Source organism: Pleurodeles waltl, chromosome 4_1 (assembly GCF_031143425.1).
Source record: "Pleurodeles waltl isolate 20211129_DDA chromosome 4_1, aPleWal1.hap1.20221129, whole genome shotgun sequence".
In the NCBI taxonomy this organism is placed as follows: Eukaryota; Metazoa; Chordata; class Amphibia; order Caudata; family Salamandridae; genus Pleurodeles; species Pleurodeles waltl.
Window position 1 is genome coordinate 39,594,905 of NC_090442.1, and position 252,443 is coordinate 39,847,347.

The 252,443-nt window shown below is 41.4% G+C and overlaps 60 non-coding genes across 60 annotated transcripts; all 60 read right to left on the reverse strand.

The window, feature by feature from the left end:
- Positions 1-3,642: 3,642 nt before the first annotated feature.
- On the reverse strand, positions 3,643-3,715 carry TRNAR-UCG (transfer RNA arginine (anticodon UCG)). Its single transcript has one exon. It is a non-coding gene; the product is annotated as a tRNA-Arg (tRNA).
- A 16,331-nt stretch (positions 3,716-20,046) lies between these two features.
- TRNAR-UCG (transfer RNA arginine (anticodon UCG)) lies at positions 20,047-20,119 on the reverse strand. Its single transcript has one exon. It is a non-coding gene; the product is annotated as a tRNA-Arg (tRNA).
- A 3,575-nt stretch (positions 20,120-23,694) lies between these two features.
- On the reverse strand, positions 23,695-23,767 carry TRNAQ-UUG (transfer RNA glutamine (anticodon UUG)). Its single transcript has one exon. It is a non-coding gene; the product is annotated as a tRNA-Gln (tRNA).
- Positions 23,768-25,519: 1,752 nt separating this feature from the next.
- On the reverse strand, positions 25,520-25,592 carry TRNAR-UCG (transfer RNA arginine (anticodon UCG)). Its single transcript has one exon. It is a non-coding gene; the product is annotated as a tRNA-Arg (tRNA).
- Positions 25,593-27,344: 1,752 nt separating this feature from the next.
- On the reverse strand, positions 27,345-27,417 carry TRNAR-UCG (transfer RNA arginine (anticodon UCG)). The gene has a single exon. It is a non-coding gene; the product is annotated as a tRNA-Arg (tRNA).
- An 18,145-nt stretch (positions 27,418-45,562) lies between these two features.
- Positions 45,563-45,635, reverse strand: TRNAR-UCG (transfer RNA arginine (anticodon UCG)). Its single transcript has one exon. It is a non-coding gene; the product is annotated as a tRNA-Arg (tRNA).
- A 3,575-nt stretch (positions 45,636-49,210) lies between these two features.
- TRNAQ-UUG (transfer RNA glutamine (anticodon UUG)) lies at positions 49,211-49,283 on the reverse strand. The gene has a single exon. It is a non-coding gene; the product is annotated as a tRNA-Gln (tRNA).
- Positions 49,284-54,683: 5,400 nt separating this feature from the next.
- On the reverse strand, positions 54,684-54,756 carry TRNAR-UCG (transfer RNA arginine (anticodon UCG)). The gene has a single exon. It is a non-coding gene; the product is annotated as a tRNA-Arg (tRNA).
- Positions 54,757-64,108: 9,352 nt separating this feature from the next.
- Positions 64,109-64,181, reverse strand: TRNAR-UCG (transfer RNA arginine (anticodon UCG)). The gene has a single exon. It is a non-coding gene; the product is annotated as a tRNA-Arg (tRNA).
- Positions 64,182-67,757: 3,576 nt separating this feature from the next.
- Positions 67,758-67,830, reverse strand: TRNAR-UCG (transfer RNA arginine (anticodon UCG)). The gene has a single exon. It is a non-coding gene; the product is annotated as a tRNA-Arg (tRNA).
- Positions 67,831-69,579: 1,749 nt separating this feature from the next.
- On the reverse strand, positions 69,580-69,652 carry TRNAR-UCG (transfer RNA arginine (anticodon UCG)). The gene has a single exon. It is a non-coding gene; the product is annotated as a tRNA-Arg (tRNA).
- A 3,576-nt stretch (positions 69,653-73,228) lies between these two features.
- Positions 73,229-73,301, reverse strand: TRNAR-UCG (transfer RNA arginine (anticodon UCG)). Its single transcript has one exon. It is a non-coding gene; the product is annotated as a tRNA-Arg (tRNA).
- A 1,749-nt stretch (positions 73,302-75,050) lies between these two features.
- On the reverse strand, positions 75,051-75,123 carry TRNAR-UCG (transfer RNA arginine (anticodon UCG)). The gene has a single exon. It is a non-coding gene; the product is annotated as a tRNA-Arg (tRNA).
- A 12,858-nt stretch (positions 75,124-87,981) lies between these two features.
- On the reverse strand, positions 87,982-88,054 carry TRNAR-UCG (transfer RNA arginine (anticodon UCG)). The gene has a single exon. It is a non-coding gene; the product is annotated as a tRNA-Arg (tRNA).
- A 1,751-nt stretch (positions 88,055-89,805) lies between these two features.
- Positions 89,806-89,878, reverse strand: TRNAR-UCG (transfer RNA arginine (anticodon UCG)). The gene has a single exon. It is a non-coding gene; the product is annotated as a tRNA-Arg (tRNA).
- Positions 89,879-95,278: 5,400 nt separating this feature from the next.
- TRNAR-UCG (transfer RNA arginine (anticodon UCG)) lies at positions 95,279-95,351 on the reverse strand. The gene has a single exon. It is a non-coding gene; the product is annotated as a tRNA-Arg (tRNA).
- A 22,695-nt stretch (positions 95,352-118,046) lies between these two features.
- On the reverse strand, positions 118,047-118,119 carry TRNAR-UCG (transfer RNA arginine (anticodon UCG)). The gene has a single exon. It is a non-coding gene; the product is annotated as a tRNA-Arg (tRNA).
- A 1,750-nt stretch (positions 118,120-119,869) lies between these two features.
- TRNAR-UCG (transfer RNA arginine (anticodon UCG)) lies at positions 119,870-119,942 on the reverse strand. Its single transcript has one exon. It is a non-coding gene; the product is annotated as a tRNA-Arg (tRNA).
- Positions 119,943-127,163: 7,221 nt separating this feature from the next.
- On the reverse strand, positions 127,164-127,236 carry TRNAR-UCG (transfer RNA arginine (anticodon UCG)). The gene has a single exon. It is a non-coding gene; the product is annotated as a tRNA-Arg (tRNA).
- A 1,751-nt stretch (positions 127,237-128,987) lies between these two features.
- On the reverse strand, positions 128,988-129,060 carry TRNAR-UCG (transfer RNA arginine (anticodon UCG)). The gene has a single exon. It is a non-coding gene; the product is annotated as a tRNA-Arg (tRNA).
- Positions 129,061-132,636: 3,576 nt separating this feature from the next.
- On the reverse strand, positions 132,637-132,709 carry TRNAR-UCG (transfer RNA arginine (anticodon UCG)). Its single transcript has one exon. It is a non-coding gene; the product is annotated as a tRNA-Arg (tRNA).
- Positions 132,710-136,284: 3,575 nt separating this feature from the next.
- Positions 136,285-136,357, reverse strand: TRNAR-UCG (transfer RNA arginine (anticodon UCG)). The gene has a single exon. It is a non-coding gene; the product is annotated as a tRNA-Arg (tRNA).
- A 1,751-nt stretch (positions 136,358-138,108) lies between these two features.
- Positions 138,109-138,181, reverse strand: TRNAR-UCG (transfer RNA arginine (anticodon UCG)). Its single transcript has one exon. It is a non-coding gene; the product is annotated as a tRNA-Arg (tRNA).
- Positions 138,182-139,932: 1,751 nt separating this feature from the next.
- On the reverse strand, positions 139,933-140,005 carry TRNAR-UCU (transfer RNA arginine (anticodon UCU)). The gene has a single exon. It is a non-coding gene; the product is annotated as a tRNA-Arg (tRNA).
- A 10,237-nt stretch (positions 140,006-150,242) lies between these two features.
- On the reverse strand, positions 150,243-150,315 carry TRNAR-UCG (transfer RNA arginine (anticodon UCG)). The gene has a single exon. It is a non-coding gene; the product is annotated as a tRNA-Arg (tRNA).
- Positions 150,316-152,066: 1,751 nt separating this feature from the next.
- TRNAR-UCU (transfer RNA arginine (anticodon UCU)) lies at positions 152,067-152,139 on the reverse strand. The gene has a single exon. It is a non-coding gene; the product is annotated as a tRNA-Arg (tRNA).
- A 1,751-nt stretch (positions 152,140-153,890) lies between these two features.
- Positions 153,891-153,963, reverse strand: TRNAR-UCG (transfer RNA arginine (anticodon UCG)). Its single transcript has one exon. It is a non-coding gene; the product is annotated as a tRNA-Arg (tRNA).
- Positions 153,964-162,944: 8,981 nt separating this feature from the next.
- Positions 162,945-163,017, reverse strand: TRNAR-UCG (transfer RNA arginine (anticodon UCG)). Its single transcript has one exon. It is a non-coding gene; the product is annotated as a tRNA-Arg (tRNA).
- A 1,751-nt stretch (positions 163,018-164,768) lies between these two features.
- TRNAR-UCG (transfer RNA arginine (anticodon UCG)) lies at positions 164,769-164,841 on the reverse strand. Its single transcript has one exon. It is a non-coding gene; the product is annotated as a tRNA-Arg (tRNA).
- A 3,575-nt stretch (positions 164,842-168,416) lies between these two features.
- On the reverse strand, positions 168,417-168,489 carry TRNAR-UCG (transfer RNA arginine (anticodon UCG)). The gene has a single exon. It is a non-coding gene; the product is annotated as a tRNA-Arg (tRNA).
- Positions 168,490-170,240: 1,751 nt separating this feature from the next.
- Positions 170,241-170,313, reverse strand: TRNAR-UCG (transfer RNA arginine (anticodon UCG)). The gene has a single exon. It is a non-coding gene; the product is annotated as a tRNA-Arg (tRNA).
- Positions 170,314-172,065: 1,752 nt separating this feature from the next.
- On the reverse strand, positions 172,066-172,138 carry TRNAR-UCG (transfer RNA arginine (anticodon UCG)). The gene has a single exon. It is a non-coding gene; the product is annotated as a tRNA-Arg (tRNA).
- A 1,751-nt stretch (positions 172,139-173,889) lies between these two features.
- Positions 173,890-173,962, reverse strand: TRNAR-UCU (transfer RNA arginine (anticodon UCU)). The gene has a single exon. It is a non-coding gene; the product is annotated as a tRNA-Arg (tRNA).
- Positions 173,963-175,713: 1,751 nt separating this feature from the next.
- TRNAR-UCG (transfer RNA arginine (anticodon UCG)) lies at positions 175,714-175,786 on the reverse strand. Its single transcript has one exon. It is a non-coding gene; the product is annotated as a tRNA-Arg (tRNA).
- Positions 175,787-177,537: 1,751 nt separating this feature from the next.
- On the reverse strand, positions 177,538-177,610 carry TRNAR-UCG (transfer RNA arginine (anticodon UCG)). The gene has a single exon. It is a non-coding gene; the product is annotated as a tRNA-Arg (tRNA).
- Positions 177,611-179,361: 1,751 nt separating this feature from the next.
- Positions 179,362-179,434, reverse strand: TRNAR-UCG (transfer RNA arginine (anticodon UCG)). The gene has a single exon. It is a non-coding gene; the product is annotated as a tRNA-Arg (tRNA).
- Positions 179,435-181,185: 1,751 nt separating this feature from the next.
- Positions 181,186-181,258, reverse strand: TRNAR-UCG (transfer RNA arginine (anticodon UCG)). The gene has a single exon. It is a non-coding gene; the product is annotated as a tRNA-Arg (tRNA).
- Positions 181,259-183,009: 1,751 nt separating this feature from the next.
- On the reverse strand, positions 183,010-183,082 carry TRNAR-UCG (transfer RNA arginine (anticodon UCG)). The gene has a single exon. It is a non-coding gene; the product is annotated as a tRNA-Arg (tRNA).
- Positions 183,083-184,833: 1,751 nt separating this feature from the next.
- Positions 184,834-184,906, reverse strand: TRNAR-UCG (transfer RNA arginine (anticodon UCG)). Its single transcript has one exon. It is a non-coding gene; the product is annotated as a tRNA-Arg (tRNA).
- Positions 184,907-186,657: 1,751 nt separating this feature from the next.
- TRNAR-UCG (transfer RNA arginine (anticodon UCG)) lies at positions 186,658-186,730 on the reverse strand. Its single transcript has one exon. It is a non-coding gene; the product is annotated as a tRNA-Arg (tRNA).
- Positions 186,731-188,481: 1,751 nt separating this feature from the next.
- TRNAR-UCG (transfer RNA arginine (anticodon UCG)) lies at positions 188,482-188,554 on the reverse strand. The gene has a single exon. It is a non-coding gene; the product is annotated as a tRNA-Arg (tRNA).
- A 1,751-nt stretch (positions 188,555-190,305) lies between these two features.
- Positions 190,306-190,378, reverse strand: TRNAR-UCG (transfer RNA arginine (anticodon UCG)). Its single transcript has one exon. It is a non-coding gene; the product is annotated as a tRNA-Arg (tRNA).
- Positions 190,379-192,129: 1,751 nt separating this feature from the next.
- On the reverse strand, positions 192,130-192,202 carry TRNAR-UCG (transfer RNA arginine (anticodon UCG)). Its single transcript has one exon. It is a non-coding gene; the product is annotated as a tRNA-Arg (tRNA).
- A 1,751-nt stretch (positions 192,203-193,953) lies between these two features.
- On the reverse strand, positions 193,954-194,026 carry TRNAR-UCG (transfer RNA arginine (anticodon UCG)). Its single transcript has one exon. It is a non-coding gene; the product is annotated as a tRNA-Arg (tRNA).
- A 1,751-nt stretch (positions 194,027-195,777) lies between these two features.
- Positions 195,778-195,850, reverse strand: TRNAR-UCG (transfer RNA arginine (anticodon UCG)). The gene has a single exon. It is a non-coding gene; the product is annotated as a tRNA-Arg (tRNA).
- Positions 195,851-197,601: 1,751 nt separating this feature from the next.
- TRNAR-UCG (transfer RNA arginine (anticodon UCG)) lies at positions 197,602-197,674 on the reverse strand. Its single transcript has one exon. It is a non-coding gene; the product is annotated as a tRNA-Arg (tRNA).
- A 1,751-nt stretch (positions 197,675-199,425) lies between these two features.
- TRNAR-UCG (transfer RNA arginine (anticodon UCG)) lies at positions 199,426-199,498 on the reverse strand. Its single transcript has one exon. It is a non-coding gene; the product is annotated as a tRNA-Arg (tRNA).
- A 1,751-nt stretch (positions 199,499-201,249) lies between these two features.
- On the reverse strand, positions 201,250-201,322 carry TRNAR-UCG (transfer RNA arginine (anticodon UCG)). The gene has a single exon. It is a non-coding gene; the product is annotated as a tRNA-Arg (tRNA).
- Positions 201,323-206,721: 5,399 nt separating this feature from the next.
- TRNAR-UCU (transfer RNA arginine (anticodon UCU)) lies at positions 206,722-206,794 on the reverse strand. The gene has a single exon. It is a non-coding gene; the product is annotated as a tRNA-Arg (tRNA).
- A 3,575-nt stretch (positions 206,795-210,369) lies between these two features.
- TRNAR-UCG (transfer RNA arginine (anticodon UCG)) lies at positions 210,370-210,442 on the reverse strand. The gene has a single exon. It is a non-coding gene; the product is annotated as a tRNA-Arg (tRNA).
- Positions 210,443-212,193: 1,751 nt separating this feature from the next.
- On the reverse strand, positions 212,194-212,266 carry TRNAR-UCG (transfer RNA arginine (anticodon UCG)). The gene has a single exon. It is a non-coding gene; the product is annotated as a tRNA-Arg (tRNA).
- A 1,751-nt stretch (positions 212,267-214,017) lies between these two features.
- Positions 214,018-214,090, reverse strand: TRNAR-UCG (transfer RNA arginine (anticodon UCG)). Its single transcript has one exon. It is a non-coding gene; the product is annotated as a tRNA-Arg (tRNA).
- Positions 214,091-215,841: 1,751 nt separating this feature from the next.
- On the reverse strand, positions 215,842-215,914 carry TRNAR-UCG (transfer RNA arginine (anticodon UCG)). The gene has a single exon. It is a non-coding gene; the product is annotated as a tRNA-Arg (tRNA).
- Positions 215,915-217,665: 1,751 nt separating this feature from the next.
- On the reverse strand, positions 217,666-217,738 carry TRNAR-UCG (transfer RNA arginine (anticodon UCG)). The gene has a single exon. It is a non-coding gene; the product is annotated as a tRNA-Arg (tRNA).
- A 1,751-nt stretch (positions 217,739-219,489) lies between these two features.
- TRNAR-UCG (transfer RNA arginine (anticodon UCG)) lies at positions 219,490-219,562 on the reverse strand. Its single transcript has one exon. It is a non-coding gene; the product is annotated as a tRNA-Arg (tRNA).
- A 9,106-nt stretch (positions 219,563-228,668) lies between these two features.
- On the reverse strand, positions 228,669-228,741 carry TRNAR-UCG (transfer RNA arginine (anticodon UCG)). The gene has a single exon. It is a non-coding gene; the product is annotated as a tRNA-Arg (tRNA).
- A 5,399-nt stretch (positions 228,742-234,140) lies between these two features.
- On the reverse strand, positions 234,141-234,213 carry TRNAR-UCG (transfer RNA arginine (anticodon UCG)). Its single transcript has one exon. It is a non-coding gene; the product is annotated as a tRNA-Arg (tRNA).
- Positions 234,214-239,611: 5,398 nt separating this feature from the next.
- On the reverse strand, positions 239,612-239,684 carry TRNAR-UCG (transfer RNA arginine (anticodon UCG)). The gene has a single exon. It is a non-coding gene; the product is annotated as a tRNA-Arg (tRNA).
- Positions 239,685-241,435: 1,751 nt separating this feature from the next.
- TRNAR-UCG (transfer RNA arginine (anticodon UCG)) lies at positions 241,436-241,508 on the reverse strand. Its single transcript has one exon. It is a non-coding gene; the product is annotated as a tRNA-Arg (tRNA).
- Positions 241,509-243,259: 1,751 nt separating this feature from the next.
- Positions 243,260-243,332, reverse strand: TRNAR-UCG (transfer RNA arginine (anticodon UCG)). The gene has a single exon. It is a non-coding gene; the product is annotated as a tRNA-Arg (tRNA).
- Between the last annotated feature and the right edge of the window lie 9,111 nt (positions 243,333-252,443).

Consider the following 252,443-nt stretch of genomic DNA (forward strand, 5'->3'; position numbering starts at 1 on the left):
CAAAGGGACTCAAACCCTCAATCTTCTGATCCGAAGTCAGACGCCTTATCCATTAGGCCACATGGTCACTGACTGCAATATGTTTGGGTGTTTAGGGTTAGGTGGTATGAATGGATGTGGAACATATCAGTTACAGGTGCGCAGGACAGGATCCCATACCGTTCTTCATCTTCTTTCCATCAAAGGAGTTTTTTCAAACAATATCTAGATAATTTCCAAAGTTTCATATCTTATGCTGTGCTTTTTTGCCGTTAATCCTCCTTTCTTCTTTTATTGAATACTCTGTTTTATGCTGCAATGGTATTTTTGGATTATTTGAAAAGAGAATGAAACTGCTTTGACAGTAGTTCAGACTTCCCATTTCTTGACTTGCTAATTTGCTCCCTGAATTAGCTTATACAAGTGACATGAACAGGGCCTTGACCTAAGCATGTACCTGAAAGCCTGTCACCACCTCTAGAAATAAAATTCACAGCAGCTCAAAACATTCATTTTGAAAGAGAATATTTCAAGTGAGCCCAAGTTTCATTTCAATAAAGAAAGCTGTATAAAATGACACGCTGCACATTTGGGTAACCAGCATGACTCTTTTCAGTGAAGAAGTGGAATGGTTCTGTTGCAATATACTATCACCCTGGGAAGCTGCTACGAGGAAGAGTAAACAATATGATTAGGTTTCAGCAAAAATGTATTAGTTCAGGGTGTGCACCTCAGATAGACTTAAACTTACACACCCTGGTCTGTGAGAGTAGTTCCCTATCCATTGCGGCATTGAGGGTAATCTGCAAGACAGAGTTCCAAAATCATCCTTTCATCTCAGTTCATGGCCACATACAGTATTTCTGCAGTCATTCGTTTCACTTTTCTGTCTTTAATTAAACTGACCATTTTAAACCTCCGGCACCCACCACTTCAATCTTACAGTTTTTGTGCTATCATAGGGCCTTGGAACTTTTGGCAAGTGGACAGAATCAGTCAGAGAACCACATCACAATACATACTCCTTTGCCTGATACCTTTCACAACAAACTGCTCTTGGAAAAAGACGTTAACCGGTCCTTGCTCTCAGACAGACACAGAAAGCCTATCACCACCTCTACGAACATATTTCAATCAAACCAATATATATCATTCAACAATTATGCCTCTGTATCAATATAACTACAACTCGAGACAGAAAGGAATTTAAAAAGCAATCTGCTCATTTGAATAACCAGCATAGTTTTAAGGACGTACAAATTGGAATGTGACAATTTCAGAGTTCCTCATTCATAAGAAGTCTGTGAGATAGTATCTCAGAAAGATCTCAAGATTATAGCAAAAATGGTTGTAAGGGTGATTTATACCACACAATTGCAACTAGGTGCCTCAGTCTGCAAGAGACCAGTCCTTGACAGATTACACAATTGGGGCAACAGCAAAGGCAGCAATTGTGTCAATCCTTTATGATTCTTCTCCAGTACTATATTTTTTCTGAGGGACAATTAGCATTATTCCTGGAGAAAATCATAGAGCTTCTACGCATGCATAGTTTCTGCTTTCTGCACGCACACACTCCCTGCACTGCATCTACCCACAGTTCTGTTAAGAATGATTGTGCTGTGTCATATTGTTGCATACGTATTGCATATCCATGGCATTTATGAAGAGGTACTTTGGTATGGCAGAAAGACAGAAAAGTAGCAATGCTGAAGGCATAACGTGACTGATTGTGCAGTTTGCATTGGGCTTTCTAAATGAGTGAGAGTGAAAGGAGTATTGTAAGAGTGTGCCTCCAGTTTGTATGTAAAGATAAGTTGGGTGCTGTGAGAAAAAGACTCAACCACGAAGAGACTCGTACCCTCCATCTTCAGATCCAAATCAGACGCCTTATCCATTAGGCCACATAGTGACTGACTGTGATATGTTTGGGTGTTTAGGGTTAGGTGTATGATTGGATGTGGAACATATCAATTACAGGTGCGCAGGACAGGATCCCATACCGTTCTTCATCTTCTTTCCATCAAAGGAGTTTTTTCAAACAATATCTAGATAATTTCCAAAGTTTCATATCTTATGCTGTGCTTTTTTGCTGCTAATCCTCCTTTCTTCTTTTATTGAATACTCTGTTTTATGCTCTAATGGTATTTTTGGATTATTTGAAAAGAGAATGAAACTGCTTTGACAGTAGTTCAGACTTCCCATTTCTTGACTTGCTAATTTGCTCCCTGAATTAGCTTATACAAGTGACATGAACAGGGCCTTGACCTAAGCACGTACCTGAAAGCCTGTCACCACCTCTAGAAACAAAATTCACAGCAGCTCAAAACATTCATTTTGAAAGAGAATATTTCAAGTGAGTCCAAGTTTAATTTCAATAAAGAAAGCTGTATAAAATGACACGCTGCACATTTGGGTAACCAGCATGACTCTTTTCAGTGAAGAAGTGGAATGGTTCTGTTGCAATATACTATCATCCTGGCAGGCTGCTACGAGGAAGAGTAAACAATATGATTAGGTTTCAGCAAAAATGTATTAGTTCAGGGTGTGCACCTCAGATAGACTTAAACTTACACACCCTGGTCTGTGAGAGTAGTGCCCTATCCATTGCGGCATTGAGGGTAATCTGCAAGACAGAGTTCCAAAATCATCCTTTCATCTCAGTTCATGGCCACATACAGTATTTCTGCAGTCATTCGTTTCACTTTTCTGTCTTTAATTAAAATGACCATTTTAAACCTCCGGCACCCACCACTTCAATCTTACCGTTTTTGTGCTATCATAGGGCCTTGGAACTTTTGGCAAGTGGACAAAATCAGTCAGAGAACCACATCACAATACATACTCCTTTGCCTGATACCTTTCACAACAAACTGCTCTTGGAAAAAGACGTTAACCGGTCCTTGCTCTCAGACAGACACAGAAAGCCTATCACCACCTCTACGAACATATTTCCGTCAAACCAATATATATCATTCAACAATTATGCCTCTGTATCAATATAACTACAACTCGAGACAGAAAGGAATTTAAAAAACAATCTGCCCATTTGAATAACCAGCAGAGTTTTAAGGACGTACAAATTGGAATGTGACAATTTCAGAGTTCCTCATTCATAAGAAGTCGGTGAGATAGTATCTTAGAAAGATCTCAAGTTTATAGCAAAAATGGTTGTAAGGGTGATTTTTACCACACAATTGCAACTAGGTGCCTCAATCTGCAAGAGACCAGTCCTTGACAGATTACGCAATTGGGGCAACAGCAAAGGCAGCAATTGTGTCAATCCTTTATGATTCTTCTCCAGTACTATATTTTTTCTGAGGGACAATTTTCATTATTCCTGGAGAAAATCATAGAGTTTCTACGCATGCATAGTTTCTGCTTTCTGCACGCACACACTCCCTGCACTGCATCTACCCACAGTTCTGTTAAGAATGATTGTGCCATGTCATATTGATGTATACGTATTGCATATCGGGGCAATTTATGAAGAGGTACTTTGGTATGGCAGAAACACAGAAAAGTAGCAATGCTGAAGGCATAACGTGACTGATTGTGCAGTTTGCATTGGGCTTTCTTAATGAGTGAGAGTGAAAGGAGTATTGTAAGAGTGTGTTTCCAGTTTGTATGTAAAGATAAGTTGGGTGCTGAGAGGAAAAGACTCAACCATGAAGGGACTCGAACCCTCAATCTTCTGATCCGAAGTCAGACGCCTTATCCATTAGGCCACATGATCATTGACTGCAGTATGTTTGGGTGTTTAGGGTTAGGTGGTATGAATGGATGAGGAACATATCAATTACAGGTGCGCAGGACAGGATCCCATTCTTCATCTTCTTTCCATCAAAGGAGTTTTTTCAAACAATATCTAGATAATTTCCAAAGTTTCATATCTTATGATGTGCTTTTTTGCCGTTAATCCTCCTTTCTTCTTTTATTGAATACTCTGTTTTATGCTGCAATGGTATTTTTGGATTATTTGAAAAGAGAATGAAACTGCTTTGACAGTAGTTCAGACTTCCCATTTCTTGACTTGCTAATTTGCTCCCTGCATTAGCTTATACAAGTGACATGAACAGGGCCTTGACCTAAGCACGTACCTGAAAGCCTGTCACCACCTCTAGAAATAAAATTCACAGCAGCTCAAAACATTCATTTTGAAAGAGAATATTTCAAGTGAGTCCAAGTTTAATTTCAATAAAGAAAGCTGTATAAAATGACACGCTGCACATTTGGGTAACCAGCATGACTCTTTTCAGTGAAGAAGTGGAATGGTTCTGTTGCAATATACTATCACCCTGGCAAGCTACTACGAGGAAGAGTAAACAATATGATTAGGTTTCAGCAAAAATGTATTAGTTCAGGGTGTGCACCTCAGATAGACTTAAACTTACACACCCTGGTCTGTGAGAGTAGTGCCCTATCCATTGCGGCATTGAGGGTAATCTGCAAGACAGAGTTCCAAAATCATCCTTTCATCTCAGTTCATGGCCACATACAGTATTTCTGCAGTCATTCGTTTCACTTTTCTGTCTTTAATTAAACTGACCATTTTAAACCTCCGGCACCCACCACTTCAATCTTACCGTTTTTGTGCTATCATAGGGCCTTGGAACTTTTGGCAAGTGGACAGAAGCAGTTAGAGAACCACATCACAATACATACTCCTTTGCCTGATACCTTTCACAACAAATTGCTCTTGGAAAAAGACGTTAACCGGTCCTTGCTCTCAGACAGACACAGAAAGCCTATCACCACCTCTACGAACATATTTCAATCAAACCAATATATATCATTCAACAATTATGCCTCTGTATCAATATAACTACAACTCGAGACAGAAAGGAATTTAAAAAACAATCTGCCCATTTGAATAACCAGCATAGTTTTAAGGACGTACAAATTGGAATGTGACAATTTCAGAGTTCCTCATTCATAAGAAGTCTGTGAGATAGTATCTCAGAAACATCTCAAGTTTATAGCAAAAATGGTTGTAAGTGTGATTTTTACCACACAATTGCAACTAGGTGCCACAATCTGCAAGAGACCAGTCCTTGACAGATTACACAACTGGGGCAACAGCAAAGGCAGCAATTGTGTCAATCCTTTATGATTCTTCTCTAGTACTATACTTTTTCTGAGGGACAATTTGCATTATTCCTGGAGAAAATCATAGAGTTTCTACGCATGCATAGTTTCTGCTTTCTGCACGCACACACTCCCTGCACTGAATCTACCCACAGTTCTGTTAAGAATGATTGTGCCATGTCATATTGTTGTATACCTATTGCATATCCGTGGCATTTATGAAGAGGTACTTTGGTATGGCAGAAAGACAGAAAAGTAGCAATGCTGAAGGCATAACGTGACTGATTGTGCAGTTTGCATTGTTCTTTCTTAATGAGTGAGAGTGAAAGGAGTATTGTAAGAGTGTGTTTCCAGTTTGTATGTAAAGATAAGTTGGGTGCTGTGAGAAAAAGATTCAACCACAAAGGGACTCAAACCCTCAATCTTCTGATATGAAGTCAGATGCTTTATCCATTAGGCCACATGGTCACTGACTGCAATATGTTTGGGTGTTTAGGGTTAGGTGTATGATTGGATGTGGAACATATCAATTACAGTTGCGCAGGTCAGGATCCCACACCGTTCTTCATCTTCTTTCCATCAAAGGAGTTTTTTCAAACAATATCTAGATAATTTCCAAAGTTTCATATCTTATGATGTGCTTTTTTGCCGTTAATCCTCCTTTCTTCTTTTATTGAATACTCTGTTTTATGCTGCAATGGTATTTTTGGATTATTTGAAAAGAGAATGAAACTGCTTTGACAGTATTTCAGACTTCCCATTTCTTGACTTGCTAATTTGCTCCCTGAATTAGCTTATACAAGTGACATGAACAGGGCCTTGACCTAAGCACGTACCTGAAAGCCTGTCACCACCTCTAGAAATAAAATTCACAGCAGCTCAAAACATTCATTGTGAAAGAGAATATTTCAAGTGAGTCCAAGTTTAATTTCAATAAAGAAAGCTGTATAAAATGACACGCTGCACATTTGGGTAACCAGCATGACTCTTTTCAGTGAAGAAGTGGAATGGTTCTGTTGCAATATACTATCACCCTGGCAAGAAGCTACAAGGAAGAGTAAAACAATATGATTAGGTTTCATTAAAAATGTATTAGTTCAGGGTGTGCACCTCAGATAGACTTAAACTTACACACTCTGGTCTGTGAGAGTAGTGCCCTCTCCATTGCGGCATTGAGGGTAATCTGCAAGACAGAATTCCAAAATCATCCTTTCATCTCAGTTCATGGCCACATACAGTACTTCTGCAGTCATTCGTTTCACTTTTCTGTCTTTAATTAAAATGACCATTTTAAACCTCCGGCACCCACCACTTCAATCTTACAGTTTTTGTTCTATCATAGGGCCTTGGAACTTTTGGCATGTGGACAGAAGCAGTCAGAGAACCACATCACAATACATACTCCTTTGCCTGATACCTTTCACAACAAACTGCTCTTGGAAAAAGACGTTAACCGGTCCTTGCTCTCAGACAGACACAGAAAGCCTATCACCACCTCTACGAACATATTTCAATCAAACCAATATATATCATTCAACAATTATGCCACTGTATCAATATAACTACAACTCGAGACAGAAAGGAATTTAAAAAACAATCTGCCCATTTGAATAACCAGCATAGTTTTAAGGACGTACAAATTGGAATGTGACAATTTCAGAGTTCCTCATTCATAAGAAGTCTGTGAGATAGTATCTCAGAAAGATCTCAAGTTTATAGCAAAAATGGTTGTAAGGGTGATTTATACCACACAATTGCAACTAGGTGCCTCAATCTGCAAGAGACCAGTCCTTGACAGATTACACAACTGGGACAACAGCAAAGGCAGCAATTGTGTCAATCCTTTATGATTCTTCTCTAGTACTATACTTTTTCTGAGGGATAATTTGCATTATTCCTGGAGAAAATCATAGAGTTTCTACGCATGCATAGTTTCTGCTTTCTGCACGCACACACTCCCTGCACTGCATCTACCCACAGTTCTGTTAAGAATGATTGTGCCATGTCATATTGTTGTATACGTATTGCATATCCGTGGCATTTATGAAGAGGTACTTTGGTATGGCAGAAAGACAGAAAAGTAGCAATGCTGAAGGCATAACGTGACTGATTGTGCAGTTTGCATTGGGCTTTCTTAATGAGTGAGAGTGAAAGGAGTATTGTAAGAGTGTGTTTCCAGTTTGTATGTAAAGATAAGTTGGGTGCTGTGAGAAAAAGACTCAACCGTGAAGGGACTCGAATCCTCAATCTTCTGATCCGAAGTCAGACGCCTTATCCATTAGGCCTCATGGTCACTGACTGCAATATGTTTGGGTGTTTAGGGTTAGGTGGTATGAATGGATGTGGAACATATCAATTACAGGTGTGCAGGACAGGATCCCATACCGTTCTTCATCTTCTTTCCATCAAAGGAGTTTTTTCAAACAATATCTAGATAATTTCCAAAGTTTCATATCTTATGCTGTGCTTTTTTGCCGTTAATCCTCCTTTCTTCTTTTATTGAATACTCTGTTTTATGCTGCAATGGTATTTTTGGATTATTTGAAAAGAGAATGAAACTGCTTTGACAGTAGTTCAGACTTCCCATTTCTTGACTTGCTAATTTGCTCCCTGAATTAGCTTATACAAGTGACATGAACAGGGCCTTGACCTAAGCACGTACCTGAAAGCCTGTCACCACCTCTAGAAATAAAATTCACAGCAGCTCAAAACATTCATTTTGAAAGAGAATATTTCAAGTGAGTCCAAGTTTAATTTCAATAAAGAAAGCTGTATAAAATGACACGCTGCACATTTGGGTAACCAGCATGACTCTTTTCAGTGAAGAAGTGGAATGGTTCTGTTGCAATATACTATCACCCTGGCAAGAAGCTACAAGGAAGAGTAAAACAATATGATTAGGTTTCATTAAAAATGTATTAGTTCAGGGTGTGCACCTCAGATAGACTTAAACTTACACACTCTGGTCTGTGAGAGTAGTGCCCTCTCCATTGCGGCATTGAGGGTAATCTGCAAGACAGAATTCCAAAATCATCCTTTCATCTCAGTTCATGGCCACATACAGTACTTCTGCAGTCATTCGTTTCACTTTTCTGTCTTTAATTAAAATGACCATTTTAAACCTCCGGCACCCACCACTTCAATCTTACAGTTTTTGTTCTATCATAGGGCCTTGGAACTTTTGGCATGTGGACAGAAGCAGTCAGAGAACCACATCACAATACATACTCCTTTGCCTGATACCTTTCACAACAAACTGCTCTTGGAAAAAGACGTTAACCGGTCCTTGCTCTCAGACAGACACAGAAAGCCTATCACCACCTCTACGAACATATTTCAATCAAACCAATATATATCATTCAACAATTATGCCACTGTATCAATATAACTACAACTCGAGACAGAAAGGAATTTAAAAAACAATCTGCCCATTTGAATAACCAGCATAGTTTTAAGGACGTACAAATTGGAATGTGACAATTTCAGAGTTCCTCATTCATAAGAAGTCTGTGAGATAGTATCTCAGAAAGATCTCAAGTTTATAGCAAAAATGGTTGTAAGGGTGATTTATACCACACAATTGCAACTAGGTGCCTCAATCTGCAAGAGACCAGTCCTTGACAGATTACACAACTGGGACAACAGCAAAGGCAGCAATTGTGTCAATCCTTTATGATTCTTCTCTAGTACTATACTTTTTCTGAGGGATAATTTGCATTATTCCTGGAGAAAATCATAGAGTTTCTACGCATGCATAGTTTCTGCTTTCTGCACGCACACACTCCCTGCACTGCATCTACCCACAGTTCTGTTAAGAATGATTGTGCCATGTCATATTGTTGTATACGTATTGCATATCCGTGGCATTTATGAAGAGGTACTTTGGTATGGCAGAAAGACAGAAAAGTAGCAATGCTGAAGGCATAACGTGACTGATTGTGCAGTTTGCATTGGGCTTTCTTAATGAGTGAGAGTGAAAGGAGTATTGTAAGAGTGTGTTTCCAGTTTGTATGTAAAGATAAGTTGGGTGCTGTGAGAAAAAGATTCAACCACAAAGGGACTCAAACCCTCAATCTTCTGATCTGAAGTCAGATGCCTTATACATTAGGCCACATGGTCACTGACTGCAATATGTTTGGGTGTTTAGGGTTAGGTGGAATGAATGGATGTGGAACATATCAATTACAGGTGTGCAGGACAGGATCCCATACCGTTCTTCATCTTCTTTCCATCAAAGGAGTTTTTTCAAACAATATCTAGATAATTTCCAAAGTTTCATATCTTATGCTGTGCTTTTTTGCCGTTAATCCTCCTTTCTTATTTTATTGAATACTCTGTTTTATGCTGCAATGGTATTTTTGGATTATTTGAAAAGAGAATGAAACTGCTTTGACAGTAGTTCAGACTTCCCATTTCTTGACTTGCTAATTTGCTCCCTGCATTAGCTTATACAAGTGACATGAACAGGGCCTTGACCTAAGCACGTACCTGAAAGCCTGTCACCACCTCTAGAAATAAAATTCACAGCAGCTCAAAACATTCATTTTGAAAGAGAATATTTCAAGTGAGTCCAAGTTTAATTTCAATAAAGAAAGCTGTATAAAATGACACGCTGCACATTTGGGTAACCAGCATGACTCTTTTCAGTGAAGAAGTGGAATGGTTCTGTTGCAATATACTATCACCCTGGCAAGCTGCTACGAGGAAGAGTAAACAATATGATTAGGTTTCAGCAAAAATGTATTAGTTCAGGGTGTGCACCTCAGATAGACTTAAACTTACACACCCTGGTCTGTGAGAGTAGTGCCCTATCCATTGCGGCATTGAGGGTAATCTGCAAGACAGAGTTCCAAAATCATCCTTTCATCTCAGTTCATGGCCACATACAGTATTTCTGCAGTCATTCGTTTCACTTTTCTGTCTTTAATTAAATTGACCATTTTAAACCTCCAGCACCCACCACTTCAATCTTACCGTTTTTGTGCTATCATAGGGCCTTGGAACTTTTGGCAAGTGGACAGAAGCAGTCAGAGAACCACATCATAATACATACTCCTTTGCCTGATACCTTTCACAACAAACTGCTCTTGGAAAAAGACGTTAACCGGTCCTTGCTCTCAGACAGACACAGAAAGCCTATCACCACCTCTACGAACATATTTCAATCAAACCAATATATATCATTCAACAATTATGCCTCTGTATCAATATAACTACAACTCGAGACAGAAAGGATTTTAAAAACAATCTGCCCATTTGAATAACCAGCATAGTTTTAAGGACGTACAAATTGGAATGTGACAATTTCAGAGTTCCTCATTCATAAGAAGTCTGTGAGATAGTATCTCAGAAAGATCTCAAGTTTATAGCACAAATGGTTGTAAGGGTGATTTATACCACACAATTGCAACTAGGTGCCTCAATCTGCAAGAGACCAGTCCTTGACAGATTACACAATTGGGGCAACAGCAAAGGCAGCAATTGTGTCAATCCTTTATGATTCTTCTCCAGTACTATATTTTTTCTGAGGGACAATTTGCATTATTCCTGGAGAAAATCATAGAGTTTCTACGCATGCATAGTTTCTGCTTTCTGCACGCACACACTACCTGCACTGCATCTACCCACAGTTCTGTTAAGAATGATTGTGCCGTGTCATATTGTTGCATACGTATTGCATATCCGTGGCATTTATGAAGAGGTACTTTGGTATGGCAGAAAGACAGAAAAGTAGCAATGCTGAAGGCAAAAACGTGACTGATTGTGCAGTTTTTATTGGGCTTTCTTAATGAGTGAGAGTGAAAGGAGTATTGTAAGAGTGTGCCTCCAGTTTGTATGTAAAGATAAGTTGGGTGCTGTGAGAAAAAGACTCAACCACGAAGTGACTCGTACCCTCAATCTTCAGATCCAAAGTCAGACGCCTTATCCATTAGGCCACATGGTGACTGACTGTAATATGTTTGGGTGTTTAGGGTTAGGTGGTATGAATGGATGTGGAACATATCAATTACAGGTGCGCAGGACAGGATCCCATACCGTTCTTCATCTTCTTTCCATCAAAGGAGTTTTTTCAAACAATATCTACATAATTTCCAAAGTTTCATATCTTATGATGTGCTTTTTTGCCGTTAATCCTCCTTTCTTCTTTTATTGAATACTCTGTTTTATGCTGCAATGGTATTTTTGGATTATTGGAAAATAGAGTGAAACTGCTTTGACAGTAGTTCAGACTTCCCATTTCTTGACTTGCTAATTTGCTCCCTGAATTAGCTTATACAAGTGACATGAACAGGGCCTTGACCTAAGCACGTACCTGAAAGCCTGTCACAACCTCTAGAAATAAAATTCACAGCAGCTGAAAACATTCATTTTGAAAGAGAATATTTCAAGTGAGTCCAAGTTTAATTTCAATAAAGAAAGCTGTATAAAATGACACGCTGCACATTTGGGTAACCAGCATGACACTTTTCAGTGAAGAAGTGGAATGGTTCTGTTGCAATATACTATCACCCTGGCAAGCTGCTACGAGGAAGAGTAAACAATATGACTAGGTTTCAGCAAAAATGTATTAGTTCAGGGTGTGCACCTCAGATAGACTTAAACTTACACACCCTGGTCTGTGAGGGTAGTGCCCTATCCATTGCGGCATTGAGGGTAATCTGCAAGACAGAGTTCCAAAATCATCCTTTCATCTCAGTTCATGGCCACATACAGTATTTCTGCAGTCATTCGTTTCACTTTTCTGTCTTTAATTAAACTGACCATTTTAAACCTCCGGCACCCACCACTTCAATCTTACCGTTTTTGTGCTATCATAGGGCCTTGGAACTTTTGGCAAGTGGACAGAATCAGTCAGAGAACCACATCACAATACATACTCCTTTGCCTGATACCTTTCACAACAAACTGCTCTTGGAAAAAGACGTTAACCGGTCCTCGCTCTCAGGCAGACACAGAAAGCCTATCACCACCTCTACGAACATATTTCAATCAAACCAATATATATCATTCAACAATTATGCCTCTCTATCAATATAACTACAACTCGAGACAGAAAGGAATTTAAAAAACAATCTGCCCATTTGAATAACCAGCAGAGTTTTAAGGACGTACAAATTGGAATGTGACAATTTCAGAGTTCCTCATTCATAAGAAGTCTGTGAGATAGTATCTCAGAAAGATCTCAAGTTTATAGCAAAAATGGTTGTAAGTGTGATTTTTACCACACAATTGCAACTAGGTGCCTCAATCTGCAAGAGACCAGTCCTTGACAGATTACACAACTGGGGCAACAGCAAAGGCAGCATTTGTTTCAATCCTTTATGATTCTTCTCTAGTACTATACTTTTTCTGAGGGACAATTTGCATTATTCCTGGAGAAAATCATAGAGCTTCTACCCATGCATAGTTTCGGCTTTCTGCATGCACACACTCCCTGCACTGAATCTACCCACAGTTCTGTTCAGAATGATTGTGCCATGTCATATTGTTGTATACGTATTGCATATCTGGGCAATTTATGAAGAGGTACTTTGGTATGGCAGAAAGACAGAAAAGTAGCAATGCTGAAGGCATAACGTGACTGATTGTGCAGTTTGCATTGGGCTTTCTTAATGAGTGAGAGTGAAAGGAGTATTGTAAGAGTGTTTTTCCAGTTTGTATGTAAAGATAAGTTGGGTGCTGTGAGAAAAAGACTCAACCATGAAGGGACTCGAATCCTCAATCTTCTGATCCGAAGTCAGACGCCTTATCCATTAGGCCTCATGGTCACTGACTGCAATATGTTTGGGTGTTTAGGGTTAGGTGGTATGAATGGATGTGGAACATATCAATTACAGGTGCGCAGGACAGGATCCCATACCGTTCTTCATCTTCTTTCCATCAAAGGAGTTTTTTCAAACAATATCTAGATAATTTCCAAAGTTTAATATCTTATGCTGTGCTTTTTTGCCGTTAATCCTCCTTTCTTCTTTTATTGAATACTCTGTTTTATGCTGCAATGGTATTTTTGGATTATTTGAAAAGAGAATGAAACTGCTTTGACAGTAGTTCAGACTTCCCATTTCTTGACTTGCTAATTTGCTCCCTGAATTAGCTTATACAAGTGACATGAACAGGGCCTTGACCTAAGCACGTACCTGAAAGCCTGTCACCACCTCTAGAAATAAAATTCACAGCAGCTCAAAACATTCATTTTGAAAGGGAATATTTCAAGTGAGTCCAAGTTTAATTTCAATAAGGAAAGCTGTATAAAATGACACGCTGCACATTTGGGTAACCAGCATGACTCTTTTCAGTGAAGAAGTGGAATGGTTCTGTTGCAATATACTATCACCCTGGCAATCTGCTACGAGGAAGAGTAAACAATATGATTAGGTTTCAGCAAAAATGTATTAGTTCAGGGTGTGCACCTCAGATAGACTTAAACTTACACACCCTGGTCTGTGAGAGTAGTGCCCTATCCATTGCGGCATTGAGGGTAATCTGCAAGACAGAGTTCCAAAATCATCCTTTCATCTCAGTTCATGGCCACATACAGTATTTCTGCAGTCATTCGTTTCACTTTTCTGTCTTTAATTAAACTGACCATTTTAAACCTCCGGCACCCACCACTTCAATCTTACCGTTTTTGTGCTATCATAGGGCCTTGGAACTTTTGGCAAGTGGACAGAAGCAGTCAGACAACCACATCACAATACATTCTCCTTTGCCTGATACCTTTCACAACAAACTGCTCTTGGAAGAAGACGTTAACCGGTCCTTGCTCTCAGACAGACACAGAAAGCCTATCACCACCTCTACGAACATATTTCAATCAAACCAATATATATCATTCAACAATTATGCCTCTGTATCAATATAACTACAACTAGAGACAGAAAGGAATTTAAAAAACAATCTGCCCATTTGAATAACCAGCATAGTTTTAAGGACGAGCAAATTGGAATGTGACAATTTCAGAGTTCCTCATTCATAAGAAGTCTGTGAGATAGTATCTCAGAAAGATCTCAAGTTTTTTGCAAAAATGGTTGTAAGGGTGATTTTTACCACACAATTGCAACTAGGTGCCTCAATCTGCAAGAGACCAGTCCTTGACAGATTACACAACTGGGGCAACAGCAAAGGCAGCAATTGTGTCAATCCTTTATGATTCTTCTCTAGTACTATACTTTTTCTGAGGGACAATTTGCATCATTCCTGGAGAAAATCATAGAGCTTCTACCCATGCATAGTTTCGGCTTTCTGCATGCACACACTCCCTGCACTGAATCTACCCACAGTTCTGTTCAGAATGATTGTGCCATGTCATATTGTTGTATACGTATTGCATATCTGGGCAATTTATGAAGAGGTACTTTGGTATGGCAGAAAGACAGAAAAGTAGCAATGCTGAAGGCATAACGTGACTGATTGTGCAGTTTGCATTGGGCTTTCTTAATGAGTGAGAGTGAAAGGAGTATTGTAAGAGTGTTTTTCCAGTTTGTATGTAAAGATAAGTTGGGTGCTGTGAGAAAAAGACTCAACCCCTCAATCTTCTGATCCGAAGTCAGACGCCTTATCCATTAGGCTACATGGTCACTGACTGCAATATGTTTTGGGTGTTTAGGGTTAGGTGGTATGAATGGATGTGGAACATATCAATAAGAGGTGCGCAGGACAGGATCCCATACCGTCTTCATCTTCTTTCCATCAAAGGAGTTTTTTCAAACAATATCTAGATAATTTCCAAAGTTTCATATCTTATGCTGTGCTTTTTTGCCGTTAATCCTCCTATCTTCTTTTATTGAATACTCTGTTTTATGCTGCAATGGTATTTTTGGATTATTTGAAAAGAGAATGAAACTGCTTTGACAGTAGTTCAGACTTCCCATTTCTTGACTTGCTAATTTGCTCCCTGAATTAGCTTATACAAGTGACATGAACAGGGCCTTGACCTAAGCACGTACCTGAAAGCCTGTCACCACCTCTAGAAATAAAATTCACAGCAGCTCAAAACATTCATTTTGAAAGAGAATATTTCAAGTGAGTCCAAGTTTAATTTCAATAAAGAAAGCTGTATAAAATGACACGATGCACATTTGGGTAACCAGCATGACACTTTTCAGTGAAGAAGTGGAATGGTTCTGTTGCAATATACTATCACCCTGGCAAGCTGCTACGAGGAAGAGTAAACAATATGACTAGGTTTCAGCAAAAATGTATTAGTTCAGGGTGCGCACCTCAGATAGACTTAAACTTACACACCCTGGTCTGTGAGAGTAGTGCCCTATCCATTGCGGCATTGAGGGTAATCTGCAAGACAGAGTTCCAAAATCATCCTTTCATCTCAGTTCATGGCCACATACAGTATTTCTGCAGTCATTCGTTTCACTTTTCTGTCTTTAATTACACTGACCATTTTAAACCTCCGGCACCCACCACTTCAATCTTACCGTTTTTGTGCTATCATAGAGCCTTGGAACTCTTGGCAAGTGGACAGAATCAGTCAGAGAACCACATCACAATACATACTCCTTTGCCTGATACCTTTCACAACAAACTGCTCTTGGAAAAAGACGTTAACCGGTCCTTGCTCTCAGACAGACAGAGAAAGCCTATCACCACCTCTACGAACATATTTCAATCAAACCAATATATATCATTCAACAATTATGCCTCTGTATCAATATAACTACAACTCGAGACAGAAAGGAATTTAAAAAACAATCTGCCCATTTGAATAACCAGCATAGTTTTAAGGACGTACAAATTGGAATGTGACAATTTCAGAGTTCCTCATTCATAAGAAGTCTGTGAGATAGTATCTCAGAAAGATCTCAAGTTTATAGCAAAAATGGTTGTAAGAGTGATTTTTACCACACAATTGCAACTAGGTGCCTCAATCTGCAAGAGACCAGTCCTTGACAGATTACACAACTGGGGCAACAGCAAAGGCAGCAATTGTGTCAATCCTTTATGATTCTTCTCTAGTACTATACTTTTTCTGACGGACAATTTGCATTATTCCTGGAGAAAATCATAGAGTTTCTACGCATGCATAGTTTCTGCTTTCTGCACGCACACACTCCCTGCACTGAATCTACCCACAGTTCTGTTAAGAATGATTGTGCCATGTCATATTGTTGTATACGTTTTGCATATCCGTGGCATTTATGAAGAGGTACTTTGGTATGGCAGAAAGACAGAAAAGTAGCAATGCTGAAGGCATAACGTGACTGATTGTGCAGTTTGCATTGGGCTTTCTTAATGAGTGAGAGTGAAAGGAGTATTGTAAGAGTGTGTTTCCAGTTTGTATGTAAAGATAAGTTGGGTGCTGTGAGAAAAAGGTTCAACCATGAAGGGACTCGAACCCTCAACCTTCTGATCTGAAGTCAGAAGACTTATCCATTATGCCACATGGTCACTGACTGCAATATGTTTGGGTGTTTAGGGTTAGGTGGTATGAATGGATGTGGAACATATCAATTACAGGTGCGCAGGACAGGATCCCATACCGTTCTTCATCTTCTTTCCATCAAAGGAGTTTTTTCAAACAATATCTAGATAATTTCCAAAGTTTCATATCTTATGATGTGCTTTTTTGCCGTTAATCCTCCTTTCTTCTTTTATTGAATACTCTGTTTTATGCTGCTATGGTATTTTTGGATTATTTGAAAAGAGAATGAAACTGCTTTGACAGTAGTTCAGACTTCCCATTTCTTGACTTGCTAATTTGCTCCCTGAATTAGCTTATACAAGTGACATGAACAGGGCCTTGACCTAAGCACGTACCTGAAAGCCTGTCACCACCTCTAGAAATAAAATTCACAGCAGCTCAAAACATTCATTTTGAAAGAGAATATTTCAAGTGAGTCCAAGTTTAATTTCAATAAAGAAAGCTGTATAAAATGACACGCTGCACATTTGGGTAACCAGCATGACTCTTTTCAGTGAAGAAGTGGAATGGTTCTGTTGCAATATACTATCACCCTGGCAAGCTGCTACGAGGAAGAGTAAACAATATGATTAGGTATCAGCAAAAATGTATTAGTTCAGGGTGTGCACCTTAGATAGTCTTAAACTTACACACCCTGGTCTGTGAGAGTAGTGCCCTATCCATTGCGGCATTGAGGGTAATCTGCAAGACAGAGTTCCAAAATCATCCTTTCATCTCAGTTCATGGCCACATACAGTATTTCTGCAGTCATTCGTTTCACTTTTCTGTCTTTAATTAAAATGACCATTTTAAACCTCCGGCACCCACCACTTCAATCTTACAGTTTTTGTGCTATCATAGGGCCTTGGAACTTTTGGCAAGTGGACAGAAGCAGTCAGAGAACCACATCACAATACATACTCCTTTGCCTGATACCTTTCACAACAAACTGCTCTTGGAAGAAGACGTTAACCGGTCCTTGCTCTCAGACAGACACAGAAAGCCTATCACCACCTCTACGAACATATTTTAATCAAACCAATATATATCATTCAACAATTATGCCACTGTATCAATATCACTACAACTAGAGACAGAAAGGAATTTAAAAAACAATCTACCCATTTGAATAACCAGCAGAGTTTTAAGGACGTACAAATTGGAATGTGACAATTTCAGAGTTCCTCATTCATAAGAAGTCTATGAGATAGTATCTCAGAAAGATCTCAAGATTATAGCAAAAATGGTTGTAAGGGTGATTTATACCACACAATTGCAACTAGGTGCCTCAATCTGGAAGAGACCAGTCCTTGACAGATTACACAATTTGGGCAACAGCAAAGGCAGCAATTGTGTCAATCGTTTATGATTCTTCTCCAGTACTATATTTTTTCTGAGGGACAAATAGCATTATTCCTGGAGAAATTCATACAGCTTCTACGCATGCATAGTTTCTGCTTTCTGCACGCACACACTCTCTGAACTGCATCTACCCACAGTTCTGTTAAGAATGATTGTGCCGTGTCATATTGTTGCATACGTATTGCATATCCATGGCATTTATGAAGAGGTACTTTGGTATGGCAGAAAGACAGAAAAGTAGCAATACTGAAGGCATAACGTGACTGATTGTGCAGTTTGCATTGGGCTTTCTTAATGAGTGAGAGTGAAAGGAGTATTGTAAGAGTGTGTTTCCAGTTTGTATGTAAAGATAAGTTGGGTGCTGTGAGAAAGAGACTCAACCATGAATGGACTCGAGCCCTCAATCTTCTGATCCGAAGTCAGACACCTTATCCATTAGGCCACATGGTCACTGACTGCAATATGCTTGGGTGTTTAGGGTTAGGTGGTATGAATGGATGTGGAACATATCAATTACAGGTGCGCAGGACAGGATCCCATACCGTTCTTCATCTTCTTTCCATCAAAGCAGTTTTTTCAAACAATATCTAGATAATTTCCAAAGTTTCATTTCTTATGATGTGTTTTTTTGCCGTTAATCCTCCTTTCTTCTTTTGCTGAATACTCTGTTTTATGCTGCAATGGTATTTTTGGATTATTTGAAAAGAGAATGAAACTGCTTTGACAGTAGTTCAGACTTCCCATTTCTTGACTTGCTAATTTGCTCCCTGAATTAGCTTACACAAGTGACATGAACAGGGCCTTGACCTAAGCACGTACCTGAAAGCCTGTCACCACCTCTAGAAATAAAATTCACAGCAGCTCAAAACATTCATTTTGAAAGAGAATATTTCAAGTGAGTCCAAGTTTAATTTCAATAAAGAAAGCTGTATAAAATGACACGCTGCACATTTGGGTAACCAGCATGACTCTTTTCAGTGAAGAAGTGGAATGGTTCTGTTGCAATATACTATCACCCTGGCAAGCTGCTACGAGGAAGAGTAAACAATATGATTAGGTTTCAGCAAAAATGTATTAGTTCAAGGTGTGCACCTCAGATAGACTTAAACTTACACACCCTGGTCTGTGAGGGTAGTGCCCTATCCATTGCGGCATTGAGGGTAATCTGCAAGACAGAGTTCCAAAATCATCCTTTCATCTCAGTTCATGGCCACATACAGTATTTCTGCAGTCATTCCTTTCACTTTTCTGTCTTTAATTAAATTGACCATTTTAAACCTCCGGCACCCATCACTTCAATCTTACCGTTTTTGTGCTATCATAGGGCCTTGGAACTTTTGGCAAGTGGACAGAAGCAGTCAGAGAACCACATCATAATACATACTCCTTTGCCTGATACCTTTCAGAACAAACTGCTCTTGGAAAAAGACGTTAACCGGTCCTTGCTCTCAGACAGACACAGAAAGCCTATCACCACCTCTACGAACATATTTCAATCAAACCAATATATATCATTCAACAATTATGCCTCTGTATCAATATAACTACAACTCGAGACAGAAAGGATTTTAAAAACAATCTGCCCATTTGAATAACCAGCATAGTTTTAAGGACGTACAAATTGGAATGTGACAATTTCAGAGTTCCTCATTCATAAGAAGTCTGTGAGATAGTATCTCAGAAAGATCTCAAGTTTATAGCAAAAATGGTTGTAAGGGTGATTTTTACCACACAATTGCAACTAGGTGCCTCAATCTGCAAGAGACCAGTCCTTGACAGATTACACAACTGGGGCAACAGCAAAGGCAGCAATTGTTTCAATCCTTTATGATTCTTCTCTAGTACTATACTTTTTCTGAGGGACAATTTGCATTATTCCTGGAGAAAATCATAGAGCTTCTACCCATGCATAATTTCGGCTTTCTGCATGCACACACTCCCTGCACTGAATCTACCCACAGTTCTGTTCAGAATGATTGTGCCATGTCATATTGTTGTATACGTATTGCATATCTGGGCAATTTATGAAGAGGTACTTTGGTATGGCAGAAAGACAGAAAAGTAGCAATGCTGAAGGCATAACGTGACTGATTGTGCAGTTTGCATTGGGCTTTCTTAATGAGTGAGAGTGAAAGGACTATTGTAAGAGTGTGTTTCCAGTTTGTATGTAAAGATAAGTTGGGTGCTGTGAGAAAAAGATTCAACCACGAAGGGACTCGAACCCTCAATCTTCTGATCCGAAGTCAGACACCTTATCCATTAGGCCACATGGTCACTGACTGCAATATGCTTGGGTGTTTAGGGTTAGGTGGTATGAATGGATGTGGAACATATCAATTACAGGTGCGCAGGACAGGATCCCATACCGTTCTTCATCTTCTTTCCATCAAAGCAGTTTTTTCAAACAATATCTAGATAATTTCCAAAGTTTCATTTCTTATGATGTGTTTTTTTGCCGTTAATCCTCCTTTCTTCTTTTGCTGAATACTCTGTTTTATGCTGCAATGGTATTTTTGGATTATTTGAAAAGAGAATGAAACTGCTTTGACAGTAGTTCAGACTTCCCATTTCTTGACTTGCTAATTTGCTCCCTGAATTAGCTTACACAAGTGACATGAACAGGGCCTTGACCTAAGCACGTACCTGAAAGCCTGTCACCACCTCTAGAAATAAAATTCACAGCAGCTCAAAACATTCATTTTGAAAGAGAATATTTCAAGTGAGTCCAAGTTTAATTTCAATAAAGAAAGCTGTATAAAATGACACGCTGCACATTTGGGTAACCAGCATGACTCTTTTCAGTGAAGAAGTGGAATGGTTCTGTTGCAATATACTATCACCCTGGCAAGCTGCTACGAGGAAGAGTAAACAATATGATTAGGTTTCAGCAAAAATGTATTAGTTCAAGGTGTGCACCTCAGATAGACTTAAACTTACACACCCTGGTCTGTGAGGGTAGTGCCCTATCCATTGCGGCATTGAGGGTAATCTGCAAGACAGAGTTCCAAAATCATCCTTTCATCTCAGTTCATGGCCACATACAGTATTTCTGCAGTCATTCCTTTCACTTTTCTGTCTTTAATTAAATTGACCATTTTAAACCTCCGGCACCCATCACTTCAATCTTACCGTTTTTGTGCTATCATAGGGCCTTGGAACTTTTGGCAAGTGGACAGAAGCAGTCAGAGAACCACATCATAATACATACTCCTTTGCCTGATACCTTTCAGAACAAACTGCTCTTGGAAAAAGACGTTAACCGGTCCTTGCTCTCAGACAGACACAGAAAGCCTATCACCACCTCTACGAACATATTTCAATCAAACCAATATATATCATTCAACAATTATGCCTCTGTATCAATATAACTACAACTCGAGACAGAAAGGATTTTAAAAACAATCTGCCCATTTGAATAACCAGCATAGTTTTAAGGACGTACAAATTGGAATGTGACAATTTCAGAGTTCCTCATTCATAAGAAGTCTGTGAGATAGTATCTCAGAAAGATCTCAAGTTTATAGCAAAAATGGTTGTAAGGGTGATTTTTACCACACAATTGCAACTAGGTGCCTCAATCTGCAAGAGACCAGTCCTTGACAGATTACACAACTGGGGCAACAGCAAAGGCAGCAATTGTTTCAATCCTTTATGATTCTTCTCTAGTACTATACTTTTTCTGAGGGACAATTTGCATTATTCCTGGAGAAAATCATAGAGCTTCTACCCATGCATAATTTCGGCTTTCTGCATGCACACACTCCCTGCACTGAATCTACCCACAGTTCTGTTCAGAATGATTGTGCCATGTCATATTGTTGTATACGTATTGCATATCTGGGCAATTTATGAAGAGGTACTTTGGTATGGCAGAAAGACAGAAAAGTAGCAATGCTGAAGGCATAACGTGACTGATTGTGCAGTTTGCATTGGGCTTTCTTAATGAGTGAGAGTGAAAGGACTATTGTAAGAGTGTGTTTCCAGTTTGTATGTAAAGATAAGTTGGGTGCTGTGAGAAAAAGATTCAACCACGAAGGGACTCAAACCCACAATCTTCTGATCCAAAGTCAGACACCTTATCCATTAGGCCACATGGTGACTGACCGCAATATGTTTGTGTGTTTAGGGTTAGGTGTATGATTGGATGTGGAACATATCAATTACAGGTGCGCAGGCCAGGATCCCATACCGTTCTTCATCTTCTTTCCATCAAAGGAGTTTTTTCAAACAATATCTAGATAATTTCCAAAGTTTCATATCTTATGATGTGCTTTTTTGCTGTTAATCCTCCTTTCTTCTTTTATTGAATACTCTGTTTTATGCTGCAATGGTATTTTTGGATTATTTGAAAAGAGAATGAAACTGCTTTGACAGTAGTTCAGACTTCCCATTTCTTGACTTGCTAATTTGCTCCCTGAATTAGCTTATACAAGTGACATGAACAGGGCCTTGACCTAAGCACGTACCTGAAAGCCTGTCACCACCTCTAGAAATAAAATTCACAGCAGCTCAAAACATTCATTTTGAAAGAGAATATTTCAAGTGAGTCCAAGTTTAATTTCAATAAAGAAAGCTGTATAAAATGACACGCTGCACATTTGGGTAACCAGCATGACTCTTTTCAGTGAAGAAGTGGAATGGTTCTGTTGCAATATACTATCATCCTGGCAAGCTGCTACGAGGAAGAGTAAACAATATGATTAGGTTTCAGCAAAAATGTATTAGTTCAGGGTGTGCACCTCAGATAGACTTAAACTTACACCCCCTGGTCTGTGAGAGTAGTGCCCTATCCATTGCGGCATTGAGGGTAATCTGCAAGACAGAGTTCCAAAATCATCCTTTCATCTCAGTTCATGGCCACATACAGTATTTCTGCAGTCATTCGTTTCACTTTTCTGTCTTTAATTAAACTGACCATTTTAAACCTCCGTCACCCACCACTTCAATCTTACCGTTTTTGTGCTATCATAGGGCCTTGGAACTTTTGGCAAGTGGACAGAAGCAGTCAGAGAACCACATCACAATACATACTCCTTTGCCTGATACCTTTCACAACAAACTGCTCTTGGAAAAAGACGTTAACCGGTCCTTGCTCTCAGACAGACACAGAAAGCCTATCACCACCTCTATGAACATATTTCAGACAAACCAATATATATCATTCAACAATTATGCCTCTGTATCAATATAACTACAACTCGAGACAGAAAGGAATTTAAAAAACAATCTGCCCATTTGAATAACCAGCATAGTTTTAAGGACGTACAAATTGGAATGTGACAATTTCAGAGTTCCTCATTCATAAGAAGTCTGTGAGATAGTATCTCAGAAAGATCTCAAGTTTATAGCAAAAATGGTTGTAAGGGTGATTTTTACCACACAATTGCAACTAGGTGCCTCAATCTGCAAGAGACCAGTCCTTGACAGATTACACAACTGGGGCAACAGCAAAGGCAGCAATTGTGTCAATCCTTTATGATTTTTCTCTAGTACTATACTTTTTCTGAGGGACAATTTGCATTTTTCCTGGAGAAAATCATGGAGCTTCTACCCATGCATAGTTTCTGCTTTCTGCACACACACACTCCCTGCACTGCATCTACCCACAGTTCTTTTAAGAATGATTGTGCCGTGTCATATTGTTGCATACGTATTGCATATCCGTGGCATTTATGAAGAGGTACTTTGGTATGGCAGAAAGACAGAAAAGTAGCAATGCTGAAGGCATAACGTGACTGATTGTGCAGTTTGCATTGGGCTTTCTTAATGAGTGAGAGCGAAAGGAGTATTGTAAGAGTGTGTTTCCAGTTTGTATGTAAAGATAAGTTGGGTGCTGTGAGAAAAAGACTCAACCATGAAGGGACTCGAACCCTCAATCTTCTGATCCAAAGTCAGACGCCTTATCCATTAGGCCACCTGGTCATTGACTACAATATGTTTGGCTGTTTAGGGTTAGGTGGTATGAATGGGTGTGGAACATATCAATTACAGGTGCGCAGGACAGGATCCCATACCGTTCTTCATCTTCTTTCCATCAAAGGAGTTTTTTCAAACAATATCTAGATAATTTCCAAAGTTTCATATCTTATGATGTGCTTTTTTGCCGTTAATCCTCCTTTCTTCTTTTATTGAATACTCTGTTTTATGCTGCAATGGTATTTTTGGATTATTTGAAAAGAGAATGAAAGTGCTTTGACAGTAGTTCAGACTTCCCATTTCTTGACTTGCTAATTTGCTCCCTGAATTAGCTTTTACAAGTGACATGAACAGGGCCTTGACCTAAGCACGTACCTGAAAGCCTGTCACCACCTCTAGAAATAAAATTCACAGCAGCTCAAAACATTCATTTTGAAAGAGAATATTTCAAGTGAGTCCAAGTTTAATTTCAATAAAGAAAGCTGTATAAAATGAGACGCTGCACATTTGGGTAACCAGCATGACTCTTTTCAGTGAAGAAGTGGAATGGTTCTGTTGCAATATACTATCACCCTGGAAAGCTGCTACGAGGAAGAGTAAACAATATGATTAGGTTTCAGCAAAAATGTATTAGTTCAGGGTGTGCACCTCAGATAGACTTAAACTTACACACCCTGGTCTGTGAGAGCAGTGCCCTATCCATTGCGGCATTGAGGGTAATCTGCAAGACAGAGTTCCAAAATCATCCTTTCATCTCAGTTCATGGCCACATACAGTATTTCTGCAGTCATTCGTTTCACTTTTCTGTCTTTAATTAAACTGACCATTTTAAACCTCCGGCACCCACCACTTCAATCTTTCCGTTTTTGTGCTATCATAGGGCCTTAGAACTTTTGGCAAGTGGACAGAAGCAGTCAGTGAACCACATCACAATACATACTCCTTTGCCTGATACCTTTCACAACAAACTGCTCTTGGAAAAAGACGTTAACCGGTCCTTGCTCTCAGACAGACACAGAAAGCCTATCACCACCTCTACGAACATATTTCAATCAAACCAATATATATCATTCAACAATTATGGCTCTGTATCAATATAACTAGAACTCGAGACAGAAAGGAATTTAAAAAACAATCTGCCCATTTGAATAACCAGCAGAGTTTTAAGGACGTACAAATTGGAATGTGACAATTTCAGAGTTCCTCATTCATAAGAAGTCTGTGAGATAGTATATCAGAAAGATCTCAAGTTTATAGCAAAAATGGTTGTAAGGGTGATCTTTACCACACAATTGCAACTAGGTGCCTCAATCTGCAAGAGACCAGTCCTTGACAGATGACACAACTGAGGCAACAGCAAAGGCAGCAATTGTGTCAATCCTTTATGATTCTTCTCTAGTACTATACTTTTTCTGAGGGACAATTTGCATTATTCCTGGAGAAAATCATAGAGCTTCTACCCATGCATAGTTTCTGCTTTCTGCACGCACACACTGCCTGCACTGCATCTAACCACAGTTCTGTTCAGAATGATTGTGCCATGTCATATTGTTGTATACGTATTGCATATCCGTGGCATTTATGAAGAGATACTTTGGTATGGCAGAAAGACAGAAATGTAGCAATGCTGAAGGCATAACATGACTGATTGTGCAGTTTGCATTGGGCTTTCTTAATGAGTGAGAGTGAAAGGAGTATTGTAAGAGTGTGTTTCCAGTTTGTATGTAAAGATAAGTTGGGTGCTGTGAGAAAAAGACTCAACCATGAAGGGACTCAAACCCTCAATCTTCTGATCCGAAGTCAGACGCCTTATCCATTAGGCCACATGGTCACTGACTGCAATATGTTTGGGTGTTTAGGGTTAGGTGGTATGAATGGATGTGGAACATATCAATTACAGGTGCGCAGGACAGGATCCCATACCGTTCTTCATCTTCTGTCCATCAAAGGAGTTTTTTCAAACAATATCTAGATAATTTCCATAGTTTCATATCTTATGATGTGCTTTTTTGCTGTTAATCCTCCTTTCTTCTTTTATTGAATACTCTGTTTTATGCTGCAATGGTATTTTTGGATTATTTGAAAAGAGAATGAAACTGCTTTGACAGTAGTTCAGACTTCCCATTTCTTGACTTGCTAATTTGCTCCCTGAATTAGCTTATACAAGTGACATGAACAGGGCCTTGACCTAAGCACGTACCTGAAAGCCTGTCACCACCTCTAGAAATAAAATTCACAGCAGCTCAAAACATTCATTTTGAAAGAGAATATTTCAAGTGAGTCCAAGTTTAATTTCAATAAAGAAAGCTGTATAAAATGACACGCTGCACATTTGGGTAACCAGCATGACCCTTTTCAGTGAAGAAGTGGAATGGTTCTGTTGCAATATACTATCACCCTGGCAAGCTGCTACGAGGAAGAGTAAACAATATGATTAGGTTTCAGCAAAAATGTATTAGTTCAGGGTGTGCACCTCAGATAGACTTAAACTATCACACCCTGGTCTGTGAGAGTAGTGCCCTATCCATTGCGGCATTGAGGGTAATCTGCAAGACAGAGTTCCAAAATCATCATTTCATGTCAGTTCATGGCCACATACAGTATTTCTGCAGTCATTCGTTTCACTTTTCTGTCTTTAATTAAACTGACCATTTTAAACCTCCGGCACCCACCACTTCAATCTTACCGTTTTTGTGCTATCATAGGGCCTTGGAACTTTTGGCAAGTGGATAGAAGCAGTCAGAGAACCACATCACAATACATACTCCTTTGCCTGATACCTTTCACAACAAACTGCTCTTGGAAAAAGACGTTAACCGGTCCTTGCTCTCAGACAGACACAGAAAGCCTATCACCACCTCTACGAACATATTTCAATCAAACCAATATATATCATTCAACAATTATGCCTCTGTATCAATATAACTACAACTCGAGACAGAAAGGAATTTAAAAAACGATCTGCCCATTTGAATAACCAGCAGAGTTTTAAGGACGTACAAATTGGAATGTGACAATTTCAGAGTTCCTCATTCATAAGAAGTCTGTGAGATAGTATCTCAGAAAGATCTCAAGTTTATAGCAAAAATGGTTGTAAGGGTGATTTTTACCACACAATTGCAACTAGGTGCCTCAATCTGCAAGAGACCAGTCCTAGACAGATTACACAATTGGGGCAACAGCAAAGGCAGCAATTGTGTCAATCCTTTCTGATTTTTCTCCAGTACTATATTTTTTCTGAGGGACAATTTGCATTATTCCTGGAGAAAATCATAGAGTTTCTATGCATGCATAGTTTCTGCTTTCTGCACGCACACACTCCCTGCACTGCATCTACCCACAGTTCTGTTAAGAATGATTGTGCCGTGTCATATTGTTGCATACGTATTGCATATCCGTGGCATTTATGAAGAGGTACTTTGGTATGGCAGAAAGACAGAAAAGTAGCAATGCTGAAGGTATAACGTGACTGATTGTGCAGTTTGTATTGGGCTTTCTTAATGAGTGAGAGTGAAAGGAGTATTGTAAGAGTGTGCCTCCAGTTTGTATGTAAAGATAAGTTGGGTGCTGTGAGAAAAAGACTCAACCACGAAGGGACTCGAACCCTCAATCTTCTGATCCGAAGTCAGATGCCTTATCCATTAGGCCACATGGTCACTGACTGCAATATGTTTGGGTGTTTAGGGTTAGGTGTATGATTGGATGTGGAACATATCAATTACAGGTGCGCACGACAGGATCCCATACCGTTCTTCATCTTCTTTCCATCAAAGGAGTTTTTTCAAACAATATCTAGATAATTTCCAAAGTTTCATATCTTATGATGTGCTTTTTTGCCGTTAATCCTCCTTTCTTCTTTTATTGAATACTCTGTTTTATGCTGCAATGGTATTTTTGGATTATTTGAAAAGAGAATGAAACTGCTTTGACAGTAGTTCAGACTTCCCATTTCTTGACTTGCTAATTTGCTCCCTGAATTAGCTTATACAAGTGACATGAACAGGGCCTTGACCTAAGCACGTACCTGAAAGCCTGTCACCACCTCTAGAAATAAAATTCACAGCAGCTCAAAACATTCATTTTGAAAGAGAATATTTCAAGTGAGTCCAAGTTTAATTTCAATAAAGAAAGCTGTATAAAATGACACGCTGCACATTTGGGTAACCAGCATGACCCTTTTCAGTGAAGAAGTGGAATGGTTCTGTTGCAATATACTATCACCCTGGCAAGCTGCTACGAGGAAGAGTAAACAATATGATTAGGTTTCAGCAAAAATGTATTAGTTCAGGGTGTGCACCTCAGATAGACTTAAACTATCACACCCTGGTCTGTGAGAGTAGTGCCGTATCCATTGCGGCATTGAGGGTAATCTGCAAGACAGAGTTCCAAAATCATCATTTCATGTCAGTTCATGGCCACATACAGTATTTCTGCAGTCATTCGTTTCACTTTTCTGTCTTTAATTAAACTGACCATTTTAAACCTCCGGCACCCACCACTTCAATCTTACCGTTTTTGTGCTATCATAGGGCCTTGGAACTTTTGGCAAGTGGATAGAAGCAGTCAGAGAACCACATCACAATACATACTCCTTTGCCTGATACCTTTCACAACAAACTGCTCTTGGAAAAAGACGTTAACCGGTCCTTGCTCTCAGACAGACACAGAAAGCCTATCACCACCTCTACGAACATATTTCAATCAAACCAATATATATCATTCAACAATTATGCCTCTGTATCAATATAACTACAACTCGAGACAGAAAGGAATTTAAAAAACAATCTGCCCATTTAAATAACCAGCAGAGTTTTAAGGACGTACAAATTGGAATGTGACAATTTCAGAGTTCCTCATTCATAAGAAGTCTGTGAGATAGTATATCAGAAAGATCTCAAGTTTATAGCAAAAATGGTTGTAAGGGTGATCTTTACCACACAATTGCAACTAGGTGCCTCAATCTGCAAGAGACCAGTCCTTGACAGATTACACAACTGAGGCAACAGCAAAGGCAGCAATTGTGTCAATCCTTTATGATTCTTCTCTAGTACTATACTTTTTCTGAGGGACAATTTGCATTATTCCTGGAGAAAATCATAGAGCTTCTACCCATGCATAGTTTCTGCTTTCTGCACGCACACACTGCCTGCACTGCATCTAACCACAGTTCTGTTCAGAATGATTGTGCCATGTCATATTGTTGTATACGTATTGCATATCCGTGGCATTTATGAAGAGATACTTTGGTATGGCAGAAAGACAGAAATGTAGCAATGCTGAAGGCATAACATGACTGATTGTGCAGTTTGCATTGGGCTTTCTTAATGAGTGAGAGTGAAAGGAGTATTGTAAGAGTGTGTTTCCAGTTTGTATGTAAAGATAAGTTGGGTGCTGTGAGAAAAAGACTCAACCATGAAGGGACTCAAAACCTCAATCTTCTGATCCGAAGTCAGACGCCTTATCCATTAGGCCACATGGTCACTGACTGCAATATGTTTGGGTGTTTAGGGTTAGGTGGTATGAATGGATGTGGAACATATCAATTACAGGTGCGCAGGACAGGATCCCATACCGTTCTTCATCTTCTGTCCATCAAAGGAGGTTTTTCAAACAATATCTAGATAATTTCCATAGTTTCATATCTTATGATGTGCTTTTTTGCTGTTAATCCTCCTTTCTTCTTTTATTGAATACTCTGTTTTATGCTGCAATGGTATTTTTGGATTATTTGAAAAGAGAATGAAACTGCTTTGACAGTAGTTCAGACTTCCCATTTCTTGACTTGCTAATTTGCTCCCTGAATTAGCTTATACAAGTGACATGAACAGGGCCTTGACCTAAGCACGTACCTGAAAGCCTGTCACCACCTCTAGAAATAAAATTCACAGCAGCTCAAAACATTCATTTTGAAAGAGAATATTTCAAGTGAGTCCAAGTTTAATTTCAATAAAGAAAGCTGTATAAAATGACACACTGCACATTTGGGTAACCAGCATGACTATTTTCAGTGAAGAAGTGGAATGGTTCTGTTGCAATATACTATCACCCTGGCAAGCTGCTACGAGGAAGAGTAAACAATATGATTAGGTTTCAGCAAAAATGTATTAGTTCAGGGTGTGCACCTCAGATAGACTTAAACTTACACCCCCTTGTCTGTGAGAGTAGTGCCCTATCCATTGCGGCATTGAGGGTAATCTGCAAGACAGAGTTCCAAAATCATCCTTTCATCTCAGTTCATGGCCACATACAGTATTTCTGCAGTCATTCGTTTCACTTTTCTGTCTTTAATTAAACTGACCATTTTAAACCTCCGGCACCCACCACTTTAATCTTACCGTTTTTGTGCTATCATAGGGCCTTGGAACTTTTGGCATGTGGAGAGAAGCAGTCAGAGAACCACATCACAATACATACTCCTTTGCCTGATACCTTTCACAACAAATTGCTCTTGGAAAAAGACGTTAACCGGTCCTTGCTCTCAGACAGACACAGAAAGCCTATCACCACCTCTACGAACATATTTCAATCAAACCAATATATATCATTCAACAATTATGCCTCTGTATCAATATAACTACAACTCGAGACAGAAAGGAATTTAAAAAACAATCTGCCCATTTGAATAACCAGCATAGTTTTAAGGACGTACAAATTGGAATGTGACAATTTCAGAGTTCCTCATTCATAAGAAGTCTGTGAGATAGTATCTCAGAAAGATCTCAAGTTTATAGCAAAAATGGTTGTAAGAGTGATTTTTACCACACAATTGCAACTAGGTGCCTCAATCTGCAAGAGACCAGTCCTTGACAGATTACACAACTGGGGCAACAGCAAAGGCAGCAATTGTGTCAATCCTTTATGATTCTTCTCTAGTACTATACTTTTTCTGAGGGACAATTTGCATCATTCCTGGAGAAAATCATAGAGCTTCTACCCATGCATAGTTTCGGCTTTCTGCATGCACACACTCCCTGCACTGAATCTACCCACAGTTCTGTTCAGAATGATTGTGCCATGTCATATTGTTGTATACGTATTGCATATCTGGGCAATTTATGAAGAGGTACTTTGGTATGGCAGAAAGACAGAAAAGTAGCAATGCTGAAGGCATAACGTGACTGATTGTGCAGTTTGCATTGGGCTTTCTTAATGAGTGAGAGTGAAAGGAGTATTGTAAGAGTGTTTTTCCAGTTTGTATGTAAAGATAAGTTGGGTGCTGTGAGAAAAAGACTCAACCCCTCAATCTTCTGATCCGAAGTCAGACGCCTTATCCATTAGGCTACATGGTCACTGACTGCAATATGTTTTGGGTGTTTAGGGTTAGGTGGTATGAATGGATGTGGAACATATCAATAAGAGGTGCGCAGGACAGGATCCCATACCGTTCTTCATCTTCTTTCCATCAAAGGAGTTTTTTCAAACAATATCTAGATAATTTCCAAAGTTTCATATCTTATGCTGTGCTTTTTTGCCGTTAATCCTCCTATCTTCTTTTATTGAATACTCTGTTTTATGCTGCAATGGTATTTTTGGATTATTTGAAAAGAGAATGAAACTGCTTTGACAGTAGTTCAGACTTCCCATTTCTTGACTTGCTAATTTGCTCCCTGAATTAGCTTATACAAGTGACATGAACAGGGCCTTGACCTAAGCACGTACCTGAAAGCCTGTCACCACCTCTAGAAATAAAATTCACAGCAGCTCAAAACATTCATTTTGAAAGAGAATATTTCAAGTGAGTCCAAGTTTAATTTCAATAAAGAAAGCTGTATAAAATGACACGATGCACATTTGGGTAACCAGCATGACACTTTTCAGTGAAGAAGTGGAATGGTTCTGTTGCAATATACTATCACCCTGGCAAGCTGCTACGAGGAAGAGTAAACAATATGACTAGGTTTCAGCAAAAATGTATTAGTTCAGGGTGCGCACCTCAGATAGACTTAAACTTACACACCCTGGTCTGTGAGAGTAGTGCCCTATCCATTGCGGCATTGAGGGTAATCTGCAAGACAGAGTTCCAAAATCATCCTTTCATCTCAGTTCATGGCCACATACAGTATTTCTGCAGTCATTCGTTTCACTTTTCTGTCTTTAATTACACTGACCATTTTAAACCTCCGGCACCCACCACTTCAATCTTACCGTTTTTGTGCTATCATAGAGCCTTGGAACTCTTGGCAAGTGGACAGAATCAGTCAGAGAACCACATCACAATACATACTCCTTTGCCTGATACCTTTCACAACAAACTGCTCTTGGAAAAAGACGTTAACCGGTCCTTGCTCTCAGACAGACAGAGAAAGCCTATCACCACCTCTACGAACATATTTCAATCAAACCAATATATATCATTCAACAATTATGCCTCTGTATCAATATAACTACAACTCGAGACAGAAAGGAATTTAAAAAACAATCTGCCCATTTGAATAACCAGCATAGTTTTAAGGACGTACAAATTGGAATGTGACAATTTCAGAGTTCCTCATTCATAAGAAGTCTGTGAGATAGTATCTCAGAAAGATCTCAAGTTTATAGCAAAAATGGTTGTAAGAGTGATTTTTACCACACAATTGCAACTAGGTGCCTCAATCTGCAAGAGACCAGTCCTTGACAGATTACACAACTGGGGCAACAGCAAAGGCAGCAATTGTGTCAATCCTTTATGATTCTTCTCTAGTACTATACTTTTTCTGACGGACAATTTGCATTATTCCTGGAGAAAATCATAGAGTTTCTACGCATGCATAGTTTCTGCTTTCTGCACGCACACACTCCCTGCACTGAATCTACCCACAGTTCTGTTAAGAATGATTGTGCCATGTCATATTGTTGTATACGTATTGCATATCCGTGGCATTTATGAAGAGGTACTTTGGTATGGCAGAAAGACAGAAAAGTAGCAATGCTGAAGGCATAACGTGACTGATTGTGCAGTTTGCATTGGGCTTTCTTAATGAGTGAGAGTGAAAGGAGTATTGTAAGAGTGTGTTTCCAGTTTGTATGTAAAGATAAGTTGGGTGCTGTGAGAAAAAGGTTCAACCATGAAGGGACTCGAACCCTCAACCTTCTGATCTGAAGTCAGAAGACTTATCCATTATGCCACATGGTCACTGACTGCAATATGTTTGGGTGTTTAGGGTTAGGTGGTATGAATGGATGTGGAACATATCAATTACAGGTGCGCAGGACAGGATCCCATACCGTTCTTCATCTTCTTTCCATCAAAGGAGTTTTTTCAAACAATATCTAGATAATTTCCAAAGTTTCATATCTTATGATGTGCTTTTTTGCCGTTAATCCTCCTTTCTTCTTTTATTGAATACTCTGTTTTATGCTGCAATGGTATTTTTGGATTATTTGAAAAGAGAATGAAACTGCTTTGACAGTAGTTCAGACTTCCCATTTCTTGACTTGCTAATTTGCTCCCTGAATTAGCTTATACAAGTGACATGAACAGGGCCTTGACCTAAGCACGTACCTGAAAGCCTGTCACCACCTCTAGAAATAAAATTCACAGCAGCTCAAAACATTCATTTTGAAAGAGAATATTTCAAGTGAGTCCAAGTTTAATTTCAATAAAGAAAGCTGTATAAAATGACACGCTGCACATTTGGGTAACCAGCATGACCCTTTTCAGTGAAGAAGTGGAATGGTTCTGTTGCAATATACTATCACCCTGGCAAGCTGCTACGAGGAAGAGTAAACAATATGATTAGGTTTCAGCAAAAATGTATTAGTTCAGGGTGTGCACCTCAGATAGACTTAAACTATCACACCCTGGTCTGTGAGAGTAGTGCCGTATCCATTGCGGCATTGAGGGTAATCTGCAAGACAGAGTTCCAAAATCATCATTTCATGTCAGTTCATGGCCACATACAGTATTTCTGCAGTCATTCGTTTCACTTTTCTGTCTTTAATTAAACTGACCATTTTAAACCTCCGGCACCCACCACTTCAATCTTACCGTTTTTGTGCTATCATAGGGCCTTGGAACTTTTGGCAAGTGGATAGAAGCAGTCAGAGAACCACATCACAATACATACTCCTTTGCCTGATACCTTTCACAACAAACTGCTCTTGGAAAAAGACGTTAACCGGTCCTTGCTCTCAGACAGACACAGAAAGCCTATCACCACCTCTACGAACATATTTCAATCAAACCAATATATATCATTCAACAATTATGCCTCTGTATCAATATAACTACAACTCGAGACAGAAAGGAATTTAAAAAACAATCTGCCCATTTAAATAACCAGCAGAGTTTTAAGGACGTACAAATTGGAATGTGACAATTTCAGAGTTCCTCATTCATAAGAAGTCTGTGAGATAGTATATCAGAAAGATCTCAAGTTTATAGCAAAAATGGTTGTAAGGGTGATCTTTACCACACAATTGCAACTAGGTGCCTCAATCTGCAAGAGACCAGTCCTTGACAGATTACACAACTGAGGCAACAGCAAAGGCAGCAATTGTGTCAATCCTTTATGATTCTTCTCTAGTACTATACTTTTTCTGAGGGACAATTTGCATTATTCCTGGAGAAAATCATAGAGCTTCTACCCATGCATAGTTTCTGCTTTCTGCACGCACACACTGCCTGCACTGCATCTAACCACAGTTCTGTTCAGAATGATTGTGCCATGTCATATTGTTGTATACGTATTGCATATCCGTGGCATTTATGAAGAGATACTTTGGTATGGCAGAAAGACAGAAATGTAGCAATGCTGAAGGCATAACATGACTGATTGTGCAGTTTGCATTGGGCTTTCTTAATGAGTGAGAGTGAAAGGAGTATTGTAAGAGTGTGTTTCCAGTTTGTATGTAAAGATAAGTTGGGTGCTGTGAGAAAAAGACTCAACCATGAAGGGACTCAAAACCTCAATCTTCTGATCCGAAGTCAGACGCCTTATCCATTAGGCCACATGGTCACTGACTGCAATATGTTTGGGTGTTTAGGGTTAGGTGGTATGAATGGATGTGGAACATATCAATTACAGGTGCGCAGGACAGGATCCCATACCGTTCTTCATCTTCTGTCCATCAAAGGAGGTTTTTCAAACAATATCTAGATAATTTCCATAGTTTCATATCTTATGATGTGCTTTTTTGCTGTTAATCCTCCTTTCTTCTTTTATTGAATACTCTGTTTTATGCTGCAATGGTATTTTTGGATTATTTGAAAAGAGAATGAAACTGCTTTGACAGTAGTTCAGACTTCCCATTTCTTGACTTGCTAATTTGCTCCCTGAATTAGCTTATACAAGTGACATGAACAGGGCCTTGACCTAAGCACGTACCTGAAAGCCTGTCACCACCTCTAGAAATAAAATTCACAGCAGCTCAAAACATTCATTTTGAAAGAGAATATTTCAAGTGAGTCCAAGTTTAATTTCAATAAAGAAAGCTGTATAAAATGACACACTGCACATTTGGGTAACCAGCATGACTATTTTCAGTGAAGAAGTGGAATGGTTCTGTTGCAATATACTATCACCCTGGCAAGCTGCTACGAGGAAGAGTAAACAATATGATTAGGTTTCAGCAAAAATGTATTAGTTCAGGGTGTGCACCTCAGATAGACTTAAACTTACACCCCCTTGTCTGTGAGAGTAGTGCCCTATCCATTGCGGCATTGAGGGTAATCTGCAAGACAGAGTTCCAAAATCATCCTTTCATCTCAGTTCATGGCCACATACAGTATTTCTGCAGTCATTCGTTTCACTTTTCTGTCTTTAATTAAACTGACCATTTTAAACCTCCGGCACCCACCACTTTAATCTTACCGTTTTTGTGCTATCATAGGGCCTTGGAACTTTTGGCATGTGGAGAGAAGCAGTCAGAGAACCACATCACAATACATACTCCTTTGCCTGATACCTTTCACAACAAATTGCTCTTGGAAAAAGACGTTAACCGGTCCTTGCTCTCAGACAGACACAGAAAGCCTATCACCACCTCTACGAACATATTTCAATCAAACCAATATATATCATTCAACAATTATGCCTCTGTATCAATATAACTACAACTCGAGACAGAAAGGAATTTAAAAAACAATCTGCCCATTTGAATAACCAGCATAGTTTTAAGGACGTACAAATTGGAATGTGACAATTTCAGAGTTCCTCATTCATAAGAAGTCTGTGAGATAGTATATCAGAAAGATCTCAAGTTTATAGCAAAAATGGTTGTAAGGGTGATCTTTACCACACAATTGCAACTAGGTGCCTCAATCTGCAAGAGACCAGTCCTTGACAGATTACACAACTGAGGCAACAGCAAAGGCAGCAATTGTGTCAATCCTTTATGATTCTTCTCTAGTACTATACTTTTTCTGAGGGACAATTTGCATTATTCCTGGAGAAAATCATAGAGCTTCTACCCATGCATAGTTTCTGCTTTCTGCACGCACACACTGCCTGCACTGCATCTAACCACAGTTCTGTTCAGAATGATTGTGCCATGTCATATTGTTGTATACGTATTGCATATCCGTGGCATTTATGAAGAGATACTTTGGTATGGCAGAAAGACAGAAATGTAGCAATGCTGAAGGCATAACATGACTGATTGTGCAGTTTGCATTGGGCTTTCTTAATGAGTGAGAGTGAAAGGAGTATTGTAAGAGTGTGTTTCCAGTTTGTATGTAAAGATAAGTTGGGTGCTGTGAGAAAAAGACTCAACCATGAAGGGACTCAAAACCTCAATCTTCTGATCCGAAGTCAGACGCCTTATCCATTAGGCCACATGGTCACTGACTGCAATATGTTTGGGTGTTTAGGGTTAGGTGGTATGAATGGATGTGGAACATATCAATTACAGGTGCGCAGGACAGGATCCCATACCGTTCTTCATCTTCTGTCCATCAAAGGAGGTTTTTCAAACAATATCTAGATAATTTCCATAGTTTCATATCTTATGATGTGCTTTTTTGCTGTTAATCCTCCTTTCTTCTTTTATTGAATACTCTGTTTTATGCTGCAATGGTATTTTTGGATTATTTGAAAAGAGAATGAAACTGCTTTGACAGTAGTTCAGACTTCCCATTTCTTGACTTGCTAATTTGCTCCCTGAATTAGCTTATACAAGTGACATGAACAGGGCCTTGACCTAAGCACGTACCTGAAAGCCTGTCACCACCTCTAGAAATAAAATTCACAGCAGCTCAAAACATTCATTTTGAAAGAGAATATTTCAAGTGAGTCCAAGTTTAATTTCAATAAAGAAAGCTGTATAAAATGACACACTGCACATTTGGGTAACCAGCATGACTATTTTCAGTGAAGAAGTGGAATGGTTCTGTTGCAATATACTATCACCCTGGCAAGCTGCTACGAGGAAGAGTAAACAATATGATTAGGTTTCAGCAAAAATGTATTAGTTCAGGGTGTGCACCTCAGATAGACTTAAACTTACACCCCCTTGTCTGTGAGAGTAGTGCCCTATCCATTGCGGCATTGAGGGTAATCTGCAAGACAGAGTTCCAAAATCATCCTTTCATCTCAGTTCATGGCCACATACAGTATTTCTGCAGTCATTCGTTTCACTTTTCTGTCTTTAATTAAACTGACCATTTTAAACCTCCGGCACCCACCACTTTAATCTTACCGTTTTTGTGCTATCATAGGGCCTTGGAACTTTTGGCATGTGGAGAGAAGCAGTCAGAGAACCACATCACAATACATACTCCTTTGCCTGATACCTTTCACAACAAATTGCTCTTGGAAAAAGACGTTAACCGGTCCTTGCTCTCAGACAGACACAGAAAGCCTATCACCACCTCTACGAACATATTTCAATCAAACCAATATATATCATTCAACAATTATGCCTCTGTATCAATATAACTACAACTCGAGACAGAAAGGAATTTAAAAAACAATCTGCCCATTTGAATAACCAGCATAGTTTTAAGGACGTACAAATTGGAATGTGACAATTTCAGAGTTCCTCATTCATAAGAAGTCTGTGAGATAGTATCTCAGAAAGATCTCAAGTTTATAGCAAAAATGGTTGTAAGAGTGATTTTTACCACACAATTGCAACTAGGTGCCTCAATCTGCAAGAGACCAGTCCTTGACAGATTACACAACTGGGGCAACAGCAAAGGCAGCAATTGTGTCAATCCTTTATGATTCTTCTCTAGTACTATACTTTTTCTGAGGGACAATTTGCATCATTCCTGGAGAAAATCATAGAGCTTCTACCCATGCATAGTTTCGGCTTTCTGCATGCACACACTCCCTGCACTGAATCTACCCACAGTTCTGTTCAGAATGATTGTGCCATGTCATATTGTTGTATACGTATTGCATATCTGGGCAATTTATGAAGAGGTACTTTGGTATGGCAGAAAGACAGAAAAGTAGCAATGCTGAAGGCATAACGTGACTGATTGTGCAGTTTGCATTGGGCTTTCTTAATGAGTGAGAGTGAAAGGAGTATTGTAAGAGTGTTTTTCCAGTTTGTATGTAAAGATAAGTTGGGTGCTGTGAGAAAAAGACTCAACCCCTCAATCTTCTGATCCGAAGTCAGACGCCTTATCCATTAGGCTACATGGTCACTGACTGCAATATGTTTTGGGTGTTTAGGGTTAGGTGGTATGAATGGATGTGGAACATATCAATAAGAGGTGCGCAGGACAGGATCCCATACCGTTCTTCATCTTCTTTCCATCAAAGGAGTTTTTTCAAACAATATCTAGATAATTTCCAAAGTTTCATATCTTATGCTGTGCTTTTTTGCCGTTAATCCTCCTATCTTCTTTTATTGAATACTCTGTTTTATGCTGCAATGGTATTTTTGGATTATTTGAAAAGAGAATGAAACTGCTTTGACAGTAGTTCAGACTTCCCATTTCTTGACTTGCTAATTTGCTCCCTGAATTAGCTTATACAAGTGACATGAACAGGGCCTTGACCTAAGCACGTACCTGAAAGCCTGTCACCACCTCTAGAAATAAAATTCACAGCAGCTCAAAACATTCATTTTGAAAGAGAATATTTCAAGTGAGTCCAAGTTTAATTTCAATAAAGAAAGCTGTATAAAATGACACGATGCACATTTGGGTAACCAGCATGACACTTTTCAGTGAAGAAGTGGAATGGTTCTGTTGCAATATACTATCACCCTGGCAAGCTGCTACGAGGAAGAGTAAACAATATGACTAGGTTTCAGCAAAAATGTATTAGTTCAGGGTGCGCACCTCAGATAGACTTAAACTTACACACCCTGGTCTGTGAGAGTAGTGCCCTATCCATTGCGGCATTGAGGGTAATCTGCAAGACAGAGTTCCAAAATCATCCTTTCATCTCAGTTCATGGCCACATACAGTATTTCTGCAGTCATTCGTTTCACTTTTCTGTCTTTAATTACACTGACCATTTTAAACCTCCGGCACCCACCACTTCAATCTTACCGTTTTTGTGCTATCATAGAGCCTTGGAACTCTTGGCAAGTGGACAGAATCAGTCAGAGAACCACATCACAATACATACTCCTTTGCCTGATACCTTTCACAACAAACTGCTCTTGGAAAAAGACGTTAACCGGTCCTTGCTCTCAGACAGACAGAGAAAGCCTATCACCACCTCTACGAACATATTTCAATCAAACCAATATATATCATTCAACAATTATGCCTCTGTATCAATATAACTACAACTCGAGACAGAAAGGAATTTAAAAAACAATCTGCCCATTTGAATAACCAGCATAGTTTTAAGGACGTACAAATTGGAATGTGACAATTTCAGAGTTCCTCATTCATAAGAAGTCTGTGAGATAGTATCTCAGAAAGATCTCAAGTTTATAGCAAAAATGGTTGTAAGAGTGATTTTTACCACACAATTGCAACTAGGTGCCTCAATCTGCAAGAGACCAGTCCTTGACAGATTACACAACTGGGGCAACAGCAAAGGCAGCAATTGTGTCAATCCTTTATGATTCTTCTCTAGTACTATACTTTTTCTGACGGACAATTTGCATTATTCCTGGAGAAAATCATAGAGTTTCTACGCATGCATAGTTTCTGCTTTCTGCACGCACACACTCCCTGCACTGAATCTACCCACAGTTCTGTTAAGAATGATTGTGCCATGTCATATTGTTGTATACGTATTGCATATCCGTGGCATTTATGAAGAGGTACTTTGGTATGGCAGAAAGACAGAAAAGTAGCAATGCTGAAGGCATAACGTGACTGATTGTGCAGTTTGCATTGGGCTTTCTTAATGAGTGAGAGTGAAAGGAGTATTGTAAGAGTGTGTTTCCAGTTTGTATGTAAAGATAAGTTGGGTGCTGTGAGAAAAAGGTTCAACCATGAAGGGACTCGAACCCTCAACCTTCTGATCTGAAGTCAGAAGACTTATCCATTATGCCACATGGTCACTGACTGCAATATGTTTGGGTGTTTAGGGTTAGGTGGTATGAATGGATGTGGAACATATCAATTACAGGTGCGCAGGACAGGATCCCATACCGTTCTTCATCTTCTTTCCATCAAAGGAGTTTTTTCAAACAATATCTAGATAATTTCCAAAGTTTCATATCTTATGATGTGCTTTTTTGCCGTTAATCCTCCTTTCTTCTTTTATTGAATACTCTGTTTTATGCTGCTATGGTATTTTTGGATTATTTGAAAAGAGAATGAAACTGCTTTGACAGTAGTTCAGACTTCCCAATTCTTGACTTGCTAATTTGCTCCCTGAATTAGCTTATACAAGTGACATGAACAGGGCCTTGACCTAAGCACGTACCTGAAAGCCTGTCACCACCTCTAGAAATAAAATTCACAGCAGCTCAAAACATTCATTTTGAAAGAGAATATTTCAAGTGAGTCCAAGTTTAATTTCAATAAAGAAAGCTGTATAAAATGACACGCTGCACATTTGGGTAACCAGCATGACTCTTTTCAGTGAAGAAGTGGAATGGTTCTGTTGCAATATACTATCACCCTGGCAAGCTGCTACGAGGAAGAGTAAACAATATGATTAGGTATCAGCAAAAATGTATTAGTTCAGGGTGTGCACCTCAGATAGTCTTAAACTTACACACCCTGGTCTGTGAGAGTAGTGCCCTATCCATTGCGGCATTGAGGGTAATCTGCAAGACAGAGTTCCAAAATCATCCTTTCATCTCAGTTCATGGCCACATACAGTATTTCTGCAGTCATTCGTTTCACTTTTCTGTCTTTAATTAAAATGACCATTTTAAACCTCCGGCACCCACCACTTCAATCTTACAGTTTTTGTGCTATCATAGGGCCTTGGAACTTTTGGCAAGTGGACAGAAGCAGTCAGAGAACCACATCACAATAGATACTCCTTTGCCTGATACCTTTCACAACAAACTGCTCTTGGAAGAAGACGTTAACCGGTCCTTGCTCTCAGACAGACACAGAAAGCCTATCACCACCTCTACGAACATATTTTAATCAAACCAATATATATCATTCAACAATTATGCCACTGTATCAATATCACTACAACTAGAGACAGAAAGGAATTTAAAAAACAATCTACCCATTTGAATAACCAGCAGAGTTTTAAGGACGTACAAATTGGAATGTGACAATTTCAGAGTTCCTCATTCATAAGAAGTCTATGAGATAGTATCTCAGAAAGATCTCAAGATTATAGCAAAAATGGTTGTAAGGGTGATTTATACCACACAATTGCAACTAGGTGCCTCAATCTGGAAGAGACCAGTCCTTGACAGATTACACAATTTGGGCAACAGCAAAGGCAGCAATTGTGTCAATCGTTTATGATTCTTCTCCAGTACTATATTTTTTCTGAGGGACAAATAGCATTATTCCTGGAGAAATTCATACAGCTTCTACGCATGCATAGTTTCTGCTTTCTGCACGCACACACTCTCTGAACTGCATCTACCCACAGTTCTGTTAAGAATGATTGTGCCGTGTCATATTGTTGCATACGTATTGCATATCCATGGCATTTATGAAGAGGTACTTTGGTATGGCAGAAAGACAGAAAAGTAGCAATACTGAAGGCATAACGTGACTGATTGTGCAGTTTGCATTGGGCTTTCTTAATGAGTGAGAGTGAAAGGAGTATTGTAAGAGTGTGTTTCCAGTTTGTATGTAAAGATAAGTTGGGTGCTGTGAGAAAAAGGTTCAACCATGAAGGGACTCGAACCCTCAACCTTCTGATCTGAAGTCAGAAGACTTATCCATTATGCCACATGGTCACTGACTGCAATATGTTTGGGTGTTTAGGGTTAGGTGGTATGAATGGATGTGGAACATATCAATTACAGGTGCGCAGGACAGGATCCCATACCGTTCTTCATCTTCTTTCCATCAAAGGAGTTTTTTCAAACAATATCTAGATAATTTCCAAAGTTTCATATCTTATGATGTGCTTTTTTGCCGTTAATCCTCCTTTCTTCTTTTATTGAATACTCTGTTTTATGCTGCTATGGTATTTTTGGATTATTTGAAAAGAGAATGAAACTGCTTTGACAGTAGTTCAGACTTCCCATTTCTTGACTTGCTAATTTGCTCCCTGAATTAGCTTATACAAGTGACATGAACAGGGCCTTGACCTAAGCACGTACCTGAAAGCCTGTCACCACCTCTAGAAATAAAATTCACAGCAGCTCAAAACATTCATTTTGAAAGAGAATATTTCAAGTGAGTCCAAGTTTAATTTCAATAAAGAAAGCTGTATAAAATGACACGCTGCACATTTGGGTAACCAGCATGACTCTTTTCAGTGAAGAAGTGGAATGGTTCTGTTGCAATATACTATCACCCTGGCAAGCTGCTACGAGGAAGAGTAAACAATATGATTAGGTATCAGCAAAAATGTATTAGTTCAGGGTGTGCACCTCAGATAGTCTTAAACTTACACACCCTGGTCTGTGAGAGTAGTGCCCTATCCATTGCGGCATTGAGGGTAATCTGCAAGACAGAGTTCCAAAATCATCCTTTCATCTCAGTTCATGGCCACATACAGTATTTCTGCAGTCATTCGTTTCACTTTTCTGTCTTTAATTAAAATGACCATTTTAAACCTCCGGCACCCACCACTTCAATCTTACAGTTTTTGTGCTATCATAGGGCCTTGGAACTTTTGGCAAGTGGACAGAAGCAGTCAGAGAACCACATCACAATACATACTCCTTTGCCTGATACCTTTCACAACAAACTGCTCTTGGAAGAAGACGTTAACCGGTCCTTGCTCTCAGACAGACACAGAAAGCCTATCACCACCTCTACGAACATATTTTAATCAAACCAATATATATCATTCAACAATTATGCCACTGTATCAATATCACTACAACTAGAGACAGAAAGGAATTTAAAAAACAATCTACCCATTTGAATAACCAGCAGAGTTTTAAGGACGTACAAATTGGAATGTGACAATTTCAGAGTTCCTCATTCATAAGAAGTCTATGAGATAGTATCTCAGAAAGATCTCAAGATTATAGCAAAAATGGTTGTAAGGGTGATTTATACCACACAATTGCAACTAGGTGCCTCAATCTGGAAGAGACCAGTCCTTGACAGATTACACAATTTGGGCAACAGCAAAGGCAGCAATTGTGTCAATCGTTTATGATTCTTCTCCAGTACTATATTTTTTCTGAGGGACAAATAGCATTATTCCTGGAGAAATTCATACAGCTTCTACGCATGCATAGTTTCTGCTTTCTGCACGCACACACTCTCTGAACTGCATCTACCCACAGTTCTGTTAAGAATGATTGTGCCGTGTCATATTGTTGCATACGTATTGCATATCCATGGCATTTATGAAGAGGTACTTTGGTATGGCAGAAAGACAGAAAAGTAGCAATACTGAAGGCATAACATGACTGATTGTGCAGTTTGCATTGGGCTTTCTTAATGAGTGAGAGTGAAAAGAGTATTGTAAGAGTGTGTTTCCAGTTTGTATGTAAAGATAAGTTGGGTGCTGTGAGAAAGAGACTCAACCACGAATGGACTCGAACCCTCAATCTTCTGATCCGAAGTCAGACACCTTATCCATTAGGCCACATGGTCACTGACTGTAATATGCTTGGGTGTTTAGGGTTAGGTGGTATGAATGGATGTGGAACATATCAATTACAGGTGCGCAGGACAGGATCCCATACCGTTCTTCATCTTCTTTCCATCAAAGCAGTTTTTTCAAACAATATCTAGATAATTTCCAAAGTTTCATTTCTTATGATGTGTTTTTTTGCCGTTAATCCTCCTTTCTTCTTTTGCTGAATACTCTGTTTTATGCTGCAATGGTATTTTTGGATTATTTGAAAAGAGAATGAAACTGCTTTGACAGTAGTTCAGACTTCCCATTTCTTGACTTGCTAATTTGCTCCCTGAATTAGCTTACACAAGTGACATGAACAGGGCCTTGACCTAAGCACGTACCTGAAAGCCTGTCACCACCTCTAGAAATAAAATTCACAGCAGCTCAAAACATTCATTTTGAAAGAGAATATTTCAAGTGAGTCCAAGTTTAATTTCAATAAAGAAAGCTGTATAAAATGACACGCTGCACATTTGGGTAACCAGCATGACTCTTTTCAGTGAAGAAGTGGAATGGTTCTGTTGCAATATACTATCACCCTGGCAAGCTGCTACGAGGAAGAGTAAACAATATGATTAGGTTTCAGCAAAAATGTATTAGTTCAAGGTGTGCACCTCAGATAGACTTAAACTTACACACCCTGGTCTGTGAGGGTAGTGCCCTATCCATTGCGGCATTGAGGGTAATCTGCAAGACAGAGTTCCAAAATCATCCTTTCATCTCAGTTCATGGCCACATACAGTATTTCTGCAGAAATTCGTTTCACTTTTCTGTCTTTAATTAAATTGACCATTTTAAACCTCCGGCACCCATCACTTCAATCTTACCGTTTTTGTGCTATCATAGGGCCTTGGAACTTTTGGCAAGTGGACAGAAGCAGTCAGAGAACCACATCATAATACATACTCCTTTGCCTGATACCTTTCAGAACAAACTGCTCTTGGAAAAAGACGTTAACCGGTCCTTGCTCTCAGACAGACACAGAAAGCCTATCACCACCTCTACGAACATATTTCAATCAAACCAATATATATCATTCAACAATTATGCCTCTGTATCAATATAACTACAACTCGAGACAGAAAGGATTTTAAAAACAATCTGCCCATTTGAATAACCAGCATAGTTTTAAGGACGTACAAATTGGAATGTGACAATTTCAGAGTTCCTCATTCATAAGAAGTCTGTGAGATAGTATCTCAGAAAGATCTCAAGTTTATAGCAAAAATGGTTGTAAGGGTGATTTTTACCACACAATTGCAACTAGGTGCCTCAATCTGCAAGAGACCAGTCCTTGACAGATTACACAACTGGGGCAACAGCAAAGGCAGCAATTGTTTCAATCCTTTATGATTCTTCTCTAGTACTATACTTTTTCTGAGGGACAATTTGCATTATTCCTGGAGAAAATCATAGAGCTTCTACCCATGCATAATTTCGGCTTTCTGCATGCACACACTCCCTGCACTGAATCTACCCACAGTTCTGTTCAGAATGATTGTGCCATGTCATATTGTTGTATACGTATTGCATATCTGGGCAATTTATGAAGAGGTACTTTGGTATGGCAGAAAGACAGAAAAGTAGCAATGCTGAAGGCATAACGTGACAGATTGTGCAGTTTGCATTGGGCTTTCTTAATGAGTGAGAGTGAAAGGACTATTGTAAGAGTGTGTTTCCAGTTTGTATGTAAAGATAAGTTGGGTGCTGTGAGAAAAAGATTCAACCACGAAGGGACTCGAACCCTCAATCTTCTGATCCGAAGTCAGACACCTTATCCATTAGGCCACATGGTCACTGACTGCAATATGCTTGGGTGTTTAGGGTTAGGTGGTATGAATGGATGTGGAACATATCAATTACAGGTGCGCAGGACAGGATCCCATACCGTTCTTCATCTTCTTTCCATCAAAGCAGTTTTTTCAAACAATATCTAGATAATTTCCAAAGTTTCATTTCTTATGATGTGTTTTTTTGCCGTTAATCCTCCTTTCTTCTTTTGCTGAATACTCTGTTTTATGCTGCAATGGTATTTTTGGATTATTTGAAAAGAGAATGAAACTGCTTTGACAGTAGTTCAGACTTCCCATTTCTTGACTTGCTAATTTGCTCCCTGAATTAGCTTACACAAGTGACATGAACAGGGCCTTGACCTAAGCACGTACCTGAAAGCCTGTCACCACCTCTAGAAATAAAATTCACAGCAGCTCAAAACATTCATTTTGAAAGAGAATATTTCAAGTGAGTCCAAGTTTAATTTCAATAAAGAAAGCTGTATAAAATGACACGCTGCACATTTGGGTAACCAGCATGACTCTTTTCAGTGAAGAAGTGGAATGGTTCTGTTGCAATATACTATCACCCTGGCAAGCTGCTACGAGGAAGAGTAAACAATATGATTAGGTTTCAGCAAAAATGTATTAGTTCAAGGTGTGCACCTCAGATAGACTTAAACTTACACACCCTGGTCTGTGAGGGTAGTGCCCTATCCATTGCGGCATTGAGGGTAATCTGCAAGACAGAGTTCCAAAATCATCCTTTCATCTCAGTTCATGGCCACATACAGTATTTCTGCAGTCATTCGTTTCACTTTTCTGTCTTTAATTAAATTGACCATTTTAAACCTCCGGCACCCATCACTTCAATCTTACCGTTTTTGTGCTATCATAGGGCCTTGGAACTTTTGGCAAGTGGACAGAAGCAGTCAGAGAACCACATCATAATACATACTCCTTTGCCTGATACCTTTCAGAACAAACTGCTCTTGGAAAAAGACGTTAACCGGTCCTTGCTCTCAGACAGACACAGAAAGCCTATCACCACCTCTACGAACATATTTCAATCAAACCAATATATATCATTCAACAATTATGCCTCTGTATCAATATAACTACAACTCGAGACAGAAAGGATTTTAAAAACAATCTGCCCATTTGAATAACCAGCATAGTTTTAAGGACGTACAAATTGGAATGTGACAATTTCAGAGTTCCTCATTCATAAGAAGTCTGTGAGATAGTATCTCAGAAAGATCTCAAGTTTATAGCAAAAATGGTTGTAAGGGTGATTTTTACCACACAATTGCAACTAGGTGCCTCAATCTGCAAGAGACCAGTCCTTGACAGATTACACAACTGGGGCAACAGCAAAGGCAGCAATTGTTTCAATCCTTTATGATTCTTCTCTAGTACTATACTTTTTCTGAGGGACAATTTGCATTATTCCTGGAGAAAATCATAGAGCTTCTACCCATGCATAATTTCGGCTTTCTGCATGCACACACTCCCTGCACTGAATCTACCCACAGTTCTGTTCAGAATGATTGTGCCATGTCATATTGTTGTATACGTATTGCATATCTGGGCAATTTATGAAGAGGTACTTTGGTATGGCAGAAAGACAGAAAAGTAGCAATGCTGAAGGCATAACGTGACTGATTGTGCAGTTTGCATTGGGCTTTCTTAATGAGTGAGAGTGAAAGGACTATTGTAAGAGTGTGTTTCCAGTTTGTATGTAAAGATAAGTTGGGTGCTGTGAGAAAAAGATTCAACCACGAAGGGACTCAAACCCACAATCTTCTGATCCGAAGTCAGACACCTTATCCATTAGGCCACATGGTGACTGACCGCAATATGTTTGTGTGTTTAGGGTTAGGTGTATGATTGGATGTGGAACATATCAATTACAGGTGCGCAGGCCAGGATCCCATACCGTTCTTCATCTTCTTTCCATCAAAGGAGTTTTTTCAAACAATATCTAGATAATTTCCAAAGTTTCATATCTTATGATGTGCTTTTTTGCTGTTAATCCTCCTTTCTTCTGTTATTGAATACTCTGTTTTATGCTGCAATGGTATTTTTGGATTATTTGAAAAGAGAATGAAACTGCTTTGACAGTAGTTCAGACTTCCCATTTCTTGACTTGCTAATTTGCTCCCTGAATTAGCTTATACAAGTGACATGAACAGGGCCTTGACCTAAGCACGTACCTGAAAGCCTGTCACCACCTCTAGAAATAAAATTCACAGCAGCTCAAAACATTCATTTTGAAAGAGAATATTTCAAGTGAGTCCAAGTTTAATTTCAATAAAGAAAGCTGTATAAAATGACACGCTGCACATTTGGGTAACCAGCATGACTCTTTTCAGTGAAGAAGTGGAATGGTTCTGTTGCAATATACTATCATCCTGGCAAGCTGCTACGAGGAAGAGTAAACAATATGATTAGGTTTCAGCAAAAATGTATTAGTTCAGGGTGTGCACCTCAGATAGACTTAAACTTACACCCCCTGGTCTGTGAGAGTAGTGCCCTATCCATTGCGGCATTGAGGGTAATCTGCAAGACAGAGTTCCAAAATCATCCTTTCATCTCAGTTCATGGCCACATACAGTATTTCTGCAGTCATTCGTTTCACTTTTCTGTCTTTAATTAAACTGACCATTTTAAACCTCCGTCACCCACCACTTCAATCTTACCGTTTTTGTGCTATCATAGGGCCTTGGAACTTTTGGCAAGTGGACAGAAGCAGTCAGAGAACCACATCACAATACATACTCCTTTGCCTGATACCTTTCACAACAAACTGCTCTTGGAAAAAGACGTTAACCGGTCCTTGCTCTCAGACAGACACAGAAAGCCTATCACCATCTCTATGAACATATTTCAGACAAACCAATATATATCATTCAACAATTATGCCTCTGTATCAATATAACTACAACTCGAGACAGAAAGGAATTTAAAAAACAATCTGCCCATTTGAATAACCAGCATAGTTTTAAGGACGTACAAATTGGAATGTGACAATTTCAGAGTTCCTCATTCATAAGAAGTCTGTGAGATAGTATCTCAGAAAGATCTCAAGTTTATAGCAAAAATGGTTGTAAGGGTGATTTTTACCACACAATTGCAACTAGGTGCCTCAATCTGCAAGAGACCAGTCCTTGACAGATTACACAACTGGGGCAACAGCAAAGGCAGCAATTGTGTCAATCCTTTATGATTTTTCTCTAGTACTATACTTTTTCTGAGGGACAATTTGCATTTTTCCTGGAGAAAATCATGGAGCTTCTACCCATGCATAGTTTCTGCTTTCTGCACACACACACTCCCTGCACTGCATCTACCCACAGTTCTTTTAAGAATGATTGTGCCGTGTCATATTGTTGCATACGTATTGCATATCCGTGGCATTTATGAAGAGGTACTTTGGTATGGCAGAAAGACAGAAAAGTAGCAATGCTGAAGGCATAACGTGACTGATTGTGCAGTTTGCATTGGGCTTTCTTAATGAGTGAGAGCGAAAGGAGTATTGTAAGAGTGTGTTTCCAGTTTGTATGTAAAGATAAGTTGGGTGCTGTGAGAAAAAGACTCAACCATGAAGGGACTCGAACCCTCAATCTTCTGATCCAAAGTCAGACGCCTTATCCATTAGGCCACCTGGTCATTGACTACAATATGTTTGGCTGTTTAGGGTTAGGTGGTATGAATGGATGTGGAACATATCAATTACAGGTGCGCAGGACAGGATCCCATACCGTTCTTCATCTTCTTTCCATCAAAGGAGTTTTTTCAAACAATATCTAGATAATTTCCAAAGTTTCATATCTTATGATGTGCTTTTTTGCCGTTAATCCTCCTTTCTTCTTTTATTGAATACTCTGTTTTATGCTGCAATGGTATTTTTGGATTATTTGAAAAGAGAATGAAAGTGCTTTGACAGTAGTTCAGACTTCCCATTTCTTGACTTGCTAATTTGCTCCCTGAATTAGCTTTTACAAGTGACATGAACAGGGCCTTGACCTAAGCACGTACCTGAAAGCCTGTCACCACCTCTAGAAATAAAATTCACAGCAGCTCAAAACATTCATTTTGAAAGAGAATATTTCAAGTGAGTCCAAGTTTAATTTCAATAAAGAAAGCTGTATAAAATGAGACGCTGCACATTTGGGTAACCAGCATGACTCTTTTCAGTGAAGAAGTGGAATGGTTCTGTTGCAATATACTATCACCCTGGAAAGCTGCTACGAGGAAGAGTAAACAATATGATTAGGTTTCAGCAAAAATTTATTAGTTCAGGGTGTGCACCTCAGATAGACTTAAACTTACACACCCTGGTCTGTGAGAGCAGTGCCCTATCCATTGCGGCATTGAGGGTAATCTGCAAGACAGAGTTCCAAAATCATCCTTTCATCTCAGTTCATGGCCACATACAGTATTTCTGCAGTCATTCGTTTCACTTTTCTGTCTTTAATTAAACTGACCATTTTAAACCTCCGGCACCCACCACTTCAATCTTTCCGTTTTTGTGCTATCATAGGGCCTTAGAACTTTTGGCAAGTGGACAGAAGCAGTCAGTGAACCACATCACAATACATACTCCTTTGCCTGATACCTTTCACAACAAACTGCTCTTGGAAAAAGACGTTAACCGGTCCTTGCTCTCAGACAGACACAGAAAGCCTATCACCACCTCTACGAACATATTTCAATCAAACCAATATATATCATTCAACAATTATGGCTCTGTATCAATATAACTAGAACTCGAGACAGAAAGGAATTTAAAAAACAATCTGCCCATTTGAATAACCAGCAGAGTTTTAAGGACGTACAAATTGGAATGTGACAATTTCAGAGTTCCTCATTCATAAGAAGTCTGTGAGATAGTATATCAGAAAGATCTCAAGTTTATAGCAAAAATGGTTGTAAGGGTGATCTTTACCACACAATTGCAACTAGGTGCCTCAATCTGCAAGAGACCAGTCCTTGACAGATGACACAACTGAGGCAACAGCAAAGGCAGCAATTGTGTCAATCCTTTATGATTCTTCTCTAGTACTATACTTTTTCTGAGGGACAATTTGCATTATTCCTGGAGAAAATCATAGAGCTTCTACCCATGCATAGTTTCTGCTTTCTGCACGCACACACTGCCTGCACTGCATCTAACCACAGTTCTGTTCAGAATGATTGTGCCATGTCATATTGTTGTATACGTATTGCATATCCGTGGCATTTATGAAGAGATACTTTGGTATGGCAGAAAGACAGAAATGTAGCAATGCTGAAGGCATAACATGACTGATTGTGCAGTTTGCATTGGGCTTTCTTAATGAGTGAGAGTGAAAGGAGTATTGTAAGAGTGTGTTTCCAGTTTGTATGTAAAGATAAGTTGGGTGCTGTGAGAAAAAGACTCAACCATGAATGGACTCAAACCCTCAATCTTCTGATCCGAAGTCAGACGCCTTATCCATTAGGCCACATGGTCACTGACTGCAATATGTTTGGGTGTTTAGGGTTAGGTGGTATGAATGGATGTGGAACATATCAATTACAGGTGCGCAGGACAGGATCCCATACCGTTCTTCATCTTCTGTCCATCAAAGGAGTTTTTTCAAACAATATCTAGATAATTTCCATAGTTTCATATCTTATGATGTGCTTTTTTGCTGTTAATCCTCCTTTCTTCTTTTATTGAATACTCTGTTTTATGCTGCAATGGTATTTTTGGATTATTTGAAAAGAGAATGAAACTGCTTTGACAGTAGTTCAGACTTCCCATTTCTTGACTTGCTAATTTGCTCCCTGAATTAGCTTATACAAGTGACATGAACAGGGCCTTGACCTAAGCACGTACCTGAAAGCCTGTCACCACCTCTAGAAATAAAATTCACAGCAGCTCAAAACATTCATTTTGAAAGAGAATATTTCAAGTGAGTCCAAGTTTAATTTCAATAAAGAAAGCTGTATAAAATGACACACTGCACATTTGGGTAACCAGCATGACTCTTTTCAGTGAAGAAGTGGAATGGTTCTGTTGCAATATACTATCACCCTGGCAAGCTGCTACGAGGAAGAGTAAACAATATGATTAGGTTTCAGCAAAAATGTATTAGTTCAGGGTGTGCACCTCAGATAGACTTAAACTTACACCCCCTTGTCTGTGAGAGTAGTGCCCTATCCATTGCGGCATTGAGGGTAATCTGCAAGACAGAGTTCCAAAATCATCCTTTCATCTCAGTTCATGGCCACATACAGTATTTCTGCAGTCATTTGTTTCACTTTTCTGTCTTTAATTAAACTGACCATTTTAAACCTCCGGCACCCACCACTTTAATCTTACCGTTTTTGTGCTATCATAGGGCCTTGGAACTTTTGGCATGTGGAGAGAAGCAGTCAGAGAACCACATCACAATACATACTCCTTTGCCTGATACCTTTCACAACAAATTGCTCTTGGAAAAAGACGTTAACCGGTCCTTGCTCTCAGACAGACACAGAAAGCCTATCACCACCTCTATGAACATATTTCAATCACACCAATATATATCATTCAACAATTATGCCTTTGTATCAATATAACTACAACTCGAGACAGAAAGGAATTTAAAAAACAATCTACCCATTTGAATAACCAGCAGAGTTTTAAGGACGTACAAATTGGAATGTGACAATTTCAGAGTTCCTCATTCATAAGAAGTCTGTGAGATAGTATCTCAGAAAGATCTCAAGTTTATAGCAAAAATGGTTGTAAGGGTGATCTTTACCACACAATTGCAACTAGGTGCCTCAATCTGCAAGAGACCAGTCCTTGACAGATTACACAACTGGGGCAACAGCAAAGGCAGCAATTGTGTCAATCCTTTATGATTCTTCTCTAGTACTATACTTTTTCTGAGGGACAATTTGCATTATTCCTGGAGAAAATCATAGAGCTTCTACCCATGCATAGTTTCTGCTTTCTGCACGCACACACTCCCTGCACTGAATCTACCCACAGTTCTGTTCAGAATGATTGTGCCATGTCATATTGTTGTATACGTATTGCATATCCGTGGCATTTATGAAGAGGTACTTTGGTATGGCAGAAAGACAGAAAAGTAGCAATGCTGAAGGTATAACGTGACTGATTGTGCAGTTTGCATTGGGCTTTCTTAATGAGTGAGAGTGAAAGGAGTATTTTAAGAGTGTATTTCCAGTTTGTATGTAAAGATAAGTTGGGTGCTGTGAGAAAAAGACTCAACCATGAAGGGACTTGAACCCTCAATCTTCTGACCCGAAGTGAGACGCATTATCCATTAGGCCACATGGTCACTGACTGCAATATGTTTGGGTGTTTAGGGTTAGGTGGTATGAATGGATGTGGAACATATCAATTACAGGTGCGCAGGACAGGATCCCATACCGTTCTTCATCTTCTTTCCATCAAAGGAGTTTTTTCAAACAATATCTAGATAATTTCCAAAGTTTCCTATCTTATGATGTGCTTTTTTAACGTTAATCCTCCTTTCTTCTTTTATTGAATACTCTGTTTTATGCTGCAATGGTATTTTTGGATTATTTGAAAAGAGAATGAAACTGCTTTGACAGTAGTTCAGACTTCCCATTTCTTGACTTGCTAATTTGCTCCCTGAATTAGCTTATACAAGTGACAGGAACAGGGCCTTGACCTAAGCACGTACCTGAAAGCCTGTCACCACCTCTAGAAATAAAATTCACAGCAGCTCAAAACATTCATTTTGAAAGAGAATATTTCAAGTGAGTCCAAGTTTAATTTCAATAAAGAAAGCTGTATAAAATGACACGCTGCACATTTGGGTAACCAGCATGACTCTTTTCAGTGAAGAAGTGGAATGGTTCTGTTGCAATATACTATCACCCTGGCAAGCTGCTACGAGGAAGAGTAAACAATATGATTAGGTTTCAGCAAAAATGTATTAGTTCAGGGTGTGCACCTCAGATAGACAAACTTACACACCCTGGTCTGTGAGAGTAGTGCCCTATCCATTGCGGCATTGAGGGTAATCTGCAAGACAGAGTTCCAAAATCATCCTTTCATCTCAGTTCATGGCCACATACAGTATTTCTGCAGTCATTCGTTTCACTTTTCTGTCTTTAATTAAACTGACCATTTTAAACCTCCGGCACCCACCACTTCAATCTTACTGTTTTTGTGCTATCAGAGGGCCTTGGAACTTTTGGCAAGTGGACAGAAGCAGTCAGAGAACCACATCACAATACATACTCCTTTCCCTGATACCTTTCACAACAAACTGCTCTTGGAAAAAGACGTTAACCGGTCCTTGCTCTCAGACAGACACAGAAAGCCTATCACCACCTCTACGAACATATTTCAATCAAACCAATATATATCATTCAACAATTATGCCTCTGTATCAATATAACTACAACTCGAGACAGAAAGGAATTTAAAAAACGATCTGCCCATTTGAATAACCAGCAGAGTTTTAAGGACGTACAAATTGGAATGTGACAATTTCAGAGTTCCTCATTCATAAGAAGTCTGTGAGATAGTATCTCAGAAAGATCTCAAGTTTATAGCAAAAATGGTTGTAAGGGTGATTTTTACCACACAATTGCAACTAGGTGCCTCAATCTGCAAGAGACCAGTCCTAGACAGATTACACAATTGGGGCAACAGCAAAGGCAGCAATTGTGTCAATCCTTTCTGATTTTTCTCCAGTACTATATTTTTTCTGAGGGACAATTTGCATTATTCCTGGAGAAAATCATAGAGTTTCTACGCATGCATAGTTTCTGCTTTCTGCACGCACACACTCCCTGCACTGCATCTACCCACAGTTCTGTTAAGAATGATTGTGCCGTGTCATATTGTTGCATACGTATTGCATATCCGTGGCATTTATGAAGAGGTACTTTGGTATGGCAGAAAGACAGAAAAGTAGCAATGCTGAAGGTATAACGTGACTGATTGTGCAGTTTGTATTGGGCTTTCTTAATGAGTGAGAGTGAAAGGAGTATTGTAAGAGTGTGCCTCCAGTTTGAATGTAAAGATAAGTTGGGTGCTGTGAGAAAAAGACTCAACCACGAAGGGACTCGAACCCTCAATCTTCTGATCCGAAGTCAGATGCCTTATCCATTAGGCCACATGGTCACTGACTGCAATATGTTTGGGTGTTTAGGGTTAGGTGTATGATTGGATGTGGAACATATCAATTACAGGTGCGCACGACAGGATCCCATACCGTTCTTCATCTTCTTTCCATCAAAGGAGTTTTTTCAAACAATATCTAGATAATTTCCAAAGTTTCATATCTTATGATGTGCTTTTTTGCCGTTAATCCTCCTTTCTTCTTTTATTGAATACTCTGTTTTATGCTGCAATGGTATTTTTGGATTATTTGAAAATAGAATGAAACTGCTTTGACAGTAGTTCAGACTTCCCATTTCTTGACTTGCTAATTTGCTCCCTGAATTAGCTTATACAAGTGACATGAACAGGGCCTTGACCTAAGCACGTACCTGAAAGCCTGTCACCACCTCTAGAAATAAAATTCACAGCAGCTCAAAACATTCATTTTGAAAGAGAATATTTCAAGTGAGTCCAAGTTTAATTTCAATAAAGAAAGCTGTATAAAATGACACGCTGCACATTTGGGTAACCAGCATGACCCTTTTCAGTGAAGAAGTGGAATGGTTCTGTTGCAATATACTATCACCCTGGCAAGCTGCTACGAGGAAGAGTAAACAATATGATTAGGTTTCAGCAAAAATGTATTAGTTCAGGGTGTGCACCTCAGATAGACTTAAACTATCACACCCTGGTCTGTGAGAGTAGTGCCGTATCCATTGCGGCATTGAGGGTAATCTGCAAGACAGAGTTCCAAAATCATCATTTCATGTCAGTTCATGGCCACATACAGTATTTCTGCAGTCATTCGTTTCACTTTTCTGTCTTTAATTAAACTGACCATTTTAAACCTCCGGCACCCACCACTTCAATCTTACCGTTTTTGTGCTATCATAGGGCCTTGGAACTTTTGGCAAGTGGATAGAAGCAGTCAGAGAACCAAATCACAATACATACTCCTTTGCCTGATACCTTTCACAACAAACTGCTCTTGGAAAAAGACGTTAACCGGTCCTTGCTCTCAGACAGACACAGAAAGCCTATCACCACCTCTACGAACATATTTCAATCAAACCAATATATATCATTCAACAATTATGCCTCTGTATCAATATAACTACAACTCGAGACTGAAAGGAATTTAAAAAACAATCTGCCCATTTAAATAACCAGCAGAGTTTTAAGGACGTACAAATTGGAATGTGACAATTTCAGAGTTCCTCATTCATAAGAAGTCTGTGAGATAGTATATCAGAAAGATCTCAAGTTTATAGCAAAAATGGTTGTAAGGGTGATCTTTACCACACAATTGCAACTAGGTGCCTCAATCTGCAAGAGACCAGTCCTTGACAGATTACACAACTGAGGCAACAGCAAAGGCAGCAATTGTGTCAATCCTTTATGATTCTTCTCTAGTACTATACTTTTTCTGAGGGACAATTTGCATTATTCCTGGAGAAAATCATAGAGCTTCTACCCATGCATAGTTTCTGCTTTCTGCACGCACACACTGCCTGCACTGCATCTAACCACAGTTCTGTTCAGAATGATTGTGCCATGTCATATTGTTGTATACGTATTGCATATCCGTGGCATTTATGAAGAGATACTTTGGTATGGCAGAAAGACAGAAATGTAGCAATGCTGAAGGCATAACATGACTGATTGTGCAGTTTGCATTGGGCTTTCTTAATGAGTGAGAGTGAAAGGAGTATTGTAAGAGTGTGTTTCCAGTTTGTATGTAAAGATAAGTTGGGTGCTGTGAGAAAAAGACTCAACCATGAAGGGACTCAAAACCTCAATCTTCTGATCCGAAGTCAGACGCCTTATCCATTAGGCCACATGGTCACTGACTGCAATATGTTTGGGTGTTTAGGGTTAGGTGGTATGAATGGATGTGGAACATATCAATTACAGGTGCGCAGGACAGGATCCCATACCGTTCTTCATCTTCTGTCCATCAAAGGAGTTTTTTCAAACAATATCTAGATAATTTCCATAGTTTCATATCTTATGATGTGCTTTTTTGCTGTTAATCCTCCTTTCTTCTTTTATTGAATACTCTGTTTTATGCTGCAATGGTATTTTTGGATTATTTGAAAAGAGAATGAAACTGCTTTGACAGTAGTTCAGACTTCCCATTTCTTGACTTGCTAATTTGCTCCCTGAATTAGCTTATACAAGTGACATGAACAGGGCCTTGACCTAAGCACGTACCTGAAAGCCTGTCACCACCTCTAGAAATAAAATTCACAGCAGCTCAAAACATTCATTTTGAAAGAGAATATTTCAAGTGAGTCCAAGTTTAATTTCAATAAAGAAAGCTGTATAAAATGACACACTGCACATTTGGGTAACCAGCATGACTATTTTCAGTGAAGAAGTGGAATGGTTCTGTTGCAATATACTATCACCCTGGCAAGCTGCTACGAGGAAGAGTAAACAACATGATTAGGTTTCAGCAAAAATGTATTAGTTCAGGGTGTGCACCTCAGATAGACTTAAACTTACACCCCCTTGTCTGTGAGAGTAGTGCCCTATCCATTGCGGCATTGAGGGTAATCTGCAAGACAGAGTTCCAAAATCATCCTTTCATCTCAGTTCATGGCCACATACAGTATTTCTGCAGTCATTCGTTTCACTTTTCTGTCTTTAATTAAACTGACCATTTTAAACCTCCGGCACCCACCACTTTAATCTTACCGTTTTTGTGCTATCATAGGGCCTTGGAACTTTTGGCATGTGGAGAGAAGCAGTCAGAGAACCACATCACAATACATACTCCTTTGCCTGATACCTTTCACAACAAATTGCTCTTGGAAAAAGACGTTAACCGGTCCTTGCTCTCAGACAGACACAGAAAGCCTATCACCACCTCTATGAACATATTTCAATCACACCAATATATATCATTCAACAATTATGCCTTTGTATCAATATAACTACAACTCGAGACAGAAAGGAATTTAAAAAACAATCTACCCATTTGAATAACCAGCAGAGTTTTAAGGACGTACAAATTGGAATGTGACAATTTCAGAGTTCCTCATTCATAAGAAGTCTGTGAGATAGTATCTCAGAAAGATCTCAAGTTTATAGCAAAAATGGTTGTAAGGGTGATCTTTACCACACAATTGCAACTAGGTGCCTCAATCTGCAAGAGACCAGTCCTTGACAGATTACACAACTGGGGCAACAGCAAAGGCAGCAATTGTGTCAATCCTTTATGATTCTTCTCTAGTACTATACTTTTTCTGAGGGACAATTTGCATTATTCCTGGAGAAAATCATAGAGCTTCTACCCATGCATAGTTTCTGCTTTCTGCACGCACACACTCCCTGCACTGAATCTACCCACAGTTCTGTTCAGAATGATTGTGCCATGTCATATTGTTGTACACGTATTGCATATCCGTGGCATTTATGAAGAGGTACTTTGGTATGGCAGAAAGACAGAAAAGTAGCAATGCTGAAGGCATAACGTGACTGTTAGAAATGGGGTCTCTGGTTGACAGTCAGGTTACCCCCTGTTCAAGCAAGGACCCTCACTCTAGTTAGGATAAAAGAGAATCACCCTCAGCTAACCCCTGCTTACCCCCTTGGTAGCTTGGCAGAGCAGTAGGCTTAACCTCAGAGTGCTGGGCGTAAAGTATTTGTACCAACACACACAGTAACTTAATGAAAACACTACAAAATGACACAACACCAGTTTAGAAAAATAGGAAATATTTATCTAGACAAAACAAGACCAAAACGACAAAAATCCAACATACACAAGTCAAGTTATGATTTTTTAAAGGTTTAAAATAAAAAGAGTCTTTAGGTAGTTGTAACAACACACTAGCGCTGCTAGCGTGTAAATGTACCTGGTTTGCGTCAAAAATAACCCCGCACGGGCGGTGTGCGTCGAAAGTAACCCTGCACGGCTGTGTGCGTCGAAAACAACTCGGCACGGCGGTGCGTGTTGAAAAAGCCAGCCACACGACGATCCGAAAGTCCCGCGGCGCAGGGTGCGATCTCTCAGCCTCCGTCAGCGATGCTGCGCGTCGTTTCTCCTGCTCCGGGCGTCGGTTTTTCGGTCGCGTTTCCTGCGGCGTCGTTTCTCAGCTGCGGAACCGGCGTCGCGTCGTTTTCTCAGCCGCGATCGGATTCGCGTCGATCTTTTCTCCGCACGGCGCTCGGTGCGTGTATTTTTGTCCTTAGGCTGCCAGCCTCTCCTTTCAGGGTCCCAGGAACTGGAAGGGCACCACAGAGCAGAGTAGGGGTCTCTCCAGAGACTCCAGGTGCTGGCAGGAAGAAGTCTTTGCTATCCCTGAGACTTCAACAACAGGAGGCAAGCTCTACATCAAGCCCTTGGAGATTTCTTCTTCAAGATGGAAGGCACACAAAGTCCAGTCTTTGCCCTCTTACTCTGGCAGAAGCAGCACTGCAGGAAAGCTCCACAAAGCACAGTCACAGGCAGGGCAGCACGTTTTCCTCAGCTATCAGCTCTTCTCCAGGCAGAGGTTCCTCTTGGTTCCAGAAGTGTTTCTAAAGTTTGTAAGTTTGGGTGCCCTTCTTATACCCATTTTAGTCTTTGAAGTCACCTTTCTTCAAAGGGGACTCACACCTTCTTGTGAAATCCTGCCTTGCCCAGGCAAGGCCTCAGACACACACCAGGGGGCTGGAGACAGCATTGTCAGAGGCAGGCACAGTCCTTTCAGATGAGAGTGACCACTCCACCCCTCCCTCCTAGCAGAGATGGCTAATCAGGAAATGCAGATTACACCCCAGCTCCCTTTGTGTCACTGTCTGGTGTGAGGTGAAAAACAACCCAACTGTCAAACTGACCCAGACAGGGAATCCACAAACAAGGCAGAGTCACAGAATGGTTTAAGCAAGAAACTGCTCACTTTCTAAAAGTGGCATTTCCACACGCACAATCTTAAAATCAACTTTACTAAAAGATGTATTTTTAAATTGTGAGTTCAGGGATCCCAAACTCCACATGTCCATCTACTCTCTAGGGGAATCTACACTTTAATCATATTTAAAGGTAGCCCCCATATTATCCTATGAGAGAGAGACAGACCTTGCAACAGTGAAAACGAAATTGGCAGTATTTCACTGTCAGGACATATAAACCACATTACTATATGTCCTACCTTATCCATACACTGCACCCTGCCCTTGGGGCTACCTAGGGCCTACCTTAGGGGTGCCTTACATGTAAGGAAAGGGAAGGTTTAGGCCTGGCAAGTGGGTACACTTGCCAAGTCGAATTTACAGTGTAAAAATACACATACAGACACTGCAGTGGCAGGTCTGAGACATGATTACAGAGCTGCTTATGAGGGTGGCACAACCAGTGCTGCAGGCCCACTAGTAGCATTTGATTTACAGGCCCTGGCACCTCTAGTGCACCTTACTAGGGACTTACTAGTAAATCAAATATGCCAATCATGGATAAACCACTTACATACAATTTAAACAGGAGAGCATATGCACTTTAGCACTGGTTAGCAGTGGTAAAGTGCTCAGAGTTGAAAAGCCAACAGCAACATGTCAGAAAAAAATAGGAGGCAGGAGGCAAAAAAGTCTGGGGATGACCCTGCATAAGCAAAAGTCCAACAGTGACTGATTGTGCAGTTTGCATTGGGCTTTCTTAATGAGTGAGAGTGAAAGGAGTATTTTAAGAGTGTATTTCCAGTTTGTATGTAAAGATAAGTTGGGTGCTGTGAGAAAAAGACTCAACCATGAAGGGACTTGAACCCTCAATCTTCTGACCCGAAGTGAGACGCATTATCCATTAGGCCACATGGTCACTGACTGCAATATGTTTGGGTGTTTAGGGTTAGGTGGTATGAATGGATGTGGAACATATCAATTACAGGTGCGCAGAACCGGATCCCATACCGTTCTTCATCTTCTTTCCATCAAAGGAGTTTTTTCAAACAATATCTAGATAATTTCCAAAGTTTCCTATCTTATGATGTGCTTTTTTGCCGTTAATGCTCCTTTCTTCTTTTATTGAATACTCTGTTTTATGCTGCAATGGTATTTTTGGATTATTTGAAAAGAGAATGAAACTGCTTTGACAGTAGTTCAGACTTCCCATTTCTTGACTTGCTAATTTGCTCCCTGAATTAGCTTATACAAGTGACAGGAACAGGGCCTTGACCTAAGCACGTACCTGAAAGCCTGTCACCACCTCTAGAAATAAAATTCACAGCAGCTCAAAACATTCATTTTGAAAGAGAATATTTCAAGTGAGTCCAAGTTTAATTTCAATAAAGAAAGCTGTATAAAATGACACGCTGCACATTTGGGTAACCAGCATGACTCTTTTCAGTGAAGAAGTGGAATGGTTCTGTTGCAATATACTATCACCCTGGCAAGCTGCTACGAGGAAGAGTAAACAATATGATTAGGTTTCAGCAAAAATGTATTAGTTCAGGGTGTGCACCTCAGATAGACAAACTTACACACCCTGGTCTGTGAGAGTAGTGCCCTATCCATTGCGGCATTGAGGGTAATCTGCAAGACAGAGTTCCAAAATCATCCTTTCATCTCAGTTCATGGCCACATACAGTATTTCTGCAGTCATTCGTTTCACTTTTCTGTCTTTAATTAAACTGACCATTTTAAACCTCCGGCACCCACCACTTCAATCTTACTGTTTTTGTGCTATCATAGGGCCTTGGAACTTTTGGCAAGTGGACAGAAGCAGTCAGAAAACCACATCACAATACATACTCCTTTCCCTGATACCTTTCACAACAAACTGCTCTTGGAAAAAGACGTTAACCGGTCCTTGCTCTCAGACAGACACAGAAAGCCTATCACCACCTCTACGAACATATTTCAATCAAACCAATATATATCATTCAACAATTATGCCTCTGTATCAATATAACTACAACTCGAGACAGAAAGGAATTTAAAAAACGATCTGCCCATTTGAATAACCAGCAGAGTTTTAAGGACGTACAAATTGGAATGTGACAATTTCAGAGTTCCTCATTCATAAGAAGTCTGTGAGATAGTATCTCAGAAAGATCTCAAGTTTATAGCAAAAATGGTTGTAAGGGTGATTTTTACCACACAATTGCAACTAGGTGCCTCAATCTGCAAGAGACCAGTCCTAGACAGATTACACAATTGGGGCAACAGCAAAGGCAGCAATTGTGTCAATCCTTTCTGATTTTTCTCCAGTACTATATTTTTTCTGAGGGACAATTTGCATTATTCCTGGAGAAAATCATAGAGTTTCTACGCATGCATAGTTTCTGCTTTCTGCACGCACACACTCCCTGCACTGCATCTACCCACAGTTCTGTTAAGAATGATTGTGCCGTGTCATATTGTTGCATACGTATTGCATATCCGTGGCATTTATGAAGAGGTACTTTGGTATGGCAGAAAGACAGAAAAGTAGCAATGCTGAAGGCATAACGTGACTGATTGTGCAGTTTGCATTGGGCTTTCTTAATGAGTGAGAGTGAAAGGAATATTGTAAGAGTGTGTTTCCAGTTTGTATGTAAAGATAAGTTGGGTGCTGTGAGAAAAAGACTCAACCATGAAGGGACTTGAACCCTCAATCTTCTGACCCAAAGTGAGACGCCTTATCCATTAGGCCACATGGTCACTGACTGCAATATGTTTGGGTGTTTAGGGTTAGGTGGTATGAATGGATGTGGAACATATCAATTACAGGTGCGCAGGACAGGATCCCATACCGTTCTTCATCTTCTTTCCATCAAAGGAGTTTTTTCAAACAATATCTAGATAATTTCCAAAGTTTCCTATCTTATGATGTGCTTTTTTGCCGTTAATCCTCCTTTCTTCTTTTATTGAATACTCTGTTTTATGCTGCAATGGTATTTTTGGATTATTTGAAAAGAGAATGAAACTGCTTTGACAGTAGTTCAGACTTCCCATTTCTTGACTTGCTAATTTGCTCCCTGAATTAGCTTATACAAGTGACAGGAACAGGGCCTTGACCTAAGCACGTACCTGAAAGCCTGTCACCACCTCTAGAAATAAAATTCACAGCAGCTCAAAACATTCATTTTGAAAGAGAATATTTCAAGTGAGTCCAAGTTTAATTTCAATAAAGAAAGCTGTATAAAATGACACGCTGCACATTTGGGTAACCAGCATGACTCTTTTCAGTGAAGAAGTGGAATGGTTCTGTTGCAATATACTATCACCCTGGCAAGCTGCTACGAGGAAGAGTAAACAATATGATTAGGTTTCAGCAAAAATGTATTAGTTCAGGGTGTGCACCTCAGATAGACAAACTTACACACCCTGGTCTGTGAGAGTAGTGCCCTATCCATTGCGGCATTGAGGGTAATCTGCAAGACAGAGTTCCAAAATCATCCTTTCATCTCAGTTCATGGCCACATACAGTATTTCTGCAGTCATTCGTTTCACTTTTCTGTCTTTAATTAAACTGACCATTTTAAACCTCCGGCACCCACCACTTCAATCTTACTGTTTTTGTGCTATCATAGGGCCTTGGAACTTTTGGCAAGTGGACAGAAGCAGTCAGAAAACCACATCACAATACATACTCCTTTCCCTGATACCTTTCACAACAAACTGCTCTTGGAAAAAGACGTTAACCGGTCCTTGCTCTCAGACAGACACAGAAAGCCTATCACCACCTCTACGAACATATTTCAATCAAACCAATATATATCATTCAACAATTATGCCTCTGTATCAATATAACTACAACTCGAGACAGAAAGGAATTTAAAAAACGATCTGCCCATTTGAATAACCAGCAGAGTTTTAAGGACGTACAAATTGGAATGTGACAATTTCAGAGTTCCTCATTCATAAGAAGTCTGTGAGATAGTATCTCAGAAAGATCTCAAGTTTATAGCAAAAATGGTTGTAAGGGTGATTTTTACCACACAATTGCAACTAGGTGCCTCAATCTGCAAGAGACCAGTCCTAGACAGATTACACAATTGGGGCAACAGCAAAGGCAGCAATTGTGTCAATCCTTTCTGATTTTTCTCCAGTACTATATTTTTTCTGAGGGACAATTTGCATTATTCCTGGAGAAAATCATAGAGTTTCTACGCATGCATAGTTTCTGCTTTCTGCACGCACACACTCCCTGCACTGCATCTACCCACAGTTCTGTTAAGAATGATTGTGCCGTGTCATATTGTTGCATACGTATTGCATATCCGTGGCATTTATGAAGAGGTACTTTGGTATGGCAGAAAGACAGAAAAGTAGCAATGCTGAAGGTATAACGTGACTGATTGTGCAGTTTGTATTGGGCTTTCTTAATGAGTGAGAGTGAAAGGAGTATTGTAAGAGTGTGCCTCCAGTTTGTATGTAAAGATAAGTTGGGTGCTGTGAGAAAAAGACTCAACCACGAAGGGACTCGAACCCTCAATCTTCTGATCCGAAGTCAGATGCCTTATCCATTAGGCCACATGGTCACTGACTGCAATATGTTTGGGTGTTTAGGGTTAGGTGTATGATTGGATGTGGAACATATCAATTACAGGTGCGCACGACAGGATCCCATACCGTTCTTCATCTTCTTTCCATCAAAGGAGTTTTTTCAAACAATATCTAGATAATTTCCAAAGTTTCATATCTTATGATGTGCTTTTTTGCCGTTAATCCTCCTTTCTTCTTTTATTGAATACTCTGTTTTATGCTGCAATGGTATTTTTGGATTATTTGAAAAGAGAATGAAACTGCTTTGACAGTAGTTCAGACTTCCCATTTCTTGACTTGCTAATTTGCTCCCTGAATTAGCTTATACAAGTGACATGAACAGGGCCTTGACCTAAGCACGTACCTGAAAGCCTGTCACCACCTCTAGAAATAAAATTCACAGCAGCTCAAAACATTCATTTTGAAAGAGAATATTTCAAGTGAGTCCAAGTTTAATTTCAATAAAGAAAGCTGAATAAAATGACACGCTGCACATTTGGGTAACCAGCATGACCCTTTTCAGTGAAGAAGTGGAATGGTTCTGTTGCAATATACTATCACCCTGGCAAGCTGCTACGAGGAAGAGTAAACAATATGATTAGGTTTCAGCAAAAATGTATTAGTTCAGGGTGTGCACCTCAGATAGACTTAAACTATCACACCCTGGTCTGTGAGAGTAGTGCCCTATCCATTGCGGCACTGAGGGTAATCTGCAAGACAGAGTTCCAAAATCATCATTTCATGTCAGTTCATGGCCACATACAGTATTTCTGCAGTCATTCGTTTCACTTTTCTGTCTTTAATTAAACTGACCATTTTAAACCTCCGGCACCCACCACTTCAATCTTACCGTTTTTGTGCTATCATAGGGCCTTGGAACTTTTGGCAAGTGGATAGAAGCAGTCAGAGAACCACATCACAATACATACTCCTTTGCCTGATACCTTTCACAACAAACTGCTCTTGGAAAAAGACGTTAACCGGTCCTTGCTCTCAGACAGACACAGAAAGCCTATCACCACCTCTACGAACATATTTCAATCAAACCAATATATATCATTCAACAATTATGCCTCTGTATCAATATAACTACAACTCGAGACAGAAAGGAATTTAAAAAACAATCTGCCCATTTGAATAACCAGCAGAGTTTTAAGGACGTACAAATTGGAATGTGACAATTTCAGAGTTCCTCATTCATAAGAAGTCTGTGAGATAGTATCTCAGAAAGATCTCAAGTTTATAGCAAAAATGGTTGTAAGGGTGATCTTTACCACACAATTGCAATTAGGTGCCTCAATCTGCAAGAGACCAGTCCTTGACAGATTACACAACTGGGGCAACAGCAAAGGCAGCAATTGTGTCAATCCTTTATGATTCTTCTCTAGTACAATACTTTTTCTGAGGGACAATTTGCATTATTCCTGGAGAAAATCATAGAGGTTCTACCCATGCATAGCTTCTGCTTTCTGCACGCACACACTCCCTGCACTGAATCTACCCACAGTTCTGTTCAGAATGATTGTGCCATGTCATATTGTTGTATACGTATTGCATATCCATGGCATTTATGAAGAGGTACTTTGGTATGGCAGAAAGACAGAAAAGTAGCAATGCTGAAGGCACAACGTGACTGATTGTGCAGTTTGCATTGGTATTTCTTAATGAGTGAGAGTGAAAGGAGTATTTTAAGAGTGTGTTTCCAGTTTGTATGTAAAGATAAGTTGGGTGCTGTGAGAAAAAGACTCAACCATGAAAGGACTCAAACCCTCAATCTTCTGATCCAAAGTCAGACACCTTATCCATTAGACCACATGGTCACTGACTGCAATATGTTTGGGTATTTAGGGTTAGGTGGTATGAATGGATGTGGAACATATCAATTAGAGGTGAGCAGGACAGGTTCCTATACTGTTCTTCATCTTCTTTCCATCAAAGGAGTTTTTTCAAACAATATCTAGATAATTTCCAAAGTTTCATATCTTATGCTGTGCTTTTTTGCCGTTAATCCTCCTTTCTTCTTTTATTGAATACTCTGTTTTATGCTGCAATGGTATTTTTGGATTATTTGAAAAGAGAATGAAACTGCTTTGACATTAGTTCAGACTTCCCATTTCTTGACTTGCTAATTTGCTCCGTGAATTAGCTTATACAAGTGACATGAACAGGGCCTTGACCTAAGCACGTACCTGAAAGCCTGTCACCACCTCTAGAAATAAAATTCACAGCAGCTCAAAACATTCATTTTGAAAGAGAATATTTCAAGTGAGTCCAAGTTTAATTTCAATAAAGAAAGCTGTATAAAATGACACGCTGCACATTTGGGTAACCAGCATGACTCTTTTCAGTGAAGAAGTGGAATGGTTCTGTTGCAATATATTATCACCCTGGCAAGCTGCTACGAGGAAGAGTAAACAATATGATTAGGTTTCAGAAAAAATGTATTAGTTCAGGGTGTGCACCTCAGATAGACTTAAACTTACACACCCTGGTCTGAGAGAGTAGTGCCCTATCCATTGCGGTATTGAGGGTAATCTGCAAGACAGAGTTCCAAAATCATCCTTTCATCTCAGTTCATGGCCACATACAGTATTTCTGCAGTCATTCGTTTTACTTTTCTGTCTTTAATTAAACTGACCATTTTAAACCTCCGGCACCCACCACTTCAATCTTACCGTTTTTGTGCTATCATAGGGCCTTGGAACTTTTGGCAAGTGGACAGAAGCAGTCAGAGAACCATATCACAATACATACTCCTTTGCCTGATACCTTTCACAACAAACTGCTCTTGGAAAAAGACGTTAACCGGTCCTTGCTCTCAGACAGACACAGAAAGCCTATCACCACCTCTACGAACATATTTCAATCAAACCAATATATATCATTCAACAATTATGCCTCTGTATCAATATAACTACAACTCGAGACAGAAAGGAATTTAAAAAATAATGTGCCCATTTGAATAACCAGCAGAGTTTTAAGGACGTACAAATTGGAATGTGACAATTTCAGAGTTCCTCATTCATAAGAAGTCTGTGAGATAGTATCTCAGAAAGATCTCAAGTTTATAGCAAAAATGGTTGTAAGGGTGATTGTTACCACACAATTGCAACTAGGTGCCTCAATCTTCAAGAGACCAGTCCTTGACAGATTACACAACTGGGGGAACAGCAAAGGCAGCAATTGTGTCAATCCTTTATGATTCTTCTCTAGTGCTATACTTTTTCTGAGGGACAATTTGCATTATTCCTGGAGAAAATGATAGAGCTTCTAGCAATGCCTAGTTTCTGCTTTCTGCACGCACACACTCCCTGCACTGAATCTACCCACAGTTCTGTTCAGAATGATTGTCCCATGTCATATTGTTGTATACGTATAGCATATCCAAAGCATTTATGAAGAGGTACTTTGGTATGGCAGAAAGACAGAAAAGTAGCAATGCTGAAGACATAACGTGACTGATTGTGCAGTTTGCATTGGGCTTTCTTAATGAGTGAGAGTGAAAGGAGTATTGTAAGAGTGTGTTTCCAGTTTGTATGTAAAGATAAGTTGGGTGCTATGAGAAAAAGACTCAACCATGAAGGGACTCGAACCCTCAACCTTCCGATTCGAAGTCAGACGCCATATCCATTAGGCCACATGGTCACTGACTGCAATATGTTTGGGTGCTTAGGGTTAGGTGGTATGAATGGATGTGGAACATATCAATTACAGGTGCGCAGGACAGGATCCCATACCGTTCTTCATCTTCTTTCCATCAAAGGAGTTTTTTCAAACAATATCTAGATAATTTCCAAAGTTTCATATCTTATGATGTGCCTTTTTGCCATAAATCCTCCTTCTTCTTTTATTGAATACTCTGTTTTATGCTGCATTGGTATTTTTGGATTATTTGAAAAGAGAATGAAACTGCTTTGACAGTAGTTCAGACTTCCCATTTCTTGACTTGCTAATTTGCTCTCTGAATTAGCTTATACAAGGGACATGAACAGGGCCTTGACCTAAGCACGTACCTGAAAGCCTGTCACCACCTCTAGAAATAAAATTCACAGCAGCTCAAAACATTCATTTTGAAAGAGAATATTTCAAGTGAGTCCAAGTTTAATTTCAATAAAGAAAGCTGTATAAAATGACACGCTGCACATTTGGGTAACCAGCATGACTCTTTTCAGTGAAGAAGTGGAATGGTTCTGTTGCAATATACTATCACCCTGGCAAGCTGCTACGAGGAAGAGTAAACAATATGATTAGGTTTCAGCAAAAATGTATTAGTTCAGGGTGTGCACCTCAGATAGACAAACTTACACACCCTGGTCTGTGAGAGTAGTGCCCTATCCATTGCGGCATTGAGGGTAATCTGCAAGACAGAGTTCCAAAATCATCCTTTCATCTCAGTTCATGGCCACATACAGTATTTCTGCAGTCATTCGTTTCACTTTTCTGCCTTTAATTAAACTGACCATTTTAAACCTCCGGCACCCACCACTTCAATCTTACTGTTTTTGTGCTATCATAGGGCCTTGGAACTTTTGGCAAGTGGACAGAAGCAGTCAGAGAACCACATCACAATACATACTCCTTTCCCTGATACCTTTCACAACAAACTGCTCTTGGAAAAAGACGTTAACCGGTCCTTGCTCTCAGACAGACACAGAAAGCCTATCACCACCTCTACGAACATATTTCAATCAAACCAATATATATCATTCAACAATTATGCCTCTGTATCAATATAACTACAACTCGAGACAGAAAGGAATTTAAAAAACGATCTGCCCATTTGAATAACCAGCAGAGTTTTAAGGACGTACAAATTGGAATGTGACAATTTCAGAGTTCCTCATTCATAAGAAGTCTGTGAGATAGTATCTCAGAAAGATCTCAAGTTTATAGCAAAAATGGTTGTAAGGGTGATTTTTACCACACAATTGCAACTAGGTGCCTCAATCTGCAAGAGACCAGTCCTAGACAGATTACACAATTGGGGCAACAGCAAAGGCAGCAATTGTGTCAATCCTTTCTGATTTTTCTCCAGTACTATATTTTTTCTGAGGGACAATTTGCATTATTCCTGGAGAAAATCATAGAGTTTCTACGCATGCATAGTTTCTGCTTTCTGCACGCACACACTCCCTGCACTGCATCTACCCACAGTTCTGTTAAGAATGATTGTGCCGTGTCATATTGTTGCATACGTATTGCATATCCGTGGCATTTATGAAGAGGTACTTTGGTATGGCAGAAAGACAGAAAAGTAGCAATGCTGAAGGTATAACGTGACTGATTGTGCAGTTTGTATTGGGCTTTCTTAATGAGTGAGAGTGAAAGGAGTATTGTAAGAGTGTGCCTCCAGTTTGTATGTAAAGATAAGTTGGGTGCTGTGAGAAAAAGACTCAACCACGAAGGGACTCGAACCCTCAATCTTCTGATCCGAAGTCAGATGCCTTATCCATTAGGCCACATGGTCACTGACTGCAATATGTTTGGGTGTTTAGGGTTAGGTGTATGATTGGATGTGGAACATATCAATTACAGGTGCGCACGACAGGATCCCATACCGTTCTTCATCTTCTTTCCATCAAAGGAGTTTTTTCAAACAATATCTAGATAATTTCCAAAGTTTCATATCTTATGATGTGCTTTTTTGCCGTTAATCCTCCTTTCTTCTTTTATTGAATACTCTGTTTTATGCTGCAATGGTATTTTTGGATTATTTGAAAAGAGAATGAAACTGCTTTGACAGTAGTTCAGACTTCCCATTTCTTGACTTGCTAATTTGCTCCCTGAATTAGCTTATACAAGTGACATGAACAGGGCCTTGACCTAAGCACGTACCTGAAAGCCTGTCACCACCTCTAGAAATAAAATTCACAGCAGCTCAAAACATTCATTTTGAAAGAGAATATTTCAAGTGAGTCCAAGTTTAATTTCAATAAAGAAAGCTGTATAAAATGACACGCTGCACATTTGGGTAACCAGCATGACCCTTTTCAGTGAAGAAGTGGAATGGTTCTGTTGCAATATACTATCACCCTGGCAAGCTGCTACGAGGAAGAGTAAACAATATGATTAGGTTTCAGCAAAAATGTATTAGTTCAGGGTGTGCACCTCAGATAGACTTAAACTATCACACCCTGGTCTGTGAGAGTAGTGCCCTATCCATTGCGGCACTGAGGGTAATCTGCAAGACAGAGTTCCAAAATCATCATTTCATGTCAGTTCATGGCCACATACAGTATTTCTGCAGTCATTCGTTTCACTTTTCTGTCTTTAATTAAACTGACCATTTTAAACCTCCGGCACCCACCACTTCAATCTTACCGTTTTTGTGCTATCATAGGGCCTTGGAACTTTTGGCAAGTGGATAGAAGCAGTCAGAGAACCACATCACAATACATACTCCTTTGCCTGATACCTTTCACAACAAACTGCTCTTGGAAAAAGACGTTAACCGGTCCTTGCTCTCAGACAGACACAGAAAGCCTATCACCACCTCTACGAACATATTTCAATCAAACCAATATATATCATTCAACAATTATGCCTCTGTATCAATATAACTACAACTCGAGACAGAAAGGAATTTAAAAAACAATCTGCCCATTTGAATAACCAGCAGAGTTTTAAGGACGTACAAATTGGAATGTGACAATTTCAGAGTTCCTCATTCATAAGAAGTCTGTGAGATAGTATCTCAGAAAGATCTCAAGTTTATAGCAAAAATGGTTGTAAGGGTGATCTTTACCACACAATTGCAATTAGGTGCCTCAATCTGCAAGAGACCAGTCCTTGACAGATTACACAACTGGGGCAACAGCAAAGGCAGCAATTGTGTCAATCCTTTATGATTCTTCTCTAGTACAATACTTTTTCTGAGGGACAATTTGCATTATTCCTGGAGAAAATCATAGAGGTTCTACCCATGCATAGCTTCTGCTTTCTGCACGCACACACTCCCTGCACTGAATCTACCCACAGTTCTGTTCAGAATGATTGTGCCATGTCATATTGTTGTATACGTATTGCATATCCGTGGCATTTATGAAGAGGTACTTTGGTATGGCAGAAAGACAGAAAAGTAGCAATGCTGAAGGCATAACGTGACTGATTGTGCAGTTTGCATTGGTATTTCTTAATGAGTGAGAGTGAAAGGAGTATTTTAAGAGTGTGTTTCCAGTTTGTATGTAAAGATAAGTTGGGTGCTGTGAGAAAAAGACTCAACCATGAAAGGACTCAAACCCTCAATCTTCTGACCCAAAGTCAGACACCTTATCCATTAGACCACATGGTCACTGACTGCAATATGTTTGGGTATTTAGGGTTAGGTGGTATGAATGGATGTGGAACATATCAATTAGAGGTGAGCAGGACAGGTTCCTATACTGTTCTTCATCTTCTTTCCATCAAAGGAGTTTTTTCAAACAATATCTAGATAATTTCCAAAGTTTCATATCTTATGCTGTGCTTTTTTGCCGTTAATCCTCCTTTCTTCTTTTATTGAATACTCTGTTTTATGCTGCAATGGTATTTTTGGATTATTTGAAAAGAGAATGAAACTGCTTTGACATTAGTTCAGACTTCCCATTTCTTGACTTGCTAATTTGCTCCGTGAATTAGCTTATACAAGTGACATGAACAGGGCCTTGACCTAAGCACGTACCTGAAAGCCTGTCACCACCTCTAGAAATAAAATTCACAGCAGCTCAAAACATTCATTTTGAAAGAGAATATTTCAAGTGAGTCCAAGTTTAATTTCAATAAAGAAAGCTGTATAAAATGACACGCTGCACATTTGGGTAACCAGCATGACTCTTTTCAGTGAAGAAGTGGAATGGTTCTGTTGCAATATACTATCACCCTGGCAAGCTGCTACGAGGAAGAGTAAACAATATGATTAGGTTTCAGAAAAAATGTATTAGTTCAGGGTGTGCACCTCAGATAGACTTAAACTTACACACCCTGGTCTGAGAGAGTAGTGCCCTATCCATTGCGGTATTGAGGGTAATCTGCAAGACAGAGTTCCAAAATCATCCTTTCATCTCAGTTCATGGCCACATACAGTATTTCTGCAGTCATTCGTTTTACTTTTCTGTCTTTAATTAAACTGACCATTTTAAACCTCCGGCACCCACCACTTCAATCTTACCGTTTTTGTGCTATCATAGGGCCTTGGAACTTTTGGCAAGTGGACAGAAGCAGTCAGAGAACCATATCACAATACATACTCCTTTGCCTGATACCTTTCACAACAAACTGCTCTTGGAAAAAGACGTTAACCGGTCCTTGCTCTCAGACAGACACAGAAAGCCTATCACCACCTCTACGAACATATTTCAATCAAACCAATATATATCATTCAACAATTATGCCTCTGTATCAATATAACTACAACTCGAGACAGAAAGGAATTTAAAAAATAATGTGCCCATTTGAATAACCAGCAGAGTTTTAAGGACGTACAAATTGGAATGTGACAATTTCAGAGTTCCTCATTCATAAGAAGTCTGTGAGATAGTATCTCAGAAAGATCTCAAGTTTATAGCAAAAATGGTTGTAAGGGTGATTGTTACCACACAATTGCAACTAGGTGCCTCAATCTTCAAGAGACCAGTCCTTGACAGATTACACAACTGGGGGAACAGCAAAGGCAGCAATTGTGTCAATCCTTTATGATTCTTCTCTAGTGCTATACTTTTTCTGAGGGACAATTTGCATTATTCCTGGAGAAAATGATAGAGCTTCTAGCAATGCCTAGTTTCTGCTTTCTGCACGCACACACTCCCTGCACTGAATCTACCCACAGTTCTGTTCAGAATGATTGTGCCATGTCATATTGTTGTATACGTATAGCATATCCAAAGCATTTATGAAGAGGTACTTTGGTATGGCAGAAAGACAGAAAAGTAGCAATGCTGAAGACATAACGTGACTGATTGTGCAGTTTGCATTGGGCTTTCTTAATGAGTGAGAGTGAAAGGAGTATTGTAAGAGTGTGTTTCCAGTTTGAATGTAAAGATAAGTTGGGTGCTATGAGAAAAAGACTCAACCATGAAGGGACTCGAACCCTCAACCTTCCGATTCGAAGTCAGACGCCATATCCATTAGGCCACATGGTCACTGACTGCAATATGTTTGGGTGCTTAGGGTTAGGTGGTATGAATGGATGTGGAACATATCAATTACAGGTGCGCAGGACAGGATCCCATACCGTTCTTCATCTTCTTTCCATCAAAGGAGTTTTTTCAAACAATATCTAGATAATTTCCAAAGTTTCATATCTTATGATGTGCCTTTTTGCCATAAATCCTCCTTCTTCTTTTATTGAATACTCTGTTTTATGCTGCATTGGTATTTTTGGATTATTTGAAAAGAGAATGAAACTGCTTTGACAGTAGTTCAGACTTCCCATTTCTTGACTTGCTAATTTGCTCTCTGAATTAGCTTATACAAGGGACATGAACAGGGCCTTGACCTAAGCACGTACCTGAAAGCCTGTCACCACCTCTAGAAATAAAATTCACAGCAGCTCAAAACATTCATTTTGAAAGAGAATATTTCAAGTGAGTCCAAGTTTAATTTCAATAAAGAAAGCTGTATAAAATGACACGCTGCACATTTGGGTAACCAGCATGACTCTTTTCAGTGAAGAAGTGGAATGGTTCTGTTGCAATATACTATCACCCTGGCAAGCTGCTACGAGGAAGAGTAAACAATATGATTAGGTTTCAGCAAAAATGTATTAGTTCAGGGTGTGCACCTCAGATAGACAAACTTACACACCCTGGTCTGTGAGAGTAGTGCCCTATCCATTGCGGCATTGAGGGTAATCTGCAAGACAGAGTTCCAAAATCATCCTTTCATCTCAGTTCATGGCCACATACAGTATTTCTGCAGTCATTCGTTTCACTTTTCTGCCTTTAATTAAACTGACCATTTTAAACCTCCGGCACCCACCACTTCAATCTTACTGTTTTTGTGCTATCATAGGGCCTTGGAACTTTTGGCAAGTGGACAGAAGCAGTCAGAGAACCACATCACAATACATACTCCTTTCCCTGATACCTTTCACAACAAACTGCTCTTGGAAAAAGACGTTAACCGGTCCTTGCTCTCAGACAGACACAGAAAGCCTATCACCACCTCTACGAACATATTTCAATCAAACCAATATATATCATTCAACAATTATGCCTCTGTATCAATATAACTACAACTCGAGACAGAAAGGAATTTAAAAAACGATCTGCCCATTTGAATAACCAGCAGAGTTTTAAGGACGTACAAATTGGAATGTGACAATTTCAGAGTTCCTCATTCATAAGAAGTCTGTGAGATAGTATCTCAGAAAGATCTCAAGTTTATAGCAAAAATGGTTGTAAGGGTGATTTTTACCACACAATTGCAACTAGGTGCCTCAATCTGCAAGAGACCAGTCCTAGACAGATTACACAATTGGGGCAACAGCAAAGGCAGCAATTGTGTCAATCCTTTCTGATTTTTCTCCAGTACTATATTTTTTCTGAGGGACAATTTGCATTATTCCTGGAGAAAATCATAGAGTTTCTACGCATGCATAGTTTCTGCTTTCTGCACGCACACACTCCCTGCACTGCATCTACCCACAGTTCTGTTAAGAATGATTGTGCCGTGTCATATTGTTGCATACGTATTGCATATCCGTGGCATTTATGAAGAGGTACTTTGGTATGGCAGAAAGACAGAAAAGTAGCAATGCTGAAGGTATAACGTGACTGATTGTGCAGTTTGTATTGGGCTTTCTTAATGAGTGAGAGTGAAAGGAGTATTGTAAGAGTGTGCCTCCAGTTTGTATGTAAAGATAAGTTGGGTGCTGTGAGAAAAAGACTCAACCACGAAGGGACTCGAACCCTCAATCTTCTGATCCGAAGTCAGATGCCTTATCCATTAGGCCACATGGTCACTGACTGCAATATGTTTGGGTGTTTAGGGTTAGGTGTATGATTGGATGTGGAACATATCAATTACAGGTGCGCACGACAGGATCCCATACTGTTCTTCATCTTCTTTCCATCAAAGGAGTTTTTTCAAACAATATCTAGATAATTTCCAAAGTTTCATATCTTATGATGTGCTTTTTTGCCGTTAATCCTCCTTTCTTCTTTTATTGAATACTCTGTTTTATGCTGCAATGGTATTTTTGGATTATTTGAAAAGAGAATGAAACTGCTTTGACAGTAGTTCAGACTTCCCATTTCTTGACTTGCTAATTTGCTCCCTGAATTAGCTTATACAAGTGACATGAACAGGGCCTTGACCTAAGCACGTACCTGAAAGCCTGTCACCACCTCTAGAAATAAAATTCACAGCAGCTCAAAACATTCATTTTGAAAGAGAATATTTCAAGTGAGTCCAAGTTTAATTTCAATAAAAAAAGCTGTATAAAATGACACGCTGCACATTTGGGTAACCAGCATGACCCTTTTCAGTGAAGAAGTGGAATGGTTCTGTTGCAATATACTATCACCCTGGCAAGCTGCTACGAGGAAGAGTAAACAATATGATTAGGTTTCAGCAAAAATGTATTAGTTCAGGGTGTGCACCTCAGATAGACTTAAACTATCACACCCTGGTCTGTGAGAGTAGTGCCCTATCCATTGCGGCATTGAGGGTAATCTGCAAGACAGAGTTCCAAAATCATCATTTCATGTCAGTTCATGGCCACATACAGTATTTCTGCAGTCATTCGTTTCACTTTTCTGTCTTTAATTAAACTGACCATTTTAAACCTCCGGCACCCACCACTTCAATCTTACCGTTTTTGTGCTATCATAGGGCCTTGGAACTTTTGGCAAGTGGATAGAAGCAGTCAGAGAACCACATCACAATACATACTCCTTTGCCTGATACCTTTCACAACAAACTGCTCTTGGAAAAAGACGTTAACCGGTCCTTGCTCTCAGACAGACACAGAAAGCCTATCACCACCTCTACGAACATATTTCAATCAAACCAATATATATCATTCAACAATTATGCCTCTGTATCAATATAACTACAACTCGAGACAGAAAGGAATTTAAAAAACAATCTGCCCATTTGAATAACCAGCAGAGTTTTAAGGACGTACAAATTGGAATGTGACAATTTCAGAGTTCCTCATTCATAAGAAGTCTGTGAGATAGTATCTCAGAAAGATCTCAAGTTTATAGCAAAAATGGTTGTAAGGGTGATCTTTACCACACAATTGCAATTAGGTGCCTCAATCTGCAAGAGACCAGTCCTTGACAGATTACACAACTGGGGCAACAGCAAAGGCAGCAATTGTGTCAATCCTTTATGATTCTTCTCTAGTACAATACTTTTTCTGAGGGACAATTTGCATTATTCCTGGAGAAAATCATAGAGGTTCTACCCATGCATAGCTTCTGCTTTCTGCACGCACACACTCCCTGCACTGAATCTACCCACAGTTCTGTTCAGAATGATTGTGCCATGTCATATTGTTGTATACGTATTGCATATCCGTGGCATTTATGAAGAGGTACTTTGGTATGGCAGAAAGACAGAAAAGTAGCAATGCTGAAGGCATAACGTGACTGATTGTGCAGTTTGCATTGGTATTTCTTAATGAGTGAGAGTGAAAGGAGTATTTTAAGAGTGTGTTTCCAGTTTGTATGTAAAGATAAGTTGGGTGCTGTGAGAAAAAGACTCAACCATGAATGGACTCAAACCCTCAATCTTCTGATCCAAAGTCAGACACCTTATCCATTAGGCCACATGGTCACTGACTGCAATATGTTTGGGTATTTAGGGTTAGGTGGTATGAATGGATGTGGAACATATCAATTAGAGGTGAGCAGGACAGGTTCCTATACTGTTCTTCATCTTCTTTCCATCAAAGGAGTTTTTTCAAACAATATCTAGATAATTTCCAAAGTTTCATATCTTATGCTTTGCTTTTTTGCCGTTAATCCTTGTTAGAAATGGGGTCTTTGGTTGACAGTCTGGTTACCCCCTGTTCAAGCAAGGACCCTCACTCTAGTTAGGATAAAAGAGAATCACCCTCAGCTAACCCCTGCTTACCCCCTTGGTAGCTTGGCAGAGCAGTAGGCTTAACCTCAGAGTGCTAGGTGTAAAGTATTTGTACCAACACACACAGTAACTTAATGAAAACACTACAAAATGACACAACACCAGTTTAGAAAAATAGGAAATATTTATCTAGACAAAACAAGACCAAAACGACAAAAATCCAACATACACAAGTCAAGTTATGATTTTTTAAAGGTTTAAAATAAAAAGAGTCTTTAGGTAGTTGTAACACCACACTAGCGCTGCTAGCGTGAAAATGTACCTGGTTTGCGTCAAAAATAACCCCGCACGGGCGGTGTGCGTCGAAAGTAACCCTGCACGGCTGTGTGCGTCGAAAACAACTCGGCACGGCGGTGCGTGTTGAAAAAGCCAGCCACACGACGATCCGAAAGTCCCGCGGCGCAGGGTGCGATCTCTCAGCCTCCGTCAGCGATGCTGCGCGTCGTTTCTCCTGCTCCGGGCGTCGGTTTTTCGGTCGCGTTTCCTGCGGCGTCGTTTCTCAGCTGCGGAACCGGCGTCGCGTCGTTTTCTCAGCCGCGATCGGATTCGCGTCGATCTTTTCTCCGCACGGCGCTCGGTGCGTGTATTTTTGTCCTTAGGCTGCCAGCCTCTCCTTTCAGGGTCCCAGGAACTGGAAGGGCACCACAGAGCAGAGTAGGGGTCTCTCCAGAGACTCCAGGTGCTGGCAGGAAGAAGTCTTTGCTATCCCTGAGACTTCAACAACAGGAGGCAAGCTCTACATCAAGCCCTTGGAGATTTCTTCTTCAAGATGGAAGGCACACAAAGTCCAGTCTTTGCCCTCTTACTCTGGCAGAAGCAGCACTGCAGGAAAGCTCCACAAAGCACAGTCACAGGCAGGGCAGCACGTTTTCCTCAGCTATCAGCTCTTCTCCAGGCAGAGGTTCCTCTTGGTTCCAGAAGTGTTTCTGAAGTTTGTAAGTTTGGGTGCCCTTCTTATACCCATTTTAGTCTTTGAAGTCACCTTTCTTCAAAGGGGACTCACACCTTCTTGTGAAATCCTGCCTTGCCCAGGCAAGGCCTCAGACACACACCAGGGGGCTGGAGACAGCATTGTCAGAGGCAGGCACAGTCCTTTCAGATGAGAGTGACCACTCCATCCCTCCCTCCTAGCAGAGATGGCTAATCAGGAAATGCAGATCACACCCCAGCTCCCTTTGTGTCACTGTCTGGTGTGAGGTGAAAAACAACCCAACTGTCAAACTGACCCAGACAGGGAATCCACAAACCAGGCAGAGTCACAGAATGGTTTAAGCAAGAAAATGCTCACTTTCTAAAAGTGGCATTTCCAAACGCACAATCTTAAAATCAACTTTACTAAAAGATGTATTTTTAAATTGTGAGTTCAGGGATCCCAAACTCCACATGTCCATCTACTCTCTAGGGGAATCTACACTTTAATCATATTTAAAGGTAGCCCCCATATTATCCTATGAGAGAGAGAGACAGACCTTGCAACAGTGAAAACGAAATTGGCAGTATTTCACTGTCAGGACATATAAACCACATTACTATATGTCCTACCTTATCCATACACTGCACCCTGCCCTTGGGGCTACCTAGGGCCTACCTTAGGGGTGCCTTACATGTAAGGAAAGGGAAGGTTTAGGCCTGGCAAGTGGGTACACTTGCCAAGTCGAATTTACAGTGTAAAAATACACATACAGACACTGCAGGGGCAGGTCTGAGACATGATTACAGAGCTACTTATGTGGGTAGCACAACCAGTGCTGCAGGCCCACTAGTAGCATTTGATTTACAGGCCCTGGCACCTCTAGTGCACATTACTAGGGACTTACTAGTAATTCAAATATGCCAATCATGGATGAACCACTTACATACAATTTAAACAGGAGCACTTGCACTTTAGCACTGGTTAGCAGTGGTAAAGTGCCCAGAGTAACAAAAACAGCAAAATCAGAGTCCAGCACACATCAACAACCTGGGGAACAGAGGCAAAAAGTTAAGGGAGACCACGCCAAGGATGAAAAGTCTAACACGTGTCCCCCCCAGCTAAAAGTGGGGAGCAACTACCCAACCTCATGGGAGTTCTCATCACTAAGGCGGAAGAACCTGGACAGACCATCAGCATTGGCGTGCTCTGTACCGGGTCGATGTTCCACCGTAAAGTCCATCCCCTGTAGGGAAATGGACCACCTCAACAGTTTTGGGTTCTCACCCCTCATCTGCATTAACCATCTGAGGGGTCTGTGGTCGGTCTGAACTCGGAAGTGAGTCCCAAACAAGTAGGGTCTTAGCTTCTTCAGTGCCCAGACCACAGCAAACGCTTCACGTTCTATGGCACTCCACCTACGTTCCCTGGGTAGTAACCTCCTGCTAATGAAGGCTACGGGTTGATCTAGGCCCTCTTCATTCAGCTGTGAGAGTACTGCTCCAATACCATGCTCTGAGGCGTCTGTCTGTACAACAAACTCCGTGGAGTAGTCAGGTGCCTTCAGCACAGGTGCTGTGCACATGGCAGCCTTCAGGGCATCAAAAGCGTTCTGGCAAGCCTCTGTCCAGATCACTTTCTTGGGTTGCTTCTTAGAAGTCAACTCAGTTAAGGGGGTAACAATGGTACCATATCCCTTAACGAACCTCCGATAGTATCCTGTGAGACCTAAAAAGGCTCTCACTTCAGTCTGGGTCTTGGGAGGCTCCCAAGCCAGAATCGTGTCAATCTTAGGCTGTAGGGGTGCCACCTGGCCACTCCCCACCTGGTGTCCTAAGTACACAACAGAACCCTGCCCTATTTGGCACTTGCTCGCCTTAATAGTGAGGCCTGCCTTCTGCAGGGCCTCTAACACTCTCCAGAGGTGTTGCAGGTGTTCCTCCCATGTGGAACTAAACACAGCAATGTCATCCAGGTAGGCGGCACTGAACTCATCCAGTCCTGCCAACACCTGGTTGACCAACCTCTGAAAGGTGGCAGGGGCATTCTTCATCCCAAAGGGCATCACATTGAAGTGGAAGTGCCCATCGGGGGTAGAGAATGCTGACCTCTCCTTTGCCCCTTCAGTTAAGGCAATCTGCCAGTACCCAGATGTTAAATCAAACGTACTGAGGTACTTGGCAGCTCCTAACCGATCAATGAGCTCATCAGCTCGGGGGATGGGGTGTGCGTCAGTCTTGCTGACCGCATTGAGACCCCGGTAGTCCACACAGAACCTAAGTTCTGGAGTGGCACCAGGAGCAGCAGCCTTTGGGACCAAGACCACTGGGCTGGCCCAAGGACTGCTGGAGTGCTCAATAACCCTGAGGGCTAACATTTTGGAGACTTCCTCCTTAATGCAAGCCCTCACCCTGTCAGTCACCCTGTAAACCTTATGTTTAACAGGTGTACTGTCCCCAGTGTCCACATCATGTGTGCACAGGTGTGTGACTCCTGGGATCAGGGAAAACAGCGAGGTGAACTGTCCCAGCACCTGGCGACAGTCCCTCTGCTGTTCCTCAGTCAGGGAGGGGGAGAGGATCACTCCCTCCACAGACCCATCTTTCTCTCCTGCAGACAGGAGGTCAGGAAGAGGCTCACTCTCTTCCTCCACCCCGTCATCTGTCGCTAGGAGCATGGATAGCTCAGTTCGCTCAAAGTGTGGTTTGAGGCGGTTGACATGTAGGACCCTCAAGGGGTTCCTGGGGGATTGCAAGTCTACCAGATAGGTGACCTCGCTCTTTCTTTCCACCACCTCAAAAGGCCCAGTCCACTTATCTTGGAGAGCCCTAGGCTCCACTGGTGCCATGACCCACACTTTTTGTCCAGGCTGAAACTCAACCAGAGTGGCATTCTGGTCGTACCACCGTTTCATATCCTCCTGGCTTGCTTCCAGGTTCTCCTGAGCGAGACTCCTGAAGCGGGCAGTCTGGTTTCTTAGCGCCAGCATGTAGCTAAATACATCCTGGGGTGGTTTACTAGGAGCTTTCTCCAAAGCCTCCTTCACCAGACTGAGCGGTCCCCTCACAGGGTGGCCATAGATGAGCTCAAAGGGGCTAAAGCCAAGTCCCTTTTGAGGCACCTCCCTGTAAGCGAACAGAAGGCATGGCAAGAGGACGTCCCACTTACGCCTCAAGGGCTCTGACAGGCCCTGAATCATGCCTTTCAAGGTGCGGTTGAATCTCTCAACCAGACCATTACTTTGGGGGTGGTAAGGGGTGGTGAACTTGTAGGTTACCCCACACACCTTCCACAGAGACTTCATATAAGTGGATATGAAGTTTGTACCTCTATCAGATACTACCTCCTTGGGGAACCCCATGCGGGTAAAAACCCCCATCAAGGCACGTCCCACCACGGGGGCGGTGACCGTCCTTAGAGGAATAGCTTCTGGGTACCGTGTGGCATGGTCCACCAAGACCAGGATGAACCTGTTGCCCATGGCTGTCTTGGGATCCAGAGGCCCCACAATGTCAATTCCTACCCTTTCAAAGGGAGTACTGACTACCGGTAAAGGTTGGAGGGGAGCTTTGCATTTCCCCCCACTCTTGCCACTTGCCTGACAAGTCTGACAAGATCTACAATAAGCAGCTGACTGCTTGTTCATCAAGGGCCAGTAAAAGTGGGAGACAAGCCTCTTATAGGTCTTGTCGTGCCCTAGATGTCCTGCCAAAGGCTCACTATACAGGAGGCCATCCTCCCAATAAATCAGGTGAGTACCTGGCGCCCCGCCAGCCGCCTGGGCTGCAGCCTGCTGCCGCAGTCCCTCAAGAGTAGGGCACTCCTTCTGCGCTGTGCAGAATACTTCCCTGGTGGGTCCCCCTTCCTGCTGCCACTGCGACAGCTCAGGGACCTCCCCCAGTTCAGCCACCTGTTCCCCTGTAGGCTCCGGTGCATCACCCTCAGGCTCTGCCTCCTCCCGGACCGTGGGAACTTTTGGGGCGGGTCTCCCGCGCCCCCTGCCTTTCCTCTTCTTGGCGGTCCCCTGGGCCACTGTTTCAGGCTCCAGGGGCTCTTGACTACCCTGATTGGCTGCCATAGACCGGGTGGATACGCATACCCACCCAGGCAGACCCAACATCTCCAAGTGAGACCTGTGTTCCACCTCCTTCCAAGGGGAATCTTCCAGGTCGTTGCCTAGCAAACAATCAACAGGCATGGTTGGACTCACAGCTACTTTCCAGGAACCTGAGACCCCCCCCCATTCAAAGGGAACCTGCGCCACTCTGCAGAGGCGCTCAGAGTTGTCTACTGCAACTACTTGGTGAAGTACCCGGGGATCAATCTGCTCTTCAGACACCAGGTGACTCCTCACTGTAGTCACACTGGCTCCTGTGTCTCTCAGAGCCTCCACCCTCTGTCCATTGATGGTCACCCATTGCCTGTACTTCTTAGTGTTATCAGGCACTAGGTTTCTCTGGACCATCTCACTGTCCCCTAGTGAGACAAGGGTCATTTCTGCTGGTTCCCACCCACCTGAAACCAACTCCTCCCCAAGCGCTACACTGGCCAAACCCTGGGACGGTGCACCAGTGGGTGCCAGTGTACTTTTGGGGCATTTGGGGTCCCCCCTCACATGACCCACCTGGTCACATGCATAGCACTTACGTGGGGAACCACCTGCCACTGGCTTCCCTTTGGAGAACCATGGCTTCTTTTCACTGGGGGGTTGGAAATCCTTACCCTGGGAATCAGTTTGGGGCCCTTTAGAGAACTCATCCTGTTTGCCCTTACCCCCCCCTTTCTTCTGAGAGGGACCCTGCCCACCCTTGGCGTGGTCTCCCCCATACCTCTTTTGGACCCTGGTGCTCTCCCAGCGGTCCGCTTCCTGTGCAAGCTTCCTGGGGTCAGTCAGCTTGCTGTCAATGAGGTGCTGGCGCAGCTCTGGAAAACATAAACTGTACAAGTGCTCCCAAGCAATTAAATTGTAAAGCCCCTCATACGTGTTTACCTTACTGCCCTTCACCCAACCATCCAGTGACCTGCAACAAGAATCAACACATTCCAACCATGTTTGGGATTCCTTTCTCTTGTAGGATCTAAACTTCTCCTTGTACTGCTCAGGGGTGAGACCATACCTTGTGAGTAAGGCCTCCTTCATGACAGGGTAGGTGAGACTCTGAGCATCCCCTAAGGCCGTCAGTGTGTCCCTCCCCTCTGCCTCAAAATGCTTCCACAGGGCTGCCCCCCAATGAGCTTCAGGGACCAGGTTCATGTGGAGAGCTGACTCATAACCCTTGAACCACAAGTAGATATCATCCTCCCTCTTATAATCCCTCACAAGGTCTTTTGGGATGTGTACCCTTCTCTCAGGCTGCACTGTAGAATTGCTGCCACCATCCCTACTGGACTGACTCCTCTGATCAATCTCTTTTAAACTGAGCTCATGAGCCATGTTTATCTTCCTTTCCTCAAGGGCCAGCTTTCTCTGTTCCACCTCTAGACTGAGCTTTTTCAGCTCCAACTGGTACTCCCTCTCTGCCTGTCTGTCCTGTAACTCTCCAGGTGTCAGACTCTTGGAGGACACACTGCTACCTGCCCTGGAGATTCTCCCCTGAGACATAGCAGGCCCACCCACTACATCAGTGTGAGTGACTTGCAACTCCTCTTCCCCCTCTGGCTCCTCATCTGTGTGCCCCTCAGCTGCTTTGGCTGTCACCCAGGCCCTCAGCGCCTTTTGCAGCTCATCCTTCTTGGATGAGCTCTTAATGGGACAGCCAACATTACTACAAAACTGCTTCAACTGAGCCACTTTGTAGCTCTCCAATTTCTCCAAGTCAAAAGCAGCTTCAGCTAGGGCATCTCCAGACTGAGACATGATGAGAGGTTAAAAAAAAATATGCACAGTTCCAAAAACAGAAAAGCAAGTTCTCAAATGAAGTTCCAGAAAAGTCAATCACGGGATCAGTGAAAAAAAGAAACTGAATGCAGAGAAAAACAGTCCAAGTAGAAAAAAACAAAAATCACAAGACTAGTAGTATGTGGTCACGTAGTGGTCTGAGATCAAAACAGTAGTGTACACTTAATCACTGTATGTCAAGTACAAATACAAGTCCAAATCCCGACCGCTGGTCACCAATGTTAGAAATGGGGTCTTTGGTTGACAGTCTGGTTACCCCCTGTTCAAGCAAGGACCCTCACTCTAGTTAGGATAAAAGAGAATCACCCTCAGCTAACCCCTGCTTACCCCCTTGGTAGCTTGGCAGAGCAGTAGGCTTAACCTCAGAGTGCTAGGTGTAAAGTATTTGTACCAACACACACAGTAACTTAATGAAAACACTACAAAATGACACAACACCAGTTTAGAAAAATAGGAAATATTTATCTAGACAAAACAAGACCAAAACGACAAAAATCCAACATACACAAGTCAAGTTATGATTTTTTAAAGGTTTAAAATAAAAAGAGTCTTTAGGTAGTTGTAACACCACACTAGCGCTGCTAGCGTGAAAATGTACCTGGTTTGCGTCAAAAATAACCCCGCACGGGCGGTGTGCGTCGAAAGTAACCCTGCACGGCTGTGTGCGTCGAAAACAACTCGGCACGGCGGTGCGTATTGAAAAAGCCAGCCACACGACGATCCGAAAGTCCTGCGGCGCAGGGTGCGATCTCTCAGCCTCCGTCAGCGATGCTGCGCGTCGTTTCTCCTGCTCCGGGCGTCGGTTTTTCGGTCGCGTTTCCTGCGGCGTCGTTTCTCAGCTGCGGAACCGGCGTCGCGTCGTTTTCTCAGCCGCGATCGGATTCGCGTCGATCTTTTCTCCGCACGGCGCTCGGTGCGTGTATTTTTGTCCTTAGGCTGCCAGCCTCTCCTTTCAGGGTCCCAGGAACTGTAAGGGCACCACAGAGCAGAGTAGGGGTCTCTCCAGAGACTCCAGGTGCTGGCAGGAAGAAGTCTTTGCTATCCCTGAGACTTCAACAACAGGAGGCAAGCTCTACATCAAGCCCTTGGAGATTTCTTCTTCAAGATGGAAGGCACACAAAGTCCAGTCTTTGCCCTCTTACTCTGGCAGAAGCAGCACTGCAGGAAAGCTCCACAAAGCACAGTCACAGGCAGGGCAGCACGTTTTCCTCAGCTATCAGCTCTTCTCCAGGCAGAGGTTCCTCTTGGTTCCAGAAGTGTTTCTGAAGTTTGTAAGTTTGGGTGCCCTTCTTATACCCATTTTAGTCTTTGAAGTCACCTTTCTTCAAAGGGGACTCACACCTTCTTGTGAAATCCTGCCTTGCCCAGGCAAGGCCTCAGACACACACCAGGGGGCTGGAGACAGCATTGTCAGAGGCAGGCACAGTCCTTTCAGATGAGAGTGACCACTCCACCCCTCCCTCCTAGCAGAGATGGCTAATCAGGAAATGCAGATCACACCCCAGCTCCCTTTGTGTCACTGTCTGGTGTGAGGTGAAAAACAACCCAACTGTCAAACTGACCCAGACAGGGAATCCACAAACCAGGCAGAGTCACAGAATGGTTTAAGCAAGAAAATGCTCACTTTCTAAAAGTGGCATTTCCAAACGCACAATCTTAAAATCAACTTTACTAAAAGATGTATTTTTAAATTGTGAGTTCAGGGATCCCAAACTCCACATGTCCATCTACTCTCTAGGGGAATCTACACTTTAATCATATTTAAAGGTAGCCCCCATATTATCCTATGAGAGAGAGACAGACCTTGCAACAGTGAAAACGAAATTGGCAGTATTTCACTGTCAGGACATATAAACCACATTACTATATGTCCTACCTTATCCATACACTGCACCCTGCCCTTGGGGCTACCTAGGGCCTACGTTAGGGGTGCCTTACATGTAAGGAAAGGGAAGGTTTAGGCCTGGCAAGTGGGTACACTTGCCAAGTCGAATTTACAGTGTAAAAATACACATACAGACACTGCAGGGGCAGGTCTGAGACATGATTACAGAGCTACTTATGTGGGTGGCACAACCAGTGCTGCAGGCCCACTAGTAGCATTTGATTTACAGGCCCTGGCACCTCTAGTGCACATTACTAGGGACTTACTAGTAATTCAAATATGCCAATCATGGATGAACCACTTACATACAATTTAAACAGGAGCACTTGCACTTTAGCACTGGTTAGCAGTGGTAAAGTGCCCAGAGTAACAAAAACAGCAAAATCAGAGTCCAGCACACATCAACAACCTGGGGAACAGAGGCAAAAAGTTAAGGGAGACCACGCCAAGGATGAAAAGTCTAACAATCCTCCTTTCTTCTTTTATTGAATACTCTGTTTTATGCTGTAATGGTATTTTTGGATTATTTGAAAAGAGAATGAAACTGCTTTGACAGTAGCTCAGACTTCCCATTTCTTGACTTGCTAATTTGCTCCGTGAATTAGCTTATACAAGTGACATGAACAGGGCCTTGACCTAAGCACGTACCTGAAAGCCTGTCACCACCTCTAGAAATAAAATTCACAGCAGCTCAAAACATTCATTTTGAAAGAGAATATTTCAAGTGAGTCCAAATTTAATTTCAATAAAGAAAGCTGTATAAAATGACACGCTGCACATTTGGGTAACCAGCATGACTCTTTTCAGTGAAGAAGTGGAATGGTTCTGTTGCAATATACTATCACCCTGGCAAGCTGCTACGAGGAAGAGTAAACAATATGATTAGGTTTCAGAAAAAATGTATTAGTTCAGGGTGTGCACCTCAGATAGACTTAAACTTACACACCCTGGTCTGAGAGAGTAGTGCCCTATCCATTGCGGCATTGAGGGTAATCTGCAAGACAGAGTTCCAAAATCATCCTTTCATCTCAGTTCATGGCCACATACAGTATTTCTGCAGTCATTCGTTTTACTTTTCTGTCTTTAATTAAACTGACCATTTTAAACCTCCGGCACCCACCACTTCAATCTTACCGTTTTTGTGCTATCATAGGGCCTTGGAACTTTTGGCAAGTGGACAGAAGCAGTCAGAGAACCATATCACAATACATACTCCTTTGCCTGATACCTTTCACAACAAACTGCTCTTGGAAAAAGACGTTAACCGGTCCTTGCTCTCAGACAGACACAGAAAGCCTATCACCACCTCTACGAACATATTTCAATCAAACCAATATATATCATTCAACAATTATGCCTCTGTATCAATATAACTACAACTCGAGACAGAAAGGAATTTAAAAAATAATGTGCCCATTTGAATAACCAGCAGAGTTTTAAGGACGTACAAATTGGAATGTGACAATTTCAGAGTTCCTCATTCATAAGAAGTCTGTGAGATAGTATCTCAGAAAGATCTCAAATTTATAGCAAAAATGGTTGTAAGGGTGATTGTTACCACACAATTGCAACTAGGTGCCTCAATCTTCAAGAGACCAGTCCTTGACAGATTACACAACTGGGGGAACAGCAAAGGCAGCAATTGTGTCAATCCTTTATGATTCTTCTCTAGTGCTATACTTTTTCTGAGGGACAATTTGCATTATTCCTGGAGAAAATCATAGAGCTTCTAGCAATGCCTAGTTTCTGCTTTCTGCACGCACACACTCCCTGCACTGAATCTACCCACAGTTCTGTTCAGAATGATTGTGCCATGTCATATTGTTGTATACGTATAGCATATCCAAAGCATTTATGAAGAGGTACTTTGGTATGGCAGAAAGACAGAAAAGTAGCAATGCTGAAGACATAACGTGACTGATTGTGCAGTTTGCATTGGGCTTTCTTAATGAGTGAGAGTGAAAGGAGTATTGTAAGAGTGTGTTTCCAGTTTGTATGTAAAGATAAGTTGGGTGCTATGAGAAAGAGACTCAACCATGAAGGGACTCGAACCCTCAACCTTCCGATTCGAAGTCAGACGCCATATCCATTAGGCCACATGGTCACTGACCGCAATATGTTTGGGTGCTTAGGGTTAGGTGGTATGAATGGATGTGGAACATATCAATTACAGGTGCGCAGGACAGGATCCCATACCGTTCTTCATCTTCTTTCCATCAAAGGAGTTTTTTCAAACAATATCTAGATAATTTCCAAAGTTTCATATCTTATGATGTGCCTTTTTGCCATAAATCCTCCTTCTTCTTTTATTGAATACTCTGTTTTATGCTGCATTGGTATTTTTGGATTATTTGAAAAGAGAATGAAACTGCTTTGACAGTAGTTCAGACTTCCCATTTCTTGACTTGCTAATTTGCTCTCTGAATTAGCTTATACAAGGGACATGAACAGGGCCTTGACCTAAGCACGTACCTGAAAGCCTGTCACCACCTCTAGAAATAAAATTCACAGCAGCTCAAAACATTCATTTTGAAAGAGAATATTTCAAGTGAGTCCAAGTTTAATTTCAATAAAGAAAGCTGTATAAAATGACACGCTGCACATTTGGGTAACCAGCATGACTCTTTTCAGTGAAGAAGTGGAATGGTTCTGTTGCAATATACTATCACCCTGGCAAGCTGCTACGAGGAAGAGTAAACAATATGATTAGGTTTCAGCAAAAATGTATTAGTTCAGGGTGTGCACCTCAGATAGACTTAAACTTACACCCCCTGGTCTGTGAGAGTAGTGCCCTATCCATTGCGGCATTGAGGGTAATCTGCAAGACAGAGTTCCAAAATCATCCTTTCATCTCAGTTCATGGCCACATACAGTATTTCTGCAGTCATTCGTTTCACTTTTCTGTCTTTAATTAAACTGACCATTTTAAACCTCCGGCATCCACCACTTCAATCTTACAGTTTTTGTGCTATCATAGGGCCTTGGAACTTTTGGCAAGTGGACAGAAGCAGTCAGAGAACCACATCACAATACATACTCCTTTGCCTGATACCTTTCACAACAAATTGCTCTTGGAAAAAGACGTTAACCGGTCCTTGCTCTCAGACAGACACAGAAAGCCTATCACCACCTCTACGAACATATTTCAATCAAACCAATATATATCATTCAACAATTATGCCTCTGTATCAATATAACTACAACTCGAGACAGAAAGGAATTTAAAAAATAATGTGCCCATTTGAATAACCAGCAGAGTTTTAAGGACGTACAAATTGGAATGTGACAATTTCAGAGTTCCTCATTCATAAGAAGTCTGTGAGATAGTATCTCAGAAAGATCTCAAGTTTATAGCAAAAATGGTTGTAAGGGTGATTGTTACCACACAATTGCAACTAGGTGCCTCAATCTTCAAGAGACCAGTCCTTGACAGATTACACAACTGGGGGAACAGCAAAGGCAGCAATTGTGTCAATCCTTTATGATTCTTCTCTAGTGCTATACTTTTTCTGAGGGACAATTTGCATTATTCCTGGAGAAAATCATAGAGCTTCTAGCAATGCCTAGTTTCTGCTTTCTGCACGCACACACTCCCTGCACTGAATCTACCCACAGTTCTGTTCAGAATGATTGTGCCATGTCATATTGTTGTATACGTATAGCATATCCAAAGCATTTATGAAGAGGTACTTTGGTATGGCAGAAAGACAGAAAAGTAGCAATGCTGAAGGCATAACGTGACTGATTGTGCAGTTTGCATTGGGCTTTCTTAATGAGTGAGAGTGAAAGGAGTATTGTAAGAGTGTGTTTCCAGTTTGTATGTAAAGATAAGTTGGGTGCTATGAGAAAGAGACTCAACCATGAAGGGACTCGAACCCTCAACCTTCCGATTCGAAGTCAGACGCCATATCCATTAGGCCACATGGTCACTGACCACAATATGTTTGGGTGCTTAGGGTTAGGTGGTATGAATGGATGTGGAACATATCAATTACAGGTGCGCAGGACAGGATCCCATACCGTTCTTCATCTTCTTTCCATCAAAGGAGTTTTTTCAAACAATATCTAGATAATTTCCAAAGTTTCATATCTTATGATGTGCCTTTTTGCCATAAATCCTCCTTCTTCTTTTATTGAATACTCTGTTTTATGCTGCATTGGTATTTTTGGATTATTTGAAAAGAGAATGAAACTGCTTTGACAGTAGTTCAGACTTCCCATTTCTTGACTTGCTAATTTGCTCTCTGAATTAGCTTATACAAGGGACATGAACAGGGCCTTGACCTAAGCACGTACCTGAAAGCCTGTCACCACCTCTAGAAATAAAATTCACAGCAGCTCAAAACATTCATTTTGAAAGAGAATATTTCAAGTGAGTCCAAGTTTAATTTCAATAAAGAAAGCTGTATAAAATGACACGCTGCACATTTGGGTAACCAGCATGACTCTTTTCAGTGAAGAAGTGGAATGGTTCTGTTGCAATATACTATCACCCTGGCAAGCTGCTACGAGGAAGAGTAAACAATATGATTAGGTTTCAGCAAAAATTTATTAGTTCAGGGTGTGCACCTCAGATAGACTTAAACTTACACCCCCTGGTCTGTGAGAGTAGTGCCCTATCCATTGCGGCATTGAGGGTAATCTGCAAGACAGAGTTCCAAAATCATCCTTTCATCTCAGTTCATGGCCACATACAGTATTTCTGCAGTCATTCGTTTCACTTTTCTGTCTTTAATTAAACTGACCATTTTAAACCTCCGGCACCCACCACTTCAATCTTACCGTTTTTGTGCTATCATAGGGCCTTGGAACTTTTGGCAAGTGGACAGAAGCAGTCAGAGAACCACATCACAATACATACTCCTTTGCCTGATACCTTTCACAACAAATTGCTCTTGGAAAAAGACGTTAACCGGTCCTTGCTCTCAGACAGACACAGAAAGCCTATCACCACCTCTACGAACATATTTCAATCAAACCAATATCTATCATTCAACAATTATGCCTCTGTATCAATATAACTACAACTAGAGACAGAAAGGAATTTTAAAAACAATCTGCCCATTTGAATAACCAGCAGAGTTTTAAGGACGTACAAATTGGAATGTGACAATTTCAGAGTTCCTCATTCATAAGAAGTCTGTGAGATAGTATCTCAGAAAGATCTCAAGTTTATAGCAAAAATGGTTGTAAGGGTGATTTATGCCACACAATTGCAACTAGGTGCCTCAATCTGCAAGAGACCAGTCCTTGACAGATTACACAATTGGGGCAACAGCAAAGACAGCAATTGTGTCAATCCTTTATCATTCTTCTCCAGTACTATATTTTTTCTGAGGGACAATTTGCATTATTCCTGGAGAAAATCATAGAGTTTCTACGCATGCATAGTTTCTGCTTTCTGCACGCACACACTCCCTGCACTGCATCTACCCACAGTTCTGTTAAGAATGATTGTGCCGTGTCATATTGTTGCATACGTATTGCATATCCGTGGCATTTATGAAGAGGTACTTTGGTATGGCAGAAAGACAGAAAAGTAGCAATGCTGAAGGCATAACGTGACTGATTGTGCAGTTTGCATTGGGCTTTCTTAATGAGTGAGAGTGAAAGGAATATTGTAAGAGTGTGTTTCCAGTTTGTATGTAAAGATAAGTTGGGTGCTGTGAGAAAAAGATTCAACCATGAAGGAACTCAAACCCTCAATCTTCTGATCCAAAGTCAGACGCCTTATCTATTAGGCCACATAGTCACTGACTGCAATATGTTTGGGTGTTTAGGGTTAGGTGGTATGAATGGATGTGGAACATATCAATTACAGGTGCGCAGGACAGGATCCCATACCGTTCTTCATCTTCTTTCCATCAAAGGAATTTTTTCAAACAATATCTAGATAATTTCCAAAGTTTCATATCTTATGATGTGCTTTTTTGCCGTTAATCCTCCTTTCTTCTTTTATTGAATACTCTGTTTTATGCTGCAATGGTATTTTTGGATTATTTGAAAAGAGAATGAAACTGCTTTGACAGTAGTTCAGACTTCCCATTTCTTGACTTGCTAATTTGCTCCCTGAATTAGCTTATACAAGTGACATGAACAGGGCCTTGACCTAAGCACGTACCTGAAAGCCTGTCACCACCTCTAGAAATTAAATTCACAGCAGCTCAAAACATTCATTTTGAAAGAGAATATTTCAAGTGAGTCCAAGTTTAATTTCAATAAAGAAAGCTGTATAAAATGACACGCTGCACATTTGGGTAACCAGCATGACTCATTTCAGTGAAGAAGTGGAATGGTTCTGTTGCAATATACTATCACCCTGGCAAGCTGCTACGAGGAAGAGTAAACAATATGATTAGGTTTCAGCAAAAATGTATTAGTTCAGGGTGTGCAGCTCAGATAGACTTAAACTTACACACCCTGGTCTGTGAGAGTAGTGCCCTATCCATTGCGGCATTGAGGGTAATCTGCAAGACAGAGTTCCAAAATCATCCTTTCTTCTCAGTTCATGGCCACATACAGTATTTCTGCAGTCATTCGTTTCACTTTTCTGTCTTTAATTAAACTGACCATTTTAAACCTCCGGCACCCACCACTTCAATCTTACCGTTTTTGTGCTATCATAGGGCCTTGGAACTTTTGGCAAGTGGACAGAAGCAGTCAGAGAACCACATCACAATACATACTCCTTTGCCTGATACCTTTCACAACAAACTGCTCTTGGAAAAAGACGTTAACCGGTCCTTGCTCTCAGACAGACACAGAAAGCCTATCACCACCTCTACAAACATATTTCAATCAAACCAATATATATCATTCAACAATTATGCCACTATATCAATATAACTACAACTAGAGACAGAAAGGAATTTAAAAAACAATCTGCCCATTTGAATAACCAGCAGAGTTTTAAGGGCGTACAAATTGGAATGTGACAATTTCAGAGTTCCTCATTCATAAGAAGTCTGTGAGATAGTATCTCAGAAAGATCTCAAGTTTATAGCAAAAATGGTTGTAAGGGTGATTTTTACCACACAATTGCAACTAGGTGCCTCAATCTGCAAGAGACCAGTCCTTGACAGATTACACAACTGGGGCAACAGCAAAGGCAGCAATTGTGTCAATCCTTTATGATTCTTCTCTAGTACTAGACTTTTTCTGAGGGACAATTTGTATTATTCCTGGAGAAAATCATAGAGTTTCTACGCGTGCATAGTTTCTGCTTTCTGCACGCACACACTCCCTGCACTGAATCTACCCACAGTTCTGTTAAGAATGATTGTGTCATGTCATATTGTTGTATACGTATTGCATATCCGTGGCATTTATGAAGAGGTACTTTGGTATGGCAGAAAGACAGAAAAGTAGCAATGCTGAAGGCATAACGTGACTGATTGTGCAGTTTGCATTGGGCTTTCTTAATGAGTGAGAGTGAAAGGAATATTGTAAGAGTGTGTTTCCAGTTTGTATGTAAAGATAAGTTGGGTGCTGTGAGAAAAAGATTCAACCATGAAGGGACTCGAACCATCAATCTTCTGATCCAAAGTCAGACGCCTTATCCATTAGGCCACATAGTCACTGACTGCAATATGATTGGGTGTTTAGGGTTAGGTGGTATGAATGGATGTGGAACATATCAATTACAGGTGCGCAGGACAGGATCCCATACCGTTCTTCATCTTCTTTCCATCAAAGGAGTTTTTTCAAACAATATCTAGATAATTTCCAAAGTTTCATATCTTATGCTGTGCTTTTTTGCCGTTAATCCTCCTTTCTTCTTTTATTGAATACTCTGTTTTATGCTGCAATGGTATTTTTGGATTATTTGAAAAGAGAATGAAACTGCTTTGACAGTAGTTCAGACTTCCCATTTCTTGACTTGCTAATTTGCTCCCTGAATTAGCTTATACAAGTGACATGAACAGGGCCTTGACCTAAGCACGTACCTGAAAGCCTGTCACCACCTCTAGAAATTAAATTAACAGCAGCTCAAAACATTCATTTTGAAAGAGAATATTTCAAGTGAGTCCAAGTTTAATTTCAATAAAGAAAGCTGTATAAAATGACACGCTGCACATTTGGGTAACCAGCATGACTCTTTTCAGTGAAGAAGTGGAATGGTTCTGTTGCAATATACTATCACCCTGGCAAGCTGCTACGAGGAAGAGTAAACAATATGATTAGGTTTCAGCAAAAATGTATTAGTTCAGGGTGTGCACCTCAGATAGACTTAAACTTACACACCCTGGTCTGTGAGAGTAGTGCCCTATCCATTGCGGCATTGAGGGTAATCTGCAAGACAGAGTTCCAAAATCATCCTTTCATCTCAGTTCATGGCCACATACAGTATTTCTGCAGTCATTCGTTTCACTTTTCTGTCTTTTAATTAAACTGACCATTTTAAACCTCTGGCACCCACCACTTCAATCTTACCGTTTTTGTGCTATCATAGGGCCTTGGAACTTTTGGCAAGTGGACAGAAGCAGTCAGAGAACCACATCACAATACATACTCCTTTGCCTGATACCTTTCACAACAAACTGCTCTTGGAAAAAGACGTTAACCGGTCCTTGCTCTCAGACAGACACAGAAAGCCTATCACCACCTCTACGAACATATTTCAATCAAACCAATATATATCATTCAACAATTATGCCTCTGTATCAATATAACTACAACTCGAGACAGAAAGGAATTTAAAAAACGATCTGCCCATTTGAATAACCAGCAGAGTTTTAAGGACGTACAAATTGGAATGTGACAATTTCAGAGTTCCTCATTCATAAGAAGTCTGTGAGATAGTATCTCAGAAAGATCTCAAGTTTATAGCAAAAATGGTTGTAAGGGTGATTTTTACCACACAATTGCAACTAGGTGCCTCAATCTGCAAGAGACCAGTCCTTGACAGATTACACAACTGGGGCAACAGCAAAGGCAGCAATTGTGTCAATCCTTTATGATTCTTCTCTAGTACTATACTTTTTCTGAGGGACAATTTGCATTATTCCTGGAGAAAATCATAGAGCTTCTACCCATGCATAGTTTCGGCTTTCTGCACGCACACACTCCCTGCACTGAATCTACCCACAGTTCTGCTCAGAATGATTGTGCCATGTCATATTGTTGTATACGTATTGCATATCCAAGGCATTTATGAAGAGGTACTTTAGTGTGGCAGAAAGACAGAAAAGTAGCAATGCTGAAGTCATAACGTGACTGATTGTGCAGTTTGCATTGGGCTTTCTTAATGACTGAGAGTGAAAGGAGTATTTTAAGAGTGTTTCCAGTTTTTATGTAAAGATAAGTTGGGTGCTGTGAGAAAAAGATCCAACCATGAAGGGACTCGAACCCTCAATCCTCTGATCCGAAGTCAGACACCTTATCCATTAGGCCACATGGTCACTGACTGCAGTATGCTTGGGTGTTTAGGGTTAGGTGGTATGAATGGATGTGGAACATATCAATTACAGGTGCGCAGGACAGGATCCCATACCGTTCTTCATCTTCTTTCCATCAAAGGAGTTTTTTCAAACAATATCTAGATAATTTCCAAAGTTTCATGTCTTATTATGTGCTTTTTTGCTGTTAATCCTCCTTTCTTCTTTTATTGAATACTCTGTTTTATGCTGCAATGGTATTTTTGGATTATTTGAAAAGAGAATGAAACTGCTTTGACATTAGTTCAGACTTCCCATTTCTTGACTTGCTAATTTGCTCCCTGAATTAGCTTATACAAGTGACATGAACAGGGCCTTGACCTAAGCACGTACCTGAAAGCCTGTCACCACCTCTAGAAATAAAATTCACAGCAGCTCAAAACATTCATTTTGAAAGAGAATATTTCAAGTGAGTCCAAGTTTAATTTCAATAAAGAAAGCTGTATAAAATGACACGCTGCACATTTGGGTAACCAGCATGACTCTTTTCAGTGAAGAAGTGGAATGGTTCTGTTGCAATATACTATCACCCTGGCAAGCTGCTACGAGGAAGAGTAAACAATATGATTAGGTTTCAGCAAAAATGTATTAGTTCAGGGTGTGCACCTCAGATAGACTTAAACTTACACACCCTGGTCTGTGGGAGTAGTGCCCTATCCATTGCGGCATTGAGGGTAATCTGCAGGACAGAGTTCCAAAATCATCCTTTCATCTCAGTTCATGGCCACATACAGTATTTCTGCAGTCATTCGTTTCACTTTTCTGTCTTTTAATTAAACTGACCATTTTAAACCTCCGGCACCCACCACTTCAATCTTACCGTTTTTGTGCTATCATAGGGCATTGGAACTTTTGGCAAGTGAACAGAAGCAGTCAGAGAACCACATCACAATACATACTCCTTTGCCTCATACCTTTCACAACAAAATGCTCTTGGAAAAAGACGTTAACCGGTCCTTGCTCTCAGACAGACACAGAAAGCCTATCACCACCTCTACGAACATATTTCAATCAAACCAATATATATCATTCAACAATTATGCCTCTGTATCAATATAACTACAACTCGAGACAGAAAGGAATTTAAAAAACAATCTGCCCATTTGAATAACCAGCAGAGTTTTAAGGACGTACAAATTGGAATGTGACAATTTCAGAGTTCCTCATTCAAAAGAAGTATGTGAGATAGTATCTCAGAAAGATCTCAAGTTTATAGCAAAAATGGTTGTAAGGGTGATTTATACCACACAATTGCAACTAGGTTCCTCAATCTGCAAGAGACAAGTCCTTGACAGATTACACAATTGGGGCAACAGCAAAGGCAGCAATTGTGTCAATCCTTTATGACTCTTATCCAGTACTATATTTTTTCTGAGGGACAATTTGCATTATTCCTGACGAAAATCATAGAGTTTCTACACATGCCTAGTTTCTGCTTTCTGCACGCACACACTCCCTGCACTGCATCTAACCACAGTTCTGTTAAGAATGATTGTGCCGTGTCATATTGTTGCATACGTATTGCATATCCGTGGCATTTATGAAGAGGTACTTTGGTATGGCAGAAAGACAGAAAAGTAGCAATGCTTAAGGCATAACGTGACTGATTGTGCAGTTTGTATTGGGCTTTCTTAATGAGTGAGAGTGAAAGTGAAAGGAGTATTGTAAGAGTGTGCCTCCAGTTTGTATGTAAAGATAAGTTGGGTGCTGTGAGAAATAGACTCAACCACGAAGGGGATCGAGCCCTCAATCTTCTGATCCAAAGTCAGACGCCTTATTCATTAGGCCACATGGTCACTGACTGCAATATGTTTGTGTGTTTAGGGTTAGGTGGTATTATTGGATGTGGAACATATCAATTACAGGTGCACAGGACAGGATCTCATACCGTTCTTCATCTTCTTTCCATCAAAGGAGTTTTTTCAAACAATATCTAGATAATTTCCAAAGTTTCATATCTTATGATGTGCTTTTTTGCCGTTAATCCTCCTTTCTTCTTTTATTGAATACTCTGTTTTATGCTGCAATGGTTTTTTTGGATTATTTGAAAAGAGAATGAAACTGCTTTGACAGTAGTTCAGACTTCCCATTTCTTGACTTGCTAATTTGCTCCCTGAATTAGCTTATACAAGTGACATGAACAGGGCCTTGACCTAATCACGTACCTGAAAGCCTGTCACCACCTCTAGAAATAAAATTCACAGCAGCTCAAAACATTCATTTTGAAAGAGAATATTTCAAGTGAGTCCAAGTTTAATTTCAATAAAGAAAGCTGTATAAAATGACACGCTGCACATTTGGGTAACCAGCATGACTCTTTTCAGTGAAGAAGTGGAATGGTTCTGTTGCAATATACTATCACCCTGGCAAGCTGCTACGAGGAAGAGTAAACAATATGATTAGGTTTCAGCAAAAATGTACTAGTTCAGGGTGTGCACCTCAGATAGACTTAAACGTACACACCCTGGTCTGTGAGAGTAGTGCCCTATCCATTGCGGCATTGAGGGTAATCTGCAAGACAGAGTTCCAAAATCATCATTTCATCTCAGTTCATGGCCACATACAGTATTTCTGCAGTCATTCGTTTCACTTTTCTGTCTTTAATTAAACTGACCATTTTAAACCTCCAGCACCCACCACTTCAATCTTACCGTTTTTGTGCTATCATAGGGCCTTGGAACTTTTGGCAAGTGGACAGAAGCAGTCAGAGAACCACATGACAATACATACTCCATTGCCTTATACGTTTCACAACAAACTGCTCTTGGAAAAAGACGTTAACCGGTCCTTGCTCTCAGACAGACACAGAAAGCCTATCACCACCTCTACGAACATATTTCAATCAACCCAATATATATCATTCAACAATTATGCCTCTGTATCAATATAACTACAACTCGAGACAGAAAGGAATTTAAAAAACAATCTGCCCATTTGAATAACCAGCATAGTTTTAATGACGTACAAATTGGAATGTGACAATTTCAGAGTTCCTCATTCATAAGAAGTCTGTGAGATAGTATCTCAGAAAGATCTCAAGTTTATAGCAAAAATGGTTGTAAGGGTGATTTATACCACACAATTGCAACTAGGTGCCTCAATCTGCAAGAGACCAGTCCTAGACAGATTACACAATTGGGGCAACAGCAAAGGCAGCAATTGTGTCAATCCTTTATGATTCTTCTCCAGTACTATATTTTTTCTGAGGGACTGTGAGAAAACAGGGCTGATTGCAGAGGCCCCATAACTTTTTGCCCCCATTTTCCTCTTTTTGCTGGTGTTTTCCTGACTTTGTTGGTGCCCTGGGTACTGCTAACCAGTCCCAGGGCCTGTGCTCTGTGTAAAATGGATATGCAAATTAGGCTAATTATAATTGACTAAGTTAACCTACCTATAAGTCCCTAGTATATGGTAGGGCATGTAGGTTTAGGGACCACAGCATAGGTGGTGCACACCTAGGTGCATTGCTGAGGTGCCCAGTGTAATTTTAAAAGCAAGCCTGCCTTGCTGGCTGCTTTTAAATTAAAGTTATATGCAAATTCGACTTTGGAATTAAAGGTACTTCCAAAGTCTTAAACTACCTTATTTTTACATATAAGTCACCCCTAAGGTGTGCCCTATGTGCCCCTAGGGCTGGGTGCCATGTAACTATAAGCAGGGACTTTATAAAAATAGATTTATAAGCCCTGGTGAGGTAAAAACAGCCAAATTAGTTTTTCCCTCATTGAAGTAAATGGCCTTCATAGGCTAGAATGGGCAGACTTTATTTTAAATTTTAAAGTCTCCTTAAATGTTACATACCAAGAATTTGGTATCAAATTGATTGTTGTAATAAATCCCACAACTTCCAGTTGTTGGATTTAATATAACTTGTCCAGGTAAAAAGTTTAGACTTTACCTAAAAAGTTGCCAATTTCAGCTCTGCATTGTTTTTGCTGCTGTGCTCTGATTGGCCAGCCTGCAGCAGCTTCTGCCAGGCTGCCTTGATGAGGTGTGAAGTGGCCAGGCTTCACACAAAGGAATGTGCTTGGGGGAGAGAATCTCCCCTCAGCAGATGGTGAGGCAGGAAGGGGGAGGGCTGCCAAACTGGTCTTCAAAGGCAGAGAAGGACATTTGGAGCACCCAGCAACACCCCCACATCCTGCAACCCCAGACAATTAGGTGCCCCCTTGATTAGATTAGGAGAGAGCAGGAGAGGGGTGTGTTTATGATTTTTAGCCACACCAGTGGGTGGGCTCAGCCAGATGTAACCTCCAAAAATCAGATTCATCCATGTTGGATTTTTAGAGACTGTTGCCTTCTGGGATGGATTTTTGCCACACTTCCCAGGAAGTGGTCATCACAGGGGGACGACCCTGTCCCTGATTGGAGAACCAGGGCCCCCCTGCTTTTCACCCAGGAGCAAGGATAAAACTGGCAGACCTGCACCCACGCCTCAGATCCCCACCAAATTTCAAGAAGAAAGAACTTAAGGAGAAGAAGGACTGCCCTGCTGGACCCCTGGCCTGCACCTGGAACCTGCACTCAGAAGGACTGCACCAGCTGCACACTTGGGCTTCACCACAAGAAGGACTTTGCCTGGCTTCAACTGGTTCAAGGAGGGACTCCCTGTTTGCTACAGGTGAAAAATTGCTAAACCAGAGTCCCCTGCACCAACTCCTGAAGAAAGCGACCAGCTGACCACTGTCCAGTGGCCAAAAAGGAGTTTGCGCCAGGTGCATTCTGGGAGTTGAAGTCCGCACCCCCAAGGACCATCACAGAACTTCTGGACCCTTGGGGTGAGCTGTGGACCCCAAAAGAACCTTAAAAGAACATCTGGGTGAAGCCGCAGAAGTTTGGAAAAGATTTGAGAATTTTTCGAAAAAAGCTCCAGAGAGGGACCGACCCGCCGCGGAAATTCTAGCCGGCTTGCCTCAACCGCGACCCGGCCTGACTTCGTGGTTCGTCCCGGTAAAGAAAAACATCCAAAAAAGAGACTAAGTCCGAACGTAAAAAGTTGACCGGGACCTCCCAGCCATCGTATCCGAGAAGGGCTCCATGGATGTCGGATCAAGATCCGGGTTTACCCCGGGCGAAGGATTTTCATCTCGAAAAAATGACTGAGTCCGAAGGTAAAAGTCTCCACCGAGGAAACCCACATCGCGTATCCGGACAAGGGCTCCAGGAGGTCGGATTCAACTGGCAGGCTCGTCCCGGTGAAGAAAAACTTCAAAATAAAGACTAAGTCAGAAGGTAACTTTTTAACCGAGGCCTCCCGCGACCTGTAGCCGAGCAGGGCTCCATCGCGGTCGGCCTGAAAGTTTGACTTTGCCCCGGTCGAGGTGCAACCAGATGACCCGATTGGCGCTTTTTGTTTCTAAGCGCTAGAAAAGTAATAATTCTTTAAAAATTCATATCTCCGGTTCCCCTGAACCGATTTTAATCGTTTTTGTGTCATTTTAAAGATAAAAATATAAACTATTTTTATGAATTGGTTTTGGATTTTTAAACTGTTTCCTGTGTTTTATTTAATTACTGTTTTGTGATATTTGAATGCTTTACACTTTGTCTCCTAAGTTAAGCCTTAACGCTCGTTGCCAAGCTACCAAGGGTTGAGCTGGGATTAATTTACTGAGACCTAACTGTACCTATGTGGAGGTTAGTGGCTTGTTGCTAGGTGTAGGTACCTACCTGCCCTACCAATAACCCATTTTCCAACAGGGACAATTAGCATTATTCCTGGAGAAAATCATAGAGCTTCTACGCATGCATAGTTTCTGCTTTCTGCACGCACACACTCCCTGCACTGCATCTACCCACAGTTCTGTTAAGAATGATTGTGCCGTGTCATATTGTTGCATACGTATTGCATATCCATGGCATTTATGAAGAGGTACTTTGGTATGGCAGAAGGACAGAAAAGTAGCAATGCTGAAGGCAGAACGTGACTGATTGTGCAGTTTGCATTGGGCTTTCTTAATGAGTGAGAGTGAAAGGAGTATTGTAAGAGTGTGTTTCCAGTTTGTATGTAAAGATAAGTTGGGTGCTGTGAGAAAACGACTCAACCTTGAAGGGACTCGAACCCTCAATCTTCTGATCTGAAGTCAGTCGCCTTATCCATTAGGCCACATGGTCACTGACTGCAATATGTTTGGGTGTTTAGGGTTAGGTGGTATGAATGGATGTGGAACATATCAATTACAGGTGCGCAGGACAGGATCCCATACCGTTCTTCATCTTCTTTCCATCAAAGGAGTTTTTTCAAACAATATCTAGATAATTTCCAAAGTTTCATATCTTATGATGTGCTTTTTTGCCGTTAATCCTCCTTTCTTCTTTTATTGAATACTCTGTTTTATGCTGCAATGGTATTTTTGGATTATTTGAAAAGAGAATGAAACTGCTTTGACAGTAGTTCAGACTTCCCATTTCTTGACTTGCTAATTTGCTCCCTGAATTAGCTTATACAAGTGACATGAACAGGGCCTTGACCTAAGCACGTACCTGAAAGCCTGTCACCACCTCTAGAAATAAAATTCACAGCAGCTCAAAACATTAATTTTGAAAGAGAATATTTCAAGTGAGTCCAAGTTTAATTTCAATAAAGAAAGCTGTATAAAATGACACGCTGCACATTTGGGTAACCAGCATGACTCTTTTCAGTGAAGAAGTGGAATGGTTCTGTTGCAATATACTATCACCCTGGCAAGCTGCTACGAGGAAGAGTAAACAATATGATTAGGTTTCAGCAAAAATGTACTAGTTCAGGGTGTGCACCTCAGATAGACTTAAACGTACACACCCTGGTCTGTGAGAGTAGTGCCCTATCCATTGCGGCATTGAGGGTAATCTGCAAGACAGAGTTCCAAAATCATCATTTCATCTCAGTTCATGGCCACATACAGTATTTCTGCAGTCATTCGTTTCACTTTTCTGTCTTTAATTAAACTGACCATTTTAAACCTCCGGCACCCACCACTTCAATCTTACAATTTTTGTGCTATCATAGGGCCTTGGAACTTTTGGCAAGTGGACAGAAGCAGTCAGAGAACCACATGACAATACATACTCCTTTGCCTTATACGTTTCACAACAAACTGCTCTTGGAAAAAGACGTTAACCGGTCCTTGCTCTCAGACAGACACAGAAAGCCTATCACCACCTCTACGAACATATTTCAATCAACCCAATATATATCATTCAACAATTATGCCTCTGTATCAATATAACTACAACTCGAGACAGAAAGGAATTTAAAAAACAATCTGCCCATTTGAATAACCAGCATAGTTTTAATGACGTACAAATTGGAATGTGACAATTTCAGAGTTCCTCATTCATAAGAAGTCTGTGAGATAGTATCTCAGAAAGATCTCAAGTTTATAGCAAAAATGGTTGTAAGGGTGATTTATACCACACAATTGCAACTAGGTGCCTCAATCTGCAAGAGACCTGTCCTAGACAGATTACACAATTGGGGCAGCAGCAAAGGCAGCAATTGTGTCATTCCTTTATGATTCTTCTCCAGTACTATATTTTTTCTGAGGGACTGTGAGAAAACAGGGCTGATTGCAGAGGCCCCATAACTTTTTGCCCCCATTTTCCTCTTTTTGCTGGTGTTTTCCTGACTTTGTTGGTGCCCTGGGTACTGCTAACCAGTCCCAGGGCCTGTGCTCTGTGTAAAATGGATATGCAAATTAGGCTAATTATAATTGGCTAAGTTAACCTACCTATAAGTCCCTAGTATATGGTAGGGCATGTAGGTTTAGGGACCACAGCATAGGTGGTGCACACCTAGGTGCATTGCTGAGGTGCCCAGTGTCATTTTAAAAGCAAGCCTGCCTTGCTGGCTGCTTTTAAATTGAAGTTATATGCACATTCGACTTTGGAATTAAAGGTACTTCCAAAGTCTTAAACTACCTTATTATTACATATAAGTCACCCCTAATGTGTGCCCTATGTGCCCCTAGGGCTGGGTGCCATGTAACTATAAGCAGGGACTTTATAAAAATAGATTTATAAGCCCTGGTGAGGTAAAAACAGCCAAATTTGTTTTTCCCTCATTGAAGTAAATGGCCTTCATAGGCTAGAATGGGCAGACTTTATTTTAAATTTTAAAGTATCCTTAAATGTTACATACCAAGAATTTGGTATCAAATTGATTGTTGTAATAAATCCCACAACTTCCAGTTGTTGGATTTAATATAACTTGTCCAGGTAAAAAGTTTAGACTTTACCTAAAAAGTTGCCAATTTCAGCTCTGCATTGTTTTTGCTGCTGTGCTCTGATTGGCCAGCCTGCAGCAGCTTCTGCCAGGCTGCCTTGATGAGGTGTGAAGTGGCCAGGCTTCACACAAAGGAATGTGCTTGGGGGAGAGAATCTCCCCTCAGCAGATGGTGAGGCAGGAAGGGGGAGGGCTGCCAAACTGGTCTTCAAAGGCAGAGAAGGACATTTGGAGCACCCAGCAACACCCCCACATCCTGCAACCCCAGACAATTAGGTGCCCCCTTGATTAGATTAGGAGAGGGCAGGAGAGGGGTGTGTTTATGATTTTTAGCCACACCAGTGGGTGGGCTCAGCCAGATGTAACCTCCAAAAATCAGATTCATCCATGTTGGATTTTTAGAGACTGTTGCCTTCTGGGATGGATTTTTGCCACACTTCCCAGGAAGTGGTCATCACAGGGGGACGACCCTGTCCCTGATTGGAGAACCAGGGCCCCCCTGCTTTTCACCCAGGAGCAAGGATAACACTGGCAGACCTGCACCCACGCCTCAGATCCCCACCAAATTTCAAGAAGAAAGAACTTAAGGAGAAGAAGGACTGCCCTGCTGGACCCCTGGCCTGCACCTGGAACCTGCACTCAGAAGGACTGCACCAGCTGCACACTTGGGCTTCACCACAAGAAGGACTTTGCCTGGCTTCAACTGGTTCAAGGAGGGACTCCCTGTTTGCTACAGGTGAAAAATTGCTAAACCAGAGTCCCCTGCACCAACTCCTGAAGAAAGCGACCAGCTGACCACTGTCCAGTGGCCAAAAAGGAGTTTGCACCAGGTGCATTCTGGGAGTTGAAGTCCGCACCCCCAAGGACCATCACAGAACTTCTGGACCCTTGGGGTGAGCTGTGGACCCCAAAAGAACCTTAAAAGAACATCTGGGTGAAGCCCCAGAAGTTTGGAAAAGATTTGAGAATTTTTGGAAAAAAGCTCCAGAGAGGGACCGACCCGCTGCGGAAATTCTAGCCGGCTTGCCTCAACCGCGACCCGGCCTGACTTCGTGGTTCGTCCCGGTAAAGAAAAACATCCAAAAAAGAGACTAAGTCCGAACGTAAAAAGTTGACCGGGACCTCCCAGCCATCGTATCCGAGAAGGGCTCCATGGACGTCGGATCAAGATCCAGGTTTACCCCGGTCGAAGGATTTTCATCTCGAAAAAACGACTAAGTCCGAAGGTAAAAGTCTCCACCGAGGAAACCCACATCGCGTATCCGGACAAGGGCTCCAGGAGGTCGGATTCAACTGGCAGGTTCGTCCCGGTGAAGAAAAACTTCAAAATAAAGACTAAGTCAGAAGGTAACTTTTTAACCGAGGCCTCCCGCGACCTGTAGACCTGCAGGGCTCCATCGCGGTCGGCCTGAAAGTTTGACTTTGCCCCGGTCGAGGTGCAACCAGATGACCCGATTGGCGCTTTTTGTTTCTAAGCGCTAGAAAAGTAATAATTCTTTAAAAATTCATATCTCCGGTTCCCCTGAACCGATTTTAATCGTTTTTGTGTCATTTTAAAGATAAAAATATAAACTATTTTTATAAATTGGTTTTGGATTTTTAAACTGTTTCCTGTGTTTTATTTAATTACTGTTTTGTGATATTTGAATGCTTTACACCTTGTCTCCTAAGTTAAGCCTTAACGCTCGTTGCCAAGCTACCAAGGGTTGAGCTGGGATTAATTTACTGAGACCTAACTGTACCTATGTGGAGGTTAGTGGCTTGTTGCTAGGTGTAGGTACCTACCTGCCCTACCAATAACCCATTTTCCAACATAATTGGAAGCAGCGACGGGATCCTGTACTTGTGTTCAATATCACGTTACAGTTTTGAGTAAAACAAATAAAAAATCCTTTAAATTGTCCTAGTGTAAACATTGTTTTTAATTTTTTTGGGATTAATTTCAATTATTGAATTTTTGTAATTTTTCTAAATTCTTGTTTCCAATTTTTGCAAAAAGTTTTTGTTGACACAAAACTAGGGAACCATGGAGCTTGATCTGGCTAGCCTACCCACACTGACAGTAGTCCAGCTTAGGGGGTTGTGTATTGAAAGAGGGTTGCCTGCAACCAGTGATCTCAGGAAGCAAATCCTGATCACATCCCTGACAGCATGGGCTGAGGCCCAAGAGGTAGAGTCAGAAGAAGCTCCAGAGGAGGGAGAAAGAAGGGAGGATGCAAGCTCTAACCACTCAGGGGAGGGAAGGCATCTGAGCCCAAGTGAGGATGAGGAAGAACGGTCCTCAGTAAACACAGTCACTAGGGGCAGATCCAAAGCTAGTGGTGGGAAGGGGGTCCTTTCAGGAGGAGAGAACCCATCCATCAGAGAAAGAGAGGTGGAGGCCCAGCTAGCATACATAGCTTTGGAAGCAGAGAAGCTGGCCCTAGAAAAGAAAAAGTGGGCATACAAAGAGAAAAGAGATGGAAGCAGCGATAAAGAAGCTGAGGTGTCCATGGGTGGGGGAGTTTGCCCCATATTACCCAAGGGGGTGGTTCCTGCTTTTGTAGAGGGGGATGACATAGATAAGTGGCTGGGGGCCTTTGAGAGGGCACTCCAAATGAGAAGGGTTAGGCCTCAATACTGGGGTTCCCTTTTGTGGGAGTTGGTCCCCAACTCAGGGAGGGATAGGCTTCTGACCTTAAGGGGGGAGGAGGCAGATTCATACCCTAGTATGAAGAGGTGCTTAGCCAAGAAGTTTGGTCTGACCCCAGAGCAATATAGAATGAAGTTCAGGGACACCCAGAAGGTCAGTACCCAGTCTTGGGTTGACTTTGTGGACATTTCACTAAAGGCACTAGAGGGCTGGATTATTGGTAACAAAGTAGATACTTATGAGGGGTTATACAATCTGATCATGAGAGAGCACATCTTGACCAATTGTACCCAAGAAAGGTTACGCCAGCATCTAGTGGACTCTAAGCAGACCAACCCTAGAGAGCTATGGGAGGCAGCTGATGAGTGGTTGAGAACCAGGGTGGTTGTCAAGTCCCAGGGGGGAGACTCCAAGAAGGGGGGGACAGGTCCACAAAAACCTAAGGAGGGAGGTGGTAAGCCCACCACAGAGACTCCCTCTGTACCCCAGAACCCTAAGAAGGAGGAGAGTAAATCCCACTCCCACTCTGACTAGCAGAGACAGTTAGACCCAGGGTTAAAAAAGCTCTTGGACAGTAGGGCTTGCTTTGACTGTCAGCAGACAGGTCACTTCAGAGGAGATGCAGCCTGTCCAAGGAAGGTGGTTAGCACTGGGCTGTCCAGTGTAGCCATAGAGGAGGATTCCTCAGATGATGAAGTCCTCCTAGCATTGTGCTGGGAGACAGGACCAGATGGTAAGCTGGTGATCCCTGAGGGTGGGAGTAGGCACTTCCACCACATTCAAGTGAATGGGATCCCTACCACTGGCCTGAGGGACACCTGTGCCAGTCACACTATAGTGAGTGACCGGTTAGTGACGCCAGACATGTATGTCCCAGGAAAGACAAAGAAAGTCAGGATAGTCACAGGGGAGGTCACCTCCAAACCTGTAGCCATAGTGCCCCTAGAGAGGGAGGGTATCCTTGACTGGATTAGGGTGGTAGTCAGTGCTGACCTCCCCCTAGATTGTATCCTGGGCAATGACCTCCCAGAGGAGAGTCTGGTCCCAGATGGGGTGGTCGCCCAGGGCGCCCCTCCAACCCAAAGTCCTGGGGAGTCAGTCCCTACAGTTAGGAGACAGGGGTCCCAAGAAAAGGAAAGAAGAAAAGGAAGGGTAGGCCACTCTTAAAGAGAGTTCCAGGGAGCCAAAGGCCTTCTGCCCCAGTAGGGGGGGAGCCCAGAGTTGGCACTGGTGAGGCCTCACCTGACCCCAAGGAAGTCCTGAGTAGTCAGGCAGCTGTCCAGATGCAAGGTGTTGCCACTGCACTGACAGAAGGGAGAGTGGAAGGAGGGTGTCTGCCACAGGAGGTGGTAGCCCCCCACTCTAGACAGCAAGAGGGGTGCCAGGACCCCAAAGTTGCCCCTAAAGCAGCTCAGCCACCTGTCAGTGGAGAGCTTAGGGTGTGGTTCTGGGTACTGACAGCTGTCAGTAGCCTCTGCTGGGTGCTAGCCTTCCTGGCAGCAATGTACTTGGCCTGGGAGGCAGACCCCATGGCCAATAGCAAAGTAGGCCCCCTGACCCTATTGGTCATGGTGGGGTTGCTCAAGTGTTGGGTGACCTCTTTGGGTAAGCTAGGTGTTGCCCTAGCAAAGTTTGGAGTAGGGGAGGTGGGCACCTCACTACCCAAGTTGGCAGAGAGAAAGGAGGAAACCCCCCTAGAGGAAAGTTTCAGTTTGAGTTGGGTCCTTTTACTGTTGGGATGGCTTCACTACCCATAGGGAGTGACCCTGACAGGAGGATATAAGGCAGAGTAGGCCCTGCAAAGGGACAGCCAGTTTTCTTCACTGTCTTCCTCGCCTAACAAGCCAGGAAGACTCTCCCAGGGTTGGGCTGAGTCTCCTGGGCGTGTGGGCTGGGGGGGGGGGGTTGTGTGAGAAAACAGGGCTGATTGCAGAGGCCCCATAACTTTTTGCCCCCATTTTCCTCTTTTTGATGGTGTTTTCCTGACTTGGTTGGTGCCCTGGGTACTGCTAACGACTAAGTCCGAAGGTAAAAGTCTCCACCGAGGAAACCCACATCGCGTATCCGGACAAGGGCTCCAGGAGGTCGGATTCAACTGGCAGGTTCGTCCCGGTGAAGAAAAACTTCAAAATAAAGACTAAGTCAGAAGGTAACTTTTTAACCGAGGCCTCCCGCGACCTGTAGACCTGCAGGGCTCCATCGCGGTCGGCTTGAAAGTTTGACTTTGCCCCGGTCGAGGTGCAACCAGATGACCCGATTGGCGCTTTTTGTTTCTAAGCGCTAGAAAAGTAATAATTCTTTAAAAATTCATATCTCCGGTTCCCCTGAACCGATTTTAATCGTTTTTGTGTCATTTTAAAGATAAAAATATAAACTATTTTTATAAATTGGTTTTGGATTTTTAAACTGTTTCCTGTGTTTTATTTAATTACTGTTTTGTGATATTTGAATGCTTTACACTTTGTCTCCTAAGTTAAGCCTTAACGCTCGTTGCCAAGCTACCAAGGGTTGAGCTGGGATTAATTTACTGAGACCTAACTGTACCTATGTGGAGGTTAGTGGCTTGTTGCTAGGTGTAGGTACCTACCTGCCCTACCAATAACCCATTTTCCAACATAATTGGAAGCAGCGACGGGATCCTGTACTTGTGTTCAATATCACGTTACAGTTTTGAGTAAAACAAATTAAAAATCCTTTAAATTGTCCTAGTGCAAACATTGTTTTTAATTTTTTTTGGATTAATTTCAATTATTGAATTTTTGTAATTTTTCTAAATTCTTGTTTCCAATTTTTGCAAAAAGTTTTTGTTGACACAAAACTAGGGAACCATGGAGCTTGATCTGGCTAGCCTACCCACACTGACAGTAGTCCAGCTTAGGGGGTTGTGTATTGAAAGAGGGTTGCCTGCAACCAGTGATCTCAGGAAGCAAATCCTGATCACATCCCTGACAGCATGGGCTGAGGCCCAAGAGGTAGAGTCAGAAGAAGCTCCAGAGGAGGGAGAAAGAAGGGAGGATGCAAGCTCTAACCACTCAGGGGAGGGAAGGCATCTGAGCCCAAGTGAGGATGAGGAAGAACGGTCCTCAGTAAACACAGTCACTAGGGGCAGATCCAAAGCTAGTGGTGGGAAGGGGGTCCTTTCAGGAGGAGAGAACCCATCCATCAGAGAAAGAGAGCTGGAGGCCCAGCTAGCATACATAGCTTTGGAAGCAGAGAAGCTGGCCCTAGAAAAGAAAAAGTGGGCATACAAAGAGAAAAGAGATGGAAGCAGCGATAAAGAAGCTGAGGTGTCCATGGGTGGGGGAGTTTGCCCCATATTACCCAAGGGGGTGGTTCCTGCTTTTGTAGAGGGGGATGACATAGATAAGTGGCTGGGGGCCTTTGAGAGGGCACTCCAAATGAGAAGGGTTAGGCCTCAATACTGGGGTTCCCTTTTGTGGGAGTTGGTCCCCAACTCAGGGAGGGATAGGCTTCTGACCTTAAGGGGGGAGGAGGCAGATTCATACCCTAGTATGAAGAGGTGCTTAGCCAAGAAGTTTGGTCTGACCCCAGAGCAATATAGAATGAAGTTCAGGGACACCCAGAAGGTCAGTACCCAGTCTTGGGTTGACTTTGTGGACATTTCACTAAAGGCACTAGAGGGCTGGATTATTGGTAACAAAGTAGATACTTATGAGGGGTTATACAATCTGATCATGAGAGAGCACATCTTGACCAATTGTACCCAAGAAAGGTTACGCCAGCATCTAGTGGACTCTAAGCAGACCAACCCTAGAGAGCTAGGGGAGGCAGCTGATGAGTGGTTGAGAACCAGGGTGGTTGTCAAGTCCCAGGGGGGAGACTCCAAGAAGGGGGGGACAGGTCCACAAAAACCTAAGGAGGGAGGTGGTAAGCCCACCACAGAGACTCCCTCTGTACCCCAGAACCCTAAGAAGGAGGAGAGTAAATCCCATTCCCACTCTGACCAGCAGAGACAGTTAGACCCAGGGTTAAAAAAGCTCTTGGACAGTAGGGCTTGCTTTGACTGTCAGCAGACAGGTCACTTCAGAGGAGATGCAGCCTGTCCAAGGAAGGTGGTTAGCACTGGGCTGTCCAGTGTAGCCATAGAGGAGGATTCCTCAGATGATGAAGTCCTCCTAGCATTGTGCTGGGAGACAGGACCAGATGGTAAGCTGGTGATCCCTGAGGGTGGGAGTAGGCACTTCCACCACATTCAAGTGAATGGGATCCCTACCACTGGCCTGAGGGACACCTGTGCCAGTCACACTATAGTGAGTGACCGGTTAGTGACGCCAGACATGTATGTCCCAGGAAAGACAAAGAAAGTCAGGATAGCCACAGGGGAGGTCACCTCCAAACCTGTAGCCATAGTGCCCCTAGAGAGGGAGGGTATCCTTGACTGGATTAGGGTAGTAGTCAGTGCTGACCTCCCCCTAGATTGTATCCTGGGCAATGACCTCCCAGAGGAGAGTCTGGTCCCAGATGGGGTGGTCGCCCAGGGCGCCCCTCCAACCCAAAGTCCTGGGGAGTCAGTCCCTACAGTTAGGAGACAGGGGTCCCCAAGAAAAGGAAAGAAGAAAAGGAAGGGTAGGCCACTCTTAAAGAGAGTTCCAGGGAGCCAAAGGCCTTCTGCCCCAGTAGGGGGGGGGCCCAGAGTTGGCACTGGTGAGGCCTCACCTGACCCCAAGGAAGTCCTGAGTAGTCAGGCAGCTGTCCAGATGCAAGGTGTTGCCACTGCACTGACAGAAGGGAGAGTGGAAGGAGGGTGTCTGCCACAGGAGGTGGTAGCCCCCCACTCTAGACAGCAAGAGGGGTGCCAGGACCCCAAAGTTGCCCCTAAAGCAGCTCAGCCACCTGTCAGTGGAGAGCTTAGGGTGTGGTTCTGGGTACTGACAGCTGTCAGTAGCCTCTGCTGGGTGCTAGCCTTCCTGGCAGCAATGTACTTGGCCTGGGAGGCAGACCCCAGGGCCAATAGCAAAGTAGGCCCCCTGACCCTATTGGTCATGGTGGGGTTGCTCAAGTGTTGGGTGACCTCTTTGGGTAAGCTAGGTGTTGCCCTAGCAAAGTTTGGAGTAGGGGAGGTGGGCACCTCACTACCCAAGTTGGCAGAGAGAAAGGAGGAAGACCCCCCTAGAGGAAAGTTTCAGTTTGAGTTGGGTCCTTTTACTGTTGGGATGGCTTCACTACCCATAGGGAGTGACCCTGACAGGAGGATATAAGGCAGAGTAGGCCCTGCAAAGGGACAGCCAGTTTTCTTCACTGTCTTCCTCGCCTAACAAGCCAGGAAGACTCTCCCAGGGTTGGGCTGAGTCTCCTGGGCGTGTGGGCTGGGGGGGGGGGGGGTTGTGTGAGAAAACAGGGCTGATTGCAGAGGCCCCATAACTTTTTGCCCCCATTTTCCTCTTTTTGATGGTGTTTTCCTGACTTTGTTGGTGCCCTGGGTACTGCTAACCAGTCCCAGGGCCTGTGCTCTGTGTAAAATGGATATGCAAATTAGGCTAATTATAATTGGCTAAGTTAACCTACCTATAAGTCCCTAGTATATGGTAGGGCATGTAGGTTTAGGGACCACAGCATAGGTGGTGCACACCTAGGTGCATTGCTGAGGTGCCCAGTGTCATTTTAAAAGCAAGCCTGCCTTGCTGGCTGCTTTTAAATTAAAGTTATATGCAAATTCGACTTTGGAATTAAAGGTACTTCCAAAGTCTTAAACTACCTTATTTTTACATATAAGTCACCCCTAAGGTGTGCCCTATGTGCCCCTAGGGCTGGGTGCCATGTAACTATAAGCAGGGACTTTATAAAAATAGATTTATAAGCCCTGGTGAGGTAAAAACAGCCAAATTTGTTTTTCCCTCATTGAAGTAAATGGCCTTCATAGGCTAGAATGGGCAGACTTTATTTTAAATTTTAAAGTCTCCTTAAATGTTACATACCAAGAATTTGGTATCAAATTGATTGTTGTAATAAATCCCACAACTTCCAGTTGTTGGATTTAATATAACTTGTCCAGGTAAAAAGTTTAGACTTTACCTAAAAAGTTGCCAATTTCAGCTCTGCATTGTTTTTGCTGCTGTGCTCTGATTGGCCAGTCTGCAGCAGCTTCAGCCAGGCTGCCTTGATGAGGTGTGAAGTGGCCAGGCTTCACACAAAGGAATGTGCTTGGGGGAGAGAATCTCCCCTCAGCAGATGGTGAGGCAGGAAGGGGGAGGGCTGCCAAACTGGTCTTCAAAGGCAGAGAAGGACATTTGGAGCACCCAGCAACACCCCCACATCCTGCAACCCCAGACAATTAGGTGCCCCCTTGATTAGATTAGGAGAGGGCAGGAGAGGGGTGTGTTTATGATTTTTAGCCACACCAGTGGGTGGGCTCAGCCAGATGTAACCTCCAAAAATCAGATTCATCCATGTTGGATTTTTAGAGACTGTTGCCTTCTGGGATGGATTTTTGCCACACTTCCCAGGAAGTGGTCATCACAGGGGGACGACCCTGTCCCTGATTGTAGAACCAGGGCCCCCCTGCTTTTCACCCAGGAGCAAGGATAAAACTGGCAGACCTGCACCCACGCCTCAGATCCCCACCAAATTTCAAGAAGAAAGAACTTAAGGAGAAGAAGGACTGCCCTGCTGGACCCCTGGCCTGCACCTGGAACCTGCACTCAGAAGGACTGCACCAGCTGCACACTTGGGCTTCACCACAAGAAGGACTTTGCCTGGCTTCAACTGGTTCAAGGAGGGACTCCCTGTTTGCTACAGGTGAAAAATTGCTAAACCAGAGTCCCCTGCACCAACTCCTGAAGAAAGCGACCAGCTGACCACTGTCCAGTGGCCAAAAAGGAGTTTGCGCCAGGTGCATTCTGGGAGTTGAAGTCCGCACCCCCAAGGACCATCACAGAACTTCTGGACCCTTGGGGTGAGCTGTGGACCCCAAAAGAACCTTAAAAGAACATCTGGGTGAAGCCCCAGAAGTTTGGAAAAGATTTGAGAATTTTTGGAAAAAAGCTCCAGAGAGGGACCGACCCGCCGCGGAAATTCTAGCTGGCTTGCCTCAACCGCGACCCGGCCTGACTTCGTGGTTCGTCCCGGTAAAGAAAAACATCCAAAAAAGAGACTAAGTCCGAACGTAAAAAGTTGACCGGGACCTCCCAGCCATCGTATCCTAGAAGGGCTCCATGGACGTCGGATCAAGATCCAGGTTTACCCCGGTCGAAGGATTTTCATCTCGAAAAAATTACTAAGTCCGAAGGTAAAAGTCTCCACCGAGGAAACCCACATCGCGTATCCGGACAAGGGCTCCAGGAGGTCGGATTCAACTGGCAGGTTCGTCCCGGTGAAGAAAAACTTCTAAATAAAGACTAAGTCAGAAGGTAACTTTTTAACCAAGGCCTCCCGCGACCTGTAGCCGAGCAGGGCTCCATCGCGGTCGGCCTGAAAGTTTGACTTTGCCCCGGTCGAGGTGCAACCAGATGACCCGATTGGCGTTTTTTGTTTCTAAGCGCTAGAAAAGTAATAATTCTTTAAAAATTCATATCTCCGGTTCCCTGAACCGATTTTAATCGTTTTTGTGTCATTTTAAAGATAAAAATATAAACTATTTTTATAAATTGGTTTTGGATTTTTAAACTGTTTCCTGTGTTTTATTTAATTACTGTTTTGTGATATTTGAATGCTTTACACTTTGTCTCCTAAGTTAAGCCTTAACGCTCGTTGCCAAGCTACCAAGGGTTGAGCTGGGATTAATTTACTGAGACCTAACTGTACCTATGTGGAGGTTAGTGGCTTGTTGCTAGGTGTAGGTACCTACCTGCCCTACCAATAACCCATTTTCCAACAGGGACAATTAGCATTATTCCTGGAGAAAATCATAGAGCTTCTACGCATGCATAGTTTCTGCTTTCTGCACGCACACACGCCCTGCACTGCATCTACCCACAGTTCTGTTAAGAATGATTGTGCCGTGTCATATTGTTGCATACGTATTGCATATCCATGGCATTTATGAAGAGGTACTTTGGTATGGCAGAAGGACAGAAAAGTAGCAATGCTGAAGGCATAACGTGACTGATTGTGCAGTTTGCATTGGGCTTTCTTAATGAGTGAGAGTGAAAGGAGTATTGTAAGAGTGTGTTTCCAGTTTGTATGTAAAGATAAGTTGGGTGCTGTGAGAAAAAGACTCAACCATGAAGCTACTCGAACCCTCAATTTTCTGATCCGAAGTCAGACGCCTTATCCATTAGGCCACATGGTCACTGACTGCAATATGCTTGGGTGTTTAGGGTTAGGTGGTATGAATGGATGTGGAACATATCAATTACAGGTGCGCAGGACAGGATCCCATACCGTTCTTCATCTTCTTTCCATCAAAGGAGTTTTTTCAAACAATATCTAGATAATTTCCAAAGTTTCATATCTTATGATGTGCTTTTTTGCCGTTAATCCTCCTTTCTTCTTTTATTGAATACTCTGTTTTATGCTGCAATGGTATTTTGGGATTATTTGAAAAGAGAATGAAACTGCTTTAACAGTAGTTCAGACTTCCCATTTGTTGACTTGCTAATTTGCTCCCTGAATTAGCTTATACAAGTGACATGAACAGGGCCTTGACCTAAGCACGTACCTGAAAGCCTGTCACCACCTCTAGAAATAAAATTCACAGCAGCTCAAAACATTCGTTTTGAAAGAGAATATTTCAAGTGAGTCCAAGTTTAATTTCAATAAAGAAAGCTGTATAAAATGACACGCTGCACATTTGGGTAACCAACATGACACTTTTCAGTGAAGAAGTGGAATGGTTCTGTTGCAATATACTATCACCCTGGCAAGCTGCTACGAGGAAGAGTAAACAATATGATTAGGTTTCAGCAAAAATGTATTAGTTCAGGGTGTGCACCTCCGATAGACTTAAACTTACACACCCTGGTCTGTGAGAGTAGTGCCCTATCCATTGCGGCATTGAGGGTAATCTGCAAGACAGAGTTCCAAAATCATCCTTTCATCTCAGTTCATGGCCACATACAGTATTTCTGCAGTCATTCGTTTCACTTTTCTGTCTTTAATTAAACTGACCATTTTAAACCTCCGGCACCCACCACTTCAATCTTACCGTTTTTGTGCTATCATAGGCTCTTGGAACTTTTGGCAAGTGGACAGAAGCAGTCAGAGAACCACATCACAATACATACTCCTTTGCCTGATACCTTTCACAACAAACTGCTCTTGGAAAAAGACGTTAACCGGTCCTTGCTCTCAGACAGACACAGAAAGCCTATCACCACCTCTACGAACATATTTCAATCAAACCAATATATATCATTCAACAATTATGCCTCTGTATCAATATAACTACAACTCGAGACAGAAAGGAATTTAAAAAACAATCTGCCCATTTGAATAACCAGCAGAGTTTTAAGGACGTACAAATTGGAATGTGACAATTTCAGAGTTCCTCATTCATAAGAAGTCTGTGAGATAGTATCTCAGAAAGATCTCAAGTTTATAGCAAAAATGGTTGTAAGGGTGATTTTTACCACACAATTGCAACTAATTGCCTCAATCTGCAAGAGACCAGTCCTTGACAGATTACACAACTGGGGCAACAGCAAAGGCAGCAATTGTGTCAATCCTTTATGATTCTTCTCTAGTACTATACTTTTTCTGAGGGACAATTTGCATTGTTCCTGGAGAAAATCATAGAGCTTCTACCAATGCATAGTTTCTGCTTTCTGCACGCACACACTCCCTGCACTGAATCTACCCACAGTTCTATTCAGAATGATTTGGGCCATGTCATGTTATTGCATACGTATTGCATATCCATGGCATTTATGAAGAGGTACTTTGGTATGGCAGAAAGACAGAAAAGTAGCAATGCTGAAGGCATAACGTGACTGATTGTGCAGTTTGCATTGGGCTTTCTTAATGAGTGAGAGTGAAAGGAGTATTGTAAGAGTGTGCCTCGAGTTTGTATGTAAAGATAGGTTGGGTGCTGTGAGAAAAAGTCTCAACTATGAAGGGACTCGAACCCTCAATCTTCTGATCCGAAGTCAGACGCCTTATCCATTATGCCACATGGCCACTGACTGCAATATGTTTGGATGTTTAGGGTTAGGTGGTATGAATGGATGTGGAAAATATCAATTACAGGTGCGCAGGACAGGATCCCATACCGTACTTCATCTTCTTTCCATCAAAGGAGTTTTTTCCAACAATATCTAGATAATTTCCAAAGTTTCATATCTTATGCTGCGCTTTTTTCCCGTTAATCCTCCTTTCTTCTTTTATTGAATACTCTGTTTTATGCTGCAATGGTATTTTTGGATTATTTGAAAAGAGAATGAAACTGCTTTGGCAGTAGTTCAGACTTCCCATTTCTTGACTTGCTAATTTGCTCCCTGAATTAGCTTATACAAGTGACATGAACAGGGCCTTGACCTAAGCACGTTCCTGAAAGCCTGTCACCACCTCTAGAAATAAAATTCACAGCAGCTCAAAACATTAATTTTGAAAGAGAATATTTCAAGTGAGTCCAAGTTTAATTTCAATAAAGAAAGCTGTATAAAATGACACGCTGCACATTTGGGTAACCAGCATGACTCTTTTCAGTGAAGAAGTGGTATGGTTCTGTTGCAATATACTATCACCCTGGCAAGCTGCTACGAGGAAGAGTAAACAATATGATTAGGTTTCAGCAAAAATTTATTAGTTCAGGGTGTGCACCTCAGATAGACTTAAACTTACACACCCTGGTCTGTGAGAGTAGTGCCCTATCCATTGCGCATTGAGGGTAATCTGCAAGACAGAGTTCCAAAATCATCCTTTCATCTCAGTTCATGGCCACATACAGTATTTCTGCAGTCATTCGTTTCACTTTTCTGTCTTTAATTAAACTGACCATTTTAAACCTCCGGCACCCACCACTTCAATCTTACCGTTTTTGTGCTTTCATAGGGCCTTGGAACTTTTGGCAAGTGGACAGAAGCAGTCAGAGAACCACATCACAATACATACTCCTTTGCCTGATACCTTTCACAACAAATTGCTCTTGGAAAAAGACGTTAACCGGTCCTTGCTCTCAGACAGACACAGAAAGCCTATCACCACCTCTACGAACATATTTCAATCAAACCAATATATATCATTCAACAATTATGCCTCTGTATCAATATAACTACAACTCGAGACAGAAAGGAATTTAAAAAACAATCTGCCCATTTGAATAACCAGCAGAGTTTTTAGGACGTACAAATTGGAATGTGACAATTTCAGAGTTCCCCATTCAAAAGAAGTACGTGAGATAGTATCTCAGAAAGATCTCAAGTTTATTGCAAAAATGGTTGTAAGGGTGATTTATACCACAGAATTGCAACTAGGTGCCTCAATCTGCAAGAGACAAGTCCTTGACAGATTACACAATTGGGAAACAGCAAAGGCAGCAATTGTGTCAATCCTTTATGATTCTTATCCAGTACTATATTTTTTCTGAGGGACAATTTGCATTATTCCTGACGAAAATCATAGAGTTTCTACACATGCCTAGTTTCTGCTTTCTGCACGCACACACTCCCTGCACTGCATCTAACCACAGTTCTGTTAAGAATGATTGTGCCGTATCATATTGTTGCATACGTATTGCATATCCGTGGCATTTATGAAGATGTACTTTGGTATGGCAGAAAGACATAAAAGTAGCAATGCTGAAGGTATAACATGACTGATTGTGCAGTTTGCATTGGGCTTTCTTAATGAGTGAAAGTGAAATGAGTATTGTAAGAGTGTATTTCCAGTTTGAATGTAAAGATAAGTTGGGTGCTGTGACAAAAAGACTCAACCATGAAGGGACTCGAACCCTCAATCTTCTGATCCGAAGTCAGACGCCTTATCCATTAGGCCACATGGTCACTGACTGCAATATGTTTGGGTGTTTAGGGTTAGGTGGCATGAATGGATGTGGAATTATCAATTACAGGTGCGCAGGACAGGATCCCATACCGTTCTTCATCTTCTTTCCATCAAAGGAGTTTTTTCAAACAATATCTAGATATTTCCAAAGTTGCATATCTTATGATGTGCTTTTTTGCCGTTAATCCTCCTTTCTTCTTTTATTGAATACTCTGTTTTATGCTGCAATGGTATTTTTGGATTATTTGAAAAGAGAATGAAACTGCTTTGACAGTAGTTCAGACTTCCCATTTCTTGACTTGCTAATTTGCTCCCTGAATTAGCTTATACAAGTGACATGAACAGGGCCTTGACCTAAGCACGTACCTGAAAGCCTGTCACCACCTCTAGAAATAAAATTCACAGCAGCTCAAAACATTCATTTTGAAAGAGAATATTTCAAGTGAGTCCAAGTTTCATTTCAATAAAGAAAGCTGTATAAAATGACACGCTGCACATTTGGGTAACCAGCATGACTCTTTTCAGTGAAGAAGTGGAATGGTTCTGTTGCAATATACTATCACCCTGGCAAGCTGCTACGAGGAAGAGTAAACAATATGATTAGGTTTCAGCAAAAATGTATTAGTTCAGGGTGTGCACCTCAGATAGACTTAAACTTACACACCCTGGTCTGTGAGAGTAGTGCCCTATCCATTGCGGCATTGAGGGTAATCTGCAAGATAGAGTTCCAAAATCATCCTTTCATCTCAGTTCATGGCCACATACAGTATTTCTGCAGTCATTCGTTTCACTTTTCTGTCTTTAATTAAACTGACCATTTTAAACCTCCGGCACCCACCACTTCAATCTTACCGTTTTTGTGCTATCATAGGGCCTTGGAACTTTTGGCAAGTGCACAGAAGCAGTCAGAGAACCACATCACAATACATACTCCTTTGCCTGATACCTTTCACAACAAACTGATCTTGGAAAAAGACTTTAACCGGTCCTAGCTCTCAGACAGACACAGAAAGCCTATCACCACCTCTACGAACATATTTCAATCAAACCAATATATATCATTCAACAATTATGCCTCTGTATCAATATAACTACAACTCGAGACAGAAAGGAATTTAAAAAACAATCTGTCCATTTGAATAACCAGCATAGTTTTAAGGACGTACAAATTGGAAAGTGACAATTTCAGAGTTCCTCATTCATAAGAAGTCTGTGGGATAGTATCTCAGAAAGATCTCAAGTTTATAGCAAAAATGGTTGTAAGGGTGATTTATACCACACACTTGCAACTAGGTGCCTCAATCTGCAAGAGACCAGTCCTTGACAGATTACACAATTGGGGCAACAGCAAAGGCAGCAATTGTGTCAATCCTTTATGATTCTTCTCCAGTACTATATTTTTTCTGAGGGACAATTAGCATTATTCCGGGAGAAAATCATAGAGCTTCTTCGCATGCATAGTTTCTGCTTTCTGCACGCACACACTCCCTGCACTGCATCTAACCACAGTTCTGTTAAAAATGATTGTGCTGTGTCATATTGTTGCATACGTATTGCATATCCATGGCATTTATGAAGAGGTACTTTGGTATGGCATAAAGACAGAAAAGTAGCAATGCAGAAGGCATAACGTGACTGATTGTGCAGTTTGCATTGGGCTTTCTTAATGAGTGAGAGTGAAAGGAGTATTGTAAGAGTGTGCCTCCAGTTTGTATGTAAAGATAAGTTGGGTGCTGTGAGAAAAAGACTCAACCACGAAGGGACTCGAACCCTCAATCTTCTGATCCGAAATCAGACGCCTTATCCATTAGGCCACATGGTCACTGACTGCAATATGTTTGGGTGTTTAGGGTTAGGTGGTATGAATGGATGTGGAACATATCAATTACAGGTGCGCAGGACAGGATCCCATACCGTTCTTCATCTTCTTTCCATCAAAGGAGTTTTTTCAAACAATATCTAGATAATTTCCAAAGTTTCATATCTTATGATGTGCTTTTTTGCCGTTAATCCTCCTTTCTTCTTTTATTGAATACTCTGTTTTATGCTGCAATGGTATTTTTGGATTATTTGAAAAGAGAATGAAACTGCTTTGACAGTAGTTCAGACTTCCCATTTCTTGACTTGTTAATTTGCTCCCTGAATTAGCTTTTACAAGTGACATGAACAGGGCCTTGACCTAAGCACGTACCTGAAAGCCTGTCACCACCTCTAGAAATAAAATTCACAGCAGCTCAAAACATTCATTTTGAAAGAGAATATTTCAAGTGAGTCCAAGTTTAATTTTAATGAAGAAAGCTGTATAAAATGACACGCTGCACATTTGGGTAACCAGCATGACTCTTTTCAGTGAAGAAGTGGAATGGCTCTGTTGCAATATACTATCACCCTGGAAAGCTGCTACGAGGAAGAGTAAACAATATGATTAGGTTTCAGCAAAAATGTATTAGTTCAGGGTGTGCACCTCAGATAGACTTAAACTTACACACCCTGGTCTGTGAGAGTAGTGCCCTATCCATTGCGGCATTGAGGGTAATCTGCAAGACAGAGTTCCAAAATCATCCTTTCATCTCAGTTCATGGCCACATAGAGTATTTCTGCAGTCATTCGTTTCACTTTTCTGTCTTTAATTAAACTGACCATTTTAAACCTCCGGCACCCACCACTTCAATCTTACCGTTTTTGTGCTATCATAGGGCCTTGGAACTTTTGGCAAGTGGACAGAAACAGTCAGAGAACCACATCACAATACATACTCCTTTGCCTGATACCTTTCACAACAAATTGCTCTTGGAAAAAGACGTTAACCGGTCCTTTCTCTCAGACAGACACAGAAAGCCTATCACCACCTCTACGAACATATTTCAATCAAACCAATATATATCATTCAACAATTATGCCTCTGTATCAATATAACTACAACTCGAGACAGAAAGGAATTTAAAAAACAATCTGCCCATTTGAATAACCCGCAGAGTTTTAAGGACGTACAAATTGGAATGTGACAATTTCAGAGTTCCTCATTCATAAGAAGTCTGTGAGATAGTATCTCAGAAAGATCTCAAGTTTATAGCAAAAATGGTTGTAAGGGTGATTTTTACCACACAATTGCAACTAGGTGCTTCAATCTGCAAGAGACCAGTCCTTGACAGATTACACAACTGGGGCAACAGCAAAGGCAGCAATTGTGTCAATCCTTTATGATTCTTCTCTAGTACTATACTGTTTCTGAGGGACAATTTGCATTGTTCCTGGAGAAAATCATAGAGCTTCTACCCATGCATAGTTTCTGCTTTCTGCACGCAGACACTCCCTGCACTGAATCTACCCACAGTTCTATTCAGAATGATTGTGCCATGTCATGTTATTGCATACGTATTGCATATCCATGGCATTTATGAAGAGGTACTTTGGTATGGCAGAAAGACAGAAAAGTAGCAATGCTGAAGGCATAACGTGACTGATTGTGCAGTTTGCATTGGGCTTTCTTAATGAGTGAGCGTGAAAGGAGTATTGTAAGAGTGTGCCTCGAGTTTGTATGTAAAGATAGGTTGGGTGCTGTGAGAAAAAGTCTCAACTATGAAGGGACTCGAACCCTCAATCTTCTGATCCAAAGTCAGACGCCTTATCCATTATGCCACATGGCCACAGACTGAAATATGTTTGGGTGTTTAGGGTTAGGTGGTATGAATGGATGTGGAAAATATCAATTACAGGTGCGCAGGACAGGATCCCATACCGTACTTCATCTTCTTTCCATCAAAGGAGTTTTTTCCAACAATATCTAGATAATTTCCAAAGTTTCATATCTTATGCTGCGCTTTTTTCCCGTTAATCCTCCTTTCTTCTTTTATTGAATACTCTGTTTTATGCTGCAATGGTATTTTTGGATTATTTGAAAAGAGAATGAAACTGCTTTGGCAGTAGTTCAGACTTCCCATTTCTTGACTTGCTAATTTGCTCCCTGAATTAGCTTATACAAGTGACATGAACAGGGCCTTGACCTAAGCACGTACCTGAAAGCCTGTCACCACCTCTAGAAATAAAATTCACAGCAGCTCAAAACATTAATTTTGAAAGAGAATATTTCAAGTGAGTCCAAGTTTAATTTCAATAAAGAAAGCTGTATAAAATGACACGCTGCACATTTGGGTAACCAGCATGACTCTTTTCAGTGAAGAAGTGGAATGGTTCTGTTGCAATATACTATCACCCTGGCAAGCTGCTACGAGGAAGAGTAAACAATATGATTAGGTTTCAGCAAAAATGTATTAGTTCAGGGTGTGCACCTCAGATAGACTTAAACTTACACACCCTGGTCTGTGAGAGTAGTGCCCTATCCATTGCGCATTGAGAGTAATCTGCAAGACAGAGTTCCAAAATCATCCTTTCATCTCAGTTCATGGCCACATACAGTATTTCTGCAGTCATTCGTTTCACTTTTCTGTCTTTAATTAAACTGACCATTTTAAACCTCCGGCACCCACCACTTCAATCTTACCGTTTTTGTGCTATCATAGGGCCTTGGAACTTTTGGCAAGTGGACAGAAGCAGTCAGAGAACCACATCACAATACATACTCCTTTGCCTGATACCTTTGCTCTTGGAAAAAGACGTTAACCGGTCCTTGCTCTCAGACAGACACAGAAAGCCTATCACCACCTCTACGAACATATTTCAATCAAACCAATATATATAGTTCAACAATTATGCCTCTGTATCAATATAACTACAACTCGAGACAGAAAGGAATTTAAAAAACAATCTGCCCATTTGAATAACCAGCAGAGTTTTAAGGACGTACAAATTGGAATGTGACAATTTCAGAGTTCCTCATTCAAAAGAAGTATGTGAGATAGTATCTCAGAAAGATCTCAAGTTTATAACAAAAATGGTTGTAAGGATGATTTATACCACAGAATTGCAATTAGGTGCCTCAATCTGCAAGAGACAAGTCCTTGACAGATTACACAATTGGGGCAACAGCAAAGGCAGCAATTGTGTCAATCCTTTATGATTCTTATCCAGTACTATATTTTTTCTGAGGGACAATTTGCATTATTCCTGACGAAAATCATAGAGTTTCTACACATGCCTAGTTTCTGCTTTCTGCATGCACACACTCCCTGCACTGCATCTAACCACAGTTCTGTTAAGAATGATTGTGCCGTGTCATATTGTTGCATACGTATTGCATATCCGTGGCATTTATGAAGATGTACTTTGGTATGGCAGAAAGACAGAAAAGTAGCAATGCTGAAGGCATAACGTGACTGATTGTGCAGTTTGTATTGGGCTTTCTTAATGAGTGAGAGTGAAAGTGAAAGGAGTATTGTTAGAGTGTGCCTCCAGTTTGTATGTAAAGATAAGTTGGGTGCTGTGAGAAAAAGTCTCAACCATGAAGGGACTCAAACCCTCAATTTTCCGATCCGAAGTCAGATGCCTTATCCATTAGGCCACATGGTCACTGACTGCAACATGTTTGGGTGTTTAGGGTTAGGTGGTATGATTGGATGTGGAACATATCAATTACAGGTGTGCAGGACAGGATCCCATACCGTTCTTCATCTTCTTTCCATCAAAGGAGTTTTTTCAAACAATATCTAGATAATTTCCAAAGTTTCATATCTTATGATGTGCTTTTTTGCCGTTAATCCTCCTTTCTTCTTTTATTGAATACTCTGTTTTATGCTGCAATGGTATTTTTGGATTATTTGAAAAGAGAATGAAACTGCTTTAACAGTAGTTCAGACTTCCCATTTCTTGACTTGCTAATTTGCTCCCTGAATTAGCGTATACAAGTGACATGAACAGGGCCTTGACCTAAGCACGTACCTGAAAGCCTGTCAACACCTCTAGAAATAAAATTCACAGCAGCTCAAAACATTAATTTTGAAAGAGAATATTTCAAGTGAGTCCAAGTTTAATTTCAATAAAGAAAGCTGTATAAAATGACACGCTGCACATTTGGGTAACCAGCATGACACTTTTCAGTGAAGAAGTGGAATGGTTCTGTTGCAATATACTATCACCCTGGCAAGCTGCTACGAGGAAGAGTAAACAATATGATTAGGTTTCAGCAAAAATGTATTAGTTCAGGGTGTGCACCTCAGATAGACTTAAACTTACACACCCTGGTCTGTGAGAGTAGTGCCCTATCCATTGCGGCATTGAGGGTAATCTGCAAGACAGAGTTCCAAAATCATCCTTTCATCTCAGTTCATGGCCACATAGAGTATTTCTCCAGTCATTCGTTTCACTTTTCTGTCTTTAATTAAACTGACCATTTTAAACCTCCGGCACCCACCACTTCAATCTTACCGTTTTTGTGCTATCAGAGGGCCTTGGAACTTTTGGCAAGTGGACAGAAGCAGTCAGAGAACCACATCACAATACATACTCCTTTGCCTGATACCTTTCACAACAAATTGCTCTTGGAAAAAGACGTTAACCGGTCCTTGCTCTCAGACAGACACAGAAAGCCTATCACCACCTCTACGAACATATTTCAATCAAACCAATATATATCATTCAACAATTATGCCTCTGTATCAATATAACTACAACTCGAGACAGAAAGGAATTTAAAAAACAATCTGCCCATTTGAATAACTCGCAGAGTTTTAAGGACGTACAAATTGGAATGTGACAATTTCAGAGTTCCTCATTCATAAGAAGTCTGTGAGATAGTATCTCAGAAAGATCTCAAGTTTATAGCAAAAATGGTTGTAAGGGTGATTTTTACCACACAATTGCAACTAGGTACCTCAATCTGCAAGAGACCAGTCCTTGACAGATTACACAACTGGGGTAACAGCAAAGGCAGCAATTGTGTCAATCCTTTATGATTCTTCTCTAGTACTATACTTTTTCTGAGGGACAATTTGCATTGTTCCTGGAGAAAATCATAGAGCTTCTACCCATGCATAGTTTCTGCTTTCTGCACGCACACACTCCCTGCACTGAATCTACCCACAGTTCTATTCAGAATGATTGTGCCATGTCATATTATTGCATACGTATTGCATATCCATGGCATTTATGAAGAGGTACTTTGGTATGGCAGAAAGACAGAAAAGTAGCAATGCTGAAGGCATAACGTGACTGATTGTGCAGTTTGCATTGGGCTTTCTTAATGAGTGAGAGTGAAAGAAGTATTGTAAGAGTGTGTTTCCAGTTTGTATGTAAAGATAAGTTGGGTGCTGTGAGAAATAGACTCAACCATGAAGAGAATCAAACACTCAATTTTCTGATCCGAAGTCAGACTCCGTATCCATTAGGCCACATGGTCACTAACTGCAATATGTTTGGGTGTTTAGGGTTAGGTGGTATGAATGGATGTGGAACATATCAATTACAGGTGCGCAGGACAGGATCCCATACCGTTCTTCATCTTCTTTCCATCAAAGGAGTTTTTTCAAACAATATCTAGATAATTTCCAAAGTTTCATATCTTATGCTGTGCTTTTTTGCCGTTAATCCTCCTTTCTTCTTTTATTGAATACTCTGTTTTATGCTGCAATGGTATTTTTGGATTATTTGAAAAGAGAATGAAACTGCTTTGACAGTAGTTCAGACTTCCCATTTCTTGACTTGCTAATTTGCTCCCTGAATTAGCTTATACAAGTGACATGAACAGGGCCTTGACCTAAGCACGTACCTGAAAGCCTGTCACCACCTCTAGAAATAAAATTCACAGCAGCTCAAAACATTCATTTTGAAAGAAAATATTTCAAGTGAGTCCAAGTTTAATTTCAATAAAGAAAGTTGTATAAAATGACACGCTGCACATTTGGGTAACCAGCATGACTCTTTTCAGTGAAGAAGTGGAATTGTTCTGTTGCAATATACTATCACCCTGGCAAGCTGCTACGAGGAAGAGTAAACAATATGATTAGGTTTCAGCAAAAATGTATTAGTTCAGGGTGTGCACCTCAGATAGACTTAAACTTACACACCCTGGTCTGTGAGAGTAGTGCCCTATCCATTGCGGCATTGAGGGTAATCTGCAAGACAGAGTTCCAAAATCATCCTTTCATCTCAGATCATGGCCACATACAGTATTTCTGCAGTCATTCGTTTCACTTTTCTGTCTTTAATTAAACTGACCATTTTAAACCTCCGGCACCCACCACTTCAATCTTACCGTTTTTGTGCTATCATAGGGCCTTGGAACTTTTGGCAAGTGGACAGAAGCAGTCAGAGAACCACATCACAATACATACTCCTTTGCCTGATACCTTTCACAACAAATTGCTCTTGGAAAAAGACGTTAACCGGTCCTTGCTCTCAGACAGACACAGAAAGCCTATCATCACCTCTACGAACATATTTCAATCAAACCAATATATTTCATTCAACAACTATGCCTCTGTATCAATATAACTACAACTCGAGACAGAAAGGAATTTAAAAAACAATCTGCCCATTTGAATAACCAGCAGAGTTTTAAGGACGTACAAATTGGAATGTGACAATTTCAGAGTTCCTCATTCATAAGAAGTCTGTGAGATAGTATCTCAGAAAGATCTCAAGTTTATAGCAAAAATGGTTGTAAGGGTGATTTATACCACACAATCGCAACTAGGTGTCTCAATCTGCAAGAGACCAGTCCTTGACAGATTACACAACTGGGGCAACAGCAAAGGCAGCAATTGTGTCAATCCTTTATGATTCTTCTCTAGTACTATACTTTTTCTGAGGGACAATTTGCATTATTCCTGGAGAAAATCATAGAGCTTCTACCCATGCATAGTTTTTGCTTTCTGCACGCACACACTCCCTGCAATGAATATACCCACAGTTCTGTTCAGAATGATTGCGCCATGTCATATTCTTGTATACGTATTGCATATCCGTGGCATTTATGAAGAGGTACTTTGGTATGGCAGAAAGACAGAAAAGTAGCAATGCTGAAGGTATAACATGACTGATTGTGCAGTTTGCATTGGGCTTTCTTAATGAGTGAGAGTGAAAGGAGTATTGTAAGAGTGTGTTTCCAGTTTGTATGTAAAGATAAGTTGGGTGCTGTGAGAAAAAGACTCAACCATGAAGGGACTCAAACCCTCAATCTTCTGATCCGAAGTCAGACACCTTATCCATTAGGCCACATGGTCACTGACTGCAATATGTTTGGGTGTTTAGGGTTAGGTGGTATGAATGGATGTGGAACATATCAATTACAGGTGCGCAGGACAGGATCCCATACCGTTCTTCATCTTCTTTCCATCAAAGGAGTTTTTTCAAACAATATCTAGATAATTTCCAAAGTTTCATATCTTATGATGTGCTTTTTTGCCGTTAATCCTCCTTCTTCTTTTATTGAATACTCTGTTTTATGCTGCAATGGTATTTTTGGATTATTTGAAAAGAGAATGAAACTGCTTTGACAGTAGTTCAGACTTCCCATTTATTGACTTGCTAATTTGCTCCCTGAATTAGCTTATACAAGTGACATGAACAGGGCCTTGACCTAAGCACGTACCTGAAAGGCTGTCACCACCTCTGGAAATAAAATTCACAGCAGCTCAAAACATTCATTTTGAAAGAGAATATTTCAAGTGAGTCCAAGTTTAATTTCAATAAAGAAAGCTGTATAAAATGACACGCTGCGCATTTGGGTAACCAACATGACACTTTTCAGTGAAGAAGTGGAATGGTTCTGTTGCAATATACTATCACCCTGGCAAGCTGCTACGAGGAAGAGTAAACAATATGATTAGGTTTCAGCAAAAATGTATTAGTTCAGGGTGTGCACCTCAGATAGACTTAAACTTACACACCCTGGTCTGTGAGAGTAGTGCCCTATCCATTGCGGCATTGAGGGTAATCTGCAAGACAGAGTTCCAAAATCATCCTTTCATCTCAGTTCATGGCTACATACAGTATTTCTGCAGTCATTCGTTTCACTTTTCTGTCTTTAAATAACTGACCATTTTTAAACCTCCGGCACCCACCACTTCAATCTTACCGTTTTTGTTCTATCGTAAGGCCTTGGAACTTTTGGCAAGTGGACAGAAGAAGTCAGAGAACCACATCACAATACATACTCCTTTGCCTGATACCTTTAACAACAAACTGCTCTTGGAAAAAGACGTTAACCGGTTCTTGCTCTCAGACAGACACAGAAAGACTATCACCACCTCTACGAACATATTTCAATCAAACCAATATATATCATTCAACAATTATACCTCTGTATCAATATAACTACAACTCGAGACAGAAAGGAATTTAAAAAACAATCTGCCCTTTTGAATAACCAGCATAGTTTTAAGGACGTACAAATTGGAATGTGACAATTTCAGAGTTCCTCATTCATAAGAAGTCTGTGAGATAGTATCTCAGAAAGATCTCAAGTTTATAGCAAAAATGGTTGTAAGGGTGATTTTTACCACACAATTGCAACTAAGTGCCTCAATCTGCAAGAGACCAGTCCTTGACAGATTACACAACTGGGGCAACAGCAAAGGCAGCAATTTTGTCAATCGTTTATGATTCTTCTCTAGTACTATACTTTTTCTGAGGGACAATTTGCATTATTCCTGGAGAAAATCATAGAGCTTCTACCCATGCATAGTTTCTGCTTTCTGCACGCACACACTCCCTGCACTGAGTCTACCCACAGTTCTGTTCGGAATGATTGTGCCATGACATATTGTTGTATACGTATTGCATATCCGTGGCATTTATGAAGAGGTACTTTGGTATGGCAGAAAGACAGAAAAGTAGCAATGCTGAAGGTATAACATGACTGATTGTGCAGTTTGCATTGGGCTTTCTTAATGAGTGAGAGTGAAATGAGTATTGTAAGAGTGTATTTCCAGTTTGTATGTAAAGATAAGTTGGGTGCTGTGACAAAAAGACTCAACCATGAAGGGACTCGAACCCTCAATCTTCTGATCCGAAGTCAGACGCCTTATCCATTAGGCCACATGGTCACGGACTGCAATATGTTTGGGTGTTTAGTGTTAGGTGGTATGAATGGATGTGGAACATATCAATTACAGGTGCGCAGGACAGGATCCCATACCGTTCTTCATCTTCTTTCCATCAAAGGAGTTTTTTCAAACAATATCTAGATAATTTCCAAAGTTTCATATCTTATGATGTGCATTTTTGCCGTTAATCCTCCTTTCTTCTTTTATTGAATACTCTGTTTTATGCTGCAATGGTATTTTTGGATTATTTGAAAAGAGAATGAAACTGCTTTGACAGTAGTTCAGACTTCCCATTTCTTGACTTGCTAATTTGCTCCCTGAATTAGCTTATACAAGTGACATGAACAGGGCCTTGACCTAAGCACGTACCTGAAAGCCTGTCACCACCTCTAGAAATAAAATTCACAGCAGCTCAAAACATTCATTTTGAAAGAGAATATTTCAAGTGAGTCCAAGTTTAATTTCAATAAAGAAAGTTGTATAAAATGACACGCTGCACATTTGGGTAACCAGCATGACTCTTTTCAGTGAAGAAGTGGAATGGTTCTGTTGCAATATACTATCACCCTGGCAAGCTGCTACGAGGAAGAGTAAACAATATGATTAGGTTTCAGCAAAAATGTATTAGTTCAGGGTGTGCACCTCCGATAGACTTAAACTTACACACCCTTGTCTGTGAGAGTAGTGCCCTATCCATTGCGGCATTGAGGGTAATCTGCAAGACAGAGTTCCAAAATCATCCTTTCATCTCAGTTCATGGCCACATAGAGTATTTCTGCAGTCATTCGTTTCACTTTTCTGTCTTTAATTAAACTGACCATTTTAAACCTCCGGCACACACCACTTCAATCTTACAGTTTTTGTGCTATCATAGGGCCTTGGAACTTTTGGCAAGTGGACAGAAGCAGTCAGAGAACCACATCACAATACATACTCCTTTGCCTGATACCTTTCACAACAAACTGCTCTTGGAAAAAGACGTTAACCGGTTCTTGCTCTCAGACAGACACAGAAAGCCTATCACCACCTCTACGAACATATTTCAATCAAACCAATATATATCATTCAACAATTATGCCTCTGTATCAATATAACTACAACTCGAGACAGAAAGGAATTTAAAAAACAATCTGCCCTTTTGAATAACCAGCATAGTTTTAAGGACGTACAAATTGGAATGTGACAATTTCAGAGTTCCTCATTCATAAGAAGTCTGTGAGATAGTATCTCAGAAAGATCTCAAGTTTATAGCAAAAATGGTTGTAAGGGTGATTTTTACCACACAATTGCAACTAAGTGCCTCAATCTGCAAGAGACCAGTCCTTGACAGATTACACAACTGGGGCAACAGCAAAGGCAGCAATTGTGTCAATCGTTTATGATTCTTCTCTAGTACTATACTTTTTCTGAGGGACAATTTGCATTATTCCTGGAGAAAATCATAGAGCTTCTACCCATGCATAGTTTCTGCTTTCTGCACGCACACACTCCCTGCAATGAATCTACCCACAGTTCTGTTCAGAATGATTGCGCCATGTCATATTGTTGTATACGTATTGCATATCCGTGGCATTTATGAAGAGGTACTTTGGTATGGCAGAAAGACAGAAAAGTAGCAATGCTGAAGGCATAACGTGACTGATTGTGCAGTTTGCATTGGGCTTTCTTAATGAGTGAGAGTGAAAGGAGTATTGTAAGAGTGTGTTTCCAGTTTGTATGTAAAGATAAGTTGGGTGCTGTGAGAAAAAGACTCAACCATGAAGGGACTCGACCCCTCAATCTTCTGATCCGAAGTCAGACGCCTTATCCATTAGGCCACATGGTCACTGACTGCAATAAGTTTGGGTGTTTAGGGTTAGGTGGTATGAATGGATGTGGAACATATCAATTACAGGTGCGCAGGACAGGATCCCATACCGTTCTTCATCTTCTTTCCATCAACGGAGTTTTTTCAAACAATATCTAGATAATTTCCAAAGTTTCATATCTTATGATGTGCTTTTTTGCCGTTAATCCTCCTTCTTCTTTTATTGAATACTCTGTTTTATGCTGCAATGGTATTTTTGGATTATTTGAAAAGAGAATGAAACTGCTTTGACAGTAGTTCAGACTTCCCATTTATTGACTTGCTAATTTGCTCCCTGAATTAGCTTATACAAGTGACATGAACAGGGCCTTGACCTAAGCACGTACCTGAAAGCCTGTCACCACCTCTAGAAATAAAATTCACAGCAGCTCAAAACATTCATTTTGAAAGAGAATATTTCAAGTGAGTCCAAGTTTAATTTCAATAAAGAAAGTTGTATAAAATGACACGCTGCACATTTGGGTAACCAGCATGACTCTTTTCAGTGAAGAAGTGGAATGGTTCTGTTGCAATATACTATCACCCTGGCAAGCTGCTACGAGGAAGAGTAAACAATATGATTAGGTTTCAGCAAAAATGTATTAGTTCAGGGTGTGCACCTCCGATAGACTTAAACTTACACACCCTGGTCTGTGAGAGTAGTGCCCTATCCATTGCGGCATTGAGGGTAATCTGCAAGACAGAGTTCGAAAATCATCCTTTCATCTCAGTTCATGGCCACATACAGTATTTCTGCAGTCATTCGTTTCACTTTTCTGTCTTTAATTAAACTGACCATTTTAAACCTCAGGCACACACCACTTCAATCTTACAGTTTTTGTGCTATCATAGGACCTTGGAACTTTTGGCAAGTGGACAGGAGCAGTCAGAGAACCACATCACAATACATACTCCTTTGTCTGATACCTTTCACAACAAACTGCTCTTGGAAAAAGACGTTAACCGGTCCTTGCTCTCAGACAGACACAGAAAGCCTATCACCACCTCTACGAACATATTTCAATCAAACCAATATATATCATTCAATAATTATGCCTCTGTATCAATATAACTACATCTCGAGACAGAAAGGAATTTAAAAAACAATCTGCCCATTTGAATAACCAGCAGAGTTTTAAGGACGTACACATTGGAATGTGACAATTTCAGAGTTCCTCATTCATAAGAAGTCTGTGAGATAGTATATCAGAAAGATCTCAAGTTTATAGCAGAAATGGTTGTAAGGGTGATTTTTACCACACAATTGCAACTAGGTGCCTCAATCTGCAAGAGACCAGTCCTTGACAGATTACACAACTGGGGCAACAGCAAAGGCAGCAATTGTGTCAATCGTTTATGATTCTTCTCTAGTACTATACTTTTTCTGAGGGACAATTTGCATTATTCCTGGAGAAAATCATAGAGCTTCTACCCATGCATAGTTTCTGCTTTCTGCACGCACACACTCCCTGCAATGAATCTACCCACAGTTCTGTTCAGAATGATTGCGCCATGTCATATTGTTGTATACGTATTGCATATCCGTGGCATTTATGAAGAGGTACTTTGGTATGGCAGAAAGACAGAAAAGTAGCAATGCTGAAGGCATAACGTGACTGATTGTGCAGTTTGCATTGGGCTTTCTTAATGAGTGAGAGTGAAAGGAGTATTGTAAGAGTGTGTTTCCAGTTTGTATGTAAAGATAAGTTGGGTGCTGTGAGAAAAAGACTCAACCATGAAGGGACTCGAACCCTCAATCTTCTGATCCGAAGTCAGACGCCTTATCCATTAGGCCACATGGTCACTGACTGCAATAAGTTTGGGTGTTTAGGGTTAGGTGGTATGAATGGATGTGGAACATATCAATTACAGGTGCGCAGGACAGGATCCCATACCGTTCTTCATCTTCTTTCCATCAAATCAGTTTTTTCAAACAATATCTAGATAATTTCCAAAGTTTCATATCTTATGATGTGCTTTTTTGCCGTTAATCCTCCTTCTTCTTTTATTGAATACTCTGTTTTATGCTGCAATGGTATTTTTGGATTATTTGAAAAGAGAATGAAACTGCTTTGACAGTAGTTCAGACTTCCCATTTATTGACTTGCTAATTTGCTCCCTGAATTAGCTTGTACAAGTGACATGAACAGGGCCTTGACCTAAGCACGTACCTGAAAGCCTGTCACCACCTCTAGAAATAAAATTCACAGCAGCTCAAAACATTCATTTTGAAAGAGAATATTTCAAGTGAGTCCAAGTTTAATTTCAATAAAGAAAGTTGTATAAAATGACACGCTGCACATTTGGGTAACCAGCATGACTCTTTTCAGTGAAGAAGTGGAATGGTTCTGTTGCAATATACTATCACCCTGGGAAGCTGCTACGAGGAAGAGTAAACAATATGATTAGGTTTCAGCAAAAATGTATTAGTTCAGGGTGTGCACCTCCAATAGACTTAAACTTACACACCCTGGTCTGTGAGAGTAGTGCCCTATCCATTGCGGCATTGAGGGTAATCTGCAAGACAGAGTTCCAAAATCATCCTTTCATCTCAGTTCATGGCCACATACAGTATTTCTGCAGTCATTCGTTTCACTTTTCTGTCTTTAATTAAACTGACCATTTTAAACCTCCGGCACACACCACTTCAATCTTACAGTTTTTGTGCTATCATAGGACCTTGGAACTTTTGGCAAGTGGACAGAAGCAGTCAGAGAACCACATCACAATACATACTCCTTTGTCTGATACCTTTCACAACAAACTGCTCTTGGAAAAAGACGTTAACCTGTCCTTGCTCTCAGACAGACACAGAAAGCCTGTCACCACCTCTACGAACATATTTCAATCAAACCAATATATATCATTCAATAATTATGCCTCTGTATCAATATAACTACATCTCAAGACAGAAAGGAAGTTAAAAAACAATCTGCCCATTTGAATAACCAGCAGAGTTTTAAGGACGTACAAATTGGAATGTGACAATTTCAGAGTTCCTCATTCATAAGAAGTCTGTGAGATAGTATATCAGAAAGATCTCAAGTTTATAGCAAAAATGGTTGTAAGGGTGATTTATACCACACAATCGCAACTAGGTGCCTCAATCTGCAAGAGACCAGTCCTTGACAGATTACACAATTTGGGCAACAGCAAAGGCAGCAATTGTGTCAATCCTTTATGATTCTTCTCTAGTACTATACTTTTTCTGAGGGACAATTTGCATTATTCCTGGAGAAAATCATAGAGCTTCTACCCATGCATAGTTTCTGCTTTCTGCACGCACACACTCCCTGCAATGAATCTACCCACAGTTCTGTTCAGAATGATTGCGCCATGTCATATTGTTGTATACGTATTGCATATCCGTGGCATTTATGAAGAGGTACTTTGGTATGGCAGAAAGACAGAAAAGTAGCAATGCTGAAGGCATAACGTGACTGATTGTGCAGTTTGCATTGGGCTTTCTTAATGAGTGAGAGTGAAAGGAGTATTGTAAGAGTGTGTTTCCAGTTTGTATGTAAAGATAAGTTGGGTGCTGTGAGAAAAAGACTCAACCATGAAGGGACTCGAACCCTCAATCTTCTTATCAGAAGTCAGACACCTTATCCATTAGGCCACATGGTCACTGAATGCAATATGTTTGGGTGTTTAGGGTTAGGTGGTATGAATGGATGTGGAACATATCAATTACAGGTGCGCAGGACAGGATCCCATACCGTTCTTCATCTTCTTTCCATCAAAGGAGTTTTTTCAAACAATATCTAGATAATTTCCAAAGTTTCATATCTTATGCTGTGCTTTTTTGCCGTTAATCCTCCTTCTTCTTTTATTGAATACTCTGTTTTATGCTGCAATGGTATTTTTGGATTATTTGAAAAGAGAATGAAACTGCTTTGACAGTAGTTCAGACTTCCCATTTATTGACTTGCTAATTTGCTCCCTGAATTAGCTTATACAAGTGACATGAACAGGGCCTTGACCTAAGCACGTACCTGAAAGCCTGTCACCACCTCTAGAAATAAAATTCACAGCAGCTCAAAACATTCATTTTGAAAGAGAATATTTCAAGTGAGTCCAAGTTTAATTTCAATAAAGAAAGTTGTATAAAATGACACGCTGCACATTTGGGTAACCAGCATGACTCTTTTCAGTGAAGAAGTGGAATGGTTCTGTTGCAATATACTATCACCCTGGCAAGCTGCTACGAGGAAGAGTAAACAATATGATTAGGTTTCAGCAAAAATGTATTAGTTCAGGGTGTGCACCTCCGATAGACTTAAACTTACACACCCTGGTCTGTGAGAGTAGTGCCCTATCCATTGCGGCATTGAGGGTAATCTGCAAGACAGAGTTCCAAAATCATCCTTTCATCTCAGTTCATGGCCACATACAGTATTTCTGCAGTCATTCGTTTCACTTTTCTGTCTTTAATTAAACTGACCATTTTAAACCTCCGGCACACACCACTTCAATCTTACAGTTTTTGTGCTATCATAGGACCTTGGAACTTTTGGCAAGTGGACAGAAGCAGTCAGAGAACCACATCACAATACATACTCCTTTGTCTGATACCTTTCACAACAAACTGCTCTTGGAAAAAGACGTTAACCGGTCCTTGCTCTCAGACAGACACAGAAAGCCTATCACCACCTCTACGAACATATTTCAATCAAACCAATATATATCATTCAATAATTATGCCTCTGTATCAATATAACTACATCTCGAGACAGAAAGGAATTTAAAAAACAATCTGCCCATTTGAATAACCAGCAGAGTTTTAAGGACGTACAAATTGGAATGTGACAATTTCAGAGTTCCTCATTCATAAGAAGTCTGTGAGATAGTATATCAGAAAGATCTCAAGTGTATAGCAAAAATGGTTGTAAGGGTGATTTTTACCACACAATTGCAACTAGGTGCCTCAATCTGCAAGAGACCAGTCCTTGACAGATTACACAACTGGGGCAACAGCAAAGGCAGCAATTGTGTCAATCGTTTATGATTCTTCTCTAGTACTATACTTTTTCTGAGGGACAATTTGCATTATTCCTGGAGAAAATCATAGAGCTTTTACCCATGCATAGTTTCTGCTTTCTGCACGCACACACTCCCTGCAATGAATCTATCCACAGTTCTGTTCAGAATGATTGCGCCATGTCATATTGTTGTATACGTATTGCATATCCGTGGCATTTATGAAGAGGTACTTTGGTATGGCAGAAAGACAGAAAAGTAGCAATGCTGAAGGCATAACGTGACTGATTGTGCAGTTTGCATTGGGCTTTCTTAATGAGTGAGAGTGAAAGGAGTATTGTAAGAGTGTGTTTCCAGTTTGTATGTAAAGATAAGTTGGGTGCTGTGAGAAAAAGACTCAACCATGAAGGGACTCGAACCCTCAATCTTCTGATCCGAAGTCAGACGCCTTATCCATTAGGCCACATGGTCACTGACTGCAATAAGTTTGGGTGTTTAGGGTTAGGTGGTATGAATGGATGTAGAACATATCAATTACAGGTGCGCAGGACAGGATCCCATACCGTTCTTCATCTTCTTTCCATCAAAGGAGTTTTTTCAAACAATATCTAGATAATTTCCAAAGTTTCATATCTTATGATGTGCTTTTTTGCCGTTAATCCTCCTTCTTCTTTTATTGAATACTCTGTTTTATGCTGCAATGGTATTTTTGGATTATTTGAAAAGAGAATGAAACTGCTTTGACAGTAGTTCAGACTTCCCATTTATTGACTTGCTAATTTGCTCCCTGAATTAGCTTGTACAAGTGACAAGAACAGGGCCTTGACCTAAGCACGTACCTGAAAGCCTGTCACCACCTCTAGAAATAAAATTCACAGCAGCTCAAAACATTCATTTTGAAAGAGAATATTTCAAGTGAGTCCAAGTTTAATTTCAATAAAGAAAGTTGTATAAAATGACACGCTGCACATTTGGGTAACCAGCATGACTCTTTTCAGTGAAGAAGTGGAATGGTTCTGTTGCAATATACTATCACCCTGGGAAGCTGCTACGAGGAAGAGTAAACAATATGATTAGGTTTCAGCAAAAATGTATTAGTTCAGGGTGTGCACCTCCGATAGACTTAAACTTACACACCCTGGTCTGTGAGAGTAGTGCCCTATCCATTGCGGCATTGAGGGTAATCTGCAAGACAGAGTTCCAAAATCATCCTTTCATCTCAGTTCATGGCCACATACAGTATTTCTGCAGTCATTCGTTTCACTTTTCTGTCTTTAATTAAACTGACCATTTTAAACCTCCGGCACACACCACTTCAATCTTACAGTTTTTGTGCTATCATAGGACCTTGGAACTTTTGGCAAGTGGACAGAAGCAGTCAGAGAACCACATCACAATACATACTCCTTTGTCTGATACCTTTCACAACAAACTGCTCTTGGAAAAAGACGTTAACCTGTCCTTGCTCTCAGACAGACACAGAAAGCCTGTCACCACCTCTACGAACATATTTCAATCAAACCAATATATATCATTCAATAATTATGCCTCTGTATCAATATAACTACATCTCGAGACAGAAAGGAATTTAAAAAACAATCTGCCCATTTGAATAACCAGCAGAGTTTTAAGGACGTACACATTGGAATGTGACAATTTCAGAGTTCCTCATTCATAAGAAGTCTGTGAGATAGTATATCAGAAAGATCTCAAGTTTATAGCAAAAATGGTTGTAAGGGTGATTTTTACCACACAATTGCAACTAGGTGCCTCAATCTGCAAGAGACCAGTCCTTGACAGATTACACAACTGGGGCAACAGCAAAGGCAGCAATTGTGTCAATCGTTTATGATTCTTCTCTAGTACTATACTTTTTCTGAGGGACAATTTGCATTATTCCTGGAGAAAATCATAGAGCTTCTACCCATGCATAGTTTCTGCTTTCTGCACGCACACACTCCCTGCAATGAATCTACCCACAGTTCTGTTCAGAATGATTGCGCCATGTCATATTGTTGTATACGTATTGCATATCCGTGGCATTTATGAAGAGGTACTTTGGTATGGCAGAAAGACAGAAAAGTAGCAATGCTGAAGGCATAACGTGACTGATTGTGCAGTTTGCATTGGGCTTTCTTAATGAGTGAGAGTGAAAGGAGTATTGTAAGAGTGTGTTTCCAGTTTGTATGTAAAGATAAGTTGGGTGCTGTGAGAAAAAGACTCAACCATGAAGGGACTCGAACCCTCAATCTTCTGATCCGAAGTCAGACGCCTTATCCATTAGGCCACATGGTCACTGACTGCAATAAGTTTGGGTGTTTAGGGTTAGGTGGTATGAATGGATGTGGAACATATCAATTACAGGTGCGCAGGACAGGATCCCATACCGTTCTTCATCTTCTTTCCATCAAATCAGTTTTTTCAAACAATATCTAGATAATTTCCAAAGTTTCATATCTTATGATGTGCTTTTTTGCCGTTAATCCTCCTTCTTCTTTTATTGAATACTCTGTTTTATGCTGCAATGGTATTTTTGGATTATTTGAAAAGAGAATGAAACTGCTTTGACAGTAGTTCAGACTTCCCATTTATTGACTTGCTAATTTGCTCCCTGAATTAGCTTGTACAAGTGACATGAACAGGGCCTTGACCTAAGCACGTACCTGAAAGCCTGTCACCACCTCTAGAAATAAAATTCACAGCAGCTCAAAACATTCATTTTGAAAGAGAATATTTCAAGTGAGTCCAAGTTTAATTTCAATAAAGAAAGTTGTATAAAATGACACGCTGCACATTTGGGTAACCAGCATGACTCTTTTCAGTGAAGAAGTGGAATGGTTCTGTTGCAATATACTATCACCCTGGGAAGCTGCTACGAGGAAGAGTAAACAATATGATTAGGTTTCAGCAAAAATGTATTAGTTCAGGGTGTGCACCTCCGATAGACTTAAACTTACACACCCTGGTCTGTGAGAGTAGTGCCCTATCCATTGCGGCATTGAGGGTAATCTGCAAGACAGAGTTCCAAAATCATCCTTTCATCTCAGTTCATGGCCACATACAGTATTTCTGCAGTCATTCGTTTCACTTTTCTGTCTTTAATTAAACTGACCATTTTAAACCTCCGGCACACACCACTTCAATCTTACAGTTTTTGTGCTATCATAGGACCTTGGAACTTTTGGCAAGTGGACAGAAGCAGTCAGAGAACCACATCACAATACATACTCCTTTGTCTGATACCTTTCACAACAAACTGCTCTTGGAAAAAGACGTTAACCTGTCCTTGCTCTCAGACAGACACAGAAAGCCTGTCACCACCTCTACGAACATATTTCAATCAAACCAATATATATCATTCAATAATTATGCCTCTGTATCAATATAACTACATCTCAAGACAGAAAGGAAGTTAAAAAACAATCTGCCCATTTGAATAACCAGCAGAGTTTTAAGGACGTACAAATTGGAATGTGACAATTTCAGAGTTCCTCATTCATAAGAAGTCTGTGAGATAGTATATCAGAAAGATCTCAAGTTTATAGCAAAAATGGTTGTAAGGGTGATTTATACCACACAATCGCAACTAGGTGCCTCAATCTGCAAGAGACCAGTCCTTGACAGATTACACAACTTGGGCAACAGCAAAGGCAGCAATTGTGTCAATCCTTTATGATTCTTCTCTAGTACTATACTTTTTCTGAGGGACAATTTGCATTATTCCTGGAGAAAATCATACAGCTTCTACCCATGCATAGTTTCTGCTTTCTGCACGCACACACTCCCTGCAATGAATCTACCCACAGTTCTGTTCAGAATGATTGCGCCATGTCATATTGTTGTATACGTATTGCATATCCGTGGCATTTATGAAGAGGTACTTTGGTATGGCAGAAAGACAGAAAAGTAGCAATGCTGAAGGCATAACGTGACTGATTGTGCAGTTTGCATTGGGCTTTCTTAATGAGTGAGAGTGAAAGGAGTATTGTAAGAGTGTGTTTCCAGTTTGTATGTAAAGATAAGTTGGGTGCTGTGAGAAAAAGACTCAACCATGAAGGGACTCGAACCCTCAATCTTCTGATCAGAAGTCAGACACCTTATCCATTAGGCCACATGGTCACAGAATGCAATATGTTTGGGTGTTTAGGGTTAGGTGGTATGAATGGATGTGGAACATATCAATTACAGGTGCGCAGGACAGGATCCCATACCGTTCTTCATCTTCTTTCCATCAAAGGAGTTTTTTCAAACAATATCTAGATAATTTCCAAAGTTTCATATCTTATGCTGTGCTTTTTTGCCGTTAATCCTCCTTCTTCTTTTATTGAATACTCTGTTTTATGCTGCAATGGTATTTTTGGATTATTTGAAAAGAGAATGAAACTGCTTTGACAGTAGTTCAGACTTCCCATTTATTGACTTGCTAATTTGCTCCCTGAATTAGCTTATACAAGTGACATGAACAGGGCCTTGACCTAAGCACGTACCTGAAAGCCTGTCACCACCTCTAGAAATAAAATTCACAGCAGCTCAAAACATTCATTTTGAAAGAGAATATTTCAAGTGAGTCCAAGTTTAATTTCAATAAAGAAAGTTGTATAAAATGACACGCTGCACATTTGGGTAACCAGCATGACTCTTTTCAGTGAAGAAGTGGAATGGTTCTGTTGCAATATACTATCACCCTGGCAAGCTGCTACGAGGAAGAGTAAACAATATGATTAGGTTTCAGCAAAAATGTATTAGTTCAGGGTGTGCACCTCCGATAGACTTAAACTTACACACCCTGGTCTGTGAGAGTAGTGCCCTATCCATTGCGGCATTGAGGGTAATCTGCAAGACAGAGTTCCAAAATCATCCTTTCATCTCAGTTCATGGCCACATACAGTATTTCTGCAGTCATTCGTTTCACTTTTCTGTCTTTAATTAAACTGACCATTTTAAACCTCCGTGTTAGAAATGGGGTCTTTGGTTGACAGTCAGGTTACCCCCTGTTCAAGCAAGGACCCTCACTCTAGTTAGGATAAAAGAGAATCACCCTCAGCTAACCCCTGCTTACCCCCTTGGTAGCTTGGCAGAGCAGTAGGCTTAACCTCAGAGTGCTGGGCGTAAAGTATTTGTACCAACACACACAGTAACTTAATGAAAACACTACAAAATGACACAACACCAGTTTAGAAAAATAGGAAATATTTATCTAGACAAAACAAGACCAAAACGACAAAAATCCAACATACACAAGTCAAGTTATGATTTTTAAAAGGTTTAAAATAAAAAGAGTCTTTAGGTAGTTGTAACAACACACTAGCGCTGCTAGTGTGTAAATGTACCTGGTTTGCGTCAAAAATAACCCCGCACGGGCTGTGCGCGTCGAAAATAACCCTGCACGGTTATATGCGTCGAAAACAACTCGGCACGGCGATGCGCGTCGAAACAGCCAGCCACGCGACGGTCCGAAAGTCCCGCGGCGCAGGTTGCGATCTCTCAGCCTTCGTCAGCGATGCTGCGCGTCGTTTCTCCTGCTCCGGGCGTCGATTCTTCGGTCGCGTTTCCTGCGGCGTCGTTTCTCAGCTGCGAAGCCGGCGTCGCGTCGTTTTCTCAGCCGCGATCGGATTCGCGTCGATCTTTTCTCCGCACGGCGCTCGGTGCGTGTATTTTTGTCCTTAGGCTGCCAGCCTCTCCTTTCAGGGTCCCAGGAACTGGAAGGGCACCACAGAGCAGAGTAGGGGTCTCTCCAGAGACTCCAGGTGCTGGCAGGAAGAAGTCTTTGCTATCCCTGAGACTTCAATAACAGGAGGCAAGCTCTACATCAAACCCTTGGAGATTTCTTCTTCAAGATGGAAGGCACACAAAGTCCAGTCTTTGCCCTCTTACTCTGGCAGAAGCAGCACTGCAGGAAAGCTCCACAAAGCACAGTCACAGGCAGGGCAGCACTTGTTCCTCAGCGATCAGCTCTTCTCCAGGCAGAGGTTCCCCTTGATTCCAGAAGTGTTTCCAAATTGTGAGTTCAGGGATCCCAAACTCCACATGTCCATCTCTTCTCTAGGGGAATCTACACTTTAATCATATTTAAAGGTAGCCCCCATATTATCCTATGAGAGAGACAGACCTTGCAACAGTGAAAACGAAATTGGCAGTATTTCATTGTCAGGACATATAAACCACATTACTATCTGTCCTACCTTATCCATACACTGCACCCTGCCCTTGGGGCTACCTAGGGCATACCTTAGGGGTGCCTTACATGTAAGGAAAGGGAAGGTTTAGGCCTGGCAAGTGGGTACACTTGCCAAGTCGAATTTACAGTGTAAGAATACACATACAGACACTGCAGTGGCAGGTCTGAGACATGATTACAGAGCTACTTATGTGGGTGGCACAACCAGTGCTGCATGCCCACTAGTAGCATTTGATTTACAGGCCCTGGCACCTCTAGTGCACATTACTAGGGACTTACTAGTAATTCAAATATGCCAATCATGGATGAACCACTTATATACAATTTAAACAGGAGCACTTGCACTTTAGCACTGGTTAGCAGTGGTAAAGTGCCCAGAGCAACAAAAACAGCAAAATCAGAGTCCAGCACACATCAACAACCTGGGGAACAGAGGCAAAAAGTTAAGGGAGACCACGCCAAGGATGAAAAGTCTAACACGTGTCCCCCCCAGCTAAAAGTGGGGAGCAACTACCCAACCTCATGGGAGTTCTCATCACTAAGGCGGAAGAACCTGGACAGACCATCAGCATTGGCGTGTTCTGTACCGGGTCGATGTCCCACCGTAAAGTCCATCCCCTGTAGGGAAATGGACCACCTCAACAGTTTTGGGTTCTCACCCCTCATCTGCATTAACCATCTGAGGGGTCTGTGGTCGGTCTGAACTCGGAAGTGAGTCCCAAACAAGTAGGGTCTTAGCTTCTTCAGTGCCCAGACCACAGCAAACGCTTCACGTTCTATGGCACTCCACCTACGTTCCCTGGGTAGTAACCTCCTGCTAATGAAGGCTACGGGTTGATCTAGGCCCTCTTCATTCAGCTGTTAGAGTACTGCTCCAATACCATGCTCTGAGGCGTCTGTCTGTACAACAAACTCCGTGGAGTAGTCAGGTGCCTTCAGCACAGGTGCTGTGCACATGGCAGCCTTCAGGGCATCAAAAGCGTTCTGGCAAGCCTCTGTCCAGATCACTTTCTTGGGTTGCTTCTTAGAAGTCAACTCAGTTAAGGGGGTAACAATGGTACCATATCCCTTAACGAACCTCCTATAGTATCCTGTGAGACCTAAAAAGGCTCTCACTTCAGTCTGGGTCTTGGGAGGCTCCCAAGCCAGAATCGTGTCAATCTTAGGCTGTAGGGGTGCCACCTGGCCACTCCCCACCTGGTGTCCTAAGTACACAACAGAACCCTGCCCTATTTGGCACTTGCTCGCCTTAATAGTGAGGCCTGCCTTCTGCAGGGCCTCTAACACTCTCCAGAGGTGTTGCAGGTGTTCCTCCCATGTGGAACTAAACACAGCAATGTCATCCAGGTAGGCGGCACTGAACTCATCCAGTCCTGCCAACACCTGGTTGACCAACCTCTGAAAGGTGGCAGGGGCATTCTTCATCCCAAAGGGCATCACATTGAAGTGGAAGTGCCCATCGGGGGTAGAGAATGCTGACCTCTCCTTTGCCCCTTCAGTTAAGGCAATCTGCCAGTACCCAGATGTTAAATCAAACGTACTGAGGTACTTGGCAGCTCCTAACCGATCAATGAGCTCATCAGCTCGGGGGATGGGGTGTGCGTCAGTCTTGCTGACCGCATTGAGACCCCGGTAGTCCACACAGAACCTAAGTTCTGGAGTGGCACCAGGAGCAGTAGCCTTTGGGACCAAGACCACTGGGCTGGCCCAAGGACTGCTGGAGTGCTCAATAACCCTTAGGGCTAACATTTTGGAGACTTCCTCCTTAATGCAAGCCCTCACCCTGTCAGTCACCCTGTAAACCTTATGTTTAACAGGTGTACTGTCCCCAGTGTCCACATCATGTGTGCACAGGTGTGTGACTCCTGGGATCAGGGAAAACAGTGAGGCGAACTGTCCCAGCACGTGGCGACAGTCCCTCTGCTGTTCCTCAGTCAGGGAGGGGGAGAGGATCACTCCCTCCACAGACCCATCTTTCTCTCCTGCAGACAGGAGGTCAGGAAGAGGCTCACTCTCTTCCTCCACCCCGTCATCTGTCGCTAGGAGCATGGATAGCTCAGTTCGCTCAAAGTGTGGTTTGAGGCGGTTGACATGTAGGACCCTCAAGGGGTTCCTGGGGGATTGCAAGTCTACCAGATAGGTGACCTCGCTCTTTCTTTCCACCACCTCAAAAGGCCCAGTCCACTTATCTTGGAGAGCCCTAGGCTCTACTGGTGCCATGACCCACACTTTTTGTCCAGGCTGAAACTCAACCAGAGTGGCATTCTGGTCGTACCACCGTTTCATGTCCTCCTGGCTTGCTTCCAGGTTCTCCTGAGCGAGACGCCTGAAGCGGGCAGTCTGGTTTCTTAGTGCCAGCATGTAGCTAAATACATCCTGGGGTGGTTTACTAGGAGCTTTCTCCAAAGCCTCCTTCACCAGACTGAGCGGTCCCCTCACAGGGTGGCCATAGATGAGCTCAAAGGGGCTAAAGCCAAGTCCCTTTTGAGGCACCTCCCTGTAAGCGAACAGAAGGCATGGCAAGAGGACGTCCCACTTACGCCTCAAGGGCTCTGACAGGCCCTGAATCATGCCTTTCAAGGTGCGGTTGAATCTCTCAACCAGACCATTACTTTGGGGGTGGTAAGGGGTGGTGAACTTGTAGGTTACCCCACACACCTTCCACAGAGACTTCATATAAGTGGATATGAAGTTTGTACCCCTATCAGATACTACCTCCTTGGGGAACCCCATGCGGGTAAAAACCCCCATCAAGGCACGTCCCACCACGGGGGCGGTGACCGTCCTTAGAGGAATAGCTTCTGGGTACCGTGTGGCATGGTCCACCAAGACCAGGATGAACCTGTTGCCCAGGGCTGTCTTGGGATCCAGAGGCCCCACAATGTCAATTCCTACCCTTTCAAAGGGAGTACTGACTACCGGTAAAGGTTGGAGGGGAGCTTTGCATTTCCCCCCACTCTTGCCACTTGCCTGACAAGTCTGACAAGATCTACAATAAGCAGCTGACTGCTTGTTCATCAAGGGCCAGTAAAAGTGGGAGACAAGCCTCTTATAGGTCTTGTCCTGCCCTAGATGTCCTGCCAAAGGCACATCATGAGCCAAACCCAGTAGGAAGGTCCTGAAGCCCTGGGGTACCACCAGCATACGAGCTGACCCCGGCTCAGGAACCTTAGGCTCACTATACAGGAGGCCATCCTCCCAATAAATCAGGTGAGTACCTGGCGCCCCGCCAGCCGCCTGGGCTGCAGCCTGCTGCCGCAGTCCCTCAAGAGTAGGGCATTTCTTCTGCGCTGTGCAGAATACTTCCCTGGTGGGTCCCCCTTCCTGCTGCCACTGCGACAGCTCAGGGACCTCCCCCAGTTCAGCCACCTGTTCCCCTGTAGGTTCCGGGGCATCACCCTCAGGCTCTGCCTCCTCCCGGACCGTGGGAACTTCTGGGGCGGGTTTCCCGCGCCTCCTGCCTTTCCTCTTCTTGGCGGTCCCCTGGGCCACTGTTTCAGGCTCCAGGGGCTCTTGACTACCCTGATTGGCTGCCATAGACCGGGTGGATACGCATACCCACCCAGGCAGACCCAACATCTCCAAGTGAGACCTGTGTTCCACCTCCTTCCAAGGGGAATCCTCCAGGTCGTTGCCTAGCAAACAATCAACAGGCATGGTTGGACTCACAGCTACTTTCCAGGAACCTGAGACCCCCCCCCATTCAAAGGGAACCTGCGCCACTCTGCAGAGGCGCTCAGAGTTGTCTACTGCAACTACTTGGTGAAGTACCCGGGGATCAATCTGCTCTTCAGACACCAGGTGACTCCTCACTGTAGTCACACTGGCTCCTGTGTCTCTCAGAGCCTCCACCCTCTGTCCATTGATGGTCACCCATTGCCTGTACTTCTTAGTGTTATCAGGCACTAGGTTTCTCTGGACCATCTCACTGTCCCCTAGTGAGACAAGGGTCATTTCTGCTGGTTCCCACCCACCTGAAACCAACTCCTCCCCAAGCGCTACACTGGCCAAACCCTGGGACGGTGCACCAGTGGGTGCCGGTGTACTTTTGGGGCATTTGGGGTCCCCCCTCACATGACCCACCTGGTCACATGAATAGCACTTACGTAGGGGACCACCTGCCATTGGCTTCCCTTTGGAGAACCATGGCCTCTTTTCACTGGGGGGTTGGGAATCCTTACCCTGGGAATCAGTTTGGGGCCCTTTAGAGAACTCATCCTGTTTGCCCTTACCCCCCCCTTTCTTCTGAGAGGGACCCTGCCCACCCTTGGCGTGGTCTCCCCCATACCTCTTCTGGACCCTGGTGCTCTCCCAGCGGTCCGCTTCCTGTGCAAGCTTCCTGGGGTCAGTCAGCTTGCTGTCAATGAGGTGCTGGCGCAGCTCTGGAAAACATAAACTGTACAAGTGCTCCCAAGCAATTAAATTGTAAAGCCCCTCATACGTGTTTACCTTACTGCCCTTCACCCAACCATCCAGTGACCTGCAACAAGAATCAACACATTCCAACCATGTTTGGGATTCCTTTCTCTTGTAGGATCTAAACTTCTCTTTGTACTGCTCAGGGGTGAGACCATACCTGGTAAGTAAGGCCTCCTTCATGGCAGGGTAGGTGAGACTCTGAGCATCCCCTAAGGCCGTCAGTGTGTCCCTCCCCTCTGCCTCAAAATGCTTCCACAGGGCTGCCCCCCAATGAGCTTCAGGGACCAGGTTCATGTGGAGAGCTGACTCATAACCCTTGAACCACAAGTAGATATCATCCTCCCTCTTATAATCCCTCACAAGGTCTTTTGGGATGTGTACCCTTCTCTCAGGCTGCACTGTAGAATTGCTGCCACCATCCTTACTGGACTGGCTTCTATGATCTATCTCTTTCAAGCTAAGCTCATGAGCCATTGTTATCTTCTTCTCCTCAAGGGCTAGCCTTCTCTGCTCCAATTGGTACTCCCTTTCTGCCTGTCTGTCCTGTAACTCTTCAGGTGTCAGACCCTTGGAGGATACACTGCTACTTGCCCTAGAGATTCTCCCCTGAGACATAGCAGGCCCACCCACTACATCAGTGTGAGTGACTTGCAACTCCTCTTCCCCCTCTGGCTCCTCATCTGTGTGCCCCTCAGCTGCTTTGGCTGCCACCCAGGCCCTCAGCGCCTTTTGCAGCTCAACCTTCTTGGATGAGCTCTCAATGGGACAGCCAACATTCCTACAAAACTGCTTCAACTGAGCCACCTTGTAGCTCTCCAATTTCTCCAAATCAAAAGCAGTTTCAGCTAGGGCATCTCCAGACTGAGACATGATGAGAGGTTAAAAAAAAATATGCACAGTTCCAAAAACAGAAAAGCAAGTTCTCAAATGAAGTTTCAGCAAAGTCAATCCCGGGATCAGCGAAAAAAAAGAAACTGAATGCAGAGAAAAACAGTCCAAGTAAAAAACAAAAATCACAAGACTAGTAGTATGTGGTCACGTAGTGGTCTGAGATCAAAACAGTAGTGTACACTTAATTACTGTATGTCAAGTACAAATACAAGTCCAAATCCCGACCGCTGATCACCAATGTTAGAAATGGGGTCTTTGGTTGACAGTCAGGTTACCCCCTGTTCAAGCAAGGACCCTCACTCTAGTTAGGATAAAAGAGAATCACCCTCAGCTAACCCCTGCTTACCCCCTTGGTAGCTTGGCAGAGCAGTAGGCTTAACCTCAGAGTGCTGGGCGTAAAGTATTTGTACCAACACACACAGTAACTTAATGAAAACACTACAAAATGACACAACACCAGTTTAGAAAAATAGGAAATATTTATCTAGACAAAACAAGACCAAAACGACAAAAATCCAACATACACAAGTCAAGTTATGATTTTTAAAAGGTTTAAAATAAAAAGAGTCTTTAGGTAGTTGTAACAACACACTAGCGCTGCTAGTGTGTAAATGTACCTGGTTTGCGTCAAAAATAACCCCGCACGGGCTGTGCGCGTCGAAAATAACCCTGCACGGTTATATGCGTCGAAAACAACTCGGCACGGCGATGCGCGTCGAAACAGCCAGCCACGTGACGGTCCGAAAGTCCCGCGGCGCAGGTTGCGATCTCTCAGCCTTCGTCAGCGATGCTGCGCGTCGTTTCTCCTGCTCCGGGCGTCGATTCTTCGGTCGCGTTTCCTGCGGCGTCGTTTCTCAGCTGCGGAGCCGGCGTCGCGTCGTTTTCTCAGCCGCGATCGGATTCGCGTCGATCTTTTCTCCGCACGGCGCTCGGTGCGTGTATTTTTGTCCTTAGGCTGCCAGCCTCTCCTTTCAGGGTCCCAGGAACTGGAAGGGCACCACAGAGCAGAGTAGGGGTCTCTCCAGAGACTCCAGGTGCTGGCAGGAAGAAGTCTTTGCTATCCCTGAGACTTCAATAACAGGAGGCAAGCTCTACATCAAGCCCTTGGAGATTTCTTCTTCAAGATGGAAGGCACACAAAGTCCAGTCTTTGCCCTCTTACTCTGGCAGAAGCAGCACTGCAGGAAAGCTCCACAAAGCACAGTCACAGGCAGGGCAGCACTTGTTCCTCAGCGATCAGCTCTTCTCCAGGCAGAGGTTCCCCTTGATTCCAGAAGTGTTTCCAAATTGTGAGTTCAGGGATCCCAAACTCCACATGTCCATCTCTTCTCTAGGGGAATCTACACTTTAATCATATTTAAAGGTAGCCCCCATATTATCCTATGAGAGAGACAGACCTTGCAACAGTGAAAACGAAATTGGCAGTATTTCACTGTCAGGACATATAAACCACATTACTATCTGTCCTACCTTATCCATACACTGCACCCTGCCCTTGGGGCTACCTAGGGCATACCTTAGGGGTGCCTTACATGTAAGGAAAGGGAAGGTTTAGGCCTGGCAAGTGGGTACACTTGCCAAGTCGAATTTACAGTGTAAGAATACACATACAGACACTGCAGTGGCAGGTCTGAGACATGATTACAGAGCTACTTATGTGGGTGGCACAACCAGTGCTGCAGGCCCACTAGTAGCATTTGATTTACAGGCCCTGGCACCTCTAGTGCACATTACTAGGGACTTACTAGTAATTCAAATATGCCAATCATGGATGAACCACTTATATACAATTTAAACAGGAGCACTTGCACTTTAGCACTGGTTAGCAGTGGTAAAGTGCCCAGAGCAACAAAAACAGCAAAATCAGAGTCCAGCACACATCAACAACCTGGGGAACAGAGGCAAAAAGTTAAGGGAGACCACGCCAAGGATGAAAAGTCTAACACTCCGGCACACACCACTTCAATCTTACAGTTTTTGTGCTATCATAGGACCTTGGAACTTTTGGCAAGTGGACAGAAGCAGTCAGAGAACCACATCACAATACATACTCCTTTGTCTGATACCTTTCACAACAAACTGCTCTTGGAAAAAGACGTTAACCGGTCCTTGCTCTCAGACAGACACAGAAAGCCTATCACCACCTCTACGAACATATTTCAATCAAACCAATATATATCATTCAATAATTATGCCTCTGTATCAATATAACTACATCTCGAGACAGAAAGGAATTTAAAAAACAATCTGCCCATTTGAATAACCAGCAGAGTTTTAAGGACGTACAAATTGGAATGTGACAATTTCAGAGTTCCTCATTCATAAGAAGTCTGTGAGATAGTATATCAGAAAGATCTCAAGTGTATAGCAAAAATGGTTGTAAGGGTGATTTTTACCACACAATTGCAACTAGGTGCCTCAATCTGCAAGAGACCAGTCCTTGACAGATTACACAACTGGGGCAACAGCAAAGGCAGCAATTGTGTCAATCGTTTATGATTCTTCTCTAGTACTATACTTTTTCTGAGGGACAATTTGCATTATTCCTGGAGAAAATCATAGAGCTTCTACCCATGCATAGTTTCTGCTTTCTGCACGCACACACTCCCTGCAATGAATCTATCCACAGTTCTGTTCAGAATGATTGCGCCATGTCATATTGTTGTATACGTATTGCATATCCGTGGCATTTATGAAGAGGTACTTTGGTATGGCAGAAAGACAGAAAAGTAGCAATGCTGAAGGCATAACGTGACTGATTGTGCAGTTTGCATTGGGCTTTCTTAATGAGTGAGAGTGAAAGGAGTATTGTAAGAGTGTGTTTCCAGTTTGTATGTAAAGATAAGTTGGGTGCTGTGAGAAAAAGACTCAACCATGAAGGGACTCGAACCCTCAATCTTCTGATCCGAAGTCAGACGCCTTATCCATTAGGCCACATGGTCACTGACTGCAATAAGTTTGGGTGTTTAGGGTTAGGTGGTATGAATGGATGTGGAACATATCAATTACAGGTGCGCAGGACAGGATCCCATACCGTTCTTCATCTTCTTTCCATCAAAGGAGTTTTTTCAAACAATATCTAGATAATTTCCAAAGTTTCATATCTTATGATGTGCTTTTTTGCCGTTAATCCTCCTTCTTCTTTTATTGAATACTCTGTTTTATGCTGCAATGGTATTTTTGGATTATTTGAAAAGAGAATGAAACTGCTTTGACAGTAGTTCAGACTTCCCATTTATTGACTTGCTAATTTGCTCCCTGAATTAGCTTGTACAAGTGACATGAACAGGGCCTTGACCTAAGCACGTACCTGAAAGCCTGTCACCACCTCTAGAAATAAAATTCACAGCAGCTCAAAACATTCATTTTGAAAGAGAATATTTCAAGTGAGTCCAAGTTTAATTTCAATAAAGAAAGTTGTATAAAATGACACGCTGCACATTTGGGTAACCAGCATGACTCTTTTCAGTGAAGAAGTGGAATGGTTCTGTTGCAATATACTATCACCCTGGGAAGCTGCTACGAGGAAGAGTAAACAATATGATTAGGTTTCAGCAAAAATGTATTAGTTCAGGGTGTGCACCTCCGATAGACTTAAACTTACACACCCTGGTCTGTGAGAGTAGTGCCCTATCCATTGCGGCATTGAGGGTAATCTGCAAGACAGAGTTCCAAAATCATCCTTTCATCTCAGTTCATGGCCACATACAGTATTTCTGCAGTCATTCGTTTCACTTTTCTGTCTTTAATTAAACTGACCATTTTAAACCTCCGGCACACACCACTTCAATCTTACAGTTTTTGTGCTATCATAGGACCTTGGAACTTTTGGCAAGTGGACAGAAGCAGTCAGAGAACCACATCACAATACATACTCCTTTGTCTGATACCTTTCACAACAAACTGCTCTTGGAAAAAGACGTTAACCTGTCCTTGCTCTCAGACAGACACAGAAAGCCTGTCACCACCTCTACGAACATATTTCAATCAAACCAATATATATCATTCAATAATTATGCCTCTGTATCAATATAACTACATCTCAAGACAGAAAGGAAGTTAAAAAACAATCTGCCCATTTGAATAACCAGCAGAGTTTTAAGGACGTACAAATTGGAATGTGACAATTTCAGAGTTCCTCATTCATAAGAAGTCTGTGAGATAGTATATCAGAAAGATCTCAAGTTTATAGCAAAAATGGTTGTAAGGGTGATTTATACCACACAATCGCAACTAGGTGCCTCAATCTGCAAGAGACCAGTCCTTGACAGATTACACAACTTGGGCAACAGCAAAGGCAGCAATTGTGTCAATCCTTTATGATTCTTCTCTAGTACTATACTTTTTCTGAGGGACAATTTGCATTATTCCTGGAGAAAATCATAGAGCTTCTACCCATGCATAGTTTCTGCTTTCTGCACGCACACACTCCCTGCAATGAATCTACCCACAGTTCTGTTCAGAATGATTGCGCCATGTCATATTGTTGTATACGTATTGCATATCCGTGGCATTTATGAAGAGGTACTTTGGTATGGCAGAAAGACAGAAAAGTAGCAATGCTGAAGGCATAACGTGACTGATTGTGCAGTTTGCATTGGGCTTTCTTAATGAGTGAGAGTGAAAGGAGTATTGTAAGAGTGTGTTTCCAGTTTGTATGTAAAGATAAGTTGGGTGCTGTGAGAAAAAGACTCAACCATGAAGGGACTCGAACCCTCAATCTTCTGATCAGAAGTCAGACACCTTATCCATTAGGCCACATGGTCACTGAATGCAATATGTTTGGGTGTTTAGGGTTAGGTGGTATGAATGGATGTGGAACATATCAATTACAGGTGCGCAGGACAGGATCCCATACCGTTCTTCATCTTCTTTCCATCAAAGGAGTTTTTTCAAACAATATCTAGATAATTTCCAAAGTTTCATATCTTATGCTGTGCTTTTTTGCCGTTAATCCTCCTTCTTCTTTTATTGAATACTCTGTTTTATGCTGCAATGGTATTTTTGGATTATTTGAAAAGAGAATGAAACTGCTTTGACAGTAGTTCAGACTTCCCATTTCTTGACTTGCTAATTTGCTCCCTGAATTAACTTATACAAGTGACATGAACAGGGCCTTGACCTAAGCACGTACCTGAAAGCCTGTCACCACCTCTAGAAATAAAATTCACAGCAGCTCAAAACATTCATTTTGAAAGAGAATATTTCAAGTGAGTCCAAGTTTAATTTCAATAAAGAAAGTTGTATAAAATGACACGCTGCACATTTGGGTAACCAGCATGACTCTTTTCAGTGAAGAAGTGGAATCGTTCTGTTGCAATATACTATCACCCTGGCAAGCTGCTACGAGGAAGAGTAAACAATATGATTAGGTTTCAGCAAAAATGTATTAGTTCAGGGTGTGCACCTCCGATAGACTTAAACTTACACACCCTGGTCTGTGAGAGTAGTGCCCTATCCATTGCGGCATTGAGGGTAATCTGCAAGACAGAGTTCCAAAATCATCCTTTCATCTCAGTTCATGGCCCCATACAGTATTTCTGCAGTCATTCGTTTCACTTTTCTGTCTTTAATTAAACTGACCATTTTAAACCTCCGGCACACACCACTTCAATCTTACAGTTTTTGTGCTATCAGAGGACCTTGGAACTTTTGGCAAGTGGACAGAAGCAGTCAGAGAACCACATCACAATACATACTCCTTTGTCTGATACCTTTCACAACAAACTGCTCTTGGAAAAAGACGTTAACCGGTCCTTGCTCTCAGACAGACACAGAAAGCCTATCACCACCTCTACGAACATATTTCAATCAAACCAATATATATCATTCAATAATTATGCCTCTGGATCAATATAACTACATCTCGAGACAGAAAGGAATTTAAAAAACAATCTGCCCATTTGAATAACCAGCAGAGTTTTAAGGACGTACAAATTGGAATGTGACAATTTCAGAGTTCCTCATTCATAAAAAGTCTGTGAGATAGTATATCAGAAAGATCTCAAGTTTATAGCAAAAATGGTTGTAAGGGTGATTTATACCACACAATCGCAACTAGGTGCCACAATCTGCAAGAGACCAGTCCTTGACAGATTACACAACTGGGGCAACAGCAAAGGCAGCAATTGTGTCAATCCTTTATGATTCTTCTCTAGTACTATACTTTTTCTGAGGGACAATTTGCATTATTCCTGGAGAAAATCATAGAGCTTCTACCCATGCATAGTTTCTGCTTTCTGCACGCACACACTCCCTGCAATGAATCTACCCACAGTTCTGTTCAGAATGATTGCGCCATGTCATATTGTTGTATACGTATTGCATATCCGTGGCATTTATGAAGAGGTACTTTGGTATGGCAGAAAGACAGAAAAGTAGCAATGCTGAAGGCATAACGTGACTGATTGTGCAGTTTGCATTGGGCTTTCTTAATGAGTGAGAGTGAAAGGAGTATTGTAAGAGTGTGTTTCCAGTTTGTATGTAAAGATAAGTTGGGTGCTGTGAGAAAAAGACTCAACCATGAAGGGACTCGAACCCTCAATCTTCTGATCCGAAGTCAGACACCTTATCCATTAGGCCACATGGTCACTGACTGCAATATGTTTGGGTGTTTAGGGTTAGGTGGTATGAATGGATGTGGAACATATCAATTACAGGTGCGCAGGACAGGATCCCATACCGTTCTTCATCTTCTTTCCATCAAAGGAGTTTTTTCAAACAATATCTAGATAATTTCCAAAGTTTCATATCTTATGCTGTGCTTTTTTGCCGTTAATCCTCCTTCTTCTTTTATTGAATACTCTGTTTTATGCTGCAATGGTATTTTTGGATTATTTGAAAAGAGAATGAAACTGCTTTGACAGTAGTTCAGACTTCCCATTTATTGACTTGCTAATTTGCTCCCTGAATTAGCTTATACAAGTGACATGAACAGGGCCTTGACCTAAGCACGTACCTGAAAGCCTGTCACCACCTCTAGAAATAAAATTCACAGCAGCTCAAAACATTCATTTTGAAAGAGAATATTTCAAGTGAGTCCAAGTTTAATTTCAATAAAGAAAGTTGTATAAAATGACACGCTGCACATTTGGGTAACCAGCATGACTCTTTTCAGTGAAGAAGTGGAATGGTTCTGTTGCAATATACTATCACCCTGGCAAGCTGCTACGAGGAAGAGTAAACAATATGATTAGGTTTCAGCAAAAATGTATTAGTTCAGGGTGTGCACCTCCGATAGACTTAAACTTACACACCCTGGTCTGTGAGAGTAGTGCCCTATCCATTGCGGCATTGAGGGTAATCTGCAAGACAGAGTTCCAAAATCATCCTTTCATCTCAGTTCATGGCCACATACAGTATTTCTGCAGTCATTCGTTTCACTTTTCTGTCTTTAATTAAACTGACCATTTTAAACCTCCGGCACACACCACTTCAATCTTACAGTTTTTGTGCTATCATATGACCTTGGAACTTTTGGCAAGTGGACAGAAGCAGTCAGAGAACCACATCACAATACATACTCCTTTGTCTGATACCTTTCACAACAAACTGCTCTTGGAAAAAGACGTTAACCGGTCCTTGCTCTCAGACAGACACAGAAAGCCTATCACCACCTCTACGAACATATTTCAATCAAACCAATATATATCATTCAATAATTATGCCTCTGTATCAATGTTAGAAATGGGGTCTTTGGTTGACAGTCAGGTTACCCCCTGTTCAAGCAAGGACCCTCACTCTAGTTAGGATAAAAGAGAATCACCCTCAGCTAACCCCTGCTTACCCCCTTGGTAGCTTGGCAGAGCAGTAGGCTTAACCTCAGAGTGCTGGGCGTAAAGTATTTGTACCAACACACACAGTAACTTAATGAAAACACTACAAAATGACACAACACCAGTTTAGAAAAATAGGAAATATTTATCTAGACAAAACAAGACCAAAACGACAAAAATCCAACATACACAAGTCAAGTTATGATTTTTTAAAGGTTTAAAATAAAAAGAGTCTTTAGGTAGTTGTAACACCACACTAGCGCTGCTAGCGTGAAAATGTACCTGGTTTGCGGCAAAAATAACCCCGCACGGGCGGTGTGCGTCGAAAATAACCCGGCACGGGTATATGCGTCGAAAACAGCTCGGCTCGGCGAGGCGCGTCGAAAAAGCCAGCCACGCGACGGTCCGAAGTCCCGCGGCGCTGGTTGCGATCTCTCAGCCTTCGTCAGCGATGCTGCGCGTCGTTTCTCCTGCTCCGGGCGTCGATTCTCCGGTCGCGTTTCCAGCGGCGTCGTTTCTCAGCTGCGGAGCCGGCGTCGCGTCGTTTTCTCAGCCGCGATCGGATTCGCGTCGATCTTTTCTCCGCACGGTGCTCGGTGCGTGTATTTTTGTCCTTAGGCTGCCAGCCTCTCCTTTCAGGGTCCCAGGAACTGGAAGGGCACCACAGAGCAGAGTAGGGGTCTCTCCAGAGACTCCAGGTGCTGGCAGGAAGAAGTCTTTGCTATCCCTGAGACTTCAACAACAGGAGGCAAGCTCTACATCAAGCCCTTGGAGATTTCTTCTTCAAGATGGAAGGCACACAAAGTCCAGTCTTTGCCCTCTTACTCAGGCAGAAGCAGCACTGCAGGAAAGCTCCACAAAGCACAGTCACAGGCAGGGCAGCACTTGTTCCTCAGCGATCAGCTCTTCTCCAGGCAGAGGTTCCCCTTTATTCCAGAAGTGTTTCTAAAGTTTGTAAGTTTGGGTGCCCTTCTTATACCCATTTTAGTCTTTGAAGTCACCTTCCTTCAAAGGGGACTCACACCTTCTTGTGAAATCCTGCCTTGCCCAGGCAAGGCCTCAGACACACACCAGGGGGCTGGAGACAGCATTGTCAGAGGCAGGCACAGTCCTTTCAGATGAGAGTGACCACTCCACCCCTCCCTCCTAGCAGAGATGGCTAATCAGGAATGCAGATCACACCCCAGCTCCCTTTGTGTCACTGTCTGGTGTGAGGTGAAAAACAACCCAACTGTCAAACTGACCCAGACAGGGAATCCACAAACAAGGCAGAGCCACAGAATGGTTTAAGCAAGAAAATGCTCACTTTCTAAAAGTGGCATTTCCAAACTCACAATCTCAAAATCAACTTTACTAAAAGATGTATTTTTAAATTGTGAGTTCAGGGATCCCAAACTCCACCTGTCCATCTACTCTCTAGGGGAATCTACACTTTAATCATATTTAAAGGTAGCCCCCATATTATCCTATGAGAGAGAGACAGACCTTGCAACAGTGAAAACGAAATTGGCAGTATTTCACTGTCAGGACATATAAACCACATTACTATATGTCCTACCTTATCCATACACTGCACCCTGCCCTTGGGGCTACCTAGGGCATACCTTAGGGGTGCCTTACATGTAAGGAAAGGGAAGGTTTAGGCCTGGCAAGTGGGTACACTTGCCAAGTCGACGTTACAGTGTAAAAATACACACACAGACACTGCAGTGGCAGGTCTGAGACATGATTACAGAGCTACTTATGTGGGTGGCACAACCAGTGCTGCAGGCCCACTAGTAGCATTTGATTTACAGGCCCTGGCACCTCTAGTGCACCTTACTAGGGACTTACTAGTAAATCAAATATGCCAATCATGGATAAACCACTTACATACAATTTAAACAGGAGAGCATATGCACTTTAGCACTGGTTAGCAGTGGTAAAGTGCTCAGAGTTGAAAAGCCAACAGCAACATGTCAGAAAAAAATAGGAGGCAGGAGGCGAAAAAGTCTGGGGATGACCCTGCATCAGCAAAAGTCCAACACGACCCCCTACCAGCCTAAAGCCAGGGGAGAACAATCAATACCTTGATGTACTTCCCTGATTGGGGCGATAGAACAGGGACCCAGGCCCACAACAGCAGGGGCATGTTCCAGTTCTACGCCTTCCTGACTCCAGTTGGATCCCTCTGTCCATACTCTCAGGGCCCACTAAGCTAACCCATGGGGAACCCTTCTCCACATCTACAGACACCATCTGTGCAACACCTAACTTTACTTTGCTCACAGATGTATTGCAATGGGCAGATAGTACCACCAGGGCCAACACAGTGGTGTTGCCCACTCCACCCCCGGGGTGTGACTCTCGTCCTCCCCCCCCCAGGGGCAACTCTGTCCACCAGGACAGCCAGCCACAGTGGCCCCAGACAACTGTCAGGGATGAGAGCCCGACCTCAGGCCTCTCTAACCACTGGGACTGTGGAGAGTGGGGGGTGGTAGCCCCAGGTGCCTGGCACCCTTTGACCACTCTCTCTTCCACCAGGTCAGGGATGTTAACCTGACCCTGGTCCTCCCCTCTGGGGCTCTGTACCCTCCCTGCAGAAGCGGCACCCCCAGAGTCAAAAACTGTCAGGGTGCTTGTAGAAGCAGTCCTGCACAATTCTTCCATCAGTGCAGGGATGTTAACCTGCAACTGATCCTCCAACCTGGGGTCTGTACCTTCAGGTTGGACTAGGGCCAGGGGTGAGGCTTCCCTCCCCCTGCCCTCTCTTCTGGGGTCCTGAACCACCCAACTAGGAGTGGCCCCCCCAGAAGACAACATGGTAGGGGCACTGTTAGCAGTAGCCCCTTCCTCCAGGTCAGGGGGGACACCCTTAACCTGGCCTCCCAATCCAGGGTCTGTACCCACAGACTGGATCACTGCCTGGCAAACCAGGGCTTCCTGGGGGGCATACCTACCCCCCACCAGGTCAGAGTTTACCCTCTGAACCTGGTCATCCAACCCAGGGTCACCACCCTGCGGTTGAACCACTGCCTGGCACACCAGGACTTCCTTGGGAGCACACTTACCCCCCATCAGGTCAGAGTTTACCCCCTGAACCTGATCATTCAACCCAGAGTCACCACCCTGCGGTTGAACCATTGCCTGGCACACCAGGACTTCCAGGGGGGCACACTTACCCCCCTCAAGGGACACACTGTCCCGAAGGGCCACACAAGAGTCTGGCTGGCGCAGGTCTCCTGACCTCTGCCCATCTGACAGAGTCTGGATTCCCCCCAACCCAGAAATGGTCTCACCAAGGTCATTCATGGGGGGCTCTGCTCTCAGAGCTGACCCCTGACCCTCCAGGTTCTCCACTGGGGTCCGCAACCCCCTCTCAACCCTCTGTCTGGACTTCTGCACCCCCTCACTAGGAGTGGTACTGCCAGACACCAGAACTGGTGGGACGCTGGCTACAGCCGCCCCCCCAAGTTCTCCTGACACTGTGGGGTCTCCCTCAACAGATGGCCCTATGGTACAGGCTAGGCTCCCCTCCTGGTGTTCCCGCAGGGAACCCTCCAGGACCTGGGACCGGATCTCGGGCACCTTGGGCCTCAACCCATCCCCATTCCCTCTCCTCTGAGACTGGACATGGGGTCCCTCACCCATCCCACTACACTGGGACCTACCTGGGACACTACAATCCTTCCCGACCTCACCTGGTTGGGAACTACCTAGACCACTCCTCTCAGGAGCACCCCCAAATGCCTCTTCAGACTCTCTGGTACTCACCCAGAAGTCTGCCTCCATTGTAAGCTCCCTGGGGTCAGAGAACTCACACTCCACCTGGTGTTGGCATAGCTCTGGAAAATAAGGACTAGACATATGCTCTCCAGCAATTACATCACTCAGCCCCTCACATGAATTAACCAAAGTACCCTTCACCCAACCATCCAGTGACTCTGCTTTGACAAAGCACCCCACATCACCCTCCTGAGACTGGTGAGACAGTACCTGACTGTCCCTGACACTCAACCCACACTCTTCTGGGATGTCTTCACACTCCATAACCAGGACTTCTACTTGGGGGGAACCCCTCTCCCTGTCACTCTCAACTAGAGTCAGTAGAGTGTCCCTCCCACCAGTAGGAATATGACTCCCCATGCCAGTTCCCCAATCCACCTCAGGGACCCTGTGCATCACTGGAGCTACCTCATACCCCTGAACCTCCTGGCGTGTGTTAACTCCCTCCTTCAAGTAGGGCACCACCTCTCTGGGCATGTGCACTTCTGCAGCATCACTGGATATACAATTGTTGCTGCCACCATTCCAGCTGGACTCAGCCCTCATGACTTCCAGCTCTTTCAATTTAAGCTCGTAAGCATAAATCATTTTTTTAATCTCTAAGTTCCTCCTCCTTTCTTCCAACTCCCAATTGAGCTTTTTCATCTCCCATTGGAACTCCCTCTCTGCCTGTCTGTCCTGTAACTCTTCAGGAGTCAGACCCTTGGGTGACACCCTGATACCCCTCCTGGGGACCCTCCCCCCAGGCGTAACAGGTTCCTCCACTACACCACTGTGTATCCTCTGCACTTCCCCACCCTTATTCTCCTCCTCTGTGTGCCCTCCAGCCTTCTTGATTGTCACCCAAGCCCTCTGTGCCTGTTGCAGCTCCCCCTCCCTGGTGGAGCTCTCAGTGGGACAGTCAAGATCTTTAAGGAACGGTTTCAATTGAGCAACTGAGTACTCCTTCAGTTTCTCCATTTTAAACACAGCTCCAGCTGTTGCATCTCCAGATTGAGACATGATGGTCACAAGTGCAAAGTTCCAAAAGGCAGAAAAAAATAATTTCCCAATGAAGTAAAAAGAATCAGTCAAGGGATCAGCAAAATCATGGAAGTAGAATAAAAAGAGTCCTTAAGAAAAAAATCAAAAGATCACCAAACAAGTAGTATGTGGTCACGTAGTGGTCTGAGATCAAAACAGTAGTGTACACTTAATTACTGTATGTCAAGTACAAATACAAGTCCAATCCCACCGCTGCCACCAATGTTAGAAATGGGGTCTTTGGTTGACAGTCAGGTTACCCCCTGTTCAAGCAAGGACCCTCACTCTAGTTAGGATAAAAGAGAATCACCCTCAGCTAACCCCTGCTTACCCCCTTGGTAGCTTGGCAGAGCAGTAGGCTTAACCTCAGAGTGCTGGGCGTAAAGTATTTGTACCAACACACACAGTAACTTAATGAAAACACTACAAAATGACACAACACCAGTTTAGAAAAATAGGAAATATTTATCTAGACAAAACAAGACCAAAACGACAAAAATCCAACATACACAAGTCAAGTTATGATTTTTTAAAGGTTTAAAATAAAAAGAGTCTTTAGGTAGTTGTAACACCACACTAGCGCTGCTAGCGTGAAAATGTACCTGGTTTGCGGCAAAAATAACCCCGCACGGGCGGTGTGCGTCGAAAATAACCCGGCACGGGTATATGCGTCGAAAACAGCTCGGCTCGGCGAGGCGCGTCGAAAAAGCCAGCCACGCGACGGTCCGAAGTCCCGCGGCGCTGGTTGCGATCTCTCAGCCTTCGTCAGCGATGCTGCGCGTCGTTTCTCCTGCTCCGGGCGTCGATTCTCCGGTCGCGTTTCCAGCGGCGTCGTTTCTCAGCTGCGGCGTCGCGTCGTTTTCTCAGCCGCGATCGGATTCGCGTCGATCTTTTCTCCGCACGGTGCTCGGTGCGTGTATTTTTGTCCTTAGGCTGCCAGCCTCTCCTTTCAGGGTCCCAGGAACTGGAAGGGCACCACAGAGCAGAGTAGGGGTCTCTCCAGAGACTCCAGGTGCTGGCAGGAAGAAGTCTTTGCTATCCCTGAGACTTCAACAACAGGAGGCAAGCTCTACATCAAGCCCTTGGAGATTTCTTCTTCAAGATGGAAGGCACACAAAGTCCAGTCTTTGCCCTCTTACTCAGGCAGAAGCAGCACTGCAGGAAAGCTCCACAAAGCACAGTCACAGGCAGGGCAGCACTTGTTCCTCAGCGATCAGCTCTTCTCCAGGCAGAGGTTCCCCTTTATTCCAGAAGTGTTTCTAAAGTTTGTAAGTTTGGGTGCCCTTCTTATACCCATTTTAGTCTTTGAAGTCACCTTCCTTCAAAGGGGACTCACACCTTCTTGTGAAATCCTGCCTTGCCCAGGCAAGGCCTCAGACACACACCAGGGGGCTGGAGACAGCATTGTCAGAGGCAGGCACAGTCCTTTCAGATGAGAGTGACCACTCCACCCCTCCCTCCTAGCAGAGATGGCTAATCAGGAATGCAGATCACACCCCAGCTCCCTTTGTGTCACTGTCTGGTGTGAGGTGAAAAACAACCCAACTGTCAAACTGACCCAGACAGGGAATCCACAAACAAGGCAGAGCCACAGAATGGTTTAAGCAAGAAAATGCTCACTTTCTAAAAGTGGCATTTCCAAACTCACAATCTCAAAATCAACTTTACTAAAAGATGTATTTTTAAATTGTGAGTTCAGGGATCCCAAACTCCACCTGTCCATCTACTCTCTAGGGGAATCTACACTTTAATCATATTTAAAGGTAGCCCCCATATTATCCTATGAGAGAGAGACAGACCTTGCAACAGTGAAAACGAAATTGGCAGTATTTCACTGTCAGGACATATAAACCACATTACTATATGTCCTACCTTATCCATACACTGCACCCTGCCCTTGGGGCTACCTAGGGCATACCTTAGGGGTGCCTTACATGTAAGGAAAGGGAAGGTTTAGGCCTGGCAAGTGGGTACACTTGCCAAGTCGACTTTACAGTGTAAAAATACACACACAGACACTGCAGTGGCAGGTCTGAGACATGATTACAGAGCTACTTATGTGGGTGGCACAACCAGTGCTGCAGGCCCACTAGTAGCATTTGATTTACAGGCCCTGGCACCTCTAGTGCACCTTACTAGGGACTTACTAGTAAATCAAATATGCCAATCATGGATAAACCACTTACATACAATTTAAACAGGAGAGCATATGCACTTTAGCACTGGTTAGCAGTGGTAAAGTGCTCAGAGTTGAAAAGCCAACAGCAACATGTCAGAAAAAAATAGGAGGCAGGAGGCGAAAAAGTCTGGGGATGACCCTGCATCAGCAAAAGTCCAACAATCAATATAACTACATCTCGAGACAGAAAGGAATTTAAAAAACAATCTGCCCATTTGAATAACCAGCAGAGATTTAAGGACGTACAAATTGGAATGTGACAATTTCAGAGTTCCTCATTCATAAGAAGTCTGTGAGATAGTATATCAGAAAGATCTCAAGTTTATAGCAAAAATGGTTGTAAGGGTGATTTATACCACACAATCGCAACTAGGTGCCTCAATCTGCAAGAGACCAGTCCTTGACAGATTACACAACTGGGGCAACAGCAAAGGCAGCAATTGTGTCAATCCTTTATGATTCTTCTCTAGTACTATACTTTTTCTGAGGGACAATTTGCATTATTCCTGGAGAAAATCATAGAGCTTCTACCCATGCATAGTTTCTGCTTTCTGCACGCACACACTCCCTGCACTGAGTCTACCCACAGTTCTGTTCGGAATGATTGTGCCATGACATATTGTTGTATACGTATTGCATATCCGTGGCATTTATGAAGAGGTACTTTGGTATGGCAGAAAGACAGAAAAGTAGCAATGCTGAAGGTATAACATGACTGATTGTGCAGTTTGCATTGGGCTTTCTTAATGAGTGAGAGTGAAATGATTATTGTAAGAGTGTATTTCCAGTTTGAATGTAAATATAAGTTGGGTGCTGTGACAAAAAGACTCGACCATGAAGGGACTCGAACCCTCAGTCTTCTGATCCGAAGTCAGACGCCTTATCCATTAGGCCACATGGTCACTGACGGCAATAAGTTTGGGTGTTTAGGGTTAGGTGGTATGAATGGATGTGGAACAGATCAATTACAGGTGCGCAGGACAGGATCCCATACCGTTCTTCATCTTCTTTCCATCAAAGGAGTTTTTTCAAACAATATCTAGATAATTTCCAAAGTTTCATATCTTATGATGTGATTTTTTGCCGTTAATCCTCCTTCTTCTTTTATTGAATACTCTGTTTTATGCTGCAATGGTATTTTTGGATTATTTGAAAAGAGAATGAAACTGCTTTGACAGTAGTTCAGACTTCCCATTTATTGACTTGCTAATTTGCTCCCTGAATTAGCTTATACAAGTGACATGAACAGGGCCTTGACCTAAGCACGTACCTGAAAGGCTGTCACCACCTCTGGAAATAAAATTCACAGCAGCTCAAAACATTAATTTTGAAAGAGAATATTTCAAGTGAGTCCAAGTTTAATTTCAATAAAGAAAGCTGTATAAAATGACACGCTGCGCATTTGGGTAACCAACATGACACTTTTCAGTGAAGAAGTGGAATGGTTCTGTTGCAATATACTATCACCCTGGCAAGCTGCTACGAGGAAGAGTAAACAATATGATTAGGTTTCAGCAAAAATGTATTAGTTCAGGGTGTGCACCTCAGATAGACTTAAACTTACACACCCTGGTCTGTGAGAGTAGTGCCCTATCCATTGCGGCATTGAGGGTAATCTGCAAGACAGAGTTCCAAAATCATCCTTTCATCTCAGTTCATGGCTACATACAGTATTTCTGCAGTCATTTGTTTCACTTTTCTGTCTTTAATTAAACTGACCATTTTAAACCTCCGGCACCCACCACTTCAATCTTACCGTTTTTGTGCTATCATAGGGCCTTGGAACTTTTGGCAAGTGGACAGAAGCAGTCAGAGAACCACATCACAATACATACTCCTTTGCCTGATACCTTTCACAACAAACTGCTCTTGGAAAAAGACGTTAACCGGTTCTTGCTCTCAGACAGACACAGAAAGCCTATCACCACCTCTACGAACATATTTCAATCAAACCAATATATATCATTCAACAATTATGCCTCTGTATCAATATAACTACAACTCGAGACAGAAAGGAATTTAAAAAACAATCTGCCCTTTTGAATAACCAGCATAGTTTTAAGGACGTACAAATTGGAATGTGACAATTTCAGAGTTCCTCATTCATAAGAAGTCTGTGAGATAGTATCCCAGAACGATCTCAAGTTTATAGCAAAAATGGTTGTAAGGGTGATTTTTACCACACAATTGCAACTAAGTGCCTCAATCTGCAAGAGACCAGTCCTTGACAGATTACACAACTGGGGCAACAGCAAAGGCAGCAATTGTGTCAATCGTTTATGATTCTTCTCTAGTACTATACTTTTTCTGAGGGACAATTTGCATTATTCCTGGAGAAAATCATAGAGCTTCTACCCATGCATAGTTTCTGCTTTCTGCACGCACACACTCCCTGCACTGAGTCTACCCACAGTTCTGTTCGGAATGATTGTGCCATGACATATTGTTGTATACGTATTGCATATCCGTGGCATTTATGAAGAGGTACTTTGGTATGGCAGAAAGACAGAAAAGTAGCAATGCTGAAGGTATAACATGACTGATTGTGCAGTTTGCATTGGCCTTTCTTAATGAGTGAGAGTGAAATGAGTATTGTAAGAGTGTGTTTCCAGTTTGTATGTAAAGATAAGTTGGGTGCTGTAACAAAAAGACTCAACCATGAAGGGACTCGAACCCTCAATCTTCTGATCCGAAGTCAGACGCCTTATCCATTAGGCCACATGGTCACTGACTGCAATATGTTTGGGTGTTTAGTGTTAGGTGGTATGAATGGATGTGGAACATATCAATTACAGGTGCGCAGGACAGGATCCCATACCGTTCTTCATCTTCTTTCCATCAAAGGAGTTTTTTCAAACAATATCTAGATAATTTCCAACGTTTCATATCTTATGATGTGCTTTTTTGCCGTTAATCCTCCTTCTTCTTTTATTGAATACTCTGTTTTATGCTGCAATGGTATTTTTGGATTATTTGAAAAGAGAATGAAACTGCTTTGACAGTAGTTCAGACTTCCCATTTCTTGACTTGCTAATTTGCTCCCTGAATTAACTTATACAAGTGACATGAACAGGGCCTTGACCTAAGCACGTACCTGAAAGCCTGTCACCACCTCTAGAAATAAAATTCACAGCAGCTCAAAACATTCATTTTGAAAGAGAATATTTCAAGTGAGTCCAAGTTTAATTTCAATAAAGAAAGTTGTATAAAATGACACGCTGCACATTTGGGTAACCAGCATGACTCTTTTCAGTGAAGAAGTGGAATCGTTCTGTTGCAATATACTATCACCCTGGCAAGCTGCTACGAGGAAGAGTAAACAATATGATTAGGTTTCAGCAAAAATGTATTAGTTCAGGGTGTGCACCTCCGATAGACTTAAACTTACACACCCTGGTCTGTGAGAGTAGTGCCCTATCCATTGCGGCATTGAGGGTAATCTGCAAGACAGAGTTCCAAAATCATCCTTTCATCTCAGTTCATGGCCCCATACAGTATTTCTGCAGTCATTCGTTTCACTTTTCTGTCTTTAATTAAACTGACCATTTTAAACCTCCGGCACACACCACTTCAATCTTACAGTTTTTGTGCTATCAGAGGACCTTGGAACTTTTGGCAAGTGGACAGAAGCAGTCAGAGAACCACATCACAATACATACTCCTTTGTCTGATACCTTTCACAACAAACTGCTCTTGGAAAAAGACGTTAACCGGTCCTTGCTCTCAGACAGACACAGAAAGCCTATCACCACCTCTACGAACATATTTCAATCAAACCAATATATATCATTCAATAATTATGCCTCTGGATCAATATAACTACATCTCGAGACAGAAAGGAATTTAAAAAACAATCTGCCCATTTGAATAACCAGCAGAGTTTTAAGGACGTACAAATTGGAATGTGACAATTTCAGAGTTCCTCATTCATAAAAAGTCTGTGAGATAGTATATCAGAAAGATCTCAAGTTTATAGCAAAAATGGTTGTAAGGGTGATTTATACCACACAATCGCAACTAGGTGCCTCAATCTGCAAGAGACCAGTCCCTGACAGATTACACAACTGGGGCAACAGCAAAGGCAGCAATTGTGTCAATCCTTTATGATTCTTCTCTAGTACTATACTTTTTCTGAGGGACAATTTGCATTATTCCTGGAGAAAATCATAGAGCTTCTACCCATGCATAGTTTCTGCTTTCTGCACGCACACACTCCCTGCAATGAATCTACCCACAGTTCTGTTCAGAATGATTGCGCCATGTCATATTGTTGTATACGTATTGCATATCCGTGGCATTTATGAAGAGGTACTTTGGTATGGCAGAAAGACAGAAAAGTAGCAATGCTGAAGGCATAACGTGACTGATTGTGCAGTTTGCATTGGGCTTTCTTAATGAGTGAGAGTGAAAGGAGTATTGTAAGAGTGTGTTTCCAGTTTGTATGTAAAGATAAGTTGGGTGCTGTGAGAAAAAGACTCAACCATGAAGGGACTCGAACCCTCAATCTTCTGATCGGAAGTCAGACACCTTATCCATTAGGCCACATGGTCACTGACTGCAATATGTTTGGGTGTTTAGGGTTAGGTGGTATGAATGGATGTGGAACATATCAATTACAGGTGCGCAGGACAGGATCCCATACCGTTCTTCATCTTCTTTCCATCAAAGGAGTTTTTTCAAACAATATCTAGATAATTTCCAAAGTTTCATATCTTATGCTGTGCTTTTTTGCCGTTAATCCTCCTTCTTCTTTTATTGAATACTCTGTTTTATGCTGCAATGGTATTTTTGGATTATTTGAAAAGAGAATGAAACTGCTTTGACAGTAGTTCAGACTTCCCATTTATTGACTTGCTAATTTGCTCCCTGAATTAGCTTATACAAGTGACATGAACAGGGCCTTGACCTAAGCACGTACCTGAAAGCCTGTCACCACCTCTAGAAATAAAATTCACAGCAGCTCAAAACATTTATTTTGAAAGAGAATATTTCAAGTGAGTCCAAGTTTAATTTCAATAAAGAAAGTTGTATAAAATGACACGCTGCACATTTGGGTAACCAGCATGACTCTTTTCAGTGAAGAAGTGGAATGGTTCTGTTGCAATATACTATCACCCTGGCAAGCTGCTACGAGGAAGAGTAAACAATATGATTAGGTTTCAGCAAAAATGTATTAGTTCAGGGTGTGCACCTCCGATAGACTTAAACTTACACACCCTGGTCTGTGAGAGTAGTGCCCTATCCATTGCGGCATTGAGGGTAATCTGCAAGACAGAGTTCCAAAATCATCCTTTCATCTCAGTTCATGGCCACATACAGTATTTCTGCAGACATTCGTTTCACTTTTCTGTCTTTAATTAAACTGACCATTTTAAACCTCCGGCACACACCACTTCAATCTTACAGTTTTTGTGCTATCATAGGACCTTGGAACTTTTGGCAAGTGGACAGAAGCAGTCAGAGAACCACATCACAATACATACTCCTTTGTCTGATACCTTTCACAACAAACTGCTCTTGGAAAAAGACGTTAACCGGTCCTTGCTCTCAGACAGACACAGAAAGCCTATCACCACCTCTACGAACATATTTCAATCAAACCAATATACATCATTCAACAATTATGCCTCTGTATCAATATAACTACAACTCGAGACAGAAAGGAATTTAAAAAACAATCTGCCCTTTTGAATAACCAGCATAGTTTTAAGGACGTACAAATTGGAATGTGACAATTTCAGAGTTCCTCATTCATAAGAAGTCTGTGAGATAGTATCTCAGAAAGATCTCAAGTTTATAGCAAAAATGGTTGTAAGGGTGATTTTTACCACACAATTGCAACTAAGTGCCTCAATCTGCAAGAGACCAGTCCTTGACAGATTACACAACTGGGGCAACAGCAAAGGCAGCAATTGTGTCAATCGTTTATGATTCTTCTCTAGTACTATACTTTTTCTGAGGGACAATTTGCATTATTCCTGGAGAAAATCATAGAGCTTCTACCCATGCATAGTTTCTGCTTTCTGCACGCACACACTCCCTGCAATGAATCTACCCACAGTTCTGTTCAGAATGATTGCGCCATGTCATATTGTTGTATACGTATTGCATATCCGTGGCATTTATGAAGAGGTACTTTGGTATGGCAGAAAGACAGAAAAGTAGCAATGCTGAAGGCATAACGTGACTGATTGTGCAGTTTGCATTGGGCTTTCTTAATGAGTGAGAGTGAAAGGAGTATTGTAAGAGTGTGTTTCCAGTTTGTATGTAAAGATAAGTTGGGTGCTGTGAGAAAAAGACTCAACCATGAAGGGACTCGAACCCTCAATCTTCTGATCCGAAGTCAGACGCCTTATCCATTAGGCCACATGGTCACTGACTGCAATAAGTTTGGGTGTTTAGGGTTAGGTGGTATGAATGGATGTGGAACATATCAATTACAGGTGCGCAGGACAGGATCCCATACCGTTCTTCATCTTCTTTCCATCAAAGGAGTTTTTTCAAACAATATCTAGATAATTTCCAAAGTTTCATATCTTATGATGTGCTTTTTTGCCGTTAATCCTCCTTCTTCTTTTATTGAATACTCTGTTTTATGCTGCAATGGTATTTTTGGATTATTTGAAAAGAGAATGAAACTGCTTTGACAGTAGTTCAGACTTCCCATTTATTGACTTGCTAATTTGCTCCCTGAATTAGCTTATACAAGTGACATGAACAGGGCCTTGACCTAAGCACGTACCTGAAAGCCTGTCACCACCTCTAGAAATAAAATTCACAGCAGCTCAAAACATTCATTTTGAAAGAGAATATTTCAAGTGAGTCCAAGTTTAATTTCAATAAAGAAAGTTGTATAAAATGACACGCTGCACATTTGGGTAACCAGCATGACTCTTTTCAGTGAAGAAGTGGAATGGTTCTGTTGCAATATACTATCACCCTGGCAAGCTGCTACGAGGAAGAGTAAACAATATGATTAGGTTTCAGCAAAAATGTATTAGTTCAGGGTGTGCACCTCCGATAGACTTAAACTTACACACCCTGGTCTGTGAGAGTAGTGCCCTATCCATTGCGGCATTGAGGGTAATCTGCAAGACAGAGTTCCAAAATCATCCTTTCATCTCAGTTCATGGCCACATACAGTATTTCTGCAGTCATTCGTTTCACTTTTCTGTCTTTAATTAAACTGACCATTTTAAACCTCCGGCACACACCACTTCAATCTTACAGTTTTTGTGCTATCATAGGACCTTGGAACTTTTGGCAAGTGGACAGAAGCAGTCAGAGAACCACATCACAATACATACTCCTTTGTCTGATACCTTTCACAACAAACTGCTCTTGGAAAAAGACGTTAACCGGTCCTTGCTCTCAGACAGACACAGAAAGCCTATCACCACCTCTACGAACATATTTCAATCAAACCAATATATATCATTCAATAATTATGCCTCTGTATCAATATAACTACATCTCGAGACAGAAAGGAATTTAAAAAACAATCTGCCCATTTGAATAACCAGCAGAGTTTTAAGGACGTACAAATTGGAATGTGACAATTTCAGAGTTCCTCATTCATAAGAAGTCTGTGAGATAGTATATCAGAAAGATCTCAAGTTTATAGCAAAAATGGTTGTAAGGGTGATTTATACCACACAATCGCAACTAGGTGCCTCAATGTGCAAGAGACCAGTCCTTGACAGATTACACAACTGGGGCAACAGCAAAGGCAGCAATTGTGTCAATCCTTTATGATTCTTCTCTAGTACTATACTTTTTCTGAGGGACAATTTGCATTATTCCTGGAGAAAATCATAGAGCTTCTACCCATGCATAGTTTCTGCTTTCTGCACGCACACACTCCCTGCAATGAATCTACCCACAGTTCTGTTCAGAATGATTGCGCCATGTCATATTGTTGTATACGTATTGCATATCCGTGGCATTTATGAAGAGGTACTTTGGTATGGCAGAAAGACAGAAAAGTAGCAATGCTGAAGGCATAACGTGACTGATTGTGCAGTTTGCATTGGGCTTTCTTAATGAGTGAGAGTGAAAGGAGTATTGTAAGAGTGTGTTTCCAGTTTGTATGTAAAGATAAGTTGGGTGCTGTGAGAAAAAGACTTAACCATGAAGGGACTCGAACCCTCAATCTTCTGATCCGAAGTCAGACGCCTTATCCATTAGGCCACATGCTCACTGACTGCAATAAGTTTGGGTGTTTAGGGTTAGGTGGTATGAATGGATGTGGAACATATCAATTACAGGTGCGCAGGACAGGATCCCATACCGTTCTTCATCTTCTTTCCATCAAAGGAGTTTTTTCAAACAATATCTAGATAATTTCCAAAGTTTCATATCTTATGATGTGCTTTTTTGCCGTTAATCCTCCTTCTTCTTTTATTGAATACTCTGTTTTATGCTGCAATGGTATTTTTGGATTATTTGAAAAGAGAATGAAACTGCTTTGACAGTAGTTCAGACTTCCCATTTATTGACTTGCTAATTTGCTCCCTGAATTAGCTTATACAAGTGACATGAACAGGGCCTTGACCTAAGCACGTACCTGAAAGGCTGTCACCACCTCTGGAAATAAAATTCACAGCAGCTCAAAACATTCATTTTGAAAGAGAATATTTCAAGTGAGTCCAAGTTTAATTTCAATAAAGAAAGCTGTATAAAATGACACGCTGCACATTTGGGTAACCAACATGACACTTTTCAGTGAAGAAGTGGAATGGTTCTGTTGCAATATACTATCACCCTGGCAAGCTGCTACGAGGAAGAGTAAACAATATGATTAGGTTTCAGCAAAAATGTATTAGTTCAGGGTGTGCACCTCAGATAGACTTAAACTTACACACCCTGGTCTGTGAGAGTAATGCCCTATCCATTGCGGCATTGAGGGTAATCTGCAAGACAGAGTTCCAAAATCATCCTTTCATCTCAGTTCATGGCTACATACAGTATTTCTGCAGTCATTCGTTTCACTTTTCTGTCTTTAATTAAACTGACCATTTTAAACCTCCGGCACCCACCACTTCAATCTTACCGTTTTTGTGCTATCATAGGGCCTTGGAACTTTTTATCAAGTGGACAGAAGCAGTCAGAGAACCACATCACAATACATACTCCTTTGCCTGATACCTTTCACAACAAACTGCTCTTGGAAAAAGACGTTAACCGGTTCTTGCTCTCAGACAGACACAGAAAGCCTATCACCACCTCTACGAACATATTTCAATCAAACCAATATATATCATTCAACAATTATGCCTCTGTATCAATATAACTACAACTCGAGACAGAAAGGAATTTAAAAAACAATCTGCCCTTTTGAATAACCAGCATAGTTTTAAGGACGTACAAATTGGAATGTGACAATTTCAGAGTTCCTCATTCATAAGAAGTCTGTGAGATAGTATCTCAGAAAGATCTCAAGTTTATAGCAAAAATGGTTGTAAGGGTGATTTTTACCACACAATTGCAACTAAGTGCCTCAATCTGCAAGAGACCAGTCCTTGACAGATTACACAACTGGGGCAACAGCAAAGGCAGCAATTGTGTCAATCGTTTATGATTCTTCTCTAGTACTATACTTTTTCTGAGGGACAATTTGCATTATTCCTGGAGAAAATCATAGAGCTTCTACCCATGCATAGTTTCTGCTTTCTGCACGCACACACTCCCTGCAATGAATCTACCCACAGTTCTGTTCAGAATGATTGCGCCATGTCATATTGTTGTATACGTATTGCATATCCGTGGCATTTATGAAGAGGTACTTTGGTATGGCAGAAAGACAGAAAAGTAGCAATGCTGAAGGCATAACGTGACTGATTGTGCAGTTTGCATTGGGCTTTCTTAATGAGTGAGAGTGAAAGGAGTATTGTAAGAGTGTGTTTCCAGTTTGTATGTAAAGATAAGTTGGGTGCTGTGAGAAAAAGACTCAACCATGAAGGAACTCGAACCCTCAATCTTCTGATCCGAAGTCAGACGCCTTATCCATTAGGCCACATGGTCACTGACTGCAATAAGTTTGGGTGTTTAGGGTTAGGTGGTATGAATGGATGTGGAACATATCAATTACAGGTGCGCAGGACAGGATCCCATACCGTTCTTCATCTTCTTTCCATCAAAGGAGTTTTTTCAAACAATATCTAGATAATTTCCAAAGTTTCATATCTTATGATGTGCTTTTTTGCCGTTAATCCTCCTTCTTCTTTTATTGAATACTCTGTTTTATGCTGCAATGGTATTTTTGGATTATTTGAAAAGAGAATGAAACTGCTTTGACAGTAGTTCAGACTTCCCATTTATTGACTTGCTAATTTGCTCCCTGAATTAGCTTGTACAAGTGCCATGAACAGGGCCTTGACCTAAGCACGTACCTGAAAGCCTGTCACCACCTCTAGAAATAAAATTCACAGCAGCTCAAAACATTCATTTTGAAAGAGAATATTTCAAGTGAATCCAAGTTTAATTTCAATAAAGAAAGTTGTATAAAATGACACGCTGCACATTTGGGTAACCAGCATGACTCTTTTCAGTGAAGAAGTGGAATGGTTCTGTTGCAATATACTATCACCCTGGGAAGCTGCTACGAGGAAGAGTAAACAATATGATTAGGTTTCAGCAAAAATGTATTAGTTCAGGGTGTGCACCTCCGATAGACTTAAACTTACACACCCTGGTCTGTGAGAGTAGTGCCCTATCCATTGCGGCATTGAGGGTAATCTGCAAGACAGAGTTCCAAAATCATCCTTTCATCTCAGTTCATGGCCACATACAGTATTTCTGCAGTCATTCGTTTCACTTTTCTGTCTTTAATTAAACTGACCATTTTAAACCTCCGGCACACACCACTTCAATCTTACAGTTTTTGTGCTATCATAGGACCTTGGAACTTTTGGCAAGTGGACAGAAGCAGTCAGAGAACCACATCACAATACATACTCCTTTGTCTGATACCTTTCACAACAAACTGCTCTTGGAAAAAGACGTTAACCTGTCCTTGCTCTCAGACAGACACAGAAAGCCTGTCACCACCTCTACGAACATATTTCAATCAAACCAATATATATCATTCAATAATTATGCCTCTGTATCAATATAACTACATCTCGAGACAGAAAGGAATTTAAAAAACAATCTGCCCATTTGAATAACCAGCAGAGTTTTAAGGACGTACAAATTGGAATGTGACAATTTCAGAGTTCCTCATTCATAAGAAGTCTGTGAGATAGTATATCAGAAAGATCTCAAGTTTATAGCAAAAATGGTTGTAAGGGTGATTTATACCACACAATCGCAACTAGGTGCCTCAATCTGCAAGAGACCAGTCCTTGACAGATTACACAACATGGGCAACAGCAAAGGCAGCAATTGTGTCAATCCTTTATGATTCTTCTCTAGTACTATACTTTTTCTGAGGGACAATTTGCATTATTCCTGGAGAAAATCATAGAGCTTCTACCCATGCATAGTTTCTGCTTTCTGCACGCACACACTCCCTGCAATGAATCTACCCACAGTTCTGTTCAGAATGATTGCGCCATGTCATATTGTTGTATACGTATTGCATATCCGTGGCATTTATGAAGAGGTACTTTGGTATGGCAGAAAGACAGAAAAGTAGCAATGCTGAAGGCATAACGTGACTGATTGTGCAGTTTGCATTGGGCTTTCTTAATGAGTGAGAGTGAAAGGAGTATTGTAAGAGTGTGTTTCCAGTTTGTATGTAAAGATAAGTTGGGTGCAGTGAGAAAAAGACTCAACCATGAAGGGACTCGAACCCTCAATCTTCTGATCAGAAGTCAGACACCTTATCCATTAGGCCACATGGTCACTGACTGCAATATGTTTGGGTGTTTAGGGTTAGGTGGTATGAATGGATGTGGAACATATCAATTACAGGTGCGCAGGACAGGATCCCATACCGTTCTTCATCTTCTTTCCATCAAAGGAGTTTTTTCAAACAATATCTAGATAATTTCCAAAGTTTCATATCTTATGCTGTGCTTTTTTGCCGTTAATCCTCCTTCTTCTTTTATTGAATACTCTGTTTTATGCTGCAATGGTATTTTTGGATTATTTGAAAAGAGAATGAAACTGCTTTGACAGTAGTTCAGACTTCCCATTTATTGACTTGCTAATTTGCTCCCTGAATTAGCTCATACAAGTGACATGAACAGGGCCTTGACCTAAGCACGTACCTGAAAGCCTGTCACCACCTCTAGAAATAAAATTCACAGCAGCTCAAAACATTCATTTTGAAAGAGAATATTTCAAGTGAGTCCAAGTTTAATTTCAATAAAGAAAGTTGTATAAAATGACACGCTGCACATTTGGGTAACCAGCATGACTCTTTTCAGTGAAGAAGTGGAATGGTTCTGTTGCAATATACTATCACCCTGGCAAGCTGCTACGAGGAAGAGTAAACAATATGATTAGGTTTCAGCAAAAATTTATTAGTTCAGGGTGTGCACCTCTGATAGACTTAAACTTACACACCGTGGTCTGTGAGAGTAGTGCCCTATCCATTGCGGCATTGAGGGTAATCTGCAAGACAGAGTTCCAAAATCATCCTTTCATCTCAGTTCATGGCCACATACAGTATTTCTGCAGTCATTCGTTTCACTTTTCTGTCTTTAATTAAACTGACCATTTTAAACCTCCGGCACACACCACTTCAATCTTACAGTTTTTGTGCTATCATAGGGCCATGGAACTTTTGGCAAGTGGACAGAAGCAGTCAGAGAACCACATCACAATACATACTCCTTTGTCTGATACCTTTCACAACAAACTGCTCTTGGAAAAAGACGTTAACCGGTCCTTGCTCTCAGACAGACACAGAAAGCCTATCACCACCTCTACGAACATATTTCAATCAAACCAATATATATCATTCAATAATTATGCCTCTGTATCAATATAACTACAACTCGAGACAGAAAGGAATTTAAAAAACAATCTGCCCATTTGAATAACCAGCAGAGTTTTAAGGACGTACAAATTGGAATGTGACAATTTCAGAGTTCCTCATTCATAAGAAGTCTGTGAGATAGTATCTCAGAAAGATCTCAAGTTTATAGCAAAAATGGTTGTAAGGGTGATTTATACCACACAATCGCAACTAGGGGCCTCAATCTGCAAGAGACCAGTCCTTGACAGATTACACAACTGGGGCAACAGCAAAGGCAGCAATTGTGTCAATCCTTTATGATTCTTCTCTAGTACTATACTTTTTCTGAGGGACAATTTGCATTATTCCTGGAGAAAATCATAGAGCTTCTACCCATGCATAGTTTCTGCTTTCTGCACGCACACACTCCCTGCACTGAGTCTACCCACAGTTCTGTTCGGAATGATTGTGCCATGACATATTGTTGTATACGTATTGCATATCCGTGGCATTTATGAAGAGGTACTTTGGTATGGCAGAAAGACAGAAAAGTAGCAATGCTGAAGGTATAACGTGACTGATTGTGCAGTTTGCATTGGGCTTTCTTAATTAGTGAGAGTGAAAGGAGTATTGTAAGAGTGCGTTTCCAGTTTGTATGTAAAGATAAGTTGGGTGCTGTGAGAAAAAGACTCAACCATGAAGGGACTCGAACCCTCAATCTTCTGACCCGAAGTCAGACGCCTTATCCATTAGGCCACATGGTCACTGACTGCAATAAGTTTGGGTGTTTAGGGTTAGGTGGTATGAATGGATGTGGAACATATCAATTACAGGTGCGCAGGACAGGATCCCATACCGTTCTTCATCTTCTTTCCATCAAAGGAGTTTTTTCAAACAATATCTAGATAATTTCCAAAGTTTCATATCTTATGATGTGCTTTTTTGCCGTTAATCCTCCTTCTTCTTTTATTGAATACTCTGTTTTATGCTGCAATGGTATTTTTGGATTATTTGAAAAGAGAATGAAACTGCTTTGACAGTAGTCCAGACTTCCCATTTATTGACTTGCTAATTTTCTCCCTGAATTAGCTTATAGAAGTGACATGAACAGGGCCTTGACCTAAGCACGTACCTGAAAGGCTGTCACCACCTCTGGAAATAAAATTCACAGCAGCTCAAAACATTCATTTTGAAAGAGAATATTTCAAGTGAGTCCAAGTTTAATTTCAATAAAGAAAGCTGTATAAAATGACACGCTGCACATTTGGGTAACCAACATGACACTTTTCAGTGAAGAAGTGGAATGGTTCTGTTGCAATATACTATCACCCTGGCAAGCTGCTACGAGGAAGAGTAAACAATATGATTAGGTTTCAGCAAAAATGTATTAGTTCAGGGTGTGCACCTCAGATAGACTTAAACTTACACACCCTGGTCTGTGAGAGTAGTGCCCTATCCATTGCGGCATTGAGGGTAATCTGCAAGACAGAGTTCCAAAATCATCCTTTCATCTCAGTTCATGGCTACATACAGTATTTCTGTAGTCATTCGTTTCACTTTTCTGTCTTTAATTAAACTGACCATTTTAAACCTCCGGCACCCACCACTTCAATCTTACCGTTTTTGTGCTATCATAGGGCCTTGGAACTTTTGGCAAGTGGACAGAAGCAGTCAGAGAACCACATCACAATACATACTCCTTTGCCTGATACCTTTCACAACAAACTGCTCTTGGAAAAAGACGTTAACCGGTTCTTGCTCTCAGACAGACACAGAAAGCCTATCACCACCTCTACGAACATATTTCAATCAAACCAATATATATCATTCAACAATTATGCCTCTGTATCAATATAACTACAACTCGAGACAGAAAGGAATTTAAAAAACAATCTGCCCTTTTGAATAACCAGCATAGTTTTAAGGACGTACAAATTGGAATGTGACAATTTCAGAGTTCCTCATTCATAAGAAGTCTGTGAGATAGTATCTCAGAAAGATCTCAAGTTTATAGCAAAAATGGTTGTAAGGGTGATTTTTACCACACAATTGCAACTAAGTGCCTCAATCTGCAAGAGACCAGTCCTTGACAGATTACACAACTGGGGCAACAGCAAAGGCAGCAATTGTGTCAATCGTTTATGATTCTTCTCTAGTACTATACTTTTTCTGAGGGACAATTTGCATTATTCCTGGAGAAAATCATAGAGCTTCTACCCATGCATAGTTTCTGCTTTCTGCACGCACACACTCCCTGCACTGAGTCTACCCACAGTTCTGTTCGGAATGATTGTGCCATGACATATTGTTTTATACGTATTGCATATCCGTGGCATTTATGAAGAGGTACTTTGGTATGGCAGAAAGACAGAAAAGTAGCAATGCTGAAGGTATAACATGACTGATTGTGCAGTTTGCATTGGGCTTTCTTAATGAGTGAGAGTGAAATGAGTATTGTAAGAGTGTATTTCCAGTTTGTATGTAAAGATAAGTTGGGTGCTGTTACAAAAAGACTCAACCATGAAGGGACTCGAACCCTCAATCTTCTGATCCGAAATCAGACGCCTTATTCATTAGGCCACATGGTCACTGACTGCAATATGTTTGGGTGTTTAGGGTTAGGTGGTATGAATGGATGTGGAACATATCAATTACAGGTTCGCAGGACAGGATCCCATACCGTTCTTCATCTTCTTTCCATCAAAGGAGTTTTTTCAAACAATATCTAGATAATTTCCAAAGTTTCATATCTTATGATGTGCTTTTTTGCCGTTAATCCTCCTTCTTCTTTTATTGAATACTCTGTTTTATGCTGCAATGGTATTTTTGGATTATTTGAAAAGAGAATGAAACTGCTTTGACAGTAGTTCAGACTTCCCATTTCTTGACTTGCTAATTTGCTCCCTGAATTAGCTTGTACAAGTGACATGAACAGGGCCTTGACCTAAGCACGTACCTGAAAGCCTGTCACCACCTCTAGAAATAAAATTCACAGCAGCTCAAAACATTCATTTTGAAAGAGAATATTTCAAGTGAGACCAAGTTTAATTTCAATAAAGAAAGTTGTATAAAATGACACGCTGCACATTTGGGTAACCAGCATGACTCTTTTCAGTGAAGAAGTGGAATGGTTCTGTTGCAATATACTATCACCCTGGCAAGCTGCTACGAGGAAGAGTAAACAATATGATTAGGTTTCAGCAAAAATGTATTAGTTCAGGGTGTGCACCTCCGATAGACTTAAACTGACACACCCTGGTCTGTGAGAGTAGTGCCCTATCCATTGCGGCATTGAGGGTAATCTGCAAGACAGAGTTCCAAAATCATCCTTTCATCTCAGTTCATGGCCACATACAGTATTTCTGCAGTCATTCGTTTCACTTTTCTGTCTTTAATTAAACTGACCATTTTAAACCTCCGGCACACACCACTTCAATCTTACAGTTTTTGTGCTATCATAGGACCTTGGAACTTTTGGCAAGTGGACAGAAGCAGTCAGAGAACCACATCACAATACATACTCCTTTGTCTGATACCTTTCACAACAAACTGCTCTTGGAAAAAGACGTTAACCGGTCCTTGCTCTCAGACAGACACAGAAAGCCTATCACCACCTCTACGAACATATTTCAATCAAACCAATATATATCATTCAATAATTATGCCTCTGTATCAATATAACTACAACTCGAGACAGAAAGGAATTTAAAAAACAATCTGCCCATTTGAATAACCAGCAGAGTTTTAAGGACGTACAAATTGGAATGTGACAATTTCAGAGTTCCTCATTCATAAGAAGTCTGTGAGATAGTATCTCAGAAAGATCTCAAGTTTATAGCAAAAATGGTTGTAAGGGTGATTTTTACCACACAATTGCAACTAGGTGCCTCAATCTGCAAGAGACCAGTCCTTGACAGATTGCACAACTGGGGCAACAGCAAAGGCAGCAATTGTGTCAATCCTTTATGATTCTTCTCTAGTACTATACTTTTTCTGAGGGACAATTTGCATTATTCCTGGAGAAAATCATAGAGCTTCTACCCATGCATAGTTTCTGCTTTCTGCACGCACACACTCCCTGCACTGAATCTACCCACAGTTCTGTTCAGAATGTTTGTGCCATGTCATATTGTTGTATACGTATTGCATATCCGTGGCATTTATGAAGAGGTACTTTGGTATGGCAGAAAGACAGAAAAGTAGCAATGCTGAAGGCATAACATGACTGATTGTGCAGTTTGCATTGGGCTTTCTTAATGAGTGAGAGTGAAAGGAGTATTTTAAGAGTGTGTTTCCAGTTTGTATGTAAAGATAAGTTGGGTGCTGTGAGAAAAAGAATCAACCATGAAGGGACTCGAACCCTCAATCTTCTGATCCGAAGTCAGACGCCTTATCCATTAGGCCACATGGTCACTGACTGCATTATGTTTGGGTGTTTAGGGTTAGGTGGTATGAATGGATGTGGAACATATCAATTACAGGTGCGCAGGACAGGATCCCATACCGTTCTTCATCTTCTTTCCATCAAAGGAGTTTTTTCAAACAATATCTAGATAATTTCCAAAGTTTCATATCTTATGATGTGCTTTTTTGCCGTTAATCCTCCTTCTTCTTTTATTGAATACTCTGTTTTATGCTGCAATGGTATTTTTGGATTATTTGAAAAGAGAATGAAACTGCTTTGACAGTAGTTCAGACTTCCCATTTCTTGACTTGCTAATTTGCTCCCTGAATTAGCTTATACAAGTGACATGAACAGGGCCTTGACCTAAGCACGTACCTGAAAGCCTGTCACCACCTCTAGAAATAAAATTCACAGCAGCTCAAAACATTCATTTAGAAAGAGAATATTTCAAGTGAGTCCAATTTTAATTTCAATAAAGAAAGTTGTATAAAATGACACGCTGCACATTTGGGTAACCAGCATGACTCTTTTCAGTGAAGAAGTGGAATCGTTCTGTTGCAATATACTATCACCCTGGCAAGCTGCTACGAGGAAGAGTAAACAATATGATTAGGTTTCAGCAAAAATGTATTAGTTCAGGGTGTGCACCTCCGATAGACTTAAACTTACACACCCTGGTCTGTGAGAGTAGTGCCCTATCCATTGCGGCATTGAGGGTAATCTGCAAGACAGAGTTCCAAAATCATCCTTTCATCTCAGTTCATGGCCACATACAGTATTTCTGCAGTCATTCGTTTCACTTTTCTGTCTTTAATTAAACTGACCATTTTAAACCTCCGGCACACACCACTTCAATCTTACAGTTTTTGTGCTATCATATGACCTTGGAACTTTTGGCAAGTGGACAGAAGCAGTCAGAGAACCACATCACAATACATACTCCTCTGTCTGATACCTTTCACAACAAACTGCTCTTGGAAAAAGACGTTAACCGGTCCTTGCTCTCAGACAGACACAGAAAGCCTATCACCACCTCTACGAACATATTTCAATCAAACCAATATATATCATTCAATAATTATGCCTCTGTATCAATATAACTACATCTCGAGACAGAAAGGAATTTAAAAAACAATCTGCCCATTTGAATAACCAGCAGAGTTTTAAGGACGTACAAATTGGAATGTGACAATTTCAGAGTTCCTCATTCATAAGAAGTCTGTGAGATAGTATATCAGAAAGATCTCAAGTTTATAGCAAAAATGGTTGTAAGGGTGATTTATACCACACAATCGCAACTAGGTGCCTCAATCTGCAAGAGACCAGTCCTTGACAGATTACACAACTGGGGCAACAGCAAAGGCAGCAATTGTGTCAATCCTTTATGATTCTTCTCTAGTACTATACTTTTTCTGAGGGACAATTTGCATTATTCCTGGAGAAAATCATAGAGCTTCTACCCATGCATAGTTTCTGCTTTCTGCACGCACACACTCCCTGCACTGAGTCTACCCACAGTTCTGTTCTGAATGATTGTGCCATGACATATTGTTGTATACGTATTGCATATCCGTGGCATTTATGAAGAGGTACTTTGGTATGGCAGAAAGACAGAAAAGTAGCAATGCTGAAGGCATAACGTGACTGATTGTGCAGTTTGCATTGGGCTTTCTTAATGAGTGAGAGTGAAAGGAGTATTGTAAGAGTGTGTTTCCAGTTTGTATGTAAAGATAAGTTGGGTGCTGTGAGAAAAAGACTCAACCATGAAGGGACTCGAACCCTCAATCTTCTGATCCGAAGTCAGACGCCTTATCCATTAGGCCACATGGTCACTGACTGCAATAAGTTTGGGTGTTTAGGGTTAGGTGGTATGAATGGATGTGGAACATATCAATTACAGGTGCGCAGGACAGGATCCCATACCGTTCTTCATCTTCTTTCCATCAAAGGAGTTTTTTCAAACAATATCTAGATAATTTCCAAAGTTTCATATCTTATGATGTGCTTTTTTGCCGTTAATCCTCCTTCTTCTTTTATTGAATACTCTGTTTTATGCTGCAATGGTATTTTTGGATTATTTGAAAAGAGAATGAAACTGCTTTGACAGTAGTTCAGACTTCCCATTTATTGACTTGCTAATTTGCTCCCTGAATTAGCTTATACAAGTGACATGAACAGGGCCTTGACCTAAGCACGTACCTGAAAGCCTGTCACCACCTCTAGAAATAAAATTCACAGCAGCTCAAAACATTCATTTTGAAAGAGAATATTTCAAGTGAGTCCAAGTTTAATTTCAATAAAGAAAGTTGTATAAAATGACACGCTGCACATTTGGGTAACCAGCATGACTCTTTTCAGTGAAGAAGTGGAATGGTTCTGTTGCAATATACTATCACCCTGGCAAGCTGCTACGAGGAAGAGTAAACAATATGATTAGGTTTCAGCAAAAATGTATTAGTTCAGGGTGTGCACCTCCGATAGACTTAAACTTACACACCCTGGTCTGTGAGAGTAGTGCCCTATCCATTGCGGCATTGAGGGTAATCTGCAAGACAGAGTTCCAAAATCATCCTTTCATCTCAGTTCATGGCCACATACAGTATTTCTGCAGTCATTCGTTTCACTTTTCTGTCTTTAATTAAACTGACCATTTTAAACCTCCGGCACACACCACTTCAATCTTACAGTTTTTGTGCTATCATAGGACCTTGGAACTTTTGGCAAGTGGACAGAAGCAGTCAGAGAACCACATCACAATACATACTCCTTTGTCTGATACCTTTCACAACAAACTGCTCTTGGAAAAAGACGTTAACCGGTCCTTGCTCTCAGACAGACACAGAAAGCCTATCACCACCTCTACGAACATATTTCAATCAAACCAATATATATCATTCAATAATTATGCCTCTGTATCAATATAACTACATCTCGAGACAGAAAGGAATTTAAAAAACAATCTGCCCATTTGAATAACCAGCAGAGTTTTAAGGACGTACAAATTGGAATGTGACAATTTCAGAGTTCCTCATTCATAAGAAGTCTGTGAGATAGTATATCAGAAAGATCTCAAGTTTATAGCAAAAATGGTTGTAAGGGTGATTTATACCACACAATCGCAACTAGGTGCCTCAATGTGCAAGAGACCAGTCCTTGACAGATTACACAACTGGGGCAACAGCAAAGGCAGCAATTGTGTCAATCCTTTATGATTCTTCTCTAGTACTATACTTTTTCTGAGGGACAATTTGCATTATTCCTGGAGAAAATCATAGAGCTTCTACCCATGCATAGTTTCTGCTTTCTGCACGCACACACTCCCTGCAATGAATCTACCCACAGTTCTGTTCAGAATGATTGCGCCATGTCATATTGTTGTATACGTATTGCATATCCGTGGCATTTATGAAGAGGTACTTTGGTATGGCAGAAAGACAGAAAAGTAGCAATGCTGAAGGCATAACGTGACTGATTGTGCAGTTTGCATTGGGCTTTCTTAATGAGTGAGAGTGAAAGGAGTATTGTAAGAGTGTGTTTCCAGTTTGTATGTAAAGATAAGTTGGGTGCTGTGAGAAAAAGACTTAACCATGAAGGGACTCGAACCCTCAATCTTCTGATCCGAAGTCAGACGCCTTATCCATTAGGCCACATGCTCACTGACTGCAATAAGTTTGGGTGTTTAGGGTTAGGTGGTATGAATGGATGTGGAACATATCAATTACAGGTGCGCAGGACAGGATCCCATACCGTTCTTCATCTTCTTTCCATCAAAGGAGTTTTTTCAAACAATATCTAGATAATTTCCAAAGTTTCATATCTTATGATGTGCTTTTTTGCCGTTAATCCTCCTTCTTCTTTTATTGAATACTCTGTTTTATGCTGCAATGGTATTTTTGGATTATTTGAAAAGAGAATGAAACTGCTTTGACAGTAGTTCAGACTTCCCATTTATTGACTTGCTAATTTGCTCCCTGAATTAGCTTATACAAGTGACATGAACAGGGCCTTGACCTAAGCACGTACCTGAAAGGCTGTCACCACCTCTGGAAATAAAATTCACAGCAGCTCAAAACATTCATTTTGAAAGAGAATATTTCAAGTGAGTCCAAGTTTAATTTCAATAAAGAAAGCTGTATAAAATGACACGCTGCACATTTGGGTAACCAACATGACACTTTTCAGTGAAGAAGTGGAATGGTTCTGTTGCAATATACTATCACCCTGGCAAGCTGCTACGAGGAAGAGTAAACAATATGATTAGGTTTCAGCAAAAATGTATTAGTTCAGGGTGTGCACCTCAGATAGACTTAAACTTACACACCCTGGTCTGTGAGAGTAATGCCCTATCCATTGCGGCATTGAGGGTAATCTGCAAGACAGAGTTCCAAAATCATCCTTTCATCTCAGTTCATGGCTACATACAGTATTTCTGCAGTCATTCGTTTCACTTTTCTGTCTTTAATTAAACTGACCATTTTAAACCTCCGGCACCCACCACTTCAATCTTACCGTTTTTGTGCTATCATAGGGCCTTGGAACTTTTGGCAAGTGGACAGAAGCAGTCAGAGAACCACATCACAATACATACTCCTTTGCCTGATACCTTTCACAACAAACTGCTCTTGGAAAAAGACGTTAACCGGTTCTTGCTCTCAGACAGACACAGAAAGCCTATCACCACCTCTACGAACATATTTCAATCAAACCAATATATATCATTCAACAATTATGCCTCTGTATCAATATAACTACAACTCGAGACAGAAAGGAATTTAAAAAACAATCTGCCCTTTTGAATAACCAGCATAGTTTTAAGGACGTACAAATTGGAATGTGACAATTTCAGAGTTCCTCATTCATAAGAAGTCTGTGAGATAGTATCTCAGAAAGATCTCAAGTTTATAGCAAAAATGGTTGTAAGGGTGATTTTTACCACACAATTGCAACTAAGTGCCTCAATCTGCAAGAGACCAGTCCTTGACAGATTACACAACTGGGGCAACAGCAAAGGCAGCAATTGTGTCAATCGTTTATGATTCTTCTCTAGTACTATACTTTTTCTGAGGGACAATTTGCATTATTCCTGGAGAAAATCATAGAGCTTCTACCCATGCATAGTTTCTGCTTTCTGCACGCACACACTCCCTGCAATGAATCTACCCACAGTTCTGTTCAGAATGATTGCGCCATGTCATATTGTTGTATACGTATTGCATATCCGTGGCATTTATGAAGAGGTACTTTGGTATGGCAGAAAGACAGAAAAGTAGCAATGCTGAAGGCATAACGTGACTGATTGTGCAGTTTGCATTGGGCTTTCTTAATGAGTGAGAGTGAAAGGAGTATTGTAAGAGTGTGTTTCCAGTTTGTATGTAAAGATAAGTTGGGTGCTGTGAGAAAAAGACTCAACCATGAAGGAACTCGAACCCTCAATCTTCTGATCCGAAGTCAGACGCCTTATCCATTAGGCCACATGGTCACTGACTGCAATAAGTTTGGGTGTTTAGGGTTAGGTGGTATGAATGGATGTGGAACATATCAATTACAGGTGCGCAGGACAGGATCCCATACCGTTCTTCATCTTCTTTCCATCAAAGGAGTTTTTTCAAACAATATCTAGATAATTTCCAAAGTTTCATATCTTATGATGTGCTTTTTTGCCGTTAATCCTCCTTCTTCTTTTATTGAATACTCTGTTTTATGCTGCAATGGTATTTTTGGATTATTTGAAAAGAGAATGAAACTGCTTTGACAGTAGTTCAGACTTCCCATTTATTGACTTGCTAATTTGCTCCCTGAATTAGCTTGTACAAGTGCCATGAACAGGGCCTTGACCTAAGCACGTACCTGAAAGCCTGTCACCACCTCTAGAAATAAAATTCACAGCAGCTCAAAACATTCATTTTGAAAGAGAATATTTCAAGTGAGTCCAAGTTTAATTTCAATAAAGAAAGTTGTATAAAATGACACGCTGCACATTTGGGTAACCAGCATGACTCTTTTCAGTGAAGAAGTGGAATGGTTCTGTTGCAATATACTATCACCCTGGCAAGCTGCTACGAGGAAGAGTAAACAATATGATTAGGTTTCAGCAAAAATGTATTAGTTCAGGGTGTGCACCTCTGATAGACTTAAACTTACACACCCTGGTCTGTGAGAGTAGTGCCCTATCCATTGCGGCATTGAGGGTAATCTGCAAGACAGAGTTCCAAAATCATCCTTTCATCTCAGTTCATGGCCACATACAGTATTTCTGCAGTCATTCGTTTCACTTTTCTGTCTTTAATTAAACTGACCATTTTAAACCTCCGGCACACACCACTTCAATCTTACAGTTTTTGTGCTATCATAGGGCCATGGAACTTTTGGCAAGTGGACAGAAGCAGTCAGAGAACCACATCACAATACATACTCCTTTGTCTGATACCTTTCACAACAAACTGCTCTTGGAAAAAGACGTTAACCGGTCCTTGCTCTCAGACAGACACAGAAAGCCTATCACCACCTCTACGAACATATTTCAATCAAACCAATATATATCATTCAATAATTATGCCTCTGTATCAATATAACTACAACTCGAGACAGAAAGGAATTTAAAAAACAATCTGCCCATTTGAATAACCAGCAGAGTTTTAAGGACGTACAAATTGGAATGTGACAATTTCAGAGTTCCTCATTCATAAGAAGTCTGTGAGATAGTATCTCAGAAAGATCTCAAGTTTATAGCAAAAATGGTTGTAAGGGTGATTTATACCACACAATCGCAACTAGGGGCCTCAATCTGCAAGATACCAGTCCTTGACAGATTACACAACTGGGGCAACAGCAAAGGCAGCAATTGTGTCAATCCTTTATGATTCTTCTCTAGTACTATACTTTTTCTGAGGGACAATTTGCATTATTCCTGGAGAAAATCATAGAGCTTCTACCCATGCATAGTTTCTGCTTTCTGCACGCACACACTCCCTGCACTGAGTCTACCCACAGTTCTGTTCGGAATGATTGTGCCATGACATATTGTTGTATACGTATTGCATATCCGTGGCATTTATGAAGAGGTACTTTGGTATGGCAGAAAGACAGAAAAGTAGCAATGCTGAAGGTATAACGTGACTGATTGTGCAGTTTGCATTGGGCTTTCTTAATTAGTGAGAGTGAAAGGAGTATTGTAAGAGTGCGTTTCCAGTTTGTATGTAAAGATAAGTTGGGTGCTGTGAGAAAAAGACTCAACCATGAAGGGACTCGAACCCTCAATCTTCTGACCCGAAGTCAGACGCCTTATCCATTAGGCCACATGGTCACTGACTGCAATAAGTTTGGGTGTTTAGGGTTAGGTGGTATGAATGGATGTGGAACATATCAATTACAGGTGCGCAGGACAGGATCCCATACCGTTCTTCATCTTCTTTCCATCAAAGGAGTTTTTTCAAACAATATCTAGATAATTTCCAAAGTTTCATATCTTATGATGTGCTTTTTTGCCGTTAATCCTCCTTCTTCTTTTATTGAATACTCTGTTTTATGCTGCAATGGTATTTTTGGATTATTTGAAAAGAGAATGAAACTGCTTTGACAGTAGTCCAGACTTCCCATTTATTGACTTGCTAATTTTCTCCCTGAATTAGCTTATAGAAGTGACATGAACAGGGCCTTGACCTAAGCACGTACCTGAAAGGCTGTCACCACCTCTGGAAATAAAATTCACAGCAGCTCAAAACATTCATTTTGAAAGAGAATATTTCAAGTGAGTCCAAGTTTAATTTCAATAAAGAAAGCTGTATAAAATGACACGCTGCACATTTGGGTAACCAACATGACACTTTTCAGTGAAGAAGTGGAATGGTTCTGTTGCAATATACTATCACCCTGGCAAGCTGCTACGAGGAAGAGTAAACAATATGATTAGGTTTCAGCAAAAATGTATTAGTTCAGGGTGTGCACCTCAGATAGACTTAAACTTACACACCCTGGTCTGTGAGAGTAGTGCCCTATCCATTGCGGCATTGAGGGTAATCTGCAAGACAGAGTTCCAAAATCATCCTTTCATCTCAGTTCATGGCTACATACAGTATTTCTGTAGTCATTCGTTTCACTTTTCTGTCTTTAATTAAACTGACCATTTTAAACCTCCGGCACCCACCACTTCAATCTTACCGTTTTTGTGCTATCATAGGGCCTTGGAACTTTTGGCAAGTGGACAGAAGCAGTCAGAGAACCACATCACAATACATACTCCTTTGCCTGATACCTTTCACAACAAACTGCTCTTGGAAAAAGACGTTAACCGGTTCTTGCTCTCAGACAGACACAGAAAGCCTATCACCACCTCTACGAACATATTTCAATCAAACCAATATATATCATTCAACAATTATGCCTCTGTATCAATATAACTACAACTCGAGACAGAAAGGAATTTAAAAAACAATCTGCCCTTTTGAATAACCAGCATAGTTTTAAGGACGTACAAATTGGAATGTGACAATTTCAGAGTTCCTCATTCATAAGAAGTCTGTGAGATAGTATCTCAGAAAGATCTCAAGTTTATAGCAAAAATGGTTGTAAGGGTGATTTTTACCACACAATTGCAACTAAGTGCCTCAATCTGCAAGAGACCAGTCCTTGACAGATTACACAACTGGGGCAACAGCAAAGGCAGCAATTGTGTCAATCGTTTATGATTCTTCTCTAGTACTATACTTTTTCTGAGGGACAATTTGCATTATTCCTGGAGAAAATCATAGAGCTTCTACCCATGCATAGTTTCTGCTTTCTGCACGCACACACTCCCTGCACTGAGTCTACCCACAGTTCTGTTCGGAATGATTGTGCCATGACATATTGTTTTATACGTATTGCATATCCGTGGCATTTATGAAGAGGTACTTTGGTATGGCAGAAAGACAGAAAAGTAGCAATGCTGAAGGTATAACATGACTGATTGTGCAGTTTGCATTGGGCTTTCTTAATGAGTGAGAGTGAAATGAGTATTGTAAGAGTGTATTTCCAGTTTGTATGTAAAGATAAGTTGGGTGCTGTTACAAAAAGACTCAACCATGAAGGGACTCGAACCCTCAATCTTCTGATCCGAAATCAGACGCCTTATTCATTAGGCCACATGGTCACTGACTGCAATATGTTTGGGTGTTTAGGGTTAGGTGGTATGAATGGATGTGGAACATATCAATTACAGGTTCGCAGGACAGGATCCCATACCGTTCTTCATCTTCTTTCCATCAAAGGAGTTTTTTCAAACAATATCTAGATAATTTCCAAAGTTTCATATCTTATGATGTGCTTTTTTGCCGTTAATCCTCCTTCTTCTTTTATTGAATACTCTGTTTTATGCTGCAATGGTATTTTTGGATTATTTGAAAAGAGAATGAAACTGCTTTGACAGTAGTTCAGACTTCCCATTTCTTGACTTGCTAATTTGCTCCCTGAATTAGCTTGTACAAGTGACATGAACAGGGCCTTGACCTAAGCACGTACCTGAAAGCCTGTCACCACCTCTAGAAATAAAATTCACAGCAGCTCAAAACATTCATTTTGAAAGAGAATATTTCAAGTGAGACCAAGTTTAATTTCAATAAAGAAAGTTGTATAAAATGACACGCTGCACATTTGGGTAACCAGCATGACTCTTTTCAGTGAAGAAGTGGAATGGTTCTGTTGCAATATACTATCACCCTGGCAAGCTGCTACGAGGAAGAGTAAACAATATGATTAGGTTTCAGCAAAAATGTATTAGTTCAGGGTGTGCACCTCCGATAGACTTAAACTGACACACCCTGGTCTGTGAGAGTAGTGCCCTATCCATTGCGGCATTGAGGGTAATCTGCAAGACAGAGTTCCAAAATCATCCTTTCATCTCAGTTCATGGCCACATACAGTATTTCTGCAGTCATTCGTTTCACTTTTCTGTCTTTAATTAAACTGACCATTTTAAACCTCCGGCACACACCACTTCAATCTTACAGTTTTTGTGCTATCATAGGACCTTGGAACTTTTGGCAAGTGGACAGAAGCAGTCAGAGAACCACATCACAATGCATACTCCTTTGTCTGATACCTTTCACAACAAACTGCTCTTGGAAAAAGACGTTAACCGGTCCTTGCTCTCAGACAGACACAGAAAGCCTATCACCACCTCTACGAACATATTTCAATCAAACCAATATATATCATTCAATAATTATGCCTCTGTATCAATATAACTACAACTCGAGACAGAAAGGAATTTAAAAAACAATCTGCCCATTTGAATAACCAGCAGAGTTTTAAGGACGTACAAATTGGAATGTGACAATTTCAGAGTTCCTCATTCATAAGAAGTCTGTGAGATAGTATCTCAGAAAGATCTCAAGTTTATAGCAAAAATGGTTGTAAGGGTGATTTTTACCACACAATTGCAACTAGGTGCCTCAATCTGCAAGAGACCAGTCCTTGACAGATTGCACAACTGGGGCAACAGCAAAGGCAGCAATTGTGTCAATCCTTTATGATTCTTCTCTAGTACTATACTTTTTCTGAGGGACAATTTGCATTATTCCTGGAGAAAATCATAGAGCTTCTACCCATGCATAGTTTCTGCTTTCTGCACGCACACACTCCCTGCACTGAATCTACCCACAGTTCTGTTCAGAATGTTTGTGCCATGTCATATTGTTGTATACGTATTGCATATCCGTGGCATTTATGAAGAGGTACTTTGGTATGGCAGAAAGACAGAAAAGTAGCAATGCTGAAGGCATAACATGACTGATTGTGCAGTTTGCATTGGGCTTTCTTAATGAGTGAGAGTGAAAGGAGTATTTTAAGAGTGTGTTTCCAGTTTGTATGTAAAGATAAGTTGGGTGCTGTGAGAAAAAGAATCAACCATGAAGGGACTCGAACCCTCAATCTTCTGATCCGAAGTCAGACGCCTTATCCATTAGGCCACATGGTCACTGACTGCATTATGTTTGGGTGTTTAGGGTTAGGTGGTATGAATGGATGTGGAACATATCAATTACAGGTGCGCAGGACAGGATCCCATACCGTTCTTCATCTTCTTTCCATCAAAGGAGTTTTTTCAAACAATATCTAGATAATTTCCAAAGTTTCATATCTTATGATGTGCTTTTTTGCCGTTAATCCTCCTTCTTCTTTTATTGAATACTCTGTTTTATGCTGCAATGGTATTTTTGGATTATTTGAAAAGAGAATGAAACTGCTTTGACAGTAGTTCAGACTTCCCATTTCTTGACTTGCTAATTTGCTCCCTGAATTAGCTTATACAAGTGACATGAACAGGGCCTTGACCTAAGCACGTACCTGAAAGCCTGTCACCACCTCTAGAAATAAAATTCACAGCAGCTCAAAACATTCATTTTGAAAGAGAATATTTCAAGTGAGTCCAAGTTTAATTTCAATAAAGAAAGTTGTATAAAATGACACGCTGCACATTTGGGTAACCAGCATGACTCTTTTCAGTGAAGAAGTGGAATCGTTCTGTTGCAATATACTATCACCCTGGCAAGCTGCTACGAGGAAGAGTAAACAATGTGATTAGGTTTCAGCAAAAATGTATTAGTTCAGGGTGTGCACCTCCGATAGACTTAAACTTACACACCCTGGTCTGTGAGAGTAGTGCCCTATCCATTGCGGCATTGAGGGTAATCTGCAAGACAGAGTTCCAAAATCATCCTTTCATCTCAGTTCATGGCCACATACAGTATTTCTGCAGTCATTCGTTTCACTTTTCTGTCTTTAATTAAACTGACCATTTTAAACCTCCGGCACACACCACTTCAATCTTACAGTTTTTGTGCTATCATAGGACCTTGGAACTTTTGGCAAGTGGACAGAAGCAGTCAGAGAACCACATCACAATACATACTCCTTTGTCTGATACCTTTCACAACAAACTGCTCTTGGAAAAAGACGTTAACCGGTCCTTGCTCTCAGACAGACACAGAAAGCCTATCACCACCTCTACGAACATATTTCAATCAAACCAATATATATCATTCAATAATTATGCCTCTGTATCAATATAACTACAACTCGAGACAGAAAGGAATTTAAAAAACAATCTGCCCATTTGAATAACCAGCAGAGTTTTAAGGACGTACAAATTGGAATGTGACAATTTCAGAGTTCCTCATTCATAAGAAGTCTGTGAGATAGTATCTCAGAAAGATCTCAAGTTTATAGCAAAAATGGTTGTAAGGGTGATTTTTACCACACAATTGCAACTAGGTGCCTCAATCTGCAAGAGACCAGTCCTTGACAGATTGCACAACTGGGGCAACAGCAAAGGCAGCAATTGTGTCAATCCTTTATGATTCTTCTCTAGTACTATACTTTTTCTGAGGGACAATTTGCATTATTCCTGGAGAAAATCATAGAGCTTCTACCCATGCATAGTTTCTGCTTTCTGCACGCACACACTCCCTGCACTGAATCTACCCACAGTTCTGTTCAGAATGTTTGTGCCATGTCATATTGTTGTATACGTATTGCATATCCGTGGCATTTATGAAGAGGTACTTTGGTATGGCAGAAAGACAGAAAAGTAGCAATGCTGAAGGCATAACATGACTGATTGTGCAGTTTGCATTGGGCTTTCTTAATGAGTGAGAGTGAAAGGAGTATTTTAAGAGTGTGTTTCCAGTTTGTATGTAAAGATAAGTTGGGTGCTGTGAGAAAAAGAATCAACCATGAAGGGACTCGAACCCTCAATCTTCTGATCCGAAGTCAGACGCCTTATCCATTAGGCCACATGGTCACTGACTGCATTATGTTTGGGTGTTTAGGGTTAGGTGGTATGAATGGATGTGGAACATATCAATTACAGGTGCGCAGGACAGGATCCCATACCGTTCTTCATCTTCTTTCCATCAAAGGAGTTTTTTCAAACAATATCTAGATAATTTCCAAAGTTTCATATCTTATGATGTGCTTTTTTGCCGTTAATCCTCCTTCTTCTTTTATTGAATACTCTGTTTTATGCTGCAATGGTATTTTTGGATTATTTGAAAAGAGAATGAAACTGCTTTGACAGTAGTTCAGACTTCCCATTTCTTGACTTGCTAATTTGCTCCCTGAATTAGCTTATACAAGTGACATGAACAGGGCCTTGACCTAAGCACGTACCTGAAAGCCTGTCACCACCTCTAGAAATAAAATTCAAAGCAGCTCAAAACATTCATTTTGAAAGAGAATATTTCAAGTGAGTCCAAGTTTAATTTCAATAAAGAAAGTTGTATAAAATGACACGCTGCACATTTGGGTAACCAGCATGACTCTTTTCAGTGAAGAAGTGGAATCGTTCTGTTGCAATATACTATCACCCTGGCAAGCTGCTACGAGGAAGAGTAAACAATGTGATTAGGTTTCAGCAAAAATGTATTAGTTCAGGGTGTGCACCTCCGATAGACTTAAACTTACACACCCTGGTCTGTGAGAGTAGTGCCCTATCCATTGCGGCATTGAGGGTAATCTGCAAGACAGAGTTCCAAAATCATCCTTTCATCTCAGTTCATGGCCACATACAGTATTTCTGCAGTCATTCGTTTCACTTTTCTGTCTTTAATTAAACTGACCATTTTAAACCTCCGGCACACACCACTTCAATCTTACAGTTTTTGTGCTATCATATGACCTTGGAACTTTTGGCAAGTGGACAGAAGCAGTCAGAGAACCACATCACAATACATACTCCTCTGTCTGATACCTTTCACAACAAACTGCTCTTGGAAAAAGACGTTAACCGGTCCTTGCTCTCAGACAGACACAGAAAGCCTATCACCACCTCTACGAACATATTTCAATCAAACCAATATATATCATTCAATAATTATGCCTCTGTATCAATATAACTACATCTCGAGACAGAAAGGAATTTAAAAAACAATCTGCCCATTTGAATAACCAGCAGAGTTTTAAGGACGTACAAATTGGAATGTGACAATTTCAGAGTTCCTCATTCATAAGAAGTCTGTGAGATAGTATATCAGAAAGATCTCAAGTTTATAGCAAAAATGGTTGTAAGGGTGATTTATACCACACAATCGCAACTAGGTGCCTCAATCTGCAAGAGACCAGTCCTTGACAGATTACACAACTGGGGCAACAGCAAAGGCAGCAATTGTGTCAATCCTTTATGATTCTTCTCTAGTACTATACTTTTTCTGAGGGACAATTTGCATTATTGCTGGAGAAAATCATAGAGCTTCTACCCATGCATAGTTTCTGCTTTCTGCACGCACACACTCCCTGCACTGAGTCTACCCACAGTTCTGTTCTGAATGATTGTGCCATGACATATTGTTGTATACGTATTGCATATCCGTGGCATTTATGAAGAGGTACTTTGGTATGGCAGAAAGACAGAAAAGTAGCAATGCTGAAGGTATAACATGACTGATTGTGCAGTTTGCATTGGGCTTTCTTAATGAGTGAGAGTGAAATGATTATTGTAAGAGTGTATTTCCAGTTTGTATGTAAATATAAGTTGGGTGCTGTGACAAAAAGACTCAACCATGAAGGGACTCGAACCCTCAATCTTCTGATCCGAAGTCAGACGCCTTATCCATTAGGCCACATGGTCACTGACTGCAATAAGTTTGGGTGTTTAGGGTTAGGTGGTATGAATGGATGTGGAACATATCAATTACAGGTGCGCAGGACAGGATCCCATACCGTTCTTCATCTTCTTTCCATCAAAGGAGTTTTTTCAAACAATATCTAGATAATTTCCAAAGTTTCATATCTTATGATGTGCTTTTTTGCCGTTAATCCTCCTTCTTCTTTTATTGAATACTCTGTTTTATGCTGCAATGGTATTTTTGGATTATTTGAAAAGAGAATGAAACTGCTTTGACAGTAGTTCAGACTTCCCATTTATTGACTTGCTAATTTGCTCCCTGAATTAGCTTATACAAGTGACATGAACAGGGCCTTGACCTAAGCACGTACCTGAAAGGCTGTCACCACCTCTAGAAATAAAATTCACAGCAGCTCAAAACATTCATTTTGAAAGAGAATATTTCAAGTGAGTCCAAGTTTAATTTCAATAAAGAAAGTTGTATAAAATGACACGCTGCACATTTGGGTAACCAGCATGACTCTTTTCAGTGAAGAAGTGGAATCGTTCTGTTGCAATATACTATCACCCTGGCAAGCTGCTACGAGGAAGAGTAAACAATATGATTAGGTTTCAGCAAAAATGTATTAGTTCAGGGTGTGCACCTCCGATAGACTTAAACTTACACACCCTGGTCTGTGAGAGTAGTGCCCTATCCATTGCGGCATTGAGGGTAATCTGCAAGACAGAGTTCCAAAATCATCCTTTCATCTCAGTTCATGGCCACATACAGTATTTCTGCAGTCATTCGTTTCACTTTTCTGTCTTTAATTAAACTGACCATTTTAAACCTCCGGCACACACCACTTCAATCTTACAGTTTTTGTGCTATCATATGACCTTGGAACTTTTGGCAAGTGGACAGAAGCAGTCAGAGAACCACATCACAATACATACTCCTCTGTCTGATACCTTTCACAACAAACTGCTCTTGGAAAAAGACGTTAACCGGTCCTTGCTCTCAGACAGACACAGAAAGCCTATCACCACCTCTACGAACATATTTCAATCAAACCAATATATATCATTCAATAATTATGCCTCTGTATCAATATAACTACATCTCGAGACAGAAAGGAATTTAAAAAACAATCTGCCCATTTGAATAACCAGCAGAGTTTTAAGGACGTACAAATTGGAATGTGACAATTTCAGAGTTCCTCATTCATAAGAAGTCTGTGAGATAGTATATCAGAAAGATCTCAAGTTTATAGCAAAAATGGTTGTAAGGGTGATTTATACCACACAATCGCAACTAGGTGCCTCAATCTGCAAGAGACCAGTCCTTGACAGATTACACAACTGGGGCAACAGCAAAGGCAGCAATTGTGTCAATCCTTTATGATTCTTCTCTAGTACTATACTTTTTCTGAGGGACAATTTGCATTATTCCTGGAGAAAATCATAGAGCTTCTACCCATGCATAGTTTCTGCTTTCTGCACGCACACACTCCCTGCACTGAGTCTACCCACAGTTCTGTTCTGAATGATTGTGCCATGACATATTGTTGTATACGTATTGCATATCCGTGGCATTTATGAAGAGGTACTTTGGTATGGCAGAAAGACAGAAAAGTAGCAATGCTGAAGGTATAACATGACTGATTGTGCAGTTTGCATTGGGCTTTCTTAATGAGTGAGAGTGAAATGATTATTGTAAGAGTGTATTTCCAGTTTATATGTAAATATAAGTTGGGTGCTGTGACAAAAAGACTCAACCATGAAGGGACTCGAACCCTCAATTTTCTGATCCGAAGTCAGACGCCTTATCCATTAGGCCACATGGTCACTGACTGCAATATGTTTGGGTGTTTAGTGTTAGGTGGTTTGAATGGATGTGGAACATATCAATTACAGGTGCGCAGGACAGGATCCCATACCGTTCTTCATCTTCTTTCCATCAAAGGAGTTTTTTCAAACAATATCTAGATAATTTCCAAAGTTTCATATCTTATGATGTGCTTTTTTGCCGTTAATCCTCCTTCTTCTTTTATTGAATACTCTGTTTTATGCTGCAATGGTATTTTTGGATTATTTGAAAAGAGAATGAAACTGCTTTGACAGTAGTTCAGACTTCCCATTTCTTGACTTGCTAATTTGCTCCCTGAATTAACTTATACAAGTGACATGAACAGGGCCTTGACCTAAGCACGTACCTGAAAGCCTGTCACCACCTCTAGAAATAAAATTCACAGCAGCTCAAAACATTCATTTTGAAAGAGAATATTTCAAGTGAGTCCAAGTTTAATTACAATAAAGAAAGTTGTATAAAATGACACGCTGCACATTTGGGTAACCAGCATGACTCTTTTCAGTGAAGAAGTGGAATGGTTCTGTTGCAATATACTATCACCCTGGGAAGCTGCTACGAGGAAGAGTAAACAATATGATTAGGTTTCAGCAAAAATGTATTAGTTCAGGGTGTGCACCTCCGATAGACTTAAACTTACACACCCTGGTCTGTGAGAGTAGTGCCCTATCCATTGCGGCATTGAGGGTAATCTGCAAGACAGAGTTCCAAAATCATCCTTTCATCTCAGTTCATGGCCACATACAGTATTTCTGCAGTCATTCGTTTCACTTTTCTGTCTTTAATTAAACTGACCATTTTAAACCTCCGGCACACACCACTTCAATCTTACAGTTTTTGTGCTATCATAGGACCTTGGAACTTTTGGCAAGTGGACAGAAGCAGTCAGAGAACCACATCACAATACATACTCCTTTGTCTGATACCTTTCACAACAAACTGCTCTTGGAAAAAGACGTTAACCGGTCCTTGCTCTCAGACAGACACAGAAAGCCTATCACCACCTCTACGAACATATTTCAATCAAACCAATATATATCATTCAATAATTATGCCTCTGTATCAATATAACTACATCTCGAGACAGAAAGGAATTTAAAAAACAATCTGCCCATTTGAATAACCAGCAGAGTTTTAAGGACGTACAAATTGGAATGTGACAATTTCAGAGTTCCTCATTCATAAAAAGTCTGTGAGATAGTATATCAGAAAGATCTCAAGTTTATAGCAAAAATGGTTGTAAGGGTGATTTATACCACACAATCGCAACTAGGTGCCTCAATCTGCAAGAGACCAGTCCTTGACAGATTACACAACTGGGGCAACAGCAAAGGCAGCAATTGTGTCAATCCTTTATGATTCTTCTCTAGTACTATACTTTTTCTGAGGGACAATTTGCATTATTCCTGGAGAAAATCATAGAGCTTCTACCCATGCATAGTTTCTGCTTTCTGCACGCACACACTCCCTGCAATGAATCTACCCACAGTTCTGTTCAGAATGATTGCGCCATGTCATATTGTTGTATACGTATTGCATATCCGTGGCATTTATGAAGAGGTACTTTGGTATGGCAGAAAGACAGAAAAGTAGCAATGCTGAAGGCATAACGTGACTGATTGTGCAGTTTGCATTGGGCTTTCTTAATGAGTGAGAGTGAAAGGAGTATTGTAAGAGTGTGTTTCCAGTTTGTATGTAAAGATAAGTTGGGTGCAGTGAGAAAAAGACTCAACCATGAAGGGACTCGAACCCTCAATCTTCTGATCCGAAATCAGACGCCTTATTCATTAGGCCACATGGTCACTGACTGCAATATGTTTGGGTGTTTAGGGTTAGGTGGTATGAATGGATGTGGAACATATCAATTACAGGTTCGCAGGACAGGATCCCATACCGTTCTTCATCTTCTTTCCATCAAAGGAGTTTTTTCAAACAATATCTAGATAATTTCCAAAGTTTCATATCTTATGATGTGCTTTTTTGCCGTTAATCCTCCTTCTTCTTTTATTGAATACTCTGTTTTATGCTGCAATGGTATTTTTGGATTATTTGAAAAGAGAATGAAACTGCTTTGACAGTAGTTCAGACTTCCCATTTCTTGACTTGCTAATTTGCTCCCTGAATTAGCTTGTACAAGTGACATGAACAGGGCCTTGACCTAAGCACGTACCTGAAAGCCTGTCACCACCTCTAGAAATAAAATTCACAGCAGCTCAAAACATTCATTTTGAAAGAGAATATTTCAAGTGAGACCAAGTTTAATTTCAATAAAGAAAGTTGTATAAAATGACACGCTGCACATTTGGGTAACCAGCATGACTCTTTTCAGTGAAGAAGTGGAATGGTTCTGTTGCAATATACTATCACCCTGGCAAGCTGCTACGAGGAAGAGTAAACAATATGATTAGGTTTCAGCAAAAATGTATTAGTTCAGGGTGTGCACCTCCGATAGACTTAAACTGACACACCCTGGTCTGTGAGAGTAGTGCCCTATCCATTGCGGCATTGAGGGTAATCTGCAAGACAGAGTTCCAAAATCATCCTTTCATCTCAGTTCATGGCCACATACAGTATTTCTGCAGTCATTCGTTTCACTTTTCTGTCTTTAATTAAACTGACCATTTTAAACCTCCGGCACACACCACTTCAATCTTACAGTTTTTGTGCTATCATAGGACCTTGGAACTTTTGGCAAGTGGACAGAAGCAGTCAGAGAACCACATCACAATACATACTCCTTTGTCTGATACCTTTCACAACAAACTGCTCTTGGAAAAAGACGTTAACCGGTCCTTGCTCTCAGACAGACACAGAAAGCCTATCACCACCTCTACGAACATATTTCAATCAAACCAATATATATCATTCAATAATTATGCCTCTGTATCAATATAACTACAACTCGAGACAGAAAGGAATTTAAAAAACAATCTGCCCATTTGAATAACCAGCAGAGTTTTAAGGACGTACAAATTGGAATGTGACAATTTCAGAGTTCCTCATTCATAAGAAGTCTGTGAGATAGTATCTCAGAAAGATCTCAAGTTTATAGCAAAAATGGTTGTAAGGGTGATTTTTACCACACAATTGCAACTAGGTGCCTCAATCTGCAAGAGACCAGTCCTTGACAGATTGCACAACTGGGGCAACAGCAAAGGCAGCAATTGTGTCAATCCTTTATGATTCTTCTCTAGTACTATACTTTTTCTGAGGGACAATTTGCATTATTCCTGGAGAAAATCATAGAGCTTCTACCCATGCATAGTTTCTGCTTTCTGCACGCACACACTCCCTGCACTGAATCTACCCACAGTTCTGTTCAGAATGTTTGTGCCATGTCATATTGTTGTATACGTATTGCATATCCGTGGCATTTATGAAGAGGTACTTTGGTATGGCAGAAAGACAGAAAAGTAGCAATGCTGAAGGCATAACATGACTGATTGTGCAGTTTGCATTGGGCTTTCTTAATGAGTGAGAGTGAAAGGAGTATTTTAAGAGTGTGTTTCCAGTTTGTATGTAAAGATAAGTTGGGTGCTGTGAGAAAAAGAATCAACCATGAAGGGACTCGAACCCTCAATCTTCTGATCCGAAGTCAGACGCCTTATCCATTAGGCCACATGGTCACTGACTGCATTATGTTTGGGTGTTTAGGGTTAGGTGGTATGAATGGATGTGGAACATATCAATTACAGGTGCGCAGGACAGGATCCCATACCGTTCTTCATCTTCTTTCCATCAAAGGAGTTTTTTCAAACAATATCTAGATAATTTCCAAAGTTTCATATCTTATGATGTGCTTTTTTGCCGTTAATCCTCCTTCTTCTTTTATTGAATACTCTGTTTTATGCTGCAATGGTATTTTTGGATTATTTGAAAAGAGAATGAAACTGCTTTGACAGTAGTTCAGACTTCCCATTTCTTGACTTGCTAATTTGCTCCCTGAATTAGCTTATACAAGTGACATGAACAGGGCCTTGACCTAAGCACGTACCTGAAAGCCTGTCACCACCTCTAGAAATAAAATTCACAGCAGCTCAAAACATTCATTTTGAAAGAGAATATTTCAAGTGAGTCCAAGTTTAATTTCAATAAAGAAAGTTGTATAAAATGACACGCTGCACATTTGGGTAACCAGCATGACTCTTTTCAGTGAAGAAGTGGAATCGTTCTGTTGCAATATACTATCACCCTGGCAAGCTGCTACGAGGAAGAGTAAACAATATGATTAGGTTTCAGCAAAAATGTATTAGTTCAGGGTGTGCACCTCCGATAGACTTAAACTTACACACCCTGGTCTGTGAGAGTAGTGCCCTATCCATTGCGGCATTGAGGGTAATCTGCAAGACAGAGTTCCAAAATCATCCTTTCATCTCAGTTCATGGCCACATACAGTATTTCTGCAGTCATTCGTTTCACTTTTCTGTCTTTAATTAAACTGACCATTTTAAACCTCCGGCACACACCACTTCAATCTTACAGTTTTTGTGCTATCATATGACCTTGGAACTTTTGGCAAGTGGACAGAAGCAGTCAGAGAACCACATCACAATACATACTCCTCTGTCTGATACCTTTCACAACAAACTGCTCTTGGAAAAAGACGTTAACCGGTCCTTGCTCTCAGACAGACACAGAAAGCCTATCACCACCTCTACGAACATATTTCAATCAAACCAATATATATCATTCAATAATTATGCCTCTGTATCAATATAACTACATCTCGAGACAGAAAGGAATTTAAAAAACAATCTGCCCATTTGAATAACCAGCAGAGTTTTAAGGACGTACAAATTGGAATGTGACAATTTCAGAGTTCCTCATTCATAAGAAGTCTGTGAGATAGTATATCAGAAAGATCTCAAGTTTATAGCAAAAATGGTTGTAAGGGTGATTTATACCACACAATCGCAACTAGGTGCCTCAATCTGCAAGAGACCAGTCCTTGACAGATTACACAACTGGGGCAACAGCAAAGGCAGCAATTGTGTCAATCCTTTATGATTCTTCTCTAGTACTATACTTTTTCTGAGGGACAATTTGCATTATTCCTGGAGAAAATCATAGAGCTTCTACCCATGCATAGTTTCTGCTTTCTGCACGCACACACTCCCTGCACTGAGTCTACCCACAGTTCTGTTCTGAATGATTGTGCCATGACATATTGTTGTATACGTATTGCATATCCGTGGCATTTATGAAGAGGTACTTTGGTATGGCAGAAAGACAGAAAAGTAGCAATGCTGAAGGCATAACGTGACTGATTGTGCAGTTTGCATTGGGCTTTCTTAATGAGTGAGAGTGAAAGGAGTATTGTAAGAGTGTGTTTCCAGTTTGTATGTAAAGATAAGTTGGGTGCTGTGAGAAAAAGACTCAACCATGAAGGGACTCGAACCCTCAATCTTCTGATCCGAAGTCAGACGCCTTATCCATTAGGCCACATGGTCACTGACTGCAATAAGTTTGGGTGTTTAGGGTTAGGTGGTATGAATGGATGTGGAACATATCAATTACAGGTGCGCAGGACAGGATCCCATACCGTTCTTCATCTTCTTTCCATCAAAGGAGTTTTTTCAAACAATATCTAGATAATTTCCAAAGTTTCATATCTTATGATGTGCTTTTTTGCCGTTAATCCTCCTTCTTCTTTTATTGAATACTCTGTTTTATGCTGCAATGGTATTTTTGGATTATTTGAAAAGAGAATGAAACTGCTTTGACAGTAGTTCAGACTTCCCATTTATTGACTTGCTAATTTGCTCCCTGAATTAGCTTATACAAGTGACATGAACAGGGCCTTGACCTAAGCACGTACCTGAAAGCCTGTCACCACCTCTAGAAATAAAATTCACAGCAGCTCAAAACATTCATTTTGAAAGAGAATATTTCAAGTGAGTCCAAGTTTAATTTCAATAAAGAAAGTTGTATAAAATGACACGCTGCACATTTGGGTAACCAGCATGACTCTTTTCAGTGAAGAAGTGGAATGGTTCTGTTGCAATATACTATCACCCTGGCAAGCTGCTACGAGGAAGAGTAAACAATATGATTAGGTTTCAGCAAAAATGTATTAGTTCAGGGTGTGCACCTCCGATAGACTTAAACTTACACACCCTGGTCTGTGAGAGTAGTGCCCTATCCATTGCGGCATTGAGGGTAATCTGCAAGACAGAGTTCCAAAATCATCCTTTCATCTCAGTTCATGGCCACATACAGTATTTCTGCAGTCATTCGTTTCACTTTTCTGTCTTTAATTAAACTGACCATTTTAAACCTCCGGCACACACCACTTCAATCTTACAGTTTTTGTGCTATCATAGGACCTTGGAACTTTTGGCAAGTGGACAGAAGCAGTCAGAGAACCACATCACAATACATACTCCTTTGTCTGATACCTTTCACAACAAACTGCTCTTGGAAAAAGACGTTAACCGGTCCTTGCTCTCAGACAGACACAGAAAGCCTATCACCACCTCTACGAACATATTTCAATCAAACCAATATATATCATTCAATAATTATGCCTCTGTATCAATATAACTACATCTCGAGACAGAAAGGAATTTAAAAAACAATCTGCCCATTTGAATAACCAGCAGAGTTTTAAGGACGTACAAATTGGAATGTGACAATTTCAGAGTTCCTCATTCATAAGAAGTCTGTGAGATAGTATATCAGAAAGATCTCAAGTTTATAGCAAAAATGGTTGTAAGGGTGATTTATACCACACAATCGCAACTAGGTGCCTCAATGTGCAAGAGACCAGTCCTTGACAGATTACACAACTGGGGCAACAGCAAAGGCAGCAATTGTGTCAATCCTTTATGATTCTTCTCTAGTACTATACTTTTTCTGAGGGACAATTTGCATTATTCCTGGAGAAAATCATAGAGCTTCTACCCATGCATAGTTTCTGCTTTCTGCACGCACACACTCCCTGCAATGAATCTACCCACAGTTCTGTTCAGAATGATTGCGCCATGTCATATTGTTGTATACGTATTGCATATCCGTGGCATTTATGAAGAGGTACTTTGGTATGGCAGAAAGACAGAAAAGTAGCAATGCTGAAGGCATAACGTGACTGATTGTGCAGTTTGCATTGGGCTTTCTTAATGAGTGAGAGTGAAAGGAGTATTGTAAGAGTGTGTTTCCAGTTTGTATGTAAAGATAAGTTGGGTGCTGTGAGAAAAAGACTTAACCATGAAGGGACTCGAACCCTCAATCTTCTTATCCGAAGTCAGACGCCTTATCCATTAGGCCACATGCTCACTGACTGCAATAAGTTTGGGTGTTTAGGGTTAGGTGGTATGAATGGATGTGGAACATATCAATTACAGGTGCGCAGGACAGGATCCCATACCGTTCTTCATCTTCTTTCCATCAAAGGAGTTTTTTCAAACAATATCTAGATAATTTCCAAAGTTTCATATCTTATGATGTGCTTTTTTGCCGTTAATCCTCCTTCTTCTTTTATTGAATACTCTGTTTTATGCTGCAATGGTATTTTTGGATTATTTGAAAAGAGAATGAAACTGCTTTGACAGTAGTTCAGACTTCCCATTTATTGACTTGCTAATTTGCTCCCTGAATTAGCTTATACAAGTGACATGAACAGGGCCTTGACCTAAGCACGTACCTGAAAGGCTGTCACCACCTCTGGAAATAAAATTCACAGCAGCTCAAAACATTCATTTTGAAAGAGAATATTTCAAGTGAGTCCAAGTTTAATTTCAATAAAGAAAGCTGTATAAAATGACACGCTGCACATTTGGGTAACCAACATGACACTTTTCAGTGAAGAAGTGGAATGGTTCTGTTGCAATATACTATCACCCTGGCAAGCTGCTACGAGGAAGAGTAAACAATATGATTAGGTTTCAGCAAAAATGTATTAGTTCAGGGTGTGCACCTCAGATAGACTTAAACTTACACACCCTGGTCTGTGAGAGTAATGCCCTATCCATTGCGGCATTGAGGGTAATCTGCAAGACAGAGTTCCAAAATCATCCTTTCATCTCAGTTCATGGCTACATACAGTATTTCTGCAGTCATTCGTTTCACTTTTCTGTCTTTAATTAAACTGACCATTTTAAACCTCCGGCACCCACCACTTCAATCTTACCGTTTTTGTGCTATCATAGGGCCTTGGAACTTTTGGCAAGTGGACAGAAGCAGTCAGAGAACCACATCACAATACATACTCCTTTGCCTGATACCTTTCACAACAAACTGCTCTTGGAAAAAGACGTTAACCGGTTCTTGCTCTCAGACAGACACAGAAAGCCTATCACCACCTCTACGAACATATTTCAATCAAACCAATATATATCATTCAACAATTATGCCTCTGTATCAATATAACTACAACTCGAGACAGAAAGGAATTTAAAAAACAATCTGCCCTTTTGAATAACCAGCATAGTTTTAAGGACGTACAAATTGGAATGTGACAATTTCAGAGTTCCTCATTCATAAGAAGTCTGTGAGATAGTATCTCAGAAAGATCTCAAGTTTATAGCAAAAATGGTTGTAAGGGTGATTTTTACCACACAATTGCAACTAAGTGCCTCAATCTGCAAGAGACCAGTCCTTGACAGATTACACAACTGGGGCAACAGCAAAGGCAGCAATTGTGTCAATCGTTTATGATTCTTCTCTAGTACTATACTTTTTCTGAGGGACAATTTGCATTATTCCTGGAGAAAATCATAGAGCTTCTACCCATGCATAGTTTCTGCTTTCTGCACGCACACACTCCCTGCAATGAATCTACCCACAGTTCTGTTCAGAATGATTGCGCCATGTCATATTGTTGTATACGTATTGCATATCCGTGGCATTTATGAAGAGGTACTTTGTTATGGCAGAAAGACAGAAAAGTAGCAATGCTGAAGGCATAACGTGACTGATTGTGCAGTTTGCATTGGGCTTTCTTAATGAGTGAGAGTGAAAGGAGTATTGTAAGAGTGTGTTTCCAGTTTGTATGTAAAGATAAGTTGGGTGCTGTGAGAAAAAGACTCAACCATGAAGGAACTCGAACCCTCAATCTTCGGATCCGAAGTCAGACGCCTTATCCATTAGGCCACATGGTCACTGACTGCAATAAGTTTGGGTGTTTAGGGTTAGGTGGTATGAATGGATGTGGAACATGTCAATTACAGGTGCGCAGGACAGGATCCCATACCGTTCTTCATCTTCTTTCCATCAAAGGAGTTTTTTCAAACAATATCTAGATAATTTCCAAAGTTTCATATCTTATGATGTGCTTTTTTGCCGTTAATCCTCCTTCTTCTTTTATTGAATACTCTGTTTTATGCTGCAATGGTATTTTTGGATTATTTGAAAAGAGAATGAAACTGCTTTGACAGTAGTTCAGACTTCCCATTTATTGACTTGCTAATTTGCTCCCTGAATTAGCTTGTACAAGTGCCATGAACAGGGCCTTGACCTAAGCACGTACCTGAAAGCCTGTCACCACCTCTAGAAATAAAATTCACAGCAGCTCAAAACATTCATTTTGAAAGAGAATATTTCAAGTGAGTCCAAGTTTAATTTCAATAAAGAAAGTTGTATAAAATGACACGCTGCACATTTGGGTAACCAGCATGACTCTTTTCAGTGAAGAAGTGGAATGGTTCTGTTGCAATATACTATCACCCTGGGAAGCTGCTACGAGGAAGAGTAAACAATATGATTAGGTTTCAGCAAAAATGTATTAGTTCAGGGTGTGCACCTCCGATAGACTTAAACTTACACACCCTGGTCTGTGAGAGTAGTGCCCTATCCATTGCGGCATTGAGGGTAATCTGCAAGACAGAGTTCCAAAATCATCCTTTCATCTCAGTTCATGGCCACATACAGTATTTCTGCAGTCATTCGTTTCACTTTTCTGTCTTTAATTAAACTGACCATTTTAAACCTCCGGCACACACCACTTCAATCTTACAGTTTTTGTGCTATCATAGGACCTTGGAACTTTTGGCAAGTGGACAGAAGCAGTCAGAGAACCACATCACAATACATACTCCTTTGTCTGATACCTTTCACAACAAACTGCTCTTGGAAAAAGACGTTAACCTGTCCTTGCTCTCAGACAGACACAGAAAGCCTGTCACCACCTCTACGAACATATTTCAATCAAACCAATATATATCATTCAATAATTATGCCTCTGTATCAATATAACTACATCTCGAGACAGAAAGGAATTTAAAAAACAATCTGCCCATTTGAATAACCAGCAGAGTTTTAAGGACGTACAAATTGGAATGTGACAATTTCAGAGTTCCTCATTCATAAGAAGTCTGTGAGATAGTATATCAGAAAGATCTCAAGTTTATAGCAAAAATGGTTGTAAGGGTGATTTATACCACACAATCGCAACTAGGTGCCTCAATCTGCAAGAGACCAGTCCTTGACAGATTACACAACATGGGCAACAGCAAAGGCAGCAATTGTGTCAATCCTTTATGATTCTTCTCTAGTACTATACTTTTTCTGAGGGACAATTTGCATTATTCCTGGAGAAAATCATAGAGCTTCTACCCATGCATAGTTTCTGCTTTCTGCACGCACACACTCCCTGCAATGAATCTACCCACAGTTCTGTTCAGAATGATTGCGCCATGTCATATTGTTGTATACGTATTGCATATCCGTGGCATTTATGAAGAGGTACTTTGGTATGGCAGAAAGACAGAAAAGTAGCAATGCTGAAGGCATAACGTGACTGATTGTGCAGTTTGCATTGGGCTTTCTTAATGAGTGAGAGTGAAAGGAGTATTGTAAGAGTGTGTTTCCAGTTTGTATGTAAAGATAAGTTGGGTGCAGTGAGAAAAAGACTCAACCATGAAGGGACTCGAACCCTCAATCTTCTGATCAGAAGTCAGACACCTTATCCATTAGGCCACATGGTCACTGACTGCAATATGTTTGGGTGTTTAGGGTTAGGTGGTATGAATGGATGTGGAACATATCAATTACAGGTGCGCAGGACAGGATCCCATACCGTTCTTCATCTTCTTTCCATCAAAGGAGTTTTTTCAAACAATATCTAGATAATTTCCAAAGTTTCATATCTTATGCTGTGCTTTTTTGCCGTTAATCCTCCTTCTTCTTTTATTGAATACTCTGTTTTATGCTGCAATGGTATTTTTGGATTATTTGAAAAGAGAATGAAACTGCTTTGACAGTAGTTCAGACTTCCCATTTATTGACTTGCTAATTTGCTCCCTGAATTAGCTCATACAAGTGACATGAACAGGGCCTTGACCTAAGCACGTACCTGAAAGCCTGTCACCACCTCTAGAAATAAAATTCACAGCAGCTCAAAACATTCATTTTGAAAGAGAATATTTCAAGTGAGTCCAAGTTTAATTTCAATAAAGAAAGTTGTATAAAATGACACGCTGCACATTTGGGTAACCAGCATGACTCTTTTCAGTGAAGAAGTGGAATGGTTCTGTTGCAATATACTATCACCCTGGCAAGCTGCTACGAGGAAGAGTAAACAATATGATTAGGTTTCAGCAAAAATGTATTAGTTCAGGGTGTGCACCTCTGATAGACTTAAACTTACACACCCTGGTCTGTGAGAGTAGTGCCCTATCCATTGCGGCATTGAGGGTAATCTGCAAGACAGAGTTCCAAAATCATCCTTTCATCTCAGTTCATGGCCACATACAGTATTTCTGCAGTCATTCGTTTCACTTTTCTGTCTTTAATTAAACTGACCATTTTAAACCTCCGGCACACACCACTTCAATCTTACAGTTTTTGTGCTATCATAGGGCCATGGAACTTTTGGCAAGTGGACAGAAGCAGTCAGAGAACCACATCACAATACATACTCCTTTGTCTGATACCTTTCACAACAAACTGCTCTTGGAAAAAGACGTTAACCGGTCCTTGCTCTCAGACAGACACAGAAAGCCTATCACCACCTCTACGAACATATTTCAATCAAACCAATATATATCATTCAATAATTATGCCTCTGTATCAATATAACTACAACTCGAGACAGAAAGGAATTTAAAAAACAATCTGCCCATTTGAATAACCAGCAGAGTTTTAAGGACGTACAAATTGGAATGTGACAATTTCAGAGTTCCTCATTCATAAGAAGTCTGTGAGATAGTATCTCAGAAAGATCTCAAGTTTATAGCAAAAATGGTTGTAAGGGTGATTTATACCACACAATCGCAACTAGGGGCCTCAATCTGCAAGAGACCAGTCCTTGACAGATTACACAACTGGGGCAACAGCAAAGGCAGCAATTGTGTCAATCCTTTATGATTCTTCTCTAGTACTATACTTTTTCTGAGGGACAATTTGCATTATTCCTGGAGAAAATCATAGAGCTTCTACCCATGCATAGTTTCTGCTTTCTGCACGCACACACTCCCTGCACTGAGTCTACCCACAGTTCTGTTCGGAATGATTGTGCCATGACATATTGTTGTATACGTATTGCATATCCGTGGCATTTATGAAGAGGTACTTTGGTATGGCAGAAAGACAGAAAAGTAGCAATGCTGAAGGTATAACGTGACTGATTGTGCAGTTTGCATTGGGCTTTCTTAATTAGTGAGAGTGAAAGGAGTATTGTAAGAGTGCGTTTCCAGTTTGTATGTAAAGATAAGTTGGGTGCTGTGAGAAAAAGACTCAACCATGAAGGGACTCGAACCCTCAATCTTCTGACCCGAAGTCAGACGCCTTATCCATTAGGCGACATGGTCACTGACTGCAATAAGTTTGGGTGTTTAGGGTTAGGTGGTATGAATGGATGTGGAACATATCAATTACAGGTGCGCAGGACAGGATCCCATACCGTTCTTCATCTTCTTTCCATCAAAGGAGTTTTTTCAAACAATATCTAGATAATTTCCAAAGTTTCATATCTTATGATGTGCTTTTTTGCCGTTAATCCTCCTTCTTCTTTTATTGAATACTCTGTTTTATGCTGCAATGGTATTTTTGGATTATTTGAAAAGAGAATGAAACTGCTTTGACAGTAGTCCAGACTTCCCATTTATTGACTTGCTAATTTTCTCCCTGAATTAGCTTATAGAAGTGACATGAACAGGGCCTTGACCTAAGCACGTACCTGAAAGGCTGTCACCACCTCTGGAAATAAAATTCACAGCAGCTCAAAACATTCATTTTGAAAGAGAATATTTCAAGTGAGTCCAAGTTTAATTTCAATAAAGAAAGCTGTATAAAATGACACGCTGCACATTTGGGTAACCAACATGACACTTTTCAGTGAAGAAGTGGAATGGTTCTGTTGCAATATACTATCACCCTGGCAAGCTGCTACGAGGAAGAGTAAACAATATGATTAGGTTTCAGCAAAAATGTATTAGTTCAGGGTGTGCACCTCAGATAGACTTAAACTTACACACCCTGGTCTGTGAGAGTAGTGCCCTATCCATTGCGGCATTGAGGGTAATCTGCAAGACAGAGTTCCAAAATCATCCTTTCATCTCAGTTCATGGCTACATACAGTATTTCTGTAGTCATTCGTTTCACTTTTCTGTCTTTAATTAAACTGACCATTTTAAACCTCCGGCACCCACCACTTCAATCTTACCGTTTTTGTGCTATCATAGGGCCTTGGAACTTTTGGCAAGTGGACAGAAGCAGTCAGAGAACCACATCACAATACATACTCCTTTGCCTGATACCTTTCACAACAAACTGCTCTTGGAAAAAGACGTTAACCGGTTCTTGCTCTCAGACAGACACAGAAAGCCTATCACCACCTCTACGAACATATTTCAATCAAACCAATATATATCATTCAACAATTATGCCTCTGTATCAATATAACTACAACTCGAGACAGAAAGGAATTTAAAAAACAATCTGCCCTTTTGAATAACCAGCATAGTTTTAAGGACGTACAAATTGGAATGTGACAATTTCAGAGTTCCTCATTCATAAGAAGTCTGTGAGATAGTATCTCAGAAAGATCTCAAGTTTATAGCAAAAATGGTTGTAAGGGTGATTTTTACCACACAATTGCAACTAAGTGCCTCAATCTGCAAGAGACCAGTCCTTGACAGATTACACAACTGGGGCAACAGCAAAGGCAGCAATTGTGTCAATCGTTTATGATTCTTCTCTAGTACTATACTTTTTCTGAGGGACAATTTGCATTATTCCTGGAGAAAATCATAGAGCTTCTACCCATGCATAGTTTCTGCTTTCTGCACGCACACACTCCCTGCACTGAGTCTACCCACAGTTCTGTTCGGAATGATTGTGCCATGACATATTGTTTTATACGTATTGCATATCCGTGGCATTTATGAAGAGGTACTTTGGTATGGCAGAAAGACAGAAAAGTAGCAATGCTGAAGGTATAACATGACTGATTGTGCAGTTTGCATTGGGCTTTCTTAATGAGTGAGAGTGAAATGAGTATTGTAAGAGTGTATTTCCAGTTTGTATGTAAAGATAAGTTGGGTGCTGTTACAAAAAGACTCAACCATGAAGGGACTCGAACCCTCAATCTTCTGATCCGAAATCAGACGCCTTATTCATTAGGCCACATGGTCACTGACTGCAATATGTTTGGGTGTTTAGGGTTAGGTGGTATGAATGGATGTGGAACATATCAATTACAGGTTCGCAGGACAGGATCCCATACCGTTCTTCATCTTCTTTCCATCAAAGGAGTTTTTTCAAACAATATCTAGATAATTTCCAAAGTTTCATATCTTATGATGTGCTTTTTTGCCGTTAATCCTCCTTCTTCTTTTATTGAATACTCTGTTTTATGCTGCAATGGTATTTTTGGATTATTTGAAAAGAGAATGAAACTGCTTTGACAGTAGTTCAGACTTCCCATTTCTTGACTTGCTAATTTGCTCCCTGAATTAGCTTGTACAAGTGACATGAACAGGGCCTTGACCTAAGCACGTACCTGAAAGCCTGTCACCACCTCTAGAAATAAAATTCACAGCAGCTCAAAACATTCATTTTGAAAGAGAATATTTCAAGTGAGACCAAGTTTAATTTCAATAAAGAAAGTTGTATAAAATGACACGCTGCACATTTGGGTAACCAGCATGACTCTTTTCAGTGAAGAAGTGGAATGGTTCTGTTGCAATATACTATCACCCTGGCAAGCTGCTACGAGGAAGAGTAAACAATATGATTAGGTTTCAGCAAAAATGTATTAGTTCAGGGTGTGCACCTCCGATAGACTTAAACTGACACACCCTGGTCTGTGAGAGTAGTGCCCTATCCATTGCGGCATTGAGGGTAATCTGCAAGACAGAGTTCCAAAATCATCCTTTCATCTCAGTTCATGGCCACATACAGTATTTCTGCAGTCATTCGTTTCACTTTTCTGTCTTTAATTAAACTGACCATTTTAAACCTCCGGCACACACCACTTCAATCTTACAGTTTTTGTGCTATCATAGGACCTTGGAACTTTTGGCAAGTGGACAGAAGCAGTCAGAGAACCACATCACAATACATACTCCTTTGTCTGATACCTTTCACAACAAACTGCTCTTGGAAAAAGACGTTAACCGGTCCTTGCTCTCAGACAGACACAGAAAGCCTATCACCACCTCTACGAACATATTTCAATCAAACCAATATATATCATTCAATAATTATGCCTCTGTATCAATATAACTACAACTCGAGACAGAAAGGAATTTTAAAAACAATCTGCCCATTTGAATAACCAGCAGAGTTTTAAGGACGTACAAATTGGAATGTGACAATTTCAGAGTTCCTCATTCATAAGAAGTCTGTGAGATAGTATCTCAGAAAGATCTCAAGTTTATAGCAAAAATGGTTGTAAGGGTGATTTTTACCACACAATTGCAACTAGGTGCCTCAATCTGCAAGAGACCAGTCCTTGACAGATTGCACAACTGGGGCAACAGCAAAGGCAGCAATTGTGTCAATCCTTTATGATTCTTCTCTAGTACTATACTTTTTCTGAGGGACAATTTGCATTATTCCTGGAGAAAATCATAGAGCTTCTACCCATGCATAGTTTCTGCTTTCTGCACGCACACACTCCCTGCACTGAATCTACCCACAGTTCTGTTCAGAATGTTTGTGCCATGTCATATTGTTGTATACGTATTGCATATCCGTGGCATTTATGAAGAGGTACTTTGGTATGGCAGAAAGACAGAAAAGTAGCAATGCTGAAGGCATAACATGACTGATTGTGCAGTTTGCATTGGGCTTTCTTAATGAGTGAGAGTGAAAGGAGTATTTTAAGAGTGTGTTTCCAGTTTGTATGTAAAGATAAGTTGGGTGCTGTGAGAAAAAGAATCAACCATGAAGGGACTCGAACCCTCAATCTTCTGATCCGAAGTCAGACGCCTTATCCATTAGGCCACATGGTCACTGACTGCATTATGTTTGGGTGTTTAGGGTTAGGTGGTATGAATGGATGTGGAACATATCAATTACAGGTGCGCAGGACAGGATCCCATACCGTTCTTCATCTTCTTTCCATCAAAGGAGTTTTTTCAAACAATATCTAGATAATTTCCAAAGTTTCATATCTTATGATGTGCTTTTTTGCCGTTAATCCTCCTTCTTCTTTTATTGAATACTCTGTTTTATGCTGCAATGGTATTTTTGGATTATTTGAAAAGAGAATGAAACTGCTTTGACAGTAGTTCAGACTTCCCATTTCTTGACTTGCTAATTTGCTCCCTGAATTAGCTTATACAAGTGACATGAACAGGGCCTTGACCTAAGCACGTACCTGAAAGCCTGTCACCACCTCTAGAAATAAAATTCACAGCAGCTCAAAACATTCATTTTGAAAGAGAATATTTCAAGTGAGTCCAAGTTTAATTTCAATAAAGAAAGTTGTATAAAATGACACGCTGCACATTTGGGTAACCAGCATGACTCTTTTCAGTGAAGAAGTGGAATCGTTCTGTTGCAATATACTATCACCCTGGCAAGCTGCTACGAGGAAGAGTAAACAATATGATTAGGTTTCAGCAAAAATGTATTAGTTCAGGGTGTGCACCTCCGATAGACTTAAACTTACACACCCTGGTCTGTGAGAGTAGTGCCCTATCCATTGCGGCATTGAGGGTAATCTGCAAGACAGAGTTCCAAAATCATCCTTTCATCTCAGTTCATGGCCACATACAGTATTTCTGCAGTCATTCGTTTCACTTTTCTGTCTTTAATTAAACTGACCATTTTAAACCTCCGGCACACACCACTTCAATCTTACAGTTTTTGTGCTATCATATGACCTTGGAACTTTTGGCAAGTGGACAGAAGCAGTCAGAGAACCACATCACAATACATACTCCTCTGTCTGATACCTTTCACAACAAACTGCTCTTGGAAAAAGACGTTAACCGGTCCTTGCTCTCAGACAGACACAGAAAGCCTATCACCACCTCTACGAACATATTTCAATCAAACCAATATATATCATTCAATAATTATGCCTCTGTATCAATATAACTACATCTCGAGACAGAAAGGAATTTAAAAAACAATCTGCCCATTTGAATAACCAGCAGAGTTTTAAGGACGTACAAATTGGAATGTGACAATTTCAGAGTTCCTCATTCATAAGAAGTCTGTGAGATAGTATATCAGAAAGATCTCAAGTTTATAGCAAAAATGGTTGTAAGGGTGATTTATACCACACAATCGCAACTAGGTGCCTCAATCTGCAAGAGACCAGTCCTTGACAGATTACACAACTGGGGCAACAGCAAAGGCAGCAATTGTGTCAATCCTTTATGATTCTTCTCTAGTACTATACTTTTTCTGAGGGACAATTTGCATTATTCCTGGAGAAAATCATAGAGCTTCTACCCATGCATAGTTTCTGCTTTCTGCACGCACACACTCCCTGCACTGAGTCTACCCACAGTTCTGTTCTGAATGATTGTGCCATGACATATTGTTGTATACGTATTGCATATCCGTGGCATTTATGAAGAGGTACTTTGGTATGGCAGAAAGACAGAAAAGTAGCAATGCTGAAGGTATAACATGACTGATTGTGCAGTTTGCATTGGGCTTTCTTAATGAGTGAGAGTGAAATGATTATTGTAAGAGTGTATTTCCAGTTTGTATGTAAATATAAGTTGGGTGCTGTGACAAAAAGACTCAACCATGAAGGGACTCGAACCCTCAATCTTCTGATCCGAAGTCAGACGCCTTATCCATTAGGCCACATGGTCACTGACTGCAATAAGTTTGGGTGTTTAGGGTTAGGTGGTATGAATGGATGTGGAACATATCAATTACAGGTGCGCAGGACAGGATCCCATACCGTTCTTCATCTTCTTTCCATCAAAGGAGTTTTTTCAAACAATATCTAGATAATTTCCAAAGTTTCATATCTTATGATGTGCTTTTTTGCCGTTAATCCTCCTTCTTCTTTTATTGAATACTCTGTTTTATGCTGCAATGGTATTTTTGGATTATTTGAAAAGAGAATGAAACTGCTTTGACAGTAGTTCAGACTTCCCATTTATTGACTTGCTAATTTGCTCCCTGAATTAGCTTATACAAGTGACATGAACAGGGCCTTGACCTAAGCACGTACCTGAAAGGCTGTCACCACCTCTAGAAATAAAATTCACAGCAGCTCAAAACATTCATTTTGAAAGAGAATATTTCAAGTGAGTCCAAGTTTAATTTCAATAAAGAAAGTTGTATAAAATGACACGCTGCACATTTGGGTAACCAGCATGACTCTTTTCAGTGAAGAAGTGGAATCGTTCTGTTGCAATATACTATCACCCTGGCAAGCTGCTACGAGGAAGAGTAAACAATATGATTAGGTTTCAGCAAAAATGTATTAGTTCAGGGTGTGCACCTCCGATAGACTTAAACTTACACACCCTGGTCTGTGAGAGTAGTGCCCTATCCATTGCGGCATTGAGGGTAATCTGCAAGACAGAGTTCCAAAATCATCCTTTCATCTCAGTTCATGGCCACATACAGTATTTCTGCAGTCATTCGTTTCACTTTTCTGTCTTTAATTAAACTGACCATTTTAAACCTCCGGCACACACCACTTCAATCTTACAGTTTTTGTGCTATCATATGACCTTGGAACTTTTGGCAAGTGGACAGAAGCAGTCAGAGAACCACATCACAATACATACTCCTCTGTCTGATACCTTTCACAACAAACTGCTCTTGGAAAAAGACGTTAACCGGTCCTTGCTCTCAGACAGACACAGAAAGCCTATCACCACCTCTACGAACATATTTCAATCAAACCAATATATATCATTCAATAATTATGCCTCTGTATCAATATAACTACATCTCGAGACAGAAAGGAATTTAAAAAACAATCTGCCCATTTGAATAACCAGCAGAGTTTTAAGGACGTACAAATTGGAATGTGACAATTTCAGAGTTCCTCATTCATAAGAAGTCTGTGAGATAGTATATCAGAAAGATCTCAAGTTTATAGCAAAAATGGTTGTAAGGGTGATTTATACCACACAATCGCAACTAGGTGCCTCAATCTGCAAGAGACCAGTCCTTGACAGATTACACAACTGGGGCAACAGCAAAGGCAGCAATTGTGTCAATCCTTTATGATTCTTCTCTAGTACTATACTTTTTCTGAGGGACAATTTGCATTATTCCTGGAGAAAATCATAGAGCTTCTACCCATGCATAGTTTCTGCTTTCTGCACGCACACACTCCCTGCACTGAGTCTACCCACAGTTCTGTTCTGAATGATTGTGCCATGACATATTGTTGTATACGTATTGCATATCCGTGGCATTTATGAAGAGGTACTTTGGTATGGCAGAAAGACAGAAAAGTAGCAATGCTGAAGGTATAACATGACTGATTGTGCAGTTTGCATTGGGCTTTCTTAATGAGTGAGAGTGAAATGATTATTGTAAGAGTGTATTTCCAGTTTATATGTAAATATAAGTTGGGTGCTGTGACAAAAAGACTCAACCATGAAGGGACTCGAACCCTCAATTTTCTGATCCGAAGTCAGACGCCTTATCCATTAGGCCACATGGTCACTGACTGCAATATGTTTGGGTGTTTAGTGTTAGGTGGTTTGAATGGATGTGGAACATATCAATTACAGGTGCGCAGGACAGGATCCCATACCGTTCTTCATCTTCTTTCCATCAAAGGAGTTTTTTCAAACAATATCTAGATAATTTCCAAAGTTTCATATCTTATGATGTGCTTTTTTGCCGTTAATCCTCCTTCTTCTTTTATTGAATACTCTGTTTTATGCTGCAATGGTATTTTTGGATTATTTGAAAAGAGAATGAAACTGCTTTGACAGTAGTTCAGACTTCCCATTTCTTGACTTGCTAATTTGCTCCCTGAATTAACTTATACAAGTGACATGAACAGGGCCTTGACCTAAGCACGTACCTGAAAGCCTGTCACCACCTCTAGAAATAAAATTCACAGCAGCTCAAAACATTCATTTTGAAAGAGAATATTTCAAGTGAGTCCAAGTTTAATTACAATAAAGAAAGTTGTATAAAATGACACGCTGCACATTTGGGTAACCAGCATGACTCTTTTCAGTGAAGAAGTGGAATGGTTCTGTTGCAATATACTATCACCCTGGGAAGCTGCTACGAGGAAGAGTAAACAATATGATTAGGTTTCAGCAAAAATGTATTAGTTCAGGGTGTGCACCTCCGATAGACTTAAACTTACACACCCTGGTCTGTGAGAGTAGTGCCCTATCCATTGCGGCATTGAGGGTAATCTGCAAGACAGAGTTCCAAAATCATCCTTTCATCTCAGTTCATGGCCACATACAGTATTTCTGCAGTCATTCGTTTCACTTTTCTGTCTTTAATTAAACTGACCATTTTAAACCTCCGGCACACACCACTTCAATCTTACAGTTTTTGTGCTATCATAGGACCTTGGAACTTTTGGCAAGTGGACAGAAGCAGTCAGAGAACCACATCACAATACATACTCCTTTGTCTGATACCTTTCACAACAAACTGCTCTTGGAAAAAGACGTTAACCGGTCCTTGCTCTCAGACAGACACAGAAAGCCTATCACCACCTCTACGAACATATTTCAATCAAACCAATATATATCATTCAATAATTATGCCTCTGTATCAATATAACTACATCTCGAGACAGAAAGGAATTTAAAAAACAATCTGCCCATTTGAATAACCAGCAGAGTTTTAAGGACGTACAAATTGGAATGTGACAATTTCAGAGTTCCTCATTCATAAAAAGTCTGTGAGATAGTATATCAGAAAGATCTCAAGTTTATAGCAAAAATGGTTGTAAGGGTGATTTATACCACACAATCGCAACTAGGTGCCTCAATCTGCAAGAGACCAGTCCTTGACAGATTACACAACTGGGGCAACAGCAAAGGCAGCAATTGTGTCAATCCTTTATGATTCTTCTCTAGTACTATACTTTTTCTGAGGGACAATTTGCATTATTCCTGGAGAAAATCATAGAGCTTCTACCCATGCATAGTTTCTGCTTTCTGCACGCACACACTCCCTGCAATGAATCTACCCACAGTTCTGTTCAGAATGATTGCGCCATGTCATATTGTTGTATACGTATTGCATATCCGTGGCATTTATGAAGAGGTACTTTGGTATGGCAGAAAGACAGAAAAGTAGCAATGCTGAAGGCATAACGTGACTGATTGTGCAGTTTGCATTGGGCTTTCTTAATGAGTGAGAGTGAAAGGAGTATTGTAAGAGTGTGTTTCCAGTTTGTATGTAAAGATAAGTTGGGTGCAGTGAGAAAAAGACTCAACCATGAAGGGACTCGAACCCTCAATCTTCTGATCCGAAGTCAGACACCTTATCCATTAGGCCACATGGTCACTGACTGCAATATGTTTGGGTGTTTAGGGTTAGGTGGTATGAATGGATGTGGAACATATCAATTACAGGTGCGCAGGACAGGATCCCATACCGTTCTTCATCTTCTTTCCATCAAAGGAGTTTTTTCAAACAATATCTAGATAATTTCCAAAGTTTCATATCTTATGCTGTGCTTTTTTGCCGTTAATCCTCCTTCTTCTTTTATTGAATACTCTGTTTTATGCTGCAATGGTATTTTTGGATTATTTGAAAAGAGAATGAAACTGCTTTGACAGTAGTTCAGACTTCCCATTTCTTGACTTGCTAATTTGCTCCCTGAATTAGCTTATACAAGTGACATGAACAGGGCCTTGACCTAAGCACGTACCTGAAAGCCTGTCACCACCTCTAGAAATAAAATTCACAGCAGCTCAAAACATTCATTTTGAAAGAGAATATTTCAAGTGAGTCCAAGTTTAATTTCAATAAAGAAAGTTGTATAAAATGACACGCTGCACATTTGGGTAACCAGCATGACTCTTTTCAGTGAAGAAGTGGAATGGTTCTGTTGCAATATACTATCACCCTGGCAAGCTGCTACGAGGAAGAGTAAACAATATGATTAGGTTTCAGCAAAAATGTATTAGTTCAGGGTGTGCACCTCCGATAGACTTAAACTTACACACCCTGGTCTGTGAGAGTAGTGCCCTATCCATTGCGGCATTGAGGGTAATCTGCAAGACAGAGTTCCAAAATCATCCTTTCATCTCAGTTCATGGCCACATACAGTATTTCTGCAGTCATTCGTTTCACTTTTCTGTCTTTAATTAAACTGACCATTTTAAACCTCCGGCACACACCACTTCAATCTTACAGTTTTTGTGCTATCATAGGGCCTTGGAACTTTTGGCAAGTGGACAGAAGCAGTCAGAGAACCACATCACAATACATACTCCTTTGTCTGATACCTTTCACAACAAACTGCTCTTGGAAAAAGACGTTAACCGGTCCTTGCTCTCAGACAGACACAGAAAGCCTATCACCACCTCTACGAACATATTTCAATCAAACCAATATATATCATTCAATAATTATGCCTCTGTATCAATATAACTACAACTCGAGACAGAAAGGAATTTAAAAAACAATCTGCCCATTTGAATAACCAGCAGAGTTTTAAGGACGTACAAATTGGATTGTGACAATTTCAGAGTTCCTCATTCATAAGAAGTCTGTGAGATAGTATCTCAGAAAGATCTCAAGTTTATAGCAAAAATGGTTGTAAGGGTGATTTATACCACACAATCGCAACTAGGTGCCTCAATCTGCAAGAGACCAGTCCTTGACAGATTACACAACTGGGGCAACAGCAAAGGCAGCAATTGTGTCAATCCTTTATGATTCTTCTCTAGTACTATACTTTTTCTGAGGGACAATTTGCATTATTCCTGGAGAAAATCATAGAGCTTCTACCCATGCATAGTTTCTGCTTTCTGCACGCACACACTCCCTGCACTGAGTCTACCCACAGTTCTGTTCGGAATGATTGTGCCATGACATATTGTTGTATACGTATTGCATATCCGTGGCATTTATGAAGAGGTACTTTGGTATGGCAGAAAGACAGAAAAGTAGCAATGCTGAAGGTATAACATGACTGATTGTGCAGTTTGCATTGGGCTTTCTTAAAGAGTGAGAGTGAAATGATTATTGTAAGAGTGTATTTCCAGTTTGTATGTAAAGATAAGTTGGGTGCTGTGACAAAAAGACTCAACCATGAAGGGACTCGAACCCTCAATCTTCTGATCCGAAGTCAGACGCCTTATCCATTAGGCCACATGGTCACTGACTGCAATAAGTTTGGGTGTTTAGGGTTAGGTGGTGTTGGACTTTTGCTTATGCAGGGTCATCCCCAGTCTTTTTTGCCTCCTGCCTCCTAATTTTTTCTGACATGTTGCTGTTGGCTTTTCAACTCTGAGCACTTTACCACTGCTAACCAGTGCTAAAGTGCATATGCTCTTCTGTTTAAATTGTATGTAAGTGGTTTATCCATGATTGGCATATTTGATTTACTAGTAAGTCCCTAGTAAGGTGCACTAGAGGTGCCAGGGCCTGTAAATCAAATGCTACTAGTGGGCCTGCAGTACTGGTTGTGCCACCCACATAAGTAGATCTGTAATCATGTCTCAGACCTGCCACTGCAGTGTCTGTATGTGTATTTTTACACTGTAAATTCGACTTGGCAAGTGTACCCACTTGCCAGGCCTAAACCTTCCCTTTCCTTACATGTAAGGCACCCCTAAGGTAGGCCCTAGGTAGCCCCAAGGGCAGGGTGCAGTGTATGGATAAGGTAGGACATATAGTAATGTGGTTTATATGTCCTGACAGTGAAATACTGCCAATTTCGTTTTCACTGTTGCAAGGTCTGTCTCTCTCTCATAGGATAATATGGGGGCTACCTTTAAATATGATTAAAGTGTAGATTCCCCTAGAGAGTAGATGGACAGGTGGAGTTTGGGATCCCTGAACTCACAATTTAAAAATACATCTTTTAGTAAAGTTGATTTTGAGATTGTGAGTTTGGAAATGCCACTTTTAGAAAGTGAGCATTTTCTTGCTTAAACCATTCTGTGACTCTGCCTGGTTTGTGGATTCCCTGTCTGGGTCAGTTTGACAGTTGGGTTGTTTTTCACCTCACACCAGACAGTGACACAAAGGGAGCTGGGGTGGGATCTGCATTTCCTGATTAGCCATCTCTGCTAGGAGGGAGGGGTGGAGTGGTCACTCTCATCTGAAAGGACTGTGCCTGCCTCTGACAATGCTGTCTCCAGCCCCCTGGTGTGTGTCTGAGGCCTTGCCTGGGCAAGGCAGGATTTCACAAGAAGGTGTGAGTCCCCTTTGAAGAAAGGTGACTTCAAAGACTAAAATGGGTATAAGAAGGGCACCCAAACTTACAAACTTTAGAAACACTTCTGGAATCAAGGGGAACCTCTGCCTGGAGAAGAGCTGATCGCTGAGGAACAAGTGCTGCCCTGCCTGTGACTGTGCTTTGTGGAGCTTTCCTGCAGTGCTGCTTCTGCCAGAGTAAGAGGGCAAAGACTGGACTTTGTGTGCCTTCCATCTTGAAGAAGAAATCTCCAAGGGCTTGATGTAGAGCTTGCCTCCTGTTGTTGAAGTCTCAGGGATAGCAAAGACTTCTTCCTGCCAGCACCTGGAGTCTCTGGAGAGACCCCTACTCTGCTCTGTGGTGCCCTTCCAGTTCCTGGGACCCTGAAAGGAGAGGCTGGCAGCCTAAGGACAAAAATCCACGCACCGAGCGCCGTGCGGAGAAAAGATCGACGCGAATCCGATCGCGGCTGAGAAAACGACGCGACGCCGGTTCCGCAGCTGAGAAACGACGCCGCAGGAAACGCGACCGAAAAACCGACGCCCGGAGCAGGAGAAACGACGCGCAGCATCGCTGACGGAGGCTGAGAGATCGCACCCTGCGCCGCGGGACTTTCGGATCGTCGTGTGGCTGGCTTTTTCAACGCGCACCGCCGTGCCGAGTTGTTTTCGACGCACACAGCCGTGCAGGGTTACTTTCGATGCACACCGCCCGTGCGGGGTTATTTTTGACACAAACCAGGTACATTTACACGCTAGCAGCGCTAGTGTGTTGTTACAACTACCTAAAGACTCTTTTTATTTTAAACCTTTAAAAAATCATAACTTGACTTGTGTATGTTGGATTTTTGTCGTTTTGGTCTTGTTTTGTCTAGATAAATATTTCCTATTTTTCTAAACTGGTGTTGTGTCATTTTGTAGTGTTTTCATTAAGTTACTGTGTGTGTTGGTACAAATACTTTACGCCCAGCACTCTGAGGTTAAGCCTACTGCTCTGCCAAGCTACCAAGGGGGTAAGCAGGGGTTAGCTGAGGGTGATTCTCTTTTATCCTAACTAGAGTGAGGGTCCTTGCTTGAACAGGGGGTAACCTGACTGTCAACCAAAGACCCCATTTCTAACATTGGTGACCAGCGGTCGGGATTGGACTTGTATTTGTACTTGACATACAGTAATTAAGTGTACACTACTGTTTTGATCTCAGACCACTACGTGACCACATACTACTTGTCTTGTGATTCTGCTTTTTGTTCTCTGATGTCCTCCTGGAAGTATTGATGATATTTTTGGACTTTGTTTTTTGGTTGTGAAGCCTTTGCAGAAATGGAAGTCAATTTCTGGCACCTATCTATGTATAAAAAGTGGCAGCTTAAAGCATTCTGCATGGAAAGGGGACTGGCTGTGAACAAGGAATCCAGAAGGGAGGATCTTGAGTCAGCCCTGTTTCAGGATGAATTGAAACGTTGTCAGGCAACACCACCAAATGAGTCTGAGGAGGATAACTACTCTGAGGAGGAGGACTACTCCAAAGAGGAGGGCAGTGGCCCTGAGGAGGGAACAGAAAGAGATGATAGGCTCCTAGCTCGAATCCGGAGTCTGGAAGAGCTTAAGAGGGCCGAGGAGAAGAGAGCCTTAGCCCTGGCAGAAAGGAGGAGGGACTTAGAGATTAAAAAAATGATTTATGCTTACGAGCTTAAATTGAAAGAGCTGGAAGTCATGAGGGCTGAGTCCAGCTGGAATGGTGGCAGCAACAATTGTATATCCAGTGATGCTGCAGAAGTACACATGCCCAGAGAGGTGGTGCCCTACTTGAAGGAGGGAGTTAACACACGCCAGGAGGTTCAGGGGTATGAGGTAGCTCCAGTGATGCACAGGGTCTCTGAGGTGGATTGGGGAACTGGCATGGGGAGTCATATTCCTACTGGTGGGAGGGACACTCTACTGACTCTAGTTGAGAGTGACAGGGAGAGGGGTTCCCCCCAAGTAGAAGTCCTGGTTATGGAGTGTGAAGACATCCCAGAAGAGTGTGGGTTGAGTGTCAGGGACAGTCAGGTACTGTCTCACCAGTCTCAGGAGGGTGATGTGGGGTGCTTTGTCAAAGCAGAGTCACTGGATGGTTGGGTGAAGGGTACTTTGGTTAATTCATGTGAGGGGCTGAGTGATGTAATTGCTGGAGAGCATATGTCTAGTCCTTATTTTCCAGAGCTATGCCAACACCAGGTGGAGTGTGAGTTCTCTGACCCCAGGGAGCTTACAATGGAGGCAGACTTCTGGGTGAGTACCAGAGAGTCTGAAGAGGCATTTGGGGGTGCTCCTGAGAGGAGTGGTCTAGGTAGTTCCCAACCAGGTGAGGTAGGGAAGGATTGTAGTGTCCCAGGTAGGTCCCAGTGTAGTGGGATGGGTGAGGGACCCCATGTCCAGTCTCAGAGGAGAGGGAATGGGGATGGGTTGAGGCCCAAGGTGCCCGAGATCCGGTCCCAGGTCCTGGAGGGTTCCCTGCGGGAACCCCAGGAGGGGAGCCTAGCCTGTACCATAGGGCCATCTGTTGAGGGAGACCCCACAGTGTCAGGAGAACTTGGGGGGGCGGCTGTAGCCAGCGTCCCACCAGTTCTGGTGTCTGGCAGTACCACTCCTAGTGAGGGGTTGCAGAAGTCCAGACAGAGGGTTGAGAGGGGGTTGCGGACCCCAGTGGAGAACCTGGAGGGTCAGGGGTCAGCTCTGAGTGCAGAGCCCCCCAGGAATGACCTTGGTGAGACCATTTCTGGGCTGGGGGGAATCCAGACTCTGTCAGATGGGCAGAGGTCAGGAGACCTGCGCCAGCCAGACTCTTGTATGGCCCTTGGGGAAAGTGTTTCCCTTGTGGGGGGTAGGTGTGCCCCCCAGGAAGTCCTGGTGCGCCAGGCAATGATTCAACCGCAGGATGGTGACTCTGGGTTGGATGATCAGGTTCAGGGGGTAAACTCTGACCTGATGGGGAGTACGTGTGCTCCCAAGGAAGTCCTGGTGCGCCAGGCAGTGGTTCAACCGCAGGGTAGTGACTCTGGGTTGGATTGCCAGATTCAGGGGGTAAGCTCTGATCTGGTAGGGGGTAGGTGTGCTCCCCTGGAAGTCCTGGTGTGCCAGGCAATGGTTCAACCGCAGGGTGGTGACTCTGGGTTGAATGATCAGGTTCAGGGGGTAAACTCTGACCTGATGGGGGGTAAATGTGCTCCCAAGGAAGTCCTGGTGTGCCAGGCAGTGGTTCAACCGCAGGGTGGTGACCCTGGGTTGGATGACCAGGTTCAGAGGGTAAACTCTGACCTGGTAGGGGGTAGGTATGCCCCCCAGGAAGTCCTGGGTTGCCAGGCAGTGATCCAGTCTGTGGGTACAGACCCTGGATTGGGAGGCCAGGTTAAGGGTGTCCCCCCTGACCTGGAGGAAGGGGCTACTGCTAACAGTACCCCTACCATGTTGTCTTCTGGGGGGGCCGCTCCTAGTTGGGTGGTTCAGGACCCCAGAAGAGAGGGCAGGGGGAGGGAAGCCTCACCCCTGGCCCTGGTCCAACCTGAAGGTACAGACCCCAGGTTGGAGGATCAGTTGCAGGTTAACATCCCTGCACTGATGGAAGAATTGTGCAGGACTGCTTCTACAAGCACCCTGACAGTTTTGGACTCTGGGGGTGCCGCTTCTGCAGGGAGGGTACAGAGCCCCAGAGGGGAGGACCAGGGTCAGGTTGTCATCCCTGACCTGGTGGAAGAGAGAGTGGTCAAAGGGTGCCAGGCACCTGGGGCTACCGCCCCCCACTCTCCACAGTCACAGTGGTTAGAGAGGCCTGAGGTCGGGCTCTCATCCCTGACAGTTGTCTGGGGCCACTGTGGCTTGCTGTCCTGGTGGACAGAGTTGCCCCTGGGGGGGGGAGGACGAGAGTCACACCTCGGGGGTGGAGTGGGCAACACCACTGTGTTGGCCCTGGTGGTACTATCTGCCCATTGCAATACATCTGTGAGCAAAGTAAAGTTAGGTGTTGCACAGATGGTGTCTGTAGATGTGGAGAAGGGTTCCCCATGGGTTAGCTTAGTGGGCCCTGAGAGTATGGACAGAGGGATCCAACTGGAGTCAGGAAGGCGTAGAACTGGAACATGCCCCTGCTGTTGTGGGCCTGGGTCCCTGTTCTATCGCCCCAATCAGGGAAGTACATCAAGGTATTGATTGTTCTCCCCTGGCTTTAGGCTGGTAGGGGGTCGTGTTGGACTTTTGCTTATGCAGGGTCATCCCCAGTCTTTTTTGCCTCCTGCCTCCTAATTTTTTCTGACATGTTGCTGTTGGCTTTTCAACTCTGAGCACTTTACCACTGCTAACCAGTGCTAAAGTGCATATGCTCTTCTGTTTAAATTGTATGTAAGTGGTTTATCCATGATTGGCATATTTGATTTACTAGTAAGTCCCTAGTAAGGTGCACTAGAGGTGCCAGGGCCTGTAAATCAAATGCTACTAGTGGGCCTGCAGTACTGGTTGTGCCACCCACATAAGTAGATCTGTAATCATGTCTCAGACCTGCCACTGCAGTGTCTGTATGTGTATTTTTACACTGTAAATTCGACTTGGCAAGTGTACCCACTTGCCAGGCCTAAACCTTCCCTTTCCTTACATGTAAGGCACCCCTAAGGTAGGCCCTAGGTAGCCCCAAGGGCAGGGTGCAGTGTATGGATAAGGTAGGACATATAGTAATGTGGTTTATATGTCCTGACAGTGAAATACTGCCAATTTCGTTTTCACTGTTGCAAGGTCTGTCTCTCTCTCATAGGATAATATGGGGGCTACCTTTAAATATGATTAAAGTGTAGATTCCCCTAGAGAGTAGATGGACAGGTGGAGTTTGGGATCCCTGAACTCACAATTTAAAAATACATCTTTTAGTAAAGTTGATTTTGAGATTGTGAGTTTGGAAATGCCACTTTTAGAAAGTGAGCATTTTCTTGCTTAAACCATTCTGTGACTCTGCCTGGTTTGTGGATTCCCTGTCTGGGTCAGTTTGACAGTTGGGTTGTTTTTCACCTCACACCAGACAGTGACACAAAGGGAGCTGGGGTGGGATCTGCATTTCCTGATTAGCCATCTCTGCTAGGAGGGAGGGGTGGAGTGGTCACTCTCATCTGAAAGGACTGTGCCTGCCTCTGACAATGCTGTCTCCAGCCCCCTGGTGTGTGTCTGAGGCCTTGCCTGGGCAAGGCAGGATTTCACAAGAAGGTGTGAGTCCCCTTTGAAGAAAGGTGACTTCAAAGACTAAAATGGGTATAAGAAGGGCACCCAAACTTACAAACTTTAGAAACACTTCTGGAATCAAGGGGAACCTCTGCCTGGAGAAGAGCTGATCGCTGAGGAACAAGTGCTGCCCTGCCTGTGACTGTGCTTTGTGGAGCTTTCCTGCAGTGCTGCTTCTGCCAGAGTAAGAGGGCAAAGACTGGACTTTGTGTGCCTTCCATCTTGAAGAAGAAATCTCCAAGGGCTTGATGTAGAGCTTGCCTCCTGTTGTTGAAGTCTCAGGGATAGCAAAGACTTCTTCCTGCCAGCACCTGGAGTCTCTGGAGAGACCCCTACTCTGCTCTGTGGTGCCCTTCCAGTTCCTGGGACCCTGAAAGGAGAGGCTGGCAGCCTAAGGACAAAAATACACGCACCGAGCGCCGTGCGGAGAAAAGATCGACGCGAATCCGATCGCGGCTGAGAAAACGACGCGACGCCGGTTCCGCAGCTGAGAAACGACGCCGCAGGAAACGCGACCGAAAAACCGACGCCCGGAGCAGGAGAAACGACGCGCAGCATCGCTGACGGAGGCTGAGAGATCGCACCCTGCGCCGCGGGACTTTCGGATCGTCGTGTGGCTGGCTTTTTCAACGCGCACCGCCGTGCCGAGTTGTTTTCGACGCACACAGCCGTGCAGGGTTACTTTCGACGCACACCGCCCGTGCGGGGTTATTTTTTACGCAAACCAGGTACATTTACACGCTAGCAGCGCTAGTGTGTTGTTACAACTACCTAAAGACTCTTTTTATTTTAAACCTTTAAAAAATCATAACTTGACTTGTGTATGTTGGCTTTTTGTCGTTTTGGTCTTGTTTTGTCTAGATAAATATTTCCTATTTTTCTAAACTGGTGTTGTGTCATTTTGTAGTGTTTTCATTAAGTTACTGTGTGTGTTGGTACAAATACTTTACGCCCAGCACTCTGAGGTTAAGCCTACTGCTCTGCCAAGCTACCAAGGGGGTAAGCAGGGGTTAGCTGAGGGTGATTCTCTTTTATCCTAACTAGAGTGAGGGTCCTTGCTTGAACAGGGGGTAACCTGACTGTCAACCAAAGACCCCATTTCTAACAGGTGGTATGAATGGATGTGGAACATATCAATTACAGGTGCGCAGGACAGGATCCCATACCGTTCTTCATCTTCTTTCCATCAAAGGAGTTTTTTCAAACAATATCTAGATAATTTCCAAAGTTTCATATCTTATGCTGTGCTTTTTTGCCGTTAATCCTCCTTCTTCTTTTATTGAATACTCTGTTTTATGCTGCAATGGTATTTTTGGATTATTTGAAAAGAGAATGAAACTGCTTTGACAGTAGTTCAGACTTCCCATTTCTTGACTTGCTAATTTGCTCCCTGAATTAGCTTATACAAGTGACATGAACAGGGCCTTGACCTAAGCACGTACCTGAAAGCCTGTCACCACCTCTAGAAATAAAATTCACAGCAGCTCAAAACATTCATTTTGAAAGAGAATATTTCAAGTGAGTCCAAGTTTAATTTCAATAAAGAAAGTTGTATAAAATGACACGCTGCACATTTGGGTAACCAGCATGACTCTTTTCAGTGAAGAAGTGGAATGGTTCTGTTGCAGTATACTATCACCCTGGCAAGCTGCTACGAGGAAGAGTAAACAATATGATTAGGTTTCAGCAAAAATGTATTAGTTCAGGGTGTGCACCTCCGATAGACTTAAACTTACACACCCTGGTCTGTGAGAGTAGTGCCCTATCCATTGCGGCATTGAGGGTAATCTGCAAGACAGAGTTCCAAAATCATCCTTTCATCTCAGTTCATGGCCACATACAGTATTTCTGCAGTCATTCGTTTCACTTTTCTGTCTTTAATTAAACTGACCATTTTAAACCTCTGGCACACACCACTTCAATCTTACAGTTTTTGTGCTATCATAGGACCTTGGAACTTTTGGCAAGTGGACAGAAGCAGTCAGAGAACCACATCACAATACATACTCCTTTGTCTGATACCTTTCACAACAAACTGCTCTTGGAAAAAGACGTTAACCGGTCCTTGCTCTCAGACAGACACAGAAAGCCTATCACCACCTCTACGAACATATTTCAATCAAACCAATATATATCATTCAATAATTATGCCTCTGTATCAATATAACTACATCTCGAGACAGAAAGGAATTTAAAAAACAATCTGCCCATTTGAATAACCAGCAGAGTTTTAAGGACGTACAAATTGGAATGTGACAATTTCAGAGTTCCTCATTCATAAGAAGTCTGTGAGATAGTATCTCAGAAAGATCTCAAGTTTATAGCAAAAATGGTTGTAAGGGTGATTTATACCACACAATCGCAACTAGGTGCCTCAATCTGCAAGAGACCAGTCCTTGACAGATTACACAACTGGGGCAACGGCAAAGGCAGCAATTGTGTCAATCCTTTATGATTCTTCTCTAGTACTATACTTTTTCTGAGGGACAATTTGCATTATTCCTGGAGAAAATCATAGAGCTTCTACCCATGCATAGTTTCTGCTTTCTGCACGCACACACTCCCTGCACTGAGTCTACCCACAGTTCTGTTCGGAATGATTGTGCCATGACATATTGTTGTATACGTATTGCATATCCGTGGCATTTATGAAGAGGTACTTTGGTATGGCAGAAAGACAGAAAAGTAGCAATGCTGAAGGTATAACATGACTGATTGTGCAGTTTGCATTGGGCTTTCTTAATGAGTGAGAGTGAAATGATTATTGAAAGAGTGTATTTCCAGTTTGTATGTAAAGATAAGTTGGGTGCTGTGACAAAAAGACTCAACCATGAAGGGACTCGAACCCTCAATCTTCTGATCCGAAGTCAGACGCCTTATCCATTAGGCCACATGGTCACTGACTGCAATAAGTTTGGGTGTTTAGGGTTAGGTGGTATGAATGGATGTGGAACATATCAATTACAGGTGCGCAGGACAGGATCCCATACCGTTCTTCATCTTCTTTCCATCAAAGGAGTTTTTTCAAACAATATCTAGATAATTTCCAAAGTTTCATATCTTATGATGTGCTTTTTTGCCGTTAATCCTCCTTCTTCTTTTATTGAATACTCTGTTTTATGCTGCAATGGTATTTTTGGATTATTTGAAAAGAGAATGAAACTGCTTTGACAGTAGTTCAGACTTCCCATTTATTGACTTGCTAATTTGCTCCCTGAATTAGCTTATACAAGTGACATGAACAGGGCCTTGACCTAAGCACGTACCTGAAAGGCTGTCACCACCTCTGGAAATAAAATTCACAGCAGCTCAAAACATTCATTTTGAAAGAGAATATTTCAAGTGAGTCCAAGTTTAATTTCAATAAAGAAAGCTGTATAAAATGACACGCTGCACATTTGGGTAACCAACATGACACTTTTCAGTGAAGAAGTGGAATGGTTCTGTTGCAATATACTATCACCCTGGCAAGCTGCTACGAGGAAGAGTAAACAATATGATTAGGTTTCAGCAAAAATGTATTAGTTCAGGGTGTGCACCTCAGATAGACTTAAACTTACACACCCTGGTCTGTGAGAGTAGTGCCCTATCCATTGCGGCATTGAGGGTAATCTGCAAGACAGAGTTCCAAAATCATCCTTTCATCTCAGTTCATGGCTACATACAGTATTTCTGCAGTCATTCGTTTCACTTTTCTGTCTTTAATTAAACTGACCATTTTAAACCTCCGGCACCCACCACTTCAATCTTACCGTTTTTGTGCTATCATAGGGCCTTGGAACTTTTGGCAAGTGGACAGAAGCAGTCAGAGAACCACATCACAATACATACTCCTTTGCCTGATACCTTTCACAACAAACTGCTCTTGGAAAAAGACGTTAACCGGTTCTTGCTCTCAGACAGACACAGAAAGCCTATCACCACCTCTACGAACATATTTCAATCAAACCAATATATATCATTCAACAATTATGCCTCTGTATCAATATAACTACAACTCGAGACAGAAAGGAATTTAAAAAACAATCTGCCCTTTTGAATAACCAGCATAGTTTTAAGGACGTACAAATTGGAATGTGACAATTTCAGAGTTCCTCATTCATAAGAAGTCTGTGAGATAGTATCTCAGAAAGATCTCAAGTTTATAGCAAAAATGGTTGTAAGGGTGATTTTTACCACACAATTGCAACTAAGTGCCTCAATCTGCAAGAGACCAGTCCTTGACAGATTACACAACTGGGGCAACAGCAAAGGCAGCAATTGTGTCAATCGTTTATGATTCTTCTCTAGTACTATACTTTTTCTGAGGGACAATTTGCATTATTCCTGGAGAAAATCATAGAGCTTCTACCCATGCATAGTTTCTGCTTTCTGCACGCACACACTCCCTGCACTGAGTCTACCCACAGTTCTGTTCGGATTGATTGTGCCATGACATATTGTTGTATACGTATTGCATATCCGTGGCATTTATGAAGAGGTACTTTGGTATGGCAGAAAGACAGAAAAGTAGCAATGCTGAAGGTATAACATGACTGATTGTGCAGTTTGCATTGGGCTTTCTTAATGAGTGAGAGTGAAATGAGTATTGTAAGAGTGTATTTCCAGTTTGTATGTAAAGATAAGTTGGGTGCTGTGACAAAAAGACTCAACCATGAAGGGACTCGAACCCTCAATCTTCTGATCTGAAGTCAGACGCCTTATCCATTAGGCCACATGGTCACTGACTGCAATATGTTTGGGTGTTTAGGGTTAGGTGGTATGAATGGATGTGGAACATATCAATTACAGGTGCGCAGGACAGGATCCCATACCGTTCTTCATCTTCTTTCCATCAAAGGAGTTTTTTCAAACAATATCTAGATAATTTCCAAAGTTTCATATCTTATGATGTGCTTTTTTGCCGTTAATCCTCCTTCTTCTTTTATTGAATACTCTGTTTTATGCTGCAATGGTATTTTTGGATTATTTGAAAAGAGAATGAAACTGCTTTGACAGTAGTTCAGACTTCCCATTTCTTGACTTGCTAATTTGCTCCCTGAATTAGCTTGTACAAGTGACATGAACAGGGCCTTGACCTAAGCACGTACCTGAAAGCCTGTCACCACCTCTAGAAATAAAATTCACAGCAGCTCAAAACATTCATTTTGAAAGAGAATATTTCAAGTGAGTCCAAGTTTAATTTCAATAAAGAAAGTTGTATAAAATGACACGCTGCACATTTGGGTAACCAGCATGACTCTTTTCAGTGAAGAAGTGGAATGGTTCTGTTGCAATATACTATCACCCTGGGAAGCTGCTACGAGGAAGAGTAAACAATATGATTAGGTTTCAGCAAAAATGTATTAGTTCAGGGTGTGCACCTCCGATAGACTTAAACTTACACACCCTGGTCTTTGAGAGTAGTGCCCTATCCATTGCGGCATTGAGGGTAATCTGCAAGACAGAGTTCCAAAATCATCCTTTCATCTCAGTTCATGGCCACATACAGTATTTCTGCAGTCATTCGTTTCACTTTTCTGTCTTTAATTAAACTGACCATTTTAAACCTCCGGCACACACCACTTCAATCTTACAGTTTTTGTGCTATCATAGGACCTTGGAACTTTTGGCAAGTGGACAGAAGCAGTCAGAGAACCACATCACAATACATACTCCTTTGTCTGATACCTTTCACAACAAACTGCTCTTGGAAAAAGACGTTAACCGGTCCTTGCTCTCAGACAGACACAGAAAGCCTGTCACCACCTCTACGAACATATTTCAATCAAACCAATATATATCATTCAATAATTATGCCTCTGTATCAATATAACTACATCTCGAGACAGAAAGGAATTTAAAAAACAATCTGCCCATTTGAATAACCAGCAGAGTTTTAAGGACGTACAAATTGGAATGTGACAATTTCAGAGTTCCTCATTCATAAGAAGTCTGTGAGATAGTATATCAGAAAGATCTCAAGTTTATAGCAAAAATGGTTGTAAGGGTGATTTATACCACACAATCGCAACTAGGTGCCTCAATCTGCAAGAGACCAGTCCTTGACAGATTACACAACTTGGGCAACAGCAAAGGCAGCAATTGTGTCAATCCTTTATGATTCTTCTCTAGTACTATACTTTTTCTGAGGGACAATTTGCATTATTCCTGGAGAAAATCATAGAGCTTCTACCCATGCATAGTTTCTGCTTTCTGCACGCACACACTCCCTGCAATGAATCTACCCACAGTTCTGTTCAGAATGATTGCGCCATGTCATATTGTTGTATACGTATTGCATATCCGTGGCATTTATGAAGAGGTACTTTGGTATGGCAGAAAGACAGAAAAGTAGCAATGCTGAAGGCATAACGTGACTGATTGTGCAGTTTGCATTGGGCTTTCTTAATGAGTGAGAGTGAAAGGAGTATTGTAAGAGTGTGTTTCCAGTTTGTATGTAAAGATAAGTTGGGTGCTGTGAGAAAAAGACTCAACCATGAAGGGACTCGAACCCTCAATCTTCTGATCAGAAGTCAGCCACCTTATCCATTAGGCCACATGGTCACTGACTACAATATGTTTGGGTGTTTAGGGTTAGGTGGTATGAATGGATGTGGAACATATCAATTACAGGTGCGCAGGACAGGATCCCATACCGTTCTTCATCTTCTTTCCATCAAAGGAGTTTTTTCAAACAATATCTAGATAATTTCCAAAGTTTCATATCTTATGCTGTGCTTTTTTGCCGTTAATCCTCCTTCTTCTTTTATTGAATACTCTGTTTTATGCTGCAATGGTATTTTTGGATTATTTGAAAAGAGAATGAAACTGCTTTGACAGTAGTTCAGACTTCCCATTTATTGACTTGCTAATTTGCTCCCTGAATTAGCTCATACAAGTGACATGAACAGGGCCTTGACCTAAGCACGTACCTGAAAGCCTGTCACCACCTCTAGAAATAAAATTCACAGCAGCTCAAAACATTCATTTTGAAAGAGAATATTTCAAGTGAGTCCAAGTTTAATTTCAATAAAGAAAGTTGTATAAAATGACACGCTGCACATTTGGGTAACCAGCATGACTCTTTTCAGTGAAGAAGTGGAATGGTTCTGTTGCAATATACTATCACCCTGGCAAGCTGCTACGAGGAAGAGTAAACAATATGATTAGGTTTCAGCAAAAATGTATTAGTTCAGGGTGTGCACCTCCGATAGACTTAAACTTACACACCCTGGTCTGTGAGAGTAGTGCCCTATCCATTGCGGCATTGAGGGTAATCTGCAAGACAGAGTTCCAAAATCATCCTTTCATCTCAGTTCATGGCCACATACAGTATTTCTGCAGTCATTCGTTTCACTTTTCTGTCTTTAATTAAACTGACCATTTTAAACCTCCGGCACACACCACTTCAATCTTACAGTTTTTGTGCTATCATAGGGCCTTGGAACTTTTGGCAAGTGGACAGAAGCAGTCAGAGAACCACATCACAATACATACTCCTTTGTCTGATACCTTTCACAACAAACTGCTCTTGGAAAAAGACGTTAACCGGTCCTTGCTCTCAGACAGACACAGAAAGCCTATCACCACCTCTACGAACATATTTCAATCAAACCAATATATATCATTCAATAATTATGCCTCTGTATCAATATAACTACAACTCGAGACAGAAAGGAATTTAAAAAACAATCTGCCCATTTGAATAACCAGCAGAGTTTTAAGGACGTACAAATTGGAATGTGACAATTTCAGAGTTCCTCATTCATAAGAAGTCTGTGAGATAGTATCTCAGAAAGATCTCAAGTTTATAGCAAAAATGGTTGTAAGGGTGATTTATACCACACAATCGCAACTAGGTGCCTCAATCTGCAAGAGACCAGTCCTTGACAGATTACACAACTGGGGCAACAGCAAAGGCAGCAATTGTGTCAATCCTTTATGATTCTTCTCTAGTACTATACTTTTTCTGAGGGACAATTTGCATTATTCCTGGAGAAAATCATAGAGCTTCTACCCATGCATAGTTTCTGCTTTCTGCACGCACACACTCCCTGCACTGAGTCTACCCACAGTTCTGTTCGGAATGATTGTGCCATGACATATTGTTGTATACGTATTGCATATCCGTGGCATTTATGAAGAGGTACTTTGGTATGGCAGAAAGACAGAAAAGTAGCAATGCTGAAGGTATAACATGACTGATTGTGCAGTTTGCATTGGGCTTTCTTAATGAGTGAGAGTGAAATGATTATTGTAAGAGTGTATTTCCAGTTTGTATGTAAAGATAAGTTGGGTGCTGTGACAAAAAGACTCAACCATGAAGGGACTCGAACCCTCAATCTTCTGATCCGAAGTCAGACGCCTTATCCATTAGGCCACATGGTCACTGACTGCAGTAACTTTGGGTGTTTAGGGTTAGGTGGTATGAATGGATGTGGAACATATCAATTACAGGTGCGCAGGACAGGATCCCATACCGTTCTTCATCTTCTTTCCATCAAAGGAGTTTTTTCAAACAATATCTAGATAATTTCCAAAGTTTCATATCTTATGATGTGCTTTTTTGCCGTTAATCCTCCTTCTTCTTTTATTGAATACTCTGTTTTATGCTGCAATGGTATTTTTGGATTATTTGAAAAGAGAATGAAACTGCTTTGACAGTAGTTCAGACTTCCCATTTATTGACTTGCTAATTTGCTCCCTGAATTAGCTTATACAAGTGACATGAACAGGGCCTTGACCTAAGCACGTACCTGAAAGGCTGTCACCACCTCTGGAAATAAAATTCACAGCAGCTCAAAACATTCATTTTGAAAGAGAATATTTCAAGTGAGTCCAAGTTTAATTTCAATAAAGAAAGCTGTATAAAATGACACGCTGCACATTTGGGTAACCAACATGACACTTTTCAGTGAAGAAGTGGAATGGTTCTGTTGCAATATACTATCACCCTGGCAAGCTGCTACGAGGAAGAGTAAACAATATGATTAGGTTTCAGCAAAAATGTATTAGTTCAGGGTGTGCACCTCAGATAGACTTAAACTTACACACCCTGGTCTGTGAGAGTAGTGCCCTATCCATTGCGGCATTGAGGGTAATCTGCAAGACAGAGTTCCAAAATCATCCTTTCATCTCAGTTCATGGCTACATACAGTATTTCTGCAGTCATTCGTTTCACTTTTCTGTCTTTAATTAAACTGACCATTTTAAACCTCCGGCACCCACCACTTCAATCTTACCGTTTTTGTGCTATCATAGGGCCTTGGAACTTTTGGCAAGTGGACAGAAGCAGTCAGAGAACCACATCACAATACATACTCCTTTGTCTGATACCTTTCACAACAAACTGCTCTTGGAAAAAGACGTTAACCGGTCCTTGCTCTCAGACAGACACAGAAAGCCTATCACCACCTCTACGAACATATTTCAATCAAACCAATATATATCATTCAATAATTATGCCTCTGTATCAATATAACTACAACTCGAGACAGAAGGAATTTAAAAAACAATCTGCCCATTTGAATAACCAGCAGAGTTTTAAGGACGTACAAATTGGAATGTGACAATTTCAGAGTTCCTCATTCATAAGAAGTCTGTGAGATAGTATCTCAGAAAGATCTCAAGTTTATAGCAAAAATGGTTGTAAGGGTGATTTATACCACACAATCGCAACTAGGTGCCTCAATCTGCAAGAGACCAGTCCTTGACAGATTACACAACTGGGGCAACAGCAAAGGCAGCAATTGTGTCAATCCTTTATGATTCTTCTCTAGTACTATACTTTTTCTGAGGGACAATTTGCATTATTCCTGGAGAAAATCATAGAGCTTCTACCCATGCATAGTTTCTGCTTTCTGCACGCACACACTCCCTGCACTGAGTCTACCCACAGTTCTGTTCGGAATGATTGTGCCATGACATATTGTTGTATACGTATTGCATATCCGTGGCATTTATGAAGAGGTACTTTGGTATGGCAGAAAGACAGAAAAGTAGCAATGCTGAAGGCATAACGTGACTGATAGTGCAGTTTGCATTGGGCTTTCTTAATTAGTGAGAGTGAAAGGAGTATTGTAAGAGTGTGTTTCCAGTTTGTATGTAAAGATAAGTTGGGTGCTGTGAGAAAAAGACTCAACCATGAAGGAACTCGAACCCTCAATCTCCTGATCCGAAGTCAGACGCCTTATCCATTAGGCCACATGGTCACTGACTGCAATAAGTTTGGGTGTTTAGGGTTAGGTGGTATGAATGGATGTGGAACATATCAATTACAGGTGCGCAGGACAGGATCCCATACCGTTCTTCATCTTCTTTCCATCAAAGGAGTTTTTTCAAACAATATCTAGATAATTTCCAAAGTTTCATATCTTATGATGTGCTTTTTTGCCGTTAATCCTCCTTCTTCTTTTATTGAATACTCTGTTTTATGCTGCAATGGTATTTTTGGATTATTTGAAAAGAGAATGAAACTGCTTTGACAGTAGTTCAGACTTCCCATTTCTTGACTTGCTAATTTGCTCCCTGAATTAGCTTGTACAAGTGACATGAACAGGGCCTTGACCTAAACACGTACCTGAAAGCCTGTCACCACCTCTAGAAATAAAATTCACAGCAGCTCAAAACATTAATTTTGAAAGAGAATATTTCAAGTGAGTCCAAGTTTAATTTCAATAAAGAAAGTTGTATAAAATGACACGCTGCACATTTGGGTAACCAGCATGACTCTTTTCAGTGAAGAAGTGGAATGGTTCTGTTGCAATATACTATCACCCTGGCAAGCTGCTACGAGGAAGAGTAAACAATATGATTAGGTTTCAGCAAAAATGTATTAGTTCAGGGTGTGCACCTCCGATAGACTTAAACTTACACACCCTGGTCTGTGAGAGTAGTGCCCTATCCATTGCGGCATTGAGGGTAATCTGCAAGACAGAGTTCCAAAATCATCCTTTCATCTCAGTTCATGGCCACATACAGTATTTCTGCAGTCATTCGTTTCACTTTTCTGTCTTTAATTAAACTGACCATTTTAAACCTCTGGCACACACCACTTCAATCTTACAGTTTTTGTGCTATCATAGGACCTTGGAACTTTTGGCAAGTGGACAGAAGCAGTCAGAGAACCACATCACAATACATACTCCTTTGTCTGATACCTTTCACAACAAACTGCTCTTGGAAAAAGACGTTAACTGGTCCTTGCTCTCAGACAGACACAGAAAGCCTATCACCACCTCTACGAACATATTTCAATCAAACCAATATATATCATTCAATAATTATGCCTCTGTATCAATATAACTACATCTCGAGACAGAAAGGAATTTAAAAAACAATCTGCCCATTTGAATAACCAGCAGAGTTTTAAGGACGTACAAATTGGAATGTGACAATTTCAGAGTTCCTCATTCATAAGAAGTCTGTGAGATAGTATATCAGAAAGATCTCAAGTTTATAGCAAAAATGGTTGTAAGGGTGATTTATACCACACAATCGCAACTAGGTGCCTGAATCTGCAAGAGACCAGTCCTTGACAGATTACACAACTTGGGCAACAGCAAAGGCAGCAATTGTGTCAATCCTTTATGATTCTTCTCTAGTACTATACTTTTTCTGAGGGACAATTTGCATTATTCCTGGAGAAAATCATAGAGCTTCTACCCATGCATAGTTTCTGCTTTCTGCACGCACACACTCCCTGCAATGAATCTACCCACAGTTCTGTTCAGAATGATTGCGCCATGTCATATTGTTGTATACGTATTGCATATCCGTGGCATTTATGAAGAGGTACTTTGGTATGGCAGAAAGACAGAAAAGTAGCAATGCTGAAGGCATAACGTGACTGATTGTGCAGTTTGCATTGGGCTTTCTTAATGAGTGAGAGTGAAAGGAGTATTGTAAGAGTGTGTTTCCAGTTTGTATGTAAAGATAAGTTGGGTGCTGTGAGAAAAAGACTCACCCATGAAGGGACCCGAACCCTCAATCTTCTGATCCGAAGTCAGACACCTTATCCATTAGGCCACATGGTCACTGACTGCAATATGTTTGGATGTTTAGGGTTAGGTGGTATGAATGGATGTGGAACATATCAATTACAGGTGCGCAGGACAGGATCCCATACCGTTCTTCATCTTCTTTCCATCAAAGGAGTTTTTTCAAACAATATCTAGATAATTTCCAAAGTTTCATATCTTATGCTGTGCTTTTTTGCCGTTAATCCTCCTTCTTCTTTTATTGCATACTCTGTTTTATGCTGCAATGGTATTTTTGGATTATTTGAAAAGAGAATGAAACTGCTTTGACAGTAGTTCAGACTTCCCATTTATTGACTTGCTAATTTGCTCCCTGAATTAGCTTATACAAGTGACATGAACAGGGCCTTGACCTAAGCACGTACCTGAAAGCCTGTCACCACCTCTAGAAATAAAATTCACAGCAGCTCAAAACATTCATTTTGAAAGAGAATATTTCAAGTGAGTCCAAGTTTAATTTCAATAAAGAAAGTTGTATAAAATGACACGCTGCACATTTGGGTAACCAGCATGACTCTTTTCAGTGAAGAAGTGGAATGGTTCTGTTGCAAAATACTATCACCCTGGCAAGCTGCTACGAGGAAGAGTAAACAATATGATTAGGTTTCAGCAAAAATGTATTAGTTCAGGGTGTGCACCTCCGATAGACTTAAACTTACACACCCTGGTCTGTGAGAGTAGTGCCCTATCCATTGCGGCATTGAGGGTAATCTGCAAGACAGAGTTCCAAAATCATCCTTTCATCTCAGTTCATGGCCACATACAGTATTTCTGCAGTCATTCGTTTCACTTTTCTGTCTTTAATTAAACTGACCATTTTAAACCTCCGGCACACACCACTTCAATCTTACAGTTTTTGTGCTATCATAGGGCCTTGGAACTTTTGGCAAGTGGACAGAAGCAGTCAGAGAACCACATCACAATACATACTCCTTTGTCTGATACCTTTCACAACAAACTGCTCTTGGAAAAAGACGTTAACCGGTCCTTGCTCTCAGACAGACACAGAAAGCCTATCACCACCTCTACGAACATATTTCAATCAAACCAATATATATCATTCAATAATTATGCCTCTGTATCAATATAACTACAACTCGAGACAGAAAGGAATTTAAAAAACAATCTGCCCATTTGAATAACCAGCAGAGTTTTAAGGACGTACAAATTGGAATGTGACAATTTCAGAGTTCCTCATTCATAAGAAGTCTGTGAGATAGTATCTCAGAAAGATCTCAAGTTTATAGCAAAAATGGTTGTAAGGGTGATTTATACCACACAATCGCAACTAGGTGCCTCAATCTGCAAGAGACCAGTCCTTGACAGATTACACAACTGGGGCAACAGCAAAGGCAGCAATTGTGTCAATCCTTTATGATTCTTCTCTAGTACTATACTTTTTCTGAGGGACAATTTGCATTATTCCTGGAGAAAATCATAGAGCTTCTACCCATGCATAGTTTCTGCTTTCTGCACGCACACACTCCCTGCACTGAGTCTACCCACAGTTCTGTTCGGAATGATTGTGCCATGACATATTGTTGTATACGTATTGCATATCCGTGGCATTTATGAAGAGGTACTTTGGTATGGCAGAAAGACAGAAAAGTAGCAATGCTGAAGGTATAACATGACTGATTGTGCAGTTTGCATTGGGCTTTCTTAATGAGTGAGAGTGAAATGATTATTGTAAGAGTGTATTTCCAGTTTGTATGTAAAGATAAGTTGGGTGCTGTGACAAAAAGACTCAACCATGAAGGGACTCGAACCCTCAATCTTCTGATCCGAAGTCAGACGCCTTATCCATTAGGCCACATGGTCACTGACTGCAGTAACTTTGGGTGTTTAGGGTTAGGTGGTATGAATGGATGTGGAACATATCTATTACAGGTGCGCAGGACAGGATCCCATACCGTTCTTCATCTTCTTTCCATCAAAGGAGTTTTTTCAAACAATATCTAGATAATTTCCAAAGTTTCATATCTTATGATGTGCTTTTTTGCCGTTAATCCTCCTTCTTCTTTTATTGAATACTCTGTTTTATGCTGCAATGGTATTTTTGGATTATTTGAAAAGAGAATGAAACTGCTTTGACAGTAGTTCAGACTTCCCATTTATTGACTTGCTAATTTGCTCCCTGAATTAGCTTATACAAGTGACATGAACAGGGCCTTGACCTAAGCACGTACCTGAAAGGCTGTCACCACCTCTGGAAATAAAATTCACAGCAGCTCAAAACATTCATTTTGAAAGAGAATATTTCAAGTGAGTCCAAGTTTAATTTCAATAAAGAAAGCTGTATAAAATGACACGCTGCACATTTGGGTAACCAACATGACACTTTTCAGTGAAGAAGTGGAATGGTTCTGTTGCAATATACTATCACCCTGGCAAGCTGCTACGAGGAAGAGTAAACAATATGATTAGGTTTCAGCAAAAATGTATTAGTTCAGGGTGTGCACCTCAGATAGACTTAAACTTACACACCCTGGTCTGTGAGAGTAGTGCCCTATCCATTGCGGCATTGAGGGTAATCTGCAAGACAGAGTTCCAAAATCATCCTTTCATCTCAGTTCATGGCTACATACAGTATTTCTGCAGTCATTCGTTTCACTTTTCTGTCTTTAATTAAACTGACCATTTTAAACCTCCGGCACCCACCACTTCAATCTTACCGTTTTTGTGCTATCATAGGGCCTTGGAACTTTTGGCAAGTGGACAGAAGCAGTCAGAGAACCACATCACAATACATACTCCTTTGCCTGATACCTTTCACAACAAACTGCTCTTGGAAAAAGACGTTAACCGGTTCTTGCTCTCCGACAGACACAGAAAGCCTATCACCACCTCTACGAACATATTTCAATCAAACCAATATATATCATTCAACAATTATGCCTCTGTATGAATATAACTACAACTCGAGACAGAAAGGAATTTAAAAAACAATCTGCCCTTTTGAATAACCAGCATAGTTTTAAGGACGTACAAATTGGAATGTGACAATTTCAGAGTTCCTCATTCATAAGAAGTCTGTGAGATAGTATCTCAGAAAGATCTCAAGTTTATAGCAAAAATGGTTGTAAGGGTGATTTTTACCACACAATTGTAACTAAGTGCCTCAATCTGCAAGAGACCAGTCCTTGACAGATTACACAACTGGGGCAACAGCAAAGGCAGCAATTGTGTCAATCGTTTATGATTCTTCTCTAGTACTATACTTTTTCTGAGGGACAATTTGCATTATTCCTGGAGAAAATCATAGAGCTTCTACCCATGCATAGTTTCTGCTTTCTGCACGCACACACTCCCTGCACTGAGTCTACCCACAGTTCTGTTCGGAATGATTGTGCCATGACATATTGTTGTATACGTATTGCATATCCGTGGCATTTATGAAGAGGTACTTTGGTATGGCAGAAAGACAGAAAAGTAGCAATGCTGAAGGTATAACATGACTGATTGTGCAGTTTGCATTGGGCTTTCTTAATGAGTGAGAGTGAAATGAGTATTGTAAGAGTGTATTTCCAGTTTGTATGTAAAGATAAGTTGGGTGCTGTGACAAAAAGACTCAACCATGAAGGGACTCGAACCCTCAATCTTCTGATCCGAAGTCAGACGCCTTATCCATTAGGCCACATGGTCACTGACTGCAATATGTTTGGGTGTTTAGGGTTAGGTGGTATGAATGGATGTGGAACATATCAATTACAGGTGCGCAGGACAGGATCCCATACCGTTCTTCATCTTCTTTCCATCAAAGGAGTTTTTTCAAACAATATCTAGATAATTTCCAAAGTTTCATATCTTATGATGTGCTTTTTTGCCGTTAATCCTCCTTCTTCTTTTATTGAATACTCTGTTTTATGCTGCAATGGTATTTTTGGATTATTTGAAAAGAGAATGGAACTGCTTTGACAGTAGTTCAGACTTCCCATTTCTTGACTTGCTAATTTGCTCCCTGAATTAGCTTGTACAAGTGACATGAACAGGGCCTTGACCTAAGCACGTACCTGAAAGCCTGTCACCACCTCTAGAAATAAAATTCACAGCAGCTCAAAACATTAATTTTGAAAGAGAATATTTCAAGTGAGTCCAAGTTTAATTTCAATAAAGAAAGTTGTATAAAATGACACGCTGCACATTTGGGTAACCAGCATGACTCTTTTCAGTGAAGAAGTGGAATGGTTCTGTTGCAATATACTATCACCCTGGCAAGCTGCTACGAGGAAGAGTAAACAATATGATTAGGTTTCAGCAAAAATGTATTAGTTCAGGGTGTGCACCTCCGATAGACTTAAACTTACACACCCTGGTCTGTGAGAGTAGTGCCCTATCCATTGCGGCATTGAGGGTAATCTGCAAGACAGAGTTCCAAAATCATCCTTTCATCTCAGTTCATGGCCACATACAGTATTTCTGCAGTCATTCGTTTCACTTTTCTGTCTTTAATTAAACTGACCATTTTAAACCTCCGGCACCCACCACTTCAATCTTTCCATTTTTGTGCTATCATAGGGCCTTGGAACTTTTGGCAAGTGGACAGAAGCAGTCAGAGAACCACATCACAATACATACTCCTTTGCCTGATACCTTTCACAACAAACTGCTCTTGGAAAAAGACGTTAACCGGTCCTTGCTCTCAGACAGACACAGAAAGCCTATCACCACCTCTACGAACATATTTCAATCAAACCAATATATATCATTCAACAATTATGCCTCTGTATCAATATAACTACAACTCGAGACAGAAAGGAATTTAAAAAACAATCTGCCCTTTTGAATAACCAGCATAGGTTTAAGGACGTACAAATTGGAATGTGACAATTTCAGAGTTCCTCATTCATAAGAAGTCTGTGAGATAGTATCTCAGAAAGATCTCAAGTTTATAGCAAAAATGGTTGTAAGGGTGATTTTTACCACACAATTGCAACTAAGTGCCTCAATCTGCAAGAGACCAGTCCTTGACAGATTACACAACTGGGGCAACAGCAAAGGCAGCAATTGTGTCAATCGTTTATGATTCTTCTCTAGTACTATACTTTTTCTGAGGGACAATTTGCATTATTCCTGGAGAAAATCATAGAGCTTCTACCCATGCATAGTTTCTGCTTTCTGCACGCACACACTCCCTGCACTGAGTCTACCCACAGTTCTGTTCGGAATGATTGTGCCATGACATATTGTTGTATACGTATTGCATATCCGTGGCATTTATGAAGAGGTACTTTGGTATGGCAGAAAGACAGAAAAGTAGCAATGCTGAAGGTATAACATGACTGATTGTGCAGTTTGCATTGGGCTTTCTTAATGAGTGAGAGTGAAATGAGTATTGTAAGAGTGTATTTCCAGTTTGTATGTAAAGATAAGTTGGGTGCTGTGACAAAAAGACTCAACCATGAAGGGACTCAAACCCTCAATCTTCTGATCCGAAGTCAGACGCCTTATCCATTAGGCCACATGGTCACTGACTGCAATATGTTTGGGTGTTTAGGGTTAGGTGGTATGAATGGATGTGGAACATATCAATTACAGGTGCGCAGGACAGGATCCCATACCGTTCTTCATCTTCTTTCCATCAAAGGAGTTTTTTCAAACAATATCTAGATAATTTCCAAAGTTTCATATCTTATGATGTGCTTTTTTGCCGTTAATCCTCCTTCTTCTTTTATTGAATACTCTGTTTTATGCTGCAATGGTATTTTTGGATTATTTGAAAAGAGAATGAAACTGCTTTGACAGTAGTTCAGACTTCCCATTTCTTGACTTGCTAATTTGCTCCCTGAATTAGCTTATACAAGTGACATGAACAGGGCCTTGACCTAAGCACGTACCTGAAAGCCTGTCACCACCTCTAGAAATAAAATTCACAGCAGCTCAAAACATTCATTTTGAAAGAGAATATTTCAAGTGAGTCCAAGTTTAATTTCAATAAAGAAAGTTGTATAAAATGACACGCTGCACATTTGGGTAACCTGCATGACTCTTTTCAGTGAAGAAGTGGAATGGTTCTGTTGCAATATACTATCACCCTGGCAAGCTGCTACGAGGAAGAGTAAACAATATGATTAGGTTTCAGCAAAAATGTATTAGTTCAGGGTGTGCACTGATAGAGTGTTCCTTCCTAATAAATTACCTGTATTTGGACGCTCTTGGGTCGATGAATCTTTTGACCAAGTGGGGCTCTCTTCACCCGAGATTAATCAATTTAATCAAATCAATAATCAATAACGAACATAAGCAATGCCCTGATCAACATAACACTTCACAATTAATCCAGAAAACATTTCGGCGAACCATGACCTTTCGGCCATGAATAACCACACCAGTTTATTCAAAGTTAATGAATTTATTTCCCTATATTAACAAAGCTAGCACGATATAAATGTGTCTCAACACCAAATGATAGATGTAAATGAACATTAATAGCTGTCCATAACAGCGAAAAAGATGCAATCTATGCAGCATTTGAATAACAATGCATTCGATAATAGCAACGCAAACCACTAAAACTATAATCTGTAATGAGCTAATTGCATACATTAGTCAGCATAACAAGGTCTCAAATTGCATCGTGCAACAAATGAATCCTCATCTAACCTCAAATTAGCATCTGCATGTGGGACTTCATGCAAAAACAATTTAGCAACATTGATTTGGAAAACTCCTAACTAGGGCTCTCATCAAAAATCAGCAGTTGGTTACCAAAAAAAGAAACACAATGCAATTGTACATTTTCCTTTCATATTTACCAAATTCAATCAGCATTCAAGGAAGTCTTCGTCTCACAGGTACCGGTTTCCGATCAGCATGGGAAGGGGCAAAGGGGCGGGGTGGACGGGGCAATTGCCTCACAGCGGCAAGATAAAAGGACAAAACACCTACTTTATGCAAAGGGACAGATCAAAGTTAAAGTCTCTAGGGCGAGAATTTCTTAAAGTCTCTTTCTCTCGATTAGAGAAAGCATCAAAGTCTCATTCAAAATGGCGTCGAACATCAATTGGCATCGTAGAAGATGGCAAAATGACGAGGTCGGTAAGATGGGCCATAATGGCTGCAATGTCCTGCAAATGGCGGGTAATGGCTAATGGGCAATAATGTCCTCCATGGGTGCAGTGGGTAATGGCCAAAGGCTGATGGCTAAAAATGGCAATGGCTGCTTTCTTCTTGTGCACCAGGTTTAAATAAACAACAGTTCAAATCCAGTAGGATCTTCCATTGGAGGGTTCATAGGTTGGCTTCAAATTGTCCAATCAAAAACAACAATTCACAAGCTTCTACCTAGGCATACATAGGCATACATTATACGGGAACGTAAGTTGCAACATATTTTACCAATTAACTCACTTTCAGAGCTTCCATTGTCTGCACCTGCAGATTGACCTTGGAGCAAAGAAGAAGATGCCAGGCTGGCACGAAACCTTAAAGATAAGCATGTGAACCGATCTCACTGGAAAAGTACAGCTTCAAGCAGGAATACACGTTTATTAGCACATTAGAAAAACACGAGCATCTAAACCGTGAGACAAGGCAACTAGGCCGAAGCCTCCACTGAAGTTATGCTAAGTTAAAACATTTCAAACAAGCAAATCATGGCACACGTTTACGGTTATGTCAGATTAGTACAATTTTAATACATCACATTATATAAAGCACGCTTATAAATGTTGGCGAACTACTCTGAGGGCACATTTGTCCCCGTACAATCTTTATTAGTTCGGTTAAAGTCACACTTGATTATTGCAGCACTACGTTTATGCGCTAATAAATGTAAAACCTTCATTTCTGCGTCATCAATCCCTCCTCTGATGACTATTTGTCATCACACAAAACTATTCCCACAAATTTTATTCCATTAAAATTCTGTCAGTTCTCTTTGCCTTTTAGTTCCCCTTGTTCTTGCCTTGTTTTCTTCTGCCATTCTTTTCATCATTTTCTCTTCCTTCCTTCTCTTAATTCTTGCCATGATCATTAGTATTCCCCTCTTTATTCCCCAAATCCCTAAGATGCAAATTAGTACTATTAGTATTCCCTGTATTATTTTTAGTAATATTCCATTCCAAATGCCACCAAGCCAATTTCCCACTGAAGCAACTCCCTTTCCAACCTTCTCCCAAACTCCTGGTTCTTTCAATTCCTTCAAGTCTGCACTCTCTTTTGTTAGATTTGCAAGCATTGTTTTAATCTTCACACTGTTGTCTGGTATATACGTGCAACAGTGACGCGCACCAAGCATTTTGCAAACGCCACCATCCTTTGCTAAAAGAATGTCTAAGGCAAGCCTGTTTTGAAGAGTCATAGCTCTTTCTGCTGCAAGTTCAGCATCCATCAGGATTATAGCACCTGAAAACTTTGTCAACATGTTATCCACTATAGTAGACAACTTTCTTATTTTGATGGAATTCAACACAACTCCCAATGAAGGAATCATGGCTCCAAATATATCTCCTACCACAGCAGCTGCGGTCTCTCTTTTCTGGATACAATGAGATCCAGACGTCTTTGGAATCACCGATAGGTCATCCAGTTGATAAACCTTTGGGAACACTATACCCAAATAACATCTCCCCCACCATCCCTTTGGAAGACGATAATAGGCATTATGCCCACAAATGTAATATACACCAGGTATGACAGGGTCAAGTCCGTTCAGCATGAATGTCCATTTGGCCTTAAAGATAAACGTATGTTTACATTCACTCGCTCCCACGAAAATGTTATCATAATAAGATTCACCACGATATATACAAAATTTCCCTACATGCCAAGCGTCTAAAGCTATTCTCCCTTGTGTTTTTATTGCGGCAAAAGCATAATTATCTACTGAAGTCCTCTTACTTAGCTCTTTTTCTAATTTCGCATTCATTTGTGCCCTTCTATCATCTGTGCGATCTAAAAAGCTTATTTCTACTGCAGAGAGCGAGCAGGTAAGGTTTTCCCTATGAGCGTGAGCTGTTTCAAAAGGTTGCATTGGCTCGAAAAATTCCCTCATTATTTTAGCATCCCAATCTTTAGCAATCTGGCTTAGTTGCGTTATTATAGGAACATATGCAAAGGTAACATCATAATTTGAATAAAAATACTGTATGTTAGTTTGACCATAAAATCTAGAAGTTACTAAACTACATGTAATCCCATATGTAAGAGGCATGTGGTGATAAGTCACCCCTTCCGTTACCGATGTCGGTATCTATGTACACACATAACAATCTTTCGCATCCATAGTCTCAACATATTCTGTTAGTAGGCGATAGAAAACATTATACGAAAGTTTCTTCTTATCATGCAAGTGTCTCTCATCTAATTCTAGTCTTTTCAATGCGGTTAATTCAGTGACAGTAACAGGAGCAGAAGTAGAAGCATCAATTTTCTCATTCTCACCCTTACCACGCGTTGCAAGCACTATTGCCATTATTATTAGTACACATGCGGTTATCAAGCCTATACACGCATATTTACAATATTTCACTCTACTGTTTTGTGTAGCCATGATCTGTATAGAATCAGAGAGCTAGAAGCACTTATAAAGAAACGATTTAGCAATTAGTTACAAAGCTGAACGAGCGCAATGTTCACACAGTTTTCTTCAGGAGCCCAGTCACTTATCGGTTAGCAGCATTTGTCTCAATTCGGCAATAACTCAGTCTTTTATCAGTTAGCAACGTTGTCTCAAATCGGGTTTAAGAGTCAATCAGGTTATCAAAGTCTTATCAAGTTAGCAAATGTCTCATCCGGTTTAGCAATGTCTCAGCTGGTTGTATCACGTTAGATTATAGCAAGCAATGTCATTTATCACCCTTTCAATCAACAGTGTCCATAAAACTTTTCTTTTCTATTGGTATCTCTTCTTCTTCGTTCTCGAGGCTAAGAGATACAAATTCGTCGGTCCAATCGTCATTGACTACATATGCCCATTCTGGACCGGAATATCTCCTGTTTGGTATCCTTTTCCTTTTCAATTTTGCATCTCTCTTCGATTCTGCCTCACTGGTACTTTCCTCTTTGGCCAAGTCTTTTTCTTCACTTGATCTTGGTACCACGACAGACACTTCCTTTCTTTTCTCTTTCACTCTTGGCCTTTCACTGTCGTTCAACGTTTCTCTAGTTCTTAGTTTTACTGGTGATACACTTGGTCTTCTCTTTGCACTGTGTCCACTTGATGGACCTGCGATCTCTTCTGTGGAAGTTTGAACAGCTTCGTTCTGTTCTGCCTTGTCCCCTCCTTCTGGGGAGTCAATCAGGTTTTTCTTTTCTTTTTCTGTACCGTCTGATTCTGGGAAAGCCCTCCTCTGATCAGGCTCTCCTGCTTCTTCACCTCTTTCGAGCCCTTTGTCACCGTTACTTTCTCCAGGCTCTTTGTTACCTTCAGCTGCTTCAGCCTCTTTGTTACCTTCAGCTGCTTCAGGCTCTTTGCTTCCCTCAGCTGCTTCAGGCTCTTTGTCACCCTCAGATGCTTCAGGCTCTTTGTCACCTTCAGCTGCTTCGTCGCTGTCTGAGGTTTCTCCTTGGTCTTCCCCAAGTGAATCGGCTGTTTCGTCCTCAGAGAATATTTCTCTCTCTTTTATTTCTGCCTGTTCGCTTCTAGTTCTGTTTTGCTCTGTCTCAGCGCTCGGCACTTTGTTATCAGTTACTGGCAGTTTCAGCGCTTCAACTTCCTCATCTGTGGGACACAACACCTTCTTTGTATGACTGGCGTGAATCCAGTTGGGAACTCCCGCACACTTCACAGCGGTAGTGGTCGTCAGGATCACTTGGAAAGGGCCTTTCCAACGGGGTTCCAGACACGACTTCCTCACGTGCTTCTTTATCACGACCCAGTCACCTGCTTTCAGTGTGTGTCCTGGACCTTGGATCGGTGACAAGGTGGTTGCTTCCACCTGGTGAGAGAAAGAGCGAACCACGTCAGCCAGACCTTTGCAGTAGTCTAACACCATATCATCTGTAATATTCAAAAGCGCGTTTGCGGGAACTGCAGGAAGTCTCATGGCCCTGCCCATGAGAATTTCGTGCGGGGACAATCCAGTCTTTCTGTCAGGGGTGTTTCTCATTGACATTAACATCAAAGGCAATGCGTCAGGCCATTTCAAATTTGTCGATGCACATATTTTCGCCATTCTTGATTTCAGTGTACCATTCATCTGCTCCACCAGTCCTGAGGCCTCAGGGCGATAGCTACAATGCAGTTTTTGCTCAATGTTCAGCGCTGCGCAAAGTAACTTTATCACCTCGTTATTGAAGTGACTTCCTCTATCTGATTCTAAAGAGATCGGGAATCCGAAACGTGGTATCAACTCCCTCAACAATAGTTTTGCAACTGTAAGGCTGTCATTTCTACGTGTGGGGTATGCTTCAATCCAGTGACTAAAAATGCACACAATCACCAACACATACTTCAGACCTCCATGCACAGGCATCTCAATAAAGTCCATCTGCATTCTGCTGAACGGGCCTCCCGCCCTGCCAATGTGGCTCACGTTCACAACCGTTCCCTTTCCTGGGTTCATCTGCTGACAAATGACACAACGATGGCAAACTGCTTCTGCAACTTGACGGAATCTGGGGTTAAACCAATCAGTTTTGAACAATCTTATCATGGCATCTCTCCCTAGGTGAGCCTGCCCATGATAGAACCGCGCTAGCTGCGATAAGAGACTATTTGGTAAAACAAATTTTCCCTCATTTGAAACCCATAACTCATCTGGTCTCCTTGTGCATTGTGACTTAATCCAGGAAACTCTTTCATCCTCCCTGACGCAATTCTGTAATGCTTTTAGTTCATCCATTGTATCTACGACCTTCAAGGCAAATGCTTCAGCTGGTTCGAGTTCTGGTTCACTTATCAAATTCCATTCATCCCTGAGCAATACACAGTTCAAGGCACAAAATCTTGCGACTTGATCCGCATATGCATTTCCCAGGGAAACATAGTCCTGTCCTTTTGTATGAGCACTACACTTTACCACTGCAATTTCGGCTGGCATCTGAATGGCGTGTAACAATTCCCTTATTCTCTCCCCGTTTTTCACTGGGGACCCTGAAGAGGTCAGGAAACCTCTCTGTGACCATAGTTGCCCAAAGTCGTGCACAATTCCAAACCCGTACTGACTATCAGTGTAAATGGTAACCTTCATCAATGTAGACAGTTGGCATGCTCTTGTAAGGGCTACAAGCTCTGCTACTTGTGCGGAATAGACTCCTTGAAGCCAGGATGCTTCCAAGACACCTGTTACAGTACATACAGCATATCCTGCTTTCAAAATTCCCAATGCATCTCTTGAACATGACCCATAAACAAAAACAATTTGGTCATTTTCATCAAGCTCAGTATCCTTAATGTCAGGTCGGGGTTTTGTGCAAAATTCAGTCACCTGAAGGCAGTCATGCTCGACGTCTTCAGCGTTCTCAATTTCAGCATTTTCACCGGGAAGCAAGGTTGCTGGATTCAACGTAGTGCACCTTTTCAGCTGCACATTCGGTGAGCCCAGAATTATTGTTTCATACCTTGTGAGTCTTGCTCCAGTCATGTGTTGCGTTCGGGAGCGGGTCAAAAGTATCTCAACTGAGTGAGGGACCATGACTGTTAATGGGTGTCCCATCACTATTCCTTCACTCTGAGTGAGGCTGATACCAACTGCTGCTACGGCGCGCAAACATCCTGGCAGTGCTGCTGCGACCGGATCCAAAGTAGCTGAAAAATACGCTACTGGTCTGTTTATGCCACCATGGGCTTGGGTCAAGACAGACAAAGAACATGCATCACGTTCATGACAAAACAATGTGAAAGGCTTTGTGTAATCAGGCATACCTAAAGCTGGAGCCCTGCACATGCATTCTTTCAATTCAATAAAAGCATCCATCTCATCTCCTTTCAGCTCAATTTCATCCAAGGCATCCTTCTGGGTCAGTTTCAGTAAACGCTTTGCTAGAGTTGAAAAGTTGGGAATCCACTGGCGACAGTAGCTCACCATCCCCAAAAACTTCCTCACCTCCCTCCTCGTCTTTGGTGGACTCATTTGAAGTACACTTGTTATTCTTTCCTTCATTATTCTCCGTGACCCTTTCTCTATTTGATGACCCAAGTATTTTACTTTCTTCTGACAGAACTGCAACTTTGAAGGAGATACCTTGTGTCCATTCCTTCCCAAATGGTTCAGTAGAGCAATGGTGTCGGCTGTGCAGCCACTTTCTGTCTTAGATGCAATCAGTAAGTCATCGATGTACTGTACTAGGGTTGACTCGAATGGCAATTCTAACGCTTCCAAGTCTTTCTTTAGAATCTGATTGAAAATTGACGGTGACTCCGAAAACCCTTGAGGAATTCGACACCAACTGTAAACTCTGTCTAAGAATTTGAAACAAAAGAGAAATTGGCTGTCCTCATGAAGAGGCACCGAAAAGAATGCTTGTGACAAGTCAATGACTGAGAACCACTCGGCATCGCAAGGGACTTGAAACATTATCACAGCTGGATTTGGTACTACAGGGCAGCATTTAATTATGATGTCATTTATTTTCCTCAAGTCCTGCACTATTCGGACCTTTCCACTCGGCTTTATTAGTCCCATGATTGGTGAATTACATGGACTGCTTAACACTTCTTTCAGTACTCCCTGTTTTACAAACTCGTCAATGAGTTGGGCGACTTTCATGAGGGTGTCTTGTGCCATGTGGTATTGTGGGGTCTGGGGAAAAGTTACATTGGGTTTTACGGTCACTTTCACTGGTTCCACTCCTTTCATCAATCCCACCTCTTTTCCTGTCATATCCCACACTTCCTTTCCGACTGTTTCCCGTAATTCAGCTGGAATATCTTCTTCAGTTATCATCGGAAAAAGGTTAATCAGAGGATATTCTTCATCGACAGTTTCCATCTCATCCCCCTCTACACTCTCCTCTTCTTCCCCATCACTGCTCGTCTGAATTCTAATTCCATCGTTCGAACACATAATCGAACATCCCAATTTGCACAATAGGTCTCTCCCTAACAGTGCTATCGGGCTTGAGTCACATACCACAAATTTATGTGACCCTTGATAGTTACCAATTCTGACTGGTACTGGATCTGTGATTGGGTTCGTCAGGTGCCTGTTTGCTACTCCCACTACTTGAACTGTTCTCCCTGAGAGTGGCAAATTTGGTACTTCAATGCTCCTAACAGTTGAACGTGTGGCTCCTGTGTCAACCAAGAATGAAACACTATGACCCATAACTCTTCCCTCCACATATGGACCCTTTTGATCAACTTCCAAGGATGCTGCAAGCACACAATTTCCTTCCTCATCTGAACTTTCACTCTCCCATACATTGTTTATTCCATTCTCACTGTGTAATGGGAACTGTTGTACGGTGCCATTTGTATTCATCACCTGACCCGAGACCTGTGGAGGAACCATCACTTGCTGCTGACTCACTGGTGCCAAAGGTATTTGCATTTGCTGATTAGGTACCATGGGAAACTGCTGTTGCATTGGCTGCATTTGCGTCATCTGCATACGGGGCATCTGCATCTGCTGCGGTTGCATGGGCTGTAATCCCTGCAGCTGATTTATGGTCTGAAAATTTGGGTTTGGACCTCTC